Source organism: Ambystoma mexicanum, chromosome 6p (genome assembly GCF_040938575.1).
Source record: "Ambystoma mexicanum isolate Mex_15411 chromosome 6p, UKY_AmexF1_1, whole genome shotgun sequence".
NCBI lineage: Eukaryota > Metazoa > Chordata > Amphibia > Caudata > Ambystomatidae > Ambystoma > Ambystoma mexicanum.
In genome coordinates, this window is record NC_090935.1 from 1,337,716,094 (window position 1) to 1,338,004,451 (window position 288,358).

The following is a 288,358-nucleotide window of genomic DNA, read 5'->3' on the forward strand; positions in this document are numbered from 1 at the left end:
AGTGCAGCTGTTCAAGTGCTACCTTTAATAAGGCTACAGGCATCACCGGTTTTCCAGTGCTGTCCTGTTGCCACAATGCTTCAGAGGGGGATAATGAACACCCCCTCTGTGTCCTCAACTCTTTCTCTTCTTGTGGTGCATTGGCTTGAACTTCCATCAATTGCATCCTGGATAAATGATTAAACCCTTTCTTTACAATCATAATCGTGACCACTTTTCTTTTACATTTGGAGTATCAAAACTAGAAATATATGGTGAATATGCAACCGTTTTGGTCTCTTCGTCTGCGGCTTCGTTCCCACGTGAGATAAAGTCAGTTTCTCTTAATATGTGCTGCACACTTAACTATTGCGATGGCTTCTGGGAGTTGTAGTGCCTTCATAAGCCTGTCCAATGATGCTGTGTGTTGCACTGGAGAGCAAACGCTCTGAGGTAGACCCTGCTTTTCCCACGTGCTAGCCCTGCGTGCATGGTCAACGTCTCATAGGCGGAATCACTGTACAACATTACTTCCTGCCATGCATGTTTCTGGAACGCGACAATAAGCGCCACCAATTCTGCTGCTTGTGCCAAAAAATGAAACGTAGTCTTGCACTTGCCACTTCAAACTCCCCATTAGCTCTGTGTCTTACTACAGCTGAACCTGAATGCCTTTCCCCCATCAGTTTGATCATTTTTTTAAGACCCGTCAATAAAGAGAACCTCCCCACCTCCTAGAGCATATTCTTTTAATCTTGGGATATCATCATAAAACTCATCATAGTTTGAGCAATCATGCACTTGCTCATCCTCTGTCACAGGTTCAGCTAAAAACGTGGCAGGATTCACTATTTTATACCTGACTATTTTAATCGCTGGATTCCATATAACTACCTCATAGGCAGAAGCCCTCTGAGATGTCAATGTACCCTTAGGTTTTTCCAAAACAGCAAATAAAGCATGCTCAACAAATAAAGTCATAGAACAGCCCATCATAATGCTGGTAGACTTCTCAATGGAGGACGCGGCTGCTGCCAGTGATTGTTTGCAAGGAAAGTGTCCTCTCATTATTGGATCTAAAATCCCACTATAATATGCCATACCCCAGTGTGGTCCTCTGTGTAAGCACTGCTGTCATAACTGTCCCATTCGTATGCGAAAACAGGAAGAACTCCTCAGAATAGTTGGGAATTCCTAAAACTGAACCTGTACAAATTGCTTTCTTCAGTTCTTCAAACCCTCCCTCCATTTCCTCAGTCCATGCTATTTTCTCCTAATTCACTTGTGTCTTCTTCAGAGCCTGCAAAAGGGGTCTTGTATATGAGCTATAATCAAATACCCATGCTCTAACATAGTTGCACAATCCTAGAAACTGCTGCATTTGTTTTATTGTATGCAGTTTTGCTGTTTTCATAATCGCCCCAGCCCTTTCAGGTGTGAATTTCTTCCCCTCATGTGAGATTAATTGACCAATGTACAACACCTATTCCTGGCAATATAGCAACTTCTCTTTGTCTACTTTATATCCCTTGTCTGCTAGACTGCTCATTAACTGAATCAAATCTTGCTTGCACTCATCTTCTGTCATGCTGCAAACTAAAATGCCATCTACGTACTGCAGCAGAACACTTTGCAAATTAATATTGCTTAGGTCCATCTAGACCCTCAGTACCCTTGGGGCAAATGAGTACTCTTCAATTTAGCCTGGTGAAAAGTAAATGACGTAAGGTTTGAGGGGTCCTTATGCAGCGGGATTGAGAAAAACACATTTTTCAAGTCAATCACCGTGAAATATCGTGCCTCTGTGGGGATACTACATAGAATTGTCGTAGGATTCAGAACTAAAGGAAACTCTGCTTCTACAATCTGGTTAATTGGCCTCATATCCTGAATTAATCTCCACAACCCCCCCTTCGATTTTTTCACAGGATACACCGCCATATTACACGGTGACTCTGACATCACTAAGATGCCCTGTTCCATTATGGCTGATACGGTCTTAAATATACCCTCATCCGCCTCTAGAAACATCAGGTACTGCCTTCCTCGAGGTAAAATTGCTCCTGGTTTCAGCTTGATCTTAACCTCTCCTACCCCCTTCAATAGACCTACGTCATAGGGGTCTGTAGTCCATAAAGAGGTTGCCACTTTTTCCATGTCCTCATCAGAAAATGCTGGGCGTTGCCGGCATACTATCACCATTCGCTGTGGAATTTCTCTTCTCTCTATTCTGATACAATATGTAATACTCATCTCGAATACTACTTCATCATCTGATGGATAATCTCTGAACATTTCTTTGTCTGTGACGTCAGTCAATTTATACCCTTCTCCAATGGCAATTACCGTTCTCCATGGCCTGCCCTCGTCATCAGTGCCTTCAAGCATGACCATTTCCCCTTGTACTATGGCTACATTTCACTCTAGGGGAATAGTCTGTCTCATCTCTTCGTCCATAGGTATCTGTGGCCTGAACAAAAACTCATCAGGTATTCTCATAATTGTCCCGACTCGACCGGGTAGCCATGTGAACAAAATGTGTGCCCCATAAAGAAAGACTTCAGGCTCCAACGGCATTCCTCGCAGAGCCATTTGCCCTGCAAACGCCATTATAAATGTGCCTATGTTTAAATAATGTGTCCCTGGCATGGAGCACACTATGCCGTCATCAGTGAAGGAAATCGTCATGTTCAGCTTTGTCATTAAATCTCGACCGAGAATATTAACCAGAGTCTGCCTTGAATACAATAATGGAACAGACATATCACACTCTCCTATAGAAACTGGTAATTCATTAGTAAAAGGAACTCTGCTTTATTTTCTCTCTCGTATACATGAGTGAGTTGCCCCAGTATCTACTAAAAAAGAAAAAGATTTACCTCCTATGGTAACATCAACCCTTGGTTCCTCTTGGAGGTTTGGTGTCACCGATAGTACTGAATACATCAATTCGCCCTGTGAGCTGTCCTACTGTGGGTACATACTTATCCTGGTACTGTAACACGCCTTCCTACCACCACAGTGACCCCTGCTCTTGGTGTCAATAACTGCCCCGTATTTGCATTCTGCTTTATCTGCATGGCATGTGCTGTGACTGCCCTTGCGGCACTTTAAATGGTGCTTGCTGTGGTTGCAATGCCTGTTGTATTAGCGGAGCTTGTGCTTGATACACTGTTTCATTTTAGGCAAACCCATCCCTATTTTATGAGCTATATGCTGGAGGATATACTGTCCCCCCTCTTCAGAATTGTCCATTTTGTACATACCCTTAGCTCGCGCAATGTGCCCTGTCATTCTACATGTCCAACATACCGGAGGAGCTCTTCTGACTAGCCCCCCTCGATTAAATCCTTTTGCACATTTTGGTTATCATTTTGCATATTCTGAAACCCACCTTGGTTATTCTGAAAAACACCCATTGCCTCCTTGGTCCATCTGATGTTGATTATTCACATGTGATTACCTACTACATGCTATGTTCCCAGCCCCTCTCCACTCGTCAGTACTGCCTCTCCTATGGCGTACTTTGACAATTTCCTCTGAACTAACTTGGCTTCCTCAAGTTTTCTAGCATCTTCCTTCTTCTTATTTTTCTCTTGCAACAATCGGCAGTGATGTGCTATTGTCAACTGTATCTCTGCCCATGGCTTTGATTCTATTCCCACTAATTTCTTGAGCTGCCTTTTTACCGGCTCAGGCAATCCCTGACACAGAATCTAGTAAAGTACTGGCACTGATTTCCCCCACAAATCCGTCATTTCCAAAGTCCAGCATTCCTGAAAACTTTGAATGTAAGCAAGTGGATTTTCGTCATCTTTCATTTTATGTGTCATAATTGCACCCATATCTGACGTACCAGGATATTGTACCGTGAGTGCTTGCCAGACATCCGCTCTACAATTATTAAATGGTGCTCTGTCATGAGATGTGTTCTGTGCCGTGACCCTAAAATAACCTGCTCTCGTCCAGATGTCATCAGCTCTTTCCCCAGGAATGGCTGCTAGAAGACCCTTAATGTCCCCTATGGCTAGAGTATTTCCTCCTCTCATCTTTTCTAGCTCATAAATCCATTTTCCCACACCCTCCCTTAAACTGGGAAGTTTACATCTTAAATTATCTTTGTCCATTTGGGGCCAGCAGATATACTGCGGCCTGACCCCTCCTTTCTCCAATAAAGGTGACTGCATGAATCCAAATCTGCAATCAGCTCCCATCGTCTGCCTATCCCTAGTAGGGACAATGGTTCCTGATCGCCTTCTACCTGGCAATGCCCGTAGTGTATTCACATATGGTAGCGACTCTCCCTTCTCACTATGCAATCGTCCTTTAGGTCGCTCAGGATACGCCATGGGATCTGGCGTCCTATTTTTAGGCTGTTCTAAATCAGACCATCTCACTTCCTTGTCTGTCTGAAGACATCCCTCCTCCCCACGCAAGGTTTCTCTCTCTTAGTCTGACATATCTAGTCCCCAACTAGTATGGCTCCTATCTCTCTCACTCCTGTCTAAGGTCAGCCTGTTTAAGGACAAGGTTCTATGATCGGTATTAAACAGGTTTCCTTCTTCACCTTGTGATTGTGCGATTATAGATCAATCTTCTTTTCCTCTGCTTCCCAATCTGTTGCCTTCTCTTAATTCTTGATAGGCTTTATCGATCCTATATTCCTATGTCAATATTCTCCTCTAGGGTTATCCTAGATGGCCCTGACATTGCTCCCTGCAATGGGAGGAACTTCTCTATGTGGCTCCATGATATTACTGGACTCGGTTCCATTAACTCTATTTCAATTTCTTCTTTTGCGCTCCATTTCTTCATCTAATTCCCTTTGCTTTCTCGCCTCTCATCTAACCCTTTCCTCTTCTTGTCTTTTCTCATCCATTCTTTCATTTTCTCTATGCTCTTCTTCTTCCCTTTGTCTTCGCATTCTTTTATCCTGTAATTTCTGAGCTTCTTCCTCTTCTCTCTTCTTTTCTAGCCTGTCTTGTTCTTCGACTGCTCTCTGCCTGTTGTCATACTTCCTTTGTCCCTCTGCCCTTTCTTCCTTGCTTTCCTGCTCTATCTGATACATCTGCTCTCGTCTCTGTCTACTCTTCCTTTTGTGTTCATCTTCTTTCAATCGTTTCTCTCATTCCCTGTCTTTTCTATCCTGTTTGTCTTGATCTTCCCTTTGCCTCACTTCCTCAATGCTTTTCCCATCGAGATTGAGCAATATCTGTCCACCCATCCATTCGTTATGTACGAGCATTACCTCGTCAGCTTTATCCTTTTCTCCTTACCATTTTTTAATCTCTTGTTCTATATCTGCTGATATATTCGGTCCTTCACTTTTCTTCTCCTTATCCTGTGAGACCTTAAAGATCACCTTCTTTCCTTTCGTCTTTTCTGAACTATCATCACTGCTGTAAACAGGCGGTTCAATTATCGTATTAGTATATGCTCTAGCCGCCTTAATTCCCTCAATGGATACACACTGTCATCTTTTGCACTATCGTCATTTACTTAAGGCGAGGTAAGGGGAGCAGAAGGCTCACCACCTCCCTCCTTACACTGTTTGAGCATCTAGTTATCTGGAGACGGGTCTTCCCGTTCCACCTGGTACATTTTCCAAAGCTCTAAAATAGCTAACCTCTTTTCCAATATCTTATCTGTGTACGCAGAGTGCAAGTATGTGGTCATGTGTTGCAAAACGACCTTTGACAGCGATCCTCCTTGTGGCCATGGTATGAACATTTTATCTGCTGTGCCCTTGACCCATTCTGCACTATACTGTTTAAGCTTATGTGCATGTTTTGACAGTGTCTTGCACAGATGCATCAGTGGAGTAACATTCCCCATTGTCACAAGTTTCAATTGACTGTCAATGCTTACCGTTAATTACACAAATACGTTTTGAAAAATAACAAATATGAGCGCGAACCAACACTCACCGCTCAAAGCCTCTATGTTTCTATTTTCTCAACCTATCTATTTCAGTCAGTGCCGACGATGACTAAAAGATAGGTAAAAGACTTTTTTTCTCTTTTTTAACTTCAGACTTTGCTCTTGTCGTTCTTCAACACTTTCTTTTAATTTCAAAATACACAGACAAACTAGTCAACTTTACATATCATGATACTCCTTTTCTCTCAGACCCTAAACTACTCTGATTGGAGTTTGAGTCATTCCCTATCATAAACGTGTTTATGTGCCGCCTAAGTACCCACTTGGGTTTTGAAATGACTCCTTCTAAAGCTCCTTGAGCTAGGAAACCAGGCTCTATACAACGCTCCTCGTTCAAACACTTCTCATCATATACTAAACCAACCCCCTTTTACTTTTCTATTTTCCCACAATCCCCATTCCCTTATTTTGCCAATCTCCTCACCATTCACTTTTAAGCTAAAGATCCTCAGTATCGACCCCTCCTTCAATCAGCCACCGCCCCCTTCGGTCCGCTCGGCGCCTGGGGAAACCAGGAAGGATTTTGTGAAAGAGGGACCTGTCCCACCTGTCTCAATTTTCTTGCAAGAGTTCTATATGGGCCGCTCTCCACAGGAAATCTCACGATCCTCTGGCTAGATGGTCGAGGGTGTACGACTATCCAAAAACGCTAATGTCTTCCTAACCAACAGGCCTGAACCATTCTCTCTGTTGCGAAGTGAGCCCAGAGGCCCTTTAAGATGAGGTGACAGTTTCTGAGATGGATGGGCATTCAGATCTTAGTCTAACATCAATAATCAGAATGACTCCAGAAGTTGGCAAAAACGTAACTGTTTCATTTCAATTGTCTAAACAGGGAGTACAACGGATGCCGCACAATATGGTCCCTCATATATTTCACAAAAAGCACAATTTTATACTAAACATTCATCATTACTGATGTCATTCTACGTGGCAAAATAAGAAAACCTAGGCTGGATTGTGGTAGGCTTAAAAAAACATCTAAGTATACTTTCTATGGAGTGTGGGATCGTGATTGGGTCTCTAAAGTCAGGTGGACAGCTATGCCCACCCCTAGTGCAAGTTATCTTCTGCGTCATGAAAATACACAATGTTTTATTGGCTTTCAAACTGTAGGGCTCTTCTGCTATGTAGCCCTCTACAATTGGTTAGCACTCTTGTACCCTTCTTGCATATTCCACTTGCTAGCAGTATGCAAGCTGGTACCCCAGGTGCTGGTGGGGTTGGCCTGACCAAGCCTCCCCACCCAATTAGCCCAACATTCATCATCACTCCTGCGGTCTGCCATTCAATTAGTCCTTTGAACCCGGCCTTGCAACAGATCACTGTGCCTGGGAATAAAAGGGATTTCGAGCACAAAAGTATCTTCTGCTCTCAGTGTAGCTCTCCCCAAAGTCTATTGTCATCTGACCATGTGACAGGAGACTGCGTTTTGAACTTTCTCTTCGTATTTAACACTATTAAATGAGTAAAACCTGGCACTTCTAGTGTTTTTCCATTACACCTCAACAGGAGCATGTTTTACTTCTTATGTTTTGTGTATCTCCTCGTGTAGTTAACCAGGCTCTTGGGGGCCCCAGCAACTCTTGACACTGAGCCAGGAAAGCCTTCTCGAATCTTCCTTCAGCATCAGCTGTTTTATTGAACTGTGCCACACTTTCAGCCCTTCGATTTAGAGGGTCCAAGTTTGCTAAAATGCATAGTGGAACATCCAGATTCTATGTACATTCCTGTATATATATATATATTGGCGGCACCACCTGCAGCCTATTCACTATGTAGCCAGCCTTATGATTACTTGATCTACTTGTGTTACTGCATCTGTATAATTATAAAACGACTTTGCATTTTCTTCAGTGCTTCTCCGCACGTGCAATCTTCATTTTGCTCCCAAAATGTTACTCAATTCTTTACTTCGCCATCAGATTCTATAAGGTCTATGTACTCTTTTCATTGGCATCTCTTCTGGGGGGCGTAATTTCTGCCTCTTGTGATGTCCCTAGTCTTCTATTCATCTTCACAGCTCTTCCGGAACTTCCTTCAGAAGACCATAATTTCTTCGCGAGTACATCAAATAGTGTTTTCTCAATAGATAACCTTTTTTCAAGGACTCTTTGCGGTATAGGTACCATTACTGGCGTTGCGCATGTCACAATTTCCAGCGGCCAACATATAGGCAGAATGGGGGTGGGACTTCCGGTAGAGGTATTTGGCTCCTTCTCTACAAATGCAACGGGAGTGAGGGCACTCGCTACCGTGTCTGGAACTCCAAGTTCAAGCCCTATTTTCAGCCTCGACTCACATGACAAGAGACCACAATTCTATTCATTCTGCAAGCTTTTAAATGTTTTAATAAATTAAGACTTGGCATCTTCTATGTTCTTTCTGTGTTCTTTCTTGCACCTTAACGTGAGAGGATTCATCCTCTTCACACATGTTCCTCTTCAGAGTAGATAGCAGACCTTGACTTCTCAGTTCTTTACTTCCCCTCAACGCAGCTCCAACAACCTGCTATTCTACTGAGACACAGCCTTTCATTTTCTGTTCATGTTTCTTTGGCTTACTTATATCATTATACCAATGTACAGTTTCTGCACAATGGCGGATCCGCCTGCATTCTATTCATTTGTAGCTAGCCTATACGATAACTTGCTCTATCTTGCGTTTCAGCGTAGGTACATTCATTATACTTCTGATTTCTGCAGCACTTTCTAACGAATAATCTTCTTTTACACTTTTAAGGTTCAGTTAATTCTTTACTTCGTCATTTCCCCTCTAGCTTTCCTACATTGTCTTCATTCAGCATTTCAGGACTTTGTGTACACTTCGTTATGATGTCATCAGTCCATTGTCTTAGCTATTTCTCATATTCCTTCAGGGATCTCCTCCTGCAGGCTGCCATCAACTCAAGGGTACATTCGATATGGTTGTCTTAATGGATACCGTCTTACAAATACTTGCTGCAGTATTGGTACAATAGTTGGTGCTAGACAGGGCACGGTCTCATGTCTCCTATACAGGGAAGGTGGGGGGGGTAGGATCTCCTGTGGATGTGTACGTCTGCTCCTCTACAAGTGTGATCGTTAATGGGAGGGGTGCTGCTGGCGCAGAGGTGCGTTGGCATGCCACGCAGTGGTGTATGACGTCTTCCACAAAGGCGTCCATTTATGGAAACCAAACCTGATTTTGGAGTATTTTCTTAGTGTTTATCACTCTCCTGTGGCCTTCATGTGCCAATTTGACTATTGTTCCCCTCAGACTCTTGGGCACTACCAATCTACGTACTCTCAATATAATGCCCTGCTCGGTCACTGCCAGTTATGTGTTTATTTTGGCCAATCTGTCCTTATGCTTTCTGTATGCATCTTTGTGTGGTAGCAATATGTTCTTGTAATTCTTCCATTTACCCTCCTTTGTTAGGTATGTTGTTCTGCTCATTGTTGGGTCTTCCTTCAACTCATTTGCGAATGTGGAATTTTTCAGAGCCAGGGAGGGCGATTGCTGTGATATACTGTGTGAAGCATTCTGCTTTGTTTTCAAGGTTCTTGCTCATTTGCCCCCCCAGGTGTATGTAATATAGTCTGCTGGGTTTTGGTCACCCCCCTGTTTGTGGACTACATTACAGTTGTATGCCTGAAATCTGATAACCCATCTTTCTATCCACTGAGGCATTTTCATTCATTTTTGGATTTCCAAACAGGGATATTAATGCTTGGAGGTCCGTGATGAGTGTGAACTAGCATCCGATCATGAAATTATGGAATTGTTCACAGGCCCGGACAGTTGCCAGGCTTTCCTTTTCTGCCTGGGAGTAGGTTGCTTCTGTGTCTGACAGGGCTCTGCTGGCATGTGCTACTACATATTTCATGCTATTTTCTCCTGTCTCATGTTGGGCCAAGATTGTTCCTTGCCCACTGGGATGGAATCTACAGTGACTTCTGTATGCCATGCTGGGTTATAGTATGCTAGGTGGAGCTGTGCTGTAAGCTCTCCTTGTATGCCTTCAAATGATGTTAGGCATTCATCATTGCAATTGGTTTCTTTTGTGAGTAGTCATCGCAGTGGTTCCATCATTATGGCGTACTTTGATTGGTAATGTGCACAGTACCCCACCATCCACTGGAAGCATATGAGTTTACCCACTTGCGTAGGCGGGGCTAGTGTGGTGAAGGATAGTACTTTGTCTGGGTCTGTACACTTGTTTTCATTTAGTATTAACCCTGCTGCTTGTAGGATTTTGCAAACTTCCTCTAGCGTTTGATTGAGTTCTTTCAGTGAGGTGCCGAACATGAGGTTTTCGTCACTATAGTAGTGGAGGTGGAGGTGTATAGTGAGAGGAGGTGTCTATTGTTTTATTGTCTCCTGAAAGATGTCCGCGGCTGACGAGATGCGGAAGTTCAAACGCTTGTACTGGAACAGGCCTTCATGAGTGGCGAATGTGGTGATGGGTGATGAGACAAGGTGTAGGATGAGTTGTTGGTAACCTTGATTCATGTCAGGCTTGGAGAACCTAACAGCTGTGTTGAGTCTGATGATCATCTCTTCTATATTTGGGCCTGGATGTCTCTCCCGTTGGATGGCTATGTTGGGGATGTACATATCTACGTATAGACAGACACAGACATTATCCTTTGGTACTAGGACTAGCGCGATACCCACAGGGTTAGGCTTTCTGCTCTTTTGATTATGTCATCTTGGAGGAGGAGATGCATTTCCTCTGACACCTTTGTTTGGAGTTGAAATCCAACCCTTCTGGGGTCTTGCAGCACCTGGCTTACTGATTCATCTATGTGTAGTTTGATAACTGTGTCTTTTAGTTTTCCCAGCCCTCAGAATAGCTCTGGAAATGTGGTGTGTATGCACTTCATTGACATTTGACCGCTGTCTATAGCGTATATTGTGTCCAGTGTGACTGGGTGGCATTGCACTATTTCCGAGCTGTTCTAATGTATGTCAATGAGGGCAAGTGCTTTTGCTGTCTTGTAACTTAGCAGGTACCGCCCCACCAGTGGAATCTGGAGGACATGTATAGTTGTTTAAATCATCATGTCTTTGGGCCGGAGTGGACATATGAATTGTCCCACAGACAGCAGTGGATGAATCGTCCCCCATTGGTATCCTTGGACTTCATGAGGGGTACAACTCTTTGATGGAGTTATAGTCACTTTCACTCATGATGTTGACCGTCGCTCCTGTGCCAAAAATAATTGTTTATTTTTACCTCCTATTTGTAGTGTGACTCATGGTGCGGTGTCATCTTATAGTTCCACACTTCCCAGGTGTACGTATTCTCTGGAGTATCATTCTGTTGTGTCATCTTGACTTACTTGTTCCTGTATCTACACATCTTCTAACACCCTTATAATTCTTCTTGGAAGAGTTGGCAGGAGCTGCTGCCTAGGCACGGCATCGATCTTGGTGTTTCCGATCTTGTGGGCATGTTCATCTGAGTTGGTGGGAAAGGTCCCCATGGGAATGGCACCCCTTCTCTGCATACTGACAGTTAGTGGTTGTCTCTCCCACACTTACATCATTATTGTCCTCTTTGTGGAAACATCAGACCACACCTGTAGTGTATTCACATCCCTTGGTTCCTGTGGGTTACAGGTTGGTATGGAAGTAGATTTGCACTGTATTGGAGCTGTGTTGGAGGTCGTGCAATGTGGATGGCGGCAAGTGAGACTCTCTTTTTGGTCCCTCTATGGTAGCCACCTGGACATCTACTCTTTCGTTGATAACTGCCAAGTCTATTATGTCTTCCAAGGGTAGTGTTTTTTTCAGCAGGTGTTTATGGAAAGTTGATGAGGCACAGCCTTCTATTATCCTCAGGCGGATCACTTCCTCATCGGAGAAAGTTAGCAAATTCACAGTATGTGATCTTTTTTGTAGTCTGACGACAAATTAATCCACTGTCTTGTGGGGAAGTTGATGGCCCTGATTGAAAGCATGCCTTTCATAGTCTCTATTTTGTTGTAGGATTAGCTTCCTGTTGCCAGGATTGTTTTGAAGATCCCTGTTACTTTGTTCCCTGTCAGATAAAATGTTCTAGTAATGCTGGTGACTTGTCGTTCCCCACTGCTTTGATGAAGTCGGTGAAATCTTCCAGCCATTTTTCCTGTCTAGGTCCCCTTTCCTGTAGTGGTTGTAGTTGAAATGGTTCAGGTCTTCTAAGGAAAGATGCTCTAGATTCTGGTGTCGCTTCAGTGTTGATCTGGGCCACTTGTTCTTCCTCCATGCTGCAGGTCCTGTTGCTTTTAGGTGTCTGGCTTGAACTGTGGCAGTGTCAGGCTGTCGTCTGGTGGACTTCGTTCGGTCTTCACAGTTGGCTTTCAGGCTGTGGATTGTGGAGCCTGGGCTGACCTTGGATTACTGTTTTTGATGGAGGCCCTGTCAGGTCTTTAAGGGAGGTCCTTGGAGGAGGACTGGTGATGTCCTAGGAGGAGGATCTGGCTTGTGGGGCCCTGGCAGAAATTGGATTCTAGATTTTGGAGGAGGCTTTGGTAGGCCGTGGAGGAATAGATTCCTGTTTTTGGAGGAGGCCCTGGCAGACAATGGAGCACCAGCTGTAGGGCCCATGTCCCTGTTGGAATGGGCTGTGGAGTGCCCTGGAAATGATGTACGGGCCAGCTGAGTGCTGTGCCATGTGCGTTGGCTTGCCAGAGCACTGGCCCTGGAGGACTAGAGGAGGGTGGGATGGCAGTCTTCCAGGAAGATGGCAGAGTGCTGTGTCAGTTTACCCTTTCCCGTGATGGCAGAGTGCCATGTAGGTGTTTTGCTCTGGAGGATTGGATGTAACTCTCCCAGGAAGATGGTGGAGTGCCGTTTCAGTGTTTCCCCTATCCCACGCTTACTGGGCCTGGCGCTGGAGGAGCGGCAAGGACGACCATGGTGGGCGCTCTGCTCGCTGATGGTGGGAGTGGCAGGACCATCTGGCAATTTGTCGGGTTGCTGGGCAGGTGTCTTTGGCTTGGTACGGGCTGTGGCAGCAACCAGTGGTCTGTGCTGGGTACGGGTTCATTCTTGCCTCTGCGCCAGTTGTTGGATACCCCTTTTGAGGGAGGCAGTGAAACACAAACTGGACTCCACTTCTAATGGATCACATGGAGCCAATATCAGGTACAACTTTTTATTCGCTCTCTCTCTCCGACTGCCCCTTCCTCTCCTAACTCCTCCCCTTCCTCTTCTTCCCCTGTGCCTTCTCTCGTTCCTCTTTCTGTTTTAAGGGTTTATGTTCCTGATGCTGTACACAACAAATGAAATCTGCATAAAAATCAGGTGCTGAGTGTAAAAAGCATGGAAGGGTGCAATGAGAAGGGTTAATAAGAGGGAGAATGTGTGCAAGGAGGAAGAACGTGTGAGAAAATGACTACTGTTTTGCAAGAGTACAGGCATGAGTAATGGCAAAGGTGCCTTCTCAGCCCCACACTACTACTAAACGAACATTGATCCCAAACATAAATATAAAAGAGACACAGCCCGACAGGTATACCCCCGTCACCTCCTAGGGTACCACAGGTTAAAGGCAGGCTTTAAACTTCAGGAGGGTTGTGAACTGGAAAGAAGCAAACCAAACAATAGTACTGGGCTACAAAAGTAAGTAAATGTTCGACGAGGTTTCTTTAATTAAACTAACAAATGCAAACAAATTAGTCAAACGCACTACAACCCACTCCTGTAAAGGCAAGCACAGAGAATACAGACCTTGGCATAAGGGAACACTCTGGGCTGAAGGCAGGGTGCAGAGGCACAGATTTCAGCAGCAAATGTCAAAGTTACTGGAGATGTCTTTACAAAGGTAGAAAGTGGGGTCTTACATTTCACTAGGACCCATTAAAGTGAACAAGGGGGACTGAACCACTATCAGGGCTTGTATTATTGCTTTGCAGGCTTTTTAGTGTTGAACTGTGAGTCAGTGCTTTCAGCACAGAATTGGGGTCGAATTGGGAATGCATCAACAAGACTGATTGTTTCTCCATACTATCTCATGTCTAGCGTGCTAATGGTGATGGGCTGACGGTGACTGCTTTATCTATCTAAGCTCCCTCTGGGACTTCCTAGGCTGGCCCTACACTATCATTGAGGTTAGTTCTAAGAGGCGTTGTAGAGTTGTGCCTTTCAGATGATAAAGGCTGTCTCCTTCCGCTCACCCTGGTGTTCCTCTCTCTGCCTCTCACTGCTACCTTCCTCCCACTGCTCTCCTTCAACCAACTCCATCCACCTTCTCTCCTCCTTTTTTCCAATTTTTCCTCCTCTGAGCCTCCAGTGTCTCTTTCATTCGACCACCTACTGCCGCCCTTCGATATTACTACTCTTTCTACTACTCTCCCCTCTACTACTACTCTCCCCTCTCCATACCACTACTGCTCCCTGCTGCTACTAGTCTCCCCTATACACACTTCTACTCTCCCCTCTCCACACTGCTACTCTACCCTCTCCACACAACTACTACTCCACCCCACCTTCTACTCAGTCACCCCCTCCTTTCACTCTCACAATCGCTGTTCACTCACTCTCTGTACTTCCTCTGCTACTCTCACTCACGGTACCATGCATGCTCACTTACCACACAGTAGCACTTGCTCTCACCAACAAATACCTCACCTTCCCTTCAAAGCACCTAAACACACCACTCCACTGTCTTTCTTCCTGCTGATCTTTTGGTCTGTCACCTCCTCCTCTTACTTCACTCGCACCTTCCTGTTTCCTGTCCCCCAACGTATTCTCCCCCACCTCCCATTGGTCTTCGGCCCGACCAATCTGATCCTACCTTCCCTGCCCGGGAGATGTTGCAATGGTCAGCATCTACAAATGGAATGGGGGGTAAGCCTCACCCCTTTCATTTGTGCTGGACAACTGCACTGCAATACCCGTGGCCTGCTTTGGCAAATGTACCAGTTCATTTTGGGGGGCATCATTGCAGTTACTTCCTGGGTAAGTTCTAAGGGATGGTGGGAATGTTGCGAATGGCCACTTCATGGCACTGCTGTACGTGTCTCTTTTGTGCTGCACCGTGTTGTCAGCTAGAACACAGAATGTGCTGTTGACCTTTGGTGGCACACCACGTTCCTCACAGCCACGCACATCTTCTGGTTTTCTGCTCTGCAGTTCTCTCTTGTGCTGCTAACCAGCAAAGTCTACTGACTGGAATGATTGGTCTGGAGGCTCTGATGGGTTACATTTTTGCTGGTGAACCAGGCTTCTGATGTCTGCAATCGCCTGGAACGAAAAGAAAATGACTGACATTCATTTGTTTGCAGATGTATGGGATGAAACAACATTTTTGTATTTATTTAATTTATCAGGCGCTTTTGCCAAAGTTGGGTACATACAGATTTAAGGCGGTACAAAAAGAGTTAGTGCAATAACTTTACAAACAAAAGCAGAGAAAATTAAGTTTTAGTACATAGCAGGTCGTTTTTAAGAGTAGTATGAAAAAGAGAATAAGAGGAAATGGACCGAATATGCAATGGTAAAGCATTCCAGAACTTGGGGACAAGAAGACAGAAAGACTGAAAATGAGGCTGGGCACTAGGGAGTTTAGGGACAGAGAGGAGAAACTGGGATTTCGAATGTAGTGGAGGAGAGGGATCTACATAAACAACAGGGTAGATACCATGCCAGGAGCAAGACCATGGACACATTTGAAAGTGATGCACAGGAAACGAAATTGCAAGCAAGCTTCGAAAGATAACCAACTAAGAGAAATAAGTGCTGGGGTAATTGAAGAACAAGGAGGAATAACAAAAAGAGTATGGACAGCAGCATTAAAGATATGGTGCAGGGGGTTAAGTGAGAAGCAGGAAGAGCAAGACGAAGTCAGGGACAATAGTCGAGGAGAAAACAAGAGAAATAATTAACAGTTTTGTGGCATGAAAAGTAAGGAAAGACAAGCTTTTCTAATAGTAAAGAGATGAAAACAGCAAGATCGTGCACTACTGGAAATATGTGAAGTGAAGGAAAGCAAGAAATCAAAAAGAACGCCTCCGTTACAAGCCGTAGAAGAAGACACAAAAGAGACAGGAGGATACTAAGAAAAAGGGGAGAAAGGTGTGGCGGAACAGTGAATTTCTGTCTTGGATGCATTCAAGTGTAGAAAACAAGAATGTATCTAAGCTTGGATGGCCAATAAGCATTCCGAAATATCAGAGTGTAGAGCATCAGAAAAAGAGGAAAGGAGATAAACTGTTGGGAGTCGTATGCATAAAAATGTGCAGTAACCCAAAAGAAGAAACAATAGAAGAGAGAGGATCAGTGTGTAGAGAGAAGAGGACCTAAAACAGAACCCTGAGGAATCCAATGTACCAAAGGAAAAGAAGGGGAATTAGAACCTCCCAAGGCCACTGAGAAAGAACGATCAGATAAATAGGACTAAAACCAAGATAAAACAGTGCCAGAAAACTCAAGTGAAAATTTTGTCGAAAGTAATGTGCAGTGATCCACGGTGTCAAAGGCCGCAGAGAGGTATAAGAATAGAAGAGAACTTAGAATGTTTAGCAGATAGCAAACAATTAGAGACCCAAAGAAGCGCCATTTCCGTGGAGTGTAAAGGGCGAAAACTAGATTGAGTGCACATTTGCTTTGTGTCTAATGCATGCACATGCATTATCACAATGTTAGTTTGGTTACTCGTGCCATCTTCAGCTCAGATTGTTTCTATATCCTGCTGTACCTGCCTGGAACAAGGGCGATGCAGTTGTCTTAGTAAGTAACGTTTCTCGCCTGTGCAGTATTGAGCTGGGCAGGGGCAGAAGCTATGGATGATGTATTCATCTGCCTCTCAAACATAAATCTGTATATATGTTGTGTTGTTCATATTGTTCGAATTTGTCTAATACTCTTTTAGTGGTGTTATTCTTTTGTTTAATTGGGGTGTTGGCTTGATTCTGTTGAATTTGGTCTAATGATTTCTATGCGGGTGTTAGAGACGTGTACTGTAGTTTTCTTTTGAGGTTGTTTGTTTGCCTGTTACTATATGTCTGAGTTAGTACTGGTTGGTACTTTTTTTAATTTTGCTATGTTTCCTTTGTTTTGTTTTTGCCTGATTTCTTATATTGTGGTCTTCTGCCTATTCTGTGTTTTGGGGATGTGTTAGATGTTAGTGATAATCTTTTTTTCTTTGGGCTGTTTTGCATACTTGTACTATTTAGATTACTTGGTAGTGCACCTCCCCTTTTTCTTGTGTTACTTTTGTTTAATTTGTTGATGTGTATGCCTGATTTAATAGGTTTTGCTCTACTACATGTTCTGTGTATATTGAGGATTTCCAGATGTGAATATAAATCACTGGGCCTCATTACGTGTCCTTCGGTAACCGTGCCGGTACTACCGGCGGGTTGCCGCCAGATCAATAAAAGTTACCGGCACCTAGCTTCCCGGTACCACCGAGACATTACAAGCACTGGCGCACCAGGAGCCAGGTGCCGGTAAAATGTTGCTCCCCACTCCCGTGGAGGAACACTGAAGCACTGGCAGCATTGTTAACGGTGCCAGTGCTTCCTTGACGGTCAGCATACCGTGGCTGCAGGGTCGACCTGTTGAAAACAGCGGCTGTGGCATGCAGACCTGTAATATGCCGGTCTGGAAACAACGGTTCCGGTAAGCTTACCGGCACCACTGTTTCCGGACCGGCATGGTTGTAATGAGGCCCTGTCTTTTGGACTTTTTTTCGTACTCTCGTGGGAATAGTTGCCTGATTAAGTACATTTTGGTCTACTAGTTTCTCTATCTGTTCAGGGAGTGTGTGAGTGTGTGTATCCTAGGTGTGTCATATACAAGGTGACGTATGTTTAGTCATGTTTATTGTGTATCATACTGTTTAATTTGTAATTTGTTTTTGCCTAGAGCTTCTGGGGTGGGCTTCTAATTTGCAATTTCTATATGGACGCTGTGGAGAAAGGAAACGTGAAAGGTTTTTAATTGTTTGGTATTGAATAAAGCTGTTTTGTATAGAAGGCACATAGATCATATCTATAGTTTACTTTGCATTAGAGGTGTAAGGTATCATTTGGCACATGTGTGACATGCAGAGGTCACATTTGATCGGAAATCCACATTGTATAAGGTTTTCCTTTCATGCCTTACATTTTGATGGGTGGATGCGTACATTTTAAGATTGATTTAGTTGAAGTTATATTTTTATTTATATTGACTGCTATTTTTTGGGAATGCAGATTGTTATGCCCGTGCTGCAATTTGTGATTTTCCTTTCAGCTGCAATGTTTTTTTTAGATATTTTACTGTGTAAAACAGGGTTTCTCCCAGTGTTCAATGTACACTGAGTATTTTATTATGTCCAAGGCAATTATTTAAAGATTTTGTTTGCTGAGTTTGTAGTTCAGTGTGTAACTCACTGCCTCATTATAAGTTGGGTGATGCAGTGAAATGTGGCAGTAATACTGTATACCGCCGCATTACCGCACCATTCAACTATGAGTTTGGGGGTAAGGTGGAGGAGAAACCTCCAGCAAGAAGCTGCAGGTATTTCCTCCAATTTACCACCCAGAATCTGCCTATATGGCAGTATTACCACCGGCAGTTATACCACCAAAATCCCCCATGGAGTCCTATGGACTCCAATTAATGAGAACTAACACTGCCTACCACCACTTGTAATCTAGTTATGGTATGTTAACCACTCTTGTAGAGCGCACGTACACACAAGGGCATCTTGGCGCTAGGATACTCAGAACGTCGAACAGGACTAGGCTAGAAAAGTAGAGTTTTAAGACAGCGGCAGCATTGGAGATGGTTCCCCACACCCCATAGAGCAATTGGGAGTTCATTCCAGAGAGTACTCGCTGCAATGGAAAACGCCCAGCCACCCACCTGTGTCAGCCAGAAATTCTGGATGACCACCAGATGGCCCAATTTGGAGTGCAGAGTCTGGGGCCAGGGTGTAGTGCGAGAATTTGTCCGGCAAATACTCTGCCCTCTGACAGTAGTAGGCCCGGTGTACAAGGCAGAGGGACTTGAAGTTAATCCTCTCAGTTACCAGCAGCCAAAGGGCTGATATGGGCTCCATAAGGAGAACCTGTTGCAACCCCTGCCGCCATGTTCTGTAGATGCTGCAGCCTCTGGACAAGACCCTTCGGCTGGACCAAGTACAATGCATTGCAATAATCAATGCGGCTAATGATCAAGGTGGACACGACCTGGGGGTGGAGAGCCGCCGGGAGAAAGGGAAGTATTTTCCAGAGCACCTTTAGAGAATAGAACCCCATCTTACAAACTGCACTCACCCGTGCTGACATTGATAGGGACGGAAAACAATAGGCATTGAAGTTCTTGACTGTGGAAACCAGGATGGGGAGATCACCCAGGGTAGATGGCCAAAAGGAAGGAGTCCAAGACGTGGCCTTAAGAGAAGAACCCACCACTAGTACCTTTCTGGTCCCCGTTCGGCTTGAGCCAGTTGCGATCCATCCTGCCCCTCAGAGCCAAAAGAAACTTGCACAGGCGCGACGATATCTCAGACTGGCCAGGATCAATTCGGACCAGAATCTGGGTGTCGTCCGCATACACGTAGCATCTGAAGCTGCGGGAGCGGATGAGGTCAACGAGCAGTTGAACCTAGATGTTGAGGGACAGGGCAAAGCCTTGGGGAACACCAAAAGAAAGAAAGTGAGATGTGGAAAGAAAAAGAAGAAGGGAAAGTGACTGGCCCCAAACAGAGAGAAAAGAGGCAAACCAGCAATGGAGGTGGACCTACTTCACCCGCATCTATGGTACCATCATTAGACATGGTTAAAGATATGTTATTTTGAATGCCTGCAACTTTGGTGATATAAAACTCAGCCAGTGAGCCGCATAAAAGATGGGAAGGAAATGTAGATGTAAGCGATCTAACTACGGCAAACATTTCTCTAGACTGGCTAAGTCCGGACACCACCCTCTCAGCAAATTACGCCTGCTTAGCCAGCTGAATATCTGTGTGGTAGCCTTTAGTGAACTTCGGGAAATATTTTTTTTCTGCCTGAGCATAATAGCGCCGCTATTTTCACTCTGCTTGCCTAACCTCAAGATGTGCAGCTCTTAAGTCCACTGAGAACCAAGGAGCAGAAAGGCGCTTATGGGGACAGAACAACTTAAGAGGGGGCACTTGGTCGTCAGCCTGCCATAAAATTGCAGTTAAAAGAGAAAAATCTAGGGAAGGGGCAGACTGACATTTGTCCATGATGATAGAGTTTATGGTGGTGTGATCTGGAGCCCACCAATTGCGATGTAGAGTAGCAGCCGGTGATGGGATCATACCAGCCTTAATTGTTGGAATCGAAAAAGAAACCAAATGATGGTCACACCAGATCACTGCATTAATAAGACTCAATTAGAGTGTTAGGGTCAGCTGCAAAAAATGTGGTCTAGCATACCACTTTGAGGATGGATGGGCTCTGATACTGAGTCAGCCCCAGATCAGCCAGGGACTCAAAGAACCAAGCCTGGCTCAGGGCCTGGGGAACATTTTACCTGATGTTAAAATCCCCCAATACTGTGAGATTAGGACATATAATATGAAGAACAGCAATAAGGTTCGCAAAAAGTTCCAAGAAGTCATGGTAAGGGTCGTGGGATGATAAACACTTAAGAAATGTAGCATCTGTGAAGCTGACACTTGGCAAAGCACTAGAAGGGCTTCCCTGTTTAGAGTATGAGGCAATGTAATAGTAACTAAAGTCAAATATGATTTATAAATAATGGCGACCCCCCACCAGGGTGAAGGCCTACTCTAGCAAGCCGAATAATCTTGTAGTCAGAAGGAAGGGAAGCAATACCACTGGACCAAGTGGTGATAACGGTAATCCAGTTTGGTGGTATCTCAGTGGATTTACCACCAAGATACCACCAAACTCGTAATGAGGCCAATTCCTTAAGTACAAGAAAAACATAGTAATTGCACTTTTGGTATAACACATTGTGAAGTTCTTATTCTTCTTATTTTACCATTTTTATTCGCTCCATTTGTAGCAGAAGATAGTTACCAGTCTGTTAATTTTAGTTACATACTATCAAAAATGGGCTCCGTAGACAGACATGATAACACTCCCATAAGTTATCGCGTGATGTGCTTTGCACTCTGAAGTAAACTGCACTGAGAATGGGTGCGTGTGGCTGGCTGACACACCCCGGAGCAGAGGTGGAGGGGAGGTGACAGTTGGCATGCTGCAGCGTACTGGGACCTTCTGTGCACTCTCGCCACCTGTCACCTCAACCTGGAGCAGTGCAAATATCAGAAACTGTGCATCCTAGGGCCTTGAAACGTGAGTTTTGTTCCTCACATCGAGATGCTTCAAATGAGCGTTGTTTTGTCCTTCTACGGTCACATTGATGTGTCCATGATTTCAGGCACTTTGTGTAGCAGGTAATGTCCGGAAGGTCCTAAGAGGAAACTATGCAACATTTGGTGCAGACTGGTGGAAAGGTGTGGAATTGCATAAGGAACAAACTGACCGAGTTTATATAGAGATGTATTCCTGATCTTTTTTAAAAATATTTTAATGCACTTACCAATGGACATCTTTAGTTGGAGAACAAGCTCTTTGAAATGTTACCAAGCTTCAGCAGTCAAGCACTAGGGTCACAGTACTTTTCTATTAATTATGAAATATTTCTTCTTATTGTAAGTGTTTTGACATGTATTGTATGTTTTAGATTCAGTGTAAAAGGTTGTTTATACAACCAAATGCACTTTAATTAAAAAATATATATATTCCAAACAGAAAGGGTGTATTTTAAATTGTGTACTGTGCTAAGGGTGTGCTCCGGCAGCTTGACCAATAATTACAGCTTATGCTATTTTGTTCCATTTCGGTTTGCATAGTTTCTGCTGTAATAGTGTGATGTTGTGCAGCACCGGGTGTTGTTCTCAGTTGAAGAGTATGCTTCTCCTGTACATGCAGTGATGGTGTGTTCTAGTATGACTGTAGCTCTAATGTCACGGATCAGGTTTTCTTTTGTTCAGTGGTATATTCTTCATTTTGTGTCGTTGCTTTCGCTGTAACACGCCTAATGCTTACGCATGGCATTTGCACAGTGCCGATGTATCTGTGTCTTTCACTGCACATGTTTACATCCGCCTGTGCCTCCTCAGGTTCTGCAATCCGTTCTGCGCATGCCTGTACTTGGCTCTTTTCGGATTGATATTAGTTCCTTTTAGAGCTGGACCTACTGCGCATGTTAGGAAATATTGATACTATTTTCAGCCTTAAAAAAAATATCTCAAGTTTGACTGATGACATTTTCGAACTTTTTGTGGCTGTCACCACTTCAGCCTAAATCCGAGATCTGTGCTAATAACCTGCAAATCGAGGTGGATACTTTTGTGATATGATGCACCATATAGTGCATGTCTCAGTCTCTGTGGTAATAAACCCATGAAAAAAGTAGGTTTTTTTTAGCAATCATTTTCGGCAGGGAAACCTTGTTGAAACAACATGGCACGAGTCTTCGGGTTGTGTGGGACAGGTGCATGCTAAATGTGGGTGACCTTTCGAGGTCACGAACACAAGTAACAGAGGGAAGCATGTTTTCGTATTTCTCTGTAAAGTTCTGTAAAGTTCTATGTAACTTTATCCATACTAAAACTGCAGCAGCATTGCAATATACATATCTTTTTACATTCAATGAGTAAACCTCTCTCAGGCACCATCCGGCACTGCTCATGGCATCTCACGCTGTGCTCAATGACAAAGAAAATCGTCTCCTCAAGGTAATATCTACTGTTCAGTTGATCGTTGTTTTGTGTTGTCCCCAGTGGTCGAAGTGGGCGGGAGCGGTGCTCCTCTACTTCTTTTAATTACGTTTTACTGTTCCTATACTTTTATTTTAAAAATAAACCGTTCCAGAATGGATTTGGTTTAAAATAAAAGTGTAGGAAGAAGTTGAAACTTGTACTTACAGTGCACTGCCCTGAACGTTCCCCTAAATAGCAGGAGCTTTGTCTTGTGTCTGGGAGGGGTTTTGGGGGTGGTGATGGTGTTTGTGGGGAGCAGTGCAGGCCAGTAGGGGACATAGTTCCACTACTTCTTTTCGTACCCTTCGACTACTGGTTGCCCCTATAATGAATATAAACGTGTGCATAACCAGTCTGGGCTACTTGTCTTTTTCCTTAGCTTGTTTTGTTCCTTATGTGCTGTAGGGACTGTGGGTAGAAACATATCAATTTGTATGACATGTGCGGTGCCACGAGCAGCACCTGGTAGTGGCACCCATTGCATCTACTTAGCATACCCTACTGCCATGGCCAGTGGACACATTGCTTGGTGTATGGTCCTCAGCCATAGTCATGCCAACGATTAGACACTCCCCTCCCCCCGTGTGCCCACTGATGTTTTGCTCAGGGAATGGCTTAGGGCCATGTCTCAGGTTTCTTCCTGAGCTGCTCAAGGCATTGCCCAGGGGTAACTTGCATGGCTTAGATTCATGCCCCAGATACCCACAAGCCAACCATGGTGGAAACTGAGCACTACCACGCCCAGTGGCGACAATGTAGCACAGAAAGGTGTGCATGTAAGGCATCAAAGAGGGTCCTGGGGCATTGTCCAAGGCCATGCCCCAGGCAAAGTGTCCATTGGGCACAGTCCTGGCATAGACTGCAGTCACCACCAAGCTACATGAACTAGCCACTGGCTACTCTCCAGTGGCTACTTTTGCCCTTCACACATTCGCCAAGCCTGCCCAGTGACCATACTTTGTCTGTCGCCTACCACTGCCAAATGGACAATGGCCCTCATTAGGACCCAGGCGGTAAGGGGTTTACGGCGGCGTAAACAGCGCCGACCCTTACCGCCTGATTCCGAGGTCCCTTAGCGCCATGGCGGATTTAACACCTGCTTTTAGCAGGTGTTAAAATCCATGGCGCTAAGGGACCATGTTGTTAATTACGCCACCGTAATTTACGGTGGCGTAATTAACGCCTTCCCCACTCCCATTATGCCCTATGGGGCAAAAATGGGAATGGGGAAGGGTAAATGGGGATTGGGGACTTACCGCCCTGCCGACCTCGGAATGGGGCGGTAAGTCCGCCAACCACCATGGCGTAAAGGTACGACCCAGGCGGTAATTTACCGCCTGGGTCGTAATGAGGCCCAATGTGTGTTTGAGCTTGGTCTATGGGTTTCAGTGGGATCAAACCCTCTCGGTTCCCTAGGTCCTTGAGGGGCAGAGGGTCGGCCAAAAAGAAGTGAAATATGGCCCACAGACAGGGTCTATGCACAGCCTTTTTTAGATTGACCTTTTACCATGTTTTACCCCTCTGTGGCTCCCTATCCCTCCAGCCGAGGGTTGCAATGTGCCCCATTTCAATGTCTTTTGAAGTGCAGGGTGCACAGGAATCCAGAAATCGTCTGCAAAAAACAATGGCAACAGTTTAGAGCTTTTTCCTGGACCCCAAACCAATCTGGTTCCCACTTTTAAAAATGGTGGTCCGTGGCTGGGCCCAAGAATACAAATTGGGAAATCAGGTCCCTAAAACTAGCCCTACACGTCCGCTAGTAGGATTCATGTACTGGTATATCTCAGGCAGAATCTTGGCCACTTTGAGTGAATTTCAGTGGCGGCTGGTGACTTTGAAAGGTGGTGGGGCGTAAATTTCTCTGGGCAAATTTGGGAACGAGCGAACGAACGCAGCAAGCAAGCCCAACCCACAGCAAAGAGGGTGTGAGGGGTTCCCCCCAGGAACTTTTGAAAAATGGCTTCTGAAATGTACAATTTACTGCCCAAACCCATAGAAATATTACCAAGGTGGTATTTTAGGCATTATCTGAAAGGGGAGAAACTAAGCTAAAATATTACTTGTTTACCACTTAATTAATGCAACATTTGTCCTACTTTTACTGGTGTTGTAAAATGTCTTAACCAGGTCTGCCTTCAGCCACTCTATTTCGAAGCACTATTGTCATTCACTGAACTCCTGTTAAAAACAAGGGCAAAGCCAGTAGTTTTGGCTTGTGCAAGTATTGGGCATTTGCCTGGCACTAAGGAGACATGCTTCAGTTATATATTGCTGGAATATAATGGTGTGCTGCATTTAATAATAATACAATGTGTGAAACATCACAGAGCAAAATTGTCGAAGAAACATTGGATGTAAGGTAACCCGCCACCTTTCCTTTTGGCCAGGGATGGGCCAGTGCCTTTCAACCTTTCAGTTCAAATGAGCATCTAGCAGCTGCCCCCATGCTGGAATTCTTATCAAAAGACAAAAATATGTGTTAATCCAATACATTGTGTGTGCTTTGGAGCACACATGCTACAAGATGCCTTTAGTGGTGCCCTCAGGCTATCACCTCTTCCAGGCCTGCAGTATCCAGCAGCGTTCATATCACCTCTTTGCATTTTCACTCTGGTTTCTACTACATTAGCATCTGGATGACAAAGAGCTGGCTGGCTTTTCAGTGGACATTTAGTGTTTCAGCAACTAGCTGGCTGTGAGTCCCGTGATATTGTGCAATTATTAACCCCCTTCCTTTTCCATGTCTTCATTTCTATAATAGATGCACTGCATGGGTGCCTCAGACTGGATTTCAAAGCTGTAGGCAAGGGGGGACCCAAACATTTTAAAATGGACGCCCACGAGCCAGCCACATCTGCAGCCAAGTCTGCTTTTGGCACAAGTGGTGATTTACTACAACAGTGAAAGCGTTTTCGCCAGTTCTGCCTTCTGGTTGGTGTCTTTGTTGGATTGTACTTTGACTGGTGACTCTCTGGTCTAAGAACACACTCTAGGGTATTGAAAACACACACAGATCTCAGCAGCTACCAGCCAAATATCAGCTCTTGATAGAAGGGGTGATGTGTTGATTTCCCAATAGTTGAAGACTTTTGTTTAAATTGGCAAATTAAACAAACATACTGAAGGAAAGTTTGATATACAACCATATTTGAATAGGGTAATGCTACTACCAGCGGGCACCATTCAAAATCACATCTCCCTGCGCAGTCGGGGAAGACACGGCCTTCAACCTGAAAAGATTAATGGAAGGGCCAGGCCTGTGAACTCGCCTTAGTTACGGCCCCAGCAGGGACACTCAGCCCGCAGCCGGCAGTGCAGCCCCAGCGGTGGGCCAGGATCACACGACTCGAGCACCAAACGGCATGAACATATCTGGAGCCTAGGGCTGAGGTGCATGCAGAGCATCTAGTTGGTATTCTGGGATTGGTGCCATGGAGGGCTATGACTCTCCCACATGCACAACGCACATTTGAACCCTACATGGGTAAGATCGAGCACAATGCAAATGTAAGAATCACAGCAGGTGTCATAGTTGGAGTACTCCCAGCATAGTCCGAGTCCTACTACATTGCCTACACTGGGGAAAGAGCCAAAAAAGCACCTGAGCAAAGCAATATAGGACCGCTGACTGTCCCTAGGACCTAGGACCCATGGGCAAAGCTCACATATAATGCAGAAGTAAAAATAACTGACAGCAGGCAGGCGCAAAGACATCAAATCCGCGTTTAAGGGAGTCCCTGCTTTGGTCCAAACTAGCAGGTGCAGTGGATTGTCTGTGCCCTATAAAATAATAGGGCAAACTCGGAAACACAACATCAAAACACACAACATTAAAAACATGTCTTCCACACACTGCAATACAACCACTCCCGAATGATCAGTTTTCCCATGTGTCCTTAAATTTGATTCTGGTGAAAAAAGGTAATGGGCCTAATTTACAAGAGCGTTTTACAATGGTGCACTCCCATTGAAAAACACTTTGTAAACTTGGCCCACTTTATCTTACTAGCACGGGATGAGAAGAACTCTGAAGAAAATAGGGCAGCGCAGCACATCACTATCTACACGATTTCTCTAGTCAGCCTTAAAAGCCCATCTCTTCAAAGGAGTTTACATTGACCACAAGTCCCATTAGGAGGGCTTTTCCCCCCAAAAGCGCGGCACAACAGGCAGCAATTAACACAACAATGCGGGGGCTTCTGTCTGTGCTGTGTGGGCAAGGCCTCCTAAGGGCCGCCTATGGCAGCTTAAAGTATCTGTGATATTCATTATGCTTTACAAGTCGTAAAGCTTGTAGGGGAGGATAGGTCAATAGGACCCCCCTCCCCACTACATCTCCTACCCTGGTAAAGACTCATGACTCGTCGGCAGCCCACCGGCCCCCGGGCCCAGGCGGCAGTGCGGCTGCAGACCGACACCTGAGGCTGAACCACCACGTTATGTGGCAGAGAACAGACGCCATCTTGTACTAAGCCAACTCCATTTTGTTAGAAAAGTTTAGACCTAACCCAGGCAGAGCCAATGTGCACACTGAAAGCTGCAGCTTGACCCCCACTCGACTGCGCTCACAGAGGCCCACACTTCCCCCACTCCCCACCGCATGGCAGATCCGCTGAGGACTCGTTCTCACGAGCCACCAGACACGAACAAACAACAAAATAAAACACTGTAGCTGTTAACCTTCCGCAGTACATCATTGCCCCAGCCATGAACGGGAACATTAGGAAGTAACTGAAAGTAGCCCAAAACCTGCATGCCCCGACCCTGTACCAAGCCCCCCCCCGCGTTAGACTGTGTGGCGCCCTACACCCCTGCCTACCCCAAGAACTCTTGTAATGTGTAGAAATCATTTATGTAATATATGTCGTGATGACTAACGTTCGCTGCTAACGTGAAGACATATGGGTAAAGAGTAATATGCAACAGATATTGTTTATAATGTGAAGATGTACGAAGACTGGCTAACTGATGACAATATGCAATAGCATGTGTTGCCCTCTTTACACATACACCTGCCTAACACTACCTCATGTTCGTATGTCAACCATAGATGTGAATTGTTGTGCTAAAAGGTATGGCTCCCAGTTAATATCCCGTCAAATGCAAATACATACAAGTCATCTTAGAGACCCCAAGTGTTGTTATTCACCCCTCACCTAAGGGACAGTATATCGTCTTGTGCAGGATGCCGCGCACAGAGCTGCAAGGCCATCTACCCTTCCTCCCGCCCAGGCCCTGTAGAGATAGCTGGTGTTCGAACAGCACAGCCTCGCCTCCCCTCCCGACCCTGCTGGACCCATTTCAAGCATCCGCCTCCCCCATGTCAGAGGCTGCCACAGCCTGACTCCATGACCTACGAGCTACCTGGTCTGAAATCCCACCATCTCTCAGGCACCAGTTACATGCTCCCCACGGGCCAGTGGTATCTCTGCCGAACCCAAGTTAATAGCCCTCAAAAGGGGGGCGCCCACACTTGCACTAACAGATCGTAATACCATCCCTCACCGAATCCAACAAGGCATGATGATCGAGTAACCCCTCCCATGCCCCCGACCATGCACATGGGACTAGCCTGTTTGTACCTAAGGTACATTTATAACTGATGTATTGGGACACGTCCTATTGCATATCAATGTTCCTGCCTGCCTATTGACCTAAGGTCAGTGCTACAAGAGTTATAAGCCAATGGAAGCATGAAGTGTAACAAATGGGTGTGAATGTGTGGCCACAAGGGCAAATGTCATTTTAGTTACCAATCATCACTACAAGGCATGTTCGGCCCGGCACTCCAACCCGATGAGCCCAGCTGACCTTCCAACCCCACGTGGCGCTGCACCAGCGCCCACCAATCCTGAAGGAGCAACTATCTACAATGTATACCCCCTAGACATCACCACCCAATCCCCACGGTTATGTGCCCCCTATAGCTTGTGCCACCCATGACGTTGTTCTTGTTCTGTAAATAAGTAGGCCTGTCTTTGCTATTGTCAGAAAGAGCGCTCTCGGAGTTTGCAGAGTCCTTTGCATGCCCTATATTGATTTATATAAAACTCTTTTGATCTCACCCGCACTTGGTCCTGGTCTCATTCCCCTCCTGGGGTGTGTCCTTTATTGCCTCTCACTAAGGGGGGGTACGTTTCTGGGGACTCTTACATCCAAGCTGAACGAATATCAGCTACTTTAAGCAGCCGTTGATCAGCACCGACACCGTTATGGGAGACCAGACTAACTTGATTATTTTCAGATCAAGGGAAGGCCAAGTCACTTTGCCTATAATTCCCTGGATATGAAAATAATTGCGTTTCGGAGTTAGTCTGTGTTGGGTGTGAGAGGCCACCCAGCACCAGCAGAGCATCAAGTCCCAGCCAACTGGCCCTAGATGGCGTCTAAAACTGGGCCCTGCATTACCCACGGCAAAGCTCCATGACAGTCCTGGAGCACTGTCCTGGGAAATGAAGGCCAGGCAGGCTGCAAATAAATAAGTCTGTAAATTAAGTTTGAGGAGGTAATATTTACTTACCGTTACCACCACGGAAGGTCCAACTCTGGTCCGGTGCACGTGGGCCCTGGCCTAGGCTCTGCAGTTCAGAGTCAGTCCACTCAGTCAGCAAGCAGCACGATTGAAGTGTGAAGGAGTTTGTATGCACTGTGCGCCCATCACCCCACCCATACTCAAATGTCATTGGCTGGCAAACAGCCAATGACATTTAGAATTCTGTTGCTATGCTTAAGCAACAGAAATGATTGAAGTATACCCACTAGTGCGCTGTTTGCGCACAGATTAAAACTGGCAGGGCCACCCCTCTAGCGCCCCGCCAGCCTCCTGGGTTTGATGGCTACTACGTAGAATGCATGGAGCTAAGGCTCCATGCGTTTTACTGTAGAAAAAGATGCGTGTAATGGGACGAGCCCCTGTGGCAGGCCCAGATTGAAGAAGACACGTGAGAGACGGCAGGCCCGGCAGATAATTATTTATGTATGTATTTATATTGTTGCATCACGCCACGCTGCTGAATGCAGAACATCTGAATCTTCTGCACATACACACTGTTCTCTCGCACACTTGGGGGCCCTGGGTGGGGGGGCAGCACCCCCCCCACCCTATGAAAACGGCTGTGCCTGGTGAATTTAACAATAGTTGATGTTTGCCAAAGCAACAAAGTGCAATGAGTCCGTCGGGAAGCCATGCTCAGCTTTGGCACAAATCCATCCAGCAGTTTATGCTGCAGGTGACTGTAAAAATCATCCCGCGAAAAAATGTATCAAAATCACAGGTTTTTAGACCCAACATATGTCTTTAATCAACTTGCACCGAAGTTCCCAACCTTTCCAGAACATTTCAGAGTTGGCTCTATATTTTTGGGGGAAGTTCCGTGATGATTCGTGTAATGGTGCCACAGTTAAAACATATGGAAAATGGACAGCCTGACTTAACCATAACTACAGAATCACTGTTGTGGATATATCTATAGATATATATTATAGTGTGGCAGTTGCACCACTATAGTTAACTTGTGTAGCATCATCCATAAGAAAGCCGAACATTGAATTGCTAATAACTTTTGACTTGCATGACGGATGTGATTGATATTGTGCAAACAAAATGTTTGTCACGCCCACCCACCCTCCCGCCCCCCCACAGACTGGACATTTTGGGAAAGATTCAATAAAAAATTAAAAGGTTATTAGGAAAGTAAAAAAAACACAGTTTTTTCAGCCTACTCCCATTCATTTTCTGATAGAGAAAAAGTCCACATTCCTGAGCAGCACACATCAAAAACCACTGGACGGAATTGGACCAGGTATGAAACAACTTGGGCACAAGGCATTGACTCCATTTCCAGGAGGGGTCTGTGGTTATTCAGTCCAGTAGTTCAAATATTTGTTGGTGAAGGGGGTGCCCCTTTCTGCCAAAATTATAGCTATATATGTGTCCCACAATGCATCATAGAGCATTTTCAGAAATAAAAAAGCTGCAGTTTATTTTTGCTCGATACAAGAGATAACTGTGGTTATTCCGGGTGTAGGCAAAAATAAAAAGTGGAAAAAGAGCCATTTGGAATAGGAAAAAGGATGAAATGGCATCAGGCTAGAGGTGGGGAGGGGGAAAGAGGACACCATGTGAAATCGGGGATTTGGAGGGATCTGGAGGGACCAAGTTAAGAGGTCGAACGTTTTCACATAACCGTGGTTATAACCACGGTTATACTAGAAGAAACGATCAGGAATGAAAGTGCGTCACTCGAAACGACGAGTGTGTGGGAGGAATGGGCGCCAGCTAGGGAGGGGAAAAAGACCTGAGGCGAGAGGGTGAGCATGGTGTAGAGAAGCCCTTCAACACTCGCACCAGAAAAAATAGAACCCACTAGGGAAAAAGGCCCAGCACACCTCTTGCAAGGAGAATAAAGTTTTAATTTCACAAAAATAGAAGTGCACCAGCAAAGAGCTCTGCTGCCACAGAACGTACTGGCTAAATAGATACAGGCAACATGTTTTAAAGGCACACAACGTCATCACTGATGAAATTACATACAGTACAAATCCACATGGCTGGTTGGTGCAACCCTATACATAGGCTACCTGCTCCAAATGGGATGCCAGGCCATTGGTTCCAGCCCCGTATGTCAATCTTCATCCAGGCGGGTTCCTCCTCGCACATCAGCAGGCATGAAGTTACAATTAATTGCTTATTAGCTGATGAAAAACAATACATTCTCTATCTCTAACCTAATGTGCACCCGGTATTGCAGACATGGGCTAAGATGAGACCTTAAGGCCATCACTTCTAACTAACTACAGCTCGATTCCAGACACAGCACTCTCCCAAAGCTTCCCACGCTCATTTTAGCTATGTTGTTTCATCCCTTCCAGCACCTCGCAGCATAAATAACATGACTTATAGTGAAGGCAACTAATCCCTGCCTTCTGATCTGCATTGATCGATTAGGGGTCCAACGGGTTTATGGTCAGTGGTCTGAGGGCAGATTGGCACCTTGGAATGCAGGGGGTCTTGGGTGCTGTTACTTAGAGTTGGGACAGGACAGGTCGGAGGCCCATGCCCTCCTTCTCGTGGGATTGCTTCTACAAAGAGCTCTCAACCCCCTTGTGGCCTTGCAGTTTGCATTCCTTCAGGGATACGAAATATTAGCAACATGAGACAATGGAGGGTCTATGAATCTCTGTAGCTCTGGCCTTTATCATCAATGCCCAACCAGGCAACTATTCCCGCATTAATATGCTTTATTTCTGTGTGTGTGTGTGTGTGTCTCCGGCCAGCAGCCCTGGCGTTAGCACAGAAGTGGGCCTCAATTCCAATATGGCTTCTACTATCCAAAATGACATTTGATTCCCTGTGTATACCAGAGTGAAAGCGTACGTCACCCACCACACATACCGGCCCCTAATGACACCCCCTTCCCTCCTGTAATCTCCCGAGCCCCTACTGCACAAACTCATGCCTCTGTCTCATCCGAAAGTGCTGGGGGGCCTGGGACGAACATCCTTCCTTCTCAACAATGGAATGAAGGGGGGCACTTGGTCAGTGCCTGTGAGGGCAGGGAAGAGTTATAGATTTTCTGTACGTCTTTTCGATAACCGTGGTCATTTGTGAGCGTTTACAGATTACTGTGGTTATCTGTAGTACATTACTATTAATAACTGCGGTTATGGGGGAAACTTTTTTTTAGAAAAGAGTTACAACAATGACATTAATCCAAAAAAGAGGATTTTTAAAGCTACAATGAGGTGGGGGTAATGGGTGTGGCCAAAGGCTTTGGCTAGTGAGTTACTTTAAGTTACCTAATAGTGCAATAGGGAAAGTGGCCATGGCCTAAGGCCATGGCTAGTGGGCCCGAACAAAACCTATTGAGGCAACATGTCAAGGGGCCATGGCCGAAAGCCGAAGGCCATGGCTCGTAGGCCCATTTAGGAGACCTAATGGAGCAACATGTAGAGTGGCCAAAGCTGAAGGCCATGGCAGGTGGGCCCCAAATGAAGTTATTGGTGGAGCATGCATAGTGTCCCTGGCCAAAGGCTGGGGCCAATGGTCATGGCTGAAGGCCATGGCTAGAGAGCGGGAAAGAAAAGTAGTGCTTTAAAAGATACAGTGAGCACAGCCAAAGGCTGTGCTCCTTGGCCTGGGCCGAAAACCCTGGCTAGTGGGCATGAAGGACATGTATAGAGGCCACGTTGCATAAGAAGCTTTTTGGGGGAACATGTACAGTGGGCACAGCCTAAGGCCATGGTTAGTGGCCCGTTCAAAAACCTTGAAATTCACTGAAAAAACCTTAGTTATGGTGTAGTTAAGTTACACAGATTTAACATAACAAAACCCTTGAAATTCAACGTATGTGGCAAGTCATGACCAGCTTAACTCAGAGTGTTCCCATTGCAAAGCCCATGAGCACAAACATATCATAAGAGAAGTGATTTACAATGACAAATAAAATGGCATTATGAAGGACATGGAAAAATGGGGGACATCAATGGGAGCGCGCCGGGTTATGCTGTTCATCACTTCCAAAAATCTGCTGAATTTCAAGGGTTTTGTTGTGCAGACTTAACTTCACCTTAATTAAGGATTTTCAGTAAATATTAGATAGTGCCACAGTGGCCGCACTATAGTTACGTGTGTACCTAGTTCCATAGGAAACTCAAAAATTGAATTGGTAATAACTTTTGACTTACAGGATGGATTTAGCTGATATTTCGCAAACAAAAGATTTGTCGAGGGTCCACCTCCTCAGGCTGGACCATTTTGCAAAGATTTGTTAGAAAGTGAATACTTTATTAAGTAAGCATAAAACCACTGTTTTAGGTCTACTCCCATTCATTTTCCCATATATAAAAAGTCCAAATGTCTGCACAGTGCATGGCGGAATTGGACCAAATAAGAAAAAACTTGGGAATGAAGTGTTGACTCGATTTTCGGGAGGGATCTGGGGTTATTCCATCCAGTAGTTTTTTAAATATTTGAGGGGGAGGGAGTGCCCGCTTCTCCCAAAGTTATAGCTATATCTTCCATGGTGCTTTGCAGCAGAGAGGCTGAGAGGCTTTTCAGAAATTAAACAGCAGCCATGTCTTCCCAAAATTCTAATGCTAATAACTTTTGACTTGCTGGATGGAGTTGGATGACATTTTCAAAACCAAATGTTTGTCAAGGCCCCGCACCCCCAAACCGGAAATTATAGGAACAATACATAAAAAAATAGAAAAGTTTTTAAGAAAAGAAAATACCAGTTTTCAGCCCATTTGTTTTCCCATAGAGAAAAAGTGAAGTTTTTTAACAGTCGCGCTGTTAAAACCGCTCGATAGATTTGGACCAAATAAGAAACAACTTGGGCACAACGCATTGATGTCATTTCCTTGACTGGTTTGGGGTAAACCCATCCACTAGTTTTTTAAATAATCAACAGCGAAGGGGGGGTGCCTCTGGCTCCTTAAAAGCTTCATATCGGCCTTGGCGCTTTGCAGCAGAGAGGCTGAGCGAGGCTAATAACTTTGACTTGCTGGTTGGATTTGTATTACATTTATTAAACAAAAAGATTGTCAAGGGGACCCACAAACTTTTGGGAGCAATTTGTTTAAAAAATGAAAACGTTATTGAGAAAACATAAAAATGCAGTTTTTAGCCTACCCCCATTCATTTTCCCACAGAGAAAAGGTGCAGTTTTTAAACAGTCCTAGCATGAAAACCGCTTGGCAGATTTGGACAAAATGAGAACAATTTGGGCACAAAGTATTGACTTAATTTCTTTGACTGGTTTGGGGTAAACCCATCAAGTAGTTTTACAATATTCAACAGAGAACAGGGTGTCCCCTGCTCCTTAAAACCTTTATCTTGGTCTTGGTGCTTTGCAGCAGAGGCTAATAACCTTTGACTTGCTGGATGGATTTGGATGACATTTTTTAAAGGAAAAGTGCGTCAGGCCCCCATCCCCAACTGGACATTTTTGGGATACAGTTATTTAACTGCTGGGCAGATTTGGAACAATGTTGGAATGAACTCCCCCACTACCTTACAGAGTCGAATGTTCTCGGCATCAGAAAAAGACTAAAAACTCTTCTGCTTATGCAGTATCTTCTAGGGGAACACTGATTGTTTTTTGAATGACAGCGCTTAGATGGCCTGGCCGTAGGTGCTATATAAATACCAACACCAATGGCAATAGCAAAAGCTATCACATCAGGCTAGAGGTCGGGAGTGGGAAACAAGACAACATGTGAAGTTGGGAATTTGGGGTGGGTCGGGGAGCCAGTTATGGGTAGACATTTTTCGATTTATCAAGGCAAAACCATGTGAATCTCATGAGATTACAGTGGCAACCCTGCAAGACCCGCTATGAAAAAAATGTGCATCACACAAAGCGATGAGTGATAGGGGTAATGGGAGAAGGATAGGAAGGGAAAAGCCAATTAAGTGGAGTGAGGAGGCCTGGAAAAAAGAAGGGGGACACATGTTGAGTGCCTGTGAGGACATGGAAGACTTTTTAATTCTGAGCAGTTTTTCACGTTATCGTGGGAATCGGCGAACCGCCACTCCACCATACGAATTTCTGTTATTGGAAATGATTACTGTGAAATTATCACAGAAAAAAGGTTTAACATCTGAAGTGGCAACATCTTCTAGCCAGTGGGCAATGGGTGTTTGGTAACAAATAAATTGTGATAGACACTGTGCACACATCTTGAGTGTTCTCTTTATCTTTGGTACATATTGCGTACATATCCCAACTAGAATACATGGATGCCATTTAAATGTGATGTGATACTCATTTACATTTCAGTAGCAAATTATAGTAAGAAGTGTGAAACAATAGGACATACTTAAATGGAGTTTTAACAATCTACCTTACCGAGATGAGCAATTAATATAGTCACAAAACGCATCCTGTAGTGCTACGATATGATATGCCAGTAGCAGGGACCTAACATTTGCAGTGACAACCCCAGCATAATCCACAACAATTTAACACCACTATCTGAATTCAGTGTGTACCTGAAGAGGTGAGCAGCTTGATGTTTGATCACATTACCCATTATGCATGGCCGCCATGAGTTGATCATTTCTTTGAACTTAGCCCAGTAAGTAATTGTGGACACTAGTATGGTCATAAGACAATTATTAAGGAAATGTGTTTGCAGGATTAAGGGTTGCAGCTTATACTTATTTGTGTATTAGTATATTACACTATGAATATGTAAGACGTTACTCCCAAAGCTTTTAATCCTGTCCCTCTCCTCCTTTCAATCCTCGTCTCCTTTGTACCAATCTTTCTTTTGTCTGATACTATTTAGATTTGTTGATTGTTTAGGCTTGCGGGCGAAATGTGAAAGTATTTTGGTTTATGAACTATGTGAACTGATATTGACAAACCTACAGACAAAAGCTTTATGGACTTCGGGAATATATTTTGATTCATGGATATTTTGAAATTACTTAATTATTGTAATTTAGGTTTGGAAAACCCCTTTTTTGTGGGGTGTGCAGAGCGGTAGCTCTCTTTGATCTGCCTAATTCTAACTGAACAATTTTATTAGCTTTTTTCCCTATTGGACAGGCTATCAACCAAGTGTGTTACTGGCATCCCTTGTTTAGTCGAGTGCAGAAAAGTAGCACGTAGTGGATTTTCTTCGGCTGTCACAGATTAAAGACACATTTCCAGGAGCAGCAGTCAGTGACATATCAAACAATGTTTTCGTCAAATGATGCAAACGATGGACAGATACATAAACTCCTATATCTGCACCATCTGTATAACACAGTATATGTTGGCTCAATATCATGTGTGCTGAAAATTCACATTTTGAAGGGTTGAATCAGTGAAAGAATGTTGATAAACATGCTAATGTTTTGTTTTGTCAGAATATTTGAATTATGATAATACAATTAGTGTTAATATTAATGTTAAAGGTATTTGTACCGCGCACTGTCACCCCCTGAGTGGTCCCCAAGTGCTCTAGCGCATCTGAAAAGGACAGCGTGAAACTAAAGGGGGGATTAGTAGGGTGTATGGGAATAGAAAAGTGAGAGTTTTGATCAGGGCCGATTTAATTTTTTTCCCTATTTGGGCATTTCTTTCCATTTTGCCAGGGCAGCGCTGGCAAAATGGGAAGAAATGCCCAAAAAAGGAAGATAGGGCGGGGAGTGGAGCCTACCTTAATGCATAGCTGCTGACCTGCTGCACTCCAATCTCCTGCACCAAGTGAGTCCCGGTTCGGCCCACAGACAAAAGTGTTTTCTGGGAACAGGATAGGAAGTCATGGATCGGAGGGTGGTATGCGAGTAGACATGCAGCTTTCTTTTTTTTTTTATCGCCGTCCGTGTGAATACTGGGCAGCCATGGTGGTGCCCGTCGCGTCCAGGGTATGGGCCCGAAACAAAGGTCGGGCTTGAGCCCCCGTATAAGCCCAAGCCGGCCCAGGCCTCACCAGGCTTACCCACCTCTATACCTCAAACGTCCTCAATATTTTCTATATATATTGATACAAATATAACACATTTGCATAGCAGCCAATAACAATAGAAATTGAATCCCTCAGAGAATGTGCCACATAGATCATAATTTCAGAAGGTGCTACAACGGAACATAGCAAATTATGATACATCAAAGTCGATCGGTTTCATAAAGCGGGTTTAACATATGATTGGTGAGACTGATATTGCACATATTCGGCAAAATTTCAGAACCCTTTCCAGGAGATAAAAAAAAACAATCCTCTGCCCTGCATTGGAATACATGAATTTGCAGGTGGAGGCTCAACCAGCTCAAATGAAGGTGAACATCATGTGGAAAACATAGGAACGAAGAGCTGTCAAGTACATCATTGCATCCATGTGACGGAAACCTAGCAGCAAATGTCATGGTAAAGGTTGTTTGATCACTTAAACAGAAGACTATAATTATGTCTTATTTGGTAATAATATTCTGTTCTGAAAATAAATCAGACCTTCATGAAATAAGGGACGTTTTTGACTCATTTCAAGCAGCATGAAACTGGTGGGATTTTGAGAAATAGGGACATGCATGGTGAATATTATTAGCGCAGAGGATGAGCCCTAAGGCTTTTGAATACAGGAACAGTAATTACAGTTTTTTTTGTTTGTACAAGATATTCAACAACCATTAACGATATACAAGAACAAATGTCAATGAATATTTAGGATGTATTAACAAAGCTATTTAAAGAAGTGCAGATGAATTATAACAATATCAGGTATCTGTAAATAGAAGGGTTTAGTTAGCTTCAAACGCAAAATATTTTTCAAAGAAGAGAGGTGACAAAACAGTAACATAATAACAAGCTAGACATATAACTAACATGACAAACAGGACGAAACACAAACAAAGGGAGAAAAGGGGAGGGAATAAAGGGATATATATAATGATAGTATTATTGATGATCTTTATCAGATAAAAAAAAAAATCAAGAAACTGTTGCCATTTCTAATTATGTTTGCATATTGGAGCAGGAGAGGAAGCTATGCAATTTTCTAACCTATGGATAGTGCAAATATTGTTCCACCAAAAATTATAATGAATGCGTTGTAATTTTTTCCAGTTGGTAGTAATAGTTGCAGTGCGACCATGAGACATACATCAAAGAGTTTTTTGAACGTTCATTGGCTACTGCAGTTTGTAGGAGGGAGCTCCCAGAGAATGTCAACACAAAAGTCTTGCTGTGTTTTAAAAATGAATTTGATAGTTTGCCATACAGAGATCCAAAAGGGTTGAACATGTCGACATTCAACAAACATGTGCTTAAAAGAACCTGAGACTAGTGAGCAACTCCAGCATAGGTCATTAGGTAAAAGGCCACATTTGATGAGGGAAGCAGGTGTATCAAAGGCTCTATGGTGGAAGAAAAAAAAGGGCTTGAGTTAGGCTGGCTGATGAAGTAATTTTCGAGATGCAATTCCACTGCGGAGGCCAATCAAATTGCAGATCTGGTATTGTGCAGTCGTCTTTCCAGTCATTACGTAACAGATCAGCTACCAGAGTTGATATCAAAGATTTATAGAAGAAAGACGCAGTACTATTGAGCCTTAGTATATAAAACAATCTTAGTACATCAGGTATATTGGAGATATGAATAAGTTGATCATAATTTTCAAACAGAGCAGCAATAATAATCAAGTACCGTTTCATGGCAGATGCAGGTAGATGATATTTGATAGCAAAGTCTCTAAAAGTAATGGGAGCATTTTGTGAGAAGAATTGGTTACAATATTTATAGCCTGATTCATGGAATTATTTGCGTGAAAAACGCAGATTTGCACGCCTTTCTGGCCGAAAATCCCTATACTTCAAACAGGTATTTTCGGGCAGAAAGGCGCGCAAATCTGCATTTTTTCACGCAAATAATTCCATGAATCAGGCATTTAATGTTTCTAGATAGCCATGGCTTCCACAATATCGATGTGCCTTTCACTTTAATCAGGGGATTGAGCCAAATGAGAGGGGAGTTAAAGGCAGATATTTTGGCAAGAGATGGGAACATATATAATTTAAGATAAGAGTGCAGATTGACAGAAGCAGGAATATTTCATAAATTTATTCTTACTTTTAATAAGGTAAATATCCGACAGGGGACAGGGGAATCCATATCTTTTTCTAGAAGCACCCAATTGGGAGATATTCCAATTCTTCTTGGACAAACCACATTTGTAGTTGCTTAATAAAAAAGGCCATGTGATATTTTCTAAAATCTTGAAAATTGACACCACCCATAGAACGAGGTTTCTTTAATTTACTGACCGATATTCTACGACTTCCTTTACCCCATAGAAATCTAAGTAGGCAAGAGTCTAGGGACTTGAAAAAGGAAAGGGGAAAGGAAATCGGTAACATATTTAAAAGGTTAAGAATTACGGGGGCGATCATAATCTTTATGGACTCTTAACGACCCCAACAAGAGAGATAAAGGGGTGACCTGACGTTACAGGTTCTTTAACTCTGGTTAGTATGATCTCTATATTTCTTTTTCGCATATCACAAACAGAAGTAGATATATGGATTCCAAGATATTTGAGGCCTTGGGGACACCATTTCATTCCTAGGGATAGCGTATTATGTGGCATGCAATATCTATTAAGGAGAACTATTTCCGAATTATCAATATTGAGCTTATAACCAAATACTTTAGAGAAGTTAGAGATAGCCTGTAAGAGGTGCGGACCACTTTCTTCTGGATTTTCCAGGAATATAAGAACATCATCCACGTAGGGAGCTGTTTTAATATAAAGATTCTGATATTGGATTCCTAATATATTGTCATTTAGTCTAATAGTCTCTAAGAAGGGTTCAAGAGCTAAAATAAAGAGGATTGGGCAAAGAGGGCAGCCTTGACGTGTTCCTCTGGACAGAGGGAAAAAGGAAGATAGCTGACCATTCACAAAGATTGCAGATTCAGGCATTGAGTAAAGTACACTGATCATGGATAAAAAAAGGGGGTCCAAGACCATGCCAGTTGAGGGTTCTAAATAAATAGCCCCACGCAACTCTATCAAAAGTCTTTTTGGCATCTAGGGTTACTGCAGCATGGGGATGTTTGGAGTGGTATATTAAATCAATAATATTCAAGAAAAGTCTAATGCTAGAGGAGGACACTTTCCTTTTGACATATCCAGCTTGATCTTGTTTAAGGAGATTGCGAAGGAAGGGGAGGAGTCTGTTGGCTAAAATTTTTGCATACATCTTACAATCGGTATTAATGAGGGAAATTGGGCGATAACTTCGAGGGAGTTTAGGGTTTTTATTGGGTTTGGGAAAAACAATGATCATGGCTTCGAGAAAAGAACCTTGCGCCTTCCCTTCTGATATAAAGTGGGAATAAAGGACATTAAGTTTAGGGACTGATAGATTGGAAAAATGAGAGTAGAAGCCTGTAGGAAAGCCATCAGGGCTGGGAGCTTTGCCTTTTTTAAGATGTTTAATGGCTTGAAAAATTGCAGCAGGGGTAATGGGAGCGTAAGAAAGTTAAGGTCTATCTGGGGGTATGAGTTCCTGGGTATGTTGTGCAAGAAATTGTCAATAGAGGTATGATTGGGAGGAGCTTCAGAGGAGTACAACTTAAGAGTACAAGTTTGAGAACATTTTAAGAATATCTGTATCAGAGCATTTTCTGTTTCCAAAGTGATCTTGCAGGATGACAAGTCTAGACTTTTCTTTTTTGAATTTACGGTAAGAGGCTAAAGAGTTGCCTGCCTTATTAGAGAGTTGGTACATTTTTGACTTGTATTTGAGCATATTTGCACAGGAATATTGGGTTACAATTTTATTATACTGAAGTCTTAACTTCAAGACTTCTTTTAGAACTGTAGGTGAGCCAGTACTGGCGAATTTAATTTCTAAAGGTTTCAGTTGTCTGAGAATAGATTCTGACTCTTGCTTTAGTCTTTTCTTTTTATTGGTAACAAATGAGATACTATTGCCTCTAAGAGCAGCCTTATAGCAATCCCAGTTGTTTATAGTGGATGTATCTTGATTTTTGTTTACAGCAAAGTAATTATTGTGTTGCAGGGTAACAAAGGTTGTGAATAGGACATTGTTCAGTAAGCTAGTATTGAAACACCATCTATTTGAGGGTTTAGAGTTACTGAGAGATTGTAGTTGAATGTGAATGGGAGCATGATCAGAGATCGTTATGGACTCTATTTGGGCTTTTAGGAGAAGATTTGCTATGGAGCTGGGTATGAAAATGTAATCCAGTCTTGAAAAAGATGTATGGGGTGCGGAATAAAAGGTAAAATCAGAATCAGTGGGTTGAAGTAAGTGCCATGCATCACTAAGGCCCAGTTCCAATACAAAATCAGTGAATTGTTTATGGGATGTAGTATTGGTAAAGCGGACGTTAGATTTCCTATTTAAAAAGGGGTCTATAATTTGATTGCAATCACCACAATCAAATTGTGGGGATTTGCCTGAAGCATGTGATTTCTAAGCAGCCTCCAAAAGTTAGGGTCAGGGGATGTTGGGCCATAAATGTTAAGTATGGAATATTCTTTAGAATTAATCGATAATTTGAGCAAAACCCATCTTCTTCCCATGCCATCAGACTCATTGGAGCGTATATTGCATTTGAGAGATTTGTTAACTAAAGTAATGACTCAATTTCTTTTTCCATCGGCAGCGCTAGAGAATACCTGACCAACCCAATGTTTCTTAACTTTGGCTGCTTCTTCATTGGAGAGATGTGATTCTTGAATGCAGGCAATTGAAGGTTTCAATCTGTTTAGATGAGATACATTTTGTCTTTTGATTGGATTATGTAATCCTTTAATGTTCCAAGAGACTATGGGCCTCATTACACGGACGGAGGTGGACCAAGGTGCTATTAGCACCTTAGTCCATGCCGGTAAAATACTGGCACCGCCTTGGTGGAAAGGGGAATTACCGCCTTATTCCAAGGTTGGTGGGGCGGTAATTCCCCCTTCCCCCATTGTCCTTCCCCATTCCCATTTTTGCCCCATAGGGCATAATGGGAATGGGGAAGGTGCTAATTACGGCACCGCAAATTGCGGTACCGTAATTAGCTCCCTGGTCCCTTTGCGGGTTGCTTTTTAACGCCTGCAAAAAGCAGGCGTTAAATTCTCCAACCCGCAAAGGGACCTCGTAGTAAGGCGGTAAGGTTTTACCGGTACCGGTAAAATACCGGTACCGGTAAACCCTTACCGCCGTCCGTTTAATGAGGCCCTATGTTGAGATGCAGGAGTATGGGGTAATACGTTTATAAACCATATGGTATAAATGGAAAAAGGTAATAAAAAAATTGAAAACATTTTGGTACCAATTGAGTGAAATGATACAGCACGTTGGCACGGGGTATAGTAATGTACCCAGCATAACAGATGAGAACATAAAGGGAGAGAGACATGGGGAAGGGGATACAACAAAAGGGTATAACATGGACTTAGGCAATAGTGAATAATCATTAAGGATTATGGATGTAAAAGTGGCCAAAAAAACCCAGCCACACCAGTCCATGTTAAGATAAAAGAAAAATGTGATGGGGCGGGCTGAAAAAATAACTAGGCCCACCGAAACCCTGCTCCGGTGGAGAAAGCAGAAAGTTGGATATCCGAATCTTCAAGTGATAGAAGGCGACGTATCCATGTCATTCCTTTTCTGAGATGGGATATATCTACGTAGATCCACTGAATTTTGAAATGTTGAGGTCTGTCCATTTAGAGTAACTTTAAGAGTGGCAGGATGTACAATGCCATATCTAGCATTTAGTTGCCTAAGAACTGGCCAAAAGGCAAGGAGCTCCTTTCTTCTTGCTGCCGTTGCTTTGGCTACATCTTGTGTTATACAAATTCTTTTTCCTTCCCATGTCAAGTTTTTGATTAGTCTGACTTTTTCCATAATAAGAGTGAGATGCGTGAAATCAAGGAGAGCTAGTATCATGGTCCTGGGTAGGTTGTTGGAATTTTTGTGAGGGTCTGAGAGGGCCAATTTGGGGTGCTCTTTGGATATTGAGTTGTACTGAGGCTGAAAGGCTAAGGACTTGAGGCAAGAACATATATAGGAAAGCAGTAGGGTTGTCCTTTTCCATCCCTTCAGGAAGACCGATTACACAAAGATTATTTCTTCTATTTTGATTTTCAAGATTTTCAGTTTGTTGTTGTAGAGTTAATACTGTGGCTTCCAGTGAGGTGACATTATCGTAAATATCCTCTGCGCTCCCAACCCGCCTCTCAACCTCATTGATCCTAGCCTCAAAGATGGACCACTTGCTATCTAGTTGCTGTAACTTACCATTAATGTCCTCCATGAAAGGTTTAAGAGCTCTTATTTCTAATAATATAGTTTGCATAACTGGGTCAGTTGAATTCTCTATAGGTGGAGGAGACTCGCTTTTTTGCCTTTTAAGCACAGCAGATGATGAGGGTGGCCCGTCTTTGGATTGCACTTTCTTTGCTGCCATATTGTATTATAAGAAAGTATTCTCTTTCTCTTCTCTCCTCACTTCCTCCCCTATCTTCTTATCTTTTAACTATTTTCACAGCTTTCCTCGTTCTCCTTCTGGTTTTGCTTTCTTTTCCTTCTTCTTTGACTTTTGCACTCTTTTTCTTCTCCTTCCTCCTTGCTATACGATTATATTCTTCTCTTTTCCCTTACTTATCTCTCCTTTCCCTTCTTCCCCTTCTTTTACTACTCCTCTACCCAAATATCATCACATGACTGCACCATTGCTCCAATAGTAATGTAGGTGAAAAACATTAGGGCTATGTAGGTTAAGGCGGGAATCAAGATGTACTTTGTGAAGGAAAAAGAACAAAAACAATTTATCACCTTTCTCTCTTTTTTCTATTTCTTTATTTTCTCTTTTGCTACTTTTCTTCTTTTCTCTTTCTTCCCTTTCTCCTTTTTTACTCTCCCCTCCCTCCATCTCCCTCTTCTTCTTCTCGCTCTCTCTCCCCTTTTTCTTCGTTCTCTCCTTTTCCTTTAAAAAAAAAAAAAGAAAAAAAGAAAGTCAGCAGAAAATGAATACAAGTCTTAAATATGCAGGCAGAATCTCCAAAATCCTTTTTTTCTCTTTTTCTTTCCTTCCTTCCCCTCCCTTCTCCTTTTTACTGTGTTGTGTCTGAGAAGGCTGCCCGTCACCTCTGCCACACATCTAACAGGAGGAGTCAACTACACCGCGTGCAGGATGACGCGGCTTAAGCGCCCAGCCTCCACGAAGAAGTCATTGACGCAATGCGGCCTCCAGAACCTCCACAAACTCCTTCAACGTCCGGCACCCGAAGCAGAGGGTAAGTGGCAGCCAAGAGGAACAAAATAAAGGTAAGTGAAGAGATTTAGAAAGTTATAAATACTCCACCGTAGCAGAATCCAAGAGCTAGGCTGCCATTCTCCACGGCGCCAAACCACGCTCTCTGTAGTTAAAGGTTTTAATATCTGTTTGATTAAAAGGACGGTTCTTTGGATTTTGGTAATGCAACATAGGCCTGTTCAGCTGCCGCAGAAGGGAATAATTAGGCCAATGCAGGAGATGACGTTGCGTGTTTGCATTCTGCTATGCATGGTTCTGCAGTAGCCCGATTCTCGCAAGCTCTGAGATGATGGTGCTGGTAGCGACGTCAATTGGGCGCTTGCCGAAGTTGTCCTGTGGCTCATAGAGGCTAGCTCCTCCTTCCAGTAGTGCTACAAGTGTCTCCAGGAAACCTTCTCTTGCGGCATCATGCGCAGGGCATGTGCCAGTGGTGGGGTCTGGTCTGTTAGGGTTGGCGCCACGCTGCAACAACAGTCTTGCGAGCTCTGGGTTACCCATCTGCATCACCTGCAAAAGGGAACAATACATGCAAGAATTAACACGCCAGGCAAAAATATAATGATTTATTTATTGCCTCATGGAAACATATACAATTCATCACATTAAAGACTATTAAAGATACAAATAAACTACCTGTTTAAGCACAAACATTTCTTATGATAAGCCTCATTACGAGTTTGCTGGTAACCCTTAAATGTGGCGGTAACTACTGCATTTAAGGGTCCACCAAATCGCGGGTTTGGCAGGATTTACCCCCAGTGCATAAATCCACCGCAATTTTGCTGATTTTCTGAGATATTAATGCGCACTATTACCGCCAACGGTAGTAGCAGTGAAAATTCCCCATTGGGCCCAATGGGGAATGGGGAATTCTCGAATGGGCCCAATGAGGAATGAGAAATTACCGTTCTGCCAAACCTGTGATCCGGCGCTAATAGCGCTGGGGGAGTTTGGCATAATGCTAATAGCCCCGGCGGTATCCCGTGGATACCGCCCAACTCGTGATGAGGCCCTAAAGACTTCTTTTTTAATGTTGACAATGATCAGAAATAGTAATGTTGATCGGTACAATGGTTATGAGTTAAAATGTACATTTTCATAATATGTAAAATGGACAAAACGTGTGTTGTGGCCAAACAATTTTTACGGGCCCATTGGCCTCAAGTCCTCGAAGGATGGTTCGGGGGCAGTGCTCTGGTCTAGTAAACAAGACTACACTAAGTAAAACGGGTACTGTGCTTTACTGCTTAGAGAATGGAGCCCGGCATTAAGCTCAATATAAGAAACTATAGAAAATATAAGAAAAAATAGTGAGAATTTCAGCTTTTCAGCACTTTCTCGGTTTTCATAGACTCAATAGTGAGCCACGTTCATGATTCAGATAGGACTAAAGCCAGCAAATCAAAACAGGAACAGAATGCATAACGCACGTACACTCTTTTTCCCCTATGCAACTATACATGTATTTCTTTACATGTATAGCAAATACTCAGCTTTATGGCATGTCTTTAAATGCACACCTTGTATAATAGACTACATCATATTCCTTACCTTTCATAAATACGATAAAATGGCTACTGCTCAGTATCCAAATTGGCCACGTTGTGGCATTACTGTCACTTTCAGGGTAATTCATAGAAATTCGCACAAAAGTGGCGCACGCGACTGGCGCACAGCGTGCCCGTGCGAATGTCTGCGCCAGCCGCGTGCGCTAAAATCGATTACCGCGCACAGCGTATTCATGGATTTTCGCATCCAAAACCAGCCGTGGCGCAGCGACCCTGCAGCAGCGCCAGTTACGCCCCCAAGAACGCCCTTGCGCAAGGAAAAGCCTTCAAAATCCCCAAATAATCGCAAAGGGCTGCGCTAACCCTGGACCAGTTCACAGGGCTGGCAAACAGCAAACGCCAAGCGGGGAACGTGTATTTCAGTGGTTCGCGGGAAGTTCCAGACGCGATTGTCCTGTGTACGTGTGCATTAGGGGTGCGCGTGAAGTATCACACGCAAAATCAGCAGGGTACGTGTATTTCAGGGGTGCGCGGGAAGTATCACACACGATTCCAGCAGGGTACGTGTATTTCAGGGGTGCGCGGGAAGTATCACACGCGATTCCAGCAGGGTACGTGTATTACAGGGGTGCGCGTGAAGTTCCACACGCGATTTCAGCAGGGTACGTGTATTTCAGGGGTGTGCGGGAAGTTCCACACGCGATTTCAGCAGGGTACGTGTATTTCAGGGGTGCGCGGGAAGTTCCACACGCGATTCCATCAGGGTACATGTATTTCAGGGGTGCGCGGGAAGTTCCACACGCGATTGGCCCCGTGCAAGCAAGGTACGTGTATTCCAGGGGTGTGCGGGAAGTTCCACATGCGATTTCAGCATGGTACGTGTATTTCAGGGGTGCGAGGGAAGTTCCACATGCGATTTCACCAGGGTACGTGTATTTCAGGGGTGCGCGAGAAGTTCCACACGCGATTGGCCCCGTGCGAGCAGGGTACGTATATTTCAGGGGTGCGCGGGAAGTTCCACACGCGATTGGCCCCGTGCGAGCAGGGTACGTGTATTCCAGGGGTGCGCGGGAAGTTCCACACGCGATTTCAGCATGGTACGTGTATTTCAGGGGTGCGCGGGAAGTTCCACACACGATTTCAGCAGGGTACGTGTATTTCAGGGGTTCTGGGGAGTACTACACGTGAATTGGCCGTGTGGGTCCTCCCAGGTGTTCGCTCTACAACCTCCACGGCCCCTGCAGGCAGCCCACACCATGGGGGACTACCCTGCACCCCTGCTCATGTCCCGCAGGCAGCCCATCCACCATGGGCATGCCCCCCAGCCAACCCACATGTCATCTTGCACTACTGATCAACAATGCATGTCTCCCAGCACCCCCACCCCCCAGCAGTCAGGGGCACCCTCCACCAGGCCCCCACTCGTCTCCCTGCACCCCCACCCCCCAGCAGTCAGGGGCCCCTCCACCAGGCCCCCACTCCTGTCTCCCTGCACCCCCTACCCCCCAGCAGTCAGGGGCACCCTCCACCAGGCTCCCACTCCTGTCTCCCAGCACCCCCAGCCACCAGGGGCAGCCTCCACCAGGCCCCCACTCATGTCCCCTATTACCCCCACCCCGCAGCAGTGCAGGGGCAGCCTCCACCAGGCCCCCACTCCTGTCTCCCTGCACCCCCTACCCCCCAGCAGACAGGGGCACCTTCCACCAGGCTCCCACTCCTGTCTCCCAGCACCCCCACCCCCCAGCCACCAGGGGCAGCCTCCACCAGCCCCCCACTCATGTATACCACCACCCCCACCCCCAGCCACCAGGGGCAGCCTCCACCAGGCCCCCACTCATATCCCCTGTTACCCCACCCCCCAGCAGTGCAGGGGCAGCCTCCACCAGGCTCCCACCCATGTCTCCCACCACCCCCACCCCCCAGCCACCAGGGGCAGCCTGCACCAGGCCCCCACTCCTGTCTCCCTGCACCCCCACCCCCCAGCAGTGCAGGGGCAGCCTCCACCAGGCCCAAACTCATGTCTACCACCACCCCCACCCCCCAGCAGTGCAGGGGCAGCCTCCACCAGGCCCCCACTCCTGTCTCCCTGCACCCCCACCCCCCAGCAGTCAGGGGCACCCTCCACCAGGCCCTCACTCCTGTCTCCCTGCACCCCTACCCCCCAGCAGTCAGGGGCACGCTCCAACAGGCTCCCACTCCTGTCTCCCAGCACCCCCACCCCCCAGGGGCAGCCTCCACCAGGCCCCCACTCATGTCTACCACCACCCCCAGCCCCCAGCCACCAGGGGCAGCCTCCACCAGGCCCCCACTCATGTCCCCTATTACCCCCACCCCCCCAGCAGTGCAGGGGCAGCCTCCACCAGGCCCCCACCCATGTCTCCCACCACCCCCACCCCCCAGCCACCAGGGGCAGCCTCCACCAGGCCCCCACTCATGTCTCCCTGCACCCCCTACCCCCCAGCAGTCAGGGGCACCCTCCACCAGGCTCCCACTCCTGTCTCCCACTACCCCCACCCCCCAGCAGTGCAGGGGCAGCCCCCGCCAGTCCCCCACCCATGTCTCCCACCACCCCCACCTCCCAGCCACCAGGGGCAGCCTCCACCAGGCCCCCACTCCTGTCTCCCTGCACCCCCACCCCCCAGCAGTGCAGGGGCAGCCTCCACCAGGCCCACACTCATGTCTACCACCACCCCCACCCCCCAGCCACCAGGGGCAGCCTCCACCAGGCCCCCACTCATGTCCCCTATTACCCCCACCCCCCAGCAGTGCAGGGGCAGCCTCCACCAGGCCCCCACTCCTGTCTCCCTGCACCCCCTACCCCCCAGGAGTCAGGGGCACCCTCCACCAGGCTCCCACTCCTGTCTCCCAGCACCCCCACCCCCCAGCCACCAGGGGCAGCCTCCACCAGGCCCCCACTCATGTCTACCACCACCCCCACCCCCCAGGGGCAGCCTCCACCATGCTCCACTCATGTCCCCTATTACCCCCACCCCCCAGCAGTGCAGGTGCAGCCTCCACCAGGCCCCCACTCCTGTCTCCCTGCAGCCCCACCCCCCAGCAGTCAGGGGCACCCTCCACCAGGCTCCCACTCCTGTCTCCCAGCACCCCCACCCCTAGGGGCAGCCTCCACCAGGCCCCCACTCCTGTCTCCCTGCACCCCACCCCCCAGCAGTGCAGGGGCAGCCTCCACCAAGCCCCCACCCATGTCTCCCTGCACCCCCAACCCCCAGCAGTGAAGGGGCAGCCTCCACCACGCCCACACTCATGTCTACCACCACCCCCACCCCCAGCAGTCAGGGGCAGCTTCCACCAGGTCCCCACTCCTGTCTCCCTGCACCCCCACCCCCCAGCAGTGCAGGGGCAGCCTCCACCAGCCCCCCACTCATGTCCCCTATTACCCCCACCCCCCAGCAGTGCAGGGGCACCCTCCACCAGGCCCCCACCCATGTCTCCCACCACCCCCACCCCCCAGCCACCAGGGGCAGCCTCCACCAGGCCCCCACTCATGTCCCCTATTACCCCCACCCCCCAGCAGTGCAGGGGCAGCCTCCACCATGCCCCCACTCATGTCTACCACCACTCCCACCCCCCAGCCACCAGGGGCAGCCTCCACCAGGCCCCCACCCATGTCTCCCACCACCCCCACCCCCCAGGGGCAGCCTCCACCAGGCCCCCACTCATGTCTCCCTGCACCCCCTACCCCCCAGCAGTCAGGGGCACCCTCCACCAGGCTCCCACTCCTGTCTCCCACCACCCCCACCCCCCAGCAGTGTAGGGGCAGCCTCCACCAGGCCCCCACCCATGTCACCCTGCACCCCCACCCCCCAGCAGTGCAGGGGCAGCCTCCACCAGGCCCACACTCATGTCTACCACCACCCCCAACCCCCAGCAGTCAGGGGCAGCCTCCACCAGGCCCCCACTCCTGTCTCCCTGCACCCCCTACCCCCCAGGAGTCAGGGGCACCCTCCACCAGGCTCCCACTCCTGTCTCCCAGCACCCCCACCCCCCAGCCACCAGGGGCAGCCTCCACCAGGCCCCCACTCATGTCTACCACCACCCCCACCCCCCAGCCACCAGGGGCAGCCTCCACCATGCCCCCACTCATGTCCCCTATTACCCCCACCCCCCAGCAGTGCAGGTGCAGCCTCCACCAGGCCCCCACTCCTGTCTCCCTGCAGCCCCACCCCCCAGCAGTCAGGGGCACCCTCCACCAGGCTCCCACTCCTGTCTCCCAGCACCCCCACCCCTAGGGGCAGCCTCCACCAGGCCCCCACTCCTGTCTCCCTGCACCCCACCCCCCAGCAGTGCAGGGGCAGCCTCCACCAAGCCCCCACCCATGTCTCCCTGCACCCCCACCCCCCAGCAGTGAAGGGGCAGCCTCCACCACGCCCACACTCATGTCTACCACCACCCCCACCCCCAGCAGTCAGGGGCAGCTTCCACCAGGTCCCCACTCCTGTCTCCCTTCACCCCCACCCCCCAGCAGTGCAGGGGCAGCCTCCACCAGGCCCCCACTCATGTCCCCTATTACCCCCACCCCCCAGCAGTGCAGGGGCACCCTCCACCAGGCCCCCACCCATGTCTCCCACCACCCCCACCCCCCAGCCACCAGGGGCAGCCTCCACCAGGCCCCCACTCATGTCCCCTATTACCCCCACCCCCCAGCAGTGCAGGGGCAGCCTCCACCATGCCCCCACTCATGTCTACCACCACTCCCACCCCCCAGCCACCAGGGGCAGCCTCCACCAGGCCCCCACCCATGTCTCCCACCACCCCCACCCCCCAGGGGCAGCCTCCACCAGGCCCCCACTCATGTCTCCCTGCACCCCCTACCCCCCAGCAGTCAGGGGCACCCTCCACCAGGCTCCCACTCCTGTCTCCCACCACCCCCACCCCCCAGCAGTGTAGGGGCAGCCTCCACCAGGCCCCCACCCATGTCACCCTGCACCCCCACCCCCCAGCAGTGCAGGGGCAGCCTCCACCAGGCCCACACTCATGTCTACCACCACCCCCAACCCCCAGCAGTCAGGGGCAGCCTCCACCAGGCCCCCACTCCTGTCTCCCTGCACCCCCACCCCCCAGCAGTGCAGGGGCAGCCTCCACCAGGCCCCCACTCATGTCCCCTATTACCCCCACCCGCCAGCAGTGCAGGGGCACCCTCCACCAGGCCCCCACCCATATCTCCCACCACCACCACCCCCCAGGGGCAGCCTCCATCAGGCCCCCACTCCTGTCTCCCTGCACCCCCACCCCCCAGCAGTGCAGGGGCAGCCCCCACCAGGCCCACACTCCTGTCTCCCTGCACCCCCACCCCCCAGCAGTGCAGGGGCACCCTCCACCAGGCCCCCACTCATGTCCCCTATTACCCCCAACCCCCAGCAGTGCAGGGGCACCCTCCACCAGGCCCCCACTCATGTCTCCCACCACCCCCATCCCCCAGGGGCAGCCTCCACCAGGCCCCCACTCCTGTCTCCCTGCTCCCCCACCCCCCAGCAGTGCAGGGGCAGCCTCCACCAGGCCCCCACTCATGTCCCCTATTACCCCCACCCCCCAGCAGTGCAGGGGCAGCCTCCACCAGGCCCCCACTCATGTCTACCACCACCCCCACCCCCCAGCTACCAGGGGCAGCCTCCACCAGGCCCCCACTCATGTCCAACTCATGTTCCCCTGCACCCCCACCCCCCAGCACTGTGGGGCACCTGCCAGCAGGCCCCCACACATGTCCAACTCATGTTCCCCTGCACCTCCACCCCCGAGGACTGTGGGGCATCTGGCAGCAGGCACCCAATCATGTCCAACTCATGTTCCCCTGCACCCCCACCCCCCAGCACTGTGGGGCACCTGCCAGCAGGCCCCCACTCATGTCCAACTCATGTTCCCCTGCACCCCCACCCCCCAGCACTGTGGGGCACCTGCCAGCAGGCCCCCACTCATGGCCAACTCATGTTCCCCTTCACCCCCACCCCCCAGCACTGTGGGGCACCTGCCAGCAGGCCCCCACTCATGTCCAACTCATGTTCCCCAGCCAACATGTCATCACAATCTAGATCCCTGGTCCCTATGGTCAGCCTCCAAATGCAAAACACCCACCCGAGTATTGCATCCACCCACTCAGAAATGGCAATAACATGATAGAACAGCAATTGCAAGTTTGGAAACGAACACATGTCCCTCACATACACCCAATGGGTGTCAGTGAATCTCAAAACCCATATCATGATATGCATGAAACCAATGAGATGATACTACACATTGAAGTTTGATCAAAAAATATGTATTAAAGGAAACATGAATTGAATCAAAAATAAACTAACAGAAATGGGAATGTAAAAAAAGGAAAAAGAAGCATGTCCGTGAAAAATTGCAAAACCAAAAATCAGAATCCAAAGGAATGGTGTCCAAAGTCACAGTCCACAAAAGAAAATCCAATGGGAAATTATTATTGAAAGCCATTGCTCCATGGGTAAATTGTAAAAGGAAAAGAAAATCCAACAGTGAACTATGTACAGGTGAACAAGCCAGGGTCCATGATCCCAACAAAAGAAATGAAACCTATCTAACAACACTACCTAATAAAAAATAACTATATACAAAAATGTGGCCCATTGTCCAAAAGGTCCAAAGAAAATGCAAAAACAAAGGAAATCTAACACTAACTACATAACTATTTACATGGGCAGCGGGCTAGTCCAACGGCTCACTGGATGTTGTCATGGGCCAGGGCATCATCGAACTCCTGTTCAATGGCTTGGAGGCGGGCATGTTCCCTGGCCCCGAAGTCTCGCAGGGATAAAGCAGTGTCCAGCTCCAACTCCCTGCGAAGACCCTCGAGGCACTCAGCCCGCCTAAGCGCCCTCCGCATGGAGTTCTCCGCCCTGACCATTGTGAGCCGTTCCTCCTCTGCCCACTGCCGCTCCGCACCTACCTGCTGGCCCAACCGCTCCCACATGGAAGCCACTCCCATTCCAGGGTTCTCCAGCCCTCCAGCCGATGCCTGCACCCCTGATGTTGATGGCCCCGAGCCATGATGCCTCCCATGTCGAGCCTGCCGCTGCCTCCGACGCAACTGCCTGTGCCAGCACAACGGCATCCAGGCTGATGGAATCCACCGACGCCGTCGTGCACGTGCCCTGCCCGATGATGCCGTCACATCCTCAATCTGCTGGGGTCCAGTTGCTGGTGTGTCCACCCCTGCTGGACCTCCGACTCCCGACTGTGGCAGGGATGGGATCCCCACCGAGCCGGCTGCATTGGTCGGGGCAGGTCCACAGGGGGCCCTGGTGGCATCTGGGCCGGAAGACGGCATGGAGAACGACTGGTGCATAGTCTCCACAGAGGAGGAGAGGGTCGCCAGATTGGCCGACACATGTAGGAAACCCCCGACCATGGCCGATCCCAACTGGGCCACGTCGGCACGGTGCTCTCCGTGATGACGTGCATGCTCCTCCCGGGAAGCACGCACCTCATCACGAATTGCACCTGTGCGCAACGCGACACCAATCAGGACCTTCTCCATACGGCCAGGGGTCCCCTCGTCCGCAGGTGGAGGGGAGTCAGATGACATGGACATCCCCCCTACCTGCGGACGGGCCTGGGATGGGGCATCCCTGCTGGTGCATGGTGGTGCAGTCACAGTGTCAGGGACAGTGACATGCACAGGCCCCTCCACGGCGACCTGTGCTGCCTCCTGCCCCTGCCCCTGGACTGCATCACTTGCACCAGCAGGGATGCCCCCACCAGGCCCCATGTGCGCCTCAGTAGCGGCCTCCTCCTCCTCTGTGGAAACCACCAACTTGGATGGCTCCACCCAGTCTTCCGCCGTTGCAAGCCCCTGTGGGGGCTCACCCACCCCTTCCACTGCAGCCGTGGGGGCATCCCCGTAGCTTTTCTCCACAGAGCCGTCTCCGCCCTCTTCTTCACGTGGCGCTGTGTAGAGGGAGACATAGAACACAAGCATCAGGGTACTGTACAATGGTCCCCTAGACAGGAAGCAATAGCAGATGAGTGGCACTGTCAAAGATCACTTCCATCATGTCCCTCCACAACACATGGCTCAGTGCAGGTAAAACACATGCGGTAACAGGCATGGCGCATGCTATGGACATTAGCATACATGTCCAAGTGATTCTTGAAACATACACTGTTGTTTTGGAACTCACATGCATCAATGGCCATGCCTATCACATGCACACACTTCACCCTAGTTTCATCCATCTGGCCTCGTACACCACAGACACAGTGGATACAAGGATGACTAGGCTGCATCAGTGAACCTGAACATTGCGACAGACATGTGTCATGCATCCCTGGCATTCACAAGTCACAGACACGCAGGTCAGACACACAACATGGACAGCATACATGTACATGGCATCAGCACCCATCCCTCACCCATGTCCAGGAACAGAGACTGGCATGCTTTCATGTGGCCATTCCGCATAGGGCAACCCATGTTGCATTTGAACACATGCACCAACCTTGTGGTTCACACATTACTGGTCTCAGATGCATGACGTCCCTGCACACACACATGCATACATGGCCTATGTCAGACAACCAGCACACTGCGACATGCCCTGTCTCACACAGCAATGCTTGGCCACTTACTGCTCAACTCCAGACGGGTCTGCCTCTCAAGGATCTGGGCGTGGAGCGCTGGGCCTACGCGTTCCAGGACCCTCATCTGGTTGGTACTCATGCGGCCCCGGCCCCCCTCCACGAGGCGCCGGGCCTTCAAGAGGGTCCTGGACCTGCAGTCATCCCAGCGCTTCTTGACATGTTGGTAGTCGCGGACTGCCACCCCCTCCGCGTTGATGGCAGTCACAATGTCCGTCCAGATCCGAGTCCGTCCTCCCTTGTTGGCGCGCTTACTTCCGAAGAGGGCATCATATTGCCCCAGGACTTGCTCCACCAGGACACCAACTTCGGTGGCAGTGAAGCTGGTGCCCCTCTGCCTCTCTGGCCGGGGGTTGCCAGTGGTGCCAGATGTTGCAGTGCCCGACATGGCAACCCCAGAAGCAGGAGTGGGTGGGCAACTGGGTCCTGGGGCTGGGCTGTGGAGCGATGGTATCCCAGTCGGGAGTCTTCTGTTCCAGCAGGGGTGGACAAAGCAAATGGACCCCTGCAGAGGGCTGATGTGCAGGCACCAAATGGCAGGGCACGTGGCAGCAAGCAGGCAGGCAGCAGCAGATGGCTCGTGGGAGGCTGCTCGGGGCTCTGGGGGGCAGTAATTTGGCCTTTTGGGCAGGAGTGTGGTCTTCCGTGTGCTTACGCGTGGCCAGCTTGATACGGAGTGATTTGGCACGTGAAAATCCTGCACGTCTGCGTGTAAATCGAGGAAAGGCCCTTAGCGCGTATGCACGTCAGCACGCCTATGCGATTTCATTGGACCAAAGGCCCTTAGCGCGTGAGTGTGTCTGTGACGTGAGGCGCGCGGGTGTTTCCCTCATTACACGTGATGACAGAGCACACGTGGATTTCCACCAATCGCGTGTGGAACTTCCTGCGCACCCCAGAAATACACGTACCCAGGCCAATCGCGTGTACGCTCAATTCCCTCCGATTACACGCGATGAAACTCGGACGTGCAGTTTTACCACGTGTGCTTGCATATGCGATTTCATTGGCCCAAAGGCCACCATGCGCAGCTGGGACGTCACGCGCATGGCCGTAGAGAATGGCGCGTGTAAAAATGAAGAGATACACGTCCGAGTGTCAAAGCGCGTAATTGGTGGAAATGGCCTCATTGCGTATAGCGTCTGTGACGTGTGTATAAAAGGTACGCGTAGAACGCCATTTCCTTGTACGTGATTTTCGTGGAGAGCGAATGGGTGAAATCTGTACTTCTTGTCGGTTCACAGGAGATTTACTTCACGGCGTTTCCAGTTCGTACTCCCTGTTACCTCTGACAGCTTTTTCTCTTTTTCCTGGGCCTGTTTCCTCAAACAGCGTTCCCTACTACTGTTGTCCTGTCTCCTCAGACAGCGTACAATTCTTCTTTTGGCGGGGGTGTTGCCAACGCGCACACGCGCATATTTTTCACGCTTTTGTTCCTAGCAGACGGTGAGTCGCGCACGTATTTAACATCTGTGCTTGCCCCGTGTGTCGCGTACCCCTTCAGAGGTCACTCTAGGCTGCTTGTGACACGCATACGTTCATTCTTGTGTTCCTGGGTGCCACAGCGTAGTGCAGGTTTATGTTTCCACGCACGTGGTCTAGGAGGGGTTGCGTGCACCTTACTTCGCTTTTTTGGGGTGCCTGTGCGTTGCGTGACCCGTCATCTTCCCCCAGGGGTGACATACAGCCTTGATAGAGCCCTAGGGTACGATTACCATCTGGTACCCCAACCCCTTTGACCCCCCAATTGCCCAGGACAATAGTTCACATCGACTCCCATACGCACAATAACATCAGTGCCATGGCTGGGAGGCGACCAAGCCGTAAGGGTGGCAAAGGTGGCCGAGCCCCAAGTGGTGGCCGTGGTGGATCCAGTAGGGGACGTGGCTGTGACTTGCAGGGTGCCCCTAGCCCCCCATGTGTGGAGGAGCAGTCAGGGACACCCAGGCTCCCCCCCTGGTTGAGGTTACCGTGGCTGACACCATCCATGCTCAGCCCTTGTTGGACCAGCCCACTGTGGAACCAGACCTGGCACAGCGTGACTCCATGGCTGACTTCCAGGTCAGCAGGTCTAGGCCACGTGCGCCGGTGAACGTTGGTGTCATGATTGTCATCAGGCCACGTGGATCAGGGGCAGCTAGGTCATCTGCTGCCCCGCGTAGGCAGGCTGGGGAGGCTGCAGGGGCAGCTGCGGCTCCATCCACCCCACCTCTCACACACCCATCCAGGACAGTGTTGGTCCAAGTCCATCATGCTGACATTCCCCCTGACACCATCACACTTGAGATAATGCCTGCACCAACTCCCATGCTGAGTGTGCAATCCCACGCTCCTGCCCCTAGTGTCCAGAGCGGCGTAGGACACTCCGGATCCCCACCACCTTCCAAGCGGAAGAGGAAGAGTGCTCGTCCAGTAGAGGCGGATGCCCCAGACACGGCTACACAGTCCGGCCCGTCAAGGAAGCCCAGCTTCAATGAGGCCGAACTGAATGCACTTGTAGAGTATGTGTCCGCACATGACCGCGAAATGGTGATTGTTGCAGGATCCAAGACCACACCTGCACAACGTCAGGCATACTGGCAGACCACTGCGGACATCATAAGTGCCCTTGGAATCGTGAGGCGCACAGCTAATGAATGCTACAAGCGCTGGAATGACCTGAAGCGCAGGGCAAAGAATAAGCTGGCCTCAAGTCATGCCGCAACTCTAGTGACTGGAGGTGGGTCTCCAGCAGACGACATAGAACTCACTCCACATGAGCAGGTTGCTGGGACCTACATCACGGAGGAACAGATCCAAGGCGTGGGAGAACTGGCAGATTACGAGGCATTGTCCGGTGAGTGCACATGCATGTGTGTGTCATCCATGTGGATGGTGTGTGTGGGAGGGCTTCTGTTTGGGTGCCAGGGGAGGGTGTGTGTGCCTGAATGGTTCCGCTCACCCATGTGCCTCTTTCTATACATTCTTGGCAACAACATTTGGGTATAGCAGCATCCCTTCGACCAACATTAGACATCCAGCCCAACACTACGCCAGTTGCCCTTGGAGTGTCATCTTGCCACAACACTGTTGCTTATTTACCTCTGTTTATTCAGGCAGATTGTTTGCATACCACCACTTTTACTCGGGATTTCTCAGTCCTATTGTCACATGTCTGACATGGCTATGGTACAGTGGACTGGCTCAGTTTCGTGGACATGATTAGTTTGGACTTGTCCCTGTGCTATAGGACCATTTTTGACTGGCAGCTGCAGGTTAAACATTTGAACCATTACAATGAAAATAATCAATTATATGAACAAACTGGACTGAATGAACAATTGGTGACCTCCTCTCCCTCTTCACTTCATGGCTAGGGTACATGCCATCTGTGTGTTGGCATGTGTATTTGACCTGCCAATCACTGGCCAATGTGTGATGCCACTGCTAGGCAGCATGCAGCAAATGTGTTCATCTTCCATCTTGGTGTCACCAATGTGTGCCATCTGCCTCCCCATCACACGCAGCGACGGTGCATGCATGGGAGTGTTTTAGTCATGTGGGACATGTGTCAATCAAGTACTGTTTCTGTAGCCTCTCAGCCCTAATTGTGTGCCATAGTGCTAATGCCTGTTTCCATTTGTTTTCTTTTATGTCTTTGCACGGGGAAGATGCACTTGATACTGCTGGGGTTGTGGAGATGGTGCAGACCCAGGAGGGGTCTGAGGGCCGACCGACCACCAGTGAGGACGTGGTGTGGTGGTGGGTGAGAACCCACAACTGCTGCAGGTCGTGCTCTCAAGGGGTGTCTCTGGCTGCACCTCCCCCGAGCTGTACTCAGGTGTCGATTCGGATGAGACCTACGTGCCGTCGCAGGTGAGTGTTCCTGGGAGGGATTCTGTTCTGTCCGACCCACCTGCACCAGGGTTAGAACCCTCAATGGGGATGTCAGTGTTGGCAGGTACGCCTTTGGTGGTTACGGATGCAGGGTCACACTCCGCGACATCTGATCCTGTTCCTGGGCCAGCAGATCAGAGGGGGAATGCAGTCCTGCAGCCTCAGGCAGTGCCGGCACAGCAAGGCGCAGTTCGCCTTGCCCCAGACAGGTGTGGTGCCTGCCGACGTGGTGGCCGTAAGCCACCTGGCAATACCGCATGGGAGCAATCCATTTACGGTATGGCAACCCAACAGGCAGCATCATCAGAGATGATGGCTCAGGCCATGGATAGGGTGGCCACTTCCATTGTCCCCCCCGAAAGGCTGATGGAGCGACTACAGCAGGCAACCGACTCCATCTGCCAGTCACACAGGGAGGACATGTTGGCGTCCGACAGGGACAGGCGGGCGGCACTGGCGACTCTGTAGGAAGCCATCTCCATAGAGTCCCAGGGCCACAGGGAAGCCCTGAGGCTGGAACTCCTTCACCTCAGGACGACACTTGTTGAGCTTGAGGCTTCAACAAACCGAAGGACAGAACAGCAGCTGGAGTGGCTCACCCGTACGCTCTCAGCTGAGATCCAGACAACTAGGGCGGAGGTCCGGGCATCCCGTGAGTTGTTGCATGGGGACCTCCGCACACTTATCCTCCAGAACGAGACCTACCACACCCGCATGCTTGCAGCCATGGAGGAACAGACTAGGGCTTTGCGTGGGCTGCCTCCCATAGTGCCACCACCTCCTGATGCAGCTGCAGAGGGTGAGGATAGCGACAGCAGTGATACTCCCACAATAGGGTAGCCGTGTAGGCCATGAGCCCATGGAGGTGTTTTTTTTCGCAAGATCCACACAGGTGGGTTTTGGTGTGCACCCTGTCCTCGGACCTCCTGGGTGGCCCCCCCCGCCCCCCCGGGCCCAGTAATGGCCATTTTTATTTTTTTGACAGTGTGTTGCCTTGTGTGGCTCCCATGGGCATACGCTGCATTGTGGCTGGGCACATGCAGGCTTGTCATGGATTTGGTTCAGATGCTTGGGTTTTGTCACACACACCCCTCCTGCTTCCCGTTTCCATGGGCTTGCAAAGGGTGTGCCCAAGTGACATTGACGTACATGGTGACATTGGACTCCCATGAGCTGTGTGGGCAGTCTGTAGTCCATACTGTGTATACATTCATAGTGCATATTGTTGTTGTATTGTACACTGCGTGGTGTATTGATATGTGCCTCTGCATCCATCTCATCCTCCATATTTGCAGGTCCATTCCTCATGTCTTCACAATGCGGTCCACCTTGGAACTAGAGTCCATGTTGCAAGCAGTGAACCTACACTCTTGAGTAGCGCTAACACTGTATACTTGAAAGTGTTCGGAGGGCTGTCATCATCAGGTGGTGAGGCTAGCTAATTTTTAAGTCTGTGATGTCATGTTTAAGGTAGGTTGGAGGTTGTGTAGGTGATTGGTATTCTTGGTAAGTATTTGGTAATGTGGGTTGTAGGTCCTGCATTACTGTGAGCATTTCATGTGTGGACATGTTTCCATTAGGGACACTGTAGCTGCTGACACTTGGGGCATGTTGTGGGGATTAATTTCTTTCCTCTCACATTGCATGACATGCCATGGTGTGTTGTGTGGCCGTGCCGGGGAGGAGGTGGGTGACATGGCACTGTTTTCATGTAGTATTTTGCAAGTGGGTATTCATTTCTGCAGCATGGAAGTGTCTTTTCATGACACTGCATTGGTGGTGTTTGTGTAGGTAGGGATGCACACATTGTGACACTTCCACATGAACAATCTCAGGCTGCTATGGTTCTGACAGTTGACAGTCCCTTTGTTCGTCTTAATTGTCAGGTCGAGTCATCATTGCTTATCAGATGGTATGTGCCAGGCCTGTGTGCACTCCACTGGGGTGTGATTTCTATGTGAAGTAATTAGCCACCAGCTGCGTACGGGCTGCCTCACCCCGTGCCCTCTCCCCTCCCATGCGCAGCGGCCGTGCATGTGGTTGGGGATGTGGGGGCCCCACCATGTCCACAGCCAGGCCCCAGCGTGTTGCAACATTGTGCAGGACACATGCTGCCACTATGATCCTGCACACTACTGGGGGCACATATAACAGCTGCCCGCCAGAACGGTCAAGGGAGCGAAAGCGTGACTTGAGCACTCCGAATGTGCGCTCCACTATGCCCCGGGTTGCAATATGGGCTGTGTTGTATCTTACCTCTGTGGAGTGGAGGCGTTATGGGGTTCCGAATTGGCGTCATCATGTGGGTGCTCAGAGGGTAGGCACTGTCCCCTGGTGAGGAGGTGATGGGTATCATTAGTGGGGTAGTGACATAACTCTGCATCTGACATGCATGCATGTGCAGTGGCATTCATACTCACCAAGCAGCCATGTATCGCCATGCCGCCCAGCTTCTAGGTCCCGGCTTAGGGTAGACATTCGGTAAATGAAGCTGTCGTGGGTGGACCCTGGATAGTTGGCATATACTGAGGTGATGATTCCCTTAGCATTACATACTACCTGCACGTTGATGGAATGCCAGTGCTTGCGGTTCATATAGATGTGCTCAGATGCCCTGGGGGGACGTAGTGCCACATGGGTGCAGTCAATGGCACCTAGCACTTTTGGGAATTGTGCCACACCGTAGAAATCGAGGGTGGCAGCCTGCCTTTCTGCAGGTGTCCTGGGCAGGTATATGTGCCTACGGACTGATGGGCGTGCAGTGATGATGTTCAAGACCTGGTGTAGGCACCATGACTGCGTGGCCTGTGACACCCCACCCACTATGGCACTTGTCCGCTGAAATGATCCTGTGGCCAAGAAGTGCAGTACATTGAGGACCTTCTCCAGGGGGCTGAGTGCTTGGGAGCACAGGGTGGGTGATGTGAGGTCATCCTCCCACTCACTGACCAGGTCCAGTATTATGTGTGGGGGAAACCTGTACCTCCCATACACCTGGTCATCAGGCATCCCAAAAAGGCTGGTTCTGGGAGTGAAAATTCGGGCCCTCACTATCCTCCTCCTCCTCCTCCTTTGGTAACCCACGGCCACTGCTGCTAGGAATGGTATATTCATCCTGGCGTATGAGCTTGTTTGTTGTTTGCGTGCACTTTTATGCTGTGCGGGTCGACGTACGCCTGCTTCATGCTGGCGTACGTGTCTCAGGATTGGACCATTTACTTTTCGGCACGTCGTAGGCGAAAGTGTGAATCTCCCGCCCACCCCAGGAATACACATAGCACGCTCTCACAGGCAAAGTCGCGGGTAAATATTCCCACCCACCCCTGGAATACATGTACCCCACTCTCACAGGCCCAATCGCGTGTGGAAGTTCACGCACACCCCGATGTACACGTACCCAGGCCAATTGCGTGTGGGACTTCCCGCGCACCCCGAAGTACACGTACCCAGGCTAATCGCGTGTGGAACTTCCCGCGCACCCCGAAGTACACGTACCCAGGCCAATCGCGTGTGGGACTTCCCGCGCACCCCGAAGTACACGTACCCAGGCTAATCACGTGCGGAACTTCCTGCGCACCCCGAGGTACACGTACCCAGGCCAATCGCGAGTGGAACTTCCCGCGCACCCCGAAGTACACGTACCCAGGCAAATCGCACGGCTGGGGGGTGGGGGTGCAGGGGGACATGAGTGGGGGCCTGGTGGAGGCTGCCCCTGCACTGCTGGGGGTGGGGGTGGTGGGAGACATGAGTGGGGGCCTGGTGGAGGCTGCCCCTGCACTGCTGGGGGGTGGGGGTGGTGGGAGACATGAGTGGGGGCCGGGGGAGGCTGCCCCTGCACTGCTGGGGGGTGGGGGTAATAGGGGACATGAGTGGGGGCCTGGTGGAGGCTGCCCCTGGTGGCTGGGGAGTGGGGGTGGTGGGAGACATGAGTGGGGGCCTGGTGGAGGCTGCCCCTGGTGGCTGGGGGGTGGGGGTGGTGGGAGACAGGAGTGGGGGCCTGGTGGAGGCTGCCCCTGCACTGCTGGGGGGTGGGGGTAATAGGGGACATGAGTGGGGCCTGGTGGAGGCTGCCCCTGGTGGCTGGGGGGTGGGGGTGGTGGGAGACATGAGTGTGGGCCTGGTGGAGGCTGCCCCTGGTGGTTGGGGGGTGGGGGTGGTGGGAGACATGAGAGGGGGCCTGGTGGAGGTTGGTCCTGCACTGCTGGGGGGTGGGGGTGGTGGGAGACATGAGTGGGGGCCTGGTGGAGGCTGCCCCTGCACTGCTGGGGTGTGGGGGTGGTGGGAGACATGAGTGGGGGCCTGGTGCAGGCTGCCCCTGGTGGCTGGGGGGTGGGGGTGGTGGTAGACATGAGTGGGGGCCTGGTGGAGGCTGCCCCTGGTGGCTGGGGTGTGGAGGTGGTGGGAGACATGAGTGGGGGCCTGGTGGATGCTGCCCCTGGTGGCTGGGGGGTGGGGTGGTGGGTGACATGAGTGGGGGCCTGGTGGAGGCTGCCCCTGCACTGCTGGGGGGTGGGGGTGGCGGGAGACATGAGTGGGGGCCTGGTGGAGGCTGCCCCTGCACTGCTGAGGGGTGGGGGTGCATGGGGACATGAGTGCAGGCCTGGTGGAGGCTGCCCCTGGTGGCTGGGGGGTGGGGGTGGTGGGAGACATGAGTTGGACATGAGTGGGGGCCTGGTGGAGGCTGCCCCTGGTGGCTGGGGGGTGGGAGACATGAGTGGGGGCCTGGTGGAGGCTGCCCCTGGTGGCTGGGGGGTGGGGGTGGTGGGAGACATGAGTGGGGGCCTGGTGGAGGCTGCCCCTGCACTGCTGGGGGGTGGGGGTGGTGGAAGACATGAGTGGGGGCCTGGTGGAGGCTGCCCCTGCACTGCTGGGGGGTGGGGGTGGTGGGAGACATGAGTGGGGGCCTGGTGGAGGCTGCCCCTGGTGGCTGGGGGGTGGGAGACATGAGTGGGGGCCTGGTGGAGGCTGCCCCTGGTGGCTGGGGGGTGGGGGTGGTGGGAGACATGAGTGGGGGCCTGGTGGAGGCTGCCCCTGCACTGCTGAGGGGTGGGGGTAATAGGGGACATGAGTGGGGGCCTGGTGGAGGCTGCCCCTGCACGGCTGGGGGGTGGGGGTAATAGGGGACATGAGTGGGGGCCTGGTGGAGGCTGCCCCTACACTGCTGGGGGGTGGGGGTGGTGGGAGACATGAGTGGGGGCCTGGTGGAGGCTGCCCCTGCACTGCTGGGGGGTGGGGGTGGTGGGAGACATGAGTGGGGGCCTGGTGGAGGCTGCCCCTGCACTGCTGAGGGGTGGGGGTGGTGGGAGACATGAGTGGGGGCCTGGTGGAGGCTGCCCCTGCACTGCTGGGGGGTGGGGGTAATAGGGGACATGAGTGGGGGCCTGGTGGAGGCTGCCCCTGGTGGCTGGGGGGTGGGGGTGGTGGGAGACATGAGTGGGGGCCTGGTGGAGGCTGCCCCTGCACTGCTGGGGGGTGGGGGTGGTGGGAGACATGAGTGGGGGCCTGGCGGAGGCTGCCCCTGTACTGCTGGGGGTTGGGGGTGGTGGGAGACATGAGTGGGGGCCTGGTGGAGGCTGCCCCTGGTGGCTGGGGGTGGTGGTAGACATGGGTGGGGGCCTGGTGGAGGCTGCCCCTGCACTGCTGGGGGGTGGGGGTAATAGGGGACATGAGTGGGGGCCTGGTGGAGGCTGCCCCTGGTGGCTGTGGGTTGGGGGTGGTGGGAGACATGAGTGGGGGCCTGGTGGAGGCTGCCCCTGCACTGCTGGGGGGTGGGGGTGGTGGGAGACATGAGTGGGGGTCTGGTGGAGGCTGCCCCTGCACTGCTGGGGTGTGTGGGTGGTGGGAGACATGAGTTGGACATGAGTGGGGGCCTGGTGGAGGCTGCCCCTGCACTGCTGGGGGGTGGGGGTAATAGGGGACATGAGTGGGGGCCTGGTGGAGGCTGCCCCTGGTGGCTGGGGGGTGGGGGTGGTGGGAGACATGAGTGGGGGCCTGGTGGAGGCTGGTCCTGCACTGCTGGGGGGTGGGGGTGGTGGGAGACATGAGTGGGGGCCTGGTGGAGGCTGCCCCTGGTGGCTGGGGGTGGTGGGAGACATGAGTGGGGGCCTGGTGGAGGCTGCCCCTGCACTGCTGGGGGGTGGGGGTGCATGGGGACATGAGTGGGGGCCTGGTGGAGGCTGCCCCTGGTGGCTGGGGTGTGGGGGTGGTGGTAGACATGGGTGGGGGCCTGGTGGAGGCTGCCCCTGGTGGCTGGGGGTGATGGGAGACATGAGTGTGGGCCTGGTGGAGGCTGCCCCTGCACTGCTGGGGGGTGGGGGTGGTGGTAGACATGGGTGGGGGCCTGGTGGAGGCTGCCCCTGCACTGCTGGGGGGTGGGGGTGGTGGGAGACATGAGTGGGGGCCTGGTGGAGGCTGCCCCTGGAGGCTGGGTGGTGGGGGTGGTGGGAGACATGAGTGGGGGCCTGGTGGAGGCTGCCCCTGGTGGCTGGGGGGTGGTGGGAGACATGAGTTGGACATGAGTGGGGGCCGGGTGGAGGCTGCCCCTGGTGGCTGGGGGGTGGGGGTGGTGGGAGACACGTGTTGGTGATTAGTAGTGCAAGGTGACATGTGGGTTGGCTGGTGGGCATGGCCATGGTGGATGGGTTGCCTGTGGGACAAGAGCAGGGGTGCAGGGTAGTACCCTGTGGTGTGGGCTGCCTGCAGGGGCCGTGGAGGGTGTAGAGGGAACACCTGGGGGGACCCACATGGCCAAATCACGTGTAGCATTCCCCGGTGTTAGGGAGAATTCTCTGTTTAGGCTGAATTTCCTAACCTAGTGAGTCCCCCAGCAGCTTTGCTGGATTTCGGAAGTTTGTTTTTTTCCATCCTGCCAAGAGCGAGACTCTTTTCCTCCCACTCTTGGACATGTATGTGTGTAATTCCTTTGAATGTCAATGTGTTCTATGGGCTATGGGGTCTTTTACTCCATAGGGTCTCATATGTGTTTCTATGTGTGTTACACCGCACCCTATGTGCCGTAGCACTGGGGCGTCCTAGCAGACCTCCACCATAGACTCCATACCCGGGGACTGACTACTGTCTCCCCGGGCATGTAAAGTCACCATTGGCTTTACTAGACCTAAATTTACTAACAGAACTAGTACAAACCATCTTATTGTGGACGTACTAGTAGGGGTAATTCGATTACTCCTGGATCTGTTACTCGAGGGGGCACTGTCCCGTCCCCCCTCGTCGAGTTTTGGCTGGTGGCAGTGGAAACTACTTGTTATGTTCGACCCCGAACCTAACCCTATGGGATTCGTCCCATTGTTGTAGATTGATACTTTTCCTCGTTAATCTCTAACGTACCACCGGTCTACTTATCGTAAATAAGTTTATCGGATGGTATTTTCTGCCAGAACTCGGTTTTTAAAATGGCGTCTGTGTTCGTCTCTGTGACTCCTAAACCAAAGGTTGAGCCCTTTGTTCCACTTTTGGCGGGCTCTGTACAGAGACCCTCCAAAGTGGTGCCATTCTGTCTGGGTTACCACAGGGGTGTGGGAGGGGGTTTAGGCACCCTGGACCGAGTTGCCTTGCCAACTCCGGTCGCACTCTGGAGTGATTGGCCCAAGTGGTGAGCCTTCCCGCTCACCACTTAGCATGTGTTGATTGACAGCTAGGCTGAATGAATGGGGGTTTTCTGCAAAAAAAACGGGCTTTTGGGACTGGATCTTGAGAAGTCGCCACAGGACCTAAGAATCCGACGAGGGTAACGCTGAGCAGACCTGCAACGACGACACCTCCGGTGGAGCCCTGCTGAACCGACTCACCACTTCCCGATGACAGAGGAGATCTCCCTGCCGGAGAGTCTCTTCCCCTGACTGGTGGGAACAACCAGTCCCCTTTGCTTTTTATTCGCCTCAGGACGCAGTGGTCGAATTGCCCGTGCAACCCACCCCGGCAACCGGATAGCCACTACCCATGTACCGCGACCAAAAGTGCACCGGACTTCACTTTTCTTCGACGACGAGAACCTCTCTACTCTTGGCAAAGACCCGACGTGCATCCACCACCAGGAACAACTGCCCCCGCCGGAGCTGCCCTCCACAACAAGGTACCGTGTCCGCCTGGTTTCCCTTTCGATCGGTTCGAGTGAGGTGTCTTAATCCTCGCCTTTCCGTTGGGTCGCCTCCAAGCTTTTCTCATTTATTGTTCTGAACTGGTTCAATCTGCCGATAACAATTTGCTACAAAGACTTGAATGCATCTCCACTAGAGACTTTTTGGGACATATCGCCTTGCCTCTCTCCGAGTGGGCCTGGCCTCTGAACTTTATGATCTATTGTGGTTCTTGACTTCTTACCGTACATTTTGCCCGTGAAGTATTGAACTGTGTTGATTTCGTAACCTGCCTATCTTTTTCTCTCCCGTCCTAACCAATATTAGAGTGCCATCTAGGTTGAGGTATACACCTCTGTCTGTAAATAAGTGGTGCCGGTAGAACCTAGACTTGTCGAAATATTGCTAGGGGGATTGATCGTTTCTTCTTCGTAGAGTAATTGTGTTTGATTTGTTTGCCGTGAAAGTGCCATAGTGTTTTTCATAGATGTTTCGTTATAAATAAATACCTTAATATCTTTACACTAAGCCTCGTTGCGCGTTTGCTTGTCTTGCTGGGAAGAATTGCCCTATTTTGTATACTCCACATACTGCTCAATTCTTCTTGAGGGAAGTCTGACTGCTCAGCCACAGCTACCAAGTGAATCTGTGTGGTACAGACTGCTACCAAGTGGGTTCACCGCCAAACACCTGTAGTCCTAAATCTTTTGCAGTGGTCCCAGAGGGAACTGCACAGTTTTCCGCCTAACACCCGCCACCACCGAAAAATACACGTACCCTGCAGAAATCGCGTGTGAATCTTCCGCGCACCTCGGAATACACGTACCCAGGCCAATCGCGTGTGGAACTTCCCGCGCACCCCGTAGTACACGTACCCAGGCCAATCGCGTGTGGAACTTCCCACGCACCCCCACCTACCCAGGCCAATCGCGTGTGGAACTTCCCGCGCCCCCTGTAGTACACGTACCCAGGCTAATCGCGTGTGGAACTTCCCGCGCACCCCAAAGTACACGTACCCAGGCTAATCGCATGTGGAACTTCCCGCGCACCCAGGAACACGCGCACACGCTATTTTTCACACAGCGGGTGTCCGTGTTTGTCGGTGCCCCTTTGCACCTCATTTGTCCTAGAGGGCCACTGTATGGGCCATTCATCATGGCTGTATATGGGTGCTTTTTGTTAGCACACATTTTAGCGCACATTTTTTTCAGTCGCAGGGGCGCTACCGCCTGCTTACTTGTGGCATACTTGTTTGGCCCTGTGCGCGTCTTTGACCGTGCGCTGGTTTGCCCTATTCGATTCCATGAATACGGGTTGTAGGCGAGCGTGTGGGCGTTCCGCGCACTTGCCTCCTGTACTTCCCCCTTGACGCCCATATTTTCACACGTTGTTCCCCATTCCGAGTGTTACGCCCCGTGTTCCGCCTACTTTTGTGATGTGCGCCGCGCTATGTGCGATTTCGCAGTGGCCGTGGCGCACGCTGTTGGATGACCTGTGCGCCGGCGTGCGCAGCACACATTTTTAGCGCAGATCCAATGTTTTTCTCGCGCACAGGCTTCCATGAATCGCTGTGCGCTGGTTTTCCTGCGATTTTCGCACTTGCACTGCGATTTTCGCACTTTTCCTGCGATTCGCACGTTTTGGCACCTCTGCGCGGGAATTTTCGGTGCACATTAATTCCATGAATCGACCCCTTTATCTGTAAGGAGCCAAGATCCATTATTCAGTGGTTGAGCTTGGCAAGTCACATGAGACAAATCTGCAAAGCAAACACACAAATTAAGGCATTTCCTCATTCATAGCTATCTATCTATCCATAGGAGACTGGTTACGCCTCCCTTATTCTTTTGGCACATCAATGAGCCCACATCTTTTTACTTGTTATACTGTGTGTGCCTTATTGCTCAAACAGCTCGAAAGAGACCGAATGTTTCACAACCTTGAGTCAGTGTTTATTTTATTCTGAAAAAAGTTCTCAACGTTTAATTAAATTGACCTACAAGAAAGGACCGAATGCTCCGGCTTTTTCGCTGTTCCCAGAAACGATTAATACACAATCAAGCAGTGAATTTATTCAGACGTGCAATAACCAACGTAGAACTGTAATAAATAACTACAGGCCCAAAATCCCACTCTAGTATAGAACATTGATTATCTTATTATGATGCAAACAATTTTCGCTGCATTGCGTTTCTTTTACAAGTGTGCATAATCACTGTACACTAATCCCCAGTCACATCCTATCTGCTGAAGGGATCTGTTGTGTCCAAACCTCTTTGAATGGTGTTTAGTTGTTGTGCCGACTTCAGCGGTTTTAAATTGTGTACGTTGAGAACTTTTTTTCTGAATAAAATAAACACTCACTCAAGTTTATGTGACATGCAGTCTCTTTTGAGCCGTTTGCACAATAAGGGACAAACAGTATAAAAAGTAAAAAGGTGTGGGCTCATTGTTGTGCCAAAAGAATAAGGGAGGGTTAACCGTCTCCTGTAGATAGGTGTTCCACATCTTCCCCTCTTGAGACCGGTCCCCAGCCAAATAAAAGTGGTGGAAGTACCCAACATAGTGACTGTCTCATTCATAGCTGCTAATTTTCCAAGTTCCATGCGGAATCTTTGAGCCAGTCCTGCTTTTTTTCCGCACTGCCTGATGGGACTTGTAGGCATGCCCTTGCAATGGGCAAAACGAAACTATAAGCTCCAGCATGTAATTGGCAGCAAAAAGCATGACTGGTTCGAGGTGTGATGCATGGAACTCGGAAACCTGGCAGAGAGGCTCATTCATTCATTCATTCATTGGATCTCCTTGCAGATAATGCTTCCATAATGTCACAATGGGGCCCAAGGAGAACTGGGTGACTCATTTTGGAAGACATAAACACATATAGAAGTATGCACATTATAACCTGACTACAATATTGTTTTTAATATAGCCTAGTATTGGGACAGATGGATTAAAGACTGAACCTGGTATTTGACTGCTGTCCCTGCTTTATTTTTTAGTGGTGACTCTCTGGTATCGCTAAACAACACCTAGTGTAGCCATAAACGAATGCTATGAGTGTGAGAAGGGAAGAATAGCATTCTCGGATGGTTGCATGAATAGACATGACTGCACTACACCCAGAAATACGTATAATAGGTATAAACAACTGTACCCTATATAGACATGATTGCTCTAGACCCAGAAATGTAACGTCTATGTATAAACAACTGTATCTGCAAGCAAACCTCCTTGTAGCAGCGCCACGATGCCAGTGGGCCTTTGGCGCTTTATCAATCCAAATAAATAAAAAATAAAAAGTATGCCAGTGTTTTGGAATGTGCCCACCCGCTCCACGCGCATTTCATGGAAGCATTGGTGGCCCACGTCACAACAAGACACGCATAACATATATCATTGGCCCTTTTGATACACCCATTCAAATTCTGCAGTGCAAACTACTGAATACATCTGTGTTGCTGGAACCACATCTTCACTTGTCTTATTACCTTGCTTTGTAGTTTGCAAACTGGCTGGAGAAGAATTACACTTTTTTTGATGTTGCTTCTTTGGTTATGGTTAACTTTACTTCCCCTTTTTTAACCATTAGGCCTGATATTCAGGCCAGGTGTTAGTGAGATCAAAACATTAACACAGAAATACAAAGGGCCTGATTTGCATAGCCTTTTTCAATGGAAACATTGAAAAACACTTTGTAAATCTGGCAGCAAGATTCAAAAGACATGCTCCAGTAAGACCCCTAGGAGCAGCCCACAAACACTGTCTCTCCACCCCCAGATTTAACCGCAAACGAGCAGGTGGCTCCAGCTTCCCGTGCCGAGCTTCCACTCTCTGGAAGGATCTCCCCACACATCTGCAAGAAGAACCATCATACAATAGCTTTAGAAGACAGCTCAAAACACACCCCTTCAATTGAAACACTGCTTCCTACTTTTGATCACCTTCCCCTCCTGTTTTAACATGAGTGCTGTCTCCTGATTGTAACCAGCGCCTAGATGCCTACAGCCTTGTTGCGCTTTATAAATGGCAAAATAATTAAAAATAAAAAAAAATAAATCACGCCCACAGCATCTTGGCCACACGTGAGGTATGTAGCTTTGCCCATTTGGGGGAATAAGAGTGCAAGGCACTTTTGTTGCATGAAACTGATTACTCAATTCCATTAGTGACTCAGTAAACCTTCCGATCTTGCAACACCAAAATATTACAATCAGACTTTGATCAGTAACATCATAGTTTAAAACAGTAAAAGGAACATTAAAATGTGGCACATTTTCCTAGCAATGGTGGACTGTGTTTTCAAGAAACTTTTATGTTTTAACAGATTGTGACTACAAAGCCATCAGCTTACCTCAAATTACACAACATGATTTGCCCGGCGGCCGGCTTCCCCTGTAAACCCCTACAATAAGTCCTTTATAAAGGACCATAAATCACAAGCAACAGGTGGACAACATGCATACCAACCACTCTACATCCAACAGATTTGATCACAACAGGATGAACTGTCTCGATATAGAAGACTTCGTCATAATCACTGGGAACTATTCAGCATATTTGATGACCGGCATCCATATCGATATAAACTTAGCATATCTATCTTCGTTAAAAGCAGTGATTTTTTCAGCAATTAGTATATCCCAAATTTTGACCCCCCACATTTGGAGTATAGGGCCCTCTGGAATTTTCCAATTGCAGGCAATTCTTATTTGAGCCCCCACCAACAGGTGCCTGATTAGGGAAGCCAGAGGACCCGACATGGACAATATACCCTCTCCTGTGTCCCCCAAAAGCACAATCATGGGGTTCATGGGGATCTACAGCCCACAGAGTTCCTTAATTTGGCATAGCACTTCTTTCCAAAAATGTTTCACTTTCCCACACGTCCACAACATATGCATCAGAGACCCCTCCCCAGAACAGCCTAGCCAACAGTTAGAAGAATATTACCCATTCATTTTATGCAATCTTTGAGGCATCAAATATCACCTGTAACACAATTTGTACACACTCTCCTTGTCTGTGGCACATCTGGAGGCTTTATACATTCTAGCCCATATTCTGATTCTCAATTTCAATGCCCAGGTCTTGCTCCCATTTAGACATGTAGGGAAGTCGATCCATGGGATCCGACATATCCAGCAATTAATATAGGGCTAGGATGTTGGATTTGGCAGGTGGGGATTGAAGTATAAGTTCCAAAGCATTCAAGGGTCTGTAAGCCTAGTAGGCGGGTGGGATGCCCAATGCCTGAATTGTGCATTTAGGAACCGATCTGACTCCTCTAATTGAAAGGTTGCCTTACATTCAGCAAAGGTTAACGGGCTATGCTCTTTATAAAGCTGCGGGATGAAACCCTGGATTGCTCCAAATGGGCGTGAGTGGGCCCAACTCAAACGGTGTTCCCCATCGAGGTATGGCCCTTTTTAAATAGTGTTTTTGGTCGAGGACAACAGTGAAAAGCCGGGGACGCCTTCACTGCAAAGGGAGTTCATATAGGAAGCTGGTACAGGGGTACCAGGGAGCCAACCTATTCTATGGTCTTACACTTGGGACTCAAGTCAATCCACCCACACGCCATGGCATGTGAAACCTGTGCCGCTAAACTATACTGGAAAGTATCAGGGACACTCAGACTTCCATTCTGCAGTGACTTCAGCAAAACCTTCTTTGAAATCCTAGCTCTCTTGCCCCTCTCCCCCAAATAAAGCAGACGATGCTCCCCAGTAATGCCCACAAGGCAGAGCATGGAATCCTGACAGATAGAGCTAAACAGTAATATAGAAATCTTCCTACTAGATACATTTTTACAGATGTGATTCTACCAAACCAGGAGATTCCCTGTCTGCGGATTCCCTGTCTGGCCACCACCTCTCCTCCACTGCCAAATTTTCCCCAGAGGCCACAGCATGGATCACCTCCTTCTTACAAGACAGAACCATGCAAGTATTCTCTGACCTAGCCGCCGCATCACCAATCATCATACTCTGTGGTGTGCCGCAAGGTTCCTGCCTCTCCCCCACCCTATACAACATCTTCACACGACCCCTCTTCCTTTCCTCATCCTCTACTCTATGGGCATCTCCTACACCAACTACGCCGACGACACTCAGATCCTCCTCACCCTCACAGGTAACTATGACACTGACTCCCTGACCCTCAACAACCTCTACAACACCATGCAAGCCTGGATGGCAGACAACGGCCTATGCCTCAACTCTGACAAGACGGAGCTCCTCCTGGTAGGTTCCCCCGACTCGCTAAAAAATCTAGATGCCCAATTCAGTCACTTCACCATTGACTCCATTAAAATTCCTGTCTCAGATTCTGTCAAAACTCTGGGAGTCTACCTGGATTCCAGCCTATCCATGGATAGACAAGTCAACGCAATAGCCTCCACAGCTGCATATCATGCCAAACTTATCAACGCAGTCAGACCCTTTCTCTCCAAAGAGAACTGCACCAACGTAGCCAGAGCCATCACCGGCTCTAGGCTAGACTACTGCAACGTACTATTTCTAGGAACTTCCAATAAAAACTTAGAGAGACTACAAGTCATACAAAACAATGCTCTCCGGGCAGCCCAAGGCATTGCTAAAAGAGAACACATTTCGGAGGCCAGAAAATTAGCCCACTGGCTCCCAATAAAGGAAAGGATCGTATTCAAAGCCCTGACACTGACACACAAGTGCATTCACCTCACTGCTTCTGCCTACCTCTCACAAAGGATCCACCCCATCTCCACTACCAGGCCAACCAGATCACCGTACACTAACATGCTCTCTGTGCCACTAGTAAAAAGAGTCAGAGCGGGCGGATCGAGCTTCCCTTATCTCGCGCCCACTCACTGGAATGCCTTACCTCCCACTATCCGAGGTGAGGCCTCCCTCACCACCTTCCACAAAACTCTGAAAACTACCCTCTTCACATAAGGCCCGTCACATCAGCATGAATACTTATCATATAAGTTGTAATATATGACCAAATGCAATATCTGTAACAACAGTATGATGTTTTGTAGTATTCATAATGTGTCAACAATCGCTATCTTGCCTGTACCCTGTAACTAAGTTATTGCAAGTAACAGCGCCTCAATGCCCCTGGGCTGCTTGCGCGCTATATAAATATAAATAAATAAATAAATCTCGATCCTCTGTGAATGCCCTAAAAAAGGGAGGAAGTTAAAACGAAATACCCCAGTGACCCCCCACTGGATCTATAGTCGACAGTAGGTAATGGCTTCCCAACTCCACCGTATTGGACAGAATCCCTCAAGGTGAAGACTATCCCCCGGGAGGACCGATAGATCAAGGCCCTGCAATTTGTCACAGTTAACCACGAGTTACGCATTATAAATAACCAATAAATAAATAATTGAAGCCATATATAGTTCTAAATTCAGCCAGCTCTCCTAGCAAAGTTTCCAGAGACTCACATGTGTTCTGAATAGTCATCAACACGTCATCGGCATGTAAAGATACCTTATATTCTGCCCCCCCAACCCTGGACCCTTGTATTCTTGCATTATTTCTGATTTAACAGGCAAAGGGCTCCATGCTATGAGCAAAGGTCAGTGGCGGCAATGAACAACCCTGCCTAGTGGCCCGTGAGATAGCTAGGTTTAGAGTATGGTGCCCATTGACTCTAATTGTAGTTGCTTGGGCCTGATAGTTGGCAAAAAACAATTTTCAAAAATTAAGACTAAATACAAAGGCTTGGAGTGTACCCGCTATGTATCCCCAGTTCACCCTTATGGGCATTTAATGTAATGAACCCATATCTACCTCTTCCCTGTGACTAAATTCTATCGGATCAAGAACCCTCGAGATATTGTCATGTGTGCTACGGTCAACTATAAACCCAGTATGGCCGGTGTCAACAATGTCCAGGAGCACCTTGATCGGTCTGCAGGCCAGGATTTTGGAAAATAATTTGGCGTTGTTATTCGTCAAGGTAATCGGACGGTACGAGTCACAGTTGGTCGGGTCTTTACCTGGTTTGTGTATAAGTATGGTTGCCGACCTCCCCATGATATGAACAATGATCCCAGAAGTGAACAACCAATTAAACAAGGTCATCAAGTGGGGGACCAGGAGAGACAAACTTTTTTTTATAAAAGGAGGCCGTAAAACTATCCGTCCCAGAGCTTTGTTGCTTTGAGTTTTAATAGCCCATTCAACTTCAAAGGGTTGTATGGGACCTTCCAGGGTGTCTGCAGTATGTGAGGGTAGCCTACGAACCCGAGCATCCACAAAGTAATTTGTTTGGTCATCCCGAGATAGATTCTCACCTGTAAACATAGCAATAAAGTAATTTTAAATTATTAGAGATTTACACGACTCAAGCCATGTACATGCCATAAGGCCAAGATGTTATTACGAGTCCTACATTTTAAAAATGTGTATACCAGGAAACACTTTGCCTTGTTGCCATGAACATAGTAGTATTACTTGGTTCTGAATATCACCCGTGCCCGTCTGCTAGGTGAGCCTCAAATCATTCACGTGCCAAGTGCTGCCAGGGAACCCACCCACTTATGCAGAGATTCAGCCAGTTGTACCTCTATTTCCAATTGCATTTGGACCAACTGAGGTTCCCTAGCAAAGGCTGTGGCCCTACCAATTAGCGCGCCCCTTACGGCTGCCTTAATACCATCCCAAATTGGATGATTTGTGTTGAGAGTTTCCTTAAAATAATTTGTGTTAACTCCTGCAATCGCCCAGCACAATACCTGGTCCCCCAATATCGGGTCATATAACCTCCAAGTGTGTCTAATCTGTGGGGGCCTACCCAAAATTGCTAAAGATAACAAGACTGGAACGTGATCTGAGAGGGTCCTCAATCCGATTACCACTCTCCGGATACATGGGTAGAGAGCCCTGGGAATCAATAGCAGGTCAATTCTAGAGAAACCCCCAGGCACTAGTGAAAACAATGAGTAAACTCTGGCCTCCCCATTGAATAACCTCCATGAATCAACCACCCCCAATTCTCATAACAGGGCTGCAAACAAAATATCACGTTTATGGTCCACTCTAGACGGTTGTAAGGATTTGTCACGGATTGGGAACCCAGTTGAAATCTCACCCTATCACCAGTTGCCCTTCTGCAAATGCCAATGCTTGGGGGGTAAAGGTCTCAAGGAAGCATTCTTGACCACTATTAAGTGTATACAGGGAAAGGAAGGTGAATTTGTGCTCAGACAGGAGACCCTTAGCACATAGGACTCGAACCTTCGTGAGTGGCACATTTCCCACCACTAAAATGATGATACACTGCTTTCTTTCCCTACAAGAGGCAAAATATTTCAGTGGGAAGTACCTAGCTTCATCCTTAATTCGTCAGCCTGAAGCAAGTGGGTCTCCTGTAAAAACACAATCTAGATAAATCCAACAATTTCCAGAAGACCAACTTCCTTTTCTTCGGGAAATTCAGTCCCTGCATATTTCATGTTCCCCAAATAATACCATCCTCCCAATCCGGTTCCATGTCTGCAAATTGTGGCAAAAATGGCCGTGTATACAAAATATTGTGGCAAAAAATGCTGTGGTTTTGCTGCCACAATCATGTAAAGGATGCAGGGACAACCCCGCAACCTCCAGACCCATTATACCATTTAAGGGGAGCGGGGGCATCCATGCTCCCCTTAAATAGTGTAATGGGGTACACCTTTATTGGGTCAAACCACAGCATTTTTACCGCAATTTTATTACCTGATACCCCCAATCCTCATCCGGTAAAGTCAGTGGAAGGGACCCGGCTGTGAACCGCTAGGCCTAGCTAGAGAACCCATTGGGAGAGCATTATTTATTTGCAGTGCAACAACACCATTCAACCCTCGTCCAGTGCACCAAATTGCACAAAGATAGCCATTTACATGATTTCTCCAAAAATAACTAACTCTCCCCTTCCCACTCCCCAAGTAAAACAACTCAAACCAAACATAGTAACCCCAACCGTATAAGGTTCACCGTCAAACCTTAGTAATGGGTACACCGATTTAGAGGGACTCGCACCCCTTCAGTATTGGTAACTCCCTCTCCCCCCACCAAAAGACCCCCACAAAAGTCCACATTTACAACACGTGGTGCCAGGAAGGCTTCAAAGCAAGGCATGCAGGTGGCGACGAACAGCGGTGCGCAATCATGGTACGGGTTTCAGTTGTTCCCATGCTTCTCACACTGAAGACCCCTGGGCTTACAGGGTCTTCCCACTCTGGACCACTTCCTAGGTGCTACAGAATGCTGGCAGTATCCCCTCCTCAGATCTCAGCAGGCGCTTGCCCTCCTTCATGTTTCTAATGAACCACTGTTTTCCCTAAAATGAGAAGTAAGTGTATTTGGGCTTCCGCACAGATACGATATCTTCTTACTTCTCAGCCTCTCTGCAACTGGGCAGAGCGTTTTCCTTTTGTTTAGTATTGTGACAGCCAGGTCTTGGATGTTTTCTACATCCTTGTGAAAATTATATTTTTTTCTTTACATATATTAAGGTACATATATGCAACTTTTTAAAACTCTTGATTACAATCTTTGCAATTACTTAAAATTCCAATATATCTAAGAGTGAATTTGTATCCAAAAAAGTCACCATTGCATTACTTATCAATTAAATATATACAGTATACTGCAAAAGAAAAACATATTCATAGTCCCCCAAATATTCCTGATTTATTTAAAGTTCATTCGTCTGCAAGAAAAAACATTATATCACTTTATATTTATCAACTTTTACAGTTATTATTCCCATACCCAACATTAAACAGAAATAGAAAGCTTACAATGAACAAAGAAAAGGAATGTTCTACCCCTTGGTATATCCTATTTACGTCTACATCTTCCAACCTGTTATGTATAAACTAGCAGAAATGTAAACCAGCCAAGATTCAGGGAGACTCTTCTCCCTTTAAAAGAAATTCCCAAAACTCTGCAGTTTTCAATGTATAATAGTTATTAATATAGCCACCATAAACCTTATAAGATTACAATAAAAGAATTCACATCCAATAAATAAATGTAGCAAAGTCTGTATTTAACATGGTTCTCAACAGAGTAGGCAATCTCATTCGACCAAGTGGCATTTTATCCACGCCCCTGCACCTCATTCATTTCTATTAAATAAATTCTTAATCTCATAAAACAATGCCTTAAAACTTTAACTAGGAGGTGGGCTGGTGCTGTTAGGCTCCACCCAGGCCCCACTTACCAGGGTGGAGCCTTGCAATGAACCACCACACTTCACACTGAACCCCAGTCACATAGGACGTCACGGCCGGGGTTCCAGGCAAGACTCTTGCGCTCCAAGCATATCACCCTCTCCATTTAGCCCCGGGGAGGGCGGATGCCTCACAGGCCCCTCTGTAGCTCAAGCGGGCCATGCTGCAGCCACCGAGGTAATCGATCTTCACCACCTGCCCCCTCAGGCCTCAGGGCAGGCAGACTTACCTCTCACTGCTCTCTTCACCTGGCCTACCTCACGCCACGCAGCCCTGGCCTTTCACTTCCTCCGGTGCACCTGGACAGGACAGCAGACCATAGCTCTCAAGCCGCGTCCCGGTTAGGGTTGCCTCAACAAATCGCCCGGACTGGGGTGTTTTGTTCTCCCAGGCCGCCACACATCACACGGCCTGGGGTTTTGTTGTCTTCCGGCCCACCCAGACTGGCCCCCAGGTGGACTGTTGCCTCCCAGACCACACCAATGGTCTTGGGGTCACCCCCACATGGACTGGGGCATTACTTCACCGGGGCTGCACCCCCCCATGCAGCCCAGGCTTTGACATGACTTCGCACTGGGCTGCTGCTCAAATACGCATTCTGGCCTGACATGTTCAGGTTGCCCTGGGGGCCACTACAGTTCACAGCCCCACAAGGAGTGCTACTCTTACTTTTCTTTTCTTCTGCTTTCCTTCCTTTAACTGTCTTTCTCTCTGTACCCCTTCTTGCAACAGTCACTTCCAACTGGCTTTCTTCTCATTTCCCTTTTGATATCTTATCAAGTCCAGTCCATCCATGTTGGCAGGGGACACCACGTCAAGTCCAACTATAGTGGATTCATAAGTTTAAATGGAGTACTTGTACAAAAGAAATGACTAGCAGAATCAATATCTTCTTCAGGGAAGTCACTCTCTTCCCAATCTTTTCCCACCATATAACAAATCTCCATAGGCTCTTCTTTATTATTGGAAGGATACTGTTGGGCCAAATGTCCTGATTGTCGGCATGAGGAACAGACCATGGAGGTGGGTCCTGGGGTACATCCTTCTGGTTTCACCTCTCTCCTTTCTCTGGTTACACAGGGAGCATCAGGATATTGGTGATCCTATCAAACTACTTCATTCATATTGTCAGATGTCACACAGTCAACCTTGAAACATTCATTGAAGAGCCTGTACAGCCAGATGATTCAGTATCTGATTATGCAGCATACAAAGGGACCACAGATGAAAGTATCAATGTAAGGGAGGATGCACTTGAGGAGGGTGAAGTGCTCTTCATTGATGGGTCATCAATGATTGATCAGAGCATAGACACAAGGCACCCTGGTGCAGTAGTAGTGAGTGTCATAGATGGAGAATATGAGGTGATGGTGATAAAGAGATTGCCTGCACTTTATTTATTTAAAGCAGCAGAACGCAAAGTACTCGTAGAAGCATTAGAAATATCAAACGGGTGTCATATCATATTCTATTTAGATTCAGTATATGTTACCTCCACAGTGCATTCAAGGTTATCAAGAAGGCACAGGAGATGTTTAAAAAAGTCAGATGGTGTACCCGTGCAGCATGCAGCATTACTTTCTGGATTAATTGATGCATTAGCCTTCCATCAATAGTTGGGGTGATAAAATGCACAGCCCATACAAAGAATGCACACCAAGTTGCCCATGGCAACGATGCAGCAGAGAAAGCAGCAAAAGAAGCAGCATTTCTAGAAGTACCACATCCCCCAGCGAACCCCTGAGATATCATTTCAGCAGTTGTAGCTGCCAGGTCCTTACAATACAATCCCCATGACTTTGATTATTGAATTGCAGGGTAGAGCCCCCTAGTGGAAGGATTTATGAATCAAAAGAGGGTGTTCCCTATCCACACCAGATTTAATTTGGAGACAGACCATTACAGGAAAAGCAGTGATGCCCCAGGAATTGCTTGCAGTTGTCCTCGAGGAATTGCATTACCCTGCACACACCTTCAATCAGCACATTGCATCTGACCTGCAGGAGGAGTGGTTCATTCCTCACCTCCAGAAAAACATAATTTCATGTCAAACTGCACTACACGTTACCTTTACAGGCCACACCCTAAAAACACTGAAAGCAACACTGCCCCACCCCACATGGCCCTTTTGACAGCTACATATTAACTACATCAACATGGTTAACAGGTGCAGTAACTTTCGTTATTTAATTGTTGTGATGTGCCCATTCTCTCGTTGGCTTGAATCTGGTCCCTGTGTCCACCCTGATGCCAAAAAGTATTTCCCTGATGGGAAATATGTTATGTCCTGAGATCTGACAACGGACCACACTTTTGTAATGAACTCTTTAAAGAAATTACCTCCTTATTGGGCATAAAGCACAAATTATGTTCCATATGCCACCCACAAGCCAACAGAATTGTAAAATGCCTCAATGGTCCATTGAAGGAACGCTTAGCTAAAATCTGTAATTCATTAAAGAAAAGCTGGGTATGTTATCTTCCTCTCACATTGTTTCCCCTTAGGAATCAGCTAGGGAAAGACCACATAAGATAATTACAGGCAGGAGGTTGCATACCCCACTCACACCTGCACACACAACCTCTGATGCCCACAATTCTGGGCAAACTTTAGGAGAAGGGTTTGGGGGATATCTCAAGACTGACAGCTTTGGTTAAGGCCCTATCTTTCACCAATCAGGTCGGGACTCATCTAAGGGCGCTAAATCCAAAAGAAACAGAGGTATAAAACAGCACAGGAGGACACAACATTCCAACAACCACAGCAACCTTTGCCCAGGGTTACCATTTTCATCAGGAACTTCAGCAGAAAATAGAATTAACAATGCTATGAGGGACCATTTACTGTCATATACACCACACCCACAGCAGTGAGGATTGTCGGCAGGAAGACCTGGATTCATTTCAGCGACACCCAGAAGGCCAACAGACTCGCACCTCGCATCTAGCAGCAGGACGAGTAAAGAAGATCCACAAAAAGATGAGTGCCTCTAAATATTATTTGAACCCTTTTTTTTTAACCTCTGACAATATAATTTCTTTGCAGATTTCAAGGACATTGACAGTGGAAAAAGGAAAATACTGTGTGTTGTTTTCCTGTTCTTTTCTCTCTCTTGTTTATGGTCAAAATGGTTTATTGGTCTTTTAGGGGTAAGTTTAATAATGATACCTAACTTGCATTGATGCAAAATAATAGTAGTGTACCAGCGACCAGAAGTAAGAGGGGCATGCTAGATCCCGAGGACTTCCTAAGGAGTAGTACAGATGTGCCTCACCCAGAGACAGGCAATCTATGGTGCAACCACATGAGCAAGGTGGGAAGTGGGAAGTCAAATCACGCCTGCTATATTTGTTCTACACCATGCAACTGGCACACCCAGATGGTTTCTGCTGCATGAGATGCCACCTATAATAGCACAATGCTTAGTGCATCTTGCCCTATGTAGAGTGCATGGGTTGTTTCAGTGACACAGGGTTCAAGCAACCGTTGTAAAATTAGATGACAGTGAATGTTCTGAGAAAAACAGGCAGGAGTGGTTGCCGTGCAAAATAAGACCTCAATTACAGGTGCAAGGTACTGATTTCCACTACAATAAGTGGGTTAAAGGACTGATGGGGTGCAAAGCAGGAGGACTGGTGTGGTAGTCAGAAGAAACTGTGACATATATCAATGAGACATGTTATCCTGTGTGGGAAGGATATGTGAAACAACTGACATGGATAAAGCAATGTGAGTGACCCACTAAAGTACAAACACGTACACAATTCTCCTTGCGTTTCAGGGGCAATTGCAGTGGGCCTGTTGGTACTAAGGGACACCGTAATAGGGGACTCAGTATTCCGGAGCTCAATGGAGCAATGGGAGCGATTATGGATGTGTTTTGGACATGTGGGTGCCTTGCTTACATCCACCTCTCACCCATCTGGAAGGGTGTCTGCTCCTACTAACTCTACATTCCCCTGTCCTTCTAGTACCAGAGGCCGATCTCACCATATTGAATGATCACCCCTCAGCCATAACTGTCTACCCTACCCACAAGCGGCCCACCGGTCACGGGGCCTCCTCTGCCACCATAAGCGCTAAAACTATTTTTCCCAAGACTCAGCAGAGAAGCTTAATGCCTTTCCTGAGCAGTATCGGCTGTTCACCAAGATGGAGACATTCTTCTCCTCCCTGCTTGCTGCAGGGTACATGCAGTGGCAAACTCCAAGTGAATATGAATAACGTGCTGGGAGATGATACAGCTGGCAAATAATACTGAGTATGGATTTAATGTGATTAGGGAAGAATTAAGGTGCATTAGATTAATGATTCTGCAGAATAAATATATTTGCGATCTGCTCACCGCCATGGAGGGTGGTGTGTGCATGAAAATAAGCAGCTCCTAATGCACATACATGCCACCCCATGATTCCGATAATGCATCCCTAACATGCGCAATTGTGGCCCACACGATCTATGCATTATAATGGAAAAGGAAGGTGGGGTGGTTGAGCAAGATTGGTTATCATCAATATTTGTATGGGTCCCGTCGTGGCTGAGTACTGTTTGCAAAGTATTGACTCCTGTCCAAGTTGTGGTGCTTACAACATTTTGCTGCTGTCAACTGATTGTAAAGTGTTGCACAAAGACTCTGTCTAGTGGAACGACTATGATGTCCTTCAACTTTAAAGCAGCTGAGGCCAATCCCCTCTTGAAACATGTGCATAAACAGACAGAAAAATGGATTGGTGAAATAGAGCACCATATGGTAAGGGTAGAGCAGCCCATTGGTCCCCCAGGAACACTTTCTTACTCTCCACCTGATGCAGAAAACAATTTTGAACATTGATTCACCGAGACGCGGCAACCTAGCTCCGAGACAGGCAGCAAGGTAAGTATTACATGTGGCCCTTTCCCAAGGACATAGATACGAATGTGCAAACAACGCTATGATGGGTAATAGACCCTGAAGAGAACTTTTTTCCTTCCGCCCTATGTTTAGGATTCTACACGTTGTGCCTACGTGCAAGTTTAAACGCCCACACTAGAAAGCCTACCCAGGTCACCATGACAACATGCATAGAACTTTGACTCTATACCATCCATCACGCTTGCTACTTCATTGCAAGATCCTGTGAGTACTTTTTCTTTGAAAATGAGCTGGAACTTACAATTTGGCTAGGACACACCCTCCAACCAGCCTTGCCCCTCCATTTATTTAACTTGCTCGTGGGATGAAACCACATTAGTCAGTTCCTGCATCTCGTGTGCCACTCTGTAGGAAGGAACTGCCCGATTGGCAGCATACACAGGCCCAGTTAACACACCAGGTATGTGCCCTCTTAATTCCCTTAACACTGGACTGGTGATCATGCTTTTGAACAATACCTCGTGAAGACGGAACAATTATATTCTCTGTTTTCCATTGAGAGTGCCTTGATTTTGTGCTGAGACATTGCCTCTTCGGGGTGCCCACGGCATGGATAAGCTTCTTCTCCCCAAGTCATTAGCAGGGGTACACATTCTTAGCAGCTTTGTGGAGACTCTAACTTTTCAAATCTATGGTTATGGTGATGGTGCTTTTTCCTTTCTAAGGTACCGTTTGGTGGAGCACCCATACATTTTGGGTTTGGGGATGTTGAACTTTCAGAAACATCTATACTGGCTATACATGCCCTTTTTCCTTGCAGTAATTGTACTATGCTGACTCTTCATACATTCCCTTTGATTTGTTGGTCCTCAGGGGTCGCTGTACTTTGTTTGGTCCTGAGAAAGGTGGTACATGGATTTTTCTGCCGCCGAAACGTAATGCCGCTTTAAAGCACACATGGCACATAGGAATGAGGCTCTGCCGTTACTGAATCTAGAACTGTAGCACTACGTAGACCCCAGGTTCATGATTAGGTGCTCAAAGATCTATTATTGGTCTCTTTTGACATTAGTTAGATATTAAGAACTGTGATATCAATACATAATTTGCAAACTTCAAATTAGTTGTGGCTGCTTATATTTTCTCGTCCTTTCATTCTATTTTTCTCTATTTTCTTTAGTCAAGCAAAAAGAACCAATCATGGCCAAATGTATATATTGTATGTTCTATTGGATGTATGTATTAATTTTTTGTATTTATATGTCTGATGATCATTGAGTTGTTGAAAAGATATGAAAGTGATTTTTATTTTTGTAAAATATAATACCTGTAAATTACAGGCTTTCAACAACAACAAAAAAATCAATTGTTTAATTCATTTAATTTCTGTTAATTTAAATAATTCCTGGCAGGGTATTTTCCTTTGTGTAGTATTGAGAATATGGCTGAAGTAAGTAGGGTAGATAGCAATCATTATTAGCATAAGGGCCCCCTGCCACTTTAGCCAGAGCCCTGCCATTTTGAACTAGGCCCAGTTAAGAGTTGGTAGCTTTCTGTCATTTAAGGCACTAGGCTGCATTTCTGAGCTTCTGTTCTGTTCATTTAATTAGATGTTATTCAAGCTTTCCCCCGCGAGTGCCCAGATTGACAAGGCCCTTCGAGGAAGGGTAAGATACCACACAGAGATTGGTTATTGTTGCAAGACCTAGCTGTTCCCAGATGCTTCAGGCAGGAGATTTGTAACGCTATGCTTCCAACATTATATAATTGTAATGGCAGTGAAGGACACGTTTTGGTGTGAACAAGGCTAATAGGCAAGACCTAACCGGGGTATTGAACGGGGTTGTGGTTATGCTGCCCCCATTGAGAAGCATTAAGACCATTGGAACTGCAGCTGACATGTTAAATAGAGCAAATAATCAGAGAAATTCATTCTCAGGAGCAGTGCCATGACAGCATTTACAAGCTACCTGGCTGCCAAGAGAGGTATGGGAGGATGTGCTAGGAAACTAACATGTTTCAAGATGGGGTGGCATAAGTTGTTGCCAAATGTACAGCTGCAGGGTCTGAGAGTTACTGAGGGGTGCCAAGTTGTCTGGCCTCTTGTGAAAGTAGTATTTTGTCCATTTTGTTGCCACATGGTACTGACTTCACTGTTCACACTTGCTTCACGATTGGGTCATATCGGGGGGAATGCACATCATGAAGTTGTCCCGGCCAATGGGAGAAGGCCATTGTAGCAACAGTAATATCAATAATGTTGTCCAATCAAAACTGGGTATTTTCTGGTGACTATACAATTAGGTCATTCTTTGGGTACAGCATTTAAATGATCATGGGTGATTTACTAACCAACGGGTCCGGGTTGTATAGGGTGTCTTTAGGTTTTCGTATAGGGGCTAGCCAATAAGGAGTGTGGAATTAACATGTACTTGATATTGTAACAACTGTTAACTTTTTTTTTTTTTTAATAACACATTTTTATTGATTTTATAACATACAACCGCTGGGCTCCCTGTGGCCAGCCTTTAGACAATGACATTACTAACGATAATAGAAATAAAAGTAACATTGGATGGAAAAAGAAAAACTCTCATATGGGACACATACTACATGCTTACATTTAACCTCCGATACACAGCGTAATGGGTTTTGGCACAGTAACAAGTCACTTGCTGTAATGTCCACAACTCCTGATACCTGATATCATGATATTAGCGGTTCAGCAGGTCACATCGTGTCTTCCCAGCGCTGCCAAACTTTATCTGCTTTTTCAGAACAGCCCCTGGCTCTGTAAACCCTGCTTTCTATCGCGATGCAAATTTCTACATCATTTATCCACTGCTCCACTTGCGGAGGTTCCGCAGCTCCCCATAGGCGTGCTATGTTCCTTTTGCATATTGCTGTTGTAGTCATGAGACAGAGTTTCTCATATTTTGACAAGTCTATCTCGCTGTCTACTCCCAGTATCAGGAGTTTGGGCTCTCTGGGAATCGTCTTGTGCAGTACCCTCGACAGCACATCGCAGCATTGCTGCCAGTATTGACAGATCACCGGGCATTCCCACAGTATATGAAAAAAGGTTCCTCCTTCCTCCCGGCATCGTAGACAGTTGGGCTCAGCTATTTTGCCCCACTGGTAGAGAGCTGCTCTCGGATAATAAATCCTGTGTAGTATCTTCAGTTGTACTAGGCGTAGTCTGGTTGATATGGTGACTTCCCTGGGGTACATTAGGATCTGGACCCAGTCTTCAGGCATAATTTCACCAACGTCAGCCTCCCATCTCAACTTTAGTCGCTCCAGTTCTGGCGTGGCAAAGGAGGTGATGACACTATGCATGACAGTAGTGACTTTGGCCGGGATACGGTCTACCACTATGTTCCTCTCCAGCGGGGTAGAGTCTGCCATGTCAGAGAGGGCTGGGAGGTACTGCTGTAGAGCATGGCGAAGCTGTGTGTAGTGGTATCTCTCTGTTTCTGGAAGGCCGAAGGTCGAGACTAGTTCATCAAAAGTTGTTACGACTCCCTCCTTCAGAATGTCCTGTACTTTTTCTATACCGTGTCTCTTCCACGTTGGCCATTTCGGTAGTTTAGTTACTTCAGAGAGGTTCCTATTATTCCACAATGGCTGCAGTGGAGTGATTTTGTCTCCCCAGCCTATAAAAGGTATGTGAGTCTGCCCAGATGCGTGGTATATGTGAGGTCATGTCTCTAGGGGTTGTTCTACATGTTCCTGCGTACAGTTCCATGGGGTGGGACGCTCTCACATGTGGTAGTGTTGGGTTGGCGTGTAAAGCATCGTTTATTATCGCCATCTGGCTGGCCCAATAGTACGTCTGCAATCTTGGTAGACCGATGTCTCCTTCCCAAATCGACCTTTGTAATGTTTGAAGGGCTATTCTCGGGTGTCCGCCTCCCCACAGTAGTTGCCTGAGCACACGATCTATCTCCTGGAACGTCCTGGTCGGTATGTGCAGTGGAGCAGCCTGTAGTACATACAAGTATCGTGGAAGTGTTAGCATCTTGATCAGTGCAGCGCGCCCTAAAAGGGACAAGGGTAGGGACTTCCAATGTTGCACGTCCCTTGTGAACCTGTCTGTAATAGGTTGCAGGTTGTTTAATGTGTAGTCGTCGAGATTTCTTGTGATCTGGACACCCAGATATCGGAACTGTTCATGCGCGATTTTGTATGGGCAGGGCTCAGGGTTCTCGTTTCCAAGATGATTCAAAGCGAACAATGTAGATTTAGATTGTTTCACTCTCAGGCCGCTAAATGTTCCGTATTCCTGCAGTAGCTTCGTTACCACTGGGCATGCTGTTTTAGGATGTTGGAAGTATATCAGTAGGTCATCCGCATATAGTGAGACTGTCTTCCCATTCTGTCCCTCCAGGGATGCCATCCCAAGTTCGCGTATCCCGTAGCCATTGAGCAGTGGTTCCATGGCCAGTGCGAAAAGGAGGGCCGATAGTGGACAGCCTTGTCGCGTCCCCTTCCCTAGTGCAAAGGATCGCGATGTCCAACCATTCACCCTCACCTCTGCCGTCGGTGCCTCATATAGCAGTTGGACCCAGGTGATGAAGCGTTCGCCAATCCCCATTTACGCATGATCGCCCAGAGCGCCTCCCAGTGGACCGAGTCGAAGGCCTTCTCAAAGTCCACTGCGAGTACACCCACAGGAGCATCCATTGCCCGGGCACGTTCAATGGCCAGGTGCAGGCTGCGTATGTTCATTCTCGTGGATCTGCCAGGCATAAAGCCACATTGATCTGGGTGTATTAGGGATGTTATGACCTGCTGCAGTCGTGTGGCCAGCAGCTTCGCTAGTACCTTTGTCTCGCTGTTTATCAGAGATATTGGCCGATAGGAGCTGCAGTCGTCCGGAGGTTTGTCTGCTTTGGGTAAAACAATTATTGTCGCCTTCCTTAAATCTGCTGGTAAGCTGCCTTTGTCTCGGGCCCGTAGATACAATTTAAATAGATGTGGGGCCACCTCAGTTGCACCTATCTTCTTCCAAGTTTCAATGGGGAAGCCATTCGGACCAGGCGTCTTTCCTGATTGAAGTTGCATCATAGCTGCCACTATCTCGTCTTCAGTGATTTCCACCTCCAGCATGGCTGTTTGTTCTGCAGTGAGGGAAGGGAGGACGATCCCATCCAGCACAGAAGTTTCGGTGGGGAGCTGGGGTGCGCTGTATAACTTCTCATAATACTTAGCAAATTCCTCCGCGATGTCTGCATCTGTTGACTTTATTTCAGCGTTTTGTGTTTTGATCGCTCTCACTTGATTGTGGCCCTCGTCCCTTCGCTCAAGCCACGCTAGCATCTTCCCAGCTTTATCTCCTGTTTCGTAAATTCTGGCTCTCATCGCTCCGTGTGCCTCTTTAGCATTGTCCAGAGCGATATTCTGCAGTTTTTTCTGAGCAAGGGTCAGGGCTCTATTCGTGTCAGAGTTGTCCTGGATTAGATGCGTTTCTTCCGCTGATATGACAGTTGCTTCTGCTTCCCTTGTCGATTGCAAGTGTGCTTTCTTTTGTGCTGAGGTCCAGGAGATATTTTCTCCACGAATCACAGTTTTGTAAGCTTCCCACATAGTGATGGGGGAGTCCACAGTGCCTTCATTCACTTCAAAGTATGTCGTGCTAGCGTTCTGTAGTCGTTCCACCAGTTCCGGGGATCCCAGATAGTAATTGTTCAATCTCCATACTGGAGGTGGGAGTGGTTTGTATGTTGCAATGGACATGATCAGGGGGGAGTGATCCGAGATGCCTCTTGGGAGGTATTCTGCCTGCGTCGCTGTATGAATTATTGATGCCGGTATAAAAAAGTAGTCCAGGCGTGACAGGGACGCATGTATCCCAGAGTGGTAGGAGAATTCCCTGCCTTCCGGGTGAAGATCCCGGCACACGTCTCTGATTCCAAAGGCTTCTACAAAGCTGGCTAGGCTAGTCCGGCGATTCGGATCTCTACTGCGCAGGTGTGTGCGATCTTGAGCATTATCCATTACGTCGTTGAAATCTCCTCCCATGATCAGGATGTCTGCCATGTCTATCGTCAGCAGTGGTGTTATGTCTGCTATCAGCGTGGCTTGTAGTGCGGGTGGGGCATAGATCGCCAGTAGGGAGATCGTCTTGTTCCATAGTGTGCCCGTGACATACGTGTACCTGCCACCAGTGTCTTGATTCGTGCTTGTGAGTATGAGGGGGAAGTCTTTTGTGTATCAGGATTATTACTCCTCTCGCTCCCATCGTGAATCCTGTCTGTATTGCCGTACGGTAATTGGATCGTTTGAATAGAGCATTGGTTGTGCCAGCTAGGTGGGTTTCCGTTAAGAAAGCTATGTCTGGGCTGTGTCTGTTGAGAAATTGCCGCACTAATCGTCTTTTCAGACTGCTTCCCAGACCATTTACGTTCCAGGTGAGGAGTTTTAAAGTCCGAGTTTTAGCGGCTTGTGAGTTCATTTAAGCATTCGTGGATAAGTGGCGACGGTGTTCCGCTGATACTGATCCTTGTGTGCACGCGTGCCGTGACATAGAGCAACTGCCCATTTCGTTCTACATTCTGTGTTCTGAGTATTTTGATGTTCCATTGAGTTTGTCCATCCTTCAAACATAAAAACAAATACCCAACTCCCCCCTCCCTATACTTCACCCCCAACTGAAGCATCTGTCGCCCAATAGTAACTCAAACTCAAACTAGCTTCTAAATAGGTTTTAGGAGAGGGTCCTTTTCAGGGGGGGTAGCCCCTCTTGCTTGCGCCGAATGTTAGTGTTTTGCGTAGTGAGGTGGTTCATATGCTACAGCTCGTGGTGTAGCAACAGAGCGTTTATATAGTTTCGTGGGGCATTCCGTTTCTTCACTGCAGATTGTTGCTTTGTTCAGTGCACTACCGGTTCCGCAGCAGGGTCTGGAGCCTCTTGTTCGTTTCATTCCGGATTTCTCCTTGGGGAGGCCCGTTGTGGTCCAGGCCTGGGTCTTCCTCTTCTTGTTCTTGGTCTTGTGGACCAGTCTCCTTTGATATGGGCCTCGGCCCATCTCCAGGCCTCCTGCGGGTCTGTGAAATGAACCGTCGATCCCTTGTGATAGAACTTGAGTTGGGCTGGGAAAAGCAGGCCGTATTTCACTTTCATCTGCGCCAATTGCCTCTTCAGTGGCTCAAAGGATTGTCTTGCGCGTTGCACCTCCCGGGTATAGTCTGGGAAAAAGGCTATTCGTGATCCATTGTGTGTGACTGACCCATGTGAGCACGACATTTGCAGGAGAGCGTCTCTGTCGCGGTAGTTTAGAAACCTAGCTATTATTGTCCGAGGCGGGGTACCTGCGGCCGGTTTGCCAGATGGCATTCTGTGGGCTCTCTCTACAGAGAAAAACTTCGAGAAAGAGTAGGGGTCAAAAATGTCAGTCAACCATTGTTCAAGAAATAACTCCAGACACGGCCCTTCTTCCCCTTCCGGCAGGCCCAAGATGCGGACGTTGTTGTGGCGAGACCTTCCTTCTCCTTCATCCACTCTGGTTTCCAGGGTTTTCAAGCGGGACATGGCTTGGGACAGCTGTTTGTTTATCCCACTGATGTTGTCTTCCGCTTCTGAAATACGGTGCTCAGCTTCAACGGTTCTGGATGTTAGTTTCTGTAAGTCATGTGGCAGGAAGGAGACATCCGCTGCGATGCTGTCCATCTCGATTTCCATGGCAGAGCGGGAGCTAGCAATGGCAGCCATGACGTCTCGTAAAGAGAGGGGTGCTTCATCTAGCAGGGCGGTCGGTTGTGCAACCACTCCCGTCTGAGACGGTGTGGCAGCGACCGCGAATTGGTCCATGCTGCTTTGGGTTGATGTTTTCTTTTGTCTGTCTTTGCCCATCTCAGCGTGCGTTTGGCGTTGCGGTGGAGGGATCAATACCGCATGGACAGTCACAGCGTAGTCGCCGGCCTCCAGCTGGGATCGGTGTCCGCACTGGTGCCTCCACCCCGTGGTCTCTCCTTCGTTATGCAGTGTGTTTGTGGCTTGTCTCTCACCGGGAGTAGCCGGTAGTTGGGGTCTGTGTTACAGAAACACCACTCATCTGGGATTGTAAGTGACCTCTGTAATGGGTCCGATGTCCACACCCGCACGAGACGGCGCGGCGTATCACTAGTCTTCAGCCGGGCCCAGCCCTTACTACTGTGCTGTAGGGCCCCTCCGCTTCCCACACCTCCTCCTACGTAGGGAGAGAACACCCCCTTTCGCTGGGTATTGATCTTTCAGGAGGTTCGAGAGGGTCTAAGGGGGGGGAGAGGAGGTCCCACTGACTTGCTGCGCCTTTGGGTTGTCTCCAGTGTATTCGCCGATCTCCCCCCACAAACCGTTCTTCACGTGGTAGCGCAGGGCGGAGGGTAGGGCTAGCCACGGGATCGTCACCAGGCCTTGGCCGCCAACCCGTATACAAAACGTGGGCCAGCGGCTCACAGCGTGTGTTTCTCTGCGCCTTCTATTTCCACGGCGTGTTATAGGTGCTCAATCAGTCAATGGTACCAGTTGTTTTGCATACAGCTTGTGGGTCTTACATGTGTCAGCGGGCGGGTTTGCTGCCGGGATCGGCCTCCACGCGTGCAGGGAAGGGAGAAAGCACCGACCGCCACAGTCGGAGTCTGTCAGGAGGATCCTTCTCACCTCCGGTCTCCACCTCTGTCCCTCCAGCCACCAGGGCTGCAGTCCACAACGATCACAGCCGACGCCACTCTCCACAGCTACCACCGCCGGCCCCCGCGGCCCGACAGGCAGCACCGGTTCCCAGCCGGCGAGGATGACTTCACCTCCGCTCCTCGGGCACACAGCTCCTCCGGTCCCACAGGCCGCTACTGGAGGTCCCCGCCTTCCGAATCCAGGGAGGCCCTGGTCGCAGCCTCAGCGCGCTTCTCTTCCAGCGGACAGGCACGGGGAGTTGGCTCCGCACGCCGCGCATCAGCCGCCGATCGGAGGTAGCAGTTGCCGCTCGTTCCGTTTCACTGCGACACAGCACAGGCAATCTCCCCCACTGCAGGCGCCAAGGGGTTCCGTCCGTTAGCAGAGACGCGTCGTGGCGGCCATCTTGGAGGCGCTCTTCGCGCTTCCCGCGCTGAGACTATTACTCGCCTTAAAACCATAAGACATAGGTTTTGCGGGCCGAAACTTCACCCGGAGCTGCTTCACATATTCACCCAAATATATTGCAAAATTCAGGTCGTTACGACCAGCCAGACAGGATAATGTTGTCAGGATGTTGTCGGCGGCAAGAGGAGCTTACGGGACTCACGTCTTCCGAGCTCGCATGCTGGCCACGCCCCCCCAACTTTTTTGTTTTTAAATATTCATCTCAAATGTGGGCGGACAGAGAGTGTTTTCAGTTTTTCAGCTCTACGGAGATGACTGACCATCCCAGACGTATTTGCATGTAACGAATCCTTTTTTTTTGCAAATTGTGCACTCCTTATTAATTCTTTGGACTGTTTTTATCGATTCAATTTTGTGCCTACCATATACTATAAACAAAAGAAATCATAATGTTAAGATAACATATTTTAATGTTGTTATCAATACTTACAATTTTTTTTTAATCAAATATAATTTATTGTAATGCATTATTATTAAATAGTAACAGCCCATATTTATGAATGTGCACTAAAATACACATTTAAATGTCAAAATAATAATTATAATATGTATACTATTTTGTAAAACGGAACTTGTTTTAATAAATATTAACTTTTTAAAAGTATGAGGACACTATTTTTACAGACAAGTAGCTGCATGTGTTTCTCCTACTGCAATTATTGTTCCACATTTTAAGCAGCCTACAAAAGACTAAGCATACTCTGCATCAATATTTGGTAAATTTGAAGGTCACACAAAATCGCCAACTTGATATGTTTTAGGAACTTTAGAAAGTACGGGTTGATTTCCTTTCCCTACAGAGACAGTTTCTATATGTTTTCGTTTAGTATTTTTTTTTTGAGTTGCACTAACTTACAGGAGCTGGCATTTTTTTTATTGAAGTTTGTTCAGTGATTTCTTTTTCATAAACATTTCTGAAATATATTGGCTCATGTTTATTTAGCAAATGTGTTAGCAAGGCTGCATTTGCTAAATTATATTTTTGTGGAGGGTTATCCCTTTTTAATCTTCATTTGCACATGGGGGAAATTACTTCTGCTACATTTCACACATTATCTGTTTCAGGAGTTTCAAAGTAGTCCCACATCCAAGATCTTAATTTGCCAAATGGAATTGTTACAGAAATGTAGTTGTAATATTTGTTCAGTTGTACTTTTTGATGTATTAATATGTACATTATCTTTTTTCTTTTGTGGACCATGCTAGTTTAACTTTTTACCACTACTTGAAAGTGAAGAAGTTTAATGTTGCTTTTTTGCTGATGTTATAGGGGTTGCTATAAGCACGTTAATTGTTTTACTTTTAGGTATATGAGGAGTTTAAATTTTAAGATAGAAGTAGTCAAAGTGCTACGATGTAGTTTTTTGATGGCTCAATAAAAGCAGTTTGCACCGTTGAAATGGTACTGGTAGTAGTAGAACTAAAAGTAGTTATACAGATTGTATGTGTGTTTTTTTGGATTTGTGGGTTTTGAACAGTTGGAGTAGTAGTATGTTTATTATTAGGTGTTGTTTGTTTTGTTGTATGTGGTGTAACAGCCCTTTCGATTATTAAAGCATTGCTAGAACTAGTAATTGGCTTTGTAGGTATCTATTTGAATAAGCGTTTGGACTTCAGAAATAAACTGTAATTTAGACAAAGTGCTTTTAATTCATTTTATTGTATTAACTTTAGGTGTTTCACATGCTTGATGTTATTTTTTGAGGTATGGTACAGGTAGCCTCAGTGGTAACATTGGGAGTATTGAAAAGTATATTACTATTTTCTGAGGTTTTTTAAAAAGTGTTTTAAGGGCTTGTGGATACAGATGGCAAGACTTCAACCGATGCAATAAATGTTGATGTTTCTGTTGTAAGTTGTTCTTTTAAAAATATATTTTTGACTACTTCTTCTGTGACATTACTAATAGTTGGTACTGTTGTAATGTCATCACTGGGATTGTTTATTTGAACATCCTGGTGGCTAGTGATATGTGTGCTTTTATGCTCTTTTTCGTGTTCCTTTTTTGAGGAATGCCTGTGGGGTTTTGCTGTATGTTTTCTTTTTTCTTGTACCTCTTTCTTTTCATGCTTGTGTTTTCCTGCTGCAATTAAATAACAAAGGATAATTTGTTTATTAAAAGACCATGTTTTCAATGGACTTTTACATTTTTAGGTTTAACATACAATAGTGTTTTTTGTGAAAAACTTAAATTTGGTAAATGTTTTTATTTTGTATAATAAATTATACTTACAAGATTTTTGACGATGTTTGTGTTCTTTTTTCTTATCTTCTCTTAATGTTGATGTTTCACCTACTCAAAAGAAGGCATGTCGTAAAAATATGAAATTTTGTACTATTCACGGTATACAACTGCATTTTATAATTGTAAAGACATTTGATGCTACTGCTTACATTCACATTAATATGTTGTAAATAGTGCTATGTATGGTACGCTTGTCCCTATGCTCGTATGACATTTTCTATATAGTGCTATTAACAGTATGGTAGTGGTTTTATGCATATTAATTATTATATAGCACTACAAAAATAACTGAATTTTGCCTACACTCTTGTTGAAGCCATGCAGCATATGAAGCATACTGGCTCGTCCGACTGTTTACTGCAGACACCTGCACATTATAATTGTGAGGATATTAAATGCTACTGCTTACATTTGTATTAACATTTTCTATCTAGTAGTATTTATAGTACGCTAGTGACTACATTCATATTGACCTTTTGTATACAGTACTATTAATAATATGGTAGTGCCTACATTTGTATTGGCATTTTGTATATAGTGCTATTAACAGTACACTAGTGGCTACACTTGTGCTGTTATCTTTTCTTAATGTTAATGTTTCACCCATACAAAAGAAAAGATTACAAGCTATGAAAATGGCAAAAGGTTATATATGTTGTGTAACCAGAAAAGCCAATAAAACAATGTTTTTTTAAAAAAAGCTATGATATAATGTATATACGTGGATGTAATGATTGTAAGCAAATGTAATGCTGGTGCTTGCATTCATATTAACATTTTGCATATACTTCTATGTTATAATTGTAAGGACATTAGATGCCACTGCTTACAATTGTGTTAACATTTTCCATCTAGTACTATTTATAGTACACTAGTGCTTAAATTCGTATTGACCTTTTGTATAGAGTGCTATTAAAAGTGTGCTAGTATTTACTTTTGTATTGCCATTTTGTATATAGAATTATTAACAGTACACTAGTGGGTACATTATATCAATTTTTATTTAGCATGACAAACATAATGACATTTTGCATACACACTTGTTGAAGCTGTGCAGCATATCTAGCACATTGATTTCTTTAAAAATTAGTAATACGCTACTTTTAAAAATGTTGTTTATAGTTTAATTTGTTTTTTTAAATTGCATTATAAAACGAGTATTAACAAAGGTAGGTTTTATTATTTACAATGTTAACTTCTAAACAATCGTTGCATTTATTGGTAAATGGCAATTTTATTAAAAAATGACTAACCTGCCTCAGTTGAAGTCTTTAAAGGAGATGTTGTTGACATTTCGAAATTTTCTGCAATGAAATTGTAATACATTATTTATTTCAAAGTGTAAAATTTAAAAATTACAAGTTTATCATTATTACAAAAAATGTATATAAGTTTGTAAAGGGTACTTACTTTGTATCCATACTGGTCACTGTCTTCAATTGAAATGTTTAATATTATTAAAAGGAGTGGTTTAATAAAGTTGTACGTTTGGGAGTGGCTTACAGCACAAATGGCCTGTGGGTTTCGGTGGAGTGTCTCTGTATGTTGATTTGTTGATGCACATTATGCATGCACAGTTGGTAATTATTTGAACTTGGCTACTAATAAACTAAGACGTATTTTCTTTGGCAATAAAGTTCACATTGTAGTTTTTACAAAATGAAGCACTAGGGAAGTAGATAAGCAAATGTGTTATTTGGGTATTATGCATACTTTTGAATACTAAGTTGTCAATTTTATTTAATCAAATGTACATCTGCGATGTAAGAGTATTTAGCATTACGAATGCATGCATATTTGTAGTGTTGTTGCGTTATTCCAGTCATTACACATGCATGCATATTTGTATTACATTATTCTAGTCACGAGTATAAGGTGCAGCAATATTACAGTATCAAACAACACCAGGGTACCCTGAATAACCAGGAGATAAACCTATGTCTGCAATTAATCCTTAACTGTTCCCAGTACACATATTAATGTGGTGTGTACTTACATTTGTTGTCCTAGGTATGTGAAACAGGTGACACACCATGGGACACTCGAAAGGACAACAAGCAATAATATAACCAAATCACCTGTTGAACAAAAATAATGTATACATTGCAAAATTATGTAAGATTATTGTAAGTTTCAACAAATACATTTAAAATGCCTCTGAGTTCATAAATCTTGAAGCAACACACATACATCAATACATATATATAATGAAGAAAAACAAACAAATAATATGTGCAAAAAGAGCAATGGTTAACTATTGTGAGAAACCTGAAGGTGTCTCCATAGCTTGTTCCCAGGATCTGTCATCCTGGTGGCCAGGACATGGCCAGCACTATTGGATCCAGTTCCTGGAGGTGGACCAGTGAGGAAGGATCACCTGGATGGGGGGGTCCTCGGGGAGTGGAACACTGATGGGTGAGAGACGTGGTATCCCCCTTCTTTCAACACCTTTTCCCCATTCTACCACGTAGGACATTCAAACACACTGCCCTCCCCCTTTCCTTCACAAACACTTTCGCACAACAAGCAGGAGAATGGACTAACATCAGAGCCGTTTACCTGACATGTCCCAATACAAGGGTCAGGCAAAGTCAAGCAATTGACCAGAACTGCACACACCTGACTGCCCTTTCCCTTCCACACAGGGATAAAAGGTGGAGCCCAAGAGCTCAGTACGACCAAGGCAGACCGCACAGCGAGTCAGCTAATCGAACCCAGCAGTTCAAGAGAAGGAGAAAGGTGGTGAGAATAGAGAGGGTGACAAGGAGAGAAACAACCTTACCCTTTCCGACCCAAACCTGCGAAACCTTCAAAGAAGAAAACATAAGACCGAGAACAATTGCTATACAGTCCTGCAGCAGATGTCAAAAGTACATGCGGCATGCCTACGCCGATAAGCCGGAGCGAGGGAGACTCCTGCTACCGTGGTACCGGCCTTGACTCCAGATAGAAGGAAAGCCAAGTGGTTCATCACAGCCGGTGAGTCGAAGAACCGGGCTATGTTGAATGAAAGTTGCAAAGTGACAAATTGAGAGAAGTTCAAAGAACTGTAAAATTGTTAAAGGAAAACCAGCTGCAGAGGGGACCGGCACCACATGCATGTTGTCTCGAGAAACCCTTGTTTGTACCCTAGTGATGAAACTACAGATATCAAAAGGCCATAGGAGAGCCGCCAAGACAGGTCAAAGTGGTCATACAGGATGTCTAGCAAAATCCCTGTACAGTCGAAAGTCTTTGACCAACAAACTGTTGAGAAAGCAAGGGAAGTGAATCCTGCATTGAGAGACAGCAATGGAAGTGAATCCCGAAGACATTCAGAAGAATTGTGAAATGGCAAGAGTGAGCCCGGCGGAGGGATACGAGTAAAAAGGGGGAAAAGTTAAAAGTCCCAAGAAACAGTGTGTTGACAAGAAACCCGCCAGAGGGCTGTCCACGGAGAACTGTTTAAAAAGACATTAAGATTTGTGTATACGAGAAAAGCCATAGTGAACACGGTGGAGGGATGCTGAAAACTGAAAGGGTCTCTGCCCAGAGGAGTGGAACCAGGGGTGAAGAATCATCATCCCAAATACAAGTTGAAAAGAACTTTGATTTGTTTGTTATTTTTCCGACCCTCAAAGGCAAGCGACTTTTTTGTTGAAAAGAGACTTGGCCATCGAGGATCCTCAGAAGTTAAAACTGGAACTGTTGTTTTGTGCTGGGGAAAGTTCGAGAAGTGGGCTGTGCTCAGAAGTCCTACCTGCATCCTGATTTATTATTTATGATCACTTCTTTCTTTACTGAGAACCCTATCCCACACTTTTTATATTTAGTTGTAAGGATTTGGCAATCGTTCTTTTTTTAGCATAGGCCCTTTACTTTGACAAGACGCCACAAGGACTGCCTTATTTTCATTTGATGGTCGAAGCTTGCTCCCATCTTAGGTTTAGGTTTCGATTAGGCATTTTCCCATCCTGTATACAGTTTAATAAACAAACTTTAACTCAGATCACTTGTGTCTGTCTGTCTTTACTGTTGCCACCATGAGTTCCTTACAATACAGACAATATGGTAACTGCTGATATTGTACTTAATTCAATGATTGTAAAATAAACCTGAGACCTATGGTCCACATCTGAAGTACTTTGAACACATTTCAGGCAGTCAATAACAAAGCTTGACTATAACCTGTGGTCCAGTAAGAAATGTGAACTCAAATGGTGCAAGCTAATAGATGTCCCAAAAGTGCAAAAAAGCCTAACCAAGTTAAAATAGGCCTTTTTTACTATAAGGTTCGCAGGGCAACAGATTGCCAAAGTAAGCTCCTAATTTCAACTACCACAGAAACAGTCTTCTTTAGTGCCAGAAATGCCAATCGGCGTCATCAATGAGTGAGAAAACACCCTCCACCTGCGGCAGAGAAGTGTGCCAGGTTCAAAAGCTGCAACAAAACCAGAAAGTGAATACATTCTAATATCAACATCCAAACTGTAAACACCTGTGTCACTATCACCAAACCACTATGAATAAAGGCAAAGTCACTGTCCACCAAAGGTAGTCACCCAGAGAGAAGCCAATGTTTCCCCTGTACGAAATTGACCCAAACCCATTATCAAAAAAGTCACTAAAACAAAGTTATCTTGACCCACATTTGTCCTGGCCAACTATCGGCTACCTGAAATGTAATGATTGCAGAATCAGCATACAAATGACCGATCTTCCTTTCATGTGATCGGAGCCTGCATCTCTCCCAGCCAATATTACAGCATCTTTAATACCTATCGATAACAAAAAGCAAAACAAAACCACGTTGTCTACCAGAAGCCTGTAAACAGATAGTGATCAAGGAAGTCAACAAAATGTTGAAAGCCAATATTATTGATCCCTCCTCAAGTCCATGGTCCTCTCCTATCGTGTTGTCACTAAACATGACCGTTCCTGGAGATATTCCATAGACTTTCGTCAAGTTAATGCTATATCAGACTTTGATGCCTATCCCATGCCACACATTGATGATCTAATAGATAAACTACGGACAGTCACCTTTCTATCTACCCTAGACTTTACCAAAGGTTACTGGCAAGTACCTGTATATAGGCCAGATAAGGAAAAAACAGAGTTCTCAACACCTGTTGGATTAATCCAGTTTAAAGTCCTTCCTTTCGGCCTGCACGGTGCACCAGCTAAGTTCCAATGTCTTATGGATAAAACCCTGCAACCTTATTCTGATTTCTGCAGATCTTATATTGACGATATCGTCATTTATAGTAAGACCTGGGAGGACCATCTTTTCCATCTTTATACCATCATGAAGGTTCTGGAAATGCTGGCCTAACTGCTAATCAACCTAAATGCAGACTGGCCCAATAAGCTGTAAAATACCTTGGCTTCTTCGTGGGGAATGGGAATACTTCTATCCCAGACTTACCATGACTGTTTTGTAGATCTGTATATGTACACTAGCTGCACTGTATTCCATGTATTAGACTGTAACTTTTTACTGTACCAATATGCAACCATTGTCGTAAGATGTAGCGCCTAGATGCCTCTGGGTTATGTGTGCCATCTAAATGCCAAAATAAATAAATAAATAATTAATGTACAACCCCAACATGAAAAGGTAAAAGCCATCTTGGATACACCAACTCCCAAGACCAAAAGAGACCTCAGAGCTTTCCTCAGGTTAATAGGATATTACCGTAGGTTTATCCCCAACTTTTCGCACATGGCCAGGCAGACAGATAAACTTAAAAATGCTGAACACCAGAAACTTCATTGTAACGATGAAGTATGCTATAACATCCTAAAGCAGACTTTATGTCAGAACCCAATCCTAAATTAGTTGACCTCTCAAAGGAGTTTGTGTTACGGACGGATGCCTCCCTTACAGGGTTAGGAGCCGTCTTGTCACAAATTTGCGACTGACTAGAGTATCCTATCGCAAACTGTTCTTGCGTGAAAGAGAATACTTGTGGTAGAACAGACGCCTTAGCCATCAAATGGGCCATTATTCATCTTAGGTATTACCTGTTGGGATGAAAGTTCACACTCGTTACAGATCACTCACCCCTAATTTGGATTAGCCAACGCAAAGAGTCCAACCCTCGAGTCATGCAATGGTTTCTAGAACTCCAACCCTATTGCTTCACGGTGGAACACCGGAAAGGAAAAGACCAGGGAAACAGATTTTCTTTCCTGATTCCCCAGTGAAACAAATGTGGCTACATCGCATGAAGGAAGGGTATGTGAGAAACCTGAAAGTATCTCCCTGGCTAGTCCCTGGGGATCTGTCATCCAGGTGGCCAGGACATGGCCATTGCTATTGGATCCAATTCCGGGGGGTTGACCAGTGAGGGAGGATCGCCTGGATGGGGGGTCACCAGGGAGTGGGACAGTGAACTGGGACAGCCAGCCCAGCTCTTTAAAACAAGGCAACAGTACTTAGAGATGGATGGTGATGCAGAATATACTCAAACATCAATAATGAAACTGACTCAGGAAGTTGGCAAAGTATGACTGTTTTAATATCAATTATCTAAAACAGGGAGCACAACTGACATCATCCGACGTCGCAAAGCAATCTCTCAGAGCATTTCATGAAAAAATATACATATATAGTAAAAACCTGTCATCATTAACGTCTACCTGCATGGCAAACTACAAAAACCTATGAGTAACAGTGATTGATTTACAAGGGACCTCTAAGTATACGTTCCATACTGTTCACGAAGAGTGATTGTGTATCTAATATCAGGTGGGCCACTAAGCCGATGCCAGGTGCAAGTCACTATAAACATCATCAAATACATGACACCCCATTGGTTATACAAACTATAGGGCTCTTTGTTACACAGCCCTCTATAATTGGTTGCCACCCTTGTACCCCCATGTAATATTCCACCTGCTTAAGCAGCATGCAGACTGGCACCCAGCTGTTTGGCAGGTTGGTCATAGCCATAGCTTCCCACCAATTAGACCACTAACTATCAGCAACCTGCAGTCTGCCAATTAGTTCTTTGACATTTGGCCTTGAATTTGTTCTTTCATCCAAGAGTACGAGGGAGTGTAGGCATCACTGGCCTCCCAGTTTCGCGCCTGTTCAGCCCATGTCCATTTCTATCTATCCACGTGACTGCAGACCAAGTTACAGAGCATTTTGCTGTATTAAACCCTATTAAGTAAAAAGACCTCTGACGTCTTAAATGTTTTCTTTACATCACCTCATCGAGAGTTTGTTCTTTCACATGTCAATTGTATCTACTATAAGAACACTTCAGCCTTGACTTTCTGATGTTTGGCTAATCAAGCCCTTCCTTGATTCACTTCCATGGTGAAGCTTCCCAATTTCTAACTACGACACACTAGAAAATCCTTTTGTTTACAATGCCCAGCCCTACTAAAATGCATTGTAGAATATCTGTAGTCCATTTCCTCCTATATGTATAAATTGGCGCTTCGCCGCAATCTAATCACTACATAGCCAGCCTCAAAGAACACTTGTCTGCTTTCGTTACTGCGACTGTACAATTGTAAAATGGCTTAATGTCTTCATCTGTTTCTATAGCATGAGCATCTTCATCTTGAGCCTGAAATGCTGTTCACCTTTAATAACTCCTCCTATGATTCTATAGAATGTTTATATCTTCTATCTCTGTTTATAAGTGCATCAGCTCTGTTCTGTGTGCCATCACCAATCTGCACTTTTACTTGTCTTTCCCACTTCCTCTGGGATTTCATTCAAATGGCCATCATATTGTCGTGCATGCATGGATGGTTTTCTCAATGGGAACCTTGCCTCCATAATGCTCTTTGGTATTGGTATTCTTACTGGTATTGCACATGTCTCACACTCTGGCTCCCAACATATAGGTAACATGGGGGCGAAGCTTTGGGAGGGGATACTTGGCTCTACTTCTACAACAATGATGAGGGAAATGCGCCATCCACCTTCCTTCAACACCTTTTCCCCATCCTACTGTAAAGGCTCACTCCCCGTCTTACCAATGCAGAATAATAAAATGCAACACACCCCAGTGGGGAATGAGACTAGGAGAACAGGTTGCAAGATTTTGTAAGTTTATATAAACTTGCCATCCAGAGAACTCTGCTGCCTCGAGAGCGCTCTCGCAAACAATACAATTACAAAGAATTATAAGGAAAACAGCGTCATAAGCGACGCAACTAACATAGGGTACTACAACAGTGCAGGATTGACTGGAGAGTGGAGGCACATATATCTTGTAAGCACTGCTTCTCCTGGATAGGCTGTCCAGTTGGCGGGAGGGTGAGCGTCACCAGGTCCAGTTGCATGTGTCCAGGAGGGGTGAAGGTTAGGTCACTGTGAGATAGAGTTGACACTAACTAAGCTGGCATGAGAAACTACCATTCGATATATAATAAACAACAATCATTTAGCATACCTTTGAAAAAATCTAGATAACCTATAAATTGCATGCATGCGATTACACCATCTTTCATTGGGACTTTTATGGGATACAAGGCGTGGAAGGTTTGTCCTCTGTGATAACCTGGGTGACTGGGTGGTTCTTAGCACATCAAGGCAAGTGGGGAGTTGTAATGACATGTTAGTTTTAGGGCACAATATACTGTGACAGAGGTCTGGGTTCATTGGGGGCACTGTGTGGGGTGGGCTGCACAACAGGGCCACACTTCTGGTACATCAAGAGAATACCTTATGAGGGCACAGGGTTACATTGGCAGTAATTTTCCAACAGCGGGGGTAAGGGAGCAGGGGCAGGTTTGTGGAGATTGATGAGCTACAAGGCATGGTTCAATGCAGTTCACACGCAGGACAGTGATCACAGAGGAAGGGTGATATGATACATTCTGTTATTTGTTTCAATTATTCCCGGCGCATCCGTGAGAAAGGGATTTGTGAAGCTCTCAGACAGAGGAGAAAGGTTGGGGACGGTGAGCGCGCTGTGCGCAGCGCTGCAAAGGGGAGAGAAGCCTTTTCGTACTATCGAAGTGAGGCCTATTCCAAAGATGGAGTCGAGGCACACAAAATGGAAGCCAAGTGTATCCCCGCAACAACCCCAGTTATGTTAATATTAGCATAAGGGCAATGGGGGCGTCCCCTGCTATTGCACGAGCAAGTGGTCCACAATGTGCAGAATGTGCGAGGGGGGCCCAAACGACCCCTCGATCCCACACACTACCACGTAGGACATTCAAAAACACTGCTCTACCCACTGTAAAATTGTTAAAGGAAAACCAGCTGCAGAGTAGACCGGCACCACGTAAGTGCTGTCTCGATAAACCCTGGTTTCTCCCCTATTGATGAAACTACAGATACCAGAAGGCCATAGGAGAGCCACCAAGACAGGTCAAAGTGGTCATACAGGATGTCTAGCAAAATCTCTGTACAGTTGAAAGTCTTTGACCAACAAACTGTTGAGAAAGCAAGGGAAGTGAATCCTGCATTGAGAGAAAGCAATGGAAGTGAATCCCGAAGACATTTAAGCAAAAAGAATTGTGAAATGGCAAGAGTGAACCCGGCGGAGGGATACCAGTAAAAAGGGGGCAAAGTTAAAAGTCCCAAGAAACAGTGTGTTGACAAGAAACCCGCCAGAGGGATGTCCACAGAGAACTGTTAAAAAAGAAATTAAGATTCGTGTACATGGGAAAAGCCATAGTGAACCCGGTGGAGGGATGCTGAAAAGTGAAAGGGTCTCTGCCCAGAGGAGTGGAACCAGGGTTGAAGAATCATCATCCCAAATACAAGTTGAAAAGAACTATGATTTGTTTGTTATTTTCCCGACCCTCAAAGGCAAGCAACTTTTTTTTTAAAAGAGACTTGGCCATCGAGGATCCTGAGAAGTTAAAACTGCAACTGTTGTGTCGTGCTGGGGAAAGTTTGAGAAGTGGGCTGTGCTCAGATGTCCTACCTGCATCCTGACTTATTATTTATGATTACTTCTTTCTTTACTGAGAACCCTATCCCACACTCTTTCTATATTTAGTTGTAAGGATTTGGCAATCAGTCTTTTTTTATCATAGGCCCTTTACTTTGACAAGACGCCACAAGGACTGCCTTATTTTCATTTGATGGTCGAAGCTTGCTCCCATTTTAGGTTTAGGTTTCGATTAGGCGTTTTTCCATCCTGTATACAGTTTAATAAACAACCTTTAACTCAGATCACTTGTGCCTGTCTGTCTTTATTGTTGCCCCCATGAGTTCCTTACAATATAGACAATATGGTAACTGCTGATATTGTACTTAATTCAACGATTGTAAAATAAACCTGAGACCTATGGTCCACATCTGAAGTGCTTTGAACACATTTCAGGCAGCCAATAACAAAGCTTGACTATAACCTGTGGTCCAGTAAGAAATGTGAACTCAAATGGTGCAAGCTAATAGATGTCCCAAAAGTGCAAAAAAGCCTAACCAAATTGAAATAGGCCTTTTTTACTATAAGGTTCGCAGGGCAACAGATCGCCAAAGTAAGCACCTAATTTCAACCACCACAGAAAGAGTCTTCTTTAGTGCCAGAAATGCCAATCGGCGTCATCAATGAGTGAGAAAACACCCTCCACCTGTGGCAGAGAAGTGTGCCAGGTTCAAAAGCTGCAACAAAACCAGAAAGTGAATACATTCTAATATCAACATACAAACTGTAAACACCTGTGTCACTATCACCAAACCACTATAAATAAAGACAAAGTCACTGTCCACCAAAGGCAGTCACCCAGTGAGAAGCCAATGGTTTCCCCTGTACGACATTGACCCAAACCCAGTATCAAAAAAGTCACTAAAAGAAAGTTATCTGGACCCACATTTGTCCTGGCCAACTATCGGCTACCTGAAATGTAATGATTGCAGAATCAGCATACAAATGACCGATCTTCCTTTCATGTGATCGGAGCCTGCATCTCTCCCAGCCAATATTACAGCATCTTATCCATAACAAAAAGCAAAACAAAACCAATCTCATTGCACAGGCGAAAAAAGCATTATTCCTAATAGTCACCAACAAAACAAAAGTTCCATTTGAATTTAACATGTCAGAATCCATACTCATCAAAATATGTATGGAGAGAATTAACTGTAGCTCCCCCCCCGCCCCCCCGACCGCCATGGAGCACATGGGGACTTCAAAATAGCTGATGTAGTACATGTGTCAAACAGCAATCACCCTTGTTTAAAATATTCCTTTTGCACTGAAGAAACATACAAATGGAGTGCTGTTGGCCGTTATGAATAAAAACCCTGCCGATATGGACATACTCTAAATGATTCAAGTACTGTGGCACTTACATAAGGCACCGTATTTGCTTCAACAAAGGAATCCTTTCTCGCGACAACCTGCAAACAACTCCATATGTGTCTGCCGGCTCAGTAACTATGCCTGCAGCATGTGTCCCATCCTTACAGCCCCTCGAAATGGACAGAGGACTATGAATCCAAGGTTAAGTCAAACGAAAAGCAGGTGGACATCTTAAGACAATATAGATGATAATTTGTAATGATCCTCATAGACTGAGGGCTAAATGAAAACTCATAGTGTGATCACAACAATTATTGTGAAGAAAAAGGTAAGAATAAGAGGGGTCAAAGAGGGCTATCAGTCAGACAGACATTCAATCACCTATAAATGGCACTGGCCACAAAAGTCACAAATGGCCATAATACAACTCTCATCAAGATTGTGCTTAAACAGGACCCCACACACAGACTCAAATTGAATGGCACCACTATGTCAGAACCACACTGGGGGAGCTTCAAGCTCAGCTTCAACGCGCTATTGGCAAAGCCAACCACAATGAAAATAAGTCCATGAATTCATATGTCAAAAGAGCCAGTCCACCATTAACATGATTAATTTCCAAGCAAAATATTCCATTTCATAGCCTCATTAAGCCCCACCACATGGGTCTGTAAATTGTAAATCCAAAAACATTCACAATTGGACAATGCTTGAACAAGGCACCCACCTCTTTCACCAACTGAAACATTCCCAATGATAAAACACTAAAGATCATTCTCACAGTGGCTGGCCTCCAGATAATGATTTACCCAAGGGATCTGAGACCGCCCCTGTCCGAATACACCACCGCTGTTCAGTAATCCTGATGTGGACTGGTCTCCTGAGTTTTACCCACATAGTGCAGCTGGCATGGACAGTATACATGTGCACAAGGTTTGGGTTTTGTGACAAACCTGAGGGTTTTCTCACTTCCATTCCCTTGGAACCTTCTGCACAGGTGATATGCTATGATGGGTTATTTATAACACGCTTAATACCCAGAGCTATTTAAGTGCGGACCCGGGGATCGAACCTGTGTTGCTCTGTGTCGTCTTGCTTCCAAGGTGAACACGTTGCCCCTAAGCTATCCTCCCGTGGCCAGGGAAAGGCCATCACTCTTGGATCCCGACCCTGGCAGTGGAGAAGTGAGGAAGGATCACCTAGGTGGAGGGTCCTTGGGGATTGGGAGTGAGGCATACTCAGGCGAGACACTGTATTTTCTATGTCCCTTCCAAAAGGAACGCTCTATTCCAGAGACAGTAATGGGATATTGTTATCCGTGTTCCATTAATCAAATAAAAGGTAGGAAGTATCATCAGTCCAGAGGTACCAGAAAAAGGGCAAAGAGGATTAAAAATGAGTTGGGCAACAAATGGTATCCCACTTTTCCCATTGATGACAAACCTAACCCTCCCCCAACCTTTATGGGCTATTCTAAGTCAGGCCCCCACATTTTTTCACACATGACCTTTGACAGTACTGGGACAAGGAAGAGGCAACTAGGAGTTATGCACTTCAATATGCAACACTTTGGTACTGAGACGAGGAAGAGGACCTCAAAGAGTACCATTGCAAAGATCAGGCATGTGTTTCTAACAAGCCTAACTATAGTCATGCAATTAATGAAAAGGACTCACACCTGCAACTCCTTTACACAACTCAGGTGTAATAAAGGGGTGTGTGCAGGAAGGAGAGAGGAGAGAGACAAGACACTGATGGATGCTGTGGTGAGCTGTGCTGCAGCCGTAGAAGCACACAGAGGACCGAAGAGGCTGAGGGTCCGGGCGAGTGTGAAGTGGGAGTAGGAGCTTCATGGTAGATGAGGAGCAGGTGCAAGTGGACCTAGGTCACCTGGCCTAAGCCCTGCCCACCTGGTGCCTTCCTGCCTGCCGCTCTTTTTCACCACTTAGCAAGCCCCGCCAACCTGGTGCCTTCCCGCCTGCCACTCTTTTTCACCACTTAGTAAGCCCCGCCCACCTGGCGCCTTCCTGCTTGCCGCTCTTTTTCACCATTTAGCAAGCCCCGGACACCTGGTGCCTTCCTGCTTCCCGCACTTTTCACCACTTAGCAAGCCCCGCCCACCTGGTGCCTTTGTGCTCTTTTTCACCACTTAGCAAGCCCCGCCCACCTGGTGCCTTCCTGCTTGCCGCTCTGTTTCCCTACTTACGGAGACCTCCAGCTTCTTTTCCTTTGCAGATGGGGAGAAGGTGCAAGTGGATCTAGGTCACCTGGCCTAAGCCCCGCCCACCTGGTGCCTTCCTGCCTGCTGCTCTTTTTCACTACTTAGCAAGCCCCGACCAACTGGTGCCTTCCTGCTTGCCGCTCTTTTTAACCACTTAGTAAGCCCCGCCCACCTGGCGCCTTCCTGCTTGCCGCTCTTTTTCACCATTTAGCAAGCCCCGGACACCTGGTGCCTTCCTGCTTCCCGCACTTTTCACCACTTAGCAAGCCCCGCCCACCTGGTGCCTTCCTGCTTGCCGCTCTGTTTCCCTACTTAAGGAGCCCTACAGCTTCTTTTCCTTTGCAGATGGGGAGCAGGTGCAAGTGGATCTAGGTCACCTGGCCTAAGACCCGCCCACCTGGTACCTTCCTGCCTGCTGCTCTTTTTCACCACTTAGAAAGCCCCGCCCACCTGGTGCCTTCCTTCACCATCACTGTCTTGTGGCCAATGCTGGATTTGACTTTTATGGACTTCATTCGTTCACGGTGCGTCACTCTTTCTCAACTCTCATGCTGGACTTCCTTTGCATCTTGTACTCATGGTGGCCCTGAATCATGCTGTTCCCATCTTCATCTTGTATCCTGGCTTGCAACATTATGTGTTAATACTGACTTCTGCAATTGTATTCGCTCTCCACTCTTGCTTCTCCATTCTTTTTGACTGCTTACTCTCTTTTCTCTCCTCCTTTCCCTTCTCCCTTTTCCTAACTCCTCCCCTTAGTTTCTTCTATGTACTTACTCTATCAGAATTGTCCCTGGACCTAATATGATAGCAACCTCGTCTGTTTCCTCCACCCTCCCATTACGGTTTTTTCCTCCCCACCACCCCTCCAGCACTATCTGAAATGTTGTCAGGCCTAGTACGGTAGTCGCCTGTCTGTTTCCATTTCCTTCCCACTCTCCCCCTCCCTTCCTTATCTATGTCTTAGCTCTTGCACTATTTGAAATGTGGTCAGGCTGAGTACGATAGTTAATTTCACATCCTTAGTGTTCATGGCCTGTAAGAATGTGGTTGTATTTTCCCTTGTTCCCTCCCTTGCCTTGAAGCTCTTTGAAACACATTGTGTATAGGCGCTATATAAATAAACGATCATATCATATCATTCATGGTCCAGAGGTGAGGCAAAGGAAGTAGATCAGATGAGGGGTCGTCTCTTTAATTTAAAGGACTGCTTGTTATCCCATGGCGCTGCAAGAGCGCAAGAGTGTCCGAGGGGCAGAGAAAGATTCCCTGGAAAGTAGCTGTCAAGTCTTTGGCCTGCGTAATATAGAAGACTTCTTCAAAGTGAGCCGGTGAGTTTTTGAGAGCAAGAAACCCAGTGTTACTGTAACCGCGAGTCTCATGAAATGACCCGCTATTGTCAACCAAGACTGGTACAATGTAGGTGTAACGCTCACTTGGTATCCACGGGGATGTCACTCAGCCTGTTCTGACCTCTTACGACCTCAAACCCTTCCCTGGAGTCTACTCGACTGGAGACTGGGCCTTCTTTTCTTGGAAAGTGTGCTCTCCGTCCTGCTTTCAGCGCAGGGGCGCGTTGATTGATGCAGGCTCATTGCTGCCTAGTTACTTCACTGGCAAGAGTCTGACAGTTAAGTATAATGAGTCATTTGAACAGTTCTCTAACTTCGTTCCTTTCCTTCCTTAGATGATGGCCGGTGTCCGGGGATGGTGACGTGCTGCTGAGATGAGAAGCGCTGAAGGTGAGTGAGAGCGCGATGCGCGATGCGCCCCTTTTGTATTTGTATTGAACTGAGTTCTTTTTCTGTGTCTTTTAGGTGCCACAACGTTTTCAGCGTGGATGCCGGTTATGAAGAAGAAATGCAGTGAGTAAGCGCAGTATGCGGCGCCTCTAGATGTTTCCACGCTAACCTGGAGTGTCTTTTTCCTCTTGCAGATGGATGAGAAGTTCCGGAGACAGAGTTCCCCCAAAGGGGCTGGGATTCAGGTAAGCGTTTGAAGCTCGTACAGTCTTTGAAAAATAAGCGAAGATTTGCTGAATGCTTACTAATGCCTTTTTCTGTTCTTTTCCCTTTTCCTTAGGAAGTGGCGTGCCGGGATGGGAATGACACCACCGAAGATGCCCGCAGAACAGAAGGAGCGATGAATGATGGGCAGAAGCACCGCAAGGTAAGGCTGTTCCTAACAGTGTTCTTGTTCTTGCAGGAGCTGAGCGCAGAAGAAAGATGCAGGCCTACAGGAGACCGATCCGAACACGGTGAGTGTCACGCTGCAGGTGCAGAAAACGCAAAGCATGTTTCTCAGCCTGGGCGTGGCTTAAATAGTCTCTGGGTATCCCAGGTGTCTCTGGGCTGAACCACACCCAAAAGGCTAGACTGCACATGCAGTTCTGGGAACCGAAATATGTGTCCATCTTGTCCCCATCAATGCACTACAAGTCCAATCCCCAATGTTATCCTATGGGAGTGAGTGAGTCTGGTGCCACAAGCGCCAAGTCTGACTCCAAGTGGGTCTTTGGAGGGATGGCGAGGCCCTTGAGGGCCATGTAGGTGATCGTGGCCTGGCACCAGCCTGACATCTTGGAAGGCTGGGGACATGAGGGGCAGGAATCATGACAGTAGGAAAGTGGGTACGTGCCTTGTTAAAGGAACAGACATGTTTTCGAAAGACTCCGAACTTTATGAATTCTTCCTTTGTTAACTAATTTAGCTTGTTGTAGTGGTCGAGAACATTAAACATTAAAGGAACGTTTTTGAACGTCTTCAACAAAGTAATGAAAATACTGAAAAGCAACGAACACTGAATATTGAAGAAAGGGGAAGTTTGACATTTAAACAGACCACTAAAATGCTGACTGCATGTTGCACCTATCGAGTACTGAACTAAAAGGCAAAATTAACATTGAAGCAAACCAGTAAAACACTGAATACTAAATAAATGTTGTACAACAAACAAACTAAAATTTGAAGTTGAATAAAATTAAGCAACATAAGGTTGCCTTAAAATTTCAACTGCGATCAAATAACATTAATGATTGTTGCACAATGAAGAAAGCCTAAACAGTGACCCATGAGGAGTGAATAAAGTGTGACAAGGCTACCATTCGAAATGGCCTTTGTGACACATGGAGGCAGAATTACGAGGTGGCTAAGGACAAAACAAAGGAGCCTAAATAAGACATCCTAAATCCACAAATCAGTAAAGGGAAGCAAGTGGAGGTAATTTGTGCACAGAAGCAAGGAACAAGGACTCTAATGTACTAAACAAGAGACTCCAGGGTAAGAAAGTCTATATGAGTAGCCCTAGCATTACAACTTCTATAAACACATTAACTCATGTGCCGGGGGACAAGAATTACACTACATCTGTTAGTGTTTAATTCTTTTATTCCGTTAATTGAGCTATCAAAAATATTCTACGTCAAAACCTCATCTTAATATTACCACTTTGGTGTACCGTGTTTATGTTATAAACACCCATTATTACAGACTAATCAGAAATGTTGACACTGATTCACTGACCCTGACCCAGTAGCATTCCTTCATTCATACCCATTCATACTTAAAGTGTAAACGTGCTAATTATCAACAATGATTTCATGTGTAAAACACGATCAATATCGCAATAGTCCAAAATACAGCCTGCCCAACATGTTTCGTTCCTTCTTGGCATTCGATTTAATCAGTGGAACTTTTTAAGGAGCTAATTTGTTTGCAAAGGTTCGGGTGCTTGCCAATCATGAATGTCTTCACATTCTCTAATTCGTGTTCATAAAAATCTACAATTCCACTTTGCTTGTTATTACAGGTACATATGATTCAGCATGTCTTGCATGAACTCTTCGACTCTTGTAATTTATCACTTTACTTTGGATCTTTCTGTTTATCAATCTGTAATTTAACCAAACACATTTGTTGTGTTACTGAATTATCTATGGGTATGACATAGAATATGTAACATATTTGTCTCTCAATGCTGCCAAACACTTATAACTTCCTTTCTTATTAAGGGCAATATCTGTAGCTTTACAATTCTCACAATGTCCACAATCTGTACGGCCTGGCTGTAGCACCCCTTGGGCGTGTATATTGATTGTGACTTTTCAATTAGCTCGGCATGCACATTGTGTCTCTCCATATGCTGTGTCTAATTGGAATTCTGACAATTGCATGCTATATTCCAAAAATATAAAAAATATATCATACGTTAAGTTTCTTCACGTTCTCTTAGTCCGTCTTTGGGGACTCTTGATTTTGTTGTTACTGGCTTTTTCTGTGCTGCAGGTAAAAGAAACATTTGAATCATCTTTATAGTAACATTTTTGGCTGTTTTTTTATGTTACTCCATATCGCCAAATTATGGTGCTACATTTTGTCTCAGATTATATTTCACTTACGTACTAGTTGTTTTGCGTACATCTTATCTGTTCATTTCTGACCCTCAAGGCGTTATTAACATCGGATTTCAGCGAGCTGCATCTGAAGCCTGTGGAGACATACCGGTCTTATTTGCGTGTGTTTAAAGAACAACCTATTATGCAACATCTATTTGTGTTCTTCGTCTAATGCTTCTTACCTTTCATGAAGACTCAGCGTCTTCCGTTGTAGATTTTGCATGGTAGCTGACTCCCTGTTCATCCTGAGTCGCTTTGTAAACTTCCTGTATTCCATTGCTGGAGTGTTACGTTTCTAGATGCGCATTGCATTCCGCTTCATCCCGACTATTAAGGCATGCTGGTGCTTGTATTCTTTTCCGTTCCAATTTTATATATAATTCGTTAATTGTATTTTCCTTCCTCATCTTGGCTGGGCACTATATTATTTTTTTCCAGCACTGTTCAATGTGCAGTCGTTCAGCGAGCTCTGTCGTTGTTGCTCTGACATTGCGTTTCCCGATGTGCATTGCATTCCGCTTTATCCTTGATCGCAAGGCATGTTGTACTTGTGTTCTTTTCCGTTCTGATTATACGTGCGATTCATTTTTCGTGTTTTGGTTCCTGATCTTGGCTGGGTGCTTTTTTATTTCTTTGTCACACTGTTTAATGTGCAGTCCTTTAGCGAGCTCTCTCAATACATAACCGGCTTATCCATTTTGCATCGCTATTTACGACGTGTCTGCCTAAACAACCAACAACTTAGTGAAAGGCTAGACTACACATCCTCACAATTTTAGAATAGTATCCAAGACTATGTGGTCATCTCTAGGCATTCTAAGTGTTGCTAATTGGCTCAGTTGGTTTAGCGGGATTGGCTCACTCGTAACCAATCGATGTTCTCGTTTAGTCCTTTTAGATGGCTTTTGGTGAGAAAAATAAAATCTTGTTCTCTTCTAAATAGTTTCACTTTGTCTGTCATCATGTCTTTGCCTGTGGGAAGCTTGTAGATTACTGTCCAATATAGCACTTCTGCTGTATGGTTCTTTTCACTGAAATGTTTTACCAGTGGAACATTTTGAACTCTGGCTCTTATACAGCTTTTGTGCTCTGTAATCCTAGTCCGAACCATTCTCTCTGTTGTTCCAATGTATAGGAGCTTGCATGGGCACCAGATTGCATATACCATCATCTTTCTGTTGGGGTTCGTAGGAGATTTTAATTGCCATGAGGATGTCAGGCCCAGGTCACATTCTATGCTTCTTTTGGTGGATGTACAGCATTTACAGCTACCCCATGGTGTGTTGGCTTTAGCTTTTTCTAGCCCCCATATTTCAGGTAGGTTTCTCTCTTTCCATGCTGGTAGTCTTATATCATTCTTTGTGAGTTTATTTTTCAGGTTTTTGTTGCGTTTGAAGGCAAACAACGGGGTGTTAGGACTTGATTCTTGTTTCTAAAAGATCCACCAGTTCTTCATCATGGATTGGTTTATCTTATTTGAGAGATGGCTAAATTTGCTCACAAAGACTAGTCTTTCGGTGTCTCTCTTTCAGTTGATATTCGAGTAAAGCCTCTGTTATTGCTGGATCTTTTGTAAGCTTGTTTCACTATTTTTCTGGGATAATTATGTCTTAGTAGTTTCTCTTTGAGATGTTCTGCTTCTTGTTTGTACAATTGTAAGTTCAAGCCGTTTCTTCTCAGTCTAAGAAATTGTCCAAAGGGTAAATTGTTCCCAGTGTGTCTAAGGTGAAAACTATCAAATGTGAGAAGGGCATTTTTATCTGTGGTCTTGTGGTACGGATTTACCCATAATTTCTTACTTACTTTATTGTGAAAAATCATTGCGTCTAGAAAGTTCTGTTTGATTTCACTGTAGGTAGCTGTACATTCTAAGTACCAATCATGCTTGTTAAACCAGCATACACATGTTTCTGCTGTGTTCTTTTTCTCCTCTATATTAGCAATACATCGTCAATATATCTCTTCCATAGACAGATATTATTCTTGTAGGGGTTGTCAGCAAATAAAGTGTTTTTTTCTAACATCTCTACGTATAGATTTGCCACATTTGGTGCTAATGTGGCACCCATTACAGTCCCATGTATTTGTTTGTATGTGGAATCATGGAGCTGGAAGTAGCTTTCTTTTAAAGCCATTGACAAACATCACATGATAAATGAATTAGGAACTATTCCTCCTTTTCATTTTTCCATTAGTAGTGTCTCTATCATTTCTAGACTTGCATCTTGCGGTATCATTGTATATAATGCTGTCACATCCAGACTCATTATAATGTCCTTCCCATGATCAAAGTTCCTGCCTTCAATCACTGTTGATGATTTCTGTCATGTCTTGATTGAAAAGATCGCATTTCTTTGATGTGTTGCCTTAAACATATGTCTGCAAATTGTGAGAGTGTTTCCCAAATCGAATTAATACCTGACACGATTGGTCTCCCTGGTGGTTTGATTAGAGTTTTGTGTATTTTCAGGAGTATATCAAATTTGGGCATTCTTGGGCTTTGTTTAACAAGGAACTCTGCTTTATGTCAGCGGATCCATCCTCTCTCGTGTGATTTTTGTACTTTTTCTTTAATCAAATTTGTCAGACCAGCAGTAGGATCTTGTAATATTTGGTAACATACATTTTTTTTCTTTTTCTCCTGTTTTAAAAAAAAATGCATTGTGAAAGTATTTAAAATTGGATTGAGAAACCCACGCCTTTTCCCCACTTTGAGGACTCTCAAACTTAGGTGTGTTTTCTCCTGTTTTTAAAATTGCATTGTGAAAGTAGTGCCGTTCTGTGGCTTTGCCTCCTAGCAAAGCATTCATCTAGCAAATCTTTCTTCCACTATCTAAGCGCCTGTCGTCGGTCCAATTGTCAACTTGTCTCATCTCTGTCTCGTCTGCTTGCTCCCTGCCCCGTGTCCTTCCCTAGTACTCTCCCCTAGCCCTTACAACTCCCTTCCTCTTCTCTCCTCTCCCTACCTACTCTATGGTGCTCTCTGTTCCTCCTATCTTTTCTAAAAGCTTCTCTATCGACTATCCTGCTCTCCTCACTAAATTTGGTAGGAAGAAGTTTAAAAGGGACATCCTGGTCTCCAACCCCGGACTCTCTATCGCTGACACCTACACCAGTGCCTTCTCCAGGCAAACTTTCACCGACATCCTCTTTGTCATTCCCTCGCCAGATCGATGGTCTCTACATATGGTCTCTGTGCTCCCTCCCTTCTCTTCCTCTCCCATTAATGGTAGCACCCGGTGGGAGGCCCTCTTGGCTTCCTTCCACTCCTCTTAGGTCATCATTAATATTTACTTGAATGGTACCATCTTGGTCCAAGGCCCTCAAGCCAACCTTCTCCTCTTTGATAGACGCTTCCCGCGCCTCATCAAGTTCCTTTCTTCTCCTGCTGTCTCCTATCCCCCCCTCCATGGCTTCCTCCCCTACCCGTGCTCTCTACTCCTTGGCTACCTTGCCCTCTCCTCCCTCCTCATTTGCCCCCCCTCGGGCTGCTTCTACACCTCCGCAGGGCGTACCTCTGATTTGTACCCCTCACCGGAATTCTTTCAAGGATGGCAACCTCCTCCATATTGCCACTCTAAACTCTCGCTCAGCTGTCAAACACTCCTCTGACATCTGCCACCTCCTGGAGGAACTTGACCTTGATGTCCTCAGTCTCAGCGAGACATGGTTCACGGCCAGCTCTGTCATCAACTTTGACACTCTCCTCCCAGATGGGATCCTCTCTGCGGCCAGATCCAACCGTTCAGGAGGGGGTTTAGCCCTGATCTTCCCTGAGTGAATTCCTACCTCTGTCATTCCTAGGCAGGCCTACTCCTCTTTCGAATACCTCATCTGCAGGCTCTCTCTCTCCTGGCCATTCCCTTACTGTGGCTACCATCTATCGGCCACCTGGTCAAATCGCATCCTTCATCTCTGAATGGGTGGACCTCTCCTCTTCCCTCCTGGTCTCAACCATTCAACTCCTTCTTGGAGACTTCAACATCCATCTGGATGCTTCCTGTCCTTCCACTGGACTCTTTCGAGACCTCTGCGATTCTCTCTCACTCTCCATTCTCCCCTCTGGCCCGACTCAATCTGCAGGGCACACTCTGGATGTTCTGATCTCTTCAGACCTTCTCCTTTTGATCCCTCTCACCACTTCTCTCTCCTGGAGTGATCACTTTCTCCTTTCCTCCCATCTCACCCTCTCTACACCTCAGGCCAAGCCTACTCCAGCACTGCCACCTACCTTCTTGGTTATCCGACTCATGAAGTGTGTGTCCGTTGAGGCTCTCCGTCCACACCAAGAAGAGAGCCGAAGCACGTTTCTTCACACCATCTAACAATTCGCCCAAACTCTTTAAAATCTGCAAGGAGCTGGCCAATCCTGCTGCGGTCTCTACCCCTCCTGTCCCCTCCCATGCCCTCTGCACGGCCCTGGCTTCTCATTTCATCTCTAAAACTCAGGACATCCTGTTCTCTCTCTCTTCCTCTCCCCCTCCTCCCTCTACACCCTGCTCTTCCTCTGGCCCTTCTTCGGCCACCTCTCCTCTCTCCTTCTCTGCCTTTCCCCTGCTCTTCTCAGATGAGGTTTCTAGACTAGTCCGATCTATGAAAGTCTGACTGAAATAGGTTCACCCCTGTTCCTTTAGAACCATCAAGGACCACATTGACACCCTGGCTCCTGCTCTGACTGATTTCTGCAACCACTCCTTCACTACTGGAATCTTCCCCTCCCCCTGAAGCACTCCCGTGTGCACCCTCTTCTTAAAAACCCTGCTGACCCTTCGTGTCTGGCTAACTATTGCCCAATCTCCATCACTCCTTTCCTAGGCAAACTCCTGGAAATGCTGGCCATCTCCCAGCTTAATCGTCACTCTGAATTTGTTGGTTGTCTCCATGACCATCAGTCTGGCTTCAGAGCTGCCAGAAGCACAGAAACTGCTCTCCTGAACATCCGTGAAGACCTGCTCTCCAACCTTGATTCCAACACCCCATGTGTCCTCATCCTACTTGATCTCTCTTCTGCCTTTGACACGGTCAACCATGCCATCCTGCTCAACCATCTCTGTGAAAACATCCGGCCTGGCTTGGCTGACCTCCTTCATCTCAGATCGATCCTCCCAGGTCCAACTTGGGTCCTTTTTCTCCTCTATCTCTACCTGTGGTGTTCCGCAGGGGATAACCTCTCTCCCTGGCTGTTCAACCAATACCTGGCACTTCTTGGCCTACGCATTGCCGCTCTCTGCCCCAACTTTCAGTGCTATACGGGTGACACTCAACTCATTTTTAGGCTCCCTTCAGTCACCTCTTCTCCTTCTCTCATCTCCAAAGTCTCTGTCCGCCATCCTTGAGTGGTGTGCCGCCAATGATCTCTGCCTTAATGCCAGTAATACCAATCTTCTCCTCATCAGAACACCTGCTCCCTCCTTTCCTGTCACTCTCTGACCAGCCTCTCTTGGCCCCCTTCCTGCTCCCGTCTGTGAGGCTAAAAACCTTGGGGTCATTTTCGACTGCACACTTTCCTTCTCTCCTCACATCTCTGATGTCTTTAAGAAGTCAAACTACCAGCTGCACCTCCTCAGAGGTAATCTTCCTTTCCTCTCCTTCCCCCAGAAGCTCACTGTCTCCAGAGCTCTGGATCTCTCTAGGCTGCACTACTGCAACAGCCTCTTTCTAAATCTGCCTGCCTCTACATTCTGTCCTCTGCAACTCATCCAAAACAGGACTGCGAGACTAGTCCGTGGCCTCAAGCCCAGGGATTGTATCTCTCCAGGACTGAAATCTCTGCACTGGCTCCCAGTGGCAGCAAGGATTGAGCTCAAGACCCTCTGCATTGTCCATAACGCCTTCTGGGGCCTGAGGCCTCAATACCTCCAACTCTCTCTTCCTAAACATCTTCCTTCTCGAGCTCTTCGTTCATCTGCCTCCAACTCCCTCAGGGTTAGTCACTTCTCAAAGCAGCGAGTTGGTGGTAGATCTTTCTTCTGCTAAGGCCTCCCTCTGGAACAGCGTCCCTGCCTCTCTGCAACTTGAGAAGAATCATCTCTGGTTCGGGAAGCACCTCAAGACCTTCCTCTTTGCTTCTGCTTTCTCTCCTCCTCTCCCCTGCTGATCTCCTGGCTGAATCTGACACTGCACTGGTTATCTGGCTACCCTCTGATGTCGGGCCCAGGTCCTCTCCCCACCAGTTGCAGACCTGCACTGACCCACTGCCAACCGTTGCATTCGGGGACTGTTTCTGTATCCCTACAGCCCCTATTAGCACTAGACACCTGATGTCTGCGCTTACCCTTGCACTTGCCGCCAGCTGGCTGCACTTTTATTTATTATCTATTATCTTTATTTATTTTACTGTTATCATATGTACTGCACTGTCCCTTCCCTTTCCCCACACACTTTTCCCCTTCCCCTCTCCCCTGCACTTGCAATCTCAATGTCACCTGGCCTAGTATGATTGCTGTCCGTCTTCCCTCTGTTTCCCCTCCCTTGCCTCGTCAAGCCCTGAAACACTTGTGTATAGGCGCGTTATAAATGCCATATATCATATCTTGTCTTGCAGTTGTCTTTGGCATTCTTGTATGTACTTTGTCTTATTCAAAAGGAGGATTGCCCCTCCTTTGTCTGCTCTTCGAATTATGATTGTGTGGTTGTTTTTCAGCTGATTGATTGCTGCTACCTCTTGTTTCGAAATATTCCTGAAAGTTCCTCGGTTGTATTATTGTTCCAACCTCGTCATGTCGCTTAGTACTTTATTTTTTGAACACACAGGATTCTGCTGAAAAAGAGCTGCTAGGAGGCATAAAGGTTAATTTATTTCTGAGTCTTAATTCCCCTTTGGGGAAGGGATAGAACCAACCTCCACAACTAACCTGAGTAACTGGGACGAATTAACACAACTTAAAAAATGACTTATAAGAACAGAATTGCATGCAACAGAGCTACTATAATATGTCAGGAATGACACCTTACCCCAAGGGCTAGTAGTCATCAATGAGCCGTGGTTGTTTCTGGACAACAAAGAATTCATTTTACAATGGAGCTACATTTCAAATAAATGCAGAAAGGACTGGATAATCTTAAAGAAATGTCTGAAAGAATCATTATAGACCTGAATAAACTATGAGAAATTAAATTGCTAGTACCACTGGAGAGCTACAAAGAGAAATTAGAAGAAATCCAGAAAGAGATGAAAGATTTTAGTCAAAGAACATATTATCAGAATGAAAAAAGATTTAGCCAACTTTAGTCACGAAAAGGCCTTCCCCAATTTGAAAGACGGTTTTGTATTTAAAAACAACCTGGAACAACAAAAAGGAAACAAGAAAAGAGTATGATTCGTGAATACATCATACAGTTCAGGGGAAGCTACATCTGAAGAAGAAGGAAGAGACAGAGTACGAGGCCTATTCGAGAGGATCATCGCAAAGAAACTATTTTAGAAACATAATTATGGGAGGCAAAGGAACAGAGATAGAGGACGCAGAACATGTGAGACAAGGCCTTTTTTAGGACAGGACAGAGAACCAGAGGAATTGAAACGAGAACCGAGAACAACAAGAAGCAGGAGAGCCTGGTAATGAACCTATCTAGTTACGAACCCAACCACAAGTAATGCGAGTCCTTGAAAGAGGGATGTTGGCACCAATGTACATGATAAATTCGGCTTTAGAGTCAAATTTAGCCAATTCATGAGAAATATCCATTAATACGAATATTTTGAGGAAACTAACTATACAAGTGTAATAAAGGAATGAGGACTCAAAAATAATTTTACCTTTTACGCTTCCTAGCAGCTCTTTTTCAGCAGAATCCTGTGTGTTCGAAAAGAAAGTACTAGCAGATGTGATGAGGTTGGAACAATACAACCAAGGAACTTTCAGGAATATTTCGAAACAAGAAGCAGCAGCAATCAATCAGCTGAAAAACAACCATGAAACCATAATTCGAAAAGCAGACAAAGGAGGAGCAATTGTCCTTTGAATAGGACAGAGTACATACAAGAATGGCAAAGACAATTGCAAGATGAGGTGTGTTACAAAATATTACAAGAAAATCCTATATACTCCCAAAAATACACAAAAGACTAATCAAACCACCAGGGAGACCAATAGTGTCAGGCATTAATTCGATTTTGGAACCACTCTCACAATTTGCAGATGTATATTTAAGGCAAAACATCAAAGAAATGCAATCTTTTGTTCAAGACACGGCAGCAATCATCACAATGATTGAAGGCAGGACCTTTGATCATGAGAAGGAAATTCTGATGAGTCTCGATGTGACAACATTATATCAAATGATACTGCAAGACGCAAGTCTAGAAATGATAGAGACACTACTAATGAAAAACGAAAAGAAGGAATATTTCGTAATTCACTTATCTTGTGGTGTTTGTCAATGACTTTAAAAGAAAGCTACTTCCAGTTCCAAGATACCATATACAAACAAATACATAGGACTGCAATGGGTGCCACAGTAGCACCAAACATGGCAAATCTATATGTAGAGATGTTAGAAGAAAACTAATTATTTTCTGACATCAACCGCTACAAGAATAATATGCGTCTATGGAAGAGATATATCAACAACGTATTGCTAATATGGAGGGGAAACAAGAACACAGCAGAAACATTTGCATGCTGGTTGAACAAGCAAGATCCACACTTAAAATGTACCTACAGCACAATCAAAGTGAACCTTCTAGACATGACCATTTCTCCCGATAAAGTAACAAATTATAGGTAAAACCGCACCACAAGCCCACAGATAAAAATGCCCTTCTCAGATTTGAAAGTTTTTACCATAGACACACTAGGAACAACTTAGCCCTTGGACAATTTCTTAGACTGAGAAGAAACAGCTTGAGTATATAATTGTACAAACAAGAAGCAGAACATCTCAAGATAAACTACAAAGTCGAGGTTATCCCAGAAAAATAGTGAAACAAGCTTACAAAAGAGCCAGCAATAACAACAGATAGGCTTTACTCGACTATGAATGAAAAGATAAAGACAGCGAAAGACTAGTGTTTGTGAGCACTTTTAGTCATCTCTCAAATAAGATCAAAAAAATCCATGATGAAGAATTGGAGGATCTTTATGAAACAAGAATCAAGTCCTAATCCCCCGTTGTTTGCCTTCAAACACAGCAAAAACCTGAAAGATAAACTCACAAAGAATGATATAAGACTACCAGCACAGAAAGAGAGAAACATACCGATACCTGAACTATGGGGGGTAGAAAAATCTAAAGGCCACGCACCATATGGTAGCTGTAAATGCTATACATCCACCAAAAGAAGCGTAGAATGTGACCTGGGCCTGACATCACCACGGCAACTCAAATTTCTAACGAACTGAAACACCAAGATGGTGGTATGTGCAATCTGCTGCCCATGCAAGCTACCACACATTGAAAAAAACAGAGAATGGTTAGGACTAGGATTACGGAGCAGAAAAGCTTCATAAGAAACAAACTTGAAAATTCTATACTGGTAAATCATTTCAGTGAAAAGAACCATACAGCAGAAGAGCTATATTGGACAGTAATCTACAAGCTTCCCACAACCAAAGACATGATGACAGATAAAGAGAAAATATTTAGAAAAGAATAACAATTTATTTTTCTCACCAAACCCCATCTCAAAGGACTAAAGAAGAACATCGAATGGTTACGAGTGAGCCAGTCCCACTAAACCAATGACACTCCAGTTGAGTTGCTAACTTATCAGATAAAAACAGTCTCAATAAGTATTCACATATGGTTTCTAGCAAATGCAGCACCGTTTAGCAACACTCAGAATGCCTAAGATGACCACATAGCCTTGGATACTATTCTAAAATCGTGAGGATGTGTGGTCTAGCCTTTCACTAAGTTTTTTGTAGTCTAGGCAAACATGTCGTAAATAGAGATGCAAAATAGATTAGCAGGTTATTGAACAATGAGAGAGCTTGCTGAATGACTGCACATTCAACAGTTTGACAAAGAAAGTAAATAGCACCCAGCTAAAATCAGGAAGCAAAATACAAAAAATTGATCACACGTATAATCAGAACGGAAAAGAACACAAGTACCAACATGCCTTGTGAGCAAGAATAAATCGGAACGCAATATACATCAGGAAATGCAACGTCAGAGCAACAACGAGAGAGCTTTCTGAACGATTGAACATTAAACAGTGTGGAAAAGAAATACAATAGTACCCAGCCAAGATCAGGAAATAAAATACAAAAAATGAATGGGAAATAATACAAGCACCAGCATGCCGTATGAGTCAGGAGAAGAGGAACGCAATGCGCATCAGGAAACATAACGTCACAGCAATGGAATACAGGAAGTTTACAAAGTGACTCAGTACGAACTGGTAAATCAGGTACCACGCAAGATCTACAACGGAAGACGCTGAGACTGCATGACAGTTAAGAAGCATTAGAGGAGAAACATGAATAGATGTTGGAAAACAGGTTGTGGTTTTAAACACCAGCAAATATGATGGGTATGTCTCCACAGGCTTCAGATACAGCTCGCTCATATCCAGTGTGAATAACGACTTGAGGGACAGAAATTCACAGATAAGATGTACGCAATAAGAACTAGCACGTAGTGAAATATAAACTGAGACAAAAATGTAGCGCCATAATTAGGCAATATGGAGTAACATTAAAAAACAGCCAAAAACTTTACTATCAAGAGGATTCAAATGTTTTACCCGCAGCACAGAAAACAACAGTAACAACTAAATCAAAAGAGTCCCCAAAGACGGACTAAGAGAACGTGAGAAGAAACTTAAATTATGACATCTTTTTGATATTTTTGGAATATAGCATTCAATAGTCAGAATTTCCATTAGACATAGCATATGGAGAGAGACACAATCTGCATCCAGAGCTAAGTGAGAAGTCCCATTCAATATACACACCCAAGGGGTGCTACAGTCAGGCCATACATAATGTGGACATTGTGAGAATTGTAAATCTGCAGATATTGCCCTTAATAAGAAAGGAAATTATTCTGCATTGCGAGACAAGTATGTTAAATATTCTATGTCATACCGATAGATAATTTAGTAATACAACAATGTGTTTGGTTAAATTACAGATGGATAAACTGAAAGATCCAAAGTAAAGTGATAAATGACACGAGTCGAAGAGTTTATGTAAGGCATGCTGAATCATATGTACCTGTAATAACAAGCAAAGTGGAATTGCAGATTTTTATGAACACAAATTAGAGAATGTGTAGACATTCATGATTGGCAAGCACCCGAACCTTTGCAAACAAATTAGCTTCTTAAAAAGTTCCACTGATTAAATCGTATGCCAAGAAGGAACGAAACATGTTGGGCAGGCTGCATTTTGGACTATTGCGATATTGATCGTGTTTTACACATGAAATCATTGTTGATAATTAGCACGTTTACACTTTAAGTATGAATGGGTATGAATGAAGGAATGCTACTGGGTCAGGGTCAGTGCATCAGTGTCAACATCTCTGAGTAGTCTGTAATAATGGGTGTTTATACATGTTTTTAGTGAATTTGCGTAATATGCATTATAGTTGCACATAATTACTGTACACCAAAGTGCTAATATTAAAATAATGAGGTTTTGACGTAGAATATGTTTGATAGCTCAATTAATGGAATAAAATAATTAAACACTAACAGATGTAGTGTAATTCTTGTCCCCAGGCACATGAGTTAATGTGTTTTTAGAAGTTTTAATGCTAGGGCTACTCATATAGACTTTCTTACCCTGGAGCCTCTTGTTTAGTATGTTAGAGTCCTTGTTCCTTGCTTCTGTGCACAAATTACCTCCACTTGCTTCCCTTTACTGCTTTCTGGATTTAGGATGTTTTATTTAGGCTCCTTTGTTTTGTCCTTAGCCACCTCGTAATTCTGCCTCCATGTGTCACAAAGGCCATTTCGATTGGTAGCCTTGTCACACTTTATTCACTCCTCTTGGGTCACTGTTTAGGCTTTCTTCATTGTGCAACAATCATTAATGTTATTTGATCGCAGTTGAAATTTTAAGGCAACCTCATGTTGCTTAATTTTATTCAACTTCAAATTTGAGTTTGTTTGTTGTACAACATTTATTCAGTATTCAGTGTTTTACTGGTTTGCTTCAATGTTAATTTTGCCTTTTAATTCAGTACTCGATAGGTGCAACATGCAGTCAACATTTTAGTGGTCTGTTTAAATGTCAAACTTATAATAACATTAAATACAAGGAACCTCAGAAAGGAACCCACGCACAAGACAGTCCTAAATTCTGTCAATGATTTTATGGTTGAATCTCTATCTTATTTATAAGGCATATGCTTTCAAGGAAAGTCACAGGAACAACAGAGCCAAAGAAAAAAAGCTAAGGAGTACATGAAAATAGATTTATTATACAAAGAAAGATATTCTTTAACGTATTTCAAAAATATTTTTTACAAGTTTTTTCAAAAAACAACATAACAAAAGATGAAAAGGAGACATACAACAAAGCATATGTACATTATGATTTCAACAAATAATTGGAATAGAAAATAATGCAATAAGACAATTAGTAAAAAGAACAGAGAAAACCACAAAAAGGCAGTTGTGTCTGTTGGGTTTTAACCAGGGTGTGTAAAAAATTACCCTGGTTAGTACAGAATTGAATTATTCATAATCAACTAATGACATGTAGTTATTTGCCATATCATTGAGTGCCAACGTGTATGAGAAATCATGGAGTAATTCCCGGGGGTGCTTCCAGGAGGAAGCGGGACCCAGCAACGGGAAAAACACGTTTCGGCGGGCCTAAATAGGTTGGCGTGGTAGAAGCCTTCCTCAGGGCAGAGTTGATGTAGTCTAGAAGTGAATCCCTAGAGGGGGCAGACAAAATGAACACATTGTAGGTAGGGGTTGTACTCAAAAGGAGAACGTTTTTTTAGAGGAGTGTCGGGTTTAAGGATACTGTTGACAGAAAAACACGGAGCACTGACGCTATGTATCTATAAAGGACAGGGGAATGTCGTGCGGCTGCTGTCCCGGGGTGTCACAAAAAGGTGGGGGTGGACCGTGAAGTCTGTTTAGTTGTGCACAGTTGCGAGTATCAAGGGTAAACGGGAAAGAAAAAGATAATGATGTGTTAAATTAGTCAGCTATGTGTACATCATTTGTCCATGACCATCCGGAGGAGAAGCAGTTGTGAGCGCACGGATGGCCATAGTCTGTAAAAAGAGCGAGAAGGGTGCTGAATAAAGCAAAGAAGAGAAAAGCAGGGAAAACTACAGGACGGCAGACACCAATGGTAGGTTCCAAGTGTGAGGTTGGTGTAGGTGAAAAACAGACACCACACTGGCAGATGCGTGACCCACCCAAAGTGGGTTCCAAGTGTGAAACTGGCGTGTGTAACGAACCCCAGAAAGGCAGATAAACGACCTACCTAGGAGCACGGTAACAGTCGGTGCTCAGTAGGAGACAGGAAACATGTACGCCGCAGGTCAGTTCCAGGAGGACTGATGTGGCGTGAAAACGATGTGGCAGCACAATTGTAGCTGTGAGACAAAGAGAAAGAAAAAAGGGGAGACGTCCCAAAGGGCAGTTATAATGGTGGTCACGGTTGACCTGGTGAAAAGAGCAATGCAAGACATCACCTTACGCGTTATTGCAGGGGCGTAGAAAGCAGAGATGCAGATTGGAAAAGGCAGAGCGCAAGCAATGCCGTTTCATGAGGGAGACTCGCAGCAGGACGTCTGCGTCCGTGAAGCAGCTGCAAGTGAACGTCGTTAACTCGTGTGTTGGAACAGTGGTTGTTATAGCAACCGGCCATCAATCAACCTGGACGAAGGTGTGGTAGGTGCCAAACCATGCCATTGGCTCCTGGTGGATGCCTGTCACTTAACGTGCAGCCAATGGTGCAGGAGGTGGGGCACGGCTGCTTCCAACATGAACATGAAAGTAAAGTGAGATAAAGTCAAAGCCGTGTTGGCCGTGAAGTCGCGGCTTTGCACGGGGGAGTAGGTAGAGCTGCATGTGCATCTGTGAAGTGCACAAAACAGGTGACAACCACACATGGGTAAGGTGTGGGTGCATGGGGAGGGGGGGAGAGTGGGGGGAAGAGGGGAAGGGGGGTTTTGTTTGGCGTAAGTGGGGACCGCATCAGGCGCAACGAAGGCACCCTAAAGAGCGGGAGACCTCTGTAATCACCGCTGGAAAGCACCCACACGTAATTGGAGTGTGGGGAGGTGCCCCACAAGTGCGGCAGGCGGCTGAGAGCACTGCTGCGGATGGCTCAACGTTGTGGGGATCTGGATACTGCAAAGAAAGTGATGTGGTATGTGGATGCAGAAAAATGGGTAAACCAGGACAACAAATGGTCATCTTAGAGGTATGTATTCCTCGTTGAGACCGTTATGAAAAGAGTCCAAACGATGAATCCAGCGTGCTTCTTTGGATAAAAGGCTCGCCAGTGCATTGGTAGAGTGGATAACTATGTCAATGATCCACCAAGAGATGTCATCAACGGAATGACGAACTTCTGTGAAGTGACTTACTAGAGGGGCACCCATGTTCTTGCAGCGGATTCTTGAACGATGTTCACAAATCCTAATGTGTGCTGTACGCATTGTCTGGCCCATATATCTGAGGCCACATGGGCACTCAATCGCATACAACACTTGTTTACTCTTACAGTTGGTAAGATTGTGGAGGGTCCATGGTCTGCCATTGACGAGGAAGTCTTCTGTTCTCCTGGTGAATTTGCAGGCTGTACAATTGCCACATGGGAAATGTCCCGTAGCACTCTCCAGAGACCTACCCTAGGTGCTTGTTTTATAAACCTTGAGTGAACAAGGTGGCCCGTAGACTTTTTCCGCGTTTGTACGCAAACCTAGGGGTTGGCTCATCTTGCAGACAGAGATGGGTAAGTGGCCAGTATTTGGAAATCAATTTACGTATTTTATGTGAGTGCGTACCATGTGTGATCACACACGTTGTTCTGGTGTTAGGGTCTGGAGTCAGAGTGTTGGGTGTTAAAAGTGCTTCCCTATTATAAAATCTGGCACGTTTTCTGGATTTGGAAATTATATGTCGAGGGTATCCCCTCTGTGTCAATCTTTTATCAAGGTCCTGTGCATGAAGGTAGAAATCTTCAATTTCAGAACAGTTGCACCGGATTCTGAGGAACTGACTGAATGGCAGATTCTCTCTGAGGTGTCTCGGATGGTCACTGGAAAAGTGAAGTAGAGTGTTCCGATCACTAGGTTTTCGGAAGAGGTTGCATTTGATGAGCTCTTCTCTGTGCTGTATTTGTAGGTCCAGAAAGTTCACCGTATTGTTGCTAGATTCCATGGTGAACTGAATGTCAGGGTTGACGTTATTAAGCCACACTAAAATGTTTTCAAGGGTGTCTTGTGAGCCTTCCCAGATGAAGAGAATATCGTCTATGTATCTCATCCAATGGTGGATCTGTCTTTTGAACGGGTTGTTATCGGCCAGTATATTAATCTCCTCGAATTCTGACATAAAGATGATAGCAAGGCTCGGTGCAAAAGTAGCGCCCATAGCCATCCCTTTCACTTGGAGATAGATTTGGCTGTTAAAATCAAAATAGTTTTTATTCAAAGCCAAAGTGAGTAACTCAGTAATAAACGGGACAGGCACTCTATTTTGGAGATCGTGTTTTATAAGTTGTCTCCTCATGCATTCAATAGCCTCACCCTGTGGGATGCTCGTATATAGAGACTTAATGTCCATAGTAACAAGCAAAAGTGATGTGGAGTCAAAGGGGATGTCTTCAAAAATGTGGATGGCATGTGTCGTGTCTCGTATGTATGTGGGGGTCAAAATACTGATAGGTTTTAGAAAAAATAAATAAATAATCGATGAATTTACATACCGGTTCGAGGACTGAACCGCATCTGGACACAATGGGCCTACCTGGTGGGTTGGCACTATCTTTGTGGATCTTGGGTAGGGCATAGATGGTCGGTACCCTCCCTTGGTTACTAGTCAGGAAATCAAATTCTTTTTTACTGATCCAGTCTCTTTCCCAGGCATATTTGGAGATTTCAGTAATCTCTTCAGAGATGCTTTTTGTAGGATCTTGCCTAATTTTCATATAGCTAAGGTTGTCAGCTAGAAGGTTAATTACCATGAGCAGGTATTGGTTGGATGTCATAAGGACAATTCCACCCCCTTCATCTGCTAGTTTTATGACCAGTGATCTGTCTTTAGATAGTTCAAGATTTTCTTCTTTTGATAAATTGTGGTGGTAATTGATTTTTTTCTTTTTTAAGGGAATGAAGGTCCTTTAGCACAGGTGAGAATTTCGGGGGGTACCTGATGGTCCTGAGGGCAAAAGGTAGAGGGGACATGTAGCCCGGAATCCGGGTCTGTGTCTTCCTGATCATAATCCACAAAGAAGGCTTTTAGTCGTATCATACGGAAAAATCTGCGTATCTCCATTTCGGTGTTAAACCAATCGGTTTGATGAGTAGGGACATATGAGAGTCCTTTTGACAGAGCCGATGTTTGTATTTTCGAGAGGGTGTAATAACAAGCAAAGCGGAATTGTAGATTTTTAATGAACAGACATACGTGATTGGCAAGCACCGGAACGTTTGCAGACAAATTAGCCACTGAAAAAGTTCCATTAATTAAATCTTATGCCAAGAAGGAACGAAACATGTTGAGCAGGCTGTATTTTGATAAGATGTTTTTTTAAACATGAAATCATTGTTTGATAATTAGCACATTTGCACTTTAAGTATGAATGGGTATGAATGAAGGAGTGCTACTGCGTCTACTTATGAATCAGTATCAACATTTCTGAGTAGACTGTAATAATGGGTGTTTATATTTGCTTTTAGTGAATTTGGGTAATATGCATTATAGTTGTACATAATTACGGTACACCAAAGTGGTAATATTGAAATGATGAAGTTTTGACATAATCGATTTATCAAAAATATGCTAACGGAATAAAAGAATCAAACACTAACAGCAGTAGTGTAATTCTTGTCTCCCGGCATACGAGTTAATGGGTTTATAGAAGCAAGGAACAAGGAACCTGTGTGAAACATTGAAATCTTGGGGAAGAGAACCCTGAGGATTGGCTAGTTCATATGTGTTGTCTTGGTATTGGAGTCTTAAAACCCCCTTTTGTTTGGATTGTGGTATTTGAAACTTGCGGAAGGGAACCCCAGGAGTGACTCTGAACTATATTGCTTTGAACTATTGCTTTGAACTGAGGAAAGGTAAACTTCAAGACTCTTTTTCATGGAACTTTCTTATGCTTGGGGAAGGGGAGCTGACAGTGAGCTGTCAGCTGGAAGAAGCTTAGATCTTTAATTTGAACACTATTTATTTTGATTTTGACATCCCTACACATATGTTGGTTCTAGTGGTGAGGGTAAGAAAAGGTTTTGGACACAGACAAACTATTAAGTTGAATTCTGACTCAGACTTTCCTTAGTTTCATTCAGGTAGGGAAAACCCACCTTTGCATACGACAAGTTAGGCCGTCGACCATCCTGACATTTAAATAAATAAATACATTTTCTTTGAACTTTAAGTCTGTTGTCTGTGTCTTGCTTCATGATGCCTTCACAGTATAAAATGATGTGTAGTGTACTTTAGGCATGCTTGCACGTTTGTTGTTTTATTTGTAATGCAAATTATTGTAGTTTACATTTTGCATGCTCGTCTGTACATTTGTATGCACTTGTTTATTATGCATGTATTTTTATATGGATTTTTCACATATGCATGCTTATTTAAACCGTTTCTTTTCCCAAATGTAGGGGAAACATTTTTTAAAATGTTGGCGACTCCTCTGCATATTGACCAGAGCATTACGTACTCTGACTGCAAAGTGTTTCACCGTTTGGTAAAATGAAGGTGCAATGCCTTGCTTATCGAGGTGGCAAATGGCATGAATTATTCAGAAACGTTTTATTTATTGCGACAGTGTTGTAAAGCCATTGGATTTCATTTTAATACACTCTGATGGGAATGATCTTGACTACACAAAAGAGTACCCCAAATGTGTTTTAACATTAAAACTGATCTGCTACGCCTAGCAGGATTTTTTCCAGAAACCAAAATAGTTATTTTGTGTTTGGCAGCTTGTAAAATGTGGATGCAGGGAAGTGCTAACATAGAAAAATTAATCAAGCTCTCACAACTGAAAATAGATGAATATATGAACTTTCGGTTGAACATGGCCTACATTTTATTTTTCACAAGAACATTAAGAGTCAAATTGACAGTATTTTTCGGGTGGATGGAGTACATTTAACGAAAGAGGGGAATCTTTTTTTAGGCAATATTGCTGAAGGCATATGTAATGTTTTACAGTAATGTGCTGCTTTATTTTTTTTAGCATAACATATTTTTTGTGTGTTAATAAATGATGTCTTTCCTTGACTAAATTATGTATTTTCTTGCTGTAGTGTGTGTTGTGATGCGTACACATTGGGCTAAGTGTGTGCTGTATGTGGTTATGGTAATATTGGGTGAACATTGTTCCTGGAATTATGTCTTTTCTTGCTTTTATGTTGGAATGTGTATACTGGAATGTGTATACTGTGGGTGTTGAGTTTATATTTGTAATGTGCACGCACAGAGGGTTAGTGTGTGGTCAAGCTAATTTTGGATGACTTGTTTCTGGAATTATGTATTTATTTTCTGGAGAGTATGTTCGAATGTGCATGCAGTGGGGGGATTAGCGTGTATGCAGTGTGGTATGTTTGTAATCTATATGCAGTGATGGTGACTATGTGTGTTTGAGGTGTCGGACAACTTTGTAAAGTGTTTTCAGCTTTATCCATTTTATGAAATAAAAAAGGTTGGATAGATGCCTCACTATCCCTACCCTGATGAGGATTTTCCTGCCTGAAGTAAACTAAAGGAAACACTTGAACAAAAGGATATCTGACCCTCAGACTTTTACAACATAAAAAGCAATAAGTAAACATGTGGCAATTCAATAATATAACATATGATTTGATTCACAATGTATTCAATGTCTCTTTTCAATGTCCCTTCCCCAGATCTGAACAAGGGGTTTCTTCACAGTTCAAAGAGAACAAGGAAATCCTTGTCAACACAAAGTTCCAAAATCACAGTTTTGTATCAAGTTCCACTGCTCTAAGAAAGTGTCTCCAGAAATTAGAAGTTCCCACTCCTCCGGGAAAAGGAACTGTCTCACATTGGTTTTTGTCCCAGGTGCAACAGCAAATGTCTTTGTCAGGATAATGTCACAATTTTGGGATTTAAAAATAAATAAACTATTCCAACTCATCCTGATTTAAGAACAAGGTTCACATTTGTAGCAACAACAAATGTCTTTGTGAGGATGCTTTCGTTCAGGAAGAATTATAACTTTTCTTCAACAGGTTTTCACAAGGCATACATCAACATGAGTTGTTTATGTTAAAGCCACAGCTCACCACTTGCATCAACTACTATCTGGTTTATGCCTTTGTCAAGCTTTTTTGGGCAATGCCTCTTGCCCTACAGGTTTACTTGCCTGCCCGTCCACTTCCTTAACAACAAGACCAGAAGAGTGCTTCAGTGATAACTTCCAAATTAATGTAACAACAACCTCATTATATTTCACCCTAAGTTAACAGGGCGATCCAGAGGTGGACCCCTTGCTCACTGTTCTTAGAGAGGCAACAGTTTCACCTCACTGATGATGCCCAACAAGGCTGAAACACGTGTATGGGGTTACTGATGGTACTCTTGTTCAGAGGAGAATTGCCTAGCATTTCGGCGCTGGACTGCCCCTGGGCAGGACAAAGGCTGATATGCAGGGACATTTCTTCTCTGTGAAAGGGACAGTGAGCTAAAGACTTGGTAGAGTCTCTCCCAGGGGTTATTCACCCAAGAACAGGTCATTAGGCTGTGTTCGTGCTGGTAGAGAGATTCCCAGACCCCCCCTTGTTTTGAATAAATTAACTTTGGGTTTCACCCTAAGTTAACAGGGCGATCCAGACGTGGACCCCTTGCTCACTGTTCTTAGAGAGGCAACAGTTTCACCTCACTGATGATGCCCAACAAGGCTGAAACACGTGTATGGGGTTACTGATGGTACTCTTGTTCAGAGGAGAATTGCCTAGCATTTCGGCGCTGGACTGCCCCTGGGCAGGACAAAGGCTGATATGCAGGGAAATTTCTTCTCTGTGAAAGGGACAGTGAGCTAAAGACTTGGTAGAGTCTCTCCCAGGGGTTATTCACCCAAGAACAGGTCATTAGGCTGTGTTCGTGCTGGTAGAGAGATTCCCAGACCCCCCTTTGTTTTGAACAATAAACCACATCAGTGCTCTTCAAGACTTCTTGGCATCTATACTCCTCTCCCTCTGAATAATCTACTACAGAAGGGCAGCCTGCTTGTCACCTTTCTTTCCCCTCTTTACCAACACCCAAATTCTGATCCCAAGATAGTCTCTCTTCTCTTTTACCTTTGCTTTGGCAATGTAGGTTAACTTTGCATTTTGTAGCACATAAGCAGTATGCGCTATAATCATTAAGCCTCTCAATGTTCCACTCTTGCCTTGAGTACTGTTTGTTACATAGCACCAGGTCAGCCCTGATTTAGAGGCAAGGCATATATAAGTACCATGGGGAGATAGAAGAATTAGATCTGTAGGGATCACAGCTCTTTCTATGTGTGGAATTTACTTACCCCTACTACTCTATACATCAAAACCTATCAATTGTATAGTGGCTATAGTGGGAGTGGAGGCCCTTTTGCTACATTTTTCAAACTTCAGGGTTCCCCAATGTGTGCCAATTGTTTCCATCCCCACTCCTGACACCATGTGTGAGGGGTCGAAAATATGAGGGGGACAGCTTTTTCAAGAGTTTTCAACTTTAGCCATTTGATTAAATAAAAAGGTTGGATAAATGCCTCACAATCCCTATCCTGATGAGGATTTCCCTGCCTAAAATGAACTAAAGGAAACACTCTAACAAAAGGATATCTGACCCCTCACACTTTTATGACAAATAAAGCAATAAGGAAATATAGGGCAATTCAATTCAAAAATATAACATATGATATGATTCACAATATATTCAATGTCTCTTCTCGGAACCTGGGTGAATTTCCCTTCTCCACGGTAAAAAAAAACAAGGAAATCTGTTTTCACACAAAGTTCCAATACACACCTGCCTGTCTACTTCTTCAACAACAAGAACAGAAAAGTGCTTCAGTGGTAACTTCCAACTTAATGTAACCAGTACTTCATTATATTTCTTCAGCATCAAACTTGTGAGGGGAAAAAAGAAACTGTATTAGTGCTCTTCAAGACTTTTTGGCAGCTATGCTCCTCTCCCTCTGTGTAATCTACTCCATAAGGGCAACCTGTTTACAACCTTTCTTTCCCCTCTTTACCAACAGCCAAATTCTGATCTCTCTCTTCTCTTCTACCTTGGCCTTGGCAATGTGGGTTGCTATCACGTGCAGATTTGTATTGTGTAGCACATAAGCAGTAAGCTCTATAATAATTAAGCCTCTCAATGTTTCCCTCTTGCCTTGAGTACTGTTTGTTACACTGGTTTAGCTAGTTTGTTATACATTCTTGGGTGTTGCTTGTAAGCTTTTGGAACAATTACAGCTTTCCTGTGGGGTTTTTGAGCTTTTCACACTCTTGTGTGCTTAGTTATAGAGTCCCTTGCTTTTAATAGGCATATATTTTGTTGGTTTCATATAATTCTGTATTCAAAATCACTTCTATTTTCACTTTCACTCCCTTGCGAGTGAAGTGGCCTGCTATGAACATGCGGAGAGCGTTGGAGCCGCCGGAGTAACTTGCAAGCTGTGAACTCACTGGCTGGGTCACTCGTTTACGCTCCGCTTGGCATTCGCAGGTCTTCAGGGCTTGTGGTTTCTCTCAGTCAGGTGGACAGCCTCCTCTGGTCATCCTCTTCTTACACCACTGGCGATTGGAGCTTTCTCTGCTACGGAAAGGGTCAGGTGCAACCCAGCGCCCTTGATCCTCACAAGAGGGAACACTTCCCTCGCAGCTACTACTTTGCACTGTGCAAACTCTGCACAACAAAATATTTGCATGCAAGTATTTTGACCTCATGCTTCCCACTGTGTGACCTCTGCAATAGGGAGAGTCGCAGACAAAGACTCTCTCAGGCCTGCCATGGCTTCTGGTGTTTCAGTGGTCCCGGTGTCTTCTCTCGCCTCAGGTTTCCCACTCATATGCAACCATAGCTCATGTTGTTTCCTCCTCTTCCACAGTTCTGCTTCTCTCTCTATCCCTCTTTCTAATGCCTGCACCTGAGGCAGCTTTTTAAGCCTTCAAGTCCCCTTCAGGTGTCGGTTGTTAACACAAATTAAGAGGTCACTCCCACAGTAGTGTTCCTCTGTATGTTATGGTGTGAGTGTGCATGTTGTGTGGTTATAATAATGGGATGTGTTTCATGTTAATCTATTGAGTGTGTATGTTATAGGGTAAGTTTGCATGTAATGGGTGAGCGTGTATGTTGTGTGTGGCTATGATAATTGGGTGAGTGTGTATGTTGTGTGTGGTTATGATAATGGAGTGAGTGTGTATGTTATGGGGCCAATGTGTCTCCTGATAATGGGGTGACTGTTTATCATTGGGTGGGTGTATGTTTTGTGTGGTTCTGACAATGGGGCGATTGTGTATGTTATGGGGTGAGTGTGCATGCTATGGGCTGTGTATGTTGTGGGTGGTTATGATAATGGGTTGAGTTTGTATGTTGTGCGTGTTTACAATAATGGGGTGAGTGTGTATGTTGTGTGTGGTCATGATGAGATATTTCCTGGGCACAGCTTGCCTGAAAAGACTACCTAGGTCTCGCACAGCCCTTTTCAGGTAATTTGCTTTGGGGGCACGCAAAAGACATCATCAGCGCTTCCATCATCGCTCCCTGCCCCCTCAATCCTGCTCCACTTTCCCCAATCCAACTGCCTGCCCTCGCCTACTGCAATTGGTGTTCCAGTTCACAAGACCAGAAAACCAAAGGGACTCAGCACAGTGCCTGCATACAGCCATTTACTGGGCACAGCTTGGCTGAAAAGATCATCCATGGCTCGCATAGCCCTTTCCATGTAATTTGCTTTTGGGGCACACGAAATCCACCATCAGTGCTTCCATCAGTGCTCCATGGCCCATAGACCGTGCTCTGCCTCCCCCCCCTACTGCCTACCCTCGTCTACTCCTAATGGTGGTCCAGGTCACGAGACCCAGAACACCAAAAGGACTTGGCACCAGGTCTGCATATAGTCAGTTCCTGGGCGCTGCATGGCTGAAAAGTCCATCCAGGGCTCATACAGTCCATTTCAGGTAATTTGCTTTAAGGACATGCAAAGTCCACCATCAGCGCTTCAATCAGCACTTCCATCAGAATTCTTCGGCCCCTAGGTCCTTCTCTGCCTACCCCCCACCCACTGCCCATCCTCGCCTACTCCGATTGGTGTTGCAAGTCATGAGTCCCGGATCACTACATTTAAGACACTCGCCCATTTCAACCTTGCCCAGGCAGCCAGGGAAGGGCTAGAGCAAAGGGCACCCCCCTTGGGCAACTTCCATCCCTGTATTCCCTGGCACCCAGGTGTCACTCTTGCCATCTGCAGCAACAAACAGGTAGGAGACTCCAACATTGATGTATATTTGCATTTTGAATCTCGCTAGTGTTGTGTATACAGTATTGCATTTTCTTCCCACAGTACTTGCAGGTTTTGGGTGTGCATTTTGAATCTTGCTAGTGTTGTGTTCCATCATATTGCATTTTCTTCCCACAGTGCTTCCGGGATTTGGGTGTGCCTTTTGAGTTTCGTTACACCACATTCCATTTCTTCCCAGTGCTTCCAGGGTTTGGGTGTTCATTTTGAATCTCTCTGGTGTTGTGTCCCACCATATTGCTTTTTCTTCCCACGGTGCTTCCAAGGTTTGGGTGTGCATTTTGAATCTCTCTTGTGTTGTGTAACACCTTATTATTATTATTAATATGGCATTTATTGAGCACTGACCTAGCATTGAGAAGCAATGGAGCGCTTTACAGAGGTATACAACAATACAGATGCATAACAGCGCGCTTTGCAGAGTCTTTACCCAATTGTATTTTCTTCCACAGTGCTTCCTGGGTTGAGTGTGCATTTTGAATCTATCGTGTGTTGTGTTCAACCACATTGCATTTTCCCAGCTAGACTGCTCCTTTGAATAGCCTCTATGGGTGTAGGTCTCCCAATTGATTTCTGTTGTGGTCCTGCACTGCCATACTCGCATTTCCTCCCTTAGGTTGCAGTGCCTGGGTCTCACAATTGAATTTGTTTGTTGTTTGCCCTGCCATACTTGCATCTTCTTCCCTTTGGTTCCAAGATGTGGGCTGCCGGACATTGACATGTGTTGGTTTCCTGCTGTAACTTTTGCTGCCATTGTAATTGAGCACGACCGAACAGCCTAATCACAATTTTGCCATTTCACAGAATCTAGACAAATCCTTGACCCTGCCCAAACGTGGAACTGAATTGTGCCTAGTTTCAATCTAGGATGACCATAAAAGACACTCAGACTCGGAAGACTGCGCCACCCTAATTCTACCGAACTCTTGCCAGTCTTCGACACAATTGACCACCCCAACCTCATGAACAGACTCCACTCTATCAGCATCAGGGACACAGCTCTAAAGTGTATATCCTCCTTTCTCTCCAACAGATCCCACATAATTCAGATGCTTCCCTCCTCCTCTACTCCCCGCCCAGTTGCCCACAGAGTGCCACAGGGTGCCTCTCTCTGCCCTCTGCTCTTTAACCTCTATCTGAGACCCCTCCTCACACACATTTGATCCTATGGTCTTTCTTGCTATAACTAGACAGACACCCAAATTGTCTTAAAAATCCCAAAGGGCCCCATCTCTGCCTCCCCCAATCTCACATTATGTCTCTCAGAAATAGAACACTGGAAGACTGCCGACCACCTCCTTTTCAACCCAGGAAAAACTATGATCATGCTCTGCAGCAAGACCGCCCTCTTCACCCAACCCACCCCATTGCCACTCTCTATGGGCCCATCCACCACCTCCAACACAGCAAAAACCTGGGATGCATTCTGGATACGGACCTCACCCTATCACATCACATCAAATCTGTGACAAAAAGCTGCTACCTACACATCTGCATTGTCCACCACATCTTTCCCTACCTGATCTTCACACAGAGAGTGTCATTGACTGTTGCCATCATCCTTTTATGCTTAGTCTACGCTAACACCCTATACCAGGGGGGCGCCGCATCACAACTATGAAACCTCCAATGGGTACAAAAAACAACTGCAAGGCTCCTCCTTGCCCTAGGCCCGAGCCAACAGATCACTCCCACCCTGTGTGCCCTTCACTGGGTGACAATTGGGCGACAATCCACCTTCAAGGCAATGTGCATCACAAACCGAGCTCTCCACAACACAGGACCAGAATATCTACATCATAAACTTACATGCTACAGGCCTATCAGAAACCTCAAATCAGGCATAGCAGTTCTCCTTGTCATTCCAGTGGCAAAATGAACCAGAAAAGGGGGTTCCTCTTTCTCAGTTCAAGCAGCCACCATACGGAACAAGATCCCATTTGCCATCTGCCGCATAGAGGATCATCTCACCTTCAGGAAGCCTCTCAAAACCTGGCTCTTCCCCTTCTCCTGGGGGAATTATTACCCACTCTGACAGGAATGTGGGTGCACCTCAGCAGTTGACGAGATAAGACTGCTGTGATGTGCAGTTGTGCTCCACAGACTGAAGTGTGCACATTTGTTTCACATGGATTTTCGAATGACCAGTCTGAGGCTTACTCTAGTCTTAGGCATAGTCAGATGACATGAATCATGGTGAACTTGGCGGCTTTCTATTTTTTTCTAAGATGGCCACTGCTTACACACAGTTGTCCATTTGACCTTGTTCACACAACTTTGGGTCGCGTTTAACTTCTGCCATACAATCCTGGAAATTTGGAACTAATGCATACCCCTATGTACTTTATCTGTATTTCGAAGCATTTCTGCATTTCTTTGTATTTTTGATTGACCCTTGGCAGCCTGTTTCGCTTTAAGGCTGTGTATATTCATGACACATTGTTTCCATTGTTGCACATTTTTTATTTCAGAGCAGTGGTTGCCTTTGTATTTCTCATATATATCTTACTTCATATCATTCAGGTTGAGATATTTTTGACCGAACACGCACAGTCTTCCTTTTGCAGACCTGGCTATGGTCACCATGGTTTACCAGACTTGTGATGGGCTTCCTTTTGAAACACACTGTTGAAGGTTTGCTTGTGCAAAATCCTTATTCACTGTTTAGCAACGCATACAGGTAATTTTTTGGTATCATTTCACATATGATCTAGCAATTGCTATTATTGGTAGTTATGGTTTTCTTTTGTTTTTTACTGGTTTCTTGTTTTCAATCAACAGAAACTCATTGTGGATATCCATTTCTATTTTGCATCATGTTTTTCTGCCCTGGGGAAGGCTGGGCCCTCTGAGCTCACTAGGCACTTAGAACCCGAAACTCAAGTTGACACATCTTGGCGGCAAATATTCACAACTTCAAGTTTTGCCCAGTGGGGATAGTGGCCGCTCTGGGGCTATTTGCCTCATATTTCTACAATTGTTGGCACACATCAAATCTTGTTTGTGTGGGGTCAACACTGCAGTGTGACCCCAGGTGTAAACTCTAGCAGGATTTCTTTTTGCCCGTTCTGTCTCTAGGTTTGATTGATTCCTTTGTTTCTTCAATGTCATTATATCTGTGTGTTGGTAGGATGTACTGTGATGAATCAGAGGTGGTCATCCTAAAAACCCTGACCTGGACCCCTTCTCATGTGGCCAGGGTAAGGCAGCTGCTACTTGATCCTGACCCTGCAGGTGGTATTATGCAGGAGGATTAGATGGGAGGGGACTCAGATCAGGAGGGATGGGAGACCCTTAGAGTAATTTCCCTAATGATCATACAGTCTTGTAAATTTAAGGATTCTGATGTTAAAACAGATAAGAACATTATGGACTCCAAGTCCCAAAATTTTTTTAGTAATGGAACGAGGAAGAGGGATCCAGAGTTACTAAACCATAGTGAGCGGTCTAGTTCTATTGACCCACAGCTGAGCAGGACCTTTAAACATTTAAAGGCCTTTGAGGTGCGGGTCAAGAGAAAGCAGCAGGAGGAAGCAGGAGTTTGAGCCACTGCTGTGTTGAGAGAACGTGGCTGTGGTCAGTATTCCTAGCACATGCAGAGGATATGCAGCGGGAAGCGGTATTGCGTCCAGCTACCCCATGTGAGAGAAGCTCTCTACATCATGTAATACGTTCTGGAGTGAGGTCTTCACCGTTGAGCTTTTGGAGCCGTGAAAGCTCCAATGACGGTCAGCGTGAGCAGCGGCAGACTGATGGGAGCGGTGAAACGAGAGAGGAAGCAGAGCCGGCGAGTCAGAAAGAGACACCAGGAGAGATCAGTGAGTTGGCCTGCTACAGATGACCCTAGGGTGCTCCAAAGGAGACCGCTGCTTAAGAACGAATATTTTGAATACCAAATATTTGAAGTTAAGCAAACTGGCGCAACTCTCATATTAAGAGAGGTCGAATAGGGGGAAAATTGTAACCCACATTGCCCAAGCCAAAAGGGGCAAATACTAAATCAAATTAAATAGAACTTGAAAAAAGGGGACATTTTAACCAGCATTGCCAAAGCCAAAGAAAGCTAAAAGTGACACCAAGGCAATGTAAGTATAATAGTACCAAAACAAGATACCTTGAGGGAAGAAGTTGTAAATCACATTGCCTACAGCCAAAAGGTTGTTTAAGTACAAATCAAAGACTGTAGGAGACAAGCGCTCCTAGTAGAAAGGATCAAGGAAGAGAGAAGTGTAACCTGCATTGTCCATGGCAAACAGATCAATGTGAGAACTATCGTCCTTTTGTACAGTATGGTTGTGAAAGAAGCTGTAGGCTCATTGGGTTGAAAGGCAAAAGACTAAGGGTCTCATCACGAGTTGGGCGGTATCCCAGTGGTATTACCACCAGGGCTAATAGCATTACCGCCAACCCCCCCGGTGCTATTAGCCCCAGATAACAGGGTTTGGCTGAACAGTAATTCCCCATTCCCTGACCCAATGTGGAATTTTCGGTGTAACTACCGCCAGCGTTTATAACCGTGTGGTAATTGCACCAAAAAATCGTCAATTTCCCAGCGCATTTACCCGCAGGTGCGAGCTGGGGGTAAATGCGAGCCGAACCTGTGATTTGGCAGACCCTTAAATGCAGCAGTAATAGCGTTACTGCGACATTTAACGGTTACCGCCAGACTTGTGATGAGGCCATAAATCAAGAAGTAGTTGTTGATTCTACTTTCCCCATTGACAATTTAAGGGAGGAAAGTTTGGAACAAGCCTAACCGCAAAGTACAAGTTGTAGAAGTAGGAGTTTTATCCTGGCAGGCGATTATACCAGGCAAGGGACAAGAACTGGTTAGTCCTGGCAGGTGAGCAGACCAGGAAGAAGATAACTTGAAGTATTGTGAATGTGGTATAAGGTTGTGGTGGAAAAGAAGTGGCGATTCCACTACTGTGTTTGATGAACTGTGGTGTAACCATTGTGGTGGAAAGGAAGTGGAAATTCTACTACTGTGTTTTGATTAACTGTATATAACCATCCTGATTAAGGTGTTGTTTCTGAAGGAGGAAAATGATGTGATAAAAAGTGATTGGTCTTCAAAGAAAAAGAACCTTTGTATTCTACCCAGCGTGGAACTTGGCTAGTGAAAATAACTTTCCTGAAATTGACCTTTGGTTTGAACCATCCTGAATTGATCCAGGGGAAGGGTATCCAACCCTGGTCACAAGGATTCTTGTATATAATTGTTGTGTTTGAATTTACATTTTATTTTGGGAAGTTTAAACCGTCAAATGATTCCTGCATGATTTTATTGTATGTATTAGTGTGAGGGATAGTTATTTTTGGACATTAGGTTATTTTCCTTTAGCCTTAGTTTGTTAAGTAGGGAAATCTTTGTTAGGTTAGAGAAAGATCGGCGTTTGTCTCACCCCATATTGTTTAATTAAATGGTCACATTTGAGAAAACTATACCTATGTGTCCATCTCACATTTCTGACCCCTCACAGTACTGGGCAAGTTTTGCTCTGCTCTATGAGCACTGTGTGTCTTTGTTGTTTTACAATCTTCATGTCTTTTTCGAGGAATCGTGTTTATTATAACTGACTGTTTTGTATCTATATTTTATCATGTTTTTGATAACTAAATCTACAACTGTGGTTGTTATACATTAAACTTTTTGAATATATTTTTTAAGTCTTCTTTATGAAATCTCAAAATGGTTGCATTCATTGTATAGACTTAAGACCTGTCCCTTTTTATTTTGGTTTACAAGCAATGCATCTCAGCCAGGCCTTAGGATAAAGCTCTGCAAGACCATGGGCCTCATTACAACTTCCCTGGTCCGCACTGTGGTGATTCCGCGTCCGCAAGGTTGCAGAAAGAATGGCCGATTACGTGCTGTCGGTCGCGCGCACCACACAGATGTGGAAACGGTGTTACCGCTGCCACGGAAAAACCCACGGAAATGGACATAGCGGTGCCACAAGTAGTGCAAAACCCATTTCCCGCACCGTCGCCACGGACACGGAACCGGAAATACCATGATCGCCAAAACAGGAAACAGAGAGGCGGCCATCATATAAAGCACAATCCATTGCCATCCAGAGTCAGCACAAGCCAAATCCACAGTTTGAGAAGCCAAAAGGGACCACCAGCATGTGTGCCAGGATTCCAGCCCAGAGGCAGCGCAAACAGCGCTTTAGCGAGGCGGAGCTAACTGTTCTGGTTGAGCACATTGTGGAGCATGCTGAGATGCTGTTCAGTGCCGATCAACGGCGTGCTATTCAGCAGCGGAGGAAGGAAGTGTGGGCGGAAGCAGCACACAAGTGCACCGCTGTGGGCGTGACTGTGAGGAGCGTAAAGGACTGCCACAAGCGGTGGGATGACCCCAGGTTGAGGGTGCAGAACCTGATCTCCACACATCGCCAACGCAGCAGTGATACAGTTGGAGGACCCCCTTCCCCACTGAGGCTGCAAACATGGGAGGAGCACTGCAGCAGTTTCCTCCACCTTGAGGGCATCCATGGGATCGGGGATGCAGAGGCAGGAGTGAGTCCACCTGCAGATGCTGGTAAGTGCACAATTTTGAATGCCATATGATATTGAGGCCAGGAGTGGCACAAAGGACCCATTAACAACCCCCCCCCCACGGGCAGTGCATGACTGGGCCAAAGGACCCATTAACAACCCCCCCCCAGGCAGTGCATGACTGGGCCAAAGGACCCACTAACAACCCCCCTCCCCCAGGCAGTGCATGACTGGGCCAAAGGACCCACTAACAACCCCCCACCCCCAGGCAGTGCATGACTGGGCCAAAGGACCCATCATGATCCAGATGGTGACCCATATCACTACAATGCATTATCGGCAACAAGCATATGCATGTAAATGTCACAATTAAATGATCAACCTGTATGATGCATGTGATGCACCCATCAGGCACCACCACATAACTAAATGCATGCCCTGTGTGTCCCCACAGCCGTATCGAGTGACAGTGATACTGCACAACAGCCCAGGCAATCAGCTCCTGCACGTGTGCAAGCCAACGCCCCTGCCCAGGAGGATGCTGCCAGAAGTTCGACATCTCTGCCCCCAGTAGCAACTACAACACATGTGCCGGCCACCATCACTAACATCTCCACCATGTCCACGCTGCCTGATGCAACACAGGTGCCCCGGGCATCCATCATGCCAATGCAACCCACCACAGAGAGCATCTGTAGTGCAGAGGAGGCAGCATGTAGTGACAACAGTGCCCCGGCAGTGCAGTCTGATACAGGGCTACAGGGGGAGGTGCCCACCCTGGATGACTTGGAATCGTTCCATCAGCTGGAGTTCAGCCCCACAACACTCCACAGTCCTTTGAGGTCACATACCCCCTCAATGGCAGAACTAAATTCCTGCATGTAGTGGATGGAGGAGCAGCAGGCTACCCTCACCCAGCTGGTGGAGAGGCAGCTTGAGAAATCAGCTGCAGAGGGAGTGCTACAGCACATCGGTACGTCGCCTCTCAAGGTCCATTGGACGCTTTGCCTGCACTATCGTCACCCTGGCACGCCATGTGCGGGAGGGCAATGACAACACCTTGAGGATGATTGAGTCCATGTTTGGCCAACAGGCGAATCTTGCTCTGTGCCATCCAATACCACCAGCCCATCCAGCTCTACCACTGCCAGTCCACGGAGGCGCTCGAGTCAGCTAACAGGGCTTTCGGGCAAGTATGCACAAGCACATAAGCGCACACGGAAATGATGGCATGTGTGTCGGGCACTGCAGGACACATGTGGACTAGAAGGGCGTGTGGGGGTCGGTACGTTTGGGTGATGGGGGAGGTCCATTAGGGGGTTTGAATATTGGGGCCTGGTTGGGGGTGGTGGGGGAGGTCCATTAGGGGGTTTGAATATTGGGACCTGGTTGGGGGTGGGCACGTTTGGGTGGTGGGTGGGCACGGGTGTACAGCTTCCCTAACCATTGCACCTCCTTCCCTGTTGTTAATTCATCAATATATCATCATTTCAAAAAAACATACATGAGTGGACATCCATCATTTCATTTGCAGTACAACAATTCATTTTTTGGCATCACCATATCCATGCAATGCTGTGAATGTGCTGTCTCTCAAAAGTAAATGCGAATCAGTGCATCCCGTGCTTGTTGTCCATCAGCCATGGCATGAGTGCATATCCAGCATCACCTACATCGGATGTAGATTGGGGGGGGGGCATGTCAGTGTTTGTGGTATCATGTCTTCATCAGATGCAGTGCAATCGTGTGTCATTGTTCATTCATGCATATGTGGCATGCAGTGGTTGGATTGGTGGGTGCTACTGTTCTTTGGCCATCGTAGAGGACGTTGGCAACTGGACATTGACCAACGCATTGGTGTGCATGTGTACTCTGCCCTGCGGGTGACATTGGCTTGTGAGTATGGCATTGTGCAGTGATGTGCACACATGGCAGAGTCAGTCCACCGTGATGAAGTAGTCGATGCAGGACGTCTCATGTACAGGCATCATGTGCATTGGGAGGGCAGTGTTGCATATTGTGGGTGGGTGTTTGCAGTGGCTCCAGGTGTATGGGCAAGTGATAGTATCTGCTGTGTGTGTCATGAGGCAGGGTGTGTACGGGCACACTGTGGTAACCTGTCATGTGTTGCTTTGTGATGTTTGGGTTCTGCTGTCTATTCAGTTGATGGGCGGGGGGTGATGAATGTGCAGTCACAGCAGCACACTCACATTGCTCATTGCCCTGGACACACACACACCACTTCCACAGGGTCGGTGCATTGGCAGCTGTACTCACCCAATAGCCATGTGCTTTGTCCAGCATAGCGTTCCATTTACCGTGTCAATGTGGAATTCCGCAGTACCATTGAGTCATGGGTTGAGCCCGGGAAACGTGCGCAGCAATGTGTTATCACTTGCGTGGCATCACATACCATCTGTACATTCAGTGAGTGGTACTGTTTCCTATTGCGGAACACCATCTCAATTGCACGTGGTACTGTCAGCTCAATGTGGGTGCAGTCGACTGCACCTATGCAATTTGGCATGCCTGCTATGGCATGAAAGGCCAACTTGGTGGCAATAACCTCGGGGAGGGTACGGGGTAGGGCTATCTGTTCCGACACATGGCGCAACAGGGCATCCAGTACCTGTACCAGGATTCTGGAGAAACAGGGTTGCGATAGGCCGTGCAGCTCACCAACTGTGTGTTGATAGGTGCTGGTGCCAAGGAAATGCAAAACAGACACAACCTTCACGAGGGGGGGTGGCGGTGGGGGTGTCTATGTAGCTGCTGATGTTGTCCTCTATCACGGCGGTTATGTACAGGATTGTTGGACGGTCCAGCCGGTATAGTGTGTGGATCTATCCTGAGGGAAGGTTCCAGGGTGAGGCCCTGATGCGTGGTATTGCAGGCTGCCTACGGGGTGGTGCCGGCTGGACAATGGGGTTTGCCATGGGTACAGGGTTAGCTGGTTGCCGCCTGCACCTCCTACGCCTCCGCCTCCTCCTCTGCAACAATACTGACATCATGTGCAGTGCTGCCTGTTGGTTGAGTAGGCCCAGTCCCAATACTACTAGAGCTGCTGCCTGCATGGTTCTGTTTTGTGATGGGCTGGATGTGGCCCTTTTGTAGGCTCCCAGTGGCCTGCTGGGTCCAGCGGGGCTTTTTTGGTGCACCTGTGCCCTGATTCAGGTCAACAGGCACTGTTTAACGTCATGTTCGCGGTGGCGGCGGTACTGCCACCGTGATCACGGTTTTAATGCCATTTTTCAGGCGGCGTTTCCATGTCCGTGCTAGTTGTGATGCTTGCGGTGTTTAGCATTGCAGGTAACGGAGGGGTTTCCGTGCAGGCGGAGTTTACGGGAGCCTAAACTCTGCGGTGGCGGTTGGAGGTGGCGCTATTTCTGGGTACGCAGGTTACGATTGGGCGGACACAGAAACGGTGCCCGTATCGTTATACCGGCGGCGTTAAGTCCAGACCGATGTACTTGTAATGAGGCCCCATATCTATGTGTCAGCCGTACTTTGCTGTAATGTCAAGTACACCATCACAACGGAACATAGCTGTATCCTTCCCGGGGCATGGCCCACCAACCTCCATACATCTGCAACAAACACTGCTCAACTTCACCCACCCAAAAACACATAACCACCTCAAATAGAATACAGCTGAGTCCCATAAACAAATTCAGTCCAGCTGTTCACATAATCAATCTCCTTGACTTGGCTACTCCGCTGCCAATCTGTCATGGCACCCATCCTCTCTTTGAATATCTATGGGTTGCTATTAGGGATCTACCCACTCCCCACCTACCTGCATGCTGGATAAAAATAAACACATGCTTTTTAGAAATCCGTCCTTCACATCTCACATCTCGGACTACCGTCCTCTGAAGGGCGTTCATCGCCATAGCGCTTCGAGGCCATACCGATGGCAGTAGACATTATACAAATGCCATGTAACACAAGATAACATAATATAATGGAGTGAGTGTGCATGTTGCTGAACTCATAGGAAGAGCACTTTTTGGGTGGCTTATAACTTTGGCCCCTCTAGACAAATCCTCACCAAACTTTGCAAAACAAAGTATATGCCCCCTCCCAAAATTTGTGAAAATCCTCATAGACACAATGGAAAAAAATGTTGCTCACGCCTACATGCGAAACTGCTCGATGGAATTTCACCAAATTTGCACCAGGAACGGCGACTTGATCCTGAAAGCATGCTTTTGTAAATTTGGCATAAATCCGTCCAGTCATTTTTTTTAAAACGTCCAAAAAATAGGCAAAGAAAATAGTGATATTTGGGTCCGGTCCTCTGACTTCTCTATTCGGTCCGCAGAGAGCTACCTGGACCAATCAGGGTCTGGTGTGATTCCTGCGGACCATGGTGACAATGAGTCATGTTGTGCTCTGCAGGAGTCTGTCTTGATACATTATGTTTTCACCATTACTGTCTTGTTGGCCAATGCTTGGATTTGACTTTAATGGACTCATTGACTCATGGTGCTTCAACATTTCTCAACTGTCATGCTTGACATCCCCTGCATCTCGTACTCATGGTGGCCCTGAATCTTGCTGTGCCCATCTTCATCTTGAATCATGGCTTGAATTTGCTGTCCTCTTGCAACATTATGTGTTATTACTGACTTCTGCAACTGTATTCGCTCTCCCCTCTTACTTCTCCTCTCCCTTTTCACTGGTTTGATTCTGTTCTCTCCTCCTCTCCCTTTCTCCCTTCTCCCTTCTTCCCTCACCTTTTTTCTATGCACTTACTCTATCATAATTGTCCTTGGATCTATTACGATAGCAACCTTGTTTTGTCTCCTCCCCCACCCCTTACTTGTTTCCCCCCTATGCCCCCCTCCAGTTCTATCTGAAATGTCATCAGGCCTAGTACTGTAGTCGCCTGTCCGGTCCCATTTGCTTCCCACTCATCCACTCCCTTCCTTATCTGTGGCTTAGCTCTTGCACTATCTGAAATGTCGCCAGGTCCAGTACAATGGTTATTTCTATGCACTTACTCTATCATAATTGTCCTTGGATCTATTACGATAGCAACCTTGTTTTGTCTCCTCCCCCACCACTTACTGCCCCCCCCCACCCCAGCACTATCTGAAATGTCATCAGGTCTAGTACGATAGTCACTTGTTTTGTTCCTCTCCTTCCTTTCTGCTCCCCTTTTGTTAATCTCCGGCTCTACCAGAAATGTCGTCAGGCCTAGTACAGTAGTCGCCTGTCTGTTCCCATTTCCTTCCCACTCTCCCCCTCCCTTCCTTATCTGTGTCTTAGCTCTTGCACTGTCTGAAATGTCACCAGGCCGAATACGATAGTTATTTCACATTCTTATTGTTCATGGCCGTGTAGAATGTCATTGTATTTTCCCTTGTTCCCTTCCTTGAAGCGCTTTGAAACACATAGGCGCTATATAAATAAAATATATCATCGTACGTGCCTGCTGATTGGTCAATTAAAAACATGAGGTGCATCAAAACTTTTGAAACGGACGCCATGTTGGATTCGCAAACTTTGTCCATGGTTCATGGACATCATGGTAAAAACATATTAAAAAACACAACATTGCACTTGTCAAACAAATGAAACAATCTTTGGGGCGGTGAGGGCTGATGAGGATGGCATGGGATATGACAGAAAAAGCCAAAAATCGGGTGTTTTTCTTCTCCGATGTCCACAAACATTTCAGATGTTCGGGGGCATCCATGCATATTTCTGCTTTACTGGGTCAGTGAACAGCAGTTTTTGGATGGCTATGCAAGTCTGGTGCATTTTCGCCAAGAGGGGGCAAAATTAGAGTGCGGGGTCCCAAAATATTTGAAAGGCTTATCAATGTAGTGCTGTTTGATGAATCTGCACATAGGTTTGAAAAAAGATTTTAGACCCAGATTTGTATGGTTTTGCAAAGTTTGATGGGATTTTGTCAGGAGGGGGCAAAATTAGAAGGGGGTCTCAACATTTTTAGGTGACATAACTTTGTTGCCGTTTGATGAATCTGCACAAATGTTTTCAGAAAGATTATGGACCCAACTTTAAATGTTTGTGAAAAGTCACAATTAATTTTGTCAAGTGGGGGCTAAGTTAAATGACTATTTTTGTACGTAAATTTTGACACTTTCCAGAAAATAAAACATGGACGGATTTGCAGCAAACTCATTCAAGGAGCATTGGAAAGGACCCGAAAGCATGGTTTTGCAAATGTGTCCATGTTTTATTTTTTGAAAAGTGTCATAATGTAGTTACAAAAAATAGTGATATACCTTTGGTGACTGATGTATATAACCTGTGGCATGGGCTGTGGCCAGACTGTTTGGGTCATGGGGACCACGAGGGACCGGCAATGGGGTATAAGTGGGCATGGCCACCGGGGACCAGCTATGTGTTAACATTTTTTGAAATTTGGATAGGTTTGAATGGGAAAAGAAATTCTGCTTGTGGCTAAAGCCCGAAGTGCTCAACGGGATTGCAGCAAACTTGCCCGGGGAGCATGAGCATGGACATGAAAGCATGCTTTTGCAAATCTGTCCTGTGTTTTACTTTTTTGAAATTGTCAAAAAGTAAGTACAAAAAACAGTGATCTAACTTTGCGGCCTGGACAGTGGGACTGGCCCTCGGCAAGGACAAATGTCTACTCTGATTTGCGGTTTATAGACATAATTTCGAAATCAAAAATTTCGAAAGTCAAAAAGTCGAGAAAAAAAATGTCGAAAAAAATAATGTCGAATTTATTTTTTATGACGTTTTTTTTCGAAATGGGGGGGTTCCCCCCCCAACCCCCGTTTTTTCTTTTTTTATTTTTGTTTTTACATAAACTAGAGCCCAAAAAAAATATCGAAAAAAAAAATAATTCGACATTTTTTTTTTCGACATTTTTGATTCGACATTTTTGACATTCGAAATTTTGTATTCGATATTATGACTGGACACCCTGATTTGCCTATTGGGGAATGCAACATGGCTGAAGCCCATGCCCCATGGATTGTGGAGACTGGCCATGGCTGCAAGCCATGAGCACTGGCCACTGGTCACATTATGAGGGTATAGTGGACACTGAACTAGGATGCAGGGTAGGTGCAGTGGATAACGAGGGTGGGTTGGTGGGGCTGGGGTCTTGGTCGAGCCGCATGGCCTAGGCAATTCAACCATGACATGCGTCCCCAGCATGCACTGCTGATAACTACACACATCAGTATGCGTTGCAAACAATATGCTTCTTAAAGGAGGTTTACAGTTCTTTTATATATGTTAAAAGAGGAATTATTATTAACTTAGATATAGTAATGTAACATGGCACATTTTAATTCATAGAAACCTATGAAATTCATTGAAAAACGTTGTTAAAGGGAAGTTATGGTTACAATTAAAACCGATAAACCCCAGAAATTTGCCAGCTATGGTAAGCTAAGCAGCCATAACTTGTGGCACCACTGTGCACTGCTAAGACTAGCACCCAGTTTACCATATACTATATAGCTTACCATAACTGCTGAATTTCTGTTTTTTTTGTTTTACTTGTAACCACCAAATTTCATAGGTTTTTATGAGTGCAACTTAATCATAACGTCCCTTTAACAACTTTTTTTGTGAATATATATACATACATAAAAATATATATTCAGTGAAAAAACTTTGTTAAAGGGAAGTTATGATTAAGTTGCACAAATAAAAACCTCAGAAATTCACTGGAAGAACGTTGTTAAAGGGACGTTATGCTTGCAAGGTAACATCAAAAAAGAAATTTGCCAGTTAAGGTAAGCTATGCAACCATAACTCGCACCAACACCATGCACTGCTAAGGCTAACACCCAATACATCAAAGATGACTTCACAAATGGCCCAATTGATGACATCACATATCCAGGGTGGTTTCTTTGTTCAGCGACAGTGAGAATTTTAAGCAGATGAATTGATCTGGTCATACTGCATTGGGAACATGACACACATACTCTACAGACGCTCTACATCTAGACCACCTTGTGCTATGTTTTTAAGGTACTTTCCTTACGATTTGGCCTGAGCTCACGGTGCACATAAATGGGACAATAAGCAGTTCCCAGACAAACAATTCATTTGTATACATGATCATGAACTCTAATCTTAGTGTCATTTTCTGGTCATCGTGTTTCTTTCGTCCTTCCCTGTATGTGCTTCAGATTTGTATGCATTGATGCTCTTTATATGTTTATTTTGTACTAACACATGTATGTAGTAATTCTTGTATTTTGAGCTGTTAATTGCAAGTTCAACATTAGTCAAGATTCTGATAGGCTTGGATTTATGATTGTACTTGCCAATATTACCAGATCATAATGCTTTACTTCAATAGTCCATATTGCAGCCATTGCCAATGTGTATGTATTATTAGATTGCTGTATTAACAACACTTCAGAATAACGTTTCTGTTTAAATAAGTACATTTATTGATACATGGTCACCCTTGATTGATATGTTGCTAGCAACATTATAAACAGAATCCCTTGTAGAGACTTTTCATCCGAATTGATGGGATATGTGATGTCATCAATGATGCCATTTGTAATGTCTTCTTTGATATCCTCGATGTTAGTTTTAGCAGTGCATGGTGGTGATACAAGTTATGGTAAAATAAAAACTAAGTCATTTGCCAGTTATATACTATCTTACTATAACTGGCAAACGGCTTTGAATTTTTGATTTTATCTTGCAAGAACAACGTCCCTTTAAAAAATTCATTTCAGTGAATTTCATAGGTTTTTATTGGTGCACCTTAACCATAACATCACTTTAACAAAGTGTTTTCACTTCCTTCAAATATTTTAGGTTCTGTTCTGTGCAGGTAGAAAGTATAGGTTCCATTATTAGTGGCAGCCTCACCGATATGGCAGTCCGCATGCTTTTGCAAAGGAAGTGTAAAATCCATACAGTGCAACTAAATGGCATAATGAATGTGTTCTATAATTAGTTTCAAATTAAACACGTACACTAAAGTTAATGAAGGAGCATTGAATACTCACCATTACCAGCTTAAAATATAGCACTAACTATTCACAAATGCAACAGTACCGAATGGTGTATATGATTTGGCAATCCAGCACTCAAAATTATTTTGTATTCTAGCCCAGCCTTGATAAGGTCTGGCGCTAGGTAGAAATGCGTGTTCACTTGTGGGAAAAAGTGTATATATTGCTAGTTTCTGGACAGGCTTGATTAACAAATGTACTGTGCTATTACCCTGGTACTAGAACCATGTAATAAGGATATATGAATGATGTGATTTGTAAACCATATATCATTTCAGATAACTATCCTGTCATGACCAAATTAATATTTAATACTTGTGATTTAAACTAATGACTTTTGTGATTAAAACCAAGATAAATAGATGCACCTTTTTGATCTGCTGTCTCAATTATAATATATCATCTACTACAATCGTATTCATTCTAACTTCACTTACCATAGACCTGCACATAGTCTACGGTGTATCATACATTTCTATTTAGTTCATTACAGGCCGTAGACCAGCCTGTTTAAACACACCCAAGCTGCAATCTCTATTGTATTATACTTCTTGTGCGTGTAGCTAAACTAGGTATATCCCAGACTTGCTTCTACTATAAATTAGGAATATGTTCTACTATATTGGTTTAGTGTAGCCTTGGTGCTTCTGGCCCTGGACTTGGAGGTTTTCAGATTCATTTACCCCAGGCCAGGGGGGACCACACTTGAAGCACCCCACCCTCCAGATCAGCTGGATAGGAAGGGGCACTGGGCAACCTGCAACAGAAAGGTGTTAGTTAATCTCACAAGAGATGGGCTACATCCTGGGTTCCATGCTAGTAGTATGACACAGTATCCGAGGGGGCGGGGGCCGGGGAGTATTTTCTAGCCCTTTCAGGCTGTTATATTAAAAAACACAACAATCCAACATAACATACCACCTCACTAGTCCTTGTCACAGTCCCTCACTACTCCACCTCACTCTTCCTTGTCACAGTCCTCCATTAACTTCACCTCACTCTTCTTTGTCACTTTGTCACATTCCCAGAAACTCCACCTCATTCTTCTTTGTAGCATTCCCCCATTAACTCCATCTCACTCTTCCTTGTTGCAGTCCTTCACTAACTCCACCTCACCTCCTCATCACAGTACCTCCTTACCCCGCCTCACTCTTCCTTATCACAATCCCCCACTACCAACTCACTCTTCATCGTCAGTCAGCCACTAATTCCACCACACTTCCTCATTACAGAACCCCATTACCCCACCTCACTGTTCTTCATGACAGTACCCAACTACCCCACCTCACTCTTCTCATCAGTCACCCGCTAACTCCACCTCACTCTTCTTTGTCACAGTCCCCAACTGCCTCACCACACTCATCACAGCCCCCCACTACCATCTCACTCTTCCTTGTCACAGTCCCCCACTACGCCATCTCACTCTTCAGTGTCCCTTGTCACAGCCCCAAACTAACCCTATTGTGCTCTTCCTCTTCACAGCCCTCCACTACACGTCACTCTTCCTCATCACATTTCCCCCAATATCACCACCACCTTAGTCTTCCTCATCACAGTCCCACACTACCACCAACTCACTCTTCCTCAACACCGTTCCCGAATAACACGATCACACTCTTCCTCGTCAAAGGGCCCCACTGCCACGCCATCCCTCTTTCTCGTCACCGTACACTACTACCCCAACGCACTCTTTCTTCGCCACGTCCCTCAGTACTCCTACATCACTCTTCCTTATCACATACCCAAAAATAAAAATTCTGTCACAGTACCCAAATGCACAACTTCAGTCATCCTCATCACTGTCCCCCACTTACTCCGCCTTCCTCTTATTTCTCACAGTATACCAGTACTACTCTTTTCGTACCTATTGTTCACACAAAAAGATGAAATACTTGATAAACTCAATGTTGTGTACCTCAAGAACATTTATTGAAAACAAATGATATGACATCAGGTATGTTATCAGAAAAAAGGAGGAATTACAGATGGTGGGAGGCATATTATAAATAAAACTTGAATTCAGTCAAAAAACTTTAGTTGAAGCACTGTTAAGGAGAAACAATCTGATGCCACGAAACGCTTCAAATTCAGTAAAAAAACAGTGCTTCAATTAAAGTATTTTCACTGAATATTATTAGAATGAACACTGTGGGAACCATTGGGTAACAGGTTGAAAATAATCCTGAAAGTCTCATTGATCAGATTACTAATAGTTCAGAATTCCTTGCTTAGGACAGTTCCCAGGGCTGTACCTTGTATTCTCTTAACACTTTTCTTGAAGGGTGCAACACAGTTTTTGAGGCCATCCTGGTGAATAGTTGAGTGTCACAGATGTGCGGAATGGGGAATAACGCGTGAAAAAGAAGGCGTAACTGGGGAAGTACTGCAGGGAACTACATGGAACGCCCACGCGAACAACCCGTATTCATGGATCCGAATACGGGAAACCCGCGCACGGCAAAAGACGCACACAGGCGTCAACGCGTCCGCCACACGAAGGCAGGCGGAAGCGTCCCCGCGCACAGTACAAGATATGTTATTCTAGATGCTGTGTCGTTAGGACAGCTTTTTGCCAGGGATAGGAAGAGTTTGTGCCCAGAAACTAATATTTCGATACATTCCCTAAATGTGTAGCTATGTGCATGATGGCAGTCCATTTGCCTAATGAGCTCCATGTTTCTAGGTCCTGGATTACAGGGTTAAACTTTTAGTGCATGTCCATTAACTTGCCCATGCAAGCTGCTTAAACTCTGAGAAGTGTGCATGGGCCAACCTCTACAAGGACCAAAACTAGTCTCTTGTTGCACTCCTTGAACTGTATACCCCATGATGCTTGGATACCATTAGCGCATACAATGGGTCTGCGACCATGAAGGAGAGCGCCTTCCCTTTGGGTATTATTCCGGAGATTGCCCTCTTGCACCAAATCTGGATAAAGGGATACTTCTGTTGCTGCAGGTAGTATGGGAATAGTTATGATTTATAAATATGTGAGATGAGGCGTAGGGTGCATTCAAATGCCCCAAACAGAAGTCCTTTTCACATGAACAGCAGGATTTTAAACACTGAAACAAAAACGGCTTGGCCTTTGTTTTTTCTTTCGAGTAAAATTGAAGAGCCATGTGGAAAAGGGGCCTACCTGTCATTATCAAAGGAAAAGCAGCATTTTAAATTGCAAAAGAAGGAGGAATCAACAGTCACTGTTACATGGAAACCAGGATTTTTAAACAGTGACACAAAAACGGCTTGAACGGATGCGTGCAAATAAAAGCAGTTTAAATGTGAAAATGTATCACTGCTAACAGAAAAATGTCAAGAAAAAAACTTGATGTGCAGGTCAACAAAAAGCAATGTATATCATGTTTCACATACAAAACTCCAGTGATATTTGAAAACCCACTTTGTTTCCATGGAAAAATGTCAGCCCAAGACAACCCCCTTTGCTGGCTGAAGGAAACTCCACAAGGAAATCTCCCACTGCCAGTCTGGATGTAACATCTCCCATCTAATTACCAACTGCAATAAACTGCCTGATTCATGGAATTATTTGCGTGAAAAACACAGATTTGCGTGCCTTTCTGCCCGAAAATCCCCATACTTTAAAGAGGGATTTTCGGGCAGAAAGGCACGCAAATCTGCATTTTTCACGCAAATAATTCCATGAATCATGCTGAAAGTGTACTGCTAAAGGTGTCTAAATTCAGCGTTCTCCAGACCTGCTGGCTCTAAAGGCATTGACTGCAGGTGAAGTTCCCCTTGGCTGGAGCATGAGTACTATATGTGAAAATGGGGGCAACAACTTCAAAGAGCAAGCTTCCAACACAAAGAGACTGATAAAAACTATTCTGGGTATACGCTGACCCAGTAAAAACAAATTGCCGTAAGGCATGAGAATGGCCATTTGTCCCACATGAAGAGTCACAATTACTTTAAAAGGGCTATTATCCTTTAGGCCTTTTTCACAGCAATCAAAGGATAGAATTTCTTTGTCTATGTATCATTTATTAGGTAATTTCTAGGCGATTTTGGAAATTCCTCCACCTGCTCTCAGGGAACTGTAATGGCCAGTTAAACTAGGTTTCTGGCTGATCTGAACATGTTCCAAATATTAGAGTTGGTGAGTGGGTGGAGAATACAATTATGAATTTGGGTAATACCTTACATATTCATAAATGTTATGCTTTCTATGGGAATGGCAGAAATGTGCCCCATGGCCATGCTACATGGTACGGACCTGGTGGTCAGCTTATCTAATTCCCCATGATTAGCTGAATCAGAAAATATGTATATTATGGCAGTTGGTAGTAAAATTATGACGCTGTGATACATAACTAGATTTTGCCAAACATTTGAAAGGAGAACAAATGACGATCACAAATGGGAATTGCCATATGTTGCTCCAGACCCCTAAACCAATCCCGACTTGGAGGCTGGGTTTGTGAGGAGAGAGAAGGTTAACTGTCCAATCCTGTTTGCGGGAATGATTGCAGGGTACTTCCCCAAGATTGTAGAATTGGTGGTGTCATTGCTGCTATATAGGGAGGTCTGCTCTAGGAGGACGACACACACACAGACAAGAGACAGACCATCAGGAAAGGCTGCTGAAACTTACCATCTGACACTGTATGGAAACACCAGAGGAGATTGCTGAGAGTACATCCGAGTGGAGCTGTCTATTTCTAGGAAGGCCTCAAAGCTGACTGGGTCCTAGGGTGGGGAGAGGGAGGCCATCTTTGAGAGTGGAGTGACCAGACTCCTGCCCTATATTTCCAGAGTGTCATGAAATGCAGCTGGCTTTCCTTAACAAACAGGGGCTTTCTATGTACGTAGAATTGAGCCCGGGTAAACCAAAAGGTGGGGGGAGTCTGCTTGTCTTGAATCCTTTCCCTCTATAGTGGGGGATGGGGGGGGGGGGGACAGTGTAGATCCTTAGCCTATTTAACCAAAAATATTAATTTACTTAATTCCCCCTTTGGCAGAACACGACGGGGTGAATTTAGTTAAAATTTGAAATGATAAAAGCTCACTTCCAAGTGTGTGCCGAAAACTATAGACTATACATTAATTGAGTAATCCTTGTTGCCCTACTGACCCTGGCTTCTTTAAGTAAGAGAGGTGTCTTGGTTCTTTAATCAGTCCAACCTCTTTATCAAGCTTCCCCAAAACAGACCTTTCAGTGGAGGGGAGTCTGAAATCAAAAATTCCCCAAATCATTCAAATTTTTCAGTCTGACTTCCCAACATAGACCAAAGCAAGCGGGGGTCTGAAAAACAAACCGCCAAAAATCACCATGTGTTTATTTTAAACCAAAAGTGTGGGCAAAATCATAATTGCCATGTGTATTTGTACCCATCTAGAAATCCTACTGCTACCCTTTTAAGCCCGCAGGAAAATCATACTTGCACAATACATTTATAATTGTTTTAATTTTGATCAGTTTAATTATTTCTTGAAGTGAAATTGGTAAAAAGTTAAGAATTGTGATTTGTGGGGTTTTGTTAAACTAATGTGTGTATTTATTTATGTATTTATTGGGCACTTGTTAGGTGCTTATACAATTAGCAAAACTGTGTCAAAGCGCCCACAGGGCAACAGGGTGGGGACAGGGAAGGTAGACATTGAATTACAAAAAAGATAAATAATTGAATTGATAGTACACAAAATCAGAAGAATAATAGGGAGGGGCGACAAACCTACTATCCCTTGTGAGTGTTCAGAACATGCAAGTGCAGAGGGGATAATGGGTAAGGCATAGGTGCTGTGGTGCTCAGGGTGAAGTGCTAAGAATAGAAAACGTAAGTGCAACCTCCAGTGGGGAGGGTGAGCCTAAGCAAGTGAAGTAAATAGACAGTGGCTGGCAAGAGAGATGTGGGGGGTCAGGGCCATGAGGATACATAAGGGCCCTGCACATCAGTCACGCTACTGTATGATTAGCAGCAAAGGGAGAAGGAGAAGGAAGAGGTAAAGAGAACGGTCTTGAGGTTTTCTCAGAACTTAAGGAGGTCCTGCCCAAAACGCAGAGGAAGAGGGAGGCCATTCCACAAAAGGGAGCCTGCCGAGGGAAAGCAAACGGCCACCAGCTCTCTATTTAGCAAACCGCATCACACGCAAGGAGTTGGTGCCAGAAGAGCGCAGGTGAGTAGAAGTGGAATATTTGGTCAGGAACAGTTCAAGATAGAGTGGTCTGCAGCCCCAGATAGCCTTATGGATGATACAGAGGGATTTGAATTTAATTTGTGCTGTGACCGGGAGCCAGTGAAGGCTTTGTGGGGCAGGAGAGATGCAGTCCCTGGGCTTGAGGCCAAGGAGACGTCTTGCTGCCCTATTATGGGTTAGCTCGAGGGGTCGCAGAGTAGACGAAGGAAGATTAAGGAAGAGGCTATTGCAATAGTCTAGCCTGGAGAGAACCAGAGCACAGGTAACATTGAGTCTCTGGGGGAAGATGAGGCAGGGTAGAATTTTTTTAGAAGTAAGAACTGAAAGTGGGACTTCTTGACAGTATCCTGAATATGAGGGATGGAGGAAAGACAGGAGTCAAAGATGACTCCGAGATTTCTGGCTTCAGAGGATGGGCTACGGTGAGAGCCCATGGAGAAAGGCCAGAGTGCAGACAAGTAGTAGGGTACATTGGATCCAATAGGGTGAATCTGTGTTTTGCTGGCATTGAGGCAGAGGTCATTAGCAGTGCACCAGGCCTGGATAGCAGAGAGGCAGTCAGGGATGAAGGTAGGTGCAAGGGCGCCAGTAGGAAGTTTGAAGAAGAGTTGTGTGCCGTCAGCGTAGCACTGGAAGTTGCGGGAGAAGGAGGAAATGAAGCATGCTAGCAGATAAATGTATATGTTAAAAAGCCAGGGCAAAAGAATGGAGCCCTTGGGGACGCCACAGATGGAGGAGGAAGTAAGGGAGGAGAAAGGGCCCAGTATGATTTTGGAGGAATGGTCAGTTAGGAAGGTGGTAAGCCAGTCCAGTGCCTGCTCCAAGATACCAAATGTATTATGGAGTATTTTTATGAGGACGGATTGGTTCACTGTGTCAAATACAGAAGAGAGATCAAGGAGGGTGAGGATAGCAGGGGAGTTGGAATCAAGGGATCCGAGCAGTTCTTCATGGGTGTTCAGAAGAGCAGTTTCTGACCTCTGGATGCTCAGATTCCAGACTGGTGGTTGTGAAGACCGCCAACAAGTTTGGTATGAGAGGTGAGTTGGTGCATGGCCAACTTCTCGAGCAGTTTGCCCAGGACGGGGGTGATGGAAATGGGGCAGTAGTTGGCTTGGCAAGAAGAGTCTGCAGAGGGTTTTTAAGGAGGGAGCACACAAGGGATTGCTTAAGGGAGGAAGGGAAAGAACCAGTAGCAAAGGAGTGGTTGCCGAGATCAGCAAGAGCAGGAGCAAGAGAGGAGATGTTGTCATTGAAGGTTCTGGAAGAGCATGGGGCAACCTGTTTGAAAGGGACCTTCATTGAGTTGACAACTCTGGTGGCTTCTGGGGAGACAGGAAGAAAGGAGGAGGAGGAGGATGGAGGAGGGTGAGTGGTTGGGGAGGCAGAGGGGGGAGGATTGGATTGGAAGAGTGCATGTCAAGGCTGTAAAGTATGCCCTGGGTTTTTGAGGTGAAGTGAGAGGCGAGTGCATTGCAAAGGGCCTGGGAAAAAGTAGGGGCAGAAGATACTGCAGACGGGTTGGAAAGTTCCCTGCATATTTTGAAGAGTTCAGACATGTTGGTGGACGCATTGATAATAAATCGATCGTAATTTATTTGATTAACAAGAATTTAATGGTGATCCACAGATAAAGTGGGGTTTGAAATTTTTGTGCAAATTTCTATTACTTTTCATCTAAATAAATACCAATATATTTCCCGTAGACCGGCCTGGTTCTTGGCTCATTGTTAGCTTAGGGGCAGGGATCCAAGGAGCATGATATGTGTCTGGAGTAGGCTGAAGAAAATAATCTGTTAAATAGTTTGTTGCGTGACACCTTCAGTGGGGAGGGAAGGTACTCCCTGTGATGAGGGTGGTCTCGCAATAAACCGTTACAGAGGAAACCTACATGCTAGGTTTTAAGTGACTTCTCCATTTGCCTGCCAAGAATCAACCCCTGTATGAAATTTAAAGGAATAGAATATTGCCAAATGTTCTCTCTCATGTTAACATAACACTTCATGTTCTGGTGGTGAAGGGAAGGTGTATCTGTTTTCATGATTGTATTCTCTCTTTCAATGGGGGTCTCAGTGTTACCTGGAAAAACTGCGCCTTAATTCTGGTGCTGCATTACTGAAAATCACTGCATGGTGTTCCAAGTCAGTTTTGTGCAACACTGCATTGGGTTATATTTAAGAAAATATGTCAAAATATCTAACAAACATGATCAGCATTGTCATGCAAATCTTTAATTTCTTTATCAGGATTTAAAAGTACCTCTTTAGTAAAAGTCTTAGGTTTAGTCCTTAATATGTCCATGTACACATTGGAAAACCAAACGTTGATGGCTGGAAGGGTTTGAATAAGTCATAACCACGGGCACAGCTCTGGGCAACACTGCAGACCATCGTTTTTCAGCCAGCCAAGCCATAAAAGAAGGAGAAAAACTATATATGCGAATCAGGTTTGGTCATAACCCAAAAGAGGCAGTCCATCCCGAACTGCTAGGCCACATCTCTTCTGAATGAGACCACAAGCTTCCCCATACATGTTTCAGCCTTGTTTAGCGTCATCAGTGAGAAGTAGCTTGGGTCTCTAGGCCCAGCAGGCTCAGGACCCACATCTGGGCATACGTGTCCCACTCTGGGTGACTAAAGCAAAACTAAAGGTTTATGGCTGGAAGGTTTGCCAATCTTGACAATATTGTTTCCGAAAAGGAAGATCAACCTTACTTCCATGCCCCAAATACTATGATCAGAGTAATCATGAGTCAGGGCTTCCTTGTGACTGGTAGCAAAGGATCTGCTCTCTTCCAACCTGGAATAAGGTGACAACTAAAGTATTTTGTCTGAAAACAGCCTAGTGGATAGTGCAATGGTTTGTGCTTTATCAAAAACTGTTTATTAGTTATTATGTCTCTTTCCATTGTACGCTAGTAGATGAAGATATGTTCTCTCTATTTTGTATGTAGGGCAGGCCCTCTATTAAACCAGGATATATACCGCCAGCCAGTGTGTACAAAAGCCATGTTTGGAAACACCACTGTGGGAAGTTTGGAAAAAACTAAAAATTCTTGTGTTGCTCTGACTACAAAGGAGCTTATAAATTAAGAAAGAAGTAGCAAGTCTAGAAAGCAGGAAAGCAAGCCGAACAAGGACCAAACTATCATCATAAGATAGTGTTATTCAAGCAATACTCTTGAATTAGGCAATGTTACAGTTGTATCATTACACTTCAGAATTGAAAATGTTGCCTTTCGTCAAGTTAATTATTGATAAATTGTAACAGCTGCCATTGCCTCGCACTGTTGTATAAAGTGTTCTGCAGGAATCCGTTCAGTCTATTATGGATACTTTGTAACTGGAGCCATGGTACCAATGGTGGCAGTGGAAAAGATGGCATCACCCAGGAGCCAAAAGGATAACTCATTTGTGTGGCTTTTTAACATTTCTTACAAGTCACTATGCTCTCAAAGTTGCACTGAAAATGACTTCAATATTGTAAAATGAAATATTCCTTGAAAATTCTCCTTTAACATCTAGGTTGAGTAAACATATCACCAGAGATGTTTGGAGCCGTAATGCACTTGACTAACCCTATAGGGCTCCTTTCCCAGGATCACTGCATGTGTGCAGTGAATCTTCCTTTAGCTTTGCCATGTTTATCACCTGCATGTTAGAGAGAATTAAATAGAAATGGCAGCTCACCAGGAACACAATTTGTGCACCTAATGTGGCCTCACAAATGGTTTTCTTTGGGGATCACACCAGGTAGGAAGGGGCAACGAAATGTCCCCTGGTACAATGGGTCACAATACAGTTTCTGATGTTAGATGAATCCTTATCATCATTCTTTAAGCACACAGGGACAACAGTGCTTTGAGCAGAACACCTCTAGTCCCGCTATAAAAGGAGCTCTGGTGAACGCTGGTGAAAAAATACAGAAAGGCTTTCCCTGCATTCGTTTTCTGACTATTGTTGGGAAGGAGACACGATCTTCCCATACCCCCAAGCACTTCAGAACAATGCAAAGACCATAGATGCCAATGTAGGAGACCAGGGGCGGGGTGCCCTTAAGGGCTCCACACAATCATATGATTGCAAGCTTTAGATGTAGTAAATGTAAATAAACCACCGGTGGGGGGAGTCTGTACTTCTGCTCTCTATATGGTAGAGGAGAGGCAGAGGACCCCTGCCAAGATTCTCTATGCGGTAGTTGTGGTCGAGCAATCAAGGCCTAGCTTCTCGGAAGGTGATGCGGGCTGGTTCTTAAGTACAGTGTAGTCCCCAAGCACCAACAAAGGAATGTCCACACAAAGGTATATACAATATCACGATAACTCACTTTGTATTCCGAAAATCAACAATGGTAAATATATACAGTTCTAAAGTGGTACCGCTAACGTTATCAGATCTCATTAAAGTGCATACGGTCAGTACGACACACAGATCAAAATAAAGAGGAAACCAGCAGTAGAGAGAGGAAGGAAAGCAAGATGGTTGAGTAATTGGCAGAATACTGGCCCCGTTTAGCTAGACACAGTTCTGTGTGGAGATCCCCCCCACCTGGGAAACCTGTAAAGCAAAGATGTATCACAAGCCCAGTCCATATATTGTTCACACTAGACGTTCCAATAGTTCTCAACCCCACAGTACCTTGGCGTTGTAGCGTTCCTCATCGGGGAATCAACGGCCCTTCTTGAGTGTCTTCCCTTTCAGGCAGGAGTCACGGGTTGTCGAACGTCCGACGGAGAACAGGTCGAGCTATGACGTTGAAGTGGCCGTGTCGTTCCTGGCAGTGCTCATTGACGGGGAAGCATAAACGTCCTTGCAAGGAAGAGGCGTGCGGGGCACCTCGGTGTCGATAGTTCTGGACTGCAAAGAGTTTGAAGAACTGTGGGCCAGCAAGGACGTCGAGTCATCGGCGTTTCTGTGGTCTTTGGGTGGCGGGAAACACACCGGTGGATGCTCCTCGGTGCGTTGACGATCAGGCCTTCTCCAGCAGGATAAAGCAGCGACGATGCGGACGAGAGCGTCCTTGGGTCAATGAAGTTCTTAGGGAAAAATGGGAGCATGGTGGCTCCAGTCGGTGACGGCGGTCGTCGACAGTGGCAGACAACAGTCCGGGCGCTTCTCTTTGGAGTTCCGCAGCAGTACCCGTATCGGGTCGGCAGCCTGTCGAAGGTCTGTCTACCAGGGAGCTTTGGTAAAGGTCTGCTGGTGCACGATGGTCCCTCGTAGCTCGGGAAGAGGGCGCCTTACCAGGTCCTCTCTGGGTCAGTCCTCTGAGGCACAGCAGCTTTCAGATTGTGAAGGAGAGCAACAGCAATTCTTCTCGTCCAGCAGGGCTTCAAGGTCAAGCTTCAGTTACTCGTTGTAGTGGACTTCAGCTTCTGAACACGATTCCTAGCAGTGAGAGGTCCCCAGATATACTGTTGATCTCCCATTCATTCTGCTGGGTCACACTCAAGCTTCCAATAACGACTATGGTCATGCAGGCAGGCAGTCAATCAGGCACACGGGGCATTCAGGCCAATCACTTCTCTCCAGACACTCACAACAAGTTGTGTATTGGGACAAGTACCGAGCCATTCAACACTCCAAGCTGCATTCATACCGGTTTCGGGCAGGGCTGTCTCAACCATTGTGTCAACCACCAGAAACTAGACAGCCACAACATAGAATGTATATTCGTCACACACTCCATTCACCCAGGTCCCACCCACTGGCGTACCCACAACATACGGTCGTTGAGAAGGCTCCAACTCTGGTCGGCACTTCCCCACACTACCATATACGGAATTTACACCCAACAGCCAGTCAGGGGGAAGGGACAGAGGCAGGGCTTCCCGGGACTTTGGGAAGATCAAGGTAACAGGTGATGGAAGGCAAGAGGCCATGGGGGCCATTTTGTCTCCATCAGTAATCTACCGATTCCAATGACAGGACCTGGGCATCCCAAAATGGAGGACGCTCAGGGCACCGGTCATTTCAGCACGGCGCTGCCATCAGCCCTAACCTGCTCTGTGGGTCACACACAGGTGCCCAAAAACATACACTATGGGCGCAGGGTTGCACCCCTACCCATGGGTTCCATAAGGGTATCCCATGGGTCTGTTCACCAAACCAAAAGAGAGAGCTGCACCGCCAGGAGTCCCACATTAACTCCTGTGTGGAAAACACAACAGAACACACGATAAAAAGCAGTAAAGTACAAGGAGACAGAGGCCCTGTCCCTCCAATGCATTTCCAGCATCACAGTAAACACACACAGACAAACGCCATTTTAGATATTAGCTGCCATATTGGAATGTGAGGCCTAAAACGCAGTGCAGCCAGCCCCCACAAACATGTAGAAGAAACCAGGTTGTATCTTGGGAAGCGATGAGAAAGGCCAGATACGCACACATCCATAAACCCTTCATTGCTCTCGAATGTTACTGCTGTGCCCTGGGAAGAATGTGTTCAACGAGAACGTGGACACAGGCCTCCGACCCCCACCAGTCCCAACCTTAAGTTATAGCACCCAAATGCCATAGCCCAAGACCCCCGAACTCCAAGGTGCCAGCCAGTCCCACACCGCTGATCGTACTACTGTTAGACCCCGATCGATCAGGAAAGATCAGAATTCAAGGTTCCCTTGCCTTCACTTCTGGGTCATGTGATTTGTGCTGCGAGGTGCAGGGAGGGGTGAAATTATAGCACAAAATGAGGGTGGAAGAACTTGGAAATGTGTCGGCCTGCCTGGGAGCGAGTGAAGTGTGCGAGTTAGTGTGACCTGAGTTCTCCTCCGGGTCCCTGTCTGCTTATGCCAGGTGCACTGTTACAGAGATAGAGATGCATTATTTTGTTTTGCGAATAAATTGCCAATAACTCAAATGAACATTGCCCACGCGAAGGAAGATGGATGGACAGGGCTGGGTCCAATGGCTTGGCATCCCATATGGAGCAGGCCGCACATGCATAGTGTCTCGCATAGTGTCTCGCCATCCAGCCACGCAGGTTTTTACTGCATGTAATGACGTCACTGACGATGATTTGGACCCTCATAAGGTTCTGCTCATGTAGATTTTGGGACAACATTCCGCGGCAGCAGAGTTCTTTGCTGGTGGACCTATTTTTGTGGAAAAAAACCCTTGCTATCCTTGCAAGAGGTGTATTGGGCATTTTCCCTAGTGGGTTGTATTTTCTCTGGTGCGAGCATCTAGGGGGCATTCTACAATTTGGTGACCCTGACGTGATCCCAAACCCCCCCCCCCGCAATGACAGAGGCTTTCTGAAGGGGCTGCGCCCACCTACAGCAACCAGACCCCAAGCGAGCAACCGGCAGCGGTGTGCAGGAGCCATTTTCACAGAATTCCTGTCTGCTCTTTGCAGCGGGGCACAGCTTCTGGGAGAGTGCAGGCCATTATTGGGACCCTGTGATGGAGGAGCTGGGGTGAACACGCAGACATGAGTACAACTCTTCAAATGATAACAATGAGGGGTATGGTCTGATGGAGTGGTTTGTGTGTGAGTGTAAGAGGAGTGTTTTAAGGAAACGTGGCAAGATTTATTTTATTATTATTTTTTTGTAAGGCAGGAGGGAAAACAGGAGTGTAGGGAACCTTCCTGATTGAGGGAAAATGATGGCGCCATTAAGTTAGTGACAAGGCGATAAAGGAAAAAATTAGGAGCTCTGTATAAATAGAGGGCTCAGTGGAAGTAGTGGTTATTATTTTAGCTTGTTATTTTAGTTTGTTGTTTTAGTGCATTAGGATTTTTGTGTAGAAGGAGGAGGCCAGAGGTAGGCCAGTGTTGACCATTTGTTTTTAGAGCATGTGTGTGTTTGTGTGTATGTGTGTGGAAAGGGGGGATGAGGGACAGCTGCTAGGGGCCAAAAGGGAGGTGGGGCTGTCTGACTGGTAGTAACTGTGGTGTGTGAGAAACCTGAGGCGTTTCTCCCATGCTAATCCCGGGGATCCCTGACTCAGGTGGCATGGGGAGGGCCATCGCTCTTGGATGCCAACCCTGGGGACGGAGAAGTGAGGGAGGATCACCTGGGAAAGGGACCCTTGGAGGCTGTGGGAGGAACGCCCCTGGTTGAGACATGGTATCCCCCCGTTCCAATACATCCCTACTGAACAAGCCCTCTGTCAACATGGGACATTATTGCTCAAACCCCATTCACCCAAAACAATACATAGGCCCCCTTCACCCTGACAAAATCCCATATGGTTTTTCCATAACCCCTAAGAAAAACTACAACTCCCACAATCCCTTCATCCACTATGAAAAAAACTAAGACCTTGACTCGGAAGATTGCCAATAATGATATGCAACAGCCCTGTCCCACTAATAAGACCAAGCAGGGTCAGGAGCTCAGTCACCATTGCCCACTGTGCCTCTAGGAAATATGTGCAGTGCCATTACATGTCCCCCGCCCATTTTTTAACAATGCTAAGAAGAAGAGGAAAATAGGAGCTATGAAGATTATCCATAGGAGCCAATGCACCAGGGATTCCTATGGACAGTCACCATTTTGTCCTGATAGTGAGGCCGGGAAAGGTCAGGCCTCCCACCACAATCATTCCCACCTGAAACCTGTTAAGCCCTCTAGTCAGTATAAAAGGCAGAGCACACAGGCACATGGGGAGTGAGCTGGGGAGGCTGAGAGGCTGGTGCTGTCCAGAAGAGCCAAGGAGAAGCTGCAGAGACCCTGGGAAGGAACCCCGAGAAGGCAGACCGGCTGCCAATTCACTGGGCCTGTGAGTTCAGGAGAGGCTGTAGTGTGGCAAGAGAGCTGGGCTTCCAGGCAGCGAGACAAGTAGCAGCTGGAGCTATCTGACAGGACCCAAGCCAAGGCTCATCCCCTGGGTGTAACATTAAAACCTAGACATCTGAATGGCAGTTGTGATGACCTTTATTTGACCCCCAGAAAAGCCCCATTGGAAATCCCACAAACTCCCAGAACCTGCAGAATGCCATTTTGGGGGGCTTGCGAAGTGGTTGAAAAATAGGAAAGCTGCATTGTGGGACCTGAAGTCCAGAGAAATTGTTTTTATTGATCTTTTGGGCAAAGCGAGAGGGTCCGAGCTTGACTGAAGGAGACCCGTGTGTGAAGCAAATGAGGGGTCCGAGCCCGACTGAGGGAGAACCATGAGAATTGGAGCAGGGTAGAACACGAGAAGGGACAGATCTTCTGGGCAAAGGTGAACCCACTGGAGCATAATGACTGATCAAGGGAAAAGAGCGAAGGGTTGGGGAAAATCTGAAGTTCCCTGCAGCAGGGCGATGCCCCCGAAAAAACAGGAGAGAGCCAAATCCCAGACAAGAAGATTGTATTGTGTTTCAAGGATGTCAGCGACCCTCCCAGATGAACGACATGAGTTAGGGAGGCGTGGCCAAGCCTATGGTATTAACTTTGACTCCTGACTGGAAGTCGCTAAGTGAATGAACTCTGAAATGCATAATGGTCAAGATTAACCCCAGCAACGCAACAGAGGAAGTGAAAAGGTGAATGCTTCAAGAGAAAGATTTCTTTGAACTTTTTGCTTATGGTACAGAACTACCAAGACGAAGAAACACTGGGGAAAATAACATAAAAGGAGAGTGGAAGTGAAAGTCGAAGTGGTCCTGTAGAGGTCCATAGTAAAAACCTTGCACATTTGAAAGTCTTCGACATCGATGAAAGGTTCGAGCTCGACTGAGGGAGACCTGGGATATTAAAGATGGTGACATTTTGCTAGCAATTTCAAAACCTTGTGAGATTAGGGTGCCATATTGAAAGTACAATCCCTCTTGATGGCCCTTGTTGTACCACCCCTTTTCACTGACACAGACTTAGAGCAGGTCCCTGAAAGACTATGGATGACAAATGCACATGATATAGGACTACTGCAAGGAGTGACCCCATACATATAACACTAAAGCAAGGCACTGTGCTGCCCCGAGTGAAACAATACCCTTTATCAAGAGAGTCTGAGAAGGGCATACGTGACACTATCGTTGCCCTATTAAACCAAGAGATAATTGTATCGTCTACCTCCCAGTGCAACAGTGTGATCTATCCGATAAAGAAAGCAAAAGGGGGGAGTAAGAGGATGATCCAGGATTTGCACCTCCTTATTGACACTGTACAAGCAGAATTTCCAGTAGTTCCAAACCCTGTGACAATACTTTGCAACATACCTAAAGAGGTGACCCAATTTACAGTAGTAGATCTCAAAAATGCCTTATTTTCTCACACCTCACCACGTTCAGACATGGGGGAATGTGCTTCAAACACAAAAGAACACCTCAAGGTTACTGTGAGTTCCCCAGTATTTTCAACAGGATACTAAATGCTGACCTAAGCAACATTCAGGTTCCTAGTACCATTATTCATTACATTGATGATTTACTAGTGTGCAGCATCAGTGAGCACCAGGGCAGACAAGATTTGTTCACACTCTAACAGCTTTTGGCCCACAAGGGATACAAACTTGAAAAAGCAAAGTTATAGTATTGCCTCCAAGAAGTGTTCTACTTATGTCAATTGATCTCTGTGAATGGCAAAACAATTATCTCTGATCGTGCAGCTTCTGTGTGCGCCACCCCACAGCCCAAGACAGTGAAGAAAATGCAGACATTTTGGGGCCTCTACAAATATTGCCGGGCATGGATACTTGACTGTAGCATACACCTGGTACCTGTTACGCTCAACTGGTATTCATGGGGGCGCCACACGATACTGGATGGATATCTAAGCGCTATCCCAGACCCCTCTATGCTCTTTATGTGCCAGAAATTGAGTAGCGCCTATAACAGAAGAATGGAGGGTTAAGATACTGGTTCTGTGATGGGTGGACTCCCACATCCCTTTGGTCCAAATCCCCTTCCTTTGGGTTATTGCTCACCTTAGGTTTTTGTGCGTTGAACTCTCTGTCCTGCGTCTCTGTGCAAGGCCGCGTGGTTGGTGAGGGCGTTCCGTGGACCAAGTTTCTTCACTAGTCTGTGTGCCCTTATGTCGGGTCCAGACCGGCTGTGACTCTGACTCTGCTTGCTGTCTTCCAGGTGAGTTATAATGTCTTTTCCGTCTTTATTCTGTCTTTCTTTCCCTCCATTTTCTCTGTCTCCTCAGCGTCTTGCTCCTTTACGCTGTTCCCTAACAATGTCTCTTTATGTTTTCACAGGGATGGTTGCGATCTCGGAGTTGCCACGTCGATGGCGAAGACCACGGTGAGTTATTGATGCGCAGAGCGCTGCACTGTTTATTGGTGTTAATTGCTAACCTGTGTTCTCTTCTCTTTGTACAGGTTGCAGTGATCTTTCGGAGTGATGAGCGATCGAAGCGGTGCTTGCCCAGGTAAGTGCTTTGTTAATGCTGACCTTGTTCCTTCTCCCTTGCAGGTTGCGGTGCAACCCGGAGATGGGCGAGGTAAGAGAAGCACAGGGTGCTTCCAGACTCGCTGCTTGACCAGGTAAGAATTGTTATTAATGCTGTCCTTGTTTCTTTACCTTTGCAGGTTGCGGCAAACTCCGGAGATGGGCGAGGTAAACGAAGTGCAGGATGGATTCAAGACCGGTTACTTCACAGGTAAGTGTTCTTGCTCACTAATGCTGTTCTTGTTCTTCCAGGTTATTAATGGAATCCGGATCTAGGGCTTCAGAATCGGGCCGCCGGAGAAGCAGATGAGCAGGAGCTGGAAGCGTGTTCTGATGTTTGGGTGTGGTTTAAATAGCCCAGGTAAAGTAGTTCCAGGTCAAGTAGTTCCAGGCCCAGCCACACCCAAAACACTAGACCTCCATGTTGGATTAAGGTCAAAAACTGGTATTGCTTTATTCCTGATAATGAGCCTGACGCCAAAGGCGCCAGGACTGACTCCATGTATGTTTCTGATGGAGTTTTAAGGCCCTTGGAGCCAGTGTGAAAGGCTTTAGCCCCACTGCTGCCAGGGGGCTATCATGCCTGAGGGGGTCAGGGGCATGGATCGTGACAGCATCTCCTCCAGGCCCTCAAGGAAGCACAGAAGCAGGACAACTAAATAGCGTAGACAGAGGACATGCTTACGAATTTCAATGGCCTCAAGGAAGTTATATCGAAAGCGCAAATGCTAGCAACCCAAGATTACACACAGGAGTTTTACCTATTTTCTCACTCCAATGGGCAACTGATGACTGCGGTTCTGGCACAAAAGAGCACCATGGGCCAAAAGCCACTTGCCTACTACAGCGGTATGTTAGATTCTGTGATGCAGGGCCAGTTTGCGTGTGAGCAGGCACTTGCTGCTGCTACATTTGCAATTGAAAAAGTGCTGTCGTCATGGGGTGCTCTGTAACATTGTACGTCAAGCATGCAGTTTTTGCAATACTAGAGTGGTCAAAATCCACCTTGACCATGCAGCACGCATCTGCCTACGAGGTTATCCTATTGAGTGCAAACATTCACATTAGGACAACATCAGACGCTCACATGGCAGCTTCTTTTTTAGAGGAGGAATTTAAAATCTAGCTGTCCTCCCCAACGAAGACCATAAAATGTGTCTACCAACAGATTGCGCCACCCCGGACAGAGGATGCAAACGGTGCTGCAAAAGACAAACCAGCAAAATCATCCCCTCTGCAATTGTCTCATGGAGACTGGCTCTGCATCAATAATGTTGTCAAGCCCTGGCCAGAACCCAGATATAATAGACCTTATCTGGTTGTTTATGCCACTCCCCTTGCTGTGTAAGTTAAAGAACTGCAGTATTGGGTGCACCTATCAGATGTGCACAAAGCACCACAACCTGAGCAAGAAATACAAGATTAACTTGCCCACCTCTGACCCTAATTATCACTAATAAATACCACCTAATTGAGTAAACAAGGTTAGACCCGGGTCCCTTCAAAGTGACCAAACGCTAATATGCATTATATTTGCACAGGAGGTGCACTCTTATACATCCCCATACTCTTCACAATATATCTCTTTTTCTCTGTCTCTCTCTCTCTCTCCTTTTATCTCTCTCTCTCTCTCTTCCTGTCTCTCCTTGTTTTATAATATATTTCCTTTACAGGCGATTTTTGCGATGGACCCAACTAGATCGAACAACTCTGTGTATGATAGAAAGAGTACCGTTTATGATGCAATGTTGAAATGTTCCTATTCATATATATGTGCAATGCATTGTATTGCTACAGTGTTTTTTGTGTCCATGTTCGGGGTAGGAATATATCGGAGTTACATATTTATATGGGGTGAACATATAAAAGGGGGGCACATGGTAATGTCAGTATTGCTAATTTTTTATTAACATACTCCAATCTTGCTAACCATGTTTTCTGTGAATAACGAAAAATCTAATGTTAAGATTCAAAATATGAATTCTGCCAAAGACAAAATAAAAAATACACAAACATAGCAATGTCATTATTTTTTCCTAATGTGTTTTCTGACATGATCATAAATTCGAGCTTCATGAATTTGTGTTCACTCACAGTAAAACGTTCAAAAGGGGAAGCAAGGAGGGCCAAATATGATGCCTACAGAGGCTTAGGAATAGACAAAATAGAAGATATCCACCACCCTGAACTTTCCAATAGCTGGTACGCAGAGATGAGCTCGATAGGGAGAAAAGGGTGAATGGAAGCTTGATACTGCATGCATCTGGGGCACCCAAGGTATTGTTACCACAAGAATTAGGAATTCTACAGGCTCAATGCCTAGTCCATTTGCACTGTATAGGATGTGAGGCACGTTTCAGGTGCTGAGTGTGCAAATAGAAGTTAAAGTACCTGATCAGCTCACATGCACTCAGAAGCCCAAGAGCATCCAATGTATGCGGAGGCCATACATAAAAGTACAAGGTGTAAAATACGTGGCACACAAGTGGCAAGGAACATCAAAAAGCTGTATGGCAGGTGGACTGATGGGGTTTGGGGACGAGGTGTTGGCCCGAGTGAATACAGCATGTTCATCAGTCTTGAATGAACATATCTCAAAGCTTACATGTATCAACGCAATAGAAAAGCCAGTGAAAGCGAAAGTGGAAGAAACATACAAACTTCGCTTTTATAATGAAGGAAATGTCTCTGTAGGGGCCAACCAAAAATGCAATAAGACACTGCTTATTCCAGACCTCAAAAAAGGGACTACTGCAGTATTCGACTTTTATTGGGTGTGTGGACAGCAGGCATTCTTGCACCTTCCACCATCATGGATGGGCTACTGCTTATTGGTCACGTTGCACTCAGAGCTCCTTGTGATCCCTGAAGATCATCTCATAGTGGGATTGAAAGCATGGCTTACCCCGACACCAAGTGCCACAACACAGAAGCCCACCAGAAATCCTGCACAGCACCCCATCTTCCATATGATATATGATATGATATGGCATTTGTAACGCTCCTATACACAAGTGTTTCAAGGCGCGACGAGGCAGGGGGGGGAACAAGGGGAGATAGACAATGATCCTACTAGGCCAGGTGTCATTCAGATCGTGCAAGTGCAAGGGTAGAGGGGAAAGAGAGAAGTGCAAGGGGGAAAGGGAGAGGGGAAAGTGCAGCACAGGGTTAATAGCAAACAGGAAAATAACAAGGGCCAGCTAGTGGCAAGTGCGAAGTAAGTGCAGACAAGTGCTGGGAAGGAGGGCTGTAGGGATACAGACACAGTCCCGTAGTGCAGGGGGTGCCAGGGAGGCAGTGGAGGGGAAAGTGGCTGGGCCAAGGACCGAGAATGGTGAGTGGCCCAGTTGCAGATTCAGTGCAGTTTCAGTAACTTTAGCAGGGGAGAGGGGGAGAGAAAGCGGAGGCGAAGAGGAAGGTTTTGAGGTGCTTCCGGAACAGGAGATGGTTCTCCTCAAGTTTCAGGGAGGCAGGAAGGCTGTTCCAGAGGGAGGCCCCTGCAGCGGAGAGAGATCTGCCACCAACTCGTTGTCTGGAGAAGCGGCTGACCTTGAGGCAGTTGGAGGCGGATGAGCGAAGAGCTCGAGAAGGAAGATATTTAGAAAGAGAGAGTTGAAGGTATTTTGGCCCAAGGCCCCAGAAGGCCTTGTGGATAATGCAGAGGGTTTTGAACTTGATCCTCACAGTCACTGGGAGCCAGTGTAGTGATTTCAGTCCTGAAGAGATACGGTCCCTGGGCTTGAGGCCAAGGACTAGTCTCGCAGTCCTGTTCTGGATGAGTTGCAAAGGGCGAAGAGTAGAGGCAGGCAGATTTAGATAGAGGATGTTACAGTAGTCAAGCTTCGAAAGAACCAGGGTTCTAGAGACAGTGAGCTTCTGGGGGAAGGAGAGGAAAGGAAGGATACCTCTGAGGATGTGTAGCTGGTAATGTGACTTCTTAGAGACGTTGGCTATGTGTGGAGAGAACGAGAGTGTGGAGTCGAAGATGACCCCAAGGTTTTTTGCCTTGCAGGTAGGAGCAGGAAGAGGGCCAAGAGAGGCCGGCCAGAGAGCTGCATGGAAGGAGGGAGTGGGTGTGCCGATGAGTAGAATCTCAGTCTTACTGGCATTAAGGCAGAGGTCATTGGCAGCACAACAGTCCTGGATAGCAGAAAGACAGTCAGAGATGAGGGAAGGAGCAGAGGAGGTCGAGGGTAGCCTGAAAATGAGCTGGGCATCATCCGCATAGCACTGAAAGTTGGGGCAGAGAGCGGCGATGCGGTGGGCGAGAAGTGACAGATACTGGTTGAAAAGCCAGGGGGAGAGGTTAGATCCCTGGGGGACACCATAGGTAGAGAAAAATATGTCAGAAAGGAAAGACCCCTGTTAGACCTGGGAGGGTCGATTGGAGAGGAAAGAGGTCAGCCACACCAGAGCCTGACCAGTGATACCCAGGTTATCACAGAGACGGTTGAGCAGGATGGTATGGTTGACAGTATCAAAGGCAGAAGAGAGATCAAGCAAAATGAGAACACATGGAGTGTTAGAATCCAGGTTCGAGAGCAGGTCCTCACGGATGTTCAGGAGAGCAGTTTCCGTGCTTCTGGCAGCTCTGAAGCCAGACTGATGGTCATGAAGACTGCCAACAGATTCAGCATGGAGAGTAAGCTGGGAGATGGCCATTTTCTCCAGAAGCTTGCCCAGGAAGGGAGTGATCGAGATTGGGCGATAGTTAGCTGGGCAGGAGGGGTCAGAAGAGGGTTTCTTAAGAAGGGGCTGCATAAGGGAGTGCTTTAGAGGGGATGGGAAGTGTCCAGAGGCGAAAGAGTGATTGCAGAAGTCAGCAAGGGCAGGGGCCAAGGAGTCGATGTGGTCCTTGATAGTTTTGGAGGAACAGGGGTGGACCTGTTTTGACGAGACTTTCATAGATAGGACTTGTCTCGAAATCTTATCAGCAGAAAAAAGGGGAAAGGCAGAGAAGGGGACAGCAGGGGTGGCTGAAGGGCCAGAGGGAGAGCAGGGAATAGAGGTGGGGTGAAAGGAGGAGAGGGAGGACAGGATATCCTGAATTTTTTAAATGAAGTGAGAGGCCAGTGTTGTGCAGAGGGCCTGGGAGGGGACAGGAGAGGTAGAGACTGCAGCAGGGTTGGCCAGGTCTTGCAGATTTTAAAGAGTTTGGCCGAATTGTTAGATGCCGCAGAGATGCGGCTTGGGTGAGGGCTCTCTTCTTGGAGAGAACGGAGAGCCGGTATTGCCTTTGGAGCAGGCGACAGGCCAGTTTGTCAGAGGATGAACATGAAGCACGCCATTTCCTCTCTGCCACCCTGCACTTGCGTTTAAGGGTGACGAGATCCGATTGGCTTTGGGCTTCAGGCGGATTCTCATGATAGGGGCAAGGATATCAAGAGTATCAGATATAGCAGAGTGGAGAGTGGAGAGGGCTGTGTCAGGGTGGGAGTCAACCGAAGGGAGAGGAGGGGGGGAAGAAGGTGGCAACGAAAGCCTCAACTGACACACGCTTCATGGGTCGGATGACCGAGAAGGAAGGTGGCAGTGATGAGGGTGGCTTTGCCTGTGAGGTAGGGAGGGTGAGGTGGGAGAATAGGAGAAAGTGATCACTCCAAGAGAGAGGAGTGGAGAGAGGGACAGAGAGGGGAAGGTCAGAGGAGATCAGAGCATCAAGAGTGTGCCCTGCAGAATATGTCGGCCCAGATGGGAGGATAGAGAGAGAGAGAGAGAGAGAGAGAGTCACAGAGGTCGCGAAAGAGTCCAGAGGGGGGACAGGAGGCATCCAGGTGGATGTTGAAGTCTCCAAGAAGGAGGAGTTGAGTGGTTGAGGACAGGAGTGAGGAGGAGAGGTTCGCCCACTCAGAGAGGAAGGAGGAGATTTGACCAGGTGGCCGATAGATAGTAGCCACGGTTAGGGAATGGCTAGGAGAGAGAGAGAGAGTCAGCAGACAAGACATTCAAAAGAGGAGTAGATCTGCGTGGGAGTAACAGTGGCAGGAATCCACTCCAGGAGGATTAGGGCCACACCCCCACATCACGGTTGGGCATGGCCACAGAGAGGATCTTGTAATCGTCAGGTAAGAGTGTGTCAAAGCTGGTGACAGAGCTGGCCGTGAACCATGTCTCAGTGAGACCGAGCACGTCAAGGTCCAGCTCCTCAAGAAGGCAGCAGGTATCAGAGGAATGTTTGACAGCAGAGCGAGAGTTAAGTGTGGCAATGTGGAGAAGGTTGCCATGTTTGAAGGACTTCCGGGGGGGGGTACAGATCAGAGGTACGCCCTGCAGAGGTGAAGAGGGAGAGAGAGAGGGGGCTGGGGGGGGAGGGTGGAGGCAAGGTAGCTGAGGATAGAGGAGGGGGGACAGCAGGAGAGGAAAGGAAGTTGATGAGGCACAGGAAGCGTCTATCAAAGAAGTGAAGGTTGGCCTGAGGGCCTTGGACCAAGACGGTTCCATTAGCATAGACATTAATGATGGCCTTAGAGGAGTGGAAGGAGGCCACGAGGACATCCCAACGGGTGCCACCATTAATGGGAGAAGAGGAGAAAGGAGAGAGCACAGACACCATATGAAGGGTCCTACCAGAAAAATAAAGAAGCCACGTTATGGACAGAAAAGGGAGATTGAAATACCTGTCTCAAGATTCCTCCGACCTGCTCAAAGAGATACCAAAAGAATATAGACTGTTTAGCAAAGAAGAACACATTTTCACATCTCTCCTATTGCCTGGGGTCCAGACAGCGGCAAATGACAAATGGTTCCAAATAGTGCGATGGGAAGTTATACAGCTGACACAGAACAAGGACTAAAGGCAATTAAGGTTGAGATGCATGCTATAAGAATGATGTCACAACCCCTATCCAGAAGACCCCCTGGCGAGCCCATGGGCCAGGAAGGGTCTCCACTAAAACCAGGCATCCTTGGCCTAGGCCTTCTTGGGGCCAGTCCTGGCGCCTTTGGCGCCAGGCTCATACTTGATAAAGGACTTGTATTGGGAACTACTTTATTTCAGTGTCAATCAACATGGAGGCATCCACATAGCTTGGCTCCTTGGAACCAAGCTATGCGGTATAGTATTTTTGGGTGTGGTACCATAGGAACTATTTTACATGGAATACTTTCTTGAAGCTATTTAAACCACACCCGACTGGAATAACACGCTTCGTGTTACTTTGCAATTCTGCAACGTGACGCTCACCGTGTTCAGCTGCACCCGCGAACCTCGGAAGAACAGCATCTGTAAAGGAGAAAAAGGACATAGTTAGCAGCAGCAGCTTACCTGTAATTTCATTGTTAGCTGTCCACGGCTCTTGAGATCAGCATCCTGAAACCAGCGCTCCTCCCGAACCGACGGATCTGCAAAAAAAAAAAAACAAGGCATTAGACATTTTTACAATTTAATGAACGGTGCCGAAAAGCTTACCTCGCAAGCCACTCCTCGACCAGCATCGCCTCAGGAATTCCATGCACCGGGTAAGCACCGCGACCCGTGGGAAGACAAGACAACAGGTTAGCAAGAGGCAAGGCGTCATAGCGCTGCGCTTAGCGTCTACTCACCGCATCAAGGCGCTCTAAAAACACCATTACTTACCGGCGAGACCCAATTCAGTCTATGCCACATATTGGACTTCTGCTCACCTAAGGAAGAGAAAAGACATTATTTAAACCAAAAAGGCATGCAAGAACAATGATATAGCACAGCAATAAGACCTACTTGAAAGACTCAAAGCGGGCCGGCATCAGTGAAGTAACTCGATCGCAAACGCCCAGCAAGCTCAACGCGCCCCTGCCAAGAAGGCCGGACGGAGAGCACACCTGCATTAAAAACAAGGTGAGGAGAGGTCCAGTGAGGCCGCGGGTATACGGGGTGGTGGGAGACTGTTTACCCCAGTTGCCCAGTCTTGAACATTGCCCACCTGTATTCCAGGCAGAACCCTCCCGCTGGTCACACCTGGGAACCGCAGAGAAGGATACCTGAGGCCCAACTGCTGGGTGGCGTCCCCGTGGAACCAGGTGAGCGTAACAGAACACAAAGCCTGCCAAACCAATCCACCTGGGCGCCATGGAGACATCGGAATTAGACCAATTGGCCCAATTAATAGGAGAACTGCACGCCGAGGTTCATTCTGCCCGACAGGAGACTAACGCTCTCCGAAGAGATTTAATAGTGACTTAGGAGCGCACAGAAGACATTAGCAGACAATACTTACAATCACAATCAGGACAGACATCTATGCCTGGAAGCAACCCGACGATGCAGAATCCTACCCTGCCATCCACTTCCTCTACTCCGGTACAAATTATGCTACCGGGAACAGTTCCTTTGGCACCGCCGGAGCGGTTTACAGGTGAGCCACAGAAATACGCAGCTTTAATGAATCAGTGTCGCCTTCACTTTCTTTGCAGGCCAGGAGCATTCCCGAACAACCAAGCTCGGGTAGCCTTTATTTTATCATACCTGAGTGGTAGCGCAGCAGATTGGTCTGTACCATTGGTGACCCATGATGATCCTTTATTACATGACTTTGGGGGATTTCAGAGGGAAATGGAGAAACTTTTTGCTCGCCATACCCGAGAGCAAGCAGTGGACAATTAACTCCTTTCCCTCCGACAGGGGAATCAGGACTTGTTAACATACATTGCTACTTTCAACAGATTGGTTGCCGAAGCTAGGTGGCCTGAAAACAAAAGAAACACGTTGTTTCATCGGGGCTTACGAGGCGAATCAAAAGACGTTCTAGCTCAAGTAGTTGATCCTCCTTGAGACTGTTCTGAGCTCATAAATCTGGTCGTACAACTAGACCACTGGTTGCAAGACCGAAAAGCAGATCATTCCAAAATGGATCCTCGGGCTGTGTATGTTCAGGCTAGAGACAATGTAACCCGAGCATAAGAAAGCACTGTGGAGCCCATGCAAATTGGGGGCGTGTGACCTCCATTAACAAAACAAGAGCGAGATAAAAGAAGGCAACAACAGTTATGTCTGTATTGCGGAAAACCTGGGCATTTCCTAAAGGACTGCCCGGTGAAACCTCCAAGGAAGATCGTCGGGACCACGGAAAAAGATGAAGAGAAAGAATCTAAATCGGAAAACTATCCAGCTCGGCAAATGTAGAGGTCAGTTTGTCGAGTGAGAGGAAAGAGCCACCGACCTCACACTTTGCAATACCAGTGATCTTAATCAATAACCAACGGTCGTCAAGAATGCATGCCGTTGAGACATACATTGACAGCGGAGCAGTCGGAAATTATATAGATCAAGACCTGGCTGCAGAGATGGGGCTTCCCTTATGTTCTAAGCCGACTACAGACAAGGTGACTACGGCAGATGGGACAGAAATCGCTTCCGGACCCGTAACCCAATGCACAGCTGAGATAACCTTGCTGTGCCAGGACGGGCATTGAGAACTAATTTCGTTCGATCTCATCAAGGCACCTCAATTCCGGCTTCTACTAGGGATGCCATTGTCAGTCGCTCACAATCCTTTGATCGACTGGCGGGCATGGAAATTAACCTTCCCCAGTGACTGCTCTCCAGCCTGTTATTATCAAGAACAGAAACCAGCTTTCAGTATTTCTGCAACTCCCGGAGTGACAACATCAACCCTGAGTGTAACTAATACCTTGCCAGAGGAATACCGCGATTTCCAGGATGTATTCCAGAAGGACCAGGCAAACACCCTGCCGCCGCACAGGCCTTATGACTGTCAAATCGACCTTGTTCCTGGTGCTCAAGTCCCTTGCGGTAGAATCTATGCTCTTACGGAACCTGAAAATCTTCATCTGAAGTCTTACTTAGACCAATACCTTGCAAACGGATTCATCCGTCCATCGAAGTCCCCTGCAGCCAGTCCTTTGTTCTTCGTGCCGAAAAAGAAGGGGACTTAAGGACCTGTATTGACTACCGCACATTAAACCAGATCACTGTAAAGAACCGTTATCCCTTGCCACTTATCCCGGAAATGCTGGACCAGGTCAAAGATGCTCAGATTTACACCAAATTGGATCTTCAGGGAGCGTACCACCTGAACCGAGTCAGAACCGGAGACGAATGGAAAACTGCTTTCCGTACCAAATATGGTTTATTCAAATATCAAGTCATGCCCTTTGGGTTATGCAACGCTCCGGCAGCATTCCAATATTTCATGAATGACGTCTTGAGAGAGTTAATTGATGTTTGCGCCCTAGTGTACATAGATGATATCCTAGTGTACTCAACCTCAAAACAGGATCATATCAAGCACTTCCGTTCAGTCCTCGCCAAGCTCCGTGAACATCGTTTATATGCAAAGCTTGAAAAGTGTTTCTTTCACGTAACTGAAGTAGAGTTTCTAGGCTTATCCTCACTCCCGGAGGCATCAGGATGGACCTACACAAAGTTAACACTGTTCTGAAGTGGCCATCACCAATGTCAGTAAAAGGAGTGCAAAGTATGTTGGGCTTTGCGAACTTCTATCGCCGGTTCATACCAGACTTCTCCCAAGTTGTACACCCGATCACCATATTACTACAGAAAAATAACAAAATATTTGCCTGGACCGAAGAAGCAGAAAAAGCTTTTCAGGAACTGAAGAAAAGGTTCACCTCAGCGCCAATCCTGCGACATTCACGTCCAGATCTTCCTTATATTGTGGAAACGGATGCTTCCAGTATAGCAATGGGAGCTGTCCTCTCACAAAGAGATCCTGACACCGGCCAGCTACATCCAGTGGCCTTCTGGTCGAGGAAGTTCTCACCTCCAGAAGTAAATTACGCCATTACGGACAAAGAACTCTTGGCAATCAAATCCGCCTTTAAAGCTTGGCGACACTACCTTCTGGGGGCCAGACACACCATTACAGTTATCACGGACCACCGAAATCTGCAATATCTTAAAACAGCTAAAGCCCAGTCTTCGCGCCAGTTGCGATGGGCTCTTTTCTTCGCCGAATATGATTATGTCATTACATTTCGACCAGGGGTCAAGAATGGAAAAGCTGACGCACTCTCTCTTACTGGCACTGATGACATAGTTTATACGACCCCAGACCCAGTCCCCATCATACCCGAAGACAAGCTCTTAGGCCTCACTACGGCCTTAACCCAAATGGAACTGGGAAAAGAAATTCAACTAACCATGAATCCACAGGCCCTCCTTGCATGGCAAGTGCAGGGGGAACAATATTCCATGAAAGATCACTTACCCTTTTTTAAGGGTTGTATGTATATACCCACCAAGGACTTACAGCAACAAATCATTTCAGGTTATCACAATTCTTTGATCGAAGGACACCCTGGAATTACCAAAACCTTAGCCAAGATAAAACAGAACTTCTGGTGGCCTACCTGGCGTAGAGATGTCATTCAATACAGTCAGTCTTGTGGAGTCTGCGCACAAAACAAGTCGCAAAAACAAAAGCCATCTGGCCTTCTAAAACCTTTGGACATTTCTCCTGCACCATGGCGCACACTCTTTCCCTCGACTTCATCACTGACCTACCTTCCAGTCAAGGGTTTAACACCATTCTTGTAGTCGTAGACTTATTCTCAAAGATGGAACACTTTATTCCGCTCAAAGGCCTCCCTGACGCATCCACTCTAGCCAAGGTATTTCTGGACGGTATTGTTAAACTACATGGCTTCCCATCAGTCCTGATCTCCGATCGAGGTAGCCAGTTCGTCTCTAACTTTTGGAGAAAGTGTTGTGCAATGGCACAAATTGACGTCCGGCTATCCACTAGCCATCACCCCCAAACAGACGGTCAGACCGAGAGAACCAACCAGAACCTTGAGCAATACCTACGATGCATGTTGCACCATGAATTAAGACTGGAAGGACTTACTATGGATAGCCGAGTATGCATACAACAACTCCTTGCATTCCACTACCGGACAAACACCCTTTTACACACTATATGGTAGACACCCACGTATCTCAGAACTGGATCTCCCAACCAGTTTGGAAATGCCAGCAGTAAAAACCCTTCACACCAACATCACTCAGGCTTTCAAAAAGGCCAAAGAACATCTAATTTGCACCAAAGACAAGCAAAAACAATTTGCCGACCAACACAGGAAAAAGGCCCCAGACTATCAAGTAGGGGACAAGGTTTGGCTGGCCGCCAGGTTTATACCCATCAAAAGAACCCGAACCTTTCAACCCAGGTACTTAGGACCGTAGACCATCAAGGCGATTATTAATCCAGCGGCCGTCAAATTAGATTTACCATCCAATCTACACATCCACCCGGTATTTCATGTGTCCCTTTTAAAACCAATGCAGCCTGGTACACGGATTGGAACACAACCAAAACCCATTCTTGTTGACGGAGAACCAGAATTCGAAGTTAAAGTCATACTGGACTCTAAGTATTCAAGGGGGAAGCTATACTATCTAAATGATTGGAAAGGATTTGGACCCCAAGATAGATCCTGGGAACCCTGTGAAAATGTTAATGCGCCACGTCTGATCAAAGACTATCATCGAAACTTCCCAACTAAACCGGGGCCGGACAGGAAGAACACCTTGAGAGGGGCCTTGGGGGGCGGAGAGGGGGAGTGCTGTCACGACCCCATCCGGAAGACCCCCTGGCGAGCCCATGGGCCAGTAAGGGTCTCCACTAAAACCAGGCATCCTTGGCCTAGGCCTTCTTGGGGCCAGTCCTGGCGCCTTTGGCGCCAGGCTCATACTTGATAAAGGACTTGTATTGAGAACTACTTTATTTCAGTGTCAATCAACATGGAGGCATCCACATAGCTTGGCTCCTTGGAATCAAGCTATGCGGTATAGTATTTTTGGGTGTGGTACCATAGGAACTATTTTACCTGGACTACTTTCTTGAAGCTATTTAAACCACACCCGACTGGAATAACACGCTTCGCGTTACTTTGCAATTCTGCAATGTGATGCTCACCGTGTTCAGCTGCACCCGCGAACCTCGGAAGAACAGCATCAGAAAAGGAGAAAAAGGACATCGTTAGCAGCTGCACCTTACCTGTAATTTCATTGTTAGCTGTCCACGGCTCTTGAGATCAGCATCCTGGAACCAGCGCTCCTCCCGAACCGACGGATCTTCAAAAAAAAAAGAAACAAGGCATTAGACATTTTTACAATTTAATGAACGGTGACGAAAAGCTTACCTCTCAAGCCACTCCTCGACCAGCATCGCCTCAGGAATTCCATGCACCGGGTAAGCACCGCGACCTGTGGGAAGACACGACAACAGGTTAGCAAGAGGCAAGGCGCCATAGTGCTGCGCTTAGCGTCTACTCACCGCATCAAGGCGCTCTAAAAACACCATTACTTACCGGCGAGACCCAATTCAGTGTATGCCACATATTGCACTTCCGCGCACCTAAGGAAGAGAAAAGACATTTAAACCAAAAAGGCATGCAAGAACAATAATATAGCACAGCAATAGGACCTACTTGAAAGACTCAAAGCGGGCCGGCATCAGTGAAGTAACTCGATCGCAAACACCCAGCAAGCTAAACGCGCCCCTGCCAAGAAGGCCGACGGAGAGCACACCTGCATTAAAAACAAGGTGAGGAGAGGTCCAGTGAGGCTGCGGGTATTCGGGGTGGTGGGAGACCGTTTACCCCAGTTGCCTAGTCTTGAACATTGCCCACCTGTATTCCAGGCAGAACCCTCCTGCTGGTCACACCTGGGAACCGCAGAGAAGGATACCTGAGTCCCAACTGCTGGGTGGCATCCCCGTGGAACCAGGTGAGCGTAACAAATGATGACCGTCCAAAATCCATATGTACTCGACCTGTTCATGGACATGGAAGGAGGGGTTTGCTGCAAAATCAGCGATTCCTGCTGCACATTCGTGCCTCCAAACGATGCTGACAATGGCTCCCTGATGCAAATAACAGGAGCACTGCACACCCTTGGTTCACATATGCAAAGTGAAGCTGGCATAACAATGACTGGTTTGAGGACATGTTTGCCTGGGCACAATCCTGGATGGGGGCTATCGTGAAGATGCTGGTGCCCATTCTCGTCTTAGTCCTTTTTTGCACCTGCCAACTGGGACTCTGATGTTGTGCCAAAGCAGTACCTAGCAGTGCCATGAAGACGGTTTCAATTGGGGGTTGTAGTGTACCTCGGGGTACAAAAGATAGTGTGGTCCAAAGAGATGACACAAACAAACCAGCCATGGTGGAGCAACATTTGTAACCTCCTGGCAGTATCACACACCTCCAACTGACCCAGAGAATTATAATGAGCAATGGGTGGATTTGGCAGAAGATGGGGGCTCTATGTACATGACTTGCACACCTGAAGAGTATGCCCAATCTGGAAAAGTTTACGCCATGTATGCAGAGGGGTCGCTGCCTTACCTAGATGGTAAGAGGTTGGAGGAAGAAATGTAAAGGAGGAATGCTGGGGTGACTGGGGAATTTGTTAATGTAGAATTCACAAAAGGGGGGAATGTTGGGAAGGAGACAGGATCTTCCCACACCCCAAAGCACTTCATAATAAGGCCATAGATGCCAACGGATGAGACCAGGGGGCGAGGGGGTGCCCTTAAGGGTGCCACACAATCATATTATTCCATGCTTTTAGATGTAGTAAACACACAAAGACAGGCGCCATCTTAGATATTAGTAGCCATATTTGGACGTGGGGCCTAAAACGCAACGCAGCACCCATCCCACGCAAACATGTAGAAGAAACCAGGTTGTATCTTGGGAAGCAATGAGAAAGGCCAGATCTGCACAGATCCATAAACCTTTCATTGCTCTCGAATGTTGCTGCGGTGCCCTGGGAAGAATGTGCTCTGCAAGGCCATGGGAAGAGGGCTATGCGTCTCTGTATGATAATATCCCACGAGAACATGGGCACGGGCCTCTGACCCCCACCAGTCCCAACCTTAGGTTATAGCACCCAAATGCCATAGCCCAAGACCCCTGAATTCCAAGGTGCCAGCCAGTCCCACACCGCTGATCGTTAAACTGTTAGACCGCCGATCGAACAGAAAACATCAGAAAGCAATGTTCCCTTGCTTTAATTTCTGGGTCATGTGATTTGTGCTGCGAGGTGCAGGTAGGGATGCAATTATAGCCCCAAAACAAGGGTGGAAGGCCTTGGAGATGTGCCAGCCTGCCTGGGAGCGAGTGAGTGTGTGAGTTAGTGTGACCTAAGTTCTCATCCCAGGCCCTTGTCTGCTAATACCAGGTGCGCTGTTACAGAGATAGGGATGCATTGTTTTGTTTTGCGAATAAATTGCCAATTACTCAGCCTCACACTGATGATGGATGAACATCGCCCACGTGAAGGAAGATGGACGAACGGGGCTGAGACCAATGGCTTGGCATTCTGCATGGAGCAGGCCACCCATGTATAGGCTCTCGCCAACCAGCCACCCATGTGTCTACTGTATGTAATGACGTCACTGATGATGACTTGTACCCTCATAAGAATCTGCTTGTGTAGATTTTGGCAGAACATTCTGCAGCAGAGTTCTTTGTTGGCGCACCTATTTTGTGGAAATAAACCTTGTTATCCTTCCAAACAGTGTATTGGGCCATTTTCCCTAGCAGGTTGAATTGTTTTCTGGTGTGCACATCTAGGGGGCATTCCTACATTATGTCAACCCAAGAATGATGTCCTACTTCTAGTGTTTACATTATTATACCCAGCATCACTAGCCAGAATATTTCTCTAGCAAATTTTTAAGAGGCGGCAGAGAGCAGTTGGGCAGCATTGTTGCCTTGAGCAGTTGGGCAGCATTGTTGCCTTGTGACCTTTTTCACCAGAACAAAAGTTTGGATGCAAGATACACCGAAGGAGGTGCACCATGTAACTTGATCAGGATTTGAAGACTGTTTGGTGAGGCAGAGAATGAAACATGCTTCACTATCTGAAAATCAATGGCAAATCTGTGGCTGTCCTATTTAAAAAACATCCTAGAGAATTTAATCTTCTAACTTTTAATGGAGAGAGGATACGTAATCTCAAATCAACTAGCCATTTCTATCATATATGGAAAATAAATCTTTGGCAACACTTTAAAATAACAAGGCATACTAAAACCTAAAAGCACGTTCATTAAAACACAATTCCACACAGCAGAACCTTTTTACAAATAATTCAGAACTTTGGTTCACCCCCTGTGACATTGTGTATATATATATATATAAAGATATATATATATATATACACTCACACACACACACACAGAGGAGGAAAAAAACCTTTAGTTAAGACAGAGTTAAGCTGATCTGATTTATCACAACAAAACCCATGACATTTAGCAGGTGTGGGAAGTGAAGATCATCTTAACTCAAAGTGCCCCCCACTCCGTTGTTGTCCACCACGATGAACGTTTTTATCTCATAGTTACTGTAACAATGGGATAAAAACCGATGTCATGTATGTGCTCATTGGCAGATTAATGAAGCAGACTCAAGTTAAAATGATAATCTCTTCCCACACCCGCTTCATTTCATGGGCTTTGTTGCGATAAATCTGATCATCTTAACTCTGTCTTAACTAAATTTGTTTCACTAAACTTCAAGGGTTTTGTCATGCTATATATTCCCCATGGCTTTCAGCAGTGGCCGCTGTCATTGTAGCACCAATTATTATAAGACAGAAGCCCACTGCCCATGGCATCTGCCAAATAAGTAACCAGATTACTTTGTCAGTTTCCACTATCCATGTTGAAACAATAAGGCAAAAAGACCACAGACCGAGGACTATGGCCATGACAGATAACTCTGTGCACATAGCCAATGCGCCAGTAAACCCGCTGATGCCCATATTTGTATGCATATTTGTATTTATTAAATGTATAATGCATTTTTCGGCAAAAGCGCTTTTACAAACAATTTAATAACAGTATATTCAAAATGAACAATGGATTACATATGGTTCAAACAGAAGTGGGGCAAGAAAAGAAGATTAATTGTTGGAGAGGAGAGATAAAACATGAGCTTTAAAAGTAGCCTGAAAAATATGACGAGAAGAGGAAGAACGAATAGAAAGAGGAAGAGAATTCTAATATTTGGGAGCGAGAAGGGCAAAAGAACAGAAACGACAAGATGCACATGAGGGTTTAGGGACAAAAAGAAGAAACTGGTTCTGGAAATGGAGGACACGGGGGGATACAAAGAAATGAGTGAAGAGAGAGAGGGACAATGCCATGGATACACTTAAAGACAATGGAAAGAAAACGATAAAGGTGAGATTTGAAAGGAAGAAGAGATATAGAAAGTATGGAAGGTGTAATAGAGGACCGCGAAGAAAGGGAGAAAAGAAGATGAACAGAAGAGTTATAAATAAAGCGAAGAGGAAGAAGATGGGAAGCAGGATGACCAAAGAGAAGATCTGAGCAATAGTCAATGCAGGAGAAAACCAAACAGGAAAGAAGAAGCTTAGTAGCATGAAAGGAGAGGTAGGATCGAGCATGGCGAATATTGAATAAAGCATAACGATAATATCGAGCAGTAGAAGAAATATGTAAAGTGAAGGAAAGAGAGGGGTTTGCAGAAGGACAGAAACTGTAGATTGTAAAGTGTCATTGAAAGAAGAAAAGGAGAAGAAGATTTGTGTGTAATCGGCATCAAGATGAAAAGAAAGGCCAAAGGACGAAATAAAGACAGGTTGGGGGAAGTATAGAGTGAGAAAAGCAGGGGGCCGAGAACAGACCCTTGCGGGACACCATAAAGAAGAGGATAGGTAGCCGAAGTTTGGCCAGCACATGTCACTGAGTAAAAACGCTTGGAAAGATACAAGCAAAACCATGTAAGAACAAGGGCAGATAGGCCAGGGGTGGAAAGAGAAGAAATAAGAAGACAGTGATCAACAGTATGAAATGATGCAGAAAGATCAAGAAGGATAAGAATGGAAGAGCATTTTGAGTGGTGGGCTGTGAGAAGAGCATTGGAAACATGCAAAAGAGCAGTTTCCGTTGAGTGAGAAGGTCGGAAACTGGATTGGAAAGGAGGCAGAAGAGAATGGAGGTTGAGATAGGCAGAAACTTGAGAGTAGACAGCGTACTCAAGAAGTTTAGACAGAAATGGAGAAGAGAGGAAAGTTAGCGGGAAGTGAAGGATCAAGAAATGGTTTCTTCAAGATAAGGAGAATAGGTGCATGTTTAAAGAGGTAAGGAAAAGAGCAATTAGAAAGCGAAGAATAATTAAGAGAGGTGAGATAAGGAAGATGGGGATAGATTGTAGGAATTAGAGTGGAATGAAAAGAATAAGAGGGTGAGGCAGTGGGGTGAGCATGATCAAGAAGTGCAGAAGTGTCATGGTCAGAAAGGGGAGAGAATGAAGATAGCAAGTAAGGAGGTGGAGATACAGAAGGTTAGGAAGACAGAGTAGAAGTAGAAAAGGAGGAGCGAAGAGTAGGAACTTTAGATGTAAAGCAGTTTGCAAAGTCTGAAGATGAAAGATAAAAAAGGGAAGGATCAGGCAATTTAGGGGACAGAATTGTGTGAAGAAGTTGAAAATGGCGACGAGGATGGTGAGAGAGAGATGGTGAGTTCAGAGAAGTAGGACTTTTTTCGCAGCAAATAAAGCAAGATCATATGAGGGATGCAAAGAAGAAAGTTCAGAAAGATCGCTTAGAAAGGAGATTCCTTCCAGCGCTGCTAAGCTGCACAGAGACAGAAGCGGAATGTAGTAAGGGCTGGAATAAGCCAGGGTTGGAGAGATTTTCTGGAAGGTACGAAAGAACGAACAGGGTAAGCAGAATCAAGAGCACAGAGTAAAGTGGAATATCCACATCAATTAGCCATGCCACATATTCCCATGCCCAGTTACTTACCAGATCCCATTGGCCATAGCTTTCAGCCTTGGCCACCGTCCAAATCACAGCAATTCGCCAACAAGAGCATGGGCCGGTGGCCACAGTCTTTGGTTGTCTCTCCTCTATGTTGTGCTAATGGGCCAGTCCTACACCTGAGGCCATATCCCTCTTTACAATTAAATGATCAGACCCCACCAGCCATAGGGGCTGTACTAATGTTGGTCACCTGCATATTTTAGCACACATTTTGAAAAGAGGTTTTTCAGACCTTCCCTTTGCTCATGCAGTAATTTACCACAGAATTGCTGTGATTTTACCATCAATGGAAAAAGATGGCGGTTTATCGCGGTGTCAGAAAAATGCATGACAACTTAATGGTTTTCCGCAACCCCACTGCAACTCTCCATATGTGCCCCATCTCCATTCTTGAACAACCTCCATGAGTAAATCCTTTCTGAAAATCTTCCTATCACCGTCTATCGCTGGCCGGTCCGCTTGCCAAATATTTTTTTTCTGAGCACATCTTGTGACTTTACGGCGAGAGACCCATGAGATTCCTGTGGAATTCCCAGTGTAAGACAAACATTTTCTGTCACAAGTGGGCAACCCTAGCCCACCTCAAATTCTCCAAGAACACATATCGTCATCTTTCCCCTACCTAGCTCTACCCTTATGTGAAACTAACCAACCCCCTCGAGTGGTTGCACAGAAAACAGGGCGGATGGGGGAAAATGCCGGTTTCACATTAGGGTAGAGGTGGGGAAGGGGGAAAGGACCTCTTGTTTATTTGGAGGGTTTGGGGTGGGCTAGAGAGCCCATTTGTGGCAGAACATTGTTTACAGTTAAATGATCAAACCCCACCAGCCATGGGTGGTGTACTAATGATGGTGGTCACCAGCATGTTTAGCATACATTGTTTTTCAGACCTTCCCTTTGTTCACACGATAATTTACCACAAAATGATCTCGATTTTACCACAAATGACCATAAAAATGGCTTTTGTCAATGAAAAAAAGATGGTGGTTTACCGTGGCAATTGGAAAATGCATGAAAGTTTGTTTTCTGCATCCCTACAGCAACTCTCCATATGCACCCTTTTACTTTTTAGGACCCACCCTTGAATAAATCCTCCCTTAAAACCCAACTATTACCGCCTTTCATTTGGCACAGTTTATGTTTCTGAGCGCATCTTGTGATGTTTACCATGAGAATCCTGCAAGATTTTTATGGAATTCTCCCGGTAAAACAAAAACATTCTGCCACAAATGGGCTCGATAGCATACCCCAAACTCTTTAACTACACATGTTGTCCGCTTTCCCAGTCCCACTTCTACCCTAATGTGAAACCACCACTTTCCTCCATACAATGACGTTTGAGTACTTTCTTTTTCGACTTCCCTTGGAGTTACAGCGAGAATGGCTTGCATTGGGGACGGGGGCTGATTTTTGTTTCTGAAAAACCTCACTACTGCAATGCACCGTGGGAGGGATATACAGGTTTTTGGGGTCCATGCGCACCCGTTATCCATCAAATTATTTAAAAACTATTGCACAGTTTTACCCCAAACCGACAAACCACCTAGATTGCTTTGGGCTCAAGTTGTTTCTTATGTAGAGAAAATAAATCTAGAGGTTGTCACGCTATGGAGTTCATTTTCTATGGGTGACTAACATTAATGGAAAGAGTAAAAGCCTTGAATAAGTCTTTCACGCCTTCCATTAACCTTAAGCCCCATTTTCATTATTTCATGTGGCGGAAAGTAGTGGTGAAACTCAACTTGCATTTCCACTGCTTCCCTTCCTCTCCGCCATACAGCATTTGCGCCGGCATGTATTTTCATGCTGGCACAAATGCTGGGGATCCCCATGGAGCCCGCTGGCTTTATGCGCCCGAATGAAGCAGACAGACGTCATAGGGATGTATTGTAAACGCTGCCTGCCATGCTCACATAGTAGGCAGCGTTGACAATTAATCGCTGCTTACCATACGAGCACAGTATGCACCATTTACTCATTTGCACAGCGGAGTGCAAATACGCTGGGCAAAAGGAGGCTTATATGCTTGTACGCTGCCTTTTTCCCTGAACCTTAGCCAGTGCATTAAATGGGCCGGTTCTACCTGGCCCTCAGGACCTGCACTTCTTATTCTTGAGCATTTCAGTACCTGCACTTCTCAATGCCTGAAACAGAGTCCTGGTACCCAAATAACCACGTTGCAGGGTGAAAGTGAAAGATTTTCGCTTCACTTTATCGCAACCTGAAGGACTAAGCTCTGCAGCCTTTGCTGGGGAAACCAGCGCCCCCTCCCGCCTCCTCTCTCTCCCACCTGCAGGGCCCATAATGTCTCCTTCAGGGCCCACCCTGCAGAACAAAGGAGAGACAAACATGCATCTACTGTGATTCCAGCGCGCTAGGTGCAGAACAATGTTTCGCTACGTGGGCTTCACATGTTACCATTGGTGTCCTTTGATGGAGATGGGATTGATTTGGAAAGCCTGGGAAATTACTTTTTGAAGATTTTTTTTGTTATTAGCAGTGCCTATACTAATATGTACATTTTTACGTAATTGGAGTTGAGACGGACATTGGTGGAAATTGACAAAATGTAAAGGAGAACCCCACAGAGGCTGCGGTAGGGGCAGGGTTTGGAGCAGGGGGCAGAGTTCCAAGGAGGCAGAGTTCAGAGGGGGCGTAGTTGGCAGTTGAGCTCCGCTCAAAGGAAATGTTCAAAATAATAGTATAAAAATGGTGCAATTTCTTTCATGCAGCTTCTTTCCAAACTCCACACTGTATATCAATTCCACTTGGCAGTGGTGCACCCAAAATATGTTATCATTGCCACTTTAAAATTGCTGTGGGATCCCATCACAAGAGAAATAACCTGAGAGATGAGATGTTCCAACAACTACGCTGGCCAAGAGTAAAAGGTACTCACCTTTTAAACCCAGCAATCTTTTAGCATCAACACTGGGAACATGACTACCTGGGTCAAATCCTGGTAGTCAACCATGTGAGCAAGCTTGTCGGGCCTCAAAAACACCCACATGCATCCTTTCCTTGTGCCCTGAACAGCAGCACACGGCCAGAATCAGGAAAAAATAACTGCTCCAATGTCCAGGATTGCAATCTCGCTTGCCACATCCTGGGCAAATATTCACGACTCACTTGCGCTCTCATCTCCCCTCTTCACCCCCCTGTTACAATACTCTGCTTTATAAAGATGATTTGAAAAGTACACAAACCATAGTAAGGTATTCACACAAATATATAAATATGTTGGTCAAAATGTGTACAATTGTGACACTACCACCCCACCCACCCTTTTGACTGCCATGGGACAGAGACTACAAATACCAGAATGCAATTCTGGAAAAGGAAAATGATCTAAACTGCTCTGTGTGCTAAAGCGCGCAGAGCATAGTAGATCCCCGAGCCCCCTGCTTTGTCAGGGATGCCTTAGGCTGGGGGCACGGTAATGTAATGTGCTCTGCGTGCCAGAGCATATTAGATCAACAAGCATCCAGCTTTGTCAGGCTGAGAGCTCCGAATACAATCTGCTCTGCGTGCCGAGAGACACCCTCTGTGATGCAGGGGCAGAAGCAGGGACCCCGGGTGAGGGGCTAGCCCAAGGGCATCATGCTGCCACTACAGTGGTGCCTGATAATGGCAGCGGCTGCCTGCATACATAGGACGGCGGAGCCAGAAGAGCATGTTGCTCATGGTGCCAATCCACTGCCCACGGCTCCACCCCCAGGACTCCCCCACATTCGAGGCTTTCGGCTTTCAGTCTGGTCTTTCCGGCACCAGGACACCAGGACAGGGCTGAGGCAAGCCTAGTCCCGAGATCTGGCCAGACCTCTGATCATCACGGAACGTTTTCGACTGAAACCCTCACACACCTCCTGTTACCTACTGAATTTCTTATTAGGGATTGAAAGAGAGCAATAGCAAAACTCCCCTTCGAAAGCTTACTTAACAGCTATAATATCTGTTAGCTTTATATGCAAAAAAGAAAGTCTCATATAGATATTCGAACTTTCTTAAAACAAAGCATAACAACAAACTGGAAGCTTCTGTGAAAGGATCTCCGATGCACTGCTTTACCAAAGTGCAGAGGCGGATCTAACGGTCGCCAGGCAGACAAATGTAGAGTGGGGCCCTTGTGCCAGGCCCTGTCCCTTCCAATCCTGTATGAAAGACCATTAGATCTGCCTCTGCCTGAAGGAGCTTCCATATGCAGGGGGAGAGTCTGGGTCGGTGGTTATGTAGGTCATCCATTGGCGTTGGGGTGCAGGTATGGTGTCAGGGTGGCACAGTCGAGCCCCCGAAAGATTATCAAGAGCGCTAGAGGAGCACTAAAAGGCCCAGGTGAACTACGCCCAGTGCAAAGGTCACCGAGGATGCAAAAGTAACAGACGCACACATCCTGGGCGACTAGCCTGCTGGAAAGTCCTGTCAGACCACGGCTGCTGGTGCAGATTCAGACATGGAGCTTGTTAACAGCAGGATGCCTCTGCGAATCCGATCAGCTACTTTTTGGCTTACTGCACAAAACCCAGACTCATTTAAAAGTGGAAAAGGTCTTCTTTAATGTGACAGGCCAAAGCTTACAATTAAACGCTTACCTGGCTCCATGGCCTTACAAACTAAAGAAATATTTTAAACAACCAATTAAATAGTTAAATATTTTCCATTTTTTCCCACCAATTAAATAATTAAATAAAGCCATTTCCTCCCTAACTATCCCTTGGACCCTACCGTCTCCTTACCCCTTTTCCAGGCGTCCCGCTTTCTCCCCGGGGCCATGCCCCTACAGGCTCAATACCTGTTCCCCGTGGTGACCCGCTTGTGCAAACAGCGCCACCCCATCCTTTCCCGTCATTCCCCCATTGTGCTTCCCTCCCCCCACATCAAAAGGGGCCATGCCCCCGGAACCCAGAACCACTTCAATACCCTTCAATAATCCCTCACACTACCCTCTACATCAATCTCCCCCGTCCTATGACCTGCAGCTAGACTGACCTGCCACATCAGCAACAGAAATTTACATCACAACTTCACTAATGCCCCGACCTGTCACACGAAACTACCAACCCAAGACTCCTTAACAGACCAAAAAACCCCAAAAAAACTTGACCTGGCCCGTAAAAAAAACCCGCAGAAACCCCAAGTACCCTGGTCCCCCCCCTTTTATAAACCACACCCCCGCCTTAACCAAAAAGAAGGGGTGGGAGGGCGGGACAATCATCAAGTGCAACCGCCGCCTGCCTCCCGAACCTTCCCTGCCCATAAATACCCTAAGGAGGGGCTCTGTCCCCCACAGCCACTCGCTGGCCGTGTGCAGCGCCAAAAACTTCCCCGGGGGGAAACACTTCGCGTTCCCCCCGGTGCCCCCCTTTTGGCTTACTGCACAAAACCCAGACTCATTTAAAAGTGGAAAAGGTCGCTTTAATGTGACAGGCCAAAGCTTACAATTAAACGCTTACCTGGCTCCATGGCCTTACAAACTAAAGAAATATTTTAAACAACCAATTAAATAATTAAACATTTTCCCTTTTTCCCCCCACCAATTAAATAATTAAATAAAGCCATTTCCTCCCTAACTATCCCTTGGACCCTACCGTCTCCTTACCCCTTTTCCAGGCGTCCCGCTTTCTCCCCGGGGCCATGCCCCTCCAGGCTCAATACCTGTTCCCCCGTGGTGGTGGCCCGCTTGTGCAAACAGCGCCACCCCATCCTTTCCCGTGTCATTCCCCCATTGTGCTTCCCTCCCCCCACATCAAAAGGGGCCATGCCCCCGGCACCAGAAAAACCCTCCCCCGAGGTGTTCTTTCTGCCCCACACCCCCCACCAATTTTCCTACCTCCAACTCCTCAACCAATCTCCCAACCAAGAGCTCCAGTCCGTCAGATAATGATTGTTCCCCAAACCGGAAAGTTTACCCATCCTCTCTAAATCTCATCAATCCTTTCTAAACCATCTCCTTACGGTCCAAAACCTGTACTGACACCGATGTACCACATTCTACCATCTCTCTGTTTAACCCCTTCCTTGCCCGCTCTACCGGACCCTCAATTTTCCGCTCCCCTCCCAACTCTCTGTGGCAAACACTTAGTCCCCCCCTACAGTTGCTTGAGGCCACACTTGTCAGACCCCTAACAAAAACCCTTTTTATTTTCCTACGAAGGGCCACACCCGTATCCCTTACCAGATCATTTTCCCCACCAAGACTAATACCCCCCAACTGGAGGCCTATAGCTTTCCCCCAACCCCGCCAACATAGGAAGCGACTGATCCCAGCCCAGCCCCCCAAACCCGGACCATCTTACCACAACATCTTATAGTTGCACCCCAGCTGCCTGACAACAACCCTTTTCTCAGCTTCTTACCCCTCCCACTTAACCTTAGAATGTCCCAAAACCAGATTTTTGACATCTGACCGTACCTCCTGGCCGCATCTGAAAAAGAAATTACAAAATCACTTACAAATCAACAACATCCTAAATGAATGCAACACTCCTGCTACCTACTGAAAAATTGTTATAACGACATTCCGTCTGACCCGGTCCCTGGCATACCCTTTGTATCTCCCTTACTCCCAGCGTCACAACTCATTCACCTACTCCTCTGAATAGCCCAGCCTGCTACCTTCAGCAGCTGCACCCCTCCTAAAAGAATGAGTTACCAACCTCCTAACCTTTCCCGCACCACTAGTAACACCTTCCTCAGTACCCTATCCTTTCTGGCCATCTCCTTAACCCTCTCCGGAAACCCCCAAGGTCCTCTCCTACCTGTCCCCCTATATTTCGCCCCCTTTCACCTAACCTTTCCACAATACACCTGAACCCCTTTAGCCCCCCCTTTTTCCCCTGAACTATTACCCTCTTGCTCACCCTTACCCCCTCACCTTCCATCACCTTATTCATTTGGCCCTGCGTTGCCCCCCCCTGCACCGGGGGCCCACGTGCACCCCCGTCCATGCAGGCCCTTTACTTTCTTACTCCCCTCGAAACTGCACCCGGGGCCAACCTGCACCCCCGTCCCTGCAGTCCCTTCCATATAACTAATCTTCAAGCTCCTTGCGACCATTACCCCTGATTTCCCACCTGCACCAGGGGCCCTAGTGCACCCCCGTCCATGCAGGCCCCTTTTCTGCCTTACTCCTCTCCACCGCTGCACCAGGGGCCAAACCTGCGCCCCCGTCCATGCAGATCATTCCGCATAAATTCCTCATCCAGCACCTTGCTTCGTTGCTTTACTTTTTTTCCCCCAGCTGCACCAGGGGCCCCAGTGCACCCCCATCCATGCAGCCCCATCTCATCACTTCCCCCTGCTGCACCAGAGGTGCTCCCGCACCTCCGTCCATGCAGCCCGAAGCTTACTCACCTTTTCGTGCGGCAAGCGTGAGGGCTTCGCCACCATCAACCATGCCCTCCAAACGACGGCCACCACCCCTTAACCATTTCCACAATTACACCCCCCTGCTGCCCTCCCCTACCTTCTATTCTTCCTCCTCACCCCTCTCCTAGCCCCTTTAAACCGCCCCCAAAACCTTCATCAAACCTTGTGCTCCCCCCCTCCTTATCCGATAAACTGAGCCTGACCTACCAGCACACCCCAATTCACCCGGCATGCGGTCCTTCCCCCTCACCTCCTTGCCCCGCTCTTCGCCCTGACCCACTGTCCCCTCCCTGAAAACAATCCATAACCGGATGCCGACCCGCACACCTGCTGCATTCGTGTTTAAATTTGCACATCCACCTCGTGCATCCTCCTTTATTGAACGACCAACATGCTGTCGAGGGCTGTCCTCTGCCTCCCCCCCCGGCCCCCTCATGGGCGGGGCGACCAAGAAAGGGGCGGAAAGGCACAGGCAGCCCACTTGCTGTGTGCAATGTCGGAGCAGGCCTCGTTGGAGCCATCCATTGCAGCCAAAGATCCATGTCTATCTCCCCCCATACCGCCTGACTGTCCTCTGCCATTCTCGCTCTGAATTCCTCATCATACCTTACCCAGGCAAAACCCCCAAAACTCGTGAAAGCCTTCCTAATGACGTCCATGTACTTAAGCAGGGCCACGCAGCACTCAGGGAATTTTTCACAATAAACACTGGCATAAATGATAAATGCTGACGTCCAATTCTCAATAGTCACCGGGACCCTTGGGCGCGAAGCCAGTTCCCTCTCTTCCTCCTTAGACCCCTCCTTCGCTCGCACTTCCCTATGGAGCAATTTAAAAACATCTACAAATTCCCCCGCCTGAATCTTCTCCCTGGTCGCTGCCATCAAGTGCGCCCCCAACGGTTTTGTTAACCCCATGTATGGCAATTTTTTTCCCTTGCCTTTCACTTCAACCTCCTTTCCTTTTTCAGCTTGCACCTCGAACACCAATGGCTCCACCATCTTGTCCGTTTGGACCTCCACTGAGTAAGCGCTCTTCTAAACCCCCACGGCTCCAATGGCCTGCACACCAACTTCTTTCCCTACCCCTTGCAAACCAGCCCCTTCTTTTCCCGTCACCCCCCTTTCGACCCCTCTCTGCCATGCAGATGACCATTCCCTTTCCCGCTCACCTCTTTCCACGCAGGCCGTCCGCGGTCTGGCGTCCACCCCGATGCTCCTCATCTCTCTTAGAGGGCTTCTGCTGCGGGGACAAAACATGTCAGCAGACTCACCCAGCCAATAGTTCCCCCGACCTCTTGCCCCCGACCACCCTGCACCTCCTTTCCCAGATCCCACCTCAAACTTCTTCTCTCCTCCCCCTTTCCCTTACTGCCCTATAACTTTCTACCTCCCATTGCCCCACATAATCCTCCAACCCCACTTCATCGCCCCTAAATACCATTGCGGCTGCGAGCTCATGCCCGAGTTCCGTTGCTCTTCCTCTTGCGAGCCCGGGGCGTCCGCCCCGCCACTCCTTTGACGTCTTCTCGGCGGGGCCGCGGAAACCCCTGCCTGGTCCTCTTCTCTCGGGCGAGGCGTTCCGTCCTCCACCCAGGAATCCTCATCGCTGGGGGGCGTGCTGCACCCTCTAGGCTCTCCTTCCGGTGACTGAGGAGGGGCCGTTCTAAAACCCTCTACCTCCATCTGACCAGCGGGGGCTGCGCCGCACCCTCCGCCCTCACTCCTACCCGGGGGGCCGTTCCACGCCCCACTCTAACCTCCTCAATTGATGGGGACCTCACCCGCCTTTTCCCACCTGCACTCTTCTGCAGGTATTTACCCCCTCCTCCCCTCGGCCCTGTCCCCCCTTCTGCCCACCCCTCGCCAGCCCTACTCTGGTTCCTTTGAGCCACCTCCTTTTGAGCACACCCACCTTCCCTAGGGCTATCCTTCACTCCCTCCCTCAATGGCTGCCCCCTCCCGAAATCATTTCTCCCTAGGACGCCCTCCTGTCTATCTCCCTTCTCAACTTCCTGCCCCTGGATTCCCACACCTCCCCTCTCCCCGCCGCGGGGGTGCAAGCCACCATTGCTGCGAGAGCCCCATCTGCCGCTGCTCTACGCTGCGGCCTACCGCCACTTATCTCCTCCCCCCGTGACCTCTCCGCCAGTGACCTCCCCCACTGCCCCCCCCAACTGGGCCCTAGATGCCCTACTAATTATTTCCAAGGCCTCCCTCAGAGCCTTAGCATCCACCAGACCCTTCTTGCTGGCTCCCTGCACCACCATACTGCACTACTAATCTGGTCATGCAACACAATATATGTAACCCCTTGAAAATGTTCCCAGCAAAACCTAAGCCCCCGAGCCAAAACTACCCTTGGACCTATACCCCAAATGAACAGCTAACCTGGAACCTAGTAAATCAGCACTTCCCCACACCAAAACGCTAATATGACTTCCCCAATAAACTGCTCCAAATTATTATTAATTAATGGACCATTTCTCTTATTTTTTTATTTTTTTTTATTTCCCTATAATTAACCCCCCAAAATGACAGGCCGCGCACCTGAAACCCCCTAACCCCCTGACCTGGCAATAATGTGCCACCAGCCACAGAAAGCCCCCCCCCCAAAACCAGAGGCCCAACTAACAGGGGACGAGATGCGCCCTTGTCACACTGCCCCCTGGCGGCGTGTAAGCCCAACCGCCCCTAAAAACAAAAAAGGACACGGCCCCTTTAAAGGGAGCACACTGCCCCCTCCGACGCGCAACGGCCACCGCGCGCAGCCTTCCTCCCACACAGGCGAAACCACACGGGCCCGGGAGCTCCCCTCCAACACAAGCCCGAGTGCGGGATGGCCCAGAAAACAAATGCCCACTGAACCCGCCCTCGCTCCCCCCGGCCCACGTTCCCCTGCACCCTACCTAAACCCCCCCCCCACTCCCTGCAGCACCGGCCGTGAATGCTGCGTCACGATGCCGTGACTTGAAGAAAAAAACCCAGCGCTTGCACACGGACCACGGGAACAAAGGGCCTGAAAAGTAAGTGGGGGTACCTCATCTACGGTACCCCCGGCTATAACAACTCTGAATTAAAAGAATTTTTTTTTTTTATATATCTATAACTAACTATGACTAACCTCCCCCAACTTCTAAAACCCTGTCCCCACTCACCTACGCTAACCTGCCGCACCGAAGGCCCAGCTACTCAGGGAAGGCTCGGGAGCAGGCAACATGACTGACAATCATCAAGTCCAACCGTCTCCTGCCTCCCGAACCTTCCCTGCCCTTAAATACCCTAACGAGGCGCTCTGTCCCCCACGGGCACTCGCTGGCCGTGTGCAGCGCCAAAAACTTCCCCGGGGGGGGAAACGCTTCGCGTTCCCCCGGGGCCCCCCTATCAGCTGCTAGGGCTGTTATGTGGATGGCTTTCTGCAGGCACCATTGTCGATTATGATCATGGGCGTTACAGACATTTTTGCATCCTGTTTGAGGAGGAGGTATATCAGTGTTCGTGGCCTTTGGGAAGCCCTTCATTTGTGACCATTATTTTTTTTAATTCTGGCCTTGTGCAGTGCCACCTGCATTGATGTGCACCCTGGAGGTGGGGGCTGCACCAGAGGAAGCAGTATAAGCACTTTGGATGGCCCAGTGAGAGAGAGGCTCGGGGTCCGGCTCAAAGGGGACTTCATGGACCGAAGCAGTGCATATAGCGGCTGCCCGGCACCCCGGCAACACACGGGCCGCCACCAGGGGCCCACCCTGTTACCTCTGTCTATCTGCAATTTCTTGAACGCGCGGGTACCTCTTGTCGTGGGGATGTTTCAGTGCGACGTGATGAACCTGCACCTGTAACATGAATGAGTTACGGGTGCAGGTTCATACAAGGCAGATGGACCCGCACTCTATTGCATTACATTGTCCATATTATAAGTGGCGCTTCAATGGCCAGGATATTGTACGTAAGGGATTTTTATAGCGTGACTCTTAAGAAAGCAAAGCACTGTACCACAAAAAGTGACAATAGAGGGCGTGGGTGGTGGGGAGATTACAGCCCTTGGGAGGAAAGGGCTGGAGGTTATCAGCGAAGCAGGACAGCCTTTTATGGGCAGCACCACAAATGGTTGTCCGGCGTTTCTGGAGAAATGGTAACATCAAAGCAGGAACGCGTGGTGTAGTTAGATATATTGATTTTTCACACACAGCAGTTCGCGGATCTTGGTACAAAGAGCAAGCAGCGTATTGATTTTGCAAAAGTTGGGGTACTCGGCTCATCGAACTGACGGGGGGACACTAAAACCAATAACTGCTGACTATTTTGGAATAGGATTATGTAAAGATAGGTAGCTCAACAGGTGAATGAACCTGTGTGCGGCCTTCATGCCACAGGTTTCAGTCTGGATAAGGTGACTCAGCCTTTTACCCTACTGAGATTCAAAAGTTGAATGCTGTCTGTTCGGCAATAGAAATACCTCTAACCAGGCAGCAGAGCCTGCTTTGGTGGGTGAGGACTGCATAAAGCACTTTTTTATTATACCGTTCTTAATCTGTTTCACTACCATCCTCTCACCTGCGTTCTTCTCTCACCCCATCGCCTTTCCCCTTTACCCACGACTTCCTCTTCCATCCTATGTTCCGTATTTCTTTCTGCTTACTCACTTTAAATAATCTTCCTCACTCCCTCGCCCAGCCTCCCTGTCGTTTTATATTTCTATTTCTTTCTTCTTCGTTCTCGTCCCTTCATCTCACTTGCCCTTCTCTGTCTCCCTCGACCCTTTTGTTCCTCTTTCTTATCGCCCTTCTCTGGCACCCAGCATTACTTCTCTTGCCTTTCACCGTATTCCCCACGTCCTCCCCCTCCATCTGCCTCAAAAGCACTCTTTCTCTCTCCCCTTTGCTTTTCTTTTCCTTTCCATCTAGCTCGCTCTGTCTTCCACTTCTCACTCCCCAGCTCACAGCCCCCTCCCCTTTCTTTCGCTCGGAACCCTGAAGACGTGGAGTCTTGAGGCCTGCGCTCCAGTCTTTATCCAGCGCATGCGCAGTAAGTAATTTTGTGTATAACCTGCAATTCTTGAGTAGTGCTCTGACACCATTCGCCACTTTCTAACCTGTTGCTCACTAGTGGCCCACTGCTCACTTAGGTGACCATGCATCCATATCTGCCTTTACCATACTCATTAGCCTCTCCCTATGGAGCTTCCATTGCCCATTATTTCCTCATGGTTTTGTATTTTTGCGAAATATGTCCGGCGTTGTAATTACAAACATTGGATGCAAGTAGACGTCTTAGAGCCCTTTTTCTAGGAAATGTTGTGCTCTTGAAAAGCTTTAAGTAATTCTCTTTCGCCCTTTGGCTTGCAACATGTTCAGTTCCAACATTAGCTTCAGGCTTCATCCTCCAATATTACCACTGATAGCAAAGCCTGCGGAGGAGGCCCAGCAGTTCCCAGTTAGTCAAACCCCGAGGTAACTGTAATAGAGACAACTTAATAAAAAATAGCTTTTGTCCGTCAAGTTTGCCATTGTGCACTTGTGACCACAATTAACTTCGCCCACCCAAAGCTCTGCCTCCATGACCCACCCACCTATGGCCCTGTGTCAGGTGCTGCCCACAGGGCCCATTGCCTTAAATCTGCCACTGCCAAAGTGTGTGCTCTTTGGCACATAATTTAATTTAATCACACGGGGCATTGCCTGCAAACAACAGGGTGTGTTTAAAAGGAACCTGTGCCCAAGGTGCCGCACCAATAGGACGGGCGCCAAAAGCACTTCCCGGAATGTCCAGATTCGTAGCTTGGCAAGTACCTGTACATCTTTTTTTCCATTTAAAGCACTGGCCTCAGCCTTCCGCTGGACCCCTTCACTGTCGAGCCCCGTGCTTCATGACTCTTACCTGTTGTCAGCCTTTTTCTGTTTTTGCGCCCTTATGCCCGCGTGTCCATGGTTTGCGTGGTATAAATGATTAAAGTAAAGTAAAGCATTCCACTATGCAAATGATGAAAATTCGACAGCGGGCCCTGTGCTCGTCAAAGAGCATGCGGACAGGTCCTGCCGCCTAATTACGCCGAGACTCTAAAATGCCCTCCTAAGGGTGGTTCAATGGAAGCACATTTTTCTCTATGTGGAAAAGTAATGGCAGTGCTGCAAAAACAGCTGTTTTTGATCCCTAAATAACTTCTGAACAGTTTAACGAATTTTCCCCCAAATTTCTAACTCGTAGGGACCCACGGCAAGCATTTGTTTTGGAAAGCTTCATCCAGTTACGTGCAGTGAGTGAAAAATGATTGGCAATAGAACTTTGGGCAAAGTTAATTATGTATACAATGGAATCTTGGTGACCAAGGTCCGCGCATTCCACGGCACACCAGTGCCGCATGCAGCAATCCACTTGGTTGGTGCGTGGCTGCCAGTTCTCATGGCTGAAGCACAAAAGACGGCAATGCGATAGGGATATTTGGACTTAATTGAGCATGGGTATATTTATTTTTCGAGCTGACGCTAAGAATGGCTTACCTTCGTATTTATGACGATGTACGCCTGCAATTCCGCGCATGAATATCAGAAGGACGGGAATGAATAGTTCGCTGGCAGCGTGTCAAATCTTCAACGGAAGCCGGGGCGAACCTTCTCTTTCCCGGGCTTGCGTCTCTCTTATCAGAATACATTTATTTGTCAGGTGTAAAAGTTGACACATCTCGTCCCGTGTTGTGGTTCCACTTGAATCAGTTTCTTTACTGCAGAGTCACAGTGTTACACTAATACTGAGGGGCGAGGGTGCGTGGTTGCGTTGGTGCTGTCTCACTCCATGCTATGTTTCACTGCATAAACCTTCCTACTCGACACATCCCACACATTTAGACAGATAGCATTTGCTTCACTGCACCCTCCCGCCCCTACATCTCGCACACATACATCACTCAGGTCACAAAAATTCTACAAACGTGGTGCGTTGTTAGAAGAAAAAAAAACCACAGCCCTGACTGTAAAGCCTGGAAGATAAGACATTATTTCTGGGTTCTATCGGCCGCCAGAGGATTCGCGGTGCACTGCGCGGCCTGTTCTCTATGTTCAGCTACTTTTCTTCTGGCTCGTTTTCAAATGCATTCGGTGACCCTGGGGCGTGTGTCGCCATTTACTGTTATCCAAAATGTCCGGCCTCGAATCATAAAAACATTCCCTTTGATATAAATATTAGATGCATGTCCTAGGGAAACGGCTGTGGGTGTGACGGGGTTGACGGGCAGCGAAGGCGGCTAGCGGGTAGCAGGCCTCTGCCTCGGAGCCCGAATGGAAAGCGGATATTATCTGTTGCCGCGTGAGAGAAGATGGCGGCGCGCAAGCTACGGGGAAGCCCGGATCTCCCGCTGGCGGCGGCACCTGGGCCTCGTCTGCGCGTGCCTTACTGCGACTGGACACTGCGGGTTCGCTGGCGCCCCGTCCCAGCCACGCCCACGTCCAGCGGTGCAGCGAGGCGCGCGAACCATCCGGGGCCCCGCGCAGCTGTCCTGAAGTAACGCGCTCGGGTGAATGTTGCCCCACGCGCGCGCATCAATGGATTTGAAAATGTCAGGTCCGTGCTCGGTATAATATTCCCTAGCGCTAATTTGCAGATGGAGCTGCGTGGCTACACTAAGTGCACACAGGCCCACTTGCCCACATATTTTAGAAGTTCATTCAGTATTAATGAATGATGTGCGCTATTGCGTGTGTATATATGTGTCGGATCACTACATTACAACTTATATTTACTTACATGTATTTTAATTGTTTATAAGAAAGTACTCTCTCCTTGATGCAAGTCCGGCATTAAGGTACGGCTGCATGTGACAGCTGCGGTGTACTGGGCCAGGATATATTAATTTATTTAAGGCACTTCCGTGGTCATGCCTGCACGTGTATTCATCGCATGGTGCTGCTTTATATATTAAAATGACGCACTGGGTCGGGGTGTAAACATGTATTTGAAGGCACAGTTCTGTTTGCACACGTTTGCACCAGCAGTCAAGCATTTGCTGTTGGTGACTGCTGTATGGAAACGTTATGAACGTTATGAGTTTCCCATTGAAAAGGGCGTTTGTAAATCAGGCCCTATGTGTTTAGCACTGCACCGCGCACTCTTATGTAACATATACATGCACACCTTCCGACCGGAACAGCAGACGTGGGTGTTCTGGGGGTCATTGTGTGCAGTAGTGGGTGCCTGGAATTGGTTTTGGCCCGCAAAAGTGTAAACAAACCTACAAGGATCTCGTAGAATTTTTTGTGACCTGAGTGATGTAGGTGTGTGAGATGTAGGGGCGGGAGGGTGCAGTGAAGCAAATGCTATCTGTCTAAATGTGTGGGATGTGTCGAGTAGGAAGGTTTATGCAGTGAAACATAGCATGGAGTGAGACAGCACGGTGCTCCATGTCAAACTACGAATTGTGGTGATAAGTGTGCCTTTTTATATGTGAATCTAATTTATGTAACTTACTCACATGTTAGGATAGTCGGGAGTAGCACATCATGTAAGTTTATGAATTCCATTTTCAGGTGTAAATTAGGACCAGATTTAGGAGTAACAACTGGCAAAGCTAACACCAAAAATGGGATCCCTTGACTCACCTCATATTATTGTTACTTTTTTTATAAGTGCATCATGTGTAAGCTTTAGTTCGATGTTGTCTGTGAATAATGTGTCCATAGGGTCTGGGTCTGCTGTAGGATTCAAGTTTCCCAGAACCAACATCGGTGTGGCAAAGGGGCTTGCAGCTTGTGCAGGGGTCTTCTGGTGTGTGTGTGTGTGTATTTGCGGGCTGACATAGACACTTCTACATCCATCCACTCTGGGTGCTCCCTCCCTTGGCCAGATGGACATCTGCCCTCACCCACCAGACCCTGTCTACAGAGAGCTGGTGCGGCAAGAGGGTGGCTCTCAGGGCAGGACCTTCTGCTTGGCGCGTCTGTGGTGTAGGCTGCTCCTATTGGGCATAGGGAGTAACTTCCGTTCATAAAGGCAACGTGAACAACTCCAGAGCAGAGCTGGGGTCCGTGTCAGGCACTTTCCCAAGACAACGCTTGAATAAGACGTCTGGCTCGAGGCTCTGCATAAAATACAGAGAATATTGGGGTCTGTGTGCCAGGGGATGAGAGTCACATTCTGCACTTATTCAAACTGTCCAATCAAGGATTCAACCTCCCTTTCCCAGTGAATAACCAATTAGAATACATTTTGTTGGGGAGCAGGGAAAGGAGAAGCTGCTGGGGAAAGCATCTGCTCCTAATCTTCCCGACTGACCTGGGGTCTCTGTATCTCAAGGCAAGGGGGAGTGTGATCCAGGGTTTCCTCCAGGGAGCAGCTCACCTTAACTTCCCTCGGGGAAGGGAAGCAGTGAGGTGAGGCGCCTTGCACCTACCGAAAGAAGCAGTCTTACTCGAACTGGGTACGTTTTCTATCGCAGTAAAAAACAGATTTTGCTACACGAGGTGCCAAGTTGGCTTTTCCCTTTACACAGTGTCATCCTGTGCTTTGTGCCGCTGCATGTCATTATGGAGATCTAATGCTTTGCGAAAATGTGAGCTCGGGTATGGAAAGGCACGTGCGTTTAGTGACAGTGGTGAAATAGCCTACAGGGATCTCCGCAGAATTCCCTGTAGGCCTCTCCGCCATGGGCCCCTTTTGTGTGGGATCACCAGTTCTCTACTCTTCTTACCCTCTGTCCCAGACCCCCCCCTGCACCTTCCATCCACGTCAGATCACAAACCACATTGCATTGATGAAAATAATGTGTTATAACCTTGGATTAAGGACCACGTATGGAGATCGGAAGCAGAGACGAGCTTAGAGGTAGGTGTGGTGGGGCTGGTGGGCCTGCAAGTCTGCTGCAACAGCGCTGTTGAGTCAAGGTAAGAGATCTGCTCAATATCTATGCCGGCAAAACATTCTCTGTGAACATAGCACTGTATGTAGCATTGCACCCAATAGCAACAAAATATTCGGTCCATCTGTCGCATAGTCTCTACCATATGCATTTATAAAATATAGCAGAGCCCTCAACTGTGGACATTGGCTCTAGGGGTTCCCACACTTTATTCCTGCTACCTTTCATCGCAAAATGTTGTGCTGTGATGGTTTATTGAGAAGCCACCTCAACACAGGGATGTCCTTCCTTCACTACTTAAGGTGTGATGCAACAAACTGTTTACAGATTCTTTTATTCAGCCCAACTTCAGACACATATCATGCCACTTGGATCCCTCACACTGAGCCAACAATGAGCCAAGAACCAGGCCGGTGTATGGAAAGTATATTTGCATTTTTGTTAAATTAAAAGTAAAAGAAATTTGCACAAAAATGTCAAACACCACTTTATCTGTGGCACAACACATTCCACTTCTCTCAGAATAAATAAATAACAAAAGTGAGTTGAAAAGAACACAATCACAATTCTTCACTTTCTACAAATTTCAATTCTAGAAATAATTAAACTGCTCAATAACCAAAACATTTATCATGTAGTGTTGTGTGGTTTTCCTGTGGGTTTAAAAGGCTAGCAGTAGGATTTCAAGATTGGTACAAATACATATGGCAATTATGATTTCGCCATCACTTTTGGTTTAAAATAAACACAGGGTGATTTAGCGGTTTGTTTTTCAGACACCCCCCTACTTTGATCTGTGTTCAGTTAAGTCAGACAGAAAAATTTAAATGATTCGGGAATTTTGGATTTCAGACACCCCCCCCCTACACTGAAAGGCCTGTGTTGGGGATGCTGGATAAAATGGTTGGACTGATTTAAGAACAAAAACACCCCTCTTCCTTAAAGAAGGCAGGGTCAGCAGAACAAAACGGATCACCCAATTAAATGATAGGCTATAGTTTTCAGCGCACACTGGGAAGTGAGCTTTGTTCAATTCGAATTTTAACAAAATTCACCCCATAGTGTTCCGCCACATGGTGAATTAATATAATGAATATTTTTAGTTAAATAGGCTAAGGATCTACACAGTTTTGCCCTCACCTCTTTACCCCCAGCCACTATAAAGGGAAAGGATTTAAGGCAAGCAGACTCCCCCACCTTTTGGTTTCCCAGGGCTCAGTTCTACTTACGTAGAAAGCCTCTGTTTAAAGTTCAGGAAAGCCAGCTGCATCTCAGGACACTCTGGAAAGATAGGGCAGGGGTCTGGTCACTCCACTCTCAAAGATGGCCTCCTGCTCTCCGCCACAGGACCCTGTCAGCTCTCAGGCCTTCCTAGAAATAGACAACTCCACCCAGATGCACTGTAAGCAGTCTCCTCTGGTGTTTCCTCGACTATCAGATGGTAAGTTTCCACACCCCTCCTGATTGTAAATTTCACCAGCTCTGTCTCTCTGTTCCCTCCTCCTAGTGCAGTCCCCCTTATATAGCTGCAATGACTCCAATACTTTTACAATCTTGGGGAAGAACCCTGCCAGAGTTCTCGCAACTATTCTCTCTGCTCCCAAAAGCAGCCTCCAAGTAAGATTGGTTTAGGGGTCTGGAGCAACATATGGCAATTCTCATTTGTAATCTCTACTTGTGCTCCTTTCAAATTTTTGGCAAAAACTAGTTATGTATCACAACCTCATAATTTTACAAGCAACTGCCATAATATACATATTGCCTGACTCAGCTAATCATGGGGAATTTGATAAGCCAACCCCCAGGTGTGTACCTTGTTGCACGGCCCTGTGGCACTTTCCTGCTGTTTCCATAAAAAGCGTAACAGTTATGAATATATAAGTTATTACCCATATCCCTAATTTTATTCTCCACCCCTTTACCAACTCTCACATTTGGAACATTTTCAGATCAGTCAGAAACCGAGTTTAACTTGCCATTACAGTTCGCAAAGTCACAGGTGGAGGAATTTTATATCACTACAATCACCTGGAAATTACATAAAAATGGCACATAAATGAAATCAGTATGACTAATGGTTGCTGAGAAAAAGGCCTAAATTATAATAGTCCTTTTAAATTAATTGTGAATCTTCATGTGGGACAAATGGCCATGCTTCAGCCTTCAGACCATTTGTTTTCACCAGGTCAGCCTGTACCCAGAGTTTGTTTTTTTTATCAGTCTCTTAGTGTTGGAAGTTGTTGCCCCCATTTTCACACATATTGCTCATGCTCCAGCCAAGGGGAACTTGTCCTGTAGGCAATGCCTTCAGAGCCACCCAGTCTGTGGAACACTGGTTTTCGATGCCTTTAGCAGGACACTTTATTGCAGTTGGTAATTATATGTTAGATGTAACATCCAGACAGGCAGCAAAAGATTTCCTTGTGAAGTTTAGACACAGAAAGCAAAAAGGGTCTGCCTTGGGCTGACAATTTGTCCATGAAAACAAAGTGGCTTTTCAAATGTCACTGGTATCTTGTATGTGAAACATAACATACATTGCTTTTCGTCAACCCGCTCATCATGTCTTTTCCCTGGAATTTTTCTGTTAGCAGTGATACATTTTCGCATTTAAACACATATGCAGGCTGTTGTTGTGTCACTGTTTAAAAATCATGTTTTCCATGTGAAAGGGATCTTTGATTCCTCCTTTTGTGAATTAAAATGTTGATTTTCCCTTGGTAATGACAGGTAGGCCTTTTTTTCTACATGGCTCTTCAATTTTACTTGAAACAAATACACAGGCCAAGCCGTTTTTGGTTCAGTGTTTAAAATCCTGCTGTTCATGTGAAAGGGACTTCTGTTTGGGGCCTTTGAATGCACCCCACAGTGCTCCATAGCACACAGCTGAGTCCCATGAAAAAATGTGGCCCTGCTGTCACATAATCCCTACAGTCTTCCTTCATACCTTCTTTGCCTCTTCTCTATTCGCTCTTCGGCTTCCCATGTCTCTGCACTACACATCTCTGCTTTCAGTACATGGAATATGTTACATATTTCTATGTTTAGAAAAGATGGCTTGTCTAGTACACAAACCATAGTAAGGTATGCACATAAATATATAACATTTACATATATTTGTGTGCATACCTTACGGTTTGTGTACTTTTCAAGCCATCTTTTAAAAACATCTATGTTTATAAAAGATGCCGTGAAAAGTACACAATTCAATCCATCTTTTATAAAGTTTTTAAAGCGGACAAAGCCCGAGGCATCTTTGTCCGTTGGCAAAGCTTTATAAAAGATGACTTGAATTGTGTGCTTTACAAGCCATCTTTTATAAACCTCAGGTTCACCGAGGGTTAAAGACACCTCGGCGACAGTGGGAGGGGGTGGGGGAAACAAAGGGACAGTAACTTCCTCTGGTAACCCCTTGCGCAAGGGGTCACCGGAGGAATTTACAGTGCCTGCCAGAAGTGCCAACCAGCAAAGCTGTGGCTGGCACTTCTGTCAGCTTACTTGACTTTTTTTTGCACAGGAGCTCGTGAGTAGGCAGGCCCCTTCAGGAGCGCCAGTATTTTGTATTAATTTGAGGCCCTGAGGCCTTTCTGTGCCCCCTGCAGCCCGCGTCCACTCGCTCCCTCTTCCTGCTTTCCCCTTCCCTCCCGCCTCCCGACTCGCCCAGGCCTGCTCTGATTGGTCCACCGGACCAAAGCCACAGAAGGCTAGCAACGCACTCGCTCACCGGCTCCATTTTCACAGGAGCTCGGTGAGTAGGCAGGCCCCTTCAGGAGCGCCAGTATTTTGTATTAATTTGAGGCCCCGAGGCCTTTCTGTGCCCCCTGCAGCCCGCGTCCACCCGCTCCCTCTTCCTGCTTTCCCCTTCCCTCCCGCCTCCCGACCCACCCAGGCCCGCTCTGATTGGTCCACCGGACCAAAGCCACAGAAGGCCAGCAGCGCGCTCGCTCACCGGCTCCATTTGCACAGGAGCTCGGTGAGTAGGCAGGCCCCTTCAGGAGCGCCAGTATCTTGTATTAATTTGAGGCCCGAGGCCTTTCTGTGCCCCCTGCAGACCGCGTCCACCCGCTCCCTCTTCCTGCTTTCCCCTTCCCTCCCACCTCCCGACCCGCCCAGGCCCGCTCTGATTGGTCCACCTACACTTCATCACTGGTCCTCCCAGTGCAGCCCTCTGCCCGGCAGCCCCCTGCGGCTAAGGGCCCCAAGGCCAAGGGCGGCTCCAATAGAGGCGGCTCCAGGAGGTGTCAGCAGGTGTCCGCAGGGGAAGCCAGTGGCCAGCCGTCTACCAGCAACCACAAGGACTTGTAAGGTAGGGTGGCTTGGGTTGGGGAAAGGTACAACTCTACCCTAGATACCTGACAACTAGGCTAAACCAATGTTTGCCAAGGTGATCACCCCCCCCGTTGCCCGAAACTGCATTGATAGCAGGGACTCTGTGCCCTAATTGCATTGTCTGATCTCCAACCTGCATAGGTTGCATTCCATGACCCCATACTGCATTAATAGGCCTCTCTCTCACTATACAGGTGTCTCAAACTTAGCAGGGCCTCTGTGCCCTAATTGCATTGTCCGATCTCCAACCTGCATAGATTGCATTCCGTGACCCCATACTGCATTAATAGGCCTCTCTCCCACTATACAGGTGTCTCAAACTTAGCAGGACCTCTGTGCCCTAATTGCATTGTCTGATCTCCAAATTGCATAGATTGCATTCTGTGATACCATACTGCACTGATAGGCCTCTCTCCCACTATACAGGTGTCTCAAACTTAGCAGGGCCTCTGTCCCCAAATTGCATTGTGTGATCTCCAACCTGCATAGATTGCAATCTGTGATCCCATACTGCACTGATCGGCCTCTCTCCCACTATACGGGTATCCCAAATCTAGATCATCCGAAGACTACGGGGGGCCTCTCTGACTAGGACCTCTCGCACCACAAGGCAAAAGTCCAAGCTGCGCCCTTCTAAGCCACCCACCAACCAGCAGACACCCTACCCAACCCACACAGCCTGCTCACCACAATGTACCGCGCTCAGGGAGACAGACAATAAAGAGAGCCACTGATAACAACCAACTTAATAACCCTTACCACCCCTCTTCCCCACTTAGGACAGCGACTGAACAAGACCCCAACTCCAGCCCCCAACTCCAGCCGGAATACCACCTACAGACAGAGCCCAAACTAGTAGCGGACACCCCTCACCCACCACTACACCACAAGACAACCAGACCAAAGCAGGACCAACTAGACGTCACCAAACGAAGGCTAAACAACTCTCAATATCACAATGCCGCGCAAACAACCCATCCCAAGGAAAAGACGAAGAGATGAAAGAACAAACACTCCAGAACAGCAACTTAGAACAACAACCATAGACCGGACCCCCACAGACAAGAACACAAACCGAAGCAACTCTGAGAGAAGAGAAAAATCCCTCTACCTAACTCCATACCTCCCAGACAGTCGGCCACCACAGCAACCCAATCCAACTCTAGAAGCAGCAACATCAAACAACCTAACACAAGCAAGGAGAAGAAGGATGACCAACACAAACAACAAACAGACGACCGAAGCAATAACCCCCTACATCACCAAAGCAAGAAGAACTTCCAAATCAACAACCACAACTCACGGAAGACGAACCCGATGAAAACACAAAGAACCCAAGACAAAACCTAGAAGAACTCTTCGAAGACGCTGACACCCTGAATCCCACAGCCCAACAAGTGACCGGCCAGGAAGGAAACCTCAACACCGAGCAGAAAAAGACCGCAACAAAGCCCAAACCAAACAACACCTCCAAACTTCACTGCAATCTAATAAACGCAAGATCCATGTCCAAACACTCAACAGAAATCTTCAACCTACTCGACGACAACGGCATTGACATTCTGTTCATCACAGAAACATGGCTGGATGACAACTACAAAATCACACTCCAAAGCTGCCTTCCGACGGACTTCAAATGCCTACAAATAAACAGAGGAAACAAAAAAGGAGGAGGCATCGCTTTAGCATTCAAAGAACACCTGAAAATAAAAACAAACGAACCACTCAACATCCTCAACTGCGAAACCATGGTCATACACCTAACAGTGAGCCCGAAAACCAACATCAAATTCATCCCGGTATACAGACCGCCAACATACGATGCAACATTCGTCGATAACTTCATAGAAGCCATCACCAACTCAGCCATCAACCACGAACACCTAATCATCCTGGGTGACTTCAACATCTGGTTTGAAGACAGCCACGCTAACTCCCAAAACTCACTAATTGAACAACTCAGCACCATGAAACTACGATAAACTAGTCAAAGGAGCAACGCACTCGGCAGGACACACCCTAGATGTAATTTTCACCAAAGAAAAACTCATCACCACGGCACCTCCTATACAGATACTGTGGAGCGACCATCTCATCATCCCATTTGTGATCACTCTGCCTACCAAGCCTATATTCAACATCTGAAACTCACAACCACCACAAAAAGAAACTGGAAACACGTCAAAGAAAGCAATCTATTCAAACAACTAGAATTAACGAAACCCTCAACTACAGAACTGGAACTAGCGTACCTAGACGGGAAAGCAGAGTTCTGCACAAATGGATCACGGCAAGAAGAATTCTACCTTTCCTCTCCTTCCTGTGGGTGCCCAGCACCGGCCCACTTAAAGCACTGTGTAAATTGCAATGATCTAATAGAGGGGGTGCACTGCCGGGTAGCAGTAGAGGAACAACATTAGGGTGGGGCAAGGTCGTATCCTGGTGTTTCGTAGTGGGCATAATATTGTTTGGAAACTGCCCTGGTTGCCAGGTAGCCACGATACGTTATTTTTGTGTTAAAGAGGTCTTTTTTTATTTTAAATAAGTGCTACATTTTGTTTTTGGTGTACGGGGGAATGGGGGAGTCTCCACGTTCCCTTTAGACTTTCCTCCATGCCGATTGTCCTAGATTTCTTCGTAGGTATTTTTGTAGGCGGACATCCGAGGCGGAAACAAGAGTCCCTCGTGGGCAGTTGGTTCAGCTCTGTGGGCGAATTCATGCTCTGAAAAGTATTGGGTGTAATAAACAAAATATGAAGCATGGCGTCTACGGCAGTTTGTCTTCCTGAGACGGAAACGATCATGTGCAAAGTGTCCGCATGAGAAAGGCTTGAGCCCCGCCAAGAGGAAGCATCTCACTTAGCGTGCAATGCAGAATACAGGCTCGTAGGAAGGCAGTCAAATAGCTGCATTTTGGGACAGCTAGAGAAATGAAGCCATCTTGTGCTTTATGGCTTTAAGGAAACCGAACAACTATTTGGATGTTTAGCGGTTGAAGGGTGTGCCGCGCGTACACGCTATTGTAAACGGTCCTGCGGCGGTACGCCCCCCTTTCGGCGCGGGCAGTTGTGCGAAACCGGCAGCACCATTTTTTGACCAAAAAAAAATACGAATACCGATGCTATCTCGATCCCTGGCCTGCTGGGATGCGAGACAGAAAAGCTAACCACTAGGCTATTGAGATCTTACCAGTTTAATTTGCACCCGTTACTTAATGACATGAGCAGCTTAATATAAATAACTTGTCCAATCACCGCCAGCATCGAATTGGCGGCGCCTAACGGCCCTGCTCCGCAAGACGGGTTCGTATTCGTTTCTTGATGCCGCTTTGGCGCCCTCTGGCGTGCATGCGGAGAACTGAGACGGCCTGTCAAAAAAATAAGCTCGAAATACCGCTCTCGGTGCTCCTGGCTGATGCCTGGCAGTCTTTGTTAAAGTTCCCCTGCAGATAAGCATGCTTGCAAGCATTTCACAGGTGTTCTTTGATTACATGTTATTAGACCGACAAGAGACTCTTATAAGGGAAATAGGGTCCTATGCGGGCATAAGACGCGCATGCAGAGAACACGGAAACTGAAGAAAAGAGCCAGAATGAGTCAACGGAAGGACAGCGCCAATGAACCGGAAAGGTGACGCGCAGCATTTCCATCACAAGAAAAGAATGCAAAAATACAGGGAGTGCAAAAATACAAGCTAACGTATAATGATGGGCACAACTAGATATGAGGCTAAATATACATTTTTCAGAATGGCGCAGCATGTTGGGCATGTTTGTATTCCAAGCAAAGGGCAAACTCGAGAACCGCTGCGACACTTTCCAGAGGCGGGACGCACATGCAGCCTGCCTGGATCCTACATGTGTGCCCGACAGCAACATCGGTGTGTAGTTAAACAATCCGAAAGGCCCTTTTGGCTGATGTCTGAGTCGCCAAGAGTCATACCAGACGCGAAGCCAGGCCCGTCGCAGAGAGCAGTGGGGGCCCCGAGAGGAGGCGCTCGGGTGCCTTAAAGCGCTATCCGCGCCGCCTTCTTCTAGTGGCTGCCACGGCCCCTTGCCCTGTGCGGCGCCCCTCCTCAGCAACCGCTGGGCGCCCAGGCACTGCTCCCGCCCAAGTGCTCATCCGCGCCCTTGCTCTGTCTACATTTATGTTTTTGTAGCATGCCTCGTGTAGCGCTATGTTGCGGGCTATAAAGCATGACCCTCTTTAAAACCGTTATGGTGTGTATTTGTTAGCTGCTGCTTCACAAGGCTAGCTGCATATCCGAATTGTTTTCATTTGTTTGCCATGTTCAGGTAATGCCACCCAAAGGTACTTCTGTCCGAACACACGTTATATGTTTGGGTGCCTGCATTGATCTCAAGGTAGTTCATACAGTATTGGAGTCATACATACATGGCATGCTTAGTTTCAATGGCATGCATAGAAGTATGGGTATATCTTGACGGGCAGTTGTGTAGGCCGGTGTGTGTGAGTGTCCATGGATATGTGGGAAAATGGTTTGTGGGTAAGGGTGCTTCTACTCTGTTGTTTCTCGCTGCTCTGAATATTGTGCTACCCCTAATCTCACCTCAGTCGTTCCCTAGCATAGCGCCAGAAACATGCTTCTCCGTGCAACACTTGTGGCCTCTGGTTCAGAGGGGGCAACAGTGGTGATTGCTGACTTTTGAAAGTTGTAAATAATTCCCCGAAAATGGCCAGTAGTGAGCAAGCTCAGCGAGTGATCCAGAACTAATTCAAGGGTGTTTTGGGGGAATGGTGGATGGAGTGGTTCTCCGTCCAAGAAGTTGTTTAAAATACTGGTATGAATGAGACATTTTTACAGCACACATTTCAGATAAAATGCCTTATAATGGTCAATTGGTTCAATAGAGACAAATGCAGTATCCCAACAGGTAACAGGTACCCAACCTGTACAGAAGCATTTCACACCACAGTTCCATACGTCTCTGGTCAAAGAAAATTATGAGACCTATTTCGTTAATATATTCCAGCATTGTCACTGTAAAACACATTTTATGTCTGGCTTTTCCCTCCCAAAGTAAATCACGTAGCCGCCTCAATAATATTTGGCTGGGATGCACCCATCTTCTGCTTGTTGTGCCACAAAAAAAAAAATCACTAAGACCTGTCTAAACAGTATATGCCGGCATTGCCTCAGTAAAGCATATTTTCATGCTCCACGTGCCCAAAGAATATCATATGGCACTTCTCAACATGATTTTCTCTGTGCCCTCTCATGCTGCTTGTGCTCCAACATAATCATGCTGCCAGTCCCAATACATGCCGTGCTGGCCCCTTTAATGCTGCCCGTGCTGAAAGATAACCTTGAGGCCTGACTCAAAATATGCCACATTGCCCCCTTTCATGCTACGGATGACCCCCAAAAAGTCACGTGATGAACTAATCTATACCAGCATTGGCAATGTTACCCAAGTTCCTCCCTATGTTTCTGTCAGGCTGACCCTGGCATTGCCCATTACCCCCCATGCTGTCTCGTTTCAACCAGCCTTCTGCAAGCACATTCACGCGCACACGCATGCACGCAACACAGAAGCACACGTGTACATTTTTGGTAGATTTGCTTTGGACTTTTATCTTGCATCTCCAAAGGAATTTTTGTCAGCAGAGGAGTTTTGGCTACAACTATTAGTGCTGAAAACCATAATCATTATTGCACTAACGCACTTTATCAAGATCATGTAGAATAACTTGGGAGATGATTGGCTGTTCGGAGAAACCAAATACGAAACTGAAAGATAAGAAAGTATCCTCCTCTGCGCAGATTTAAATTATGTATAGGATTTGGCATAGATTGTTTTAAGGAATGTGATGTAATATTACATTTTATGAGTTGTGACGTGATAATGTGTGTTTTATTTTGCATTGTTTATTGCATATTTGAATTTCCTCCTAATCGTTTTCTTTCTGTATGGTATGAAGTTTTTTTTTATAAACCAGGGATGCTAAATAAAAAAAAAAATAATAACTTCACCAATTTGTGTGAAGAAAAACATCTGTGTGGTTGCAACTGGTATCTGGGAAGGGGCCTAACCCGTTTGTGCAGCTGCATTGCTAGAGAAAGATGGGAAGGTTTAAGAACCACCCCACGCAGAGACCGACTGGCTCGAACCCGCTAAATCCCGAGGTACGGAGCAGGATTAGCACGGGTTTTAGAAATGTCCTTTCTCCGTAATAGCACAGTACTAAATACATCGAAGGGGGATGCCGTCGTTGTGTGAAGTCGCATGTGTTTACAACCAATATTACGGGTTTCACGGGAGCCTTGGCATAGTCGGGGCTGTGCCAGAACGCGTGCGCAGTCACGGGCGACGCATTTACATACCGGCGCTGGTGCAATAAATTATGTTCTAGGCATGTCACCTGTTTCCATTTCTCTTAAAAGTGTCCCTTTGCTCTGCTTTTTGCAGTGTGTCCCGGAACAGTGATCCCCTCCCCCTTGGGTGCTCGTCCCCATTGCAGCAAAATGTCAGAAAAGCACAGTCACAGTTTTAATCACACCAATGCAATGCGCAGAACAGTGCTTACCCATTGATTCATGGAATTATCTGCGCGTAAAACGCAGGCCATTCTGCCCGAAAATCCCTGTTTGAGGAATGGGGATTTTCGGGCAGAATGGCGCGCAAATCTGCGTTTTACGCGCAAATAATTCCATCAATCAAATCTCGCTGAATCCGACCTGTTCTCGGTTCCGCACCATAGGCCCCTGGGTTAACCAAACTGCACCCCGATAAATGCAGCTCCGCCACAGCCACTCGCCAGCATTGCATACACATTATACCCACCCACAGGCGCAGCAATGCACACTTACATGTTATACACACATAGCACGACACTCGATTTTTTGTAAATGACATTAGAGCCGAATGGGGCCTAATTCACAGCGTTCTCTAGTGGGGTTGCCCCTTTAAAACACGGTCTGTGAATTGGGGCCTATGCCGTTGGGTTATCCCTGCATGATAGCTGCGCACATCGTTTAATGCACGCTTCGAGGGGGGTTCGTTCCTCCGCGCGTTGCTGCGCGCCGTATAAACGGGGGTGTCGAGCGAGAAACCACACGGCACCCGGTGTGAGGCCTGCGCCTCTCGGCGTGCGCAGCCCGGCTGTCGCGCCGCCATTTCGTGCTTTCTTGAGAGCGGCGTTGGTTCACCTCATCGTGTAATGGCGGATAAAGGGGCCCCGCAAAAGAGAACGCCCCTCTGACGTGAAATATTACACAAAGTAACCGTAAAATAGGTGGCAGAGCGTCACTTGGCTAAAAGGAATGGACGCTGGTGTTCAGCGCAAGAAGCCGGCCTACTTTCTGTTTCCCTGAGAGAAAGGCAGGCATGGCGCAACTGTAAGATAATATTTCCAGTATTAGAATATGGGGAATTACACTCTTGACGTGATTCACAAGTGTTTTTTTATTTTTATGGGAAAAACGCTTTGAGAATCAGGCCCCCCCCCCCCCAACCCTCTGCCTCATGGATGCGGCACTTGAGCGGTGACTTAACTTTGGCAGCTGCAGAAAAACAGGGCATATGTGAATGAAAACACATAGCACAAAAGACATTGTCCGTAGGTTCATGCTGTCACAGCAAATGCCAACCACACTAGAAATAACGGCGGGGTTCAAAGGGACGATGTATGAGGTATGATGGGAAAACGCCACGCGCTCAGGGGTGGACTGGCCTACAGGGAACTCTGGAGATTTCCCGCTGGGCCTCTCTACACCGTGGGATGAAGTAGAAACATTTTACAAAGCTTCCAGTGTATGTTAATATGGGGCCACTTTGAGAAACATTTCCAGGGCCACTTTTGATCCCTGTTTAGTACCGGGTGCGGGTGAAGCCGGGGTGCTGTGCACTTGCATTGCTTCCCTCTTCCTCGTTCCGCAGCTGCTTTTCCGCAGCCCCCTTTGGACTCGTTGTTCGCGCATAATGATGAAAGGCTGAGTTGACCTTGCCAGGATTCGAACGTGCAATCTGCAGACCACACACACACACATCACGGCAGCGAGCGCGCAACCCACGGAGCTATCGTACCAGCTATAGTAACATGAGCAATTAGATGTCTGAATGTTCACACAGTCAGAAAGCAAATTTGACTCTGTAGTGGACACCATTAAACTGGTAACTGAGATTTAGCAGCAGGCCAGTAAATCTGCAGGTCTGGTGCAAAGTGTTACACGTGTGGAACACCCTTTTTTTTTAGAGGCCTGAAAAAGAAAGCCAGCCTCTCCAGAAACAAAGAACCACATGGCACTGGCCACAGCCCAGGAGATTCAATAAAAAAAAAAAACAAGATAGCAAGGTAGACCACAGGGGTCGCAGCTGCGACCCCCAAATGACGTCCCTAATGTCCTCATTGTTGTCCCGTGTCTTCATCGTTCCTGGGTTCAGGTGGCCTCATCGGGGATCCCCAAGCCATCAGAAGCCTTTTGGTGAGTCCTCAAGATCCGGGGGATCCCCTCACCAAGTGATCCGACCTAACAGGGAAGCACCCTCTACTGGAGGCCAGCACAGAGCCCTGAGTAGGCCCTGCAAGGTAGGTCACAACAACTGGTGACAAAGGCATTACAGGGGACTCCGATGAAGGTGCAGCGCTCCCAAGAACACCATACAAGCCCACTTCATCTTCCATGCCTATCCAAGAATTAAAATGCTCCCATCCCCTACAAAGCCTGACATGGACTGCATTTCAACACAATGATATCCAGACATCAAGCAAAGTATACGTCACACCCTCGGACACAGCAAACAAAGCTTCTTATCTTCAACATGGCAGAGGAGCACACGCTCATTTCATTTGTGTTCTCTGTCCACACAAAAAAAAAAAAAATGGAACTACAAAATCTTGAAAAGGCAAGACTAATAGGGAAGACCCAAGGTCCCACACCCTGCGCGCCACCCATTGTAGTCACAAGGAAACCAAAAAGACCCGACCAAGTGCACATTTACCTCGATATGCACCTGCCCAGCAAAACAGTCAAACGTGAGTAGCACCCCAAATCCCCACCCCCCAATCTTCTCCTAGACATTCAGGCAGTGCAGCAAGCTGCAAGCTGGATCTCACAGCGATGCACAAAGACTCAAGATACATCACTACATTTTCTTCCCATATCGGTGGGGTGACCAGTTGTTCTGGGTTTGCAAAATACAAGGGTGACTACTGCAATGTTTTACTTTTCTTTTCATTATGAGAGTTATAAAGCAAACAAACGTCACGTTTGTCGACTCTATATCATTATTTCTTCCTTCTGAGGGTGGAGTCGAACCTCGAACCTTTCACTTACTAACCACAGGCATTGACTGATGGTGCCACAGAGTCTTCACGGAAATGGATGCACAGTAAGACCTGTAATGGCAATCGGAGCAAAGCTATTTGTTTTTAACGTTCTTAGTGACAACTGAAGCTGCACTGTTTAAATCCAGGAGCAGTGCCGCAAGTGTAAATTATTTAACATGGCATCATGACGGGGGAGGGGCAAGGTGCAAGAGAGGAGGGGCTTTGGGGGCCGCAGGCATGGTCCTACGTATATGTTTATGCCTGTTCCAGTTTTTTATTTTGAAAATCTGCTCACCCTACATATCGGTCTAGACCGATATAAAAGACTGAGCTTTGCCCTGTGTTCAGCCAGTGATGTTTTCCTAAATACCATTTGTGGCGGGATCACAGGAATCTCATTAATGTCAGTGACGGCATTCTCATCTTTGCAAAATCTCCTGCAGAACACCATCAGAGACCAAGAGCTGCCTTGCAGAAACTTAAGGATCATGGACTCACACTAAATGTGAGTTCCTGTAGGACAAACTGCAATTCTTTGGGTTCTTTTTCCAGAAACAGAACATCTCAACACACCCGCAAAAAAACAGAGGCATTAAGTCAGTACCTGCTCCTCAAACTCAGTCCGAGGTAAGGACATTTCTTGGGATGCTGAATTGTTGTAGAAAATTCCTCACCACGCTGTGGGAACCACTCTAGTGGTTCACCAAAGATGCAGAATCATAGGAAAGGGGCGAAGCACAACAAAGAGCCTTCGACGCGACAAAGAGTGCACGGGCCGAAGACTCTACCATGGCATACTTTCATCCAACACGGCCCACCAAACTAGTGGTCGATGCCAGCCCACAGGGTCTAGGTGCTGTTCTGATGTGAAGCTCACCCGAGGGAGAGGCCATACCCATTTAATTTGCAATCTGCTCCCTCACGCCACCGGAATCACGATACTTGCAAATTGAAAAAAAGGCTATTGTGATGCATCTCTGTGATAGGCTGTTTAAAGTGTTCATAGATCACAGACCACTAGTTCCCATATTCAATGGTTCATCACTGAGCACCCTCCTTACCCCCAGCCTGGGAATCGAGAACTGGATTCTCCAGCTTCAGGAGTTGGATTTCACCATTGAATACCGTCTGGGAATGGAGAACCCTGCCAACTTCCTCTCCGGTCACCATCGTGTGTCGACTACCAGCGAATCCCATGCGGCGTCCCGCTTCGAAAAGCAAGTCAACATGTTGGCTGAAGAACACATTCCTAGGTTGCTCTCCTTGGAAGAAATTAAGGAAGTACTGATTCAAGATTCATGCTCCTGCGATCTAAAGGATATATTTGCGACAGGTTGACGCAAAGATGAACTTTCTACATCAGAGGAAGGTCTCCTGCTCAGGCGATCAGGCATCATTATCCCCACATGATTGAACAGGTGAGTACTCCACCTGGCCCAAGTTGGCCACCAGGGCAACTGCAAAAGTAAATCAGACTCTGATTGAAGGTATGGTTCCCAGGGTTGGAACAGACAGTGAAGCACTGATATTTTGGTGCATTCCATGCCAAGTGACCCGCGCTGCCCCTCCTTAGGCTCCAACTCAATCCATGCCCAGAGGACAACACTCCTGGAAGAACACGAGTGCCAACTTGGGGGTCTCTGCCCAGTAAACATGGCAGTAGTTGTGGATGAATTCTCACACTACCTAGAGGTACAAATTGTCAACTCAATGGTGGCAATTGCAGGTATCCTGAAGATAGAGAAAATATTTGCAGTTCTCGGTCTTCCCACATCACCAGAGAGTGGGACAGCTCTCTCTTTCAAGGCACAGAATTCCAGCATTTTTGACAGTCTAAATATAAATAATGCAAAATCACTATGTGCTGTCCCCAGGCAAATGGGGATGCAGAGTGTTTATGTGCAGACTTAAAAAAAAAACGTAGAGTTGCCATTACATACCAAGAAAATCCTGAGTCAGCAATATTCCAATCCCTCAGAGTTTACCAAACCACACCGCACATGGCCACGGTACTTGTGCCAGCCCAAGGAACACCATTCCCACCATTCCAGGCTGGAACCCAGCACAAATGAATGCTCAATGATGTGCCTCAAGAAGGAACCAACAAAACATAGCTTATGGGAAAGGACCAGGAACTAAAGAACCAACACTTGGCATCAGAGATATCATCCTTGTCAACAACTTGAGGTCACAAAGCAAATATGCCCTGTCATTCAATCGATGGCCAATGATTGTCACAGCCAAAGAAGGCAGCGAGGTGACAGCCCAACATGGCTCTTCCTGCATAACTCGGAATTCATCACATTTCAAGCATCTTCCAGGAGTCCAGTCACAAGTCCTACATGACACAGCGAGAGAACGGGGAGATAAAGAACATGAAGTGGGAGGAAAATGCCTTCAGACGGCACAATAAATGATACCGTGGAAAAAATACCAAGGACTGAAGAGCATCCTGACACTACACCCCAAAGGAAGAACCATCTGCCTGACGGTCCACCCCAAGAGTTCAGACTCGACCACCAGAATGGGGTAATCCTAAACAAAGAAACTTCATGAACTTTGTTGAAGAACGGGAAGGGGTGATATGGTGTCAAGAGGACACTGTATCAACCCAGATGTGCGTAGCACACGCAGCCCACATGCTAACATGCACGCAATAACGGGGGACTCCAGGTTGCGTCACCACATCAATAAATTCATGGGGCTCAGTGCACGAGTCAAGGGCCCCATGTGGAACGCACCATCTCTGTCCTCATTATTGTGGTCTCCTGTCTTCATAGTTCCGGGGTTCTGTTTGCCTCATGCTGTGTCCCCAAGCCACAAAGAGCCTCCTGCTGAGTCCTCAAGATCCAGAGGGTCCCCTATCCAAGTGAGTTATCTACCAGCTGAGGATCCTGAAGATGAGTCCAGTCCAGAGGGCTGAGGGGGCCCTGCAAGGTAAGAAACACCATGCATTGCTTTTCCTGGACCGCACCCATCCTCCATGCCCATGTGCAGTCAGATCATTTTATGAAGAAAATGAAGACTGTTTACATAGCGCTGGTGCTCAATTTGTAAAAAAAATAAGTGCCAGGGCCCAAATATTTTCTAGCACTCCTGTGACATTGCGGGTGAGCTGCTCCCCACCACTGCTGCCACCACCCGTAGCTGCTTCCCAGTGTCACCTTATTTGGGGTTAGACTACAGCTCACACCTGCTCATTGTGCTTGATGGATGCACTGACTACTACCATGGATGCATGGTATTATTTAGAATGCGAACATTTCGAAGACGAAAATGTCGAATTCTAAATGTTCGTATTCGGAATAATAATCCCACAGCTAAACTGCTTTTGTGTACCCCGGTCCTTCTACCCCCTTACTTACCCTTTGGCAGCACACTACTCTGTGTGCCACCGGCCCCTGCAGCGCCAGTTCCCTTCACTTCCGTGAATGGGAACCGGTGCTGCAGGGTCCGTTTTTATTTGTTTTCCAAAACTTGTTTTGGATGCGGGGGACACCCCTGTAACCCCCGATTCCATTATAGTGAACCCTGTTTCCCTTGTTCGCTATAATGAAAACCCAGTGGTTAAAATGTTCGGCATTTTCGCCTGTAGGTAATTTTGTTCCAGCTGAAATCCGATCATTTAACCATTTGGTTTTCTATTTTCGATATTTTCGTGCAGTACCATGAACACTTTATAATTAAAGTGAGCCTGAGACAATAAGTGCTGGGGCTCAAAAATAAGTGCCAGGGCTCAGCCCTGGCAAACACCCCCACACATTAAGCACTGCATAGCGCCCAGTGAAAGCTAAATCTCGAGTAGGCGCACTCAGATTTCAGTTTGGCCTGGCTAGATTTAGGCGTGAGTATCAAGTCGCCGATGCATCCGTTATTTCGGTATGGATGGCTTCTAGGAGTTCCTGATGGATTGGAGTCTGGCTTGGCGATATGTACATCAAAAGGACGCTGCCATCAATGGCTCCCAACTGGGTGGGGAACACATTCACCTGCACAGGTAAGAGCCGGCGGCGCCTTGAGCGCTCACACCGCAGCTGTCCCCTCCTCCTCTCGCAACATTACCCAGGTGGGCTGCCCGGCCCCGCTCCGCGGTTGCTGTGAGCAGCCCCCTGCCTTGCCGCCTACCTTCGCCCTTGGCATGGCTTGTAACCCGGTAAGGCAGAGCCGTGTCTCTCCGCCCCTCCGTACGGCCACGGACCGCGGGGCTCGCTCTGGTTCTTATCCAGGCTGGGGAGTGGGTCTAGGCCCAGTGACACCCCCGGCAAGTGGGGGAAGACGAAAGTCACTGCAACCTCGCGGGAAGGGCTGGCAAATCTCAGAAGAGCTTCCTAGCCAGGGTGGACTTGGAATCAAGAGGCCCTGGAGATCATTTTCAGAGTGGCCCCATATTGCACATATTCAGAAAGCCAAAACTTTTCCTATGACAACATTTTGGAATAAAATAGGTTACAACAAAAAATAGGCCCAGGGTGCAGAGGCCTACCGGGAAATCCAGTCAGAGTTCCCTGTAGGCCGGTAAGTGTTGGGCGCTGTTTTCGTTTTGGGATAATTTCTTATATGGCCAGATTGTCCTAGTGACAAAGTGCTGCCACCTCCCCATAGGCCCGCAACCATTGGCTCTCCAGATGCTTTGAACTAGAAACCCATCAGCCCACCGAACAATGGTACAAGGTCATGCCAGTTGCGGTCCAAAACATCTGGAGATGCGCAGTTTGCGGACCCCTGCCGGGGATCTCATTTGTAATTCTTTCTAGACCGCTGAGCGCTGCGTGTAAAGTTGTGTCGGAACAATGGACGTTGGGTGCACGTTCACCTCCTTTCTTAATTCAAACAGCTGCATTGGAATTGGACTTTAATTTCTTGGGATCATTTATTGTAACTATTTTAGATCCTGTATTTAAACAAGCTTGACAGTTCTATAGGGGTACGAACTTGTGCTACTTTTTAAAAAATATCCTCGGAAACAATAACGTTCCGAAGGAGGCTGACGGGGTGCAAATAAATGGTAAACTTCCCCGACCACCCTTACCACATATGTACGGTCCAGACTGGCCTCTGAATGTACAGAAATGTACCGCACTGCATAGACTCCTCCATCCCTACGCGCTACTAGCACGTTGGCGGGGATTTAGTCTTGCGAATTTCAAACAATTCAGTTCAAGGGGATGGGGAAACTCCCGGCTTCTTTAATGCAGCAGGACCATTTCGCCAACTCTGCGCCATTTCCTCGGCACGGGCTCTGGGCGACGCTGCAGGAGATGCCAGGTTCTGCCAGGGCTATGAAGAGGAAAACAAGTGGTTCACTGAATGGACGCCCGTGCATTGCTTCCAGCCCTAAATCGACCACGCCCGGCCCTCCATGCAACCCCCCCACGCCCCAAACACCCAACGCACAAATAGGTACAACAGACGTGTATTATTGTACACCATATGAAATTCGAGTGAGGTAATTGGCTTCAAATGTATTTTAAGAATTGTGTTATAACTGCTATAAGAAATATGAAATGTTGTAATAAGTAGTGACACTATTAGAATTCGCGTTGGTGGGAAACCACTGGAGCTCCCATCCTTTGGGAGGGAACTCTTTTAGCTGAGGGAGGGGTCGGGTCGGCAATGGGTATTTCGCTAGATGCATCCAAGGCATGAGTTTAATCACAGAAATCGCAGAGCACGCAGTGTGTGTGCTGGGGTGGCTGCACATGGGATATAGAACATGCCTGAGTAGCCTAGTGATGTAATACGTCGATGTTAAGGCGGCCTGAATAGCCCCAATGATATAAAATACGTCATTAATTTATAACGAGTTTAATTGTGCGTGTTTTTTTAATGAAATGACCGACACGCGTGTGCGCAAGCACCGATATACACCGTTCCACACTTCCAACACTTTGTGTGTCAGTGGTGCGATACCTCCTTGGCAGAGAAGCCATGAAAACTCGCTCTTTTTTTCTAAGTCGCTTGTCATCACCACCCTTCTAGGTTTGCATCGTTTCACTCATATAAATAAGGACGCTGCAATGGGAAAAAGCAGCAACACGGCCTCATTTTGCAGCGTAAAATAACGGCCGGATCTGTATTTAATGCCCATTTCCAGACCAGATGCTTTGCTGGGGGGCGAGGAGGGGGTTTGGTTGTAGCCCCGGATGAAGTGCTATCCCATTTTTTTACTTAAACTCATGGGACAAAAACAACAAAGGGCTTCAAAGCCAGGGGGAAATCATGCTTTTTGTTTTGATAATAGCCGTCGCAGGAAACTAGCGAGAAATAATTGCGCTTAAGGCAAGCCAGAAGCTTACTCCACACCCCCGGTTTACACAGAGAGTAGCCAAAAAAAGTCAAGAACAAACACCTCGCTCCATTCAGGAGACGTTTGCGCAGTATTCCCTATCGGGGTGTACCTGGATGGCGGTGCGCCCGAACGCATTCGGAGCGTCGGGGTCCGCCCCGGCGTTCAGCATCTCCTGCACCCGCGGCCTGTCCCCGCGGGCGGCCACATCGGCCAGGTGCTCGCTCGCCGGGGCCGCCTGCATCGCGCTCCAGCTCTTATCTGCTGCTCTGTCAAAGCCATGCTTAGCCATTGACCAGGATCAGAGGGGCGTGGCTAGATACAGGCCGCCACCAATCCTGGCATCCCGCCCCTCTACAACCAATAGAAAAGAGGATGTGAGAGAAGTCCTCCTCCTCCTCCTCCTCCGCCACCCTGGCCCCCTCGGGCTGCCTTTGAGCCCGCCCCCGCCGCTCACTGGCCCTGCTTTTTCACGTGCACAGTATTTTCTCGGCCAAATCTCTTCAGCGCCACCCAGAAAGGAGAGCGACTTCCGCCCTTTCTGTTCTCCGAACGGAGAGGCCTCATCACCCCACCCGGGTTACGGGCTTAGCCCCCTTGCTCTTTCTAAGTAAGAACGAACAAAACAGATCCCTTTTTTGCAAAAGATCATGAAAAGGGGGGCTACCCCGGTTGAGGTGGACTCTGGTGCATCAGCAGTCCACGGCAGTCATTCCGTTCTCCCCAGTGATGGGAATGGAAACAATGTAAAGGGGGACCCCACAAGGGCCGCAGTGGAGGTGGAGTGTGGAGGTAGGGGCAGAGTACTGACGAAGCGGGGTTCCGAGGAGGCAGAGCTGGTAGTTGGAAAGGAAAGGACGTTTTCAAAATAATATGTTTTAAATGGTGTAATTTCTTTCATGCAGCGTCTTTCCAAACTCCACACTGTACATCAATTCCACTTTAAATCACTTCCATGGCAGTGCTGCCCCCAAAATACTGTTGGTAATGCAGTGCTTTTTCGTACATTAAGGGATCCATAGACACGCTCTACAGTAGAAGGTATCAGAGTAGCTCGGCAGTTTGAGAGGCCTTGCTGAGAGGTTCCATATTCAAAACTGGTTGGAAATCACATGCATATTTTGCAATTCCTTATACAAAAAAAAGTGCTATAAAATGTGTTTGGCCAGGGCATCGGTTGGGCTGGTGGTCGCTTGCTTATATTCTGGACAGAGGTGGGGTTATTTCTGCCCCTGTAGTGCAAATCAAAAGTTGGTACCCATGAACACACAGTTTAATTTCCTTAAAACTGCTGTCAGCACAACCAAAGTATTTGTTTGTGATTAACCAGTTTGACAAGCATATAGCATCTTTATAAATATAACCTGTGATAAAACACAAAGGGGCGCACAAATTGCAGAGTATGTGTGGTCGCCTGACCAAAAAAATAAAAGAAAACCAGTGAATGCAGGCATCATTTTTCAGTTCGGAAATTACTTTTGTTTTTCTATGGAAGTGGGAAATGCACATTTGGAAAACAATAGTGTGCCCAGCAAGTGATGCCCCCTGCCTTTCAGACCAGAAGAAAGAAAACAGGCTGAGCGCAGACTCAGGGATGACGGCCGGTGAAAGGCGCAGGTCCCCGAGCTCCCAGCTCCCCCTCGGTGACATTGGGGGCTCGGCATAGCCTGGCCAGGCCTGAGGCAGGCCGGGTGCCGAGATCCGGCCAGACATCTGATGCCGTATCTAGGACCCGGCAAGAGCCGGCCCAATGGCCAACGCTGGTTCTCCCATTTCGTTTGCTGTGACGTTTTAAACTCACCCGCTGCCTTTCAAAGTGCATGGATACGATGTCATTCTAAAGTACATAATATCCGACCCCACACTACACGGAAGCATTCTCTAATTCACAATGCAGGTAATAAAGCACACGAATACAATGCGCTCGTATTACAACGAAAAAAACATAAAGGCATTGTCAACGCGAATCCGTGCACGGAGGTACGGGGTTTATTCTGTCTTTGTTACACGACGCGGTTCATAAAGACAACCCGTGTCCTTGCTCTCCGGATCCACTTGTGGAGCCAGAGTCTGCCCAGCGCCCGCTCCTTAGCTCCACTTCTGAAGGTTTCTTTGCCTTAGGAATGGCCACAGCTTCGGGATGTGGCACAGCTGCTGCCGAGCTATTCACACGGCCCAGTCGCCCTCTCTCTATGTATTAGCGGCCTCCAGTCGCCCTCTCTCTATGTATTAGCGGCCTCCAGTTGCCCTCTCTCTATGTATTAGTGACCTCCAGTCGCCCTCTATGTATTAGCGGTCTCCAGTCGCTCTCGCTCTATGTATTAGCGGCCTCCAGTCACCCTCTCTCTATATATTAGCGGTCTCCAGTCGCCCTCTCTCTATGTATTAGTGACCTCCAGTCGCCCTCTACGTATTAGCGGCCTCCAGTCGCTCTCGCTCTATGTATTAGCGCCCCCCAAATTCCATCCCCTACCACGCGTTTTGTCTGTTTCCCCATTTCTTATCATCTATGCTCATCTCCTCTCATATACAAGTCTCTCGTCTGCTTAACTTTTCCCCTTCTCTTCCCGCCCCCTTCCATTCATTTGGCTCTTACAAGGGCGAAACCAAACTAGGGGAGGCGAACTGTGGATGGGAGGGGCCACTTCAGAAACTTGGGAGGGGCAAACTTGGAGGCTCCGCCCCCTCTGTTCTACCCCAAGGCTTGTCTGGCATGGGGTCATGTATCAAATGGTAGCATCCCCGTATTACACATAAGCATGCAAGCACACACACAATTACACATTCACTCATTAATTTAAACATCCCATTCACGATACACTTGCTCATTTACATACCCACCCAAGCCCCATACATCATACACTCATTCACACCTACTCACTCACACATATATTGCATACACACTCCTTGCACACATGCATACATGCAGGTCCGGCCTAATGGCAGGGTGAGCCTGGCGACCGCCTGGGGTGCCATAGCCCCCCAGGAAGCCAGCTCGGGGAGCCTTTCAAGGTCTACCCCGAGCTTGCGTGGTGGGAGAAGTGACCCTTCGAAATTAAGGGGGTAATTCATAGAATTTAGGGCAGAAGCAGCGCACGTGGGCAGCGCAGAGAGGGAGCGTGCGCCAGCCGTGTGCACTAAACAGCATTCTGACGCACCGCGTATTCAAGGATTTCCCAAGCCATTTGGAGCCATGGCGCAGCGAACATCCCGCAGCGCCAGTTGCGCCCCCAAGAACGCCCCTTTCGCAAGGAAAAGCCATCGAAATCCCTAATATGGCCCAAAGGGCCGTGTTAACCCTTGACCAGCTTACAGGCCCGCTACACTGTAATGGCGTCAAAAACTACACGTACCCCGCTCGCGGCAGCCAAAACGCGTGAAAATGTACTTGCGCACCCCCTTCAATGCGCGTACCCCACTCGTGGCAGCCAAAACATGTGGAAATCAACTTGTGCACCCCCTTGAATACGCGTACTCCGCCTGCGCCAGGCAAATTGCGTGGAAAAAGTCCCCACTGTGGTGTGGTCAGGGGTGATGGGCTGCCTGCGGGTTATGGTCTGGGGTGATGGGCTGCCTGCAGGGCATGCCCAGGGGTGTAGGATGGTCCCATGTTGTGCGGGCTGCCTGCGGGTCATGGTCAAGGGTGTTGGGCTGCCTGTAGGGCATGGTCAGGGGTGATGGGCTGCCTGCGGGTCATGGTCAGGGGTGATGGGCTGCCTGCAGGACATGGTCAGGGGTGATGGGCTGCCTGCGAGTCATGATCTGGGGTGATGGGCTGCCTGCGGGTCATGGCCAGGGGTGTAGGCTGGTCCCCTGTGGGGTGGGCTGCCTGCGGGGCATGGTCAGGGGCGATGGGCTGCCTGCGAGTCATGATCTGGGATGATGGGCTGCCTGCGGGTCATGGCCAGGGGTGTAGGCTGGTCCCCTGTGGGGTGGGCTGCCTGTGGGGCATGCTCAGGGGTGATGGGCTGCCTGCAGGTCATGGTCAGGGGTAATGGGCTACCTGCAGGGCATGGTCAGGGGTGATGGGCTGCCTGCGGGTCATGGTCTGGGGTGATGGGCTGCCTGCAGGGCATAGTCAGGGGTGATGGGCTGCCTGCGGGGCATGGTCAAGAGTCTAGTGGGGGGGCCTGTGGTGTGGGCTGCCTGCAGGGGGTGAATTTGGGTCCTCACCACACTGGTGTGCGAATCTGGGGGTACGCAAGTGAGCTATACATGCGATTTCGCTGGGGCGAGCGGGGTACGTGTATTCCGGGGAGTGCGAGTGAGCATTTCACGCAATGTCGCTGGGGAGAGCGGGGTACGTGTATTCCGGGGTATGCAAGTGAGCTATACATGCGATTTTGCTGGGGCGAGCGGGGTACGTGTATTCCGGGGAGTGCGAGTGAGCATTTCACTCGATGTCGCCGGGGCGAGCGGGTTACGTGTATTCCGGTGTACGCGAGTGAGCTATACACATGATTTTGCTGGGGCGAGCGGGGTACGTGTATTCCGGGATCCGTGAGTGAGCTATACACACGATTTCGCTGGGGTGAGCAGGGTACGTGTATTCCGGGGAGTGCGGGTGAGCTATACACACGATTTCGCTGGGGCGAGTGGGGTACGTGTATTCCGGGGAGTGCGAGTGAGCATTTCACGCGATGTCGCTGGGGAGAGCGGGGTACGTGTATTCTGGGGTATGCAAGTGAGCTATACTTGCAATTTTGCTGGGGCGAGCGGGGTACGTGTATTCCGGGGTACGCGTGTGAGCTATACACGCGATTTCGTTGGGGCGAGCAGGGTACGTGTATTCCGGGGAGTGCGAGAGAGCATTTCACGCGATGTCGCTGGGGCGAGTGGGTTACGTGTATTCCGGGTTACGCGAGTGAGCTATACACATGATTTCGCTGGGGCGAGCGGGGTACGTGTATTCCGGGATCCGCGAGTGAGCTATACATGCGATTTCGCTGGGGTGAGCGGGGTACGTGTATTCTGGAGAGTGCGAGTGAGCTATACACGCGATTTCGCTGGGGCGAGCAGGGTACGTGTATTCTGGGGTACGCGAGTGAGCTATACACGCGATTTCGCTGGGGCGAGCGGGGTACGTGTATTCCGGGGAGTGCGAGAGAGCATTTCATGCACTGTCGCTGGGGCGAGCGGGGTACATGTATTCCGGGATATGCGAGAGAGCTATACACGCGATTTCGCTGGGGCAAGTGGGGTACGTGTATTCCGGGGAGTGCGAGTGACCATTTCATGCGATGTCGCTGGGGCGAGCGGAGTACGTGTATTCCGGGGTTCACGAATGAGCTACACACGCGATTTCGCTGGTGCGAGCGGGGTACGTGTATTCCGGAGAGTGCAAGTGAGCTATACATGTGATTTTGCTGGGGCGAGCGGGGTACGTGTATTCCGGGGAGTGCGAGTGAGCATTTCACGCGATGTCGCTGGGGCGAGCAGGTTACGTGTATTCCGGGGTACGCGAGTGAGCTTTACACACGATTTCGCCGGGGCGAGTGGGGTACGTGTATTCCGGGATACGCAAGTGAGCTATACATACGATTTCGCTGGGGTGAGCGGGGTATGTGTATTCCGGGGAGTGCGAGTGAGCTATACATGCGATTTCGCTGGGGCGAGTGGGGTACGTGTATTCCGGGATACGCAAGTGAGCCTTACATACGATTTCGCTGGGGTGAGCGGGGTATGTGTATTCCGGGGTACGTGAGTGAGCTATACACGCGATTTCGCTGGGGCGAGCGGGGTACATGTATTCCGGGGAGTGCGAATGAGCATTTCACGCGATGTCGCTGGGGAGAGCGGGGTACGTGTATTCCGGGGTATGCAAGTGAGCTATACATGCGATTTTGCTGGGGCGAGTGGGGTACATGTATTCTGGGGAGTGCGAGTGAGCATTTCACGCAATGTCGCTGGGGCGAGTGGGTTACGTGCATTCCGGGGTACGCGAGTGAGCTATACACATGATTTCGCTGGGGCGAGCGGGGTACGTGTATTCCGGGATGCGCAAGTGAGCTATACGTGCGATTTCACTGGGGTGAGCGGGGTACGTGTATTCCGGGGAGTGCGAGTGAGCTATACATGCGATTTCGCTGGGGCGAGCAGGGTACGTGTATTCCGGGGTACGCGAGTGAGCTATACACGCGATTTCGCTGGGGCGAGCGGGGTACGTGTATTCCGGGGAGTGCGAGAGAGCATTTCACACAATGTTGCTGCGGAGAACGGGGTACGTGTATTCCGGGGTATGCAAGTGAGCTATACATGCGATTTTGCTGGGGCGAGCAGGGTACGTGTATTCCGGCGAGTGCGAGTGAGCATTTCACGCAATGTCGCTGGGGCGAGCGGGTTACGTGTATTCCGGGGTACGCGAGTGAGCTATACACACGATTTCGCTGGGGCGAGCGGGGTACGTGTATTCCGGGATACGCGAGTGAGCTATACATACGATTTCGCTGGGGTGAGCGGAGTACGTGTATTCCGGGGAGTGCGAGTGAGCTATACATGCGATTTCGCTGGGGCGAGTGAGGTACGTGTATTCCGGGGTACGCGAGTGAGCTATACACGTGATTTTGCTGGGGCGAGCGGGGTACGTGTATTCCGGGGAGTGCGAGTGAGCATTTCACGCGATGTCGCTGGGGAGAGCGGGGTACGTGTATTCCGGGGTATGCAAGTGAGCTATACATGCGATTTTGCTGGGGCGAGCGGGGTACGTGTATTCCGGGGAGTGCGAGTGAGCATTTCACGCGATGTCACTGGGGCGAGCAGGTTACGTGTATTCCGGGGTACGCAAGTGAGCTATACACATGATTTCGCTGGTGCGAGCGGGGTACGTGTATTCCGGGATCCGCGAGTGAGCTATACACGCGATTTCGCTGGGGTGAGTGGGGTACGTGTATTCCGGGGAGTGCGAGTGAGCTATACACGCGATTTTGCTGGGGCGAGCGGGGTACGTGTTGATGCCGTTTACTCCTCCTCCGACCCCATCTTTAAAGACAGAACCTCCTCTGCCTGTTTTCAAACCTCTGATTGCCCTGAAGTTGTTGGATCATTGTATTTCAGAAACTGCGATCCCCACTCTTGATCATATCAAAACCTCAGCTATAGAACAATACATGACGAAACATAAACTAAAGTCAGACATTTTGGCTGATCAATGTGAAGGTGGTCCAGTTAAACAATCTATGAATAACTCTGATCAGATACAAAAACATATCCCCTTGCCTCTACCTGATCGGCTTCTACTATTACCCGCTCCTCTTTCCAACCATGGCATTAGGCAATCTGTCCTGAAGAAGCTTGATTTAAAATATAATCTTCATTCTTTGATTATTAAATGCAGGCCCCTACCCTTTTCCAGATATGATCTGAATCGGTCCAGTATTTTAGCAACCTTTGGGGATATTTTTGTTCTTGAGGATATTAATACTTCCGATGTTGAACAAGTGGAATTTCCTTTTATCCATGATCTTTCTACTGCCCGAATCTGGCTACGCTCAAGAGTGGTCCTGAACACTCTGTGGGCCGCCCGCTTCGAGTTATGGGAAATGGGATTTGAACTCTTGACTGATAATTTAAGATCAATCCCAAAACCGGTTCCATATAATGGGACGCAGCAATCAGTAGGTGACTCTACTAAGCTAGCTTCTAGTTCCAAAAATCCTACACAGAATCTGACAAAGTGCAACTGCCGGTGTTCAACCTCTCAATCTTAATTTACCTGCCGGTCAACTCCTTTCATTACTAAGTTGGAACACCAGAGGCTTCAGACATCTTCTCTCTGCCACCACTACTAAATTGAGAGATTATGACATTGTTCTCTTACAAGGAACATGGTTAACCCATTGCCCCTCCTGGGATGGTTACCATATCATTCTAAACCCTGCAATTTCAACTGCTAAGGGCCGTCTGATGTCTGGCCTGATGGTGCTGTTTAAATCATCCTCGTATGTTTCCTTCATTTCATATGAAGCTCTAACCCCATACCTTCAGCTTGTGCAATTAACTATCACCAAGATCAACTATTTTATAATCAAAATATATTGGAATCCTGTGGCCCTCTCAACAGATTCATTCATAAAAACACTCAAGTATCTGTGGGAAAAAATATACCAACTGCCGGTGCATAGCTATGTAATCTTAGCAGGGGATTTAAATCTGCATTGTTTGGATAAACCCAAATCGACCTTTGCTGAACGACTACTACGTTGGAATACTTTTATACACTCAAAAGATATGATCATGGTTAATGGTGCGTTCCCTGGGGACTGTCTGCCCCATTCCACCTGGAAGAGAGAAAACTCTACAGCGATTATTCATTTTATTTATGGTAGTCGGCAATTGTTTCAATCTTTAAAAGGTTTTCATGTTTCTGTAACTACTGATAGTGATCACTTTATGCTGAGTCTTAATTGGCTGTGTAGTACTAACAGTTCTAATTTCACCCCATCCACAATGACAGGTGTGATACAGGTTAACTGCAGTCGGAATAGACTTCACTGGTGCAAATCAAAGTTTTTGCATTTTGCAGAGAGGCTTAAAACCATATTTACAGACTCTCGATCTACCATTGATTGTCATTTTGATTATTCCAAACTAATGCATCAGTTTGCTTCACTACCTAAGCCAACAAGACTTCAGTCCTCAGCTCATAGTTTTGACTTAAACATGCAGAATAGAAAAGCATTGACTTGCAACCTTAAACATTCTTACTGATGCCGACATTTCAATAGATACTCTTCTCAATAATCCTAATCAGGCCAAAATCAAATTGTATCGAAGAGATTGAATTCACACCCTTGAAACATGTCAGTGTCTTAAAGATTGGAACGTAACCCAATTTGGACATAAGAGGTTTAGAATTACCGAAACATACCTCATCAAATATCCGTCCCCAAAATTTAGAGATGAGTATATGCGATTTCGTTTCAATCTTTGGCCCATTAAAGACATACTGTGCAGGCAAAAAATATTGGATTCCAGTGAGAATGTTTGTAGGTTTTGCAAAAACAATGAAATTAAGGAAACCTTAAAACATGTTATTGCATATTGTCCAGTATTGTATGTTTTGCGTTGTAAATATTTTGCTCATTATTTTAACGGCCATGCAAAAATTGATAGTGAAGAACTATGGCTGCAAAATTTTGGTGCAAGACGTATGACGCACAGATTAGCAACAATCGGTTTCCTAAATTAATTAGATTTAAAACAGAATTAGATTCTTTTAAATAATTTTAATTATGAGACTACATTTTACTATTTTAGATTTTAACATGCATGATGAAATCTTATTATGTATTTTTGATTCTATTTTATGTATTCATGTTAAAACTGAATGATAAATTCTTTACTATTGAAAGGTTGTTTTTACAACCAAACAATAAAATAAACAAAAAATTAAAAATTAAAATTACTCCATGTGAACATCAAAAAAAGAAAGTATGTACATGTCCGGAAATATTGTTTGTTTGTTTGTTTGTTTATTTATTTGTATTGCGTGCCAAACCCGAAGGTAACCGGGCGCAGTGAAAAGAATATACGAAGCTTACAATGTTGCATAGAAATTACAATGTTACAGCAAATTACAATGTTGCATAGGTAAAAATTCACAGTAGTGATATATTTTTGATGGTACATATATACATTCAGATAAATAACATAACACAAATTAAAGTATTTCAAACCTTACATGTTGTTGTCATTGAGGTGTTTGATAAGATTCGTTCTAAAGAGAGGGAAAGGTTGGTCTGATCTAAGGTTGTGTGGCAGGGCATTCCACCATTTAGCGGCGAGCACAGGGAAGCTTGTGCCGCCAATTTTGGCAAGTTTAAATCTTGGAATTACCAGACAGTTGGAGTTGGGAGTTCTTGTAGGTCTGCTAGAGATTTTTCTTTTTATTTTGTCCATCAGATAACTGGGAGCAGCGTTATTGAGGGCTTTGTGCGTCAAGGAGAGCATTTTTAGGTGGATTTCATTGTCGGTGGAGAGCCATTTGTATTGTTGTCTAGTGGAGGAGATATGTTCCCTTTTGTTTATGCCTAAGGCAGCTCTAAGGGCATTGTTTTGTAGGATTTGTAGCCTTTTGGTGATGGTTTTGTTAGCGCCACTGTAAAGGGCATTGCAATAATCGAGTCGTGATAGTATTAAGGCTCTCGCTAGAATCATGCAACTGTTATTAGATAAGAAAGGTTTACCTGCTCTTATTAATTTGCAGGTATAAGATGTCATGGAAGCTAAGGAGTTAGCTTGTTTGGCAAAAGACATGGTGGAGTCGAGATAGAAGCCTAGTGTTTTTACTTCACTCGAAACCTTGATGCTATTGCCATCTATGTTAAACGTGGAATAGTCCTTGCCTAGTTTGTTGATATTGGCCTGCGTGCCCAGAATGATCAGCTCAGTCTTATCATCATTCAGGCAGAGGCCATGTGATGCCATCCATGCCTGAATAATGAGGTACACCCTATTCACCAACTCCCTGTGCTTGCTGTGATCCCCAGAAAGCAGGAGGAGAATCTGTGTATCATCTGCATAGTTAGTGTAGGTGATACCTAGAAGGTCCAGATCATCGAAGAGGGGTTTAGTGAATATGTTGTATAGGGTTGGTGAAACACAGGAGCCTTGAGGGACGCCTCACATGATTGGAAGAGGGTCGGCTGCTGCCGAGGGGGAGAAGACTCTCATTGTTCTCTCACTCAGAAAGGATTCAATCCATTTGGTGGCATGCGTGGAGAAGTGTGCAGCAGTGTCCAAGTGTTTGCAGAGGACCTTGTGATCCACCAGATCGAAAGCAGCTGAGAGATCAAGTAAGAGGAGGAGTGCCGTCTTACCTTGATCTGTCAATTCGTCTATTTGGGTCTTTAGATCAATGAGTGCAGTTTCAGTACCGTGGAGTGGGCGGAAACCAGATTGTCTGGCTCCCAATAGGTTGTTTGATTCAAGTTGTCTTTGAATTTGTGTATAGGCAACCTTGTCTAGTATTTTCAATAGGAAAGGTACGGTAGTGATGAGCCGATAATTGGTGGGGATGAGGGGGTCAAGAGTCTGCTTCTTAAGCAGTGGGATTACAAATAAAAGTCTGAAGGGTCCATTATCCCAAAAAAAGGAAACCTACCAAAAACCCTATCCAAAATAACACTATATACAAAAAGTGGAGCAATGTCCGTGGACTCCAAATCATAATAAAAACCAAATGAAACCTAAACCTAAATAACTATATACAACGGCGGCGGGCTAGTCCGATGGCTCACTTATTGATGTCCCGGGCCAGGGCATCATTGAACTCCATGTCGACGTTCCGGAGACGGACCTCTTACCTGGCCTCGAGGTCTCGCAGGGATGCAGCCATTGCCTCCTCCAACTCCCTGTGAGTTGCCTCGAGGCACTCAGCCTGCCTCAAAGCCCGGCCCATGGAGTTCTCAGCCCTGACCATTGTGAGCCGTGCCCTCTCCGCCCGCCGCTGCTCCGCATCTATTCGCTGGCCCAACTGCTGCCACATGGAAGACACTCCCAATCCTGGGTCCTCCTGGCCGCCGGCCGATGTCTGCCCCCGGGATGTTCATGGCCCCGAGCCAGGACCGCTCCCACAATTAGCCTGCTGCTGCCTCCAATACCCCTACCTCTGGCAGCACGACGGCCTCCAGGCTGATGGAATGCTCTGGTGCCACAGTGCATGAGCCCTGCTTGATGATGTCTGCATGTCCTCCATCTGCTGGGGTCCAGTTGGTGGGGTGACCACCCCTGCTGGACCTCCGACTCCCGACTGTGGCAGGGATGCGTCCTCCACCAGCCTGGCCGCTGGCTCAGGGGCAGCTCCACAGTGGGCCCAGGTGATACTTGGGCAGGAAGATGGCACGGAGGACGACTGGCACATAGGGGGTTCAGTTGAGGAGGGGGGCGCAAGAAGATCCAGCATATAGAGGAACCCAGTGCCGATGACCTGTCCTAGTAGTGCGACCCAGCCAAGCAGGTATTTGAAATGACGTGCATTGTCCTCACGAGAACCCTGCATGTCATCACGAATACCACGTTGGCACAACGCCACACCAGCTAGGACAGTCACAATCCGGTCACGGATTGCCACATCCGCAGGGAGAGGAAGGCCAGTTGTTGTATGCGCATCCCCTCCCTGAAAACGGGTCTGGACGGAGGCATCCCTGCTGGTGCCGGATGATGCAGTCACAGGATCGGGGACAGGATTACACACAGGCACCTCTGCGGCGGTCTGTGCTGCCTCCTGTTTCTGCCCCTGGATGGCACCACTAGCACCAGTGGAATCCCCCTTCCAGGCCCCGTGCGTGGGGCTTCCACGTCCTCCTCCTCAAGCAAATACCCCACCAACCTGGATGACTCCGTGCCATCTTCCGCCGTAGGCCCCTGTGGGCTCCTTCTGCTGCTGAGGAGTCCACCTCTAACCTCCGCCTCTTGGACCTTCCCTCGGCAGCTGCGGCCATGGACGCAGCACCAGACTCCTCACTCCCGGAAGATATCAGTACCTGGGAGGGGAGCTGGGCCTTGCATCTCCGGCTGGCGGGATCCCTGCGGCTGTGCTCCACAGCACCGTCTCTGCCCTCTTCATCAGTCAACGTTGCATACAGGGAGAGATAGAACACAGGCATCAGGGCACTGTACTATGGTCTGATACACACATGACAGTTGCACATGAGTAGCAGTTGCAAACTTCACAGATGACATCACACTCCCCAACACTCATATCATTTGAACCCACACACATGCACAAAAAAACTGGTACCGTGCAACAGGCATCAGCATCCATACACACGTAACTGCATGAACAACCAAAGGTTGGCATTACATCACAAGCAACATGGGGAGTGACAATCACATGCACACAAGCCACCAGACATACATGCATCTGTACATCTCAACCACCTGTCACAGTGCAATCATCGGCAACTATGTCACATCTGCCAATCGGGTACCTACATGTCTGTGTCACATGCATCCATGGTTTATCACAGTCGCACACATGTCAAACACACACACGCACATGTACGCCATGCACGTACATGAAGGTGGAACCAGCATCCATGTGTCACACCCCAACCATGGCATAGTAAATACACAGAAATGCTAACATGTGTGCATCTCCACATGCAGTTGTGCATCATGCTTTGAAACACATACACCATTGCTGTGCATCACACATGACTGGACTCACATGCAGCACAGTCATGTCCCTGCACATACACATCCATACATGGGCCATTTCAGACATATGTCCAAGCTGCACACTCCTGGCACACCTCAACATGCACTGCATCCAATGAGTACGCATGGACACTTACTGCTCGACTTCAGATGGGTCTGCCTCTCGAGGAACTGGAGGTGAAACGCTGGGCGAATGTGTTCCAGGACCCTCATCTGGTCATTGGTAAGGCGGACCCAGCACCTCACTGCACCCGCTGCGTCCAAGAGGCGCCGGGCCTTCCTGAGTGTCCTGGACCTGAAGTCCTCCCAGCGCTTATGGACGTGTTGGAGGTCGCGGGTTGCCACCCCCTCCGCGTTAATGGCACCCACAATGTCCATCCAGATCCTCTTCCATCCATCCTTGTTGGCGTGTGGTCATCCGAAGAGGGCATCATAATGCACCACGACTTGCTCCACCAGGATGCCAACTTCTCCTGCACTGAAACTGGCAGCCCTCTGCCTCTCTGCCCGGGGGGTCGACCACTGGTCCCAGATGGAGTGTGGCACGACATGGCAAACCCAAGGCAGGTGTGGGTGGGCAACTGGGTCCTGGTTCTGGGCTGTGGAGCGATAGAACTGCAGGCGGGAGTCTTCTGTTCCAGCAGGGGTGGTCGCAGAAACTGGACCCCTGCAGATGGCTGATGTGCAGGCACCAAATAGCAGGGCACGTGGCCAGCAAGCAGGCAGGCAGTAGGAGATGGATCGTGGGAGGCAGCTCAGGGCTCTGGGGGGCAGGAAAATGGCCTTCTGGGCTGGATGGTGGTCTTCCGTGTGTTGTCGCGTGGCCAGCGTGATGCAGAGTGATTTAGCACATGAAAAAACAGCACGTCAGCGTGTAATCTGAGGAAAGGGCCTTAGCGTGTAAGCGCGTTAGTGACGTGATGCACGCAGGCGTTTCCCTCAGCACAGGTGCATAGTGAATCCACACGTGCAAAAACAGCGTGTGAATATGTGTAATTCGAGGAAAGGCCCTTAGTGCATTAACACGTAAGTGACGTGGCATGCATGGGCGTTTCTGTGGGCAGGGGTTAAAGGTCCACGTAGGACACCATTTTCTTGTACGTGCTTTTTGTGGAGAGCGAGCGGGTGATTCTTGTACTTTTAGTCGGTTCACACGCGATTACTTCACAATGGTTGCAGGGCATACTCCTTGTTTAATGAGACTGAGCTCAATTCTTCTTTTGGTGGGGTTGTTGCCTACGCGGCCACGTGCATCTTTTTCACATTCTTTTTCCAGGCAGACAGTGAGTCGCGCACGTATTTTTCCACTGTGGTTGCCCCTGTGTGTCGCATACCAATTCAGAGGTCATTGTAGCCTGCGTGTAACACACGTATGCATTTGTTGTGTTTCTGGGTGCCACAGCGTACTGCGGTTCCATCATTCCACGCACGTGGGCTACCGAGGGGTCGCATGCACATGTTTTTTTTTGGGGTGCTTGAGCGTTGCGTGAACTATTATTTTCCCCCAGGGGTCACAGACAGCCTTGAAAGAGCACAGGGGTACGTATTCCATCTAGTACCATGGCCCCTTCACCCCAATTGCCCAAGACAATTGTTTTCTGCACCTCATATTCGCACAACAACATCAGTGCCATGGTTGGGAGGTGACCAAGTAGTAAGGGGGGCAAAGGTGGCCGACCTCCAAGAGGTGGGTGCGGTAGGGGACGCGGCCAGGATGAGCAGGGTGGCCAAGGTGGCAGTGGTGGCCAACGTGGCCAGGGTGGCCCAAGAGGGCAGTGTGTCCAGGACCATTCAGGGACACCTATGCCCCCCCAGTGGGTCAGGGAGATGCAGCCGACACCATCCCAGCTCAGGCCCTGCTAACCCGGACCGGATTGGTCACCAAACTGGCACGGGATGACTCACAGGCCGACTTCCTTGTCACGCAGTCCAAGCCACGTGTGGAGGTGAAAGTTGCTGTTACCAGGCCACATAGATATGGGGCAGCAATGTCATCTGCTGTCCCAAGTAGCCAGGGTGAGGAGGCTGCATGGGCAGCTTCAACTCAATCCACCCCGGCTCTGAGTCACCCAGCCGGGACAGTGTTGGTCCCAGACCATCACACCAAGGCAGTTGTGCCACTTGGTCCTGGCAACAGCACCCAGGAGCCAATGGCTGCTTTGAGACCTTTGGTCATCATGCCATTGCCTGCTTCCAGTGGCCAGTCCACCGGTGCTTCAGCCCCTACAGACCAGAGCGGCGTAAACCACTCAGGGTCTGCACCACCTCTCAAAAGGAAGAAGCATGCTCTTGAGGAACAGGCTGGGACCTCAGACATGGCTCGCCCCTCCAGGACGTCAAGAAAGCAGAGTTTCAATGATGTGGAGCTAGACGCACTTGTGGGCTACGTGTCGGCATATGGCCACGACATGCTGGTGACGGCAGGGTGCAAGACTATGACTGCTCAGCGTAGGGCCCACTGGCAGTGCATCGCGGACCAGATTAGTTCCCTTGGATTTTTGAAGTGCCCAGCTGATGATTGCTCAAAGCATTGGAATGACCTCAAACACTGAGCAAAAAACAAGCTGGCTTCCAATTACGTCTCTACTCTGTTGACTGGCAGTGGGTCTCCACCAGAGGAGGATGACCTCACAGAACATGAGGCAATCGCTGGAGGGTTCATCACAGAGGGTCAGATCCAAGGCGTGGGAGACCTACCAGATCTTGAGACAATGTCCAGTGAGTGCCTATGCGTGTGTGTCCAGACCATGTGTATGTTGCTTGGGTGATGTGTTCTGATTGAGTGCCAGGTCAGGCTGTGTAGTCATGACTGCTATATGTGACCCATGTAGTGCCTCCAAGCCATCCCCCGCCCCCTTGGGTTTGGGTTTCACAGTATCCCTACTGACCGCTGAAAACACTTTGCACATTATGACTGCACTTGCCCTTGAAATGGCATCATGCCACAACATTCTTAATACAGTTTTTCTCTTCATTCTGCCTGATTGATGGAATCATTTGCATGATAAACGCACATTTGTGTGCCGTTCTGCCCCAAAATCACCATACTTCAGACAGGGATTTTCCACCACAAAGCCCCACATATGTTCACTTTTTACGCAAATGATTTCATCAATCAGGCTGATTGAATGCTGTGCACCTACACATGCACTGCACCCGACCACTTCTGAGCCCTGTTACAATGTTCAACATGACAATTGACTTGTGTCATGTCCAAGTGACCTACCATTGTTGTATCCATGTGCCTCCCATCACTGTATTTGAACACACTGGCGTTGTTGCAGCGTGTGACACATGTGTGTTTTGTCACACTATTTTGCATGTTCTATTTGATGATGTGCGTCTCACATGGATGGGGGACAGTAGTAATTTACTACCACCTGGGTGTCCTTGTCAGTTCTGGCATGGCTATGCTACGTGCCATCTGTGTGATGGCATGTGTCATGATTGTGGATTGTCCATGCCACTCACAGGCTATTGTATGATGCAGGTGCTATGTACCATGCATCACATGTGTTGCTTTTCCATTGTGGAGTCATCCGTGTCTGCTTTCAGGGTCCCCTTCCACTTCATTGCCACTGCATGCATGCCAGAGTTTGTGTCATGTGTGACATGTCTCATTAATGTATTGGATGTGTAGATTGTGATGCCTACGTGTGTCGGATATGCTGTTCATGCGTGTCTTCATTACCTTTCTTTTCTTTTTGTGCAGGTGATGAGACACTAGATGCTGTGGAGGAGGAGGAGATGGCACAGAGGCAGGAGTATTCAGAGCCCCAACCAAGCACCAGTGGAGCACGTGGGAGAGGGGGGGTTGTGCAAGAAAATCCATTAGTCCTACAGACCATCCTGTCCACGGGTCTGGGTACACCTCCAATGACCTCTATGGCTCAGGTGCTGAATCAGACATTGAGACAAATGTCCCGTCACAGGTGAGTGTTTCTGGCAGGGATGCTGTTCTGTCCAATGCACCTGCACTGGGGTAGACCCCTCAATGGCCCATTCAGTGTTGGAATGTCCGCCTGTGGCGGTTATATATGCAGGGTCACACTCCCCAATATTTGCTCCTGTTCCTAGGGCAGCAGCTCAAAGGAGGAATGCAGTCCTGCAGCCTCAGGCAGTGCCAGCACAGCAAGGTGCACATCACCCTGGGGCAAACAGATGTCGTGTCCGGCAACACAGTGGCCATGCGCCAACGGGCAATACTGTGTGGGAGAACTCCATTTATGCAATTGCAGCACAACAGGGGGCATTGTGTGAGATGATGGCTCAGGCCATGGATAGGGTGGCCACTTCCATTCTCCCCCCAGAAAGGCAGCAGCAGGCAACGGAGTCCACATGCGCTCACACAGGGAGGACATGTTGGCCGCCAACAGGGACTGACGGGCTGAACTGGAGGCTCTGCGCACAGCCATATCTGCAGAGGCACAGGCCCACAGGGATGCCCTGAGGGTAGAACAAAGTTCCCTCAGAGCTACTCTGGGTGCACTTGAGGTGTACCAGAGTACAAGGTCAGAACAGCAGCTGGAGCAGCTAACACGCACAATCTCAGCTGAGCTCCAGGCAACCCGTGAGGAGATCCGGGCATCACGTGAGGCCTTGCAGGCAGAAGTCTGTGCTACCCATGAGGTGCTGCATGGGAATCTCTGGACCATCAACCTGCAGAACCAAACCTTTCAGTCCCGCATGCTTGCTGCCATTGAAGAGCAGGCCAGGGCTTTGCGTGGTCTGCCTCCCATACCATGCACACCTTCTAATGTAGCACCAGAGGGTGACGACAGCGACGGCAATTCTCCCACTATCGGGTAGTCGTGCAGGCCATGAGGCCATGGAGTTTTTTTTCTCAACAACCACGCATGTGGGTGTTGGGGTGCACCCTGCCCCTCCTCCCTCCTGGGTGGTCCACCCCTGGTCGACCCATGGCCCTTTTTAATTTTTAATTTTTAGTTTTCATTTGTATTTTTCATTTAAAATTTTCATTTTCATTTTTCATTTTTATTTTTCATTTTTTTCATTTTTTGTTGAACAATTTTTTATTTTATTTTACATTCATGTTACAGTGTGTTGCTTTGTGTGGCACCTATAGGCATCCACTGGGTGTTCCAGCTGGGCCCAATGCGGTCTTGTCTTGTGTTTGAAGTCCAGACTTATATGCCACTCCTGCTTCCCCTTTCCATGGGCTCGCAAGGGTGGCACCGTGTGTAAATAACTTACACAGAGGCTTTGGGCTTCCATCAGTTGTGTGGCCAGTCTGTAGTCCAAACTGTGTATAAACCCCTAGTGGGGATTGCTGATGATTTCTCCACTGCATGTTTGATTTGTATATTGTATTCCATACTGTCCATTATGCATATTTGCATGTAGCTTCTTCATGTCTTAACTTTCCTGTCTCCATTGCAGATGCAGTCCATGTTGTATGCAGTACCCTGCCACATTTACCTACCAGCAACACACTGGAGATGGAAGGGGTCGATGTGCTGCCTTTGTCAGGTTGTGACACTTGCACTATTGTGATTGGTTACTGTCAGACGTTGCCACTGTTGGGTTCTGTATTCATGTTTTGTCTTGCTGGTAAGTATTTATTCATGTGTGCTATTTCTTTTTCATAGGTAAGAGGGAATTGTCTGTGGCCTGTTTCCATTTGTGATGGTGCATTTTGTGACACTTGTTTCATGTGTTGTGCATACATTTGGTTGCTTTGACATTGCATGCCATGCCATGGTGTCTTGGGCGGCTGAGATGGGGATTGGGAGTGGTTGGGTGACATACCAGTATTTGGGTGTGCTGATTTGCAAGGGGGTAGTCCTTCATGCAGCATGAATTTGTGCCTTTTACTGACACAGCATTGGGTCTATTTAAGTAGCTAGGGATGCACACAATGTAGCACTTCCAGAAAAACAATCTCAGGGTGGTATGGTTGTGAAAGTTGACTGTCCTTTTTGTCATCATCAATTGTCAGATGGAATGTGGCAGGCCTGTGTGCACTCTGCAGGGGTGGGATATTAGGTGAAAAAAGTTGCCACAAGCTGGGTACGGGCTGCCTCACCACAAGCCCTTTCGCCCCCCATGCGCAGTGGCCGTGCATGTGGTTGGGGATGTGGGGCACCACCATGTCCACCGGCACGCCCCGCCGGGTTGCAACATTGTGCAGGACACATGCTGCCACTATGATCCTGCACACTACTGGGGGCGCATATAGCATCTGGCCACCAGAGCGGTCAAGGGAGCAGAAACGTGACTTGAGCACTCCGAATGTGCACTCCACTATGCCCCTGGTTGCAATATGGGCTGCATTGTATCTTTATTTCATTCAGGGGTTGCCCACACTATGGTGATAATCCGTGCTACCGAGTGAGGATTCAATATATCTATTTAACCAAAAGAAGGGACACATACATTATCACTAACAAGACATGTTACCCTCAGAACTCAGAAACACTAATACAGCCACTTAGCTAATATGGGCTGTGTGTGATATGATTAATAACATGTACAAATTAATTGCTAAAATGTCATCGTTTTAATTCATTTACTTATTCATTGCAGTATTATCAAAAAAGCATTAAAAACATATATACACCACATAAAAGTATACAATGTTAAAAGTAGTGTTTCCACCACACAGAATCAAGTTTACAGATGCTTGATACACTCCGAAGTAGCAACTTAATTACTCTTGCTTCCTACTATGGACAAAAAAGCCCAATTTATATAAGTTTCTGTCCTTGGTTTTCTCAATAACTGGACATTCTTCAGGGGCAGAAATTTGTGTTGTGCTTTCTGTAGTCTTCTCTATTCTTTCCTCTATGGTTCCAGTTACTGAGGGTACATACAAACATCAACACATTACTAACAGGGCATTGTCGGTTTGTTTATTAAACCTAGCCATCCCTAATCACAAATAGGGTTCAACAAGTATACGATTCTTAATATACCTGTACCAAAAAACACTTGTAACCCTAACATTTTTACAAGTTCCTTAACAATTGCAATTCTTGTTAATCACCTTTTAAGTGGTAGGGAGAGTTCGCCTATATCTGAACACAGAACCTAGGTCATTTCTAAGTATATCATACCCAGACACAAAACACAATCATAGTCACTTCCCTCTAAAACTATTGAGAGAAACCATATCATAGGTATAGGATAATATCCTCACCTCAGTCACAGAGACTGCTATTCTCACTCTTGAGGAGGATTGTTGTTTCTTACTTAAAATCCAACCATATACCATGGCCAATGCGGGTCATTTGTTCGATTTTGCTCCATCCATGGCTTTAATGGAAAATGAAACCTCTGTGAGTTTTTAAATTGCAATTTTAGGACTGCCTAAACTGCCAACACCTTTGTAAAATATACCAAGGCCCTTACCGTCATACAGGCCGTCTGTGTATTTCTGCCGGTCCTTAGGTACCCCACAACTTCAGGTCACGTTCAATGTCACAGGGTCACTTTCACTTTAACTGGGTAAGTAGGATTCCAACACCTCCCTGTAGCGTAAACAGACCCATAGTGGATAGTATGGCAAGTCCCGTTCTTCACTGTCAAAACATCACAGCCCACTCCGGTCTATAACTTACCTCTAACTCTTGGGGACAGCGTGTCCACAGTGTTCATCCAGTCTGCAGATCTGCACACTGGAAACACCTGGGATGGAGCCGCTAAATACTTGTGGAACGCTCATCTCGTCATGGTTTCGTGCGGGATGATGTCATCGCATACAAACATTGACGTGCGTCACTCCACGGGAGAGACCCAACTAATGGTGTATAATTATAGGGACGTAAAAAAGGCTCCTATTTCCCTTATCCTGTAGAGGGTCCGAAAGAACTGAACTCCCAATCCTGTTCTCTTACCCCTCAACGTCAAAAACAGTCTCGCTATTAGTGCCTGGACTCTGAGAAGAATACTCCGGGTGATGACATCATCGCATACTCCGCAACGTGAAGACGTAACGTCATGACGTGACTCACAGTCTTACTGTAGTCATAGCAACCCGTGCAGGATCCAAATGTCTAAAGTCCCAAGACGAGTTCTACTGCCAAAAACTGCCACACTAGTCTTACTAACATCCTCTGAATGTATGGACTTACCCATAGTATCGGGTGTGAATTCCATTTTGGAGCCCTTGTCTAAATACGTAGACTTTTATCTACGTCCTGTCAAGAAAAGGAGAAGTTATATACAAGACACCAGGGATGCCATTGTAAAAATTGAGGGGTTGCCTTTTGATCCAACCAGAGATGTTCTGATCTGTTTGGATATTCAATCCTTATATACCAACATCCCCCAAAGAGCCACTTTGGAAGTGGTGGAAGAAACACTGCTACAACGAGAAGATAACCATCCTGTGAGCAACGCTTTTATTGTATAGTGTGCCGAAACAGCCCTGACCAACAACCTTTTTTCAATTTCTGGGGCAATTTTATATACAGGTGGAAGGGACGGCCATGGGGGCAGCCATGGTTCCGAATTTAGCCAATTTAGCTAATTTGTACGTTGACATGGTGGAAAAAACGTTATCTACTCTGGGGTCAATCCCTTCAGATCATTTATAACACAATGGTTAAGATATATCGACAACGTCTTTGTGGTATGGCATGGTTCGATGGAAGAAGCAAACAACTTTCCTGTGTGGCTGAATAATCAAAATAGATATCTAAAATTCACAGCATCAATGAGTTCCATTGAGATAAACTACTTGGACCTGACAATTTACCATAAAGACAATCAACTTCTGGTGAAACCATTCGTGAAAACGACCGACAGAAATGCCTTGATCCATTAAAGAAGTCATCATGCTAAACATGTACGGGACAATTTACCGTTTGGGCAATTTCTGCATCTTAAACTCAATAGCAGTACAAAGATGGACTATGAAGAAGGTGCCAATATATTGATTGACAAACTGACAGACAGAGGGTATCCAGCCAAAATAGTCAAGCAATCAGCCAAGCGAGCTTTTAATAACCATCGAGAGGCTCTTTTTGAAAAGAAAAATAAAGGCAAACAAGTTAGTCCTCTTGTGTTTGTGAATACCTTTAGCAATGTCTCCTATAAAGTAAAAAACATCATTCTCAGGAATTGGAGAAAGATTATGACCATTCCCCAACCATTAGTGGCCTTCAGAAAAGTACTAACATTCGTAATCTAGTCATGAAAAATTATATTCAGAAAATAGGCAACCCAGAAGGGAGACACAGTACACTCTGGGGGTTACCTAGGGTAGTGGGACACCACCCTTGTGGTGACTGCGTCATTTGTCCGTTAACACGCAAGATGACCTTTGTCAATCTAGGTTTGAATTCAGAGTGGACAATGAAAGAACATACGAATTGTCAAACAGATAATGTAATTTACATGATTAGGTGTCCTTGTGCATTGCTGTACATAGGGAAAACCAACAAGAAGTGTAAGTGACGTGACGTCAACACGGTACGTTTGTACGCGATGACATCATCCCGCGCGAAACCGTGACGAGATGAGCATCCAACGAGTATTTAGCGGCTCCATCCCAGGTGTTTCCAGTGTGCAGATCTGCAGACTGGATGAACACTGTGGGCATGCTGTCCCCAAGAGTTAGAGGTAAGTTATAGACCGGAGTGGGCTGTGATGTTTTGACAGTGAAGATAGGGACTTGGTATACTATCAACTATGGGTCTGTTTACACTACAGGGAGGTGTTGGAATCCTACTTACCCAGTTAAGGTGAAAGTGACCCTGTGACATTGAATGTGACCTGAAGTTGTGGGGTACCTAAGGACCCGCTAGAAATATACAGACGGCCTGTATGAAGGTAAGGGCCTTGGAATATTTTGCAAAGGTGTTGGTAGTTTAGGGAGTCCTAAAATTGCAATTTAAAAACTCACAGAGATTTCATTTTCCATTAAAGCCATGGATGGAGCAAAATCGAACAAATGACCCGCATTGGCCATGGTATATGGTTGGATTTTAAGTAAGAAACAACAATCCTCCTCAAGAGTGAGAATACCAGTCTCTGTGACTGAGGTGAGGATATTATCCTATACCTATGATATGGTTTCTCTCAATAGGTTTAGAGGGAAGTGATTATGATTGTGTTTTGTGTCTGGGTATGATATACTTAGAAATGACCTAGGTGCTGTTTTCAGATATAGGCGAACTCTCCCTACCACTTAAAAGTTGATTAACAAGAATTGTAATTGTTAAGGAACTTGTAAACATTTTAGGGTTACAAGTGTTTTTTGGTACAGTTATGTTAAGAATCGTATACTTGTTGAACCCTATTGGTGATTAGGGATGGCTCGGTTTAATAAACAAACCGACAATGCCCTGTTAGTAATGTGTTGATGTTTGTATATGCCCTCAGTTATAGGAACTGGAACCATAGAGGAAAGAATAGAGAAGACTACAGAAAGCACAAGACACATTTCTGCCCCTGAAGAATGTCCAGTTATTGAGAACACCAAGGACAGAAACTTATATAAGTTGGGCTTTTTTGGTCATAGTAGGAAGCAAGAGTAATTAAGTTGCTACTTCAGAGTGTATCAAGCATCTGTAAACTTGATTCTGTGTGGTGGAAACACTACTTTTAACATTGTATACTTTTATGTGGTGTATATGTGTTTTTTAATGCATTTTTGAAACTTGTGCAATGAATAAGTAAATTAATTAAAAAGATGACGTTTTAGCAATTAATGTGTACATGTTATTAATCATATCACACACAGCCCATATTTGCTAAGTGGTTGTATTAGTGTTTCTGAGTTCTGAGGGTAACATGTCTTGTTAGTGATAATGTATGTGTCCCTTCTTTTGGTTAAATAGACTGCAATGTATCTTACCCCGGGTGGTGTGGTGGGGTTCCGTATTGGCGTCATCATGTAGGTGCTCAGAGGGTAGGCACTGTCCCCTGGGGAGGTGATAATGGTTGTCATTAGTTGGGTTTTGCCATTTGTCAGTGTCTGACATGCATGCATGTGCAGAGGCATTTCTACTCACCAATGAGCCATGTGTCGCCAGGCCTCCCAGCTTCCAGGTCCCGGTTTAGGGGTGACATTCTGAATATAAAACTATCATGACTGGACCCTGGATAGTTGGCATATATAGAGGTGATGATTCCCTTGGCATCACATACAACCTGCACGTTGATGGAATGCCAGTGCTTGCGGTTTCGATAGATGTGCTGAGTGGCCCTAGGAGGATGTAGAGCCATATGGGTGCAATCAATGGCACCTAGCACTTTGGGGAAGTATGCCACCCCGTAAAAGTCCTGGACCACGGCCTGCCTTTCTGCGGGTGTTCTGGGCATGTATATGTGCCTGCAGACTGAGAGGCGTGCAGTCATAATCGCCAACACCTGGCATAGGCAGCGGGACTGAGTGGCCTGTGAGACACCCCAACTATGGCAGTTGTCTGCTGAAATGACCCAGTAGCCAAGAAATGCAGTACATTGAGCACCTTTTCCAAGGGGCTCAGTGCTTCAGAGCACAGGGTGGGTGATGTGAGGTCATCCTCCCACTCAGCAACCAGTTCTAGGATGATATGGGGTGGAAACCTGTACCTGCCATAGATCTGGTCATCAGGCATCCCAAAAAGGCTGATCCTGGGTAAAAAAATGTGGGGCCTGGCTATCCTCCTCCTCCTGCGGTGTCCCACGACCACTGCTGCGAGGAACGTTATATTCATCATAGCGTATGAGCTTGTTTGTTGTTTGCGCGCACTTTTATGCTGTGCGGGGCCGCTTCCGCCTGGCGTACGTTTTTCCGGACAAGCGCGTCTTTTGTGGCACGCAGGTTTCCCCTGTTCGATTCCATGAATATGTGTTGTTAGAGCGTGTGTGGGCATTGCAAGGTTTTAGCAGCGGTACTTCCCCCATAACGCCCCACATTTTCACGTGTTGTTCCTCATTCCACGTGTTCCGCCCCCTTTTTAGGTGTTTGCGCTCTCCTGTGTGCTCCTTCACTGGCCATCTCGCGCACAGCCTTTGGGATGTCGCAATGACGTGTGCGCCACATGCAGATTCAGCGCAGATCACAGGTAAGACATGCGCAGCGCCTTCCATGAATTGGCAAACGGTTGCATGCGCTTGCGCCCCCCTTTTCAGCGCACATTAATTCCATGAACTACCCTGTAAATGTGCTTGCGGAAGCAGACGCATTAACCAGCAATGGGTTCTGTCACCCTATTGAGATAATTACCTCCCCGTTGTGACGCAGGAGCAGGCAGTTTTCATTAGAATAGGGTGCTAATGATTAACTCCCTGCTCCGGCATGGGAGTGGGGAGATAATCATCTTAATAGGGTGCCACAGCACCCTTTTGTTGTTAAATGAGCCCCCTCCTGCGAGAAAATTTAATTTCCAAGAAACATTTGGTGCCTCCAAGCCCCCCACCCAATTGACCAGGGGTGCGGCGGTGGGGCGCCAAATTGATATTTTTCTGCCCGGGGCACTGCCGCCACTAAGGCCGGCACTGCATGCATGCACAATGAGCTAACATGAAACACCCTTTAACACTGCTATGGGAATTGCTATTTTCAGAAAAGGCTCCCTCGCCTCTATGCCTAACAAAAAGCAAATGTGCACATCAGCCCCTTCTCCTCGGGTGTGAAAGAACACTGTGCAGTGGGACCCCAGCTGGCCCATAGAACTGGGGGTGTCCCAACAGCACTTTAAGATGAGTAGCAGCACCCTTGAGATGGATGGGGATGCAGATTAATACTCTCACATCAAATCAATAATGACAACTCAATAGTTTGGCAAAGGGAGTCTGTTTAATGAAAAGTACAAAAAACGGGAGTTCATGAATATCAGCAATTGCTTGATCTTCCTTCTTGCTTCAACTCCAATTAATTTAAAAAAAACCACATCATTTATACCAAAAACTCATCATCGCTGACGTGTAACTCTTAAAATATGGCATGCAATTCTATTGGATCTAGGAAGGTCACTTTAATATAGGTACTATATCTGTATATGGTAACGGGGGTGGGGATTGGATAAACACTGTCAGGTGGGGCATCTAAGCCCTTCCTTCAAAATGGCTACTGTGAACATCACTAAAAGTACAACGTCTCATTGGTTCTACTACTATAGGACCCTAGATTACTTGGTCCACTATGATTTGGTTGGCAACAACCACACTGATACGTTTCCACTTGCTTTGCAGTATGCAGAATAGCCAGCCAGGTGCGGGGAGTTCGTCTGCACCCCCAGCTTCCCTCCAATTATTGATACAATCAATCATCGCCTCAGTGGTCATGTGTCAATTATTTCTTTGTGGTTGGCCTCGAGACTGCTTCTTGGTCTGGAAAAGTTAAGACATCTGTGCATGGCACAGGTCCATGCATAGGTGTGAAAGTTTCATCCCTACTAGCTTGTCTCGTCACTTGATTCCGACACTGTGAAATCGTCTTATTCTTCATGCAATTTGTATATTTGATTTAATTCTGCCAGCCAATCTGCCTTCTGTTACTTATCTTGACCTTTCTGAACAGGCTACTCTGTTCTTCTTTTCATAAATTGAATCCACTGTTGGTCTGTTTCAACCGATATGACCTTAGCTGCTTGGCACAATTTATCTTCGTCTGAGTTTCTTTCCGTCTTAATTGTCGATTTGGTTGCTGAGGAGCTCTCCTCTTGAGACCTTTAGTAACCGAGGTTGATTTGCTCTTGTGCATAGTGGAAGTATACTTATATAAAGTGTTCTTTTTGAGGTAGATATGTATAGGTGGCACTTGCCCCAATCAATTTTACTACTAAGCTTAAGCAAGCCTCACGATTTCTTTGCTTCTTGCGGTTCCTTGCATATGTACACGTTTAAGCTAACTGAATATCTTCATCGCGCCTGTGGCATAATTTCTGATATTTTTGATATCGATTATTTCACCTTAGGCTCAGGATGTCACTTGTCCATGGTGTTTCGTCTCTTTTCATCATTCACAGGTCGTCATATCTTCTATATGCGAGTCAGTCCGGGTTCTTGTGACGTCACCATTCGTCTTCCTTCAGTATCTTTTTAGCTTCTTCAGGGATTGCATTCTGACAATCTTCATTCTGTCTCATTTGTCGATATGGTTTTGTCAATGGGTATCTTACTGTCCAGGTTTTCTTAGGTGTCGGTACTTCAGCAGGTGCTGTTCTTCTGATAGGTACTGGACAGAGCCCCACTGCGGCTCTCTGCTAGTTTATTTGCTCATCATATATCACATATTTTGGCATGAACGTTCCTGGTACTTCATAATGGGCAGTTGGAGTGTGAATCGAGCTTGGCACCTCCTCTACACTTCCCCCTCTGGGCGATTCATTGACCACTTTCACTTCTTCCTTGATATCCACTTTTGCTTCATCCTCTTGGTCCACAATTACTTCATCCTCTGGATCCACACAGAGAGGTGTGAAGAAATATATTATCAGCGTCCATATCTTTATGACTCCCTTCAAGCTTCCTGCTGTTCTCACGTGCTCATCTTTGTCCCAATTCATTAGTTGACATAGTCCACTTGGACTACAATAAATCAATTTTCCCACATAATTTCTATGTCTCCTTGGGTATCGAAACTTTGTTCCTTCTGGTGCCTAAATGCTGGTTTTTAAAAGTCTTTTATTTCTTCATCAGTCAGGTCCTTGGGTTTCCATCCTGGTTCGACATCAATCATGATCTTCATCCCTATGGCCTTTTTTCGCAGTTTTCTGACACTGAGAGATTATTATCTTGATAACACAGAATCCAAGCAATATCATCACTAGCGGGGCTCCTAGGAATTTGAATGCATCTGCCATCCACTGTGGAATCCATGAAAATAGTGATCCAAATCAACTGTCGTCGTCCACTTCATCAGTTTCATTTATCATTTGATTCTGTAGTTTCGTCAGCATACCTATGGCCTCTGTTAAGGTTCCATTTTCGTCATTGTGAGCTAGTATAAATGTGCAGCATGATTCTTCGATTTTTGCACAAACACGGACATATCTGTTCTGGAGAGTCATCAGTCGAATTACCCTTAACTCTTCCTTGATTGCATTGAATCCTTTTATGGTCTTGTTGATGGTCTGCAATAACTCCCATCTGGTTATCTGCAACCATTTAGTATTTGTCCAATCTGAACACTTGGCATCAGAATTGTCATGAACACTGATGAGGTGAGGCTGAACAGCCTGTGCTCATACGGGATTACATGGAAAGCTTCTTCTGATTTGGCAGAAAAGTAATTCTCTCTCTTCATTCGGCTCATCATTTCCACAGATCTCTTTTTACTCAGATGAGCATCTGCTTTCGGGAAACTGTCAATATTCAGATCACTTTTTGGAATCACCAGTGTTGGAACATGGACATTCACCAGTGTGCATATACCTCCCCAATTCTTCGGCAGCCTGATATTTGCTTTGGATCCACTTGCCCAATAATGACCCGTGATCACTGCAGTACCATGTACCATTCCTGGAGCGTCAATAACTCGCCCACAGTTCTGATTCTCTCCCATTTTTCTTGTGCCATTATTCCTGAAGCAGAATTTTGGGCTTGCCAGTGGCACTATCTGGAAGGGTCCTCCTCTTTCCTCGGCCCATGTCAATAGTTTAGCAAGTCTTGGCCATAATGGCTTGCATCCATTTTGTACTATGTCAATGGTACCTTAGTAACGACCTATGACCATCCATGCTCTGCAAATCACTACGCCTTTTTCCCACCCGTCTGGTGAAAGCATTGTTCCCCAGATTTGCATTTGGCCTCTGTTCTTTCAACTCTGAGCTTCTTCTGGAGTTTTTCCTTGAACGTTTGGTTTTTGATTTGCCTCTGTTCTGATGTCTGCTCCTTTAACTCCAGGCTTCTCATATCTATTTCCATTGTTTCTTGTCTTTATGTCCTGGACATAATCGTCTTCATTTGGGTCTGTTGCTTCAGTTGCCCATTTCAATGAAGCATCATTTATCATTAACTGGTCTCTGGTCTTGCACATTACCACGTGTGATAGGCAGTGCGCCGTCTGCACATCTGTTTCAACAGCTACAAATATCATTGACTTCCCCATGCTGTAAGGTAGGAGCGCACAAACAAAGCATTCCTTCTTGTAATTTTGTCTTCCAACTTCTTTCATATGTTGGTACTAGATGTTATTTCCCAAGTGTGCGGTGCTGTCCAGGTAGTAGCTTAGTTCATTATTATCTTCTTGTGTGCTTCTCTTGATTCTCAAGGTTTTCATGTAGTTTGCTATCAACACCTCCATAATAGCATCCATATAGCTTCTTCTCACTGGAGGATTCTCAGGCATCTCCATCCATAGTTCAGGCATCTTCATCTGTACCATTTGAGTAAGAGAATGTCTGGTCATTCTTTCCTTTCTTCTTGTCTTTTTCTGGCTCTGGCTATGGACGGCCATATTGACTCTGCTATCATCTCTGCACATGATAGTTTTGCTGGCCTTGCACTTGTTCTCTTCATTGGATCAGGCGTGCTTGTCAATGCTGTCTCTGTTGGTTTATTCTCCAACTCCTTTAGTCTCTTTAGAAGTTCATCTGTCTCCATTTGTCTCTTCACTTCACTTGTAGTAGAACTCCTCATTGTAGTTTGTCCAAACTTCTCCCATTCTCTGCATTGTGGTTCTACAGTTATTGACACTAGACCTGGTGTATGTTCACTCATCGTTTGCGTGTGTGTGTCTTTCATTAGCCTTTTCTCATGCTTGCTCCGCCGACCCTGTCTCCGGCTTTTTAATTTGCTTGTTACCACATATGTGTGTGTGTCATTGCAAATCACATCCATTTCAAGTTCGCTCACTCCTCTGTCAGACCTTCTAGGAACTGGAATGACTATAAAGGGTCTGGGTGCCTTAGTGCGTTTCATACGTACATCATTAGGTGGGTGCACTGGAATCAGAACACTTTGTGCACCAATAAAAAATGCAGTATGAATCGTCAGTGACAGTAAAACAATGATGTATACAATGCAAAGGTACATAATACCTATATATGTTAACCTACAACACTTAGGGGCCGATTCATGGAACAAACGTGCGCCGAAAATCCATGCGCAAGCAGGCGCAAGGTAGCGCAAGCACGAGAAACGCAGCGCACGTGTGCGATTCAAGGAAGACGCTGCGTGTTTCCCGTTGTCCGTGCGCCCAATCCAGCCATGGCGCACGCAGGCACACACGGCGTGCGCTACGCGCAAAGCAAAAGCGCACATAGCGTGGCGCACACAACCAAAGTGGGCGGAACAGTGGGCGTAACACGCGGAATGGGGAATAACGCGTGAAAAAGAAGACGTAACTGGGGAAGTACTGCAGGGAACTACACGGAACGCCCATACGCACGCGAACAACCCGTATTCATGGATCCGAATACGGGAAACCCGCGCACGGCAAAAGACGCACACAGGCGTCAACGCGTCCACCACACGAAGGCAGGCGGAAGCGTCCCCGCGCACAGTATCAAAGTGCACGCAAACAACAAACACGTATATACAGCTACGATGAATGCCCCATTTGTCGCAGCACTGATCGTGGGACACCGCAGGAGGAGGAGAATAGCCAGGGCACGCATTTTCGCACCACGGACAAGCCTTTTTGGGATGCCTGACGACCAGGTCTATGGCAGCTATAGGTTTCCACCCCACATCATCCTAGACCTGGTCAGGGAGTGGGAAGATGACCTTACATCCCCCACCCTTTGCTCCCAAGCATTGAGCCCCTTGGAGAAGCTGCTCAATGTCCTGCATTTTTTGGCCACTGGGTCATTTCAGCGGACTACTGCCATAGTGGGGGGGTCTCACAGGCCACGCATTCACGCTGCCTACACCAGGTACTGGCAATCATGACAGCGCGCCCCTCAGTCCGCAGGCACATATACATGCCCAGAACACCCGCAGAAAGGCAGGCCATTGTCCTGGATTTTTTCAGGGTGGCACACTTCCCCAAAGTGCTCGGTGCCATAGATTGCACCCATGTGGCCCTACGTCCTCCTAGGGCCACTGAGCACATCTACCGAAACCGCAAGCACTGGCATTCCATCAATGTACAGGTGGTATGCGATGCAAAGGGAATCATCACCTCTGTCTATGCAAACTACCCTGGCTCCACCCATGACAGTTTCATATACAGAATGTCCGCCCTGAGCCGGGCCCTGGAAGCTGGGCAGCATGGCGACACATGGCTCCTAGGTGAGTACAAATGCCCTTGAACATGCATGCATGTCACACACACACACACAAATAAACAAACCACAATAATCACAACCATTTACACCGCCCCAGGTGACAGTGCCTACCCTCTGAGCAACCACATGATGACGCCAATCCGGAACCCCACCACACCACCCCAGGTAAGATACAACGCCGCCCATATTGCAACCAGGGCCATAGTGGAGCGCACATTCGGAGTGCTCAAGTCACGTTTCCGCTCCCTTGACCGCTCTGGCGGGCAGCTACTCTATGCACCACCAGTAGTGTGCAGGATCATTGTGGCAGCATGTGTCCTGCACAATGTTGCAACACGGCAGGGCGTCCCGGTGGACATGGTGGTGCCCCCACATCCCCAACCACAGGCACAGTCGCTGCCCATGGTTGGGGACAGGGCACGTGGCGAGGAAGCCCAGACCCAGCTTGTGGCCACATTTTTCAACTAAACTCCCACCCCTGCGGAGTGCACACAGGCCTGGCACATACCAGGTGACAATCGATGATGACAAAGAGACAGTCAACTGTCACAACCTTACCACCCTGAAGTAGTTGACATGGAAGTGCCACATTGTCTGCATCCCTAGCTACTTAAACACAAGCTCTCCTGTGTGACCAAAAGGCACACATATGACATGATATGATATGGCCTATACACAAGTATTTCAAGGTGCGATGAGGCAGGGAGGGGGGAACAAGGGAAGACAGACAATGGTACTACTAGCCCAGGTGTCATTTAGATTGTGCAAGTGCAGGGGTAGGGGGAAGGGAACAGTGCAAGGGGAAGGGGAGAGGGGGGGGAATGCAGTACAGGGGAAGTAGAACAAAAAACAAATACATAGGCCAGCTGGTGGCAACTGCAAAGGTAAGTGCAAACAAGTGCTGGGAAGGGGGGGCTGTAGGGATAGAGAGACAGTACCGCAGTGCAGGGGTTGCCAGGGAGGCAGTGCAAGTGGAGAGTGGCTGGGCCAGGGACCGAGGTCGGTGAGAGTGGCCCAGTTGCAGATCCAGTGCAGTTCCAGTGAAGAATTTTGCAAGGGAGAGGCAGAGAGAAAGCAGAAGCAAAGAGGAAGGTCTTGAGGTGCTTCCCGAACCGGAGATGGTTCCCCTCAAGTTCCAGTGAGGCAGGAAGGCTTTTCCAGCGGGAGGGCCCTGCCGCAGAGAGAGATCTACCCCCAGATAGTTGCTTTGAGAAGCGGATGACCCTGACATGCAAGGTATGCATCACACACACCTGCAAAACAGGCCATGGCCATCACTGTTATGTCACTCAAACCCTCCCAAACCACAACATGACATGGCAAGCAATACCCATACAACAACACAGTAACAATAAGGTACACATTGCCATGTCCAAAATGTACAGTGGCATCAGACAATGATGCCTGACCTGGAATCAGATGAAATGACAGACCAAGAACCTCCCACCCAAAATAAGTAATTTCCAAATGCATTACAAGAGTTGTAGACGTAACATAACAATGAATGCCTGTCTACATGCACATTGTGCATTGCAAAATCAACACTGCAGCTTCTGTGTGCTGTTTCCTACTCCTGCAACACACTGCTCAGCGCACAGCACAGTGAACAGCCATTGTGTGTGATGCACACCCTGAGCATCACATCTAAGCGACAGACCACATCAAAAAGCAAATCAGGCATGTACAGGATCCATAATTGGTCACAGAACATGTGCTGCAGGGACACAGTGGGCACCAGAAGGCAAACAGTGTACACGTGGATATGCAAGGGTGGGAGTACATGTAGTGCACCAGAGTGCAAGTGTGTGGGTCAGCAAGGACATGCACTCAACATATGCATGTGCAATCAAGTGACCATCAGTGTTCTCTACACATCACATGTGAACATTCACCATGTGTACACCCCAGCATGTCAAACCATAACTATCCCCTCGCTCCTGAAAGGTAAACACAACACATGAACAGGCATTGATCAGCAGAACACAACATGTACATAGGATACCACAATTACAATGTCAGGGTTCCCATCACACTGCAGGGCGAGGCAACTATCAACAACAACCCCCCCTCCCTCACAAATGACCATGACCCACTGAACAACTGCACCTGGGTCATGGAGCCTTCAACCTTCAATTCCACTTGGCCACAGGATCACCTTTACCCTTCGTCACCATCTCCCACCTTGTGTGTAAAAAGGTGCCTGCACCCTCAGAATCCACACTCATTTCCACAATCACAAAATCCAAGGCATAAAAACGAACCAGAACACCCTCCAGTAGATTACTTGACGTAGCAGTACCTCACAAAGGCCAAGTACTACCACAATGATGCAACAACCAAGGTATCACAGTAAAACAATGTCACAACAGGATGTGAACCATGTGTGGTACATAACATAGGATGATGCACCATGAATGGATGTGTACTGTCACAGGTCCCGTGTACAGGCGCGGGAGTGTCACGAAACAACCACCCCCACCGTGTCCCGGGTGCCTGCAAGGTCAAACTCACACAGGCCCCTGAGACCCTGGTGGGGAAGGAGGTTCAGGGATATGCAGTTGGGACAGGTGTTGGCACACTGGATAACTGGAATGAGTGGCAGGAGAGGGGCGGAGGAATGACACATGAAAGTAGGGAATGCACGAAAATGTACTACCTGCATGAACACATACACAATCCAAACAAACTTGGACATCATTGTCATGGCCTTCTGTAGTCCAGGCTTAGGAGTGGTACGAACCAACCACCCCCTCTAGGGTTTTGGCGCCTGCAAGTTCAGGGCTTACACAGGCATCCGCAACCCCAGCGGGGAAAGAGGGTTAGGGAACGTTGCTTGGATAGGTACGGGAAGCAGGAACACCGGGTAGAGGGTACAGGGTCCAAAATTGCATAGGAGTCCGGGTGATTAGGGGGAAAAAACATACCAAATTGAATCACACATACATCCATGCAGTAGTGCACCCCCCAGCAAGCCTATGCAGAGCAGTTTGAAAGAAAAACAACAAGACACTTAGCTCTGGTTTTGAGTGCTGGCCTCGGTTACAGGAGCACTGCAATGCTGCAAAGAGAGCCACAGTCAACAACCTGTACGTGCCAATTACACAAAAACACACCACCAAACATGCCCCATATCAACAAACTACTCTACAAACAGACAATCTGGTGTAGATGCTTCGTACCCATATATAACATTACCCCTGGAACGGGTCATACACAGTCAATGCAGTAAGTAAGCCGCCGGTGGGTGCGTGGCAAATGGAACACCAATGTGTCGCAATTCACACAACATGCAATGTTCCCTGGGTAAGCAGACAGACCCATATAGCAAGCCATGACTTCAGAGCAAGTTGCGTACCACCATGACTGAAACAAAGTTGGCAGTGCATTTATCATAAAGTATATGGAAATGAAATGCACTCCACCCGAGTATGTCCCTTGCTGCATGTCCCTGTGAGCTGCCCCTTTCCATGTCTCGGAAGGCTACATGATTGATACAAGTGCCTCAATGGACCTTGGTGTTCCAGAGGGTATGTGCCACTGCCCCTGCAGGTGTCCCAGACAACCTTACAATCAACAGCCATCAGTCCACCAACACATCTGAGCTGCATTGTGTGCTTCAACACCAATATTCGTCCAAGCTCACCCTCAGTGCTCTGACTAAGCCTGCATGTGCAACTCGCCAGGTGTAAGCTTTGCTGTGTTGTGGCCCCCCTGTGCTGCTCACCTTGCCTGGAGTTCCTTGGAACACGTCAGCAGTTCTAGGATGTAGGTCTGCAATCCCTGTGCCTCTGCTTGTGCACACATGTGCATGTGGGCACCAACAAACGTGTCCAGAATTCCGTCATCCAATGGGCCATGTCTGCTGGCAAAGGTGCTCTGGAGGCTCATCCCCCTGCAGAAAGGGCATGAAACACATGATTAATGCTTCAAAGTCATCTGTTTGTGTCTCTTCAGGCATCTCATTACTTGACCATGTCAGAGAGTCACATCATAAATCACACCATCAGTCCGTCTTTCACATCCAAAGTGTGGAACACTATCTACAGCATGAATTGCAACAAGCACGTGTACAGTAAAGATAAGAAACATACTACACAAAGCATAGCAATTAATGTACACATTAATCATGAAACACCCCATCTAGCAAAAGCTGAACAGTGGACAATAACACCAAAATCATCCCCACTAGGGGTGTAAACACAAGTCACACAGCACCAGACATGCCACAGATATGACAGTCCAAAGCCCTTGTGTAAAAGTTTGTGACACCGAACCATCCTTGCGAGCCCATGGATAAGGGAGGCAGGAGTGGCATATGTGAGTCAAGGACCCCAAGCAGCAAACACATACACAAGACAAGCCTGAAGGACCCAGCTGGAACAGACAGTGGATTCCTTCAAAAGCCACAAAGCACCGCACCGTCACATGAAAGCACAATAGACAAGCAATTTTAAACTATATTAACTAATTACACTAACTATGGAAAACCTACATTACCTAATTAAACTAACTATCAAACAGAAACTTAACTAACTAAACTAAAAGAAAAATCAAAAATGGCCACATACGAGCCAGGGGGCAGGGGAGGCACCCAGGAGGGGGGAGGTACAGGGTGCTGCTCAACATCCACATGCGATGATGCTGAGCCAAAAAAAAACCTCCATGGGCTCAACGCCTGCACAGCCCGACCTATGTGGGAGATAGATGGTCGTCCGAGTCTGGCTCATCCTGTAAAGGAGGACGTGGCACAGTAGCCTGGCCATGCCTAGCCGCAGCTTGCCCCTCGTCGGCAGCAAGTCTGCCGGACGGGTGAGCCTGGTTCTGTGTGGCGATGTGATGTAGGTCTGCATGCAGAACGTCACGTGATACACGTGCTTCCTCTTGCAAGGTAGCACGTGTAACACAGAGTTCCTCCTGCAAGGCCTGGCTGGACAACCGCTGCACCTCCCGGCAAGCCTGTAGCTCAGCCGAGATGGTACGCTCAAGCTGTGCAAACCTCTCCTCTGCCTGCTGCCTCTGGGACATCATAAGGACACCCAGAGTGGATCTGAGGGAAGCATACTCCTCCCTCAGGGCATCCATGTGCACCTCTGCGTGAGCAGCAATTGCTTGACGCAGAGACGACATTTCAGCCTGGCGTGCCCTGTCTGAGGCCGCCATGCCCAGCCTGAGCGAGCGGGCCGTGGACCGTGCTGCCTGCTGCTGGAGAAGCACCTGCCTAGTGGGGGGGAGCACAGATCGGGCCACACGCTCCATGCTCTCAGCGATGTTCTCCATTGCTTCCCCCTGCCGTTCTGAATTGGCAGTCATGTCTTGCTCCCACTCAGTATACTGCGGTTGCGCGCGGCGACCGCATTGCCGGGCTTGACCCCTGCGGGACCCAAGGACCGGGGGTCCTCGCTGTGTTGGCACAGCCCGCGGATGCACGGCTACATGCCCCCGTCGACGTGATGTCCCAGGCACATCAGTGACTGGTGTGGAGGGTGACCCTGCGTCCCGATCCACCACCGGCGGAGGAACCAAGATTGTCTGATCCCTCAGTGCAGGTGTCGCAGACAGAGGAGTGTCCACATCAGAATCACTCACCCCTGACACATGGACTTGATGCTCATCCAACTCAACATGGACGTCGGAGTCGTCGTCAAGGCTGGACTCATAGGCAGCCAGAGACAAGATGGACTGTAGCACTTGGGGGTTTTCGTGGCCTACCACCCCACGACCCCCACTAGTGCCGGGTTGATGTAGTGGTAACAACTCTGTGTCTGGCATGACAACACCATCCTCCGCCTCCATTGCGTCATCACCTGAAAAATAAAGAGAAAAAAGGTCACTACACATGTCAGAAGCACACAACACACACACACACCGACAGCAAACGCATCAGGCAGACATGTGACACACAACATATAACCTGGCATGCATGCTGGGTCAACTTTGAATTGCTTCTGTGATCAGGCCTGTTGAAAGGTGGCAGTTTCCATGGAAGTGGGTCTATGCAGTGCAGAAAATGTGTATGCCACTCACTACCTACATGTACAAGGACTCCATGGTGTGTGCCAGGAAATGTGAAGGCAGTGCAATGTCAAATTCAGACATCACGTGCATTGTGCATTCAATATGTACCATATCTAGAAGCCAAGCACCCCTCCACCCCAGTACCAAAGCAGGGATGCCTAGCATGGTATCAAAAGGCTGACCATACACCTGTGTATTGACAGGCAGTGTTGACTGGCATCAACAGCTTAATGTGATTCAAGTGACAACGCTGCAAATGATGCTGGGACAGTAAGCAGGACACATGATGAAAACTCTGGATTCCGCCCATGTGTGAAGAAGACACAACAACAGTTGGACAGAGTCATTGGCCATTGAACAGGCTGAGGCCTGTGAGCCACACACATTGTCAGACCCTAAACATGTGTGCAACGCAGGACTGAGCCACAGTTGACATGGGAAGGCTGATGAGATGGCAGGCAATGTATGTAACCAAAGACTTGTATTACAGTGATCATCCAGTCAAGGACACATAGGGGCATGCATGCAATGCACATGGAGCATGAATGAGCACTCATGTCCCTGCGGGACATCTGACCTATGCACAGTACAAGTGAGATACCCTGCATCAAGTACTAAGGCTGTACCACACGGCATATGTTTGGCAGATTCTACGCTGGAAGTTAGCATCTACAAGGACGCATGAACAAGAAAGTACACATTGGCAAGATTGAAGAACACCAGTGCAAAGGTGGAACTGGGGTGCAGAGTGGCGGAGGAGGGGCAAGGGAGCATGCCTACATGGAGTCCCCGCATGCAGGCAGAGGAGACATGCATGACGGAAGCATTGCATTACTTACACATCAGAACCATGTACACGTCACATGTAGCGGCAATCATGCACAACACATCCCACAAGTGAAACACACACGTCCTCAACAAACACGCATCAACACTCACTGGACTGGGCATCAAAGTCCAGCATCTCTCCCACTCCTTCAACCAATTCAGGTGGTATGAACTACGCAACGAGTGCCTCATGCGGAGTGAGCTCTTCCTCCTCTGGTGCAGGCCCACCGCCAGTCACCAGAGTCAAGTTGTAATAAGAGGCACGCTTAGCCTTAGTGCTGCGTTTGATGTCATTCCAATGCTTTTTGCACTCTTGCGCCGTGCGCACCTCATGGCCGAATGAACTGACATGTTCCGCAACATGCTTCCAGTGGTTGTCACGTTGGGCAGCCGTAGTCTGACTATTGGCACCCACTAGCATGTCACGGCTGTGGCCCCGCACGTAGTCCACGAGGAAGTCCAGTTCCTGCTTACAGAAAGGCTTCTTCCTCGACGTGCAGGAGGTCGTGGCTGTGTGTGGGGTCCCAGCCTGTGCTGCAGGTGCAACCTTCCTCCTCTTGGACTGTGGCGCAGACCCTGGCTGGCTAATGCCGCCCTGACCAGTATGGCCAGTGGGTTCGGTGGATTGAGCCAAGGGAGTGGCAGGTGGAGGGATGACCAAAGGCCTGACTTGTGTCAGTGGCAGCTGGCTGCCCAATAATGGACCCTGCGCAGCAACATCAGCTGTGGCAGGGTCATTGACCGCAACGGTCCTGGTTGGCAGACTCACAACCGGGGTGCTGTTGGGTGCATCTGCCCCTGCACTTGCCAACACCCGGCTGTTCGGGGCAGCAGATGACATGACTGCCCCAGGGACACATGTCTTGGTCTGTGCAGCCCGGCCTGCCCCTATGGTTTCCCTCCTGGCCTGTTGGAGATCTACCAAGGGCTCCTCAAGTGCCAACGCAGCCTGCGCTGGCAGACCCCGAGCCTGGGTGGCGGTGTCCACAGCTGCACCTGCAGGTACCACTACCCTTGGGCCCGTGGCAGTCGATGGAACGGACTGCCGGGTTACACGGGCGCCAGTGCCAGATGCAGAAGTTGCATCCCCCAGAGCCACAGGGGGTGGTGGCATGACTGCACCGACACATGGCACAACATTGTGCTCAAGTGGCGCACCCCTGCCTCTTCCCCCTCTGTGGCCGCCCTGGACACCCTGGAGTCCCCCTACTCCCTGGTCACCACGGCCACGTCCCCGACCACGGCCGCCACGAGGAGGACGCCCAGCTGAGGCGCCCCTCACTTTTGGTGGCCTCCCAACCATGGCACAGATGTAGTAGTGCCGGCACAGACGTAGTGGTGCCAATGGGAGGTGTACACCACAATTGACCTGGGCAATTGGGGTGAAGGGGGTGGGAAGCAAGATGTTAACAGCCCCCCTGCACCTGCAAGGCTGTATGTGACCCCGGTGATGTAGTGACGGGTCACGCAATGCTCAGGCACCCCAAAACTGCAGTAAAACCGTGCACGCAACCCTGCAGCCTTCGTGCGTGGATTCAACCTCCCGCAGTACGTGGTGGCACCCAGTAACATGAATAACGCGTACGCGTGGGACACACAGGCTACTATGCATCGAAAATGGGTGCGATACACAGGGGCACCCGCAGTGGTAAAAAGAGCGTGTGCGACTCACCGTCTGACTAGCACGATGCAGAAAAACACGAGTAGCCAATATCCCCGCCAAAAGAAGAGATACGTCCTTGATAGCTGTGAAGTTGTGATGGCGCGCGAAACAACAAGAAGCAGCAACACACGTCGGTCTCCACGAAAGGCACGTACAGCGAACTGCTGGGCCCGCTCACCTTTAACCCGTGCTGAGGGAAACGCCCGCGCGCGTCACGTCACTTACGCGCATGGGCCCTTTCCTCGTATTACACGCGGACGTGCAGTTTTTCACGCGCGCTGAAATGCCCATGCACGCCTGTGCGCGTCACGTCACAGGGGCGCTTGCGCTTGAGGGGCCTTCTGTCCAATGAAATTGCGTATGCGTGCAGACGCGCTTACGCGCTAAGGGCATTTCCTCGAGTTACACGCTGACGTGCAGAATTTTCACGTGCCAAATCACTCCGTATCAAGCTGGCCACGCGTAAGCACACGGAAGACCACGCTCCTGCCCAGAAGGCCGAATTACTGCTCCCCAGAGCCCCGAGCACGCTCCCACCTGCCATCTGCTGCTGCCTGACTGCCTGCTGCCCACGTGCCCTGCCATTTGCTGCCTGCACATCAGCCAGGGGTGCTGTTGCTGTGACCACCCCTGCTGGAACCGAAGACTCCCGACTGGGATTCCATCGCTCCACAGCCCAGCCCCAGGAACCAGTTGCCCACCCACTCCTGCCTCTGGGGTTGTCATGTCGGGCACTGCAACCTCTGGCACCACTGACAACCCCCGGCCAGAGAGGCAGAGGGGCACCAGCTTCAGTGCCAGGGAAGTTGGTGTCCTGGTGGAGCAAGTCCTGGGGCAGTATGATGCCCTCTTCAGAAGTTCCCACGCCGACAAGGAAGGACGGACTCGGATCTGGACTGACATCGTGACTGCCATCAACGCGGAGGGGGTGGCAGTCCGCAACTTACAACATGTCAAGAAGTGCTGGGAGGACTTCAGGTCCAGGACCCTGAACAAGGCCCGGCACCTCTTGAAGGCAGCGGATGCTAAGGGGTGCCGGGGCCACTTGTCGGAAGATCAGAGGAGGGTCCTGGAACGCATATCCGCAGCGCTCCACGTCCAGGTCCTTGAGAGGCAGACCAGTCTGGAGTCGAGCGGTAAGTGTACATGCATCATGATTGTGAGCTGTGAGTGGGGTGATGTTTCAGTATTCTGCAGGTTGCACATCTGTTTGTATGGGGTCGAGTATGGGTGGGGGTGTACAGGGCCGTGAGGCTAACACATGCGAGGGCTGTAATGTGTGAGACATGGATGGTGCTTGTGTGTGTAGGCTTGCATGCCAACTGCAGTTGTGTGGGCACACTTGTTTGGATGAATGTGTATGTAAGTAGACATGTTCTTGATGTCACGCATGTATGTTGTTTTCAGCCTCATGTATCAGCACTGTGTACATGTGCATTTGTGTGTATTTGCAAGGGTGCAACAGTGATGCAACATGGATGCATGTGACAGCGGGATGTGGAAGCCTGATTGGCAGATGTGACATGGATGCCCATCTGAACACTGCGACACTTGGCAGAGGTGTACACATGCATGCAAGTGTGGTGGTGTGTGTACATGTGTAGTGCACTTCCTGTGTTGCATGTGATGTCTGGCTCAGCTTTGCCTGCTCATGCTGTTGTATGTGTATGGATGGTGCTGGCAGTTGCGATATGGCTGTGGTATGGCTCATGTGTGCGAGTTGAAATGACAATTGTGTTGGGGATTGTGATGGCATGTCTGAGGTTTGCCAATGCCACTCATGTACAACTGTCATGTTTGTATGTGTCCATTGTACAGTGCCCTGATGCCTGTGTTTTATTTCTTCCTGTCTGCTGCGTCAACTGATGAAGAGGGCGGAGAAGGTGCTGTGGAGCACAACGGCGGGGATCCCACCGCCAGCCGGAGACGCAAGGCCCGGCTCCCCTCCCATGTTGTGATCTCGTCGGGGAGTGAGGAGTCCGGTGCCGCGTCCCAGGCCGCAGCTGCTGGGGGGAGGTCCAAGAGGCGGAGGTTGGAGTTGGACTCCTCGGCAGCAGAAGGGGCAGCTGGGACCCCACAGGGCCCAACGGGGGAAGATGGCACGGAGTCATCCAGGTTGGTGGGGGGTTTGGTGGAGGAGGAGGCCGTGCAAGCAACAGAGACGGAGTCTGGAGGTGGGGATCCCACTGGTGCTAGTGGTGCAGTGCAGGACCAGGGACAGGAGGCAGCACAGGCCGCCGCAGAGGTGCCTGTGTGCAATCCTGTCCCTGATCCTGTCCCTGCATTATCTTGCACCAGCAGGGATGCCTACGTCCAGACCCGTTTTCAGGCAGGGGATGAGCTAACGACAACTGGCCTTCCTCTGCCTGCGGACGTGGCTATCCGCGTCCGGGTTGAGCCTTTCCTGACTGGTGTGGCGTTGCGTCAACGGGACATGCGAGGTGACCTGCAGTCTTTTCATGAGGAGACTGCATGTCATCTCGAATGGCTCGTTGACCACGTCGGCCTACTGAGACAGGTCACCCGGGCCGGATTCCTCCGTTTGATGGGGCTTGCTACGACCGCCTCCTCAACTGAACCCCCTATGCGCCAATCGTCCTCCGTACCATCTTCCCACCCATCAGTCACCTGGGTGCCCTGTGGAGCTGCCTCTGACGGTGCGGCCAGGCTGGTGGAGGAGGCATCCCTGCCACAGTTGGGAGTCGGACATCCAGCAGGGGTGGCCACATCAACGACTGCAGACCAGCCGGCGGAGGATGTGCAGGCAGCAGGAGGCAGTGCACGGGCAGAGGCACAGCAGCAGCAGCAACGTGGTGGGAGCCATGAAGGCTCAGGGCCTTCAACATCGGAGGGGCAGGCATCGGCCGGAGGGCAGGAGGACCCAGGACAGAGAGTATCTTCCGTGTGGCAGCGGTTGGGCCACGCCATAGATGCGGAGCGGCAGCGGGCGGAAGAGGCACGGCTCACAATGGTCAGGGCGGAGAACTCCATGCGGAGGGCCCTGAGGCGGGCCGAGTGCCTCAAGGCAATCCGCAGGGGGTTGGAGGTGGACACGTCGACGGCCCTGCAGACCCTCGGAGCCATGGAGGAGGACCGCCTCCGGGACATTGAGCAGGAGTTTGATGATGCCCTGGCCCGGGACATCCAAAAGTGAGCCGTCAGACTAGCCCGCTGCCCTTGTACATAGTTATGTCGTTAGTGTTAGGTTTCCTTTGTTTTTGAATTTATTTTGGACCTTTTGGACAATGGGCCACATTTTTGTATATAGTTTTATTTTATTAGTTAGTGTTGTTAGATAGGTTTCATTTCTTTTGTTGGGATAATGGACCCTGGCTTGTTCGTCTGTACATAGTTCACTGTTGGATTTTCTTTTTCTTTCACAATTTACCCATGGAGCAATGGCTTTCAATTATAATTTTCCATTGGATTTTCTTTTGTGTACTGTGACTTTGGACACCATTCCTTTGGATTATGATTTTTGGTTTTGCTTTTCTTCATGGACATGCTTCTTTTCGTTTTTGTACATTCCCATTTCTGTTTCTTTATTTTTGATTCAATTTATGTTTCCTTTAATACATATTTTTTGATCGAACTTCAATGTGTAGTATCATCTCATTGGTTTCATGCATATCATGATATGGGTTTTGAGATTCACTGACACCCATTGGGTGTATGTGAGGGACATGTGTTTGTTTCCAAACTTGCAATTGGTGTTCTGTCATGTTATTGCCATTCCTGAGTGGGTGGATGCAATACTCGGGTGGGTGTTTTGCATTTGGAGGCTGACCATAGGGACCAGGGATCTAGATTGTGATGACATGTTGGCTGGGGAACATGAGTTGGGGCCTGCTGGCAGGTGCCCCACAGTGCTGGGGGGTGGGGGTGCAGGGGAACATGAGTTGGACATGAGTGGGGGCCTGCTGGCAGGTGCCCCACAGTGCTGGGGGGTGGGGGTGCAGGGGAACATGAGTTGGACATGGGTGGGGGCCTGGTGGAGGCTGCCCCTGGTGGCTGGGGGGTGGGGGTGATAGGGGACATGAGTGGGGGCCTGGTGGAGGCTGCCCCTGCACTGCTGGGGGTGGGGGTGGTGGGAGACATGGGTGGGGGCCTGGTGGAGGCTGCCCTTGGTGGCTGGGGGGTGTGGGTGGTGGGAGACATGGGTGGGGGCCTGGTGGAGGCTGCCCCTGGTGGCTGGAGGGTGGGGGTGATGGGGGACATGAGTGGGGGCCTGGTGGAGGCTGCCCCTGCACTGCTTTGGGGTGGGGGTGGTGGGAGACATGGGTGGGGGCCTGGTGGAGGCTGCCCCTGGTGGCTGGGGGGTGGGGGTGATAGGGGACATGAGTGGGGGCCTGCTGGCAGGTACCCCACAGTGCTAGGGGGTGGGGGTGCAGGGGAACATGAGTTGGACATGGGTGGGGGCCTGGTGGAGGCTGCCCCTGGTGGCTGCGGGGTGGGGGTGGTGGGAGACATGGGTGGGGGCCTGGTGGAGGCTGCCCCTGGTGGTTGGGGCGTGGGGGTGGTGGGAGACATGGGTGGGGGCCTGGTGGAGGCTGCCCCTGGTGGCTGGGGGGTGGGGGTGATAGGGGACATGAGTGGGGGCCTGGTGGAGGCTGCCCCACAGTGCTGGGGGGTGGGGGTGCAGGGGAACATGAGTTGGACATGGGTGGGGGCCTGGTGGAGGCTGCCCCTGGTGGCTGGGGGGTGGGGGTGATAGGGGACATGAGTGGGGGCCTGGTGGAGGCTGCCCCTGCACTGCTGGGGGGTGGGGGTGGTGGGAGACATGGGTGGGGGCCTGGTGGAGGCTGCCCCTGGTGGCTGGGGGTGCAGGGGGACATGCATTTGTGGGCAGTAGTGCAGGTTGACATGTGGGTTGGCTGGGGGGCATGGCCATGGTGGATGGGGTGCCTGCAGGACATGTGCAGGGTAGGCCCCTGTGGTGTGGACCACCTGAGGGGCCGTAGAGGGTGTAGAGGGAACATCTGGGAGGACCCACACATGCAATTCACGTGTGGTGCTCCCTGCGCACCCCTGTAATACACGTACCCTGATGGAATCGCGTGTGATACTTTCCGCGCACCCCTGAAATACACGTTCCCTGCTGATGTCGCGTGTGAAACTTCCCGCGTACCCCGAAATACACGTAGCCAGGATATTCGCGTGTGGAACTTCCCGCGCACCCCTGATATACATGTACCCTGCTGATATCGCGTGTGAAACTTCCCGCGCACCCCAAGATACACGTAGCCAGGACATTCGCGTGTGGAACTTCCCGCGCACCCCTGGAATACACGTACCCTGCTGATATCGCGTGTGAAACTTCCCGCGCACCCCAAAATACACGTAGCCAGGACATTCACGTGTGGAACTTCCCGCGCACCCCTGATATACATGTACCCTGCTGATTTCACGTGTAAAACTTCCCGCGCACCCCAAGATACACGTAGCCAGGACATTCGCATGTGGAACTTCCAGCGCACCCTTGATATACACGTACCCTGCTGAATTCACGTGTAAAAATTCCAGCGCACCCCTGACGTACCCTGATGGAATCGCGTGTGGAACTTCAAGTGCACCCCTGAAATACACGTACCCAGCTGAAATGACGTGAGGTACTTCCCGCGCACCCCAGTGATACACGTAGCCCGCTTGCCGTGCTGGTACAGGGTTAGCGCAGCCCTTTGCGCTGGATTGGGGATTTTGATGGCTTTTCCCTGCGCGAGAGGCGTTCTTGGGGGCGTAACTGGCGCTGCTGCAGGGTCGCTGCGCCACCCTGCGCCATGGCTGGTTTTGGTAGCTGGAATCCATGAATACGCTGTGCGCGGAAATGGGTTTTGGCGCACGTGGCTGGCGCAGGGATTCGCACACGCACACTGTGCGCCAGCCGCGTGCGCCACTTGTGCGCTAAATTCTATGAATTACCCCCTTAGTATCGGGACAATGCGTGTGTCTCTCCTTCTGAGGGATGACAACATTACTGCTTTGGTTGCCCATCTCAATCATTTAAGGAAAGAAAACAACTTCTTTAATACACTTTAGGTAATATTATCTCTGGATTCTGCTGTCTCTGCTCGTAGGTTGCAGGTACTGGAACGATTGTCCTTCTTTGCCTGGATAATAGATTGCCTCTTGTCTCTGAAAACAGTTCTCTCTTCTGCATATGAAAATGCCAAAATAAGGTAGTAAGTTCAGCAAGTTTCTTAGTTTGCGTGTTCAAAATAAAAAAGCTCTCAGTCAATGCCCCTTATCTGTTTCACTCCAGACGACATGTTGTGTCCTTGTCAGCATAAACAAGAGTAAAGTCCCTGGCAACTCCTTCTCAATCTGTCCCTTGGCGGAAAGTCTTACAATCTACCCCGGAAATTCTGATGATGATTAGAAAGTTCAACCTGCATTACAATACCATGCAGGAGCAAGCTCATCTGCGTAGAGTTTGCTGGGTCTCTTCTGATGAAAGTGAGGACATTAACACCGGCAGGCCTCCCCACAAGCTCTGGAAAGTCCTCAATCAGGCGGAAAAACACATTGCTTGCTAGTCTGCTATCTTCTGGTGGCAGGGACATTTGTCTTGTCCTTGCTTTGAAAGGAACTGCTTGGCAATTAGGATGAGCAGCTTCTGTGATTTTGATGAGCCTGAAGAGCAACCTGAATTATGATTCCATTCAGAATTATACTCAAACGTTCTGTGTTTTCTGGATCTCGAAGAAATGTCAAGACATCAGTGTATCTCCCAACAAGATCTGAACAGTCTTCGATTAAGCGGTAGAATAGCACGCTGACAAGCCTATTCGCTGCTTCTTCTGCTGGGACATTTGTCTTGTCCTCCCTGCATTCCTGAAGCAAGAGGAACTGCTCAGCAATCACAATGAGCAGCCTCCTTATTGTCTTTTCGTTTTCAGGATCTTGAAGAAATTCAGCGATGTTAGTTAGCCTTCCCACTAACGATGGGTACGATCTCAATACTAACTCGAAGTAAATGAACACATCTTTAGTGATGTCACAGCTGTGGGACACCATAAGTAAGTCCAAATAATGCTCCTGTATGAAAAGAGTCTGGATACTGTATTCTCTTCCAATTTATGGGTCCTCGAACATATATATTTGACATATCCTTTTCTCATCAAGGCATTAGTGTGCCTCGTCCAAAGTTCAAAGTCAATAAACTATGTTGTGGCTTATACGTGCAATTTTCTTCTTCACCCTGCAACTGGGATGCACAGAGTGTCAGTTTTTTATGTCCTTTTTATGTCCTTATCCCCTTTTTTTGCTCAGAGGAAATGTCCAACTTTAAGCCACAACTTGGCACAAAAGCTCTTTGCCTTCGCTTTGCTGGTCATGATTCCTTCTTCCTCGTCTTGGATCTCGTCTGTACGTGCTGTGGTCCTTCCCCATCGTCTGTAGTTTCTACGCATTGGGGTGTGGGCAGGGGGCCTTCTCCATTGTATGGCTTGATATCACCCAGGAATAACTAAGCTCTTCTTCCTTGTAGCTTGACTTCAGAGGGAGAGACGTCTTCCACTCTAAATGGTCTGTAGAACCTTGGCTCGCCCCACTTCTTTCTCATGTGATTTCTCACCAGGACCGTGCCCCCAGGGAAAACTGGTGGTAGATGTAAACCTTGAATTTGGTCTGTTGGAGTATCTCCTTCTGTGTTCTGTGCTGCCCTGCACCCTGTTTGTCATCGCTGCAGCTGTCCTGAAATGACAGTAAGACAAGATGTCATGCAATTCAAGTAATTTTGCATTTCTGACCCTAAAAATCCCCCTGTCGGCTGAGCATCACAACTAGCTCTATCTCGGGGTGTCAATGGTGTGTGCATCCTTCTGCCTGCCGCTATTTCATGCAGCGTAAGATGGTGGTCAGAACCAGGCTGGTTTCTGAGCGCATACAGTGGCAGTGGAAGGCACTGCAGCCTTCCCTTCTTTAGAGTAAGTGTCAACTTGGCTATGCTCTCCTTTAACAAGCTGTTGAGCTTCTCGCATACTCCATTACCTTGGGGATGATACGCTGAAGAAAACTTGGGCTTTATAGCAAGCAACAAGCTAATCTGTTCAAATACTGTGTTAACAAAGCGAGGACCGTTATCTGACCTCATGACCTCACACACTCCCCATCTGGGAAATACCTCCCTCACCAAAAATGTGGCCACACAGGTAGAGTCTGGGTGTGTACATGGACCTGCTTCTATCCATCTAGAGAATAGACACACCACAACAAATAGATACCTGTATCCGTTACATACTTGAATCATATCAACATAATCAACATGCAAGTGCTGAAAACATCCATTGGGCCTTGGGATGACTCCTCCAATTACTCTTAGTGTGTGCCCAGCCGTGAACTGTTGACAGATTATACAGTTCACCATAAAAAATGTAACGTGTTCTGCTAAATTTGGTATAAACCAGTCTTCAGCAATCGTTGCTACTAGATTCTCTTTTGTCATGTACGCTGGATAATGCAACTGTTCCAATGCTATTTTCAATAGGGCTACAAGCATCACTGGTTTACCAGTGCTGTCTTGTCACCACAAGCTCTCGGAGGGGTTTAAAGAACACCCTTGCCGCTTACAAAGATTTCTCCTCCTGTGGTGCCTCCCCTTGGAGTTCCATTAACTGGGTTTGCCCCCTATTATTATAACCTTCATGTTCACTTCATGCAACAATCATTCTCTCATGCACATCAGTTATTTCCACATTCATTATTATTTCGTCCTTGGTTGCCACACGCATGGCCTCCGTGTCTGCTACTTGATTTCCACGTAAGTTAAAATCTGTCCCTTTCGTGTGTGTGGATCATTTCATGACCGCTATGCTCACTGGGAGCGGTAGTGCCTTAATGAGTCTATCCAATAAGGCTGCGTGATGCACTGGCATGCTGTCCGCTCGGAGGTAGCCTCTCCTTTTCCAGCATGCTAGGCCTGCGTGCACAGTCCACGTCACAAAGGTCGAGTTGCTGTACACTGTTACTTCCTGGTCTGCGTGACTCTCGATCGCAAGTATCAACGCCAATAATTCCGCAGCTTGCGCTGAATAATGAGATGGTAATCGTGCTTCATCACAGCGTTGCCTGTATATCTTTGCCCGTCATTTTGATCGATTCTCGAAGAACCGTCAACAAAGACAATTTCTCCTTCTGCCAGTGCATTTTCTTTCACTCTGGGAATCTTATCATAGAATTCTTCATAGTTTGCGCAGTCATCGATTGGCTCTCCGTCAGTGAATAGCTCTGCTATAAACATAGCTGGGTTCACTATCTTACATCGAATTATCTTAATGGATGGATTTGATATGATCACTTCATAAGCAAAAGCTCTCTGAGATGTCAACGTGCCTTTCAGTTTCTCTAGAATGGCAAATAACGTGTGCTCGACGAACAAAGTCATTGAGCATCCATTCACAATGGTTGTAGCCTTCTGGGTGGTGAATGCTGCGACAGCTAAACTTTGTTCACATGGGAAGTGACCTCTCATTACTGGGTCCAAATTCCCACTGTTGTATGCCAGGGGCTTGTACCCCAACATGGTTCTCTGTGTGAGTACTGCCGTCATAACACTGCCATTTGTGTGTGAAAACAGGTAGAATACCTCTGCATAATTGGGAATTCCTAAAACAGGTGCTGTGCAAATTGACTTTTTGAGTTCAACAAACGCTTCTTCCATGGTTTCGGTCCATTACATTTTTTCTTTCATCACCTATGCTTTCTTGAGGGCTTGTAACAAAGGCTTGGTATAAGAGCTGTTGTCAAAGACCCATGCCCTGACAAAATTGCATAATCCCAGAAAACTCTGCATCTGTTTTATCATGTGTGGCTTGGCTGTGTTCAATATGGCTTCAGCCCTTTCAGGGGTAACCCTTTTTCCTTCATGTGAGATCAGCTGGCCTAGGTAGAGTCACCAAATGAGCTTCATATATTTTAGGTAAATTTATATAGTCTTAATCTACTGTGAGTCAAATTGACTAACAAATTTCAATCAAAGCAAAATATAAATGAGTAACAATAACACGTTTTTTAACTCAAGAACTTGACTTTAATCCATAATGTGATCACCCAACGCGTTTCGAGATTTCTCTCTACATCAGGGGTACATAAATCGAGAATTTTCATAGTTTCTATTAAAACAAAGAAATAATATCAATTTTAACAGAATTAGATAAGTGTAAATTAGTTAGCAACAAACAATCAGTTCAAATTTCAGAGCGTTTACTTTAGATGACTGCTATGGCAAATATCCTTATTTTTGTGAACTCATCATCATACAATGTCATACCAATATTTCCATGGAATCACAAAGTATTAATATTGCACAAAAGTTGTGGTTTGCAGTTTTACAAATACCATTGCCTGCATTTTTCAAATAATCCTGCAATCTAAGAATTGCAAATGAAAAAAAAATTAGGCTTGCTAACCTTGTGTGTAGTATAAAAAAGGTTCCTCTGGAGATCTTGTTTCAGGAAGGACGTTGACATCCAGGGGGTTTGGTTAAGGAACACGGGTTCAACAATTGCACGTGGTTGCCTATAACAAGGATCATAGATTAAAAGATAGCGTATGGTGGTTTATGAATAGTATAAATGCATATGCAATAAGTAGGGGCTAAAAAGGTGTTAGTACTTTTCTGAAGAAAATACAAGAATGCATAAAAATGCTTAACACGTGGTTGCCTATTACAAGGATAGTGGGTTAGAGGGAAGCTTATGGTTGCTTTTAATAAGCATATGTATATATCCAATAAAATGGATATATGTTCTTTTCTAAAGAACATATAAGCGTACATAAGAAAAGCTAGCCTTGTAGGAATACGTAGAAGCGCCAATCAGGAGGTAGGAGTAGATTGGTTGCAGACAGACCAACGTTAGTTGTAATGTCACAGGGAGAACGCCTCGTAACTGTGAAAAAAATCGAGCAGAGTGTCGTTGTAATAAAGTGCTCTAAGCTAGATACGTGGCTAAATGAGCGTGTGCCCATAGAATACAATGAAGGATGTCAGAAATTACTATCAGATCAAGACACCTATCTGAAGCTGTCATGATCTCTGCTTCCAAAAGGTCAGGGTTTTCCCAACTCCCTTGGAAGCAGATCCATAACCCAGGTTCCGAGTGCCAACCAGTCCCAATTGGGACCTTTTGGACCCAGTCCTGGCGCCAGTGGCACCAGGCTCATAAGTATGCCCAGTCCCAGCGCTGGAAGCGCCGGGCTCATAATGCTTGGGTGGACTTACCTGCAGCAGACCATGCTGCTTACTTGCCTGCCAGTTGAGCCTCTGATCCTCTTCTGTTTGGAACTACTTTTCCTGTTGGGTGGGGCTGGAGCCACTCCCTAGATTCAGAACACTGGAACTCTTCTGGAAGGCAGGAACTCTTTTCTTACCAGGAACTCTTTTCTTACTTAGGCGTGGCTGTGGAAGGAGGTGCCTAAGCACTACAGGAGGCTATTTAAACCACACCCGGTGGATGAATCTTGCTTTGCGTTATTCTGCAACCTCTGCAGAGGAACGCTCATCGTGTCTTCTGCATCCGATCCTGGGCCTAAGGAAAAAGGCTTACCATCCTGAATCCAGTCTTCAGCAACACCTATAAAGACAAGAAAGAACAGGTTAGCATTCCGGCATCTGAAAGGCAAAGGCTTACCTACTCTTCGTGCACTCCGGAGGTCTTCACACTGCATTCCGGCATCTGAAAGACAAAAGCTTACCATCTCTTTGCACGCTCCGGAGGCCTTCGGCGCTGCATCCCGCATCTGAAAGACAAAACAAGGTGCGTTTAAAGACATTGGGGAACTTTAATACTCACGTGCCATTACTCCTTTCCACATCTAATCCAGTGGGTATTCCGGCACCCTGCAGCCGCTCCGAACTCGTACCTGCAAAATAAAAGGACAGTTAGAGCGCATCGTGAAGCAGGCAACAAGCGCTTACTTACGTGCTTCCAGGCGCTTCTATTCATCACACGGGCTCCATCTTCAACTCACTTCAGCCCGTCATCCGCCATCGCCGGAACCCTGCAAAACAAGAGACATCATTACTAAAGACTTTAAAGACATTTGAATGACTCGAAACTTACCGTTCGTGCAGTAAACGACGGACAGCAGTCCTCTGAAGTCAAGAGGCCTGCGCTACCTATCCAGTGAAGAAACTGGTTACAGCACCCTGCCCCGAGGCAGATGGAGAGCTCGGCATTCACTTACCTAAGGTGAGAGCGTTAACCTTTGGGGGTCTACAGGAGAGGAGAAGAGGAAAGAGATAGGGACACCCCAATAACCCCAGTTGATTAACCCCATATTTTCTATCTGCAGACATCTTACTCTACACGTCAGGCATACAGTGCACAGAGGTCCAGCCCAAAGAGCCAACCGGGTGCTACACATCACCTTTGAAGATACGGTAGTCGCCCAGTCAAGACCGGCGCCTCTGCGAGAATCAGGTGAGCGTTACAGAAGCTGGATGGGGACCCAATTCTATCAATCAAAGAAACCATCAAAAAAATCATTGATAAAGGGGAGGATCTAGATTGGATCACAGAAAGAACCAGTAACTACCTAATCAACAAACATCCAGTGACTCCGGTCTTTTATGGCCTGCCAAAGATTCATAAAAACAGAACGGATCCACCCTTAAGACCAATAATAGTGGGTACTGAAAGAGTCTTTCAACCTCTTGCGATATATTTGGACACCGCTTTGCAGCCTTTTATACAAAAGACAGAAACTTATCTGAAAGATACTACACATTTTTTGCAGATCATTAAATTGATCAGAACAGATGAACCTAACTTGCTACTGTTCACTATGGATGTGAGCAGTTTATACACATCAATTCCACACAACCAAGACATGAAAGCTTTAGAATGGTTTCTACTCAAGCACCAAGACATTAAGATACATAAAACCTTTGCCATAGAACTCATCAATCTCATTTTGTACAATAACTATTTCCGCTTTAACAACCAATACTATCTTCAGAAATGAGGGACTTCTATGGGCTCGTCTGTAGCCCCGTCATATGCGAATATTTTTATGTACAAATTTGAACGGACATTAGTTTTGGACAATCCTATTTGGAAGGACAAAATCAGGAGTTGGTTACGATATATCGACGATATATTCGGCATTTTGATCGGTACAGAATCAGAACTCATACTCTTTTGGAAATATCTCAACCAATGTAACAACAGGATTCAATTCACTATTGAAATTGGAAAACCATCAATACATTTCCTAGACATGACAATCAAAATCACCAATCAAGGATCCAACACAAGGATTTATAGAAAACCCACAGATGTGAACAGCTCTCTGCACTTCCACAGTTTTCACCCCAAACATCTTAAGGACAATCTACCTTATAGTCAATTGCTCAGACTTAAAAGGATAACCTCTGATACTGAAAAACTGCAGGATGAATATGCCTCCCAGAAAAACAGATGTATGGACAGGGGCTTTCCAGAACAGTTATTAGACAAAGCAATTCGAAGAACAGATGTACAAAGCGGAGAAAAACTTCTGACTCAAAAGACCAAACAAGTCAAAATAAATCTAATACACACCCTGAGATACTCCAGCCAAAGCTTTCAAATCAAGCGGGTAATTCATAAAAACGGGGATTTAATCTAAACAGATCCTCAATTGAATTCCCTTTTTTACAGAACCGCCAATGCTAGCATTTAAAAGAGGCAGCAACTTCAGAGACTGACTTATCAAAGCGGAGAAACAAAAAAAAACACTCAAACATTCTTGAGTAAACCTAAACAAGGAACCTTCCCATGTCTCAGCTGCCAACACTGCTCCAATGTGATCAAAGGGGATCATATTAGACATGCAAACACAGGCAAGAAAATTCCATTGAAGCATTATGCAACCTGTGACTCTAAAAATGTCATTTATGCGCTACGTTGCCCGTGTGGTAAATATTACGTAGATAAAAAACAGCAAGGAAGGCCAAAGAAAGATGGACAGAACATAAATCAAATATCAGAACCAAAAACATCAAATCACCCGTCTACAGACATTTTAGAGACCACAATCACAATGTTGTACAAATGAGGGTAGTAGTATTAGAAGTTCTACACCCTCTACCCAGAGGTGGTGATATTGAAAAAAGACTATCCCAAAGAGAATTATATTGGATCCATCGCCTTGACTCATTAAACCTGCTAGGTATTAATGAGGACTATTATTTGGGGCCATTTTTGTAAACACCTAATTCTTAAAGCAAGTAACTACATCACTGCACTGTATTCTGAAAAATCTGAGATACTACACATTGGTGGAAAAATATGCAAATATAGATAGATTGTGAATCCTTGTATGGGACAGCACTTGAATGTCCTTGTGGAGAGAATTTCTTTGTGGAAAGATTCAGAAATGTTACATAATATAAACATCCTGTTGTGACCTTGGGCTATCCCATCTCACCAGGTTTTACCATGTACAGAATAAGAACATCTCTTTGTCTCTTTGCCAGACGTATACAACAATATTTATATAACTCTTATGTCAATACCTATTGGAGATATAATTACTCCTCACAGATTATGAATCCTTAAATGGAACATCATTTTGGATTATTCTATGCATAATCCCATTTTATAACATTTTCTTGAGAATTTTGGCATAACTTCTAAATCATTTTTTCACTTAGAAATATTACTGAAATACTATTCTCTACCAATACCTATGCCTTTTGTGACCTTAGGCATATTATTAAATTATACACTCCACTTTTCCTACTCGACTCCCCTTACCTTTTCTTTGATTAACCATGCAATTTTCATCGTGCGCATGCGGCGCGATTCACTGTAGACACTGAATATATCTTATGTATATGGTGGTTTGTCACATTATCTAAAAACACATCTGGCCCGATTTTATGGGTCATGTATTGAAAATCTTAGGCTTTTTTACTTTGTGCCGGCAAACTTGTTCGGCTTTCGTTTATTTCTTATAGAAAAATGTCACACTACGCGTGCGCATTTCCTCGTGAGAACTACTTGTCATGGGCACGCATTGGCGTACCTACGTCACTCTTATGACGTTATAAATAGTAAACAAATGCCGTAGACAATCAAGTTCCAGCGCGACGGCGTCTGCTACCGTGATTTTTTCACACATCGCTTGAAAACGCTTTTCAAGTAGGTTTCTATGGGCACCCGCTCATTTAGCCACGTATCTGACCTAGAGCACTTTATTACAACGACACTCTGCTCGATTTTTTTCACAGTTACGAGGCGTTCTCCCTGTGACATTACAACTAACGTTGGTCTGTCTGCAACCAATCTACTCCTACCTCCTGATTGGCGCTTCTACGTATTCCTACAAGGCTAGCTTTTCTTATGTACGCTTATATTTTCTTTAGAAAAGAACATATATCCATTTTATTGGATATATACATATGCTTATTAAAAGCAACCATAAGCTTCCCTCTAACCCACTATCCTTGTAATAGGCAACCACGTGTTAAGCATTTTTATGCATTCTTGTATTTTCTTCAGAAAAGTACTAACACCTTGTTAGCCCCTACTTATTGTATATACATTTATTCTACTCATAAACCACCATACGCTATCTTTTAATCTATGATCCGTGTTATAGGCAACCACGTGCAATTGTTGAACCCGTGTTCCTTAACCAAACCCCCTGGATGTCAATGTCCTTCCTGAGACAAGATCTCCAGAGGAAACTTTTTTATACTACACACAAGGTTAGCAAGCCTAATTATTTTTCATTTGCAATTCTTAGATTGCAGGATTATTTGAAAAACGCAGGCAATGGTATTTGTAAAACTGCAAACCACAACTATTATGCCATATTAATACCATGGAAATATTGTTATGACATTGTATGATGATGAGTTCACAAAAATAAGGATATTTGCTATAGCAGTCATCTAAAGTAAACGCTCTGAAATTTGAACTGATTGTTCGTTGCTAACTAATTTGCACTTATCTAATTCTGTTAAAATTGATATTATTTCTTTGTTTTAATAGAAACTATGAAAACTCTCGATTTATGTACCCCTGATGAAGAGGGAAATCTCGAAACGCGTTGGGTGACCACATTATGGATTAAAGTCAAGTTCTTGAGTTAAAAAACGTGTTATTGTTACTCATTTATATTTTGCTTTGATTGAAATTTGTTAGTCAATTTGGCTCACAGTAGATTAAGACTATATAAATTTACCTAAAATATATGAAGCTCATTTGGTGACTCTATACGACAGTGTTACAACACATTGCCTTACGAGAGTACATAACATTGCCAAATTATTTTTTTGTACATACAGATTATAGATAGTGTACAGGGGACGGGAGTTCCCCATTTTGGGAACATCCACCCCCTTTTTTTTCTAGTACCAACCCAGATGCCAAGGTTAAGATTATCTCACCTGCATCTGAAATCTTCTCAATCAAATAACCAAAGACACCTAGATTTCCTAAAAAATGTTGATATAACAACTATTTCGAATTGAGGTGTGCATAGTGTTGAACACTTGGTTCTATCAGCTGGCCTAGGTACAGCACTTCTTGCTGACAATATTGTAACTTCTCTTTGTCAACTTTATATCCTTTCTTAGCCAATATGGTCAATAGCTGCAAATTAAGATGTCGTCCACATATCGCAAGACTACACTCTCTAATTCAATATTGCTTAAGTCCATCTGCAGGACTCTGTTGAAAATTGAAGGAGACTCACAGTACCCCTGGGGTAATCTTGTGCTTTTCAGACGCATTTGCCTGAACGTGAATGACGTCAAATCTTGTGAGTCTTTGGGCAATGGGATTGAGAAAAATGTATTTTTAAAGTCAATCACTGTGAAATATTTTGCCTCAACGGGTATATGACATAGGATTGTGGACGGTTTAGGGACTAAAGGGAGCTCGGCATCTACAATATAATTTATTGGCCTTAGGTCCTGGATTTAACGCCAAGACCCGCCCTTTGATTTTTAAATAGGATATACTGCGGTTTGCATGACGACTCTGACATCACCAAAAAACTCTGCTCCATCATAGCCGAAATCGTCTTGAAAATCCCCTCATCTGCCTTCCTGGACATGGCATACTGTTGTGCTTTTGGTAAAATTGCTCCAGGTTTCAATTTAATCCTCACTTCTCCGACTCCTTTCAATAAGCCTACGTCATAAAGGCCTGCAGTCCATACTGAGACAGGCACCTCTGCCATGTCGTCATCAAAATAGTCAGGATGTTTTTGTGGCAGCATCATTTTCTGGGGAACCTCTCTTTTGATCATTTTCACCCAATAAACGAGATTAACCTCAACTGTTGTTTCATCTATACCTGTTTGCTCTTCAAACAGATCCTCATCAGTGACATCAGTTAATCTGTTGTTACGCTCACCTGGCTCCCACAGAGGCGTTGATCGGAACTGGACAGCTGCGGTCTCCACCAATGTGATGCATAGGGCCGAGATGACGGACTGGACTGGCCCACCTAGCTTCGTTTTCTTGGCCCGTAGGAATATTCTTCTGCAAATAGAGAAAAGGAATTAACCACCCGTGGAGTTGAGCGTAAATCCCCCCACCCCCGCTGTTCTCCCCACAGATCGCCTTTGATGTCCCCTCTTATAGTCTCACCTGATGGTTTGAAAAGATGAGCTCTCCATCCTGCAGTGAGCGCAGGGGCGCGTTGATAACCAGTTGCTTCACTGGCTCGAAGGAATTGGTGAGTTCCAGAACAATATTGACTCCGAGATTCCCGGCAAGACGCCGTAAGTATAAAGTTTGTAAGAGTTCAAATGCCTGACTTTCACTCCTGTCCGATTCCTTGCAGGTTGCAGCTTGACCATAATGAAGAGTTCCTCGTGGCAACCGGTAGTATTCTGGTAAGGATTTGTATTTTCCAACACAGTTCGATAAAATAATATCAATATGTAACCTGTTGCTTTCTCCCTTATTCAGGCACTGAGAGAAAGTATGAAGTCTTGGGAAATAATACCTCCGGCAGTAAAATCAGGTAAGTCTATTGTGGTGAGGAGGGTTCCCCTTGTTAGTCCCTTTGTTTCACCTTGCTGTCCTTTTGTTTCCCCTTAGGGGCCGGGGTTCGGCGAAGATGCAGTGGAAGCTGCGCTGACCCGTGAAGAGGAATAGTACCCCCGGTGGTAAAATCAGGTAAGTCTATGGGGGGGTAACTAATATTCCTCTGTGTATTCCCTTGGCTCACCTTGCTGTTCTTGTCTTCTCCTTAGGTGCTGTAGTGCGGCGGGAACATGTAGAAGGATGCGCTGGAATGTGAAGATGCTGTGAAGGCCTGTGAGTTTAGCGCGGCGCTGCAGCAGGCGAGGCGACGCGCATAAAATAACTTCTTTCTTCCAGCTCGATGGTGCGATGGATCGGGAATTCAGGTAAGGATTAAAGGTATTGCTCTTGTTCTAACCTTTTCTCCTTCTTTCTTCCTTTTTCTAGGAGCTCTAAACTCGAGGCGGGCGTGGGAGAAGGCTGGATGCAGACTTGCAGGCACGGTGAGCGTTATGCTGCTGGATGCAGAACAATGCGAAGCATGTGCTGCTCTTCGGGCGTGGTTTAAATAGCCTCCAAAGTAGTCCCAGGTAAGTATTCTTCCCCAGCCCCGCCCGAGTAAAAAAGTAGTCCCTAAGTAAAGTAGTCCCTTCCAAGCCTCCTTTGGCTTGGAGCTCTTGCAGCATGGTCTGCATCAGGTAAGTTTACAGCATGGTCTGCATCAGGTGAGTTTTAATCTATGAGCCTGGTGCCTATGGTGCCAGGACTGACTCTCCATATGAGCATGGCGCCATTGGCGCCAGGACTGGACCCAAATAGCCCCTAGCAGGGGTTGTTGGGCTTGCTTAGGATAACTTGATGCCTTCTTCCAGGGTTGCTAGATGTGGTCTGGGTCCCTGGGGGTAGGCATCATGACAGCACTCCCCCACAAGGACCCTCCTAAAGTAGTTCCTCCCTGTGGTTTCGGTTTGTCTGGGAAATTTCGGTGGAATTTTTTCACCAATCGGGGTGCATGAACATGGTCACTAGGTTCCCATGACCTTTCCTGTGGTCCGTAACCTTTCCAGACGATTAAATAAAAGAGTTTTGACTTTATCAGGTTGGAGTCCAGGATGTTCTTAACTTCAAATTCAGGTTCTCCGTCTACAAGGATAGGGTCTGGTGGCTTGGTTAGTATTGTCCCTGGTTGCATTGTCTTCAAAAGTGACACATGAAAGACGGGGTGAATTCGCATATTAGCAGGTAAGTCCAACTTGACAGCCACCGGGTTGATAATGGCCTTAATAGAGTAAGGTCCCAAATATCTGGGGTTAAAGGTCCGTGTTCCCTTTAGAGGTATATGTTTTGTGGCTAACCATACTTGGTCCCCTATCTGGTATTGTGGAGTATCACTTGTATGCCGATCAGCATCTTTCTTGTATTTTTCTTTCGCCTGTTTTAAATGTGTAGTTGCTTCCTTAAAGGCTTGTGTAATCATAACGTGCAGATGGTCCACTGCAGGCATTTCTAAGTGTTGGGGTGAGTCAAGGTCTGAGGTTCGAGGATGGTGCCCTTATACAGTATAAAAGGGGCTTTGTCCAGTTCCAGAGTGTACTGAATTATTGTATGCATATTCAGCGATTCAAAGAATGTCATTCCAATTACTCTCAGTCTGATGTAACATACAACGCAGGTATTGTTCGAGAGTCTGGTTGGTCCTCTCCGTTTGACCATCGGTCTGGGGGTGGTGACTGGTCGATAACATCACATTGATTTGCGCCAATTGACAACATTTTTTCCAAAAATGTGAAATGAATTGACTGCCCCGTTCAGAGACCAATATGGACGGAAATCCGTGTATGCGAACAATGTTTTCGAGGAACTCCTTGGCCAGGATTGAAGCTGAAGGTAATCCCTTTAAAGGAATAAAGTGGGCCATGTTGGAAAAAAGATCCACAATAACTAGAATGGTGTTAAATCCATTGTATGGGGTAGATCAGTAATAAAGTCTAACGATAAAATGTGCCATGGTGTAGGCGGAATGTCTAAAGGTTGTAAGAGTCCAGCTGGTTTTTTCTTTTGACTTTTGTTTTGGGCGCAAATGCCACAAGACATCACAAATTATTTAATATCCTTTCGGCAGGTGGGCCACCAGAATTGTCTTTTAATTTTAGCTTCAGTTTTTGTTTTTGCAATACCTGGGTGCCCCTCCATTAGGGTATCATGATAACGGGAAATGACTAGCTCTTGTAGTTCCTTGTGTGGCAGAAATAGCCGCCCTTGGTAATAAGGCAGATCATTGGTAACAGAGTCATCCGGGCCTTTTTTTACCCAGTCCTGCAGGGCTGTAGGATCAAAGAGTTGCTGGATCTTTACCTGAATGTCCTCTAGTGTCTGTAGAGTAGTCATGCCAAGAATTCTTTGTTCGAAAATTATAGGTACTGGTTCTGGGTTCACTTCTGCCTCTCCCATCCCTATTCGGGATAAGGCGTCTGCTTTACGATTCTTACAACCTGGTCGATAGATTATTACGAAATCAAACTCGGCAAAGAACAATGCCCATCGGAGTTGATGTGATGATTGGGCCTTGGCTGTCTTTAAATACTGTAAATTCGGTGATCAGTGATCACAGTAATGGTATGCCAGGCATCGAGAAAATAGTGCCGCCAAGCCATGAAGGCGGATTTAATGGCTAATAACTCCTTGTCGGTAACCGCATAGTTTAACTTGGGTGCCGAGAACTTTCTGGACCAAAATGCTACTGGATGAAGCTGGCCAGTTTCAGGGTCCTTTTGAGACAGGACAGCTCCCATGGCTAGACTGGATGCATCGGTTTCCACTATGTATGGAAGTTCAGGGCGCGGGTGCTTTAATAGAGGTGCAGACGTGAATTTCGCTTTCAGTTCTTGGAAGGCATTTTCAGCTTCTTCAGACCACATAAAGCGTTTATTTTTTCGCAAGAGTGCTGTGATGGGATGTACAACATGTCAAAAATCCGGGATGAATCTGCGGTAGAAATTGGCAAAGCCGAGCATGCTTTGTACTCCTTTAACTGAACTTGGTGATGGCCACTTAAGGATCGCGTCCACCTTTCGTGAGTCCATTAGGACTCCCTTTGGGGCCAGGATAAACCCAAGGAATTCAACTTCTGTGGCATGAAAAATGCATTTTTCCAGTTTTGCATATAGTTTGTGCTGGCGCAATTTCTCAAGGACTGCTCGGACGTGCTTCACATGGTCAGATTCTGAAGAGGAGTAAACTAGAATATCATCGATATATACGACAACACAAACGTCAATGAGTTCACGAAGGACATCGTTCATGAAGTATTGGAAGGCTGCTGGTGCATTGCACAACCCGAAAGGCATCACCTGGTATTCGAATAACCCATACTTAGTGCGGCAAGCAGTCTTCCATGCGTCGCCTTCTTTTACACGTACCAGATGGTATGCCCCCCCGGAGATCTAATTTAGTGTATATACAAGCGTCCTTCACTTGGTCTAGTAGTTCAGGGATCAGAGGCAATGGGTATCGGTTCTTAACAGTTATCTGATTCAATGCGCGGTAGTCTATGCACGTTCTGAGGTCACCTTCCTTTTTGGGCATGAAGAACAAAGCTGAAGATGCAGGGGACTTGGATGGGCGAATAAAGCCATTGGCAAGGTACTGGTCTAAGTATTGTCGTAGGTGAAGGTTCTCAGGTTCCGTAAGGGCATAGATCCTGCTACAAGGGGGTTGTGCACCGGGTATGAGATCGATTTGACAATCGTACGATCTGTGAGGCGGTAAGGTGTTTGCCTGTTCTTTTTGGAAGACATCCTGGAATTCTTGGTATTCTGGAGGTAGTTGCATGACTGCTGTGGTTACTGTGGCCAGGCCTGCGTTCTGACTTTTCTTTGGGTAACAGGTTTGTGCACGATCCGGAAAGGTTATTCTCTTCTCTCGCCAATCAATACAAGGATTATGTGTTTCCAACCAAGGTGTCCCCTGTATTATTTGTAACTGTGGGGCTTTGATTAGATCAAACACAATAGTCTCTCGATGCCCATCCTGACCCAATAGTGTCATCTCTGCGGTGGAATGAGTTACAGGCCCAGAGGCAATTTCAGTTCCATCGACTGTGGTGATGACATCTGAGGTGGTTTTTCGACAGAGAAGTAAATTCATCCTGGAAGCCAATTCATAGTCCACATAGTTTCCTATGGCCCGCTATCAATGTATGCCCTTACTGCGTGCATACGCAATGGCTGCCCTGGATCTATGAGGACCATTGGTATGATGAAATGCGAGGTCTGCGTATCCTTCTTCAAGCTCGGCAAGCGGACCTCTACGCTTGTCGGGCGTGGTCGTTTCCCGAGTCTGACTCCATATGGCTTTTATCAGCAGCTCCTACCACCTTCTTGGGTGGTTTTACAGGGCAATCCCGTAGAAAATGCCCAGTAGTTCCACAATATAGACACAATTGCATTTGCCGTCTCTTTTCTCTTTCCTTCTGGGTTAAGGATCCTTTAACCCCTCTGATTTGCATGGGTTCTGAAGCATCTGCTCCTTTGGGGTTAGTGTGGGTTTTGACCAACACCCGATTCTCAAACCTGGCTCGATCAGCCTTTCTGTTCTGAAGTCTGTGATCTAACTGGACCACTAAGTGTATATATTCAGCGCAGTCTTGAGGTGGGTTCACAAGTTGAGCCAAGACATCCTTGAGTCCTCCTCGAAGCCCTCGATGAAATAACGTGATTCGTTTTACCTCAGGCCATCCACTTTCCACTATCAACCTATTAAAGGTTGCGATGTAGGATTGAAGGCCCTGGTTACCCTGTCGTAGGGACAAAAGTTTGTTATCCAGGTCCTGTCCTTGGGAGTGCCGGGCAAATAGTCTTTCCATGCTCGTTTAAAAGCCCTGAAAATCCCGAAGAATTGGGTCATCCTGAGTAACTAGTGGAATTGACCAATCAGCTGCACTGCCGCTGAGATATGACAATACAAAGGCTACCTTGGCTTGATCGTTTGGGAAGGCTCCAGGTCTGCATGAAAAGTGCAAGCGGCATTGGTTCATAAACACGGCAAACCTTTTGAGATCTCCGGCAAAGCGTTCGGGTGGAGCTAATGGAATATTTCCTGGTAGGTTTATTTGCACAGGGTTACTCGATAACACAGGAGCTGGATTTCCCCCGGAACCAGGTAGGGGTGCCTGTCCAGCCTGGCTTCGCAATAGTTGCCTAGCAAGGTCATCAGTTTGCTCCTTTGACAAAATCAGTTCTCTCCTAAGAGCATTGGTTTCTTGACAGGCGGAATGCACTTCAGCCCTCAGTTCCCCTAGTAATTGGGCCAATTGGTCAGTCTCTGAGGTATCCATAACGCCTGGGTGGGAATTTGTGGGTAGGCTTCGCGTTCTGTTACGCTCGTCTGGCTCCCACAGAGGCGTCGATCGGAACTGGACAGCTGCAGTCTCCACCAATGTGACGCGTAGGGACTGGACTGGCCCACCTAGCCTCGTTTGCTTGGCCCGTAGGAATATTCTTCTGCAAATGGAGAAAGGGAATTAACCACCCGTGGAGTTGAACGTAAATCCCCCACCCCTGCTGTTCTCCCCACAGATCGCCTTTGATGTCCCCTCTTATAGTCTCACCTGATGGTTTGAAAAGATGAGCTCTCCATCCTGCATTGACCGCAGGGGCGCGTTGATAACCAGTTGCTTCACTGGCTCGAAGGAATTGGTGAGTTCCAGAACAATATTGACTCCGAGATTCCCGGCAAGACGCCGTAAGTATAAAGTTCGTAAGAGTTCAAATGCCTGACTTTCACTCTTGTCCGATTCCTTGCAGGTTGCAACTTGACCCTAATGAAGAGTTCCTTGTGGCAACCGGTAGTATTCTGGTAAGGATTTGTATTTTACAACACAGTTCGATAAAATAATGTCAATATGTAACCTGTTGCTTTCTCCCTTATTCAGGCGCTGAGAGAAAGTATGAAGTCTTGGGGAATAATACCTCCGGCGGTAATACCAGGTAAGTCTATTGTGGTGAGGAGGGTTCCCCTTGTTAGTCCCTTTGTTTCACCTTGCTTATCTTTTGTTTTCCCTTAGGGGCCGGGGTTCGGCGAAGATGCAGTGGAAGCTGCGCCGACCCGTGTAGAGGACTAGCACCCCCGGTGGTAAAATCAGGTAAGTCTATGGGGAGGGTAACTAATATTCCTCTGTGTATTCCCTTGGCTCACCTTGCTGTTCTTGTGTTTTCCTTAGGTGCCGGAGTGCGGCGGGAACATGCAGGAGGATGCGGTGGAATGTGAAGATGCTGCGAAGACCGTAGAGTTCAGCGCGGCGCTGTAGCAGGCGAGCCGACGCGCATA

At 47.0% G+C, this 288,358-nt stretch overlaps 1 protein-coding gene across 1 annotated transcript; it reads right to left on the reverse strand.

The window, feature by feature from the left end:
• Positions 1–31,036: 31,036 nt before the first annotated feature.
• Positions 31,037–224,527, reverse strand: LOC138510389 (cyclin-dependent kinase inhibitor 2A-like). The gene is made up of 2 exons (XM_069626005.1): positions 224,384–224,527; positions 31,037–44,929 (listed from the first exon to the last, which is right to left on the reverse strand). Exons 1-2 carry the CDS (start codon positions 224,513–224,515, stop codon positions 44,666–44,668), a joined length of 396 nt encoding a protein of 131 aa, XP_069482106.1. The 5' UTR covers positions 224,516–224,527; the 3' UTR covers positions 31,037–44,665.
• Positions 224,528–288,358: the final 63,831 nt, after the last annotated feature.

Excerpts from the sequence above, each read along its gene's own strand:
- LOC138510389 (XM_069626005.1), bottom strand. The coding sequence starts at position 224,515 with ATGCAGGCGGCCCCGGCGAGCGAGCACCTGGCCGATGTGGCCGCCCGC. Across the intron at positions 44,930-224,383 it reads TCGGGCGCACCGCCATCCAG|GTGATGCAGATGGGTAACCC; the intron begins GTACACCCCGAT and ends TCCCTTTTGCAG.